The sequence below is a fragment of the Macaca thibetana genome, chromosome 8 (genome assembly GCF_024542745.1).
Source record: "Macaca thibetana thibetana isolate TM-01 chromosome 8, ASM2454274v1, whole genome shotgun sequence".
Classification (NCBI taxonomy): domain Eukaryota; kingdom Metazoa; phylum Chordata; class Mammalia; order Primates; family Cercopithecidae; genus Macaca; species Macaca thibetana.
In genome coordinates this window covers 2,742,501-2,947,500 of record NC_065585.1, presented here as the reverse complement: position 1 = coordinate 2,947,500, position 205,000 = coordinate 2,742,501, and the positions used below count along the sequence as shown (strand labels likewise).

At 55.7% G+C, this 205,000-nt stretch overlaps 1 protein-coding gene and 1 long non-coding RNA gene across 3 annotated transcripts; both read right to left on the bottom strand.

Moving 5' to 3' along the window:
- Positions 1–47,124: 47,124 nt before the first annotated feature.
- Positions 47,125–181,600, bottom strand: TSNARE1 (t-SNARE domain containing 1). Of its 2 annotated transcripts, none has more exons than XM_050801008.1 (14): positions 181,471–181,600; positions 132,727–132,853; positions 123,983–124,132; positions 122,072–122,671; positions 107,179–107,256; positions 106,273–106,342; positions 93,362–93,452; positions 89,729–89,803; positions 89,202–89,258; positions 76,598–76,759; positions 60,284–60,356; positions 56,781–57,245; positions 51,547–51,629; positions 47,125–48,322 (listed from the first exon to the last, which is right to left on the bottom strand). In XM_050801008.1, exons 2-14 carry the CDS (start codon positions 132,812–132,814, stop codon positions 47,744–47,746), a joined length of 2,571 nt encoding a protein of 856 aa, XP_050656965.1. In that variant the 5' UTR covers positions 132,815–132,853; positions 181,471–181,600; the 3' UTR covers positions 47,125–47,743. The 2 variants fall into 2 exon arrangements, with proteins under 2 accessions (XP_050656965.1, XP_050656966.1); XM_050801009.1 differs by lacking the exon at positions 51,547–51,629 and adding an exon at positions 151,163–151,377 and having other exon boundaries at positions 181,471–181,526.
- Positions 87,895–89,193, bottom strand: LOC126961050 (uncharacterized). The gene is made up of 2 exons (XR_007728176.1): positions 88,352–89,193; positions 87,895–88,305 (listed from the first exon to the last, which is right to left on the bottom strand). It is a non-coding gene; the product is annotated as an uncharacterized LOC126961050 (long non-coding RNA).
- Positions 181,601–205,000: the final 23,400 nt, after the last annotated feature.

Here is a 205,000-nt window from a genome sequence, read left to right as displayed (position 1 = left end):
CACTCATTCACTCACTCATTTACTCACTCACTTGCTCATTCACTCACTCACTCACTCACTCAGTCATTCACTCATTCACTCACCCATTCATTCACTCAGTTACTCATTCACTCACTCGCTCACTCATTCGCTCACTCACTCACTCATCCACTCACTCACTCATCACTCACTCTTTCACTCATTCACTCACTCATTCACTCTCACTCACTTATTCACTCACTCATTCCATCCTTTCCTGCAAAGAGATCACACCCCCAGGAGTTCACAGACAAGTCAACAGCTACCAAAGACCAATGTGGAAGGTGCTTCTGCGGGTGCAGGGGCTTGGGTCCTGGGAGCCAGAGTGGGGAGATCATGGATAAGCAGAGAGGAGGCGCCCAAAACCCAGATCCCAAGGGCTCACCTTGCTTCTACAAGGTTCCACCAGCTCAGTTCTGCAACAACCACATCTGAGAAATCTGAACGATACCACGTCCTGGCCACCCAGGGCACCAGCCCCGACTTGTAGCCCGACCGCCGAGGGAGCCCAGGCAGGCTTTCTGAAGAGCCTGCTTGGGGCCATTTCGTCCTCTGAGAGCCATCAGTGCAGTCCTGAGGGATGCACCACCACCACAGCGCCCTCCTCACCCTGGCGTGTAGGGTCTGTGTCCCCATTACCCTGAGCCCAGCCCAGATCCTTCATCTACAGCAAGAGGCCTCCTCACCAAGCAATGGGGCCTGGAGAGGCTTCTGGAAACCCCAGCACAGGCCGGGGTGGGGTGGCTGGTGGGAAAAGGGGAGGCTCCAATACAGAGACGAAGGCTGGGACTCAGAATGGCTCCATCGAGTGCAGCAGGCAGGCTTTGCCCTAATGCCTGTCATGACTAAAGATGCCCCAAGCCTGACTATGGACCCTAGCCACATACTGACCTCTGACCCTGGCCACATATGGAGCCTTGACCCTCACCATATGCTGACCTCTGACCCTAGCCACACGCTGACCTCTGACCCTTACCACATGCTGGGCCCTGCCCCTGATCCCAGACAAGCCTTCGCATTAGTTGTGAATTGGGTCCTGGGACCTGCAGATGAATGAGGCTGGCTGGGTGCAGTCCCTCCTCACCGTGGAGACTCACAGCACTTGCCAGGCCTACTTGGTGGCAGCCACTGTTCCCTTGTCAAAGGAGGGCCCTGTCTCGACTTCTTCCAGCTCCTGTGAGGGCCAGGCAGGAGGTGGACTTCCATGACCTGGTAGAGCTGAGCCCGAGCTGGGTTGTGGCTGTCAGAGCCAGGCAGGGGTTCTCTGGGGGCCTCTTGGAGCTCCCTGGCTGGCATGGCCTCGCCCGCCACTCTGAATGGGGTGTGTCCAGACCGGGTACCTGTGATTTCATTCACCACAATCTTGGGTGAGTCTGGGCAGAGCAGTCAGGATGCTGATGAGGCTAAGTCCACGGGGAGTGGGGCAGAGGGTGGGGCTGGGTGGCCCTGATTGATCCCTAGCAGGGGAGTGAAGGTGGGGCCAGCAAACCCCTTCCCCACATGGGCCTGCAGGCTGGGAGCTGCTCCCACCCCAGCAACAGAGCCAAGGGAGGCATGGCTGCAGGCCTGTTCACCTCCCTTCAGCCCACATCCAAACTGCCAGGAGTCTCCCTGCTCGGCCCTGAGGCCCACTGTGCCTCTCCAACTTCTCCCTGCTGTCAGCCCCTGATGGTCGCCAAGCCTCCCTGCTCCCCCCAGACCCTCCTCACCCATGCAGATGTGGACATGGCTTGCCCTCGCTCCCACCCTCCCTGGCTTCGCCTGCCCTTGGAATACTCCACACTCTGAATCTCCAGCAAGACCCAGGGCTCTCCTGGTCTGGCCTCTGCTGCTACCTCACCACCTTCTCTGCTCCTTGGCCCTGACCCTGCTGGGACCTCTCCACTGACAAGGCACCAGCGCTGCAGTGCTCCCTGACCCTGGCTCAGCCACCTTCTCCGCCTCCCATAACCATCCCCAACCCTCCCCTGCCAGGTGCTCACGTGGATGGCTATGCTGTAACTGTCTGTGTCCATCTGTCTCTCCTGCTAGGAGGCCGGGCACTCCTGGACCCTCTGCAGTCCTGCTGCTGGCTCCTGCCCTCTGCCTTCTGACCACAGGACATGGGTGCAGCTGGGCCACCAGACCTCAGAGCAGTTCCACACCTCCTTGCAAGTGACTACAGGCAAACCATGTGCTGCCGGGCCCGTCTCCTCTGCAGGCTGGGACAGTGGTACCAGTGAAGCCCGCCCCACCGCCCGTGACAAGGCCAGCATAGGTAACATTTGCAAACCACAACCCGTCACTCAGATGTGGTGGCTTCCTGCGGCTGCTGCAACCGAGTACCATACGCGGGGGGCTCTAAACAACAGCCATGTGTTCTCTCATAGCCCGGGAGGTGAAGTCTGGGGTGGAGGAGTTGGCAGGGCCGTGTGTGCCAGGCTGGGTTCTTCCTTGCCCCGTCCAGCTTCGGGTGGTGCCAGGTGTTTCTGAGCTGGTGGTTGCGTCACCTCATCCCTGCTCCCTCTCCACGTGCCCTTCTCCTGTGGGTGTTTCTGTGTCCTCTCTTCCTCTCAGAACACCAGCTATCAGATTTAGGGCCCACCATAACCCGGTAAGACCTTATCTTAACTCATTACATCTGCAGAGAACCTGTTCCCAAATAAGGCCATGTTCACAGGTGTTGGGGTGGAGACCCTGATTTGGAGGGACAGGTCAGCTCTGTACAGGGGTGGTCACCATCACCACAGTAACTATTACTATGGCCAGGGCTGGTTTCTGGCTGGCTTGGGGCCGCACCAGTGTGGGCGAGAGTGGAGGGGTACTGCTCGGAGTGTGGCCGGGCACACACACTGGCTTGCACATACACGCAGCATGCATCGCAGAGGCGGCACCAGCTGCAGGCAGGGGTCCTCTCTGCAGCCCGGCTCCTGCACTTGAGCTACGATTGGCGTCTCCCACCCATCTCTCAGCCCACGCTGTCCTGCTTGCGTCTGCCCCTATTGCTTGTTCTTCTGTGGATCCTCTCCCAGAGAACCTTTACTTCCAGGACTCAGAGCTGGGAAGGGGACCCTGATGGCCCCCAGAGACAGGATTCTGTCCAGACCCCACACTCAGAGCCCCCTCAGGCCACCCACTCTGCTCAGCCTCACTCCTCTGGCTAAAAAGCATGGGCTCTGGCGTCCTGGGGGGCTGAAGGAATGGGGTCACTGCCCCAAGCCCAGGACTAATAGAGGCAGAAGCCTGGGCTCCTCAAGGAGGTTCTCCCCAAGAACCTCCAGAGAGAGCCTGGCAGGACCACAGCAGTTCCCGGCATAAGGAAGCAGCAGGGGTCAAGAAGGGCTCCCCATGGCAGGGCCCTACCTAGGGCTCAAAGGCCCATTCCCTTCCTGGGGGTCCTGCAGCACCTCACTTGCTCCCTGGGCAAGCTGCTGAGCCTCATCCGGAAAACAGACACGATAACATGTCCCTCACTGCACCCACAACCCCAGTGACAGTCAGGACCACCACTGCACCCATATGACAGTGATAGCCAGGCCCCCCACTGTACCCACACAGCAGTAACAGCCAGAACCCCCACTGCACCCACAACCCCAGTGACAGCCAGGGCCCCCACTGCACCCATACCCCAGTGACAGCCAGGTCCCCCACTGCACTGACACAATAGTGACAGCCAGGATCCCCACTGTACCTGCACCCCAGTGACAAACGGGACCCCCCACTGCACCCACAACCCCAGTGACAGCCAAGACCCACATCCTGCCCACAATCTCAGTGACAGCCAAGAACCCCAATGCACCCACACCCCAGTGACAGCCAGGACCCCTTTCCTGCCCACAACTCCAGTGACAGCCAGGACCTCCATCTTGCCCATAGCCCCAGTGACAGCCAGGACCTCCACTGCACCCACACAACAGTGACAGCCAGGACCCACACTATACCCACAACCACAATGACAGCCAGGCCCCCATTTCTGCCCATAACCCCAGTGACAGCCAGCCCCACCATTCTGCCCACAGCCCCAACACCAGCAGCTCTGGACACCAGGAGTTCTCTTTGCCATCCAGGATTTTAGTAGCAAAACCTCAGCTGACCCAAATGAGGCAAGGTCACTTGGGGTCTTCACGTGCCCTGCCTAATGTGAACACACAGAAGCCTTGCTGTGAGGGGATAAGCTGACTGGGGAGACCCCAGGGATGCGACACAATATCTGGAAGGTTCACAGTGTGTCTTCACACAAATCCAAGACCTACTGAGTCCATGCTCTCCTGGCCATGCTGGCCCCGACGCCTGGACTCTGCTTCCGCACTCCTCAGGAGGCTACAGGATTTAGATAATGGATGTACAACGCATGGCCTGGCACACAGTAGACCAACCATGGGAGTCTCCAGTGCTCAGTAAGACTCGAGTAGGGCAGCCTTGAGTGAGAAGCTGAGTACTGCAGAACTGAGCAAGGGTGGCATCCACCCTGCTCCCTTGCCAGCCTTCCCGGAGTTTATGGAGAGCAACTGAGCCTCCAGCCCACCAGCAGCCAGCACCAGTGTCAGCCACATGCAGATCCAGCTTTGAATGGATCCTTCAGCCCCATCTGAGTCTTCAGATGACGTAGCCCTGGCCAACATCTACCTGCAGCCTCACAAGAGACCCGGAGCCAGAGCCACCCAACTAAGCCACTTCCAAATTTTGACTCACAGAAACTGTGAGATAACAAACATTGACTTGGTTTCAGCCACTAAGCATTAAGCTAATTTGGCATGCAGTATCAGTAATGGATATACATGCTTCACATGCTTCAAAGGCTCCACTGACACTAAAGGCCTTCCCATGTTCTGTCCCAGCCCTGACCAGCTGCAGCCCAGGGCCCTGTGTCCTGGGGACAGCCATGCTCCAGTGCCAGCCATGTGTCTCAGTACCCACTCCTCCCTGCCTACAGGAGCTGGTGAAGCTTCCTGGTGAGCTCTCCTCACTGGTGCCTCATTCCCTTCCTCTGGGCTCCGAATGCACACTCACCACATGGCCCAGCATGCTCTGTGCACTGATTGCTAGCCCCAGAGGAATTGCCAGTCATAAACTTCTGGAGGTCAGTGCCTAGGAAAAGGGAGGCTTCAGGGTGGCCTTGCCCCAGTGGCTCTGAGTTGCAAGAACACAGGGCACCCCTCTGCCATGTGCACCACTGGGACCCTAGAGCCCAGCCCGTGCCTAACACACAGGAGGTGCTCAACAAACACATAGAGGATGATGAAGGAAGGAAGAATGAATGGATGCAAGCAAGGAAGGACAGAAAGATGGATGATGGGTGGATAGGTGAGAGATGAATGGATGGGTAGAAGGATGAATGGTGGATGGGTGGATAGATGGACAAACAGATAGTGTACAGGTGGATGGGTGGATGGTAGCTGGGTGGACGGATGAACAGATGGTGGATGGGTGGATAGACGGGTGGATGGGTTGATGGATGGATGGGTGGATGAGTGGATAGATGAGTAAATGGTGGATGGATGGATGGATGGATGGATAAATGGATGGTGGATGGATAGATGGATGGATAGTGGGTGGGTAGATAGATGGGTGGATGGTAGGTGGATGAATGGAAGGTAGATGGATGGACAGGTGGTGGATGGGTGGATAGATGGGTGGATGAGTTGATGGATAGATGGGTGCATGAGTGGATAGATGGGTAAATGGTGGATGGATAAATGGATGGTGGATGGATAGATGGATGGATAGTGGGTGGGTGGAGAGATGGGTGGATGGTGGATGGATGAATGGAAGGTGGATGAATGGATGGACAGATGGTGGATGGGTGGATAGAAGGATGGACAGTGGGTGGATTGATGGATGGATGGTGGATGGATGAAAGGATGGATGGTGGGTGGGTGGATGGATGGATGGATGGTAGATGGATGGATGGATGGATGGTTGATGGGTGGATGGATGGATGGATGGCAGATGGATAGATGGGTGGATGGTGGATGGGTGGATGGTTGGACAGAGGGATGGTAGATGGGTGGATAAATGGGTGGATGGATAGATGGATGGAGGTGGATGGTTGGATGGATGGTGGATAGGTGAATGAATGGATGGTGGATGTGCAAATGAATGGATGGTGTAGGCGCAGGTAGGGCACTCACCACGGGTGGCATCACTTTCAAACAGAGGTGACGATGATGATGATGATGACAAGCAGGGCAGTGACTCCAGCTGATAGGAAGTAGCACTTGATCTTGTGTCTCTGGAACTGGGAGAGAGAGAGAGGTGGTTTCCATATCCTGGTCCTCCAACCTCCCATCCTCAGGGGGCATTTGGCTTGTGCATACTTTGGGCCGTGGCATGCAGGGGCTGAGCCCACCCTGGGGCAGGGTCCAGACAAAACCTGTGTCTTGCAAGGGGCTCTGACCTGAGCTGGCATGCCTGTTTATTGAAGGACTGCTCTGGGCTGGCTCTGGAACCAGGTTCAAAGGGAGGGAGGCAGGAGACTCAGCTTAAGCTTAAGCTCCAGAGTCAGCCAGGCATGGGTGTGATTCATGCTTTGTTCATCTTGAGCTGAGGGATCTCAGCTGTTTCCCTTCTTGGTACCTTAAATTATTTTGTAAGGATAGGATGATGCCATGGACTTCATGGAGACATTTGAAAGCCTTAAAATTAAGGTGATGCCTGGAAACTACATAGCCTGGGGCCTGGCGAATGCCAGACACATAGTCCTCACCAGATAGTCTTACTTGTATATTCTTGTGACTATTACTGATTTAACAAATTCTGGACCCACCATCAAAGGTCTCATGGAGGAGAAAGACATTGATCTGTGCTAGGGGACTGATTAAAGAAGAATTGGGGGGCTTCCTGAAGAAGGATATGCTTCATTCAGGTCCTGAATGTGGGGTGGGAAACCCCTAGGCAGACCAGGGGGTGAAACGCAAGGGATTAAGGGAGAACCCAGAGAAAACTTGGAGCTTAAATAAAATGGTAAGTACCAAGTATCCAAATCAGGGAACAGGGGACAGGGAATGGGAAGGGAGACAGGTTGGGATGAGACAGTCCTGCAAATTGTGAAAGAGTTTCGACACCAGCCCTAGATAGCAGGGAAGACAGGAATTTAGAACAGAAGAGTGACATATTTAGCAGTGTGTTGTTGGAGGGGGCACTCAGGGAGCCAGACAAGAGGTTAGGTAGAAAAGAGATCTGAGACAAGCATGCCAGACAGGAGGAAGACTGATGTGTCCGTGAAAGATGGGCAGGGGCCTGGAGGAGGGCAGAGAAGGGAGGGTCAGATGGAACAGAGTCAAAACCAGAAGGTGGAATCCTCATAACCTAGGATTGACTGGATAGGCGAGAGGAGTGAAGCATAGAGGACAAGCCAAGGACGAGTATCCCCAGTTACACCTCTGGCTCATCAGTTAAATGTTGGGATGAAAATCCATTAATGCATCTATCCACTCATCCATCCATCCATCCATCTACTCACCCATCCATCCACTCATCTACCCATCAATTCATCTATCCATCCATCCATCTATCTACCCACCTATCCATCTACCCATCTACCCATCAATTCATCTATCCATCCATCCATCCATCCATCCATCCATCTACCCACCTCTCCATCCATCCATCCATCCATCCAAACATACACCCATTCATCTACCCACCCATCTATCCACCCATCCTTCTATTCAGCTATCCATCAAGATGACCAGCCCCGAGCTCAGCTCTCTCAACTGCCTCAATTAAGGTGCAACTGTCATTCCACCTTACGAGGGACCCACATACTGACCTGAAAATGAGCAATTGCTGAAACAGCACCGCTTCCCAGCCTTGGGAAACATGTTGCTACCTGTGTTCTTGGCCAGGACACTGAAGCTCAAAAAGGTAGAGACCTGCCCAGGCTTCACAGTGTGTGGCAGATCTGAGGTTCAGGTCTCTCTCCTTGTAGCTGTTGTCACAAAGTCATGCTGCTGCCTGGACATCCTAGGATGTGGGCAGGGTGATGAGGGGTGGAGGGGGTGGAAGGAAGGGGACAGGAGTCCAACAGTGAATCAGACAAAGCCCTCAGCTTACCGGTGGGGGTGGGGAGGGCAGTCAACCCTCCTGGCAGGGACAAGGCTCTGCATCAGTGCACAGGACAAGGTGCTCTGAATTAAGGACAACTTCAGGACCCATGACAGTGCCCATGGCTTGGGGTACTGGGGTTTGTGGGTGGCCAGTGTCTGTAGGGTCCATGGTCCCCTCACCAGCATCATCCTAGTCAGCAATACAGCTGCCCTTTCCTGAGCATCATCCCCCACCACAGCACAGAGGTGGTCCCACCAACACCCCCGGTCTGCAGAAGAGGAGATGGCTCAGAGAGGTAATGTGGCCTGCCCAAAGCCACCAGCCTAAGATCTGCAGAGCCAGGGTTGGAGCTGGGCACCCAACAACAGAGCCTGCTGCTGACTCCACACCCTGCCCCATAAGGCCCATGCACTTGGAGCTACCTGTGCCCTGTATGGGCCATAAGAGTGCAAGCTGAATTCTCCCGCGCCAGCCCTACTCCCACACTTGGGTCACCCGCGCTGAGAGGGAGCCTGACGAACCATGGCGCGGGGGCCTCCTGGGTACCCGAGGGCAGCAAAGGGCATGGAGAGGAAACAGGAGCTTGAGGTCAAGCCGTTCTGCTTGCAGGCCCGTCCTCACATCACTGCCTGACCGTGGCCTTGAGCACAGTGCTGGGCCTCTCGGCAGCTGCAGTTTCCAGCCTCTGATCTGGGGTGCCAGCTGGAGGAGCTGGTGCATGGGAAGAACTTGGTAGCCTTTGCTGGAAGCACTGCCCTGGGCCTCCATCCACACACCCAGCTACAGCCCCCAGGCAGCTGACAGGCCCAGCCTAGCCTCACACTCCTCTTCAGTTGGGTGTTGTGCCCCTGTGCCCTGCCCAGACTGGGCCCTGGGCCACTTCCTATGGCCCTAAAGTTGGCCAACCGAGGGCCTCCTTACATGGTCCCAGATCAAGCCTGTCTCCCCGTGCTACATCTCACTGTGTCTACCCTCCATTCCCCAACACGCTGGGTTCAACAGAGTGGGGGAGGGAGGCTGCAGGGAGGCAAGGAAGCTGGAACCACAGGAACGGCCAGGCCAAAGGGGCGGACTCAGGTGTAGCAAAGGATGTGCCCCAGAGGAGCCCGAGGGAGCATCTGGGGAAGAAGGGAAGGGAAAGGACCCCCGGGGACCCTCTTCAGCTCCAGTCAGCTGCTGCCAAGCCTGGCCCCTCCACAGCCTCCTCTCTACCCATCGCCAAGCCACCGCTCCATCTCTGGTCATGAAGGCAGAGGCAGGCCTTTGATGAGGGCTCTGCAGCCCCAGACTTGTCCAGCTCCCCTCCCTGACCCCAGCCTCCACGCCAGCTGCTGCAGCCCAGCAACGTCCCTGGAAGGGAGGAGCTGCCCGGTAGGAGGGACTGAGCTCCTGCTGTGGCCAACCTTGACCTGGGGCTCACTGCAGCCCCCTGGGCCCTCTTCACTCCAGCAGGCACCCAGGCAGCCGCCCTGCAAAGGAGAAGCCACCCTCCCCAAGCTGGGGGAGGGGACAGCTGGCCATGCACACAGCGCCCACTCATAGGGCTGACCTTTCTGGCTCCCCGATGAAAATGTTTTGACCACATCCATGACCTGAGTGCAGAGGGACCTTCCTTAACCAGGCGAGATGAGTTTTCCTGTTAAGTATCACCGTGTCTGGGGGACAGGCAGGACAGGCCCCTGAGGCAAGAAGAGCCAGCACAGCTTTCCTGGTGCAGATGGGAGGGCCTAGGACCCAAGCAGGGCTTTCTAGAAGGGTGACAGTCAAGGCTGAGGAGCCCACCAGGAGCCCCCACTCTTCATGCTGGGGAAGCCTGGCCTCATCCACATCAAGCCTGTGCTTGGGGCACAGTTCTGCCCTGCCTCATTGTCAGAGGGGAAAGGGGGCTGGGGGATGCCAGGATGCCAACCTGGGAGACCTCCCTGCGTCATGGGATCACAGCTGACACCATCTCAGCAACAGGGCCAGGAGGGGCCGGTGTGCTCGTGTTTAATTAACTCATTGTGTGGGCAGGGCTGGCGATGAGGCCCACGGACACAAGCTCGCCTCCTCAAGAGGCTGAGCCCCTCCCCTGTCTGCTCTGCCTCCTGCCCCAGCGGGAACCAGTGCCTAGGTTACGGTTTGGGAAGGCAGCTTACTCCCTGCGGGCCTAGGCAAGGGCTCCTCCCTCCGCCTGCTGGCTCTTCATCACCATCGTCAGCCCCACCACCTCCAGGATGCCCTCCCAGATGCCCCGAGTCATGCTGAGTTTCTGGGGTCCAGAGCCCTGGCTTCCCTCTGCACAGAACCGACTGCTGCACCCTCCCATCTCAAGCCTCACTTCCTTCCCCACTGGAGCTGTGGGAGGCGGATGAGGTGTGGCCACCTCGCCATCTGAATGTGGCAGGTGCTCAATGGAAACATGATAACCAAGAAGAGAGAGGAGAAAACAAGTGACCCCAATCATGGGGTCTGGGGAAGGCTCCAAGATGACACCATGACCCCAGCCACGGGTCCAGGGAAGGCTCCAGGATGGCGCCGTGACCCCAGCCACGGGTCCAGGGAAGGCTCCATGAGGTCTCTGTAGATGTTGCCCAGAGGGCAGCCCAGCCCTGCTGTGTGACCGGGGCAGCCCCTCGGGCCTCTGCAGCTCCCTGTCCAGGTGAGGAAGGAGGGCTGTCAGTGAGGTGGGGCACACAGACAGGCACCCCATCCACCTGCTCCCTCATCCCATTAGCATGAGGATCCACCGTGCACCCCCAGGCACGGAACGGGGAGACCAAGCCTAGAGAGGGTTTCACATCTGGGGAGGCTCACCCTGCCTCCACCTCCTGAAGTCCCCTCATCCCTCCACAACATCCTCACCCAAACTCCACCTCCTGAAGTCCTTTTGTCCCACACAACACATTCCCACCAGCGCGTGAGTGTCCCAGTCTAAATACGAGCAGAAAGCCAGCGACCCCAGATGGCTGAGGAGTGACCCCAGATGGCTGAGGAGCGACCCTAGATGGCTGAGGAGCGACCCCAGATGGCTGAGGAGTGACCCCAGATGGCTGAGGAGTGACCCCAGATGGCTGAGGAGTGACCCCAGCAAAAAGAATGGAAGCAGAACAAACAGAAAGAAATTCAAAGACATGGATCAGGAGAAAACGGCCGCCAGCACGGTCCTCAGGGAGGGCAGGCATTTGGGCACATACTTGGGGCTGTGGGGACCGAGGGGAACCTGACTGCACCCAGTGCCCTGCGTTCTGGTGCCCATGGTCCAGGGCAGCACAAGCCCCAGAGAAGGATGTGACTCACCCAGGATACCCACAGGTGGGGTCCAGCAGGTACCTGGATGCTGGACATCTAACGCGGGCCCCAGCGCCCTCCTGGGGCCGTGAGGCCTCCTCATCCCCACCTGGTTTGCTCCTCCCTCTGCCCTTCCACCCCCACCCCTACCCCCAGCCCCTTCCTCCTGACCCCCCTGCACCCTGGCCCCCCATTCCTCAGGATCCGCTTCCCATGCAAATGCATTCAAAACACATGACATTTCAGAAACATCTATTTGTATATATTTAGACTCCATTTCAAAAGAATTATTCAAAATCGGAGCCATTTGGATAGATGGGTGTGGAACGGATTGTTTCTTAAATGTTCACGTCAAAAATACCATGTTTTCTAAGTGGATTACAAATGCTGTAATTATTGAAATGGGCGCATTCTGCCGGGGAAAATTACAGAATTATGACTTGGATCTCAGGAATGCTGTGTCCTTGGGCACTCACTTGAGGCCAAGGGCGGCAGCGGGTGAGAGCACGTGGCGTTGGCTCCCACTGTCCCGAAGGGGAAGATGCCCTGAGCGCTTCCTCTGTGCCAGGGCCGGCCAGGGTCTGGCATGGAACACAGGAGTCCTGCCTCTCAGGGAGGGCTTCATGCAGGGTGGGGGATGGACAAGTCGAGGAGCACGGCGGGGCAGGAGGAGGTGGGCATGCAGGAGGGGCTTTACCTGGCAAGGTGGGGGCATGGAGTGCTGCAAGACCCCCAGGGGAGACAAGCTGGTCTCTTCTGATTAGCCCCAGGCTGTGCGGGATGCTGGAGCTTCAGGGCAAGGACTCGGCAGCCAGGCTCCAGCCGCAGCCTCACTGTGTGGCCATGTGGCTCTGCCCACTCGAGGCTTCAGTTTCCCTGGTCAGTTTCCTCTGGAGGTGGAATCCTGAAATGCTTTCTTTCAGTTTGATTTTTGTTACAATGAGCTTCCCTTGTGGAGACAAAAATGCAAAGAGGGATGCCTTTTAAAGAGGCTTCTGGGCCAGGCGCAGTGGCTCAAGCCTGTAATCCCAGCACTTTGGGAGGCCGAGACGGGCGGATCATGAGGTCAGGAGATCAAGACCATCCTGGCCAACACAGTGAAACCCCGTCTCTACTAAAAAAAAAAAAATGCAAAAAAACTAGCCAGGCAAGGTGGCGGGCGCCTGTAGTCCCAGCTACTTGGGAGGCTGAGGTAGGAAAATGGCGTAAACCCGGGAGGCGGAGCTTGCAGTGAGCTGAGATCCGGCCACTGCACTCCAGCCTGGGTGACAGAGCGAGACTCCGTCTCAAAAAAAAAAAAAAAAAGAGCCGTCTGCTCCTTGGACCCGCCCGTGAGACACAGGCCATGGGCTCAGGGCAGGGCAGGCTCAGAGAGGGGCAGAGAGAGGCAGGAGGTGGGGAGCCTGGCAGGGGCAGGTGGGGCAGGAAGAGCCTGGCCAGGGCTGAGCCCAGGGCTGGGACTCTCACCCGAGGTGATGTGACCGTCCCCACCCTTCTTTCTGCACCAAGTCTCCGCTGGGCACCTTCCCTATGCCAAGAAACCTCCCGGGCTCGTCAGGTGTGAGGAACCCCCCAAGTTGGCCCCCTCTCCTGTTTCTGTGACTGAAGTCCCAGGCTGATCCCCAGGCCTTCTCACTCTGGAGGCTGAATGAATGAATGAATGAATGAATGAAAAAATTAAGAAATCCCCAAAGACACCAGGCTCCCCTAGACCCCGCCTCCACACAGGTGAGCTCATTCCTGTCTTCCAGACCGCCACCTCTTCCCACCCTCCCTGAGCCGAGCTGACACCCACACCTGTCTGCCCCAGTCCCTCTCCTCATGTTCCGTATCAATTAGTTAATCAGCGCATATTAATTTCCTGTGTGCAGGGGTTGTCCTAGGTGCTGGGGATGTCAGGGAAGGAAACAAAGACCCCGCCCCTGGTGCAGACACAGGAAGCAGGCGCAGAGGAAATGCACCCCGTGGCGGTGATGACGAGGAAAATGGGCAGGGGCTGGTCAGCAAAGGCGTCACTGCCAAGGTGACTTCTGAGTCCAGACCTGAAGGCAGGGAGGGAAGAGCCCACGGTTATGAGGTGGAAGCTTTTTAGGCAATCGAAAGCTGGGAGCCAGGGGCCTGAGGTTCCCAGAACAACGGGTGAGCGTGTAGCCTGGGCTTGCTGTTCCCTCTGCCCAGTTCTTCCCCAGAGCCCACCTCCTGCTCAGCCTCCCCTCCTGCCGCCCGACTCACCTGCTGCCTGCCGGCACACGCCCGCCACCCCTCCTGCTTCTCCCTGCAAGGACCTCTCTCCCTGGAGGGGCTGAGGTTTTCTCCTCCTGCTGTTCCTTGCCTGCTCCGCCCACCAGTGGGTGGCTCCATGAAGGCAGGGGTCTTGGTCTGCACAGGCCTGCGTCCCCAGCCCTAAGCTGGGGTCAATGACTGGCACACGGGCGGCTTGTGGTTTTGTGGACCTCCCTGCTGAATATCCCCACCAAGTGAAGCTATGGGGCCTTTCATGGCCTCTCCACCCAAAGGGCCTGGCACAAAGGGGGCCCCCGTGAGTGGACAGGCCCTGGCTGTCTCCGCTGTGTGCCAGCGGAACCACCCGGGCCCTCCCCTGAGCCTCCGTTTCCTTATCAATCAAACATTTTGACAAGCAAGTCCTCCTGAGGATGGCGGAGGTGACTGCGTGTTTGGTGGCTGTCCGCATGCTGTGAGTGCACAGGCACACTCTCCTTCCTGCAGACAGCCCCCTCCCAGAGCTCGGAGGGGCTGTGCCTGGACACTGTCACTCGAAGGATGGAGTCATGAGGTCCTATCAGCAGGCCCCAGGTGGACATGGAGGGAGGGCCCGTGAGCCGGATCTCTTCTGGACCTGTCTCTCCTGAGCCATGCTTGCGGTGGCTGCTCGTGAGTCCTGTGCACCAGCCCCCAGGGTGGCTTACAGCTTTTTAATGCAACTGACTTAGAGAAGTGTTGGGTTGGGGGAAGGCAAGTCTACCAGAGACAAGGATCTCCTGTGCCTCCCGTTCCCCTGCTGGCCCACGCCACCAGCCTGTCCACGCTGCCCGCCCGGCTCTCCATGCATCTGACTTAGGGAGGCAGTCGCCTCCCTCACCCGACCCAGGAAGCATGTCTGCTTCACCTAATGCTGTGATTGTCAGACACCCTGGTGATTGCATTGCCTGCCCTCCACCCTGCACCCCTGTCAGCCTCTTCCTGGGGAGAAGGAGTGCCATCCGTCTCCCTGAGTCCCCAGGACCCTGGCCTATGTCCCCATGCTCCCAGGCTGCTCAGAATGTGCTGGGCCTCGACTGGGCCTGGCCTCTCTGTGGGCAGCAACCCAGGGCTCCTGGCGGCTCACATCCTCCTGTCTCCTGGGCCACCACCTGTCACCTCCATACCTGACAATCCTGTTCCCCCTCCCTTCCTGCCTCCTTTCCGCTCCATTAACTGAACTGTTGCCACAAGTCAGGGGCTAGGGACATGGAAGGAAGAAAACCCTGCCGCTGAGCCCAGTCAGCAGGGAGACACATTCGACAGACAGATGCTGGGAGCCAGAGGCAAGCGCCGGAACCCGAGGAGATGGAGCCCCCACATCTGCTCCACCCCACACCGTGGTACCTCTCCTGCCACCATCTGCCAGCTGCTCCCCGGAGCCCTGTTTCTGCCTCCACACCATTCCCCAGCCAGAACCATCAAACCTGACCACAGTCCTCCCCTGCTCAAGGCTCCGAGCCAAACTCCTCCTGCCTCACCTCCCCAGCCCCTCCTCTGCACACTCCTGGTGCTCACCTGTACATGCATACCTGCCCCTATACACCCAGCCCTGTACACCCACCCCTGCACATCCGCCCCTGTACACCCACCCTTGCACACCCGCCCTTGCACACCCACCCTTGCACACCTGCCTCCGCACACCCGCCCCACACACCCACCCCTGCACACCCGCCCTTGCACACCCACCCCTGCACACCCGCCCTTGCACACCTGCCTCCGCACACCCGCCCCACACACCCGCCCCTGCACACCCACCCCTGCACACCCGCCCCTGCACACACCTGCCTCTGCCAAACACCTCTCTTTCCTTCTTCACCTGGCTCATGCCTACTCCGCCTCCCAAACTCAGCTCAGGTGGCATCTCCTCCAGGAAGCCCGCCAGGCTCCTGCTCACCAGCCGGGGGGGTGGTCACCAGCCAGGGGGGTAGTTGCTGGCACGGCTTCCACAGAATCCCACCGGGGCAGGGGGCATGTCTGGCTCATCCCTGGCACTGCAGACCCCAGGACACTTGGTAAGTAAATGTGCAGATGCACCAGCTGGGCCTACGGATGGGATGAGAGGCAAGGGATTAGGAAAAGGCCGCCCAGAAGAGAGGTGGGGCCAGAGGGCAGGCAGGAAAGGCCCCCAGGAAGGGGGACTGGTTTGGGTGAAGGCCTATGGGAGAGAAAGTTCTGGGGCTCAGGGAAAGCTTGGCACAGCCAGAAAACTGAACTCAAGGTCCCACTGAGCCTCCGCTGCCATCAGCAGCCGAACCTCAGCCAGGTGGGCTTCCCAGAGCCGACACCCCTCCTTTCTGCAGAAGAAGGTGGCCGGGGGCAGCCACGTCCTTTCCACAGGGAGCCTTAGAGCCCCTTGGGTAAGAGCCAAGATAGGCCTGGAGAGCGTGAACTAAAAATAACGGGTAACAATAGCATGGAAGATGCAAGGGAGTAATCCGAGCTGAAGCGTTTAAAAGCCCATGCATTATTCAGGAAGGGGCTAGGATGATGTCTAACCTGAGACTTCATTTCAGTAGAATGACCTGGCAACATTTCAAGGGAAACAATTACTAGATTGAAATAAAGTGTAGAAGAAGACTTTTAAAAATAGAGCAAGAAAAAAATGAACTAACTTTTAAAAACTCCATTGATTCAAGAGACATGAAAAGTAAACGCACCAGATGCAATGAGTTCGATCCTGGACTTAACAGGAAGCGTTAGTGGAGTAATCAGGAAAACTCGAGTGGGGCCTGTGATTAGCGAGTCATGTTAAATACGTGGTTAGCGCCAACTCGCCACTTCTGAGGGTGTGCGGGAGAATCTCGGCTCTCCCTGATGCTACTCAAGGGCTGCAGATTGGAGCATCCTGATGAGGAAGAATTAACAATGGCGGATAGGACCCAAAGAGGCCGGGCTCGGTGTCCTATTCCTGCGACTGTTATGTACATTTGAAATATTTTCAAAGTAAAAAGTTTAAAACTCTAGCAATAAAAAATAAAGAAGCTTTCAGACATCAAGATAAATACAGATCAAAACGTATGAAGGGAGAAACAAGTCCCAATATATCAATAATGGATTAAACTCACCAGTGAAAAGACAGGGATTGTCACATGGGATTTTTTTAAATCCGGCTATCTGCTATTTACAAGAGGCATATCAAAAGCACAGAGGCATAGAAATACCGAAAATGAAAAAGTACAGGAAACTATATCACGAAAACATTAATCAAAAGAAAGCTGGGATAGTCCTGTTAAGAGCAGACAAAATGGATTTAAGATAAAAAGCATTATGTGGAATCAGAAAGGTCACTTTATAATGCTGAAATGTTCACTTCACCAAGATGATACATTCTAAACTTGTATACAACCTTAACAAAATAGCCACGGAATACATAAAGCAAACAGTTATAGAGCTACTGGGAGAAATTTCCAAATCCACCAGTGGGGTAGGAGATGTCAACATATTCCTCTCAATTTATGATAGGTCACACAGACAAAAAGAGGTAAAAATACAGAAGATCTGAACTACAAAGTTAACAAGCTTGATTTGAGGGACACCAAGAGAACTTTCCGTGCACTAATTAAAGAATGCACATTCTTCTCAGACACACATGGAACATTTACAGAGATGGAAAGTTCTAGGCTATAAAGCAAGTCTTGGCAAATTTCAAAGAAGCAGTGTTGGACATAAAAGAAATTATCTGAGCAAAATGCAATTGTTAGAAGGTAATAAAAAAACAGTAATTAAAAATCCCCATGCATTTAGAAATTGTATAATCTCCTTAAGTAATGGTCAAAGAAAAATGATAATAGACATATACTGAACAATAATGGAAATATTATGTATCAAAACACAGGATGCAGTATAAGCAGACCTTTACAGGAAGATGTATAGGCTCTAGATGCTTACGTTAGAAAATAAGAAAGGCTGAAAACTCATGGGCCAAGCATCCAACTTTAGAGGGAAGAACTTTTCTTCCAAGATCAGGAACAAGACAAGGTTGCCCGCTCTCATCACTTCTCCTCAACACAGCACTGAAAGTCCTCACCAGTGTAATTAGGCAAGACGAAGAAGTAAAAGGCATCCAAATTGGAAAGGAAGAAGTTAAATTGTCTCTCTGTTTGCAGAGGACATGGTCTTACCAACAGAAAACCCTAAGGACTCTGCACAAAAATTATCAGAAGTAACAAATGAATTCAGAAAAGTTGCAGGATACAAAATCAACATACAAAAATCAGTAACATTTCTATACACTAACAATGAACTATCCACAAAAGAAGTCAAGAAAACCACCCCATTTACAATAGTATAAAAAGTTACTTAGGAATACATTTAAGGAAGGGGTGAAAGATATATACAATGAAAATTATAAAACCTTAATGAAGAAATCGAAGAAGACACAAATAAATGGAAAGATATACTGTGTTCACGGATTGGGAGAATTTATACTGTTACAATGTCTATACTATGCAAGGCAATATGCAAATCAAACATAATCCTATCAAAATTCCAACATTTTTCACAGAAATAGAAAAAAAATCTAAAATTTGTATGGAACCACAAAAGAACTCAAATAGCCAAAGCAATCCTAAGCAAACAGATGAAAGCTGGAGAGGTCACATTAAATAATCTCAAAATCCACAAAGCTATGGTAACCAAAAGAGCAGTGTACTGGCACAAAAACAGACATACACACCAATGAAACAGAAGAGAAGGCCCAGAAATAAATGCATACATTTGCGGTTAACTAATCTTTGGCAAAGTTGTCACCAATACATCACAGGGATATAACAGTCTCTGCAGTAAATGGTGCTAGGAAAACTGGGTATCTACACATAAAAGAATAAAAATGGATCTGCATCTCGTGCCATATACAACAATCAACTCAAAATGGATGAAAGACTTAAATGTGAGACCTAAAACTGTAGAACTACTAGAAGAAAACATAGGGAGACTTTTTCTTTTTCTTAACACTGGTCTTGGCGAACATTTGTTAGATGTGACCCCAACACCATGAGCTACAAAATCAAAAATAAACAAAAGGGATTGCATCAGACTAAAAAGCTTCTGTCCAGCAAGAGGAATAGTCAGCAGAGTGAAGAGACAACCTGCAGGATGGGAGGAAATATGTCCAAACCACACACCTGATAAGTGGCTAAAATTTAAAATCTATGAGGAACCCAGATAACTCAATAGCAAGAAAACAACCTGATTTTTAAAGTGGGCAGAGGACCTGAATAGACATTTCTCAAAAGAGACATACAAAAAGCTAACAGGGCCGGGCGCGGTAGTTCACGCCTGTAATCCCAGCACTTTGGGAAGCCAAGGCGGGTGGGTCACCTGAGGTCAGGAGTTCGAGACCAGCCTGGCCAACATGGTGAAACCTCGTCTCTACTAAAAATACTAAAATTAGCCAGGCGTGGTGGAGGGCACCTGTAATCCCAGCTACTCAGGAGGCTGAGGCAGGAGAATTGCTTGAACCTGGGAGGTGGAGGTTGCAGTAAACTGAGATCGTGCCACTGCACTCCAGCCTGGGCAACAAGAGTGAAACTCTGTCTCCAAAACAAACAAAAAAAAAGCTAACAGATATATGACAAGGTGCTCAACAGCACTATCCATCGGGAAAGTGCAAATTAAAACCAAAATGAAGTATCGCCTCACACCTGTTAGAATGGCTTTTCTGTACACATACACATATATGTATAAGATCAATGTCGGTGACAGCGTGGAGAAAACGGAACCCTTATGCAGTTGGTGGGAATGTAAATTAGTGCAGCCATCATAGAAAACAGTACGGAGGTTCCTCAAAATATTAAAACTAGAACTACCATATGTTCCAGCAATCCCACTACTAGGTATATATTCAAAGGAAATAAAACCAGTATGTCAAAGGGGACATTGGCACACCCATGTTTATCGCCGCACTATTCACAATAGCCAGGACATGGAATCAGTCTAAGTGTCCATCCAAAGTCGGATAAAGAAAGTGTGGTACATATACACCAGGAAATACAATTCAGCTTTTTAAAGAAGGAAATCCTGGCCGGGCGCGGTGGCTCACGCCTGTAATCCCAGCACTTTGGAAGGCCGAGGCGGGCGGATCACAAGGTCAGGAGATCGAGACCATGGTGAAACCCCGTCTCTACTAAAAATAGAAAAAATTAGCTGGGCGAGGTGGCTGGCGCCTGTAGTCCCAGCTACTCGGGAGGCTGAGGCAGGAGAATGGCGTGAACCCGGGAGGCGGAGCTTGCAGTGAGCCGAGATTGCGCCACTGCACTCCAGCTTGGGCGACAGAGCAAGACTCCGTCTCAAAAAAAATAAATAAATAAAATAAAATAAAATAAAGAAGGAAATCCTGTCATTTGTGACAACGTGGAGGCACCTGGAAGACATCGGGCTTAAGTGAAGTAAGCCAGGCACAGAGAGACAAATGCTGCATTATCTCACTTATACGTAAAATCTAAAAAAAAAAAAAAAAAACCTGACTCACAGAAGCAGAGACGGGGATGGTGGTTAGCAGGGGCTGGGGGAGCAGCGAAGGAGGTGGGGAGATCTGGGTTAAACGGTACAAAGTTCCAAACAGACAAGAGTCATACGTTCTGGAGCTCTACCGTAGAGCATGGTAACTAGAGTGAATAATAATGTATAGTGTACTTAAACATTGCTAAGAGAATGTATTTTAAATGTTCTCATCACAAAATAAGTATGTCAAGGCATAGGTATGTGAATTCACTTGATTTAATTTTTCCACAATAATACTTATGTCAAAACATCACATTGAATACCATAAATATATGCAATTTGGCATTTGTCAATTTAAAAATATAAAAATAAGAAAAGGAGAGAGTAATCCCTAATGCAGTGTCTGAGACGGATATAACACTGATATCGAAATCAGACAAGGCCAGAACTGGGGAAACACAGAGACCAACAGAGATGCAAGAATCCTAAATGAAGTATTTTCACACTGGATTCATCCATCAGGGAACGTGGATGGTTGTTGCCCTTATTCTTACAGACGCTGGTCAAGTTGAGTTTACCCTAGAAATGAAAGGGTGGTTAATGTTAGAAATCTGTACCTGTCGGCCGGGCACGGTGGCTCACACCTGTAATCCCAGCACTTTGGGAGGCTGAGGTGGGCGGATCACGAGGTCAGGAGATTGAGACCATCCTGGCTAACATGGTGAAACCCCGTCTCTACTAAAAAATACAAAAAACTAGCCGGGCGAGGTGGCGGGCGCCTGTAGTCCCAGCTACTCGGGAGGCTGAGGCAGGAGAATGGCATAAACCCGGGAGGCGGAGCTTGCAGTGAGCTGAGATGGGGCCACTGCACTCCAGCCTGGGCGACAGAGCGAGACTCCATCTCAAAAAAAAAAAAGAAAAGAAAAAGAAATCTGTACGTGTCATCCACCAGATTAAAGGAGAGAAACTAAGTAATTATCTCAATAGATGCAATAAAAGAAAAAGAATTTGATGAAACTGAACACCCGACCCAACCAGGATTAACAACAACAACAGAAACCTCTTAGCAAACCCTTAGCAGACTTCCGGTAACCTACAGATTATCAGAAGATTAAGATAAAGAGTATCTACAATAAACTTGAGATTAATATTCTTAATGGGGAAATGTTGGAAGCATTTATTTTAAAATTAGGAGCACAAGACGGGCGGCCACCCCCACGCCTAGTCTGCACTGAACTAGGGCTCCAGGCCACAAGGCAACAAGAAAGAGATTTTAAAGGGATCAGGATCTGGAGGGAAGACATTACACTGTCATGATTGGTAATAACAGAATTATCATCACAGGAAACCTAAAAAATTCTTAGGCAAATTATTAGAGATAATGAGAAATTAACACTTGGCTGACTATACACTCAATTTACAAAAATCACACACATTTCTATATATCAGTCACATCCAATTAGAAAATGTGGTTTTAAAATGAGACATCATTTATAGAAGCAAACAAAATATATGTTTAGGAATAAGTCAAAAAAAGAATGATACATAAAGAAAATCATCACTTAAATGTATTTTAAAACATTAAAGAGGGCGTCAGTAAACAGTGATACACTATGTTTGAAGACAAGAAGACTCACCACCGTGAAGATAAGATTGACCACATTGATCCACAGATTCCATGCAATGCCAATAAAAATGCCAACAGGGTTATCTATGGAACTCGACAAGGTGATTCCAAATATTGCATGGAAGAGCGAGGGCCAGCGTCCCCAAGACACTCCTAGAACAAATCCGGGAGGTGGAGGCCAGCCCAACCAGGTCTCACTGTTTCATACAGAAGAGTAGCAACTAAGTCAGTGAGCGGGACGCAGGGAGAGAGACGCTCACGGCGGCCCACAGAGCAGAAAGGGAGCCTGGCACAGAACCTGCCACCCGCAGGGGAGCAGGGGGAGCAGGGCAGACCTGCAGGGGGCCTTCCGGCACCCGCAGGGGGAGGCATCGGCCAGAGAGGAAATTTGCAACACGTGTAGACTCAGAGAGTGTTGGCATCGACGTCGGAGCCCACGCACGTGTGCGCAGACGCTCCACCATCATTACCACGGAAAAAAACCAACAATCCAATTTTGAAAATGGGCAAGAGGCATGAACAGACTTTTCACAGTGAACAAAACACAAATATAAACACATGAAAAATTCCAGCCTCGTTAGTAATCAGGGAAATGCAAATTGAGACCACAATTAGTTACTATTTTATACCCAGCAGACTGGCAAAAATTGAGGAGTCTGACAATATCCGATACAAGACAGCCAGTGAGCGGATTGAGAGGAGCTCGTCTACTGCTGGTGAAAATGCGGTAACCACGTGGCTGGAAAGCAATTCAGTCTCAGCTGGCAGAGGGGAAGCACCCACATCCCTGAGACCCAGGGATCACACTCACTAGAGAGCCGGAGACACCCTTGTCGGAGCAGCAGCTGACACAAGTGTGCTCAGAGCAGTGCTGGTTTTTCACCAAAAACGCATCCACTGAGAGGAGAACGGATATAAATCATGATACAGTCACGCAATGTCATCTTCTGCATCAGTGAAAATTACGAACCGTAGCTATGCATAAGCACATGGATGAGTCTTCAAAACAAAGCTGGATGACAAAAGGCCAGTCTCGGAAGAATACTAATAGTGTGGCTCAATTTTTATGAGCTAAAAAATAAGCAAAACCAAACAATACATTGTTTAGTAGTGAATACATCTTACCAACGTTTCCTGCATAAAATAAGACAAAACCATTTAAAACTACGTAAAAGGAATGGAATGACAGACACGCCATTTGGGGACAAGATTAGGTTGGGGTGAGGGCAGAGGGTGCAATGGGGCAGAGCTGCTCCCTTGAGCAAGCAGTGGTCCTGTCGGTTCTGGGTTAGGAAGTGGTTCACAGACACTCATTACATCACTATCCTTTATATCCTGAATACACGCTACACACAACCTTGTGTGGCTGTTGAATAACAGATCAGGAAAATCTCATGCAACAATACTGAGACAAGCTAGGAGTTTGTACAGACCACCTCTAACCCTCTCCACAATTCCGAAATTCCACTGCTCTAAGATCCGAACATGCTAATTCCACAATTCCAATTATCCGAAGACACGGCACAGCAGGGCACGGAGCTAAGGCCCTGACTTCCCAGCAGGAGAGTCCCTCACTCTTCGGTTCCACAGCCCCCGTCCCATAAGGGTCCCAAAGGGGGTGTCCACTTGCCAAGGGCACTCGGGTCCCGTCCTCAGTGGCCAGCCCTGGGAGGGCAGAGCAGCACCTTGTAGCCACCCCTACCCCCATGAAGGCAGGGCTGGGCTGAGGGTCCTCTCAAGGGCTCCACACTGTGCTGGTGGGCCAGGTCCCCTCTTCCAAGTTACACTAGGGCCCATTTCTTGGGCAGAACCACGGTGCTCCTGCTGCTGGCTCTCCCTGCCCCCACCAGCCTGCTCCCATCTGAGGACTCAGGAGCCAGCCTCCACACCTCTGCCCACCCCGTCCCTGGCATGCCCTCTCCTCCCCTGGGCACAATCCCAGCTTCATTCACTCATTCATCCCTGGAGAAGGAGGCAGCCTGGACTGCTCAAAAAGTTGGCTCTTGGACTTAGGGTCAAGCAGACGGGGTGCAAACCTGGCGTTGCCACCTGCAAGCGTAGCTTTGGGGAAGCCTCTTGGCTTCCCTGAGCCCTGGACCCCTTCTCTTCCCCACGGAGGCTGGGAAAATGCAGGGCTGACCGAGGACTTGGGAAGTAAGATGCACAGACACAGGAGAGCCGTCCAGGGCTGCAGAGGCTGGGCCTGAGCCCAAACGCCTGCTGTGCCTCTGCCTTCTGGGTGGCCAGACACACTCCTCCTTCCAGTCATCCCCACCAACCTGTGTTAGACCTGCCACGCATCAGCACCCTGAGAATGTGTGAGGCAGCGATGAGCAAAGACCGTCACGAAGGCTGCCTTCTGAAGTGGCCGCAGCAAGCACTTAGTCATTCCTTTGTCTCTCCAATCCTTCCCCTTCTCCATGAACACACGTTTGTGCCCACCAGGTACTGCGACCAGCTGTGGCCAGACGATACCCTGTACATGTAGCTCTCTCCTACTGGAGAAACCCCAGTGCTAGTCCTGAGCCAAATGTGACAGCAGAGCCCTGAGCCCGTGCAGGTGTGGGCTGCAGGGAGGAGCGGCAGACAGGTGCCCGCCCCGAGACTCCAGACCTATACAGCCAGCCCGGGAGAGCTGCGGGCATGAAACTTCAGCCCATGAGAAAGGCTGCCTGGGCTGAGCCCAGCAAAGCTGAAGGGGCCATGCTGCCCGAGGTTCGGGGCCCAGCCCCCGCCCTGGTGTGTCTAGAAGGTGGGACATGGAGTCAAAGAGATTATTCTCAAGGCTTCAGATGTAATGTCTGCCTGTTGGGTTTTGGACTCTTCCTCGGGACCAGTGACCCCTTTCTTCTTTCCTGTTTCTCTCATTCGAAGTAGAAATGTCTGCCTTGTGCCTGTCTCACCCTTGTATTTGGAAGTGAATAACTTGCTTGATTTCACAGCTCACAGTGGGGGGTGGGGGAATTGGCCTCAGCACAAATCATACCTTGAGTCTCGCCCACATGATATTTTAAGAGCTGGGATCTCACCGTGTTGCCCAGGCTGGAGTGTGGTGGCTGTTCACAGGCGTGATCCCATGACTGATCAACACGAGAGTTCTGACCTGCTGTTTCCCACCTGGGCCGGTTCACCCCTCCTCAGGCAACCTGGTGGTCCCCCGCTGCCAGGAGATCACCATATAGATGCCGAACTTAATGTGGACACCTGAAGGGCTCAGACTTCCTGCACTCAAGTGATCCTCCTGCCTCAGCCTCCCGAGTAGCTGGGATTATAGGCACCCGCCATGCCCGGCACCCCTATGGTGTTTGGATGGGACTTTAGACTTAAGACTTTAAGGTCGGTGCTGGACCGAGCTGATGTGGGGGCTACTGGGATGGAATGATGCTGTTTTACACGTGACAAGGACATGAATTTTGGGGACCAGGGACAGAATGCGAAGGTATGAATGGCCCCCTCCAAAATCTAGGTGTTACCACCATGACCATATCGAGAGGTGATGAGGCCTGGGGGCTGCTCCCTCATGACAGGGACCAAGGCCCTTACGAGGCTTCACGCAGCCTCCTCCACCTCGCCCTCTGCCTTCTGCCACCTGAGGGTGTAGCCGGGAGACCCTGCCCGGACAACACGTGGCACCCGGACCCTGGACTCCCAGCCTCCAGTGCTGCGAGAAGTAAATCTCTGCTCCTTAGAAATTATAGTCTCAGGTATTCTGTTGAGCAGCATAAATGGATGAAGACACCCAAGTTCAGAAGAGGGCTCTGAGGGCACCCACATGGCAGCTCCAGGACAGCTCCCCACGGGAGGCAAAGGCACTGAGAAACGGGGCAAAGAGCCCCAGCCAGAAACTCAGCACCCACGGGGCTCCTGGTGTTCTCTCTCTCAGACTCATAAAGATTGCTCTTGCATCACTGATCTCTGTCTGGCTCCCAGGCGGAAAACGCAGCCACCAGACGCCAGGAAGTGCTTCCCAAATGCCGCCTTGTGGGACCAGCTCTGGACGGAGCAGGTTGCTGGCGCTGCAGATGGTCTCGAACCCGGGGACTCGTGGCACTGAGAATGGGCTCCCTAGGAGCAGGCCTGGGCTGGGATCTGGGTCTGGTTTACGGAGGTGGAGCTCCTGGGAAGCCTGGAGGGAGGGGAAGCAGGGCATCCTGGGCTCCAACAGTGTCTGCCCTGAGCCTGACCCACCGGGGCTCCATGTGGTAGGGGCTGCACAAACTGCACCAGTCATCCCCGACCTGGAGGCACAGAGGCCAGCCTCCCGCGGCCCTGTATCACTCGGTTGCAGGCTCCTGCCAGCCACGGATGGTTCCCGGGAGCAGGGGCAGCTGAGGGCCTCGTTCACAGGGCTGGGTGCTCAGTGGGTACTGTGCCCACTACCCACGCCTCCTCCACCTTTAGAAGGGCCATGCCTTTGGAGGGAGCCAGCGTTGTGGCCTTGGGCAGGACATCCACCTCTCAAAGCCCGAGTCCCCATTCGTAATGCTACCTCCCCCACAGGAACTAAACCAAGGCAGACACTGGGCCCCCACCAGGCCACATATAGTCAGTCGCCCAACGCCCCTTCCTCATGGGGCCACACTACGACTCTGCCATTGTCTTGACCCTGATTTATAACATGAGGAAGGGGCTTAAGACCAGACGCCTAGATGTGCCCAGCAAACCCCAGGGACGTCATCTGGATGGGGTGAGGACGGTGGACCCAGGCCCCAGGGAAGTCATCCGGATGGGGCAAGGGCGGTGGACCCAGGCCTATGCCAGGCAGCTTCTCTCCCTGGAGGAGCGCTGTGTGCAGAGGGTGGGCTGGGCAGCCGGCGAGGAACAGGAAGGGCCACCGGGAAATCTGCTGAGGTCAGCATGTATGTGAGGTGGGCCTGGGGCCCAGCCCTGACCCAGGAGGAGGCGACAACTAGGAAGGGGGACAGCCGACCTGGAAAGTGGGGGTTGGATGGCGATTCCCAAGATCCCCGAGGAGGGCAGGTCCTGGGCAGAGGCCAAAGGAAGCAGGGAGGATGGGAGCCGAAACAGAGAAGACCGGACCGAGGCGGAAGCAGCGGTTTCAAGGACACGGTGGGTTGGATAATTGTTCACAAGCCTGTGCTGCCTTCTCAGGGCGCCTCTCCCTCCTCCAGGCAGGGTGCTGCACAGCAGGCCGCCGGCGTCAGGACCGGCTGGTGAGAAATGCTCTGGTCAGTGCGGTGGAGCAGCAGTGACATGTGCTGTTTCCAAGCAGACCCCTTCAGGCCAACCGTGGGGCTCCTCCTCCCTCTTCCTCTTGACCTAGAGCCCATGATGTCTTCAAGAGAGCCGCCCTGTCAGCCGGGGTCCCAGAGTGGGGGCCAGGGAACTGCTGAGCTCTGCCGCAAACCTGCCAGGGGGCCCTGGGCAGCTCCAGAGACCTCTCTGGGCCTCCCACGCCCTTCTTCAGAGTGCACCGCATGAGGCCTGCAGGAGCGAGGCTGGCAGCACGGCAGTGTGCTGGAGTCATTAATGCAGGCAGGCCCTGAGCTAACGAAATCCACACGGCAGCCACTCACACTTCCAGCCATGTGCTCCTCTCGGATTTTTACAGCCATTCTCCTGCCAGCGGCAAGAGCATTTTGAGGGAAAAATGCAAATTTGGGGGACATGGGGGAGCTCTTCACCAGGCTAAAAATGGCGCTCTAATGAGGCCTCCTCCCCTGGAGTAGGAGCGAGTTAGAGCTGCTCAGGGTGCGAGGTTGGAGCAGTGGGTGCCAAGGCATAATCCCTGCTTATGCATAATCCCAGATTCCTTTCCAAGCAGTGGCGTGGGGGCGAGCCAGGGGAGAAGGAAAACAGCCGCAGCGCCCTGGGCTCCTCGGTGAGGCGGACGCTCGCCCGCCAGTGAAGGCATCTGGAGCAGGTTCCAGGCCCGATCGCAGATGCCCGCTGCTGCTTTTGTTTTCCTTCGGAGTGTTCTCATCTGTCTTGTTGATGGCAGCGTTAATGAACCCTCACTGGATGCACCTGAAGCAGCAGCTAGGGCCCAGGCGCTGGGGAGCGTGGAGCTGCGGCCCCAGGCACTTGGAGACGTTGGGGAGGCAACACTGAGGGCACGGCAGCACAGGCAGCTGACCCCGAGGCTGGCCAGCCCCGCTTCCCAGACCTGCAGTCAAAGCCGCCTGCTCCAGGAGCTGCCGTGATGATGGACGCAGTCCACGTGCAGAATGCCTCGAACACAGGAGCCAACCAACAAGGGGCTAGCCTTTCCCTGCCTGCGCCTCTCGGAGAGGGATGAGCGTGAATCACCACTGCCCCAGGCCCAAGGTCTGACCCAGTAAAGGCCAAGGAGACCCTGTGAGGGCGGCTCAGGCTCCCGGGAGCAGCCGGCTGTCATGGGAGCTACCCGTGGTGCTGGAGCTCAGAGCTGGGGTGCAGCCCGCCGGCTGGAGGGCTTTGCTGGAGATCATGTGCCCATTTAAAAGATGAGAATGCTGAGGCCCAGGGTCACCCGGCAGGCAAGTGAGGAGTTCCAGCCCAGGGCATTTGGGATCAGATCCAGACTCTCCCTACAGGCCCCCGTCGCCTTCCACCAGATTACCAGTCTCCAGAACCCCAGTGCCCCTGCAAGCCGCAGCCTGCCCCCCGTGCCGCACACCACTGGCTCAGGCCATGTCAGAGCTTGAGATTCCCGTCAGCTAGGGCTGAGAAGAGAGAAACTAAACCCTGCCCTGCCCCCCGTGCCGCACACCACTGGCTCAGGCCATGTCAGAGCTTGAGATTCCCGTCAGCTAGGGCTGAGAAGGGAGAAACTAAACCCTGCCCTGCCCCCCGTGCCGCACACCACTGGCTCAGGCCATGTCAGAGCTTGAGATTCCCGTCAGCTAGGGCTGAGAAGAGAGAAACTAAACCCTGCCCCCCTCCCCCCGCAAAACCCACAGTCAAGAAAGGAGACTTGGTTCCTCCTGCTTCTGAGGGAAGTTGACAGAAAGGGCTGCAAAGCGTGGCCCTGCCGCTCACGCCCCTCCTGCAGGTCTCGACGCCTCCCATAAGCAGTGGGCCCATGAGCAGCTCAGGGCAGGGGCTGTCCTCCCGGTTAAGGTGGGGCAGGCACCTGTCCGTCCGAGCGGCGCTGCCCTGGCACCCTCTGTCTTCTGAGAGCACCCATCAGGCCCTCGTCGTGTTCCTGCCTGGAGACAGGGCCCGGCTCACGAGAGGAGCCTTCGACCCCCTTCACTGAGTGCCTCCTGCCAGGGCCCGGGCACCGTGTACCCGCCGCCCGCGCTCTCTATCTGCAGAGCACGCACGTTGAGGGAGCTTGTTTGATGTCTGGGCGGTTTGTTTGGTTTAATTTTGTTGTTTTCCCTTTCTGCTGTCAAGAGGTAAACAGACGGCTGCTTCATCTTCCTAAGCAGGCCTGCATTCGTAATGCACGGGTTGTGGGTGGGAGGAGGAAGGGCCGGGCCCCGGTACCAGGGCACCAGCTCTGTCCTGGCTCTGCCGCCTACTGGCTGTGTGTCTCAGGCCAAACCTTGGAACCTCTCTGAGCCTCTCTTTCCTGCATCTGTAAATGAGACTGGAGACCCCATCCTGCCCTGAGGTTTGAGGTGGTGCTGCCAGTGACAGTGCTCAGGGGAAGAAGCGGCAGCCACCTGTGCCCAGCACCCCGGCAGAAGCTACCCGCGTGGTGTCGCTTAATCTTCCTAAAGCTCCAGGTGAGGAAGAAACGGCTCAGAGACAACACGATTTGTCACAAGTCACACAGCAAGCAAGTAACACAGCCAGGAGCCAGGCCAGGGCACTTCCAAGCATTGCTCCTTCCCCAGCGGTGCCAACAGCACCTTGAGGGCCGCTGTTTAATTCCCACCATGCCTGCTGTCTCCGTTCCCGTGTGCGGCGGTTTGGAAGCAGGCTGCCACAGTGACCTCCGCCCCGAGCCCCCATCCTGGCTCCCCTGCGGACCTGGCAGGTCCTCCCCTCCCCACCCCTCAACCATTTACTCTGCACAATGGGACGCTGCTTCCTGGCCACTGCCCTAGTGGGGCAGATATGAGGCTCGGCTGAGTCACAGCACGGACACGCCTGCTCTCCGTCCGCTCTGGCCCAAGTGTGGGGATGCTCAGAGCAGGGCACAAGGTCCAGCCTCCGCCCTGTCCTGCCCACATCCCCTCCCCAGGCCTGCAGGAGGGCATCTGCCTGTTCACAGATTGGATGTGCCCACTCCCAGGTGCAGTATCTGGGGTAGAAACCGAACGGGCAGCCTGGCAAGGAGACTGGGCTCTGCCACGGGTGGGAGTGCGGAGGTGGACAGGCTGGCGACAGCCCAGGCCGGCACTAGGGGTACGGGAAGAGGGCCGGTAGCAGTGGATTCACAGCAGTGGTGACGGCAGTGCCTGCAGAAGCAGGGCCGCTGGGGCCACCTCCTGAGCACAGGCAACAAGCAGGGCACAGACCAGTGCACGTGCCACGTCTGCACCGGGTCACAGGGCCCAGTCCAAGAGAGGCACGGACAAGGTTCCGGGCATGAGGCCTTCCTGATCGTCACTGCCCCCCCCGAGTCATCAGCCCCAGCAGCCGTTCTGGGCCCATTGCAAGTAGGACGGTCACCCCCTGGTCACCAGCCCCAGCGGCTGTTCTGGTCAGGGACCAATTGAAGGTAGGACAGTCACCCCCTGGTCACCAGCCCCAGCGGCCGTTCTGGGCAGGGACCACATTGCAGGTAGGACGGTCACCCGCTGGTCACCAGCCCCAGTGGTCATTCTGGGCAGGGACCCACTGCAGTAGGGCGGTCACCCCCTCGTCACCAGCTGGGCTCTGTGTTTGCCGCTGTCTCGAGGTCACTCTGCCCTGACATCACCAACTTCCTCGCAATGCCTCAGGCAGGATGGGTGACCTCGCTGAATCTCCATCGCTCCATCCCCACGTGGCAATGACGCCTCCCACAGGCCCCTGAGGCAGGTCAGTGGGAATGTGTGGCCAGCCTTTTCCCGGGGCCTGGTACGTGGCCCCTGCTGTGAGTCGCCACCCTCACGGACTCCCGAGCCCAGAACGGGACAGTGAGTGAAGGAGGTGGGAGGTGGAGCCCTCCGGTTCCCCCAATCCAGGGCTGCCCACTGATCCCTCCAAACCCCATCAGACCCAAGACTGGACTAGGACGGCGGCAGGGCTGAAAGCAGACGCCAAGCCTTTTCCGGAAGACAGAAATCAATTCCACACAGAGGTATTCTTGGCTTTCGTTTAGAGAGCAATAAAACGCCCTGTGCCTCCCTTCCACCTTCTTTTTGGCAGAAGGCACCAGAGAGCCGTGGGCTCTGGCCCCAGGAGCCCGGCCGGCTGGAAGCCTGGCAGTGTGTTAAGGCTTTTTAATGAAACCGATCTGTATCTGTTTGCGGGAGGCAGCGTACAGCCAGCTGAGTTCTGCTGTGGCTTCCAGGAGTCGGAGGCTGCAGCTGGCTTCCCCAGTGCCCCGTGGGGCCACGCTTCCTGGCATGGAAGGCCTCCCTGTGCCCTGGCCTCGCCCTGCTGCCTGCTGCTGCCTGCAGAAGACGTCCCATCCACCAGCCCAGAGGAAGGGTCCAAGCCCCCCTGGCCAACACTCCAAACCACCTGGAGCCCGCAGATGGACAGAAACGCTTCCTGAGTTCCCAGAAAGCGACGCACCTTTAAACAGCCCCTCCGTGCACGGCGGCGGCGGGGGCTCCCTGTGGGACCCGTCTTGCTTCACCTCTCATGTTCTTCCCAGAGCAGCCCCTTCTCTGGCTCCTCCCCCTCCCTCCAGCCCCCCGTCAGAGAACATGCTTCCTCCCCCGCCATGCTGGCTGCGGGAGAGGTGTTCCGGGGTATGGGGAAGGGGGGGCATCAGAGAGGCCTGGACTCAAACCCTGGCCTCACCACCTGCCAGCTGTATGGGGGCAAGTCCCAGCCCCCGCCCCAGTTTCGGTCTCACATCTACAGAATGAGGACAACACAAGACAGTGCCTCGGGCGGTTGCTGGGCTGAGAACAGCTGAGGGGAGGAGAGTCTCTCACAGGGGTGGTGCTGCACCCGGGGCTCTGGTGCTGGAGCTGCACACCCCATGCCCTCCCCTGCCTGCCACTCCCTGGGCTGGTCCTGGACACTCACTCGCAGCCCAGCCTTGTGCTGACTGCCTGGGTGGTTTGAGGGGACAGACTTGCGCCACTCTTGAGGATCTTGAGGCCAGGTGGGGAAGGGAGATCCCTGTTGCATGACTGAGAACAGCAGGGGGCAAGAGGAGCGGTCTCGGAGACAGAGACTCCCAGCTGTTGAAGGGGAGTGAGGCAGGTGGGGCCTCTGTCCCCAGCCCCATGAGCCTGTCAGTAGGAACTCAGCACTCAAAGACAGAGGTCACTTTCTTTATCCCATTCTGCCAGTGCCCTACGCAGTGCCTAGTATGGAGAACTCAACACCATCACCCTAACACCTACCACCACCAAGAGCCACCACCAGCACCATCCCTACCAGACCAGCCACCACCATTATCACCACCATCACCACGATCACAGCACCATCACCATCACCACCACCACAGCACCATCAGCATCACCACAGCACCATCACCATCACCATCACCACAGCACCATCACCATCACCATCACCACAGCACCATCACCATCACCATCACCACAGCACCATCACCATCACCATCACCACAGCACCATCACCATCACCATCACCACAGCACCATCACCATCACCACCACCATCACCACCACCATCACCACAGCACCATCACCATCATCATGGCACCGTCACCATCACCACCACCACAGCACCATCACCATCACCATAGCACCATCACCATCACCACAGCACCAACACCATCACCATCACCACAGCACCATCACCATCACCACCACCATCACCACCACCATCACAACAGCACCATCACCATCACCATCACCACAGCACCATCACCATCACCATCACCATCACCACAGCACCATCACCATCACCATCACCACAGCACCACCATCACCACAGCACCATCACCATCACCACAGCACCATCACCATCACCATGGCACCATCACCATCACCATCACCACAGCACCATCACCATCACTACCACCATAATTCCTACCACCACCAGTACCACCAGCATCAACCACCATCATTATCACCACTACCACCACCATCACCATCACCACCATCATCATGGCTATCACCACCACCATTACCATCAATCACCACCACTGTCACCATCACCACCACCATCATCACAACCATCACCACCACCATCACCACCATCACTATCACCACCACCATCATCACCATCACTATCACCACCACCATCACCATCATCACTATCACCACCACCATCACCACCACCATCACCACCACCATCACCATAATTCCTACCACCACTAGTACCACCAGCACCAACCACCATCATTATCACCACCACCACCACCATCACCACCATCATCATGTCTATCACCACCACCATTACCATAACAACCACCACCATCACCACCACCACCATCGCCATCACTGTAACCATCACCACCACCACAACCATCACCACCGTCACCACCATCACCACCACCATCGTTACCATCACTATCATCACCATTACCACCACAATCAGCAGAAGTAACTGTGCCACATGATTTTGCAGGCAATCCTGAGGCATTCCTGGTATTATATTTTAGAGGACAGCACAATGAGGGGCAGAGATTAAGCAATTTGCTCGAAGTTGCACACAACTGGTCACTGGCAGAGCTGGGATTAGAACTGGGTTCTGCCTGACTCCAGGGACAATCTTCATTTGTTAAGCAAACAGTGGCAGCCACTGCTACTCAGCACAATTTCTGAAGTAGGGGCTTTTCTTGGTGAATGAGGACCAGGGTCAGGGGCTGCCTCAGGGGTCCTGGGGAACATTGTTGCTCTGAGCCACAGGTACTGGAAGGAAAACAGGCTTATTTGCATTCCATTTGCATACAGCTGCTGAAAAGGAGCCACAATTCCCCACCACTTTCAAACTGCTTTGTTCTGCCTTGAAAGGGACCTTCCCACGCACACATACCCATCCCCCAATCACCATAGACACAGACACCCTGACGTGGGGCGGTGTCCCTCATCACCTCTCTCCAAGGGAGGCAAGTCTCCACTTTTAGCACGGTGCCCGCTTCAGGGGTGACCTTTGACGTGGGGCGGTGTCCCTCATCACCTCTCTCCAAGGGAGGCAAGTCTCCACTTTTAGCACGGTGCCCGCTTCAGGGGTGACCTTAGACAGGGAACTTCCTCTCCCTGACTGCAGCTCACCCAACTGGAGCAGCCCGGGGTTCCCAGACCCTCCCAACTGAGCATGCAAAGATGGAGGGGGCAGATTGGACAGAACAAGGTCCCCTGCAGGGCCGGTACTCAGGAGGGGCCCTCAGAGGGCAGGAGCCCCTGGGCCTTCTGCCTTCCTTCAGTTGGGACCCAGTCAACTGCAGAACTTGTGCTTTGGTTTTTTTTTTGAGAAAGAGTCTCACTCTGTTGCCCAGGCTGGAGTGCAGTGGCGTGATCTAGGCTCACTGCAACCTCAAGTCATTCTCATGCCTCAGCCACCCAAGTAGCTGGGATCACGGGCATGTACCACCACACCCGGCTAATTTTTTTGTAGGTTTATTAGAGACAGGGTTATTTTTAGTAGAGACAGAGTTTTGCCATGTTGGGCCATCACTGTATCAGTTGATCTCAAACTCCTGACCTCAAGTGATCCACCTACCTTGACCTCCCAAAGTGTGGGATTCCAAGTATGAACCACCACGCCCGGCCGGAACGCATGCCTTTCTGTTTCTCATCTCAGAGACCCCAGAACCCACCCAGCTCAGAGTCTGGAAGAGCCCCAGACGCAGGGCATGGCACCAGGACAGAGGGAGCCACAGGTGTGTGTGGGTCCAGCATCCCCGGGGCCCTGCTCCCACTGCCAGCCCGAGAGGCCTCTGAGCCACCGCCTTGCACCGTCCGGGGAGCTCAGGCGAGACATCCGGCCACCGTCATGCTGCAGCTGAGGCGTGGCGTAGCCCGCCTTGAACCCAGGCCTGTCTGACTCTGAAGTTGCTCCTGAGTCACCAAGGACACTCCCAGGTGAGGTGAGGAGGACGGGCACGTGGTCTGAGGACAGGCACGTGGTCTGAGGATGGGCACGCTGTCTGAGGACGGGCACGCTGTCTGAGGACAGGCACACTGTCTGAGGATGGGCATGTGGTCTGAGGATAGGCACGTTGTCTGAGGTTGGGCACGTGTTGTCTGAGGACGGGCACACTGAGGATGGGCACGTGGTCTGAGGACGGGCACGTGGTCTGAGGTTGGGCACGTGTTGTCTGAGGATGGGCACACTGTCTGAGGACAGAAACGTGGTCTGAGGACGGGCACACTGTCTGAGGACGGGCACACTGTCTGAGGACGGGCACACTGTCTGAGGACGGAAACGTGGTCTGAGGACGGGCACACTGTCTGAGGACGGGCACGCGGTCTGAACACAGGCACGTGGTCTGAGGACAGGGCCACAGGGCGGCAGGGCGACAGCACCCCACCTCCCATGGCTGCTCTCTCTACCCTCCCCTCAGCTGTGAGCCTGGTATTTATTAAACGCGGCAGATTGATTTAAATCTTTGCCTAGGGTTATTTTTCTGCTCAGCATTCTCCCAGAGAAGGACTGGTCAAGTGGGCACAGCCAGAGCCTCAGTAGACAGGAAAGGGCACGGCCTCTGGGGCCCCAGGCCTGAGAGGGCCGAGTTCAGACCAGGTCACCCTCCCTGCACCCCATCCCCTACAGGCTACGCTTTACAGCGCCTGGAAACACAGTTCACATTTACATTTCTCAGCAGACTGGGGAAAGAATCTATAACAATCTGATCATGAAAATGAGATTCTCCAGTGTTCTCTGCACCCAGGGACATTGCAGGCAGCTCAGGCCTCAGCAAAATCCAATTGCTGTTTATTTAACCCACATGGCCTCCAAATTAAAAGGCAGCCTCCTTCGCCCCCGACACGGGCCCATCTCCCCCACAAGCAGCCGCTCACAGGGCTGCCAGCCCAGGACCGGCGCAGGCCCCTTCCCCTACCGTTCTGCGACTTCCCGCCGGCAAGGTGGCTGCTCCTGGCTCTCAGCATTAAAATCCCGAGTTGCTAAGAATGCAACTAAGGGGTTCTGGAAGGAGACTTGGTGGCACACCTTCCCTCGGGGGCACCTAGAGGATGCCTCGCAGCAAACCCTGAAGGCCGTTGTGGCAAAGGAAACTTGGCCTTCAGGAACAGGACCGTGGTTCAGGGCCTGGTGCACCTTCCCAACCCAGCCCCGCCCTGCCCAGGTGCCCTCCGGCTGCAGAGACCCAGGACTCACCCTCTGCACTCCCCCCACCCGCCTCTGCTTGGGCCTGGCTTCCAGGCACAGTTAAGTGTCTCTTCCTCCAGGAAGCCTCCCTTGATTCCCCAGAGCCAATGGGCCTTCCTCAGGTCTCCACAGCCCCGAACCCAGAGCCTGCCACCTGGAAGGCACCTCAAAAAAGTGTGCAACATCTTACCCTGGTGCAAGCCCCTAATTTTACAGGGAAGAAAGTAAAAAAAGTCAAATCGTGATCTCAGGACAGCTAGCTCAGAGCCTGAGAGCCACAGAAACACATCTGTTTAGAGATGGAAAGAGAGAAAGGAAGGAAAGTGAGTCGGAAAGTTGAGGGCCAGATGAGCAAGCAGGTGCACTGGGGCCGGGACTGGCAGCCCACCCTCAAGGGACTCAGCCCTCCCTGTCCAGGTTCCCTCCATCCTCCCTTGGGGCACACACTGGCCGGGGCCCACGGCCAGGGAGGCCAGGTGGGTTATCAGCTAACCTTGCCCTTTGCTGGCCTTGGATTAACTCAGAAGCCCAAACTCTTTAGCCACCATCTGACCCAGTCTCACTTCTCGGAACCTTGAGCCCCGTTCTCCTGGAAAGCTTCAGTGTGGCCAGAGACCTCTCTACGTGTCTTCATCTCACCCCAACAGTTGGCTGAGTCCCCCGGGAAAGACCCTGACACCCCAGCCTCACCAGCTCCTGAGGGAAGCACAGAGGGCACGTGCACTCTGTGATCTGCCTTTACTGAGCACCTGTTGCATGCAGAGCTCTGCCTCAGGCACCAAAGCCCTGCCCATGGAGCTGATGTTCCGCAGGGATGGAGACCACAGGGCAGAGCTTCCGCATCTGGGTCAGGGAGGGAAGGGAAGGTGAGGGTAGATCCTCTGATAAGCACATATCTGAGACCTAAGGGGAACCAGCAAGGCAGGATGCAGAGAGGACAAGGAAGGCAAGGAGGGAGGGAGGAGAGAGGGAGGAGAGAGGGAAGGGGGAGGGAGGAGAGAGAGAGGAGGGAGGAAGGAAGGAGGGAAGCAGGAGGGAAGGAGAAAAGAGGGAGGAGGAGAGAGGGTGAGGGAGGGGAGAGGGAGGGAGGGAGGAGAGAGGGAGAAAGGAGGAAGGGAGGAGGGAAGCAGAAGGGAGGGAGAAGAGAGAGGAGGAGGGAGGGAGGAGAGAGGGAGGGAGGAGAGAGGGAGAGAGGAGAGAGAGGGAGGGAGGAGGGAGGAGAGAAGGAGGAGAAGAGAGGAGGAGGGAGGAAGGAAGGTAGGAGGGAGAAGAGAGGGAGGGAGGAGGGAGGGAGAGGGAGGAGAGGAGACAGGGAGGAGACAAAGGAGGGAGGAAGGAAGGAGGGAAGCAGGAGGGAGGAGGGAGGAAGGGAAGGAGGGAAGAGAGAGGGAGGAGGGAGGGAAGGAGGAGAGAGGTAGGAGGGAGGGAGGAGAGAGGGAAGGATGAGGGAGGAAGGAGAGGGGAAGGGAGGGGAGAGGGAGGAGGGAGAGAAGGAGAGAGGGAGGAGGGAGGAAAGGAGAGAGGGAGGAGAGAGGGAGGAGGGAGGGAAGGAGAGAGGGAAGGAGAGAGAGAGGATAGAGGGAGGAGGGATGGAGGAGAGAGGGAGGAGGGAGGGAAGGAGAGAGGGAGGATAGAGGGAGGAGAGATGGAGGGAGAGTGGTGAACACCTACTGAGAACTCAGCACACGCCGGGATGCTGGCACTCCCTGCTTTCTGTAGTTACTCGAAGATTGTAGCAGCTCCCACTGCACAGGTGCTGTGACACCTCAATGCACTGACCCAGGTGAGCCCCAGGATGTTCCTGGCGGAGGAAGGATCTGTGAAGGCGGCAATTCTCCTCGCCCCTCATCCTGGCCACAGCCCCGGGGTGGGGGTGCAGGGGGTTATCATTATTCCTATTCTCCTTTAATGATTGTGTTTTCCTGGCCTTCCTGCCAAACTATGAGCTCCGACAAGACAGGTCATGGGTACAGAGGAATCTGAGGCTGCCTTCATTGTACCCAGCAGAGCCTCCTCCAACATGCTGTGAATCTGTCCTTCAGACCTGCCCTTGGGGCACAGGTCACGGTGCCAGATTCTAGCCAAGTCCAACCTGGGCAGCAGGGCTGATGCCCAGGAGAGTCCTGCCAGCCACAGGTGCCCAGGGCATCTCCCCCATAGCCACTCCTTCCATCCCATGGTGGGGCCAGCCTGCTCCCAGCCCCATCAACTCTTGCCTGGCATCCCTCTCACAGGCTCATGAAGCCGTTCACGCCCACCTGCTCATAGTAAATAACGAGACAAGGCCCAGCCCTCCAGCCAGGCACTCAAGTCCCCTTCAGGCCTGCGGTGACTCCATGGTGGGAGAGCAGTCTCTCTACCTCGTCCTTCTCGTTCCAGGTGGCATGGCCATTTTTGGGCCTTCATTTGCTCACAAACTATAATCAGCCAAACTCCTTGAAAAACACGATCAGAATTTTGATTGGAATTGCATTGGGCCTATAGATTTGGGAACTGGCAGCTTTACAAGACCAACTCTTCTTATCCATGAACATGGTGTGTGTGTTCATTTATTTAGAATTTTTTTAATGTCTTGTAATTAAGCTTTATAATTTTCTCCACAAATATTGCCCTCATGTTTTGTTATTTTACAGATGGTATTTTTGTTGGTATTGTAAATGGTATGTTTTTAAATGCAGCTTACTTATTACTATGGTTTGGATGTGTGTGCCTGCCCAAATCCCATGTCAAACTGTCATCTCCAGTGTTGGAGGCCTGGTGGGAGGTGCCTGGATCATGGGGGCGGTTTCTCATGGTTTAATGCCATCTGCCTAGTGCTGTCATGGCGATAGTGAGTTCTCACAAGATGTGGTTGTTTAAAAGTGTGTGGCACCTCCCCCCCTCTCTTGCTCCTGCTCCAGGCATGTAAGACATGCTTACTTCCCCTTCGTCTTCCACCATGATTGTAAGTTTCCTGAGGCCTCCCCAGAAACAGAAGCCGCTATGCTTCCTGTTCAGCCTGCAGAACCGTGAGCCAATCATACCTCTTTGCTTTATAAATTACCCAGTCTCAGGTATTTCTTTACAGCAAAGCAAGAATGGACTAACACACTTATTGACTATGTATGGAAATGCATTTGATTGTAATAATATGTGGACTTTAGACAAGCCACCTCACAAACTCTCTTATAAATTCTGCTAATTTGTCCAGGAGTTCTCTTTATGAATAAAGACAGTCGTGTTTCCTCTTTTCCAGTCTTTATATATGATTGCATTTCCTTTCTAACTGAGGCAGCTAGCACCTCGACTTTCTCTGTTTTTAAAGGAGGGCACCTCATGTTTCACCATGAATGTTTGCTGTTGAGGTTTTGGTAGATAATCCTGGTCAGTTAAGAAAATTCTTGCCTTTTTATTTTGATAAGTTTTTAAAATATGAATGGGTATTCAAGTGTAACAAATACTTTCTCAGGATGTCTAGAAATGGCAATCACATGCTTTTTCTTATTTCTTCTGTTCCAGTGGGGTGAATTCTATTTATAGGTTTTCTATTGATTAAATGAATAAATAAGCAGTGTTAAATCCACTTGCAGCATAAATCCAACCTGGCGAGGATGGCGTATCTCTAAACACTTCTGGTTGCAGTTTGCTAGTGTTTTCTTTGGAATCACCACGGTTTAGTTCAAGGGGTGGACTGGACTCTAACATCCCCTTCTCACATGCTTGTTCCCCTCTTTGTCTTTTTCCTTAAAAGGTTTGTATAAGACTGGATTTCTTCCTTGAAAATTCAGTAGAACATGCTTTAAAAATCATCTGGGTTTAGTGTCTTCACCATGGAAAGAATTTTTCCTTCTGATTCAATTTCTTTAAAGAATGACTGAGGCTATTTAGTCTTGAGTTGATGTTGGCAAATTGGACTTTTCTAGGAATCTGTCTATTTTTTAGCTGAGTTTCCCCATGTGTTGGCATAAGATGATTCATGGACTCCTCTTGTTATTTTGAAATGTCTGCTCTTTCTCTTCTGGACTGCTGTTGCTAGTAGTTCATCTATTTGAATGGTTTTTCCTAAGAACTGGCTTTGGACTTTGTAGAGTCTTCCATTAAAACTTTAACAAGTTAAAGTTAACTCTGCTCCTGTCTTTACAAGGTTCTTCCTTCTATTTCTTTGGGTTCATTCTGTTGTTCCTTTACTTAAAAAAAAGTATTTTTAATGTCTATTTTAATTTTCAGCTTTCTTTGATAGTATAAGCATTGAAGTCTACTAAGTTTCACTTAAGTATCCCACAAATTTTGATATGCAGTATTTTCATTATTATCCAATCATGTCTTTGTACCTAGCTATTAATTTACATACCCCTTAATGATTTCTTCTTTGGCCTCTGAGTTATGTAGAACTGTTTTAAAATTTCCAAACATACAATGACCTTTTTATTTTTTGCCACCAATATCTAATGACTGCATTTTTCTAACCACATTTTCTAATGATTGAAGTGTTCTATGCATTACTGATCCTTTGAAATGTTTTGACTCTTACTTTATGACCCAGTCCATGGTCAAAATCTGGAAATATTCTGGTTGTACCTGAGAAAATGAGCGCCCTCTATCTGTGTAGAAGAGGGTTCTGTAAGTATCTGTGAAGCTCAGTGTTGGTCGTCAAATTTTTAGGTTTCCTGCTGACGCTCCCCATCAATCTCTAAAACGATGTGCTGAAACCTTCCACTGTCCTGACAGATTCATTGATTTCCTTCTGTAATTCTACCCACTTTTGCTTTATGTATTTTACTAAGTGTATAAGGGTTTAGGATTTTTCATCCTCCTCATGAGCTGAACCTATTCTGGAGTGACTCCAGTATATCCTTAATAAATACTTTTTGTCTTAAAGTCCATTTGTCTAAAATTAACATTACTACTTAAGCTCTCTTCTGCATTGCTTTTGATTGGCAAATCTTCACACCTTTCCTTCCAATGCCCCATGGCCTTGTGTTGGAGTGTCTCTCTTGTCAATAGCAGAGGTGTTATTTTTTCCTCCAACTTGACAGTCCTTAACTCTGATGAGCCCTTTTCATCTGTCTGCATTTATTTTGCTCACTGGACAATTCCAAATGTTTATTTGTGTTCTCACCCTGTCCTGCATTTTTCTTCTGTATTATCTGCTTCTCCTTTTCTTTTTGTTGCTTTTTTCCCCTTCTCCTTTCTATTCAACATAGGTTTTTCTTTAACTGTATTCTTATTCCATTTTTACTGATTTGGAAGTTATATACTCTAATACTCTTCTTTTAGGTTACCTTAGCCTTAAGTTTCTTATTTACTTTCTACTCGGTTTTTGTGTGTGTATAGTTCTATGAAATTTTATCATGTATGTAGATTCATGTCACCAGCACCATGTTCAAAATACAAAACTGTCCCATCACCACAAGGCTCTCCTGCAGCCTTATACAGCTGCACCCCACCCCATTCCACTTCCCTAACCCTTGACAACCAGCCACCGCTCTGCCCTCCATCCCTATAATCTCACCCTTTCGAGAATGTTACAGAAATGGAGTCACAAAGCATGGCCTTTTCGAGACTGGCTTTTTCACCAAGCACAATGCCCTTAAGAACCATCTGAGTTGCTGGCATTTCCGAGTGGGTTCCTTTTGTTCCTGGGTAGAGCTCCACTGTGTGGCTGTGGCAGTCTGTTCACCTGCTCACCTACTGAGAGGCACAGCAGGGCTTTTCCACTCTGGGGCTACTGCAGATAAAGACACGATGAACATTTGTGTGCAAGTGTTTGTGTGAACATGAGTTTTTATTTCTCTAGGATAAGTGACCAGGAGTGAAACTGTTGGGTTGTATAGTGTTATGTTTACGTTTTTAAGAAACTACAAAACTGTTTTTCAGAGTGGCTGTAACATTGGACATCCCCATCAGCAGTGCATGAGTGAGCCATTTCTCTGTATCCCTGTACCTCTTAGTCACTTTAGCAGCAGGCAGTGGCATCGCGGTGTGGGCTTAATGTGCATCTCCCTCATGGCTACTGCTGTGGGGCATCTTTTCATGAGCTTACTTGCTACCCGTATATCTACTTTGGTGAGTGTTGGATCAAATTGTTGTGCACTTTCTGATTGAATTGTTTTCTTTCTGTTGAAATTAGACAGCTTTTTATATATTCTGGATACATCCTTCATCAGATATGTGATTTGCAAATATATTCTACTAGTCAGTGGTTTCTCCTTTCATTCCCTTAACAGGATCTCTTGCAGAGCAGAAGTTTTCAATTTTGATGAAGGAACCCTTGAGCTTTTTTATGATGTACAGTTATTAGCACAGGCTAAAATTAATCAGTATTTAACTTCCCTGCAAATAATACAGAGAGCTCAGAATATTTGAACAATTCTTCACATTTAAGATACTATCATTGTCCAGTAGTTCTATCCTTTATAAAAATTCAATTCCACAAATTAGACATTCTAGTAATTATGGACTTTTTAAAACCTTAATGAGTATTTGGATTTACTTATATATTTATCAATTTCTTGGTTCACTATTCTTCTTGCATTACAGATACTCTTTCTTGGATTCCAGTCCTTCACCTTGAAGTCCTCGCAGTTTTTATTTGGATAGAATGTCTGTATTTTGCCTTTGTTCTCTTAAAGGTAGCCTTGTGGCCTTGTCGGTTGCAGAATTCTAAGTTGACACTGACTTTCTCTCAATACTTTGTAGATACTACCATTTTCTGGCTTCTTCTGTTGCCAAGGTAACATGAAACGTCAGCAAAATTGTCATCACTTCTCTCTTCTTTCAAATTGCTCAAGGCTTTCCCTTTCTTTGTTTTGTGCTGTTCCGCAGTTCATCCACAATGTGTCCAGGAAGGTATTTCTTTCTTTTTTTTTTTTTTTTTTTGAGACGGAGTCTCGCTCTGTCGCCAAGGCTGGAGTGCAGTGGCGCAATCTCGGCTCACTGCAAGCTCCGCCTCCCGGGTTCACGCCATTCCCCTGCCTCAGCCTCCCGAGTAGCTGGGACCACAGGCGCCCGCCACCATGCCTGGCTAATTTTTTGTATCTTTAGTAGAGCACGGGGTTTCACCGTGTTAGCCAGGATGGTCTCGAGCTCCTGACCTCATGATCCGCCCGCCTCGGCCTCCCAAAGTGCTGGGATTACAGGCGTGAGCCACCGCACCCGGCCCAGGAAGGTATTTCATTTATGTATTCCGTATACATACGGAATACATGGTGCTTCCTGTGTCCATGGAATCACAGGTCACATCAACAACCTCTTCACACATTGCTTTCCTCCATTTCACTGATCCTCCTCTTCTGGGACTCCCAGATGACGTATGCTGCATCTCTGGTTCCACTATCCCCATCTCTTCATCTGTCATAGTTTCTATTATCTTATCTCTCTTTGCAATATTATTATTTCTTTAGAAATCTTCAAGTTTGCTATTATTAACTTCATCTATGTCGACTATGCTGCTTAACCCATCTGCAAAGTTCTTCATTTCTAAAAGCTATACTGATCTTTCACAGATTGGCCTAACCCCTTTTTAGAATCTTATTGCTCATTTTTGTGATTTCATCTTTTTATTTTAAAAACTATTTCACAGAAATCATATTCTGTCTGATTAATTCCAACAGCTGAAGTCTTTTTGGGTCTAAACTTGGTATTTTTGCTCTTGCTGGTTCTTCCTCCTGCTTTTTTCCCTCAACGGCTTGCCCCGTTACAGACTAAGTGATTTCCAACTGGAGGCCCAAATGATTCTTCTTATGTGGGTATCCCAAAGGCCTGACTAGGGGATCTTTTCTCCAGAACCTTCTGCTTGGATCCAGGATCCACAGGTAGACCTGGTGCTTATTTGGGCTCAGGGCGAGCCTGCCTTTCCTTAGCTTCCCACGCTGGCACGTTAGGCTGGGGAGGAGAGACGGAGTGAGGGGCAAGACCTTGGCTATCGGCTCATCCCTTAAGCCAGCAAAACATCTAAGACCATGGCTTTTTCCAAGTTAAGTTGTTGTATCATGGAACAGCCCTTCCATTGTCCAATCCACCATTCCTCAGGAGCAGATCTGCAGAACTTCGTTTCCTGAGATCCTCCAGGGCAGGCAAGCTGGCCGTGCTCATTTGAGCCAGATGGATGAGGCACCTGAAAACCATCCTCACTCACCTGGAATGCAGCACCGCATAGGGAAGGGGCATGAACTTGGAATCCAGACACCTGGTTCAAGGCCTGCCTCTAGCACTCTCTGTGAACCTGGACATGACCCTGCAGCTTCACCACCACCCCTCCTCCACCACCATGGGCTCTCAGTCTGTCTGTAAAATGGGGGACCTAGTGAGGGGACCCGGGCTCCCTAGCTCTGACGGGAACCATCCCTGCCACTCCTCCAGCCTCTTTTCTAAAACATGCCTCAGAAGACCCTGCAGGCAAGCTCTGCCACAGAATGCCACATCCCGTTTCTCATCACAGACTCACCATCCTCCCAATCTCTCCTGGTAAACATTTGGGCTGCCTGGGGGATGGAATGCAAGAAGCACAGCCCCCGAGGTGAGCAGTGTGGGTGTGAATCCCGCTGAAATCCCATCCGGGACAGGTCGGCAACCTCGAGGTCCTCCTGGCTGCCTCTGTCTCACACGCTTGCTAACAGCATTCCTTCCTCAAAAGCTCTGATCCTGACGGGCTCCCGTTGAAGCCAAGACCACAGTCTCCTTCCTGGCAAACCTCAGGCCCCCCCCCGGCCCACATCCAAGAGAAGGGGTTTCCAGGCCCAGGTCTGAGGGTGACACTCCTGGACCCTTCTGGTTCCCCTTTCATCCAGAAACACGCTGCCCTCAAGATCAGGCATGGCCTCTGCCCTCCCTGCGTGCCGCCTGCCATTCCGTACCCTGGCTGGATGATGGAGCCTTACGGACAGCCATCTGCTGTCCTGGCCATGCTCCTGCCTGGCCTCTTGGCATCTGAGCGGCTCTTAGGAAACTGTCCTAGAGTGCAAAGGGCACGCGTGCACTGTGGAGACACATGGACCAGGACTCGCCCATTCTGCCCCTAAGTTCTCGAGTCTCTGCTCCTCAGCCACAAAGCAGAGGTGGAGCCGGCTCTCCCTGCCCCTCACTGGCTGCAGTGATTACTGCCAAATCACCTTGGAGGCCTCTGCTGTCCATCCTGCAGGGAAGCCCCTGACACTCTAGACTGTGCAATCCCAGCTCTTTCAGTGCCCCAGCCTGGCAGATTGCACGCCAAGCATCCGGTCTCACACTGCTCACCTCGGGGGCTGTGCTTCTTGCATTCCATCCCCCAGCATCCAGTCTCTTCCGTTTTAGTAACAAAATCCCCATTTGGGGCTGAAGCTGTGTTTTCCAGCTTCTAAGGCAACGAAATGTGGGCATCTAACTCCCAGTCAGTGGGCTGAGATGCAGGCAGAGATCTCCTTCAAGGGAGTATGTGTGACCTTCCTCCATTCCTTCCCTATACCCTGCTACCTGGAACACGAGTGTGACGGTGGGGAGTTCTGCAGCCATCCTGGGCCATGAGGGCCATGGCAGAGAAGGGAGCAGAAAGACAGCTGGACCTCTGAGGACTGTGGCCCTGCCTTGCCAGCTCCAGGTCACCGATGTCCGTGACACAGGAGCCATGACGCCTGTCCACTCTAAGACACACTATTCTCTGTTTCCTACCAAATGCAGTTATATCGATTTTTAACTGATACACAAAATAACTTTCATCAAATATGTATTGACTTGCTTAGTATATGTTTTCTGTAGCACACGCTAAGCTCGGGAAGGAGAGGCCCCAAGTCTGACTTGGTTGCTTCTGTATCCTCAGCACTTAGTAAGGGCTCAGCCCAGAGGATACTCCCAGAAGATGCCTGGACTGACCAGGGTCAGGGCTGGGGCCAGAGCTTAGTGTGTAATTAGGATCAGGCTCAGTGTGTGATCAGAATCAGGGCCAGGTCTGTCACCAGGATCAGGGCTAAGTCAGTGACCAGCACCAATGCTCCATGTGTAACTGGGGTCAGGACATAGTCCAGGACCAGGATCAGGGCTCAGTGTGTGACCAGGGTCAAGGCTCAACATGCAACTGCAGTCAGGACACGGTGTGGGGTGAAGGTTGGGGCTCAGCTAGGACCAGAGTAGAGGCTGTATCCAGGTTAAGACTGTAACGCAAGACAGAAAATACACACAACCATACGAGGCCACCGTTAGCCGTGCTGGGTATCTTTATTTATTGAACTTTATTTTTTGTAGAAGCAAGGTTTTGCTGTTGCCCAGGCTGGTCTCGGACTCCTAGCCTCAAGCGATCTTCCTGCCTCAGCCTCCCGAAGTGCTGTGATTACAGGCATAGCCGCTGTGCCCAGCCCATGGTGGGTATTTTTAGTGGACAAGAACTCAGAACGAAGATCTACAGAGGCTTCTTGGAGGTGGAGGGACTGAGGTCAGCTGGTTTTGCAGGATAAAGCCAGCTTTCCCGAGTGGAACCATCAGAGTGGAGGCCCCGCCTAGAACCAACAGCAGAACCATGTGCACCTACAGAGGGGGTAGCCTGGAGGGAGGTCAGGTGTGCGCGGAAGGCAGCTGGACATGTGGCTACACCTCAGGTTCTCTCACAGACAAGAGTTACTGACACACCGCTGGCTCCACGGAAAAATGCGGAATGAGGAAAAGGCCCCTCCCTGCTCTCAGGGACGCTGTAGTCTTGACTCCTGGCTGTGCCAGAGCTTCCCCAGAAGCTGCTGGGACCAGCATGCTTCCCACTCAGGCCAGTCAGCCAGCATCTTGCTCCTGGGACAGGCTTTGGGCCCTGGGAGCCAGGCAGGGGCCGCAGAGGACGCGGCTGGAGGCCCCAGACCAGTCAAGGCCCAGGCTGGTCCCGCCTCCTGCTCCTGCTCGCTCCCAACAGCTGCCCAGGCTGGGGGGGCTGCACACTGTGCCCTGCTGTGCAGGGACTGGAGATGGGGCAGCCCTGCCGAGGGATCTCCCAAGAGTCAAAGGAAGTAATGGAGGAAGAGGATCTGAAGATGCAGGGACGTGCCCGGACCCCCGCAGGGAGGCTGAAAGCAGCAGGGCCTGCCAGGCCCGAGGAGCAGGCTCCAACTCATGTACTCCTCGGCAGCCGCACTGCTGCTGCTTTGTTATTTCATGCTTATGTAAAAAAATACTTTTTGCAAGAAAAATCTACAAGTACAAAACATCATCCCAGCCCCATACAATACCAAGTAATATATGGGCATAGATATATATATAGCTTTATGTATTTATAACAACATAGAAAATCGGAGAGAAATTATTCCAGGCTCATGGGATGCAGTTCCCCTGGGCCAGAATCAGGTAGGACACAGGAGCCCTGGCCTCCGAGTGTACACGCCCATGAAGGGGACAGGGGCTTTCAGGAGTCACGCCAGATCACAGTCGGGACCTTTTTAGGGCCTGGCCAAGCCACCCTTTCCAGAGCTCCGGTGAGCAGGGGGCCCCGAAGTGCATCTTCCCCACCTCCCCTGCCTCCAGCTGCCTGCTGGGGCGCTGGCTGCAGACTTCACAGCCACTGCCACACGGGGTTGGAGCCTCCAATAGCATCATCCCTGAGTAGACCTGGTCCACTGGGCCCCACAGGTCGGCTCTCTGCAGACTTTCCCGGCAGGTCACCACACTCCACAGGCAATGGCAAGGACGCACGTCCTCTCATCCTTCCGGTCTCCTGGACTCGAGCTGTCCCGGCGCCCTGGAGACCCAGTCACTGCACCTCTCCCCTGCCTGGACTCAGCAGGGGAAAGACCGGAGGCCCTGCTCCTGCCCTCTGGCTCTGCTAGCACCCCCGACTAGCCCTATATCTCCTCCTCCACCTTCAAGATCATCCCTGAGAAGACCTCGAGCCCCGAGTGGGCACCCTGGGGGCTGTCCTGGGAGCCTCCAGCAGGCCCCTGGGCCACTCCACCGGCAGGACCAGCGTCCCGGAGTAAGGGTGAGGCTTCCCTGGCGGGGCGTGCTTCCACCAGCCTCTCGAGGGTCCGGTTGAGGGCCTCCACACCATCGGCCAGACGCTGGCTCTGCTCAGCCAGCTGCTGCAGCAGCAGGTTCTGCTGGGCCATGAGTGTGCTCTGCTGCTGGGCCCAGGAGGAGAGCAGGGCACCCTGCCGCCGGTGGGAGTCCAGTAGTCGCTGCTCAAACACGGACGTTTCAGATGCTGCCACTGGGGTCCTCCTGGAGGGCAAGGGAGGTGCTGGCGCTGAAGAGGGTGGGGAAGGCTGGAAGGACCCCATGAGTGTGGTTGCTGGTGGGGTGGAGGCTGGGGAAGCAGGTGGGGAGGGTGAGGAGGTGGGTGCATGGAAGACTCCTCGTAAGTCCAGGGGGTCAGGTTCAGGTGGGCTGGGCCCTTCCAGGGTCCGCAGGGGCAGCCACAAGCAGCTGGGGGTCTCGTCCTCCTCATCGGCTAACAGAGGGAGACAGGGAAATGTCAGCCTGCATGTCCAAAACCCAGTGATCTGGGGGGTGAGCACGGCGCAGGGACAGTGCCCATGTGAGGCCTCTGCACTCGGAGCTGTTTGGGTCTCACGATGCTCCATCTACAGTGGGAGTTGCACCCGTTGTTTGAGAGATGAGGAAACAGACCCAGAGACGTGGGCACATTTACTCTAGTAGTGCTGGGACTGAAGCCACAGCCTGTCCAAGTGCAAAGCCTACGTGCCCACCCACCACAGCACCACTTGTATGCATCCTCCCACTGACTCCCTTGTGCTCCATCCGCTCGTCCGCCTGCCCTCTGGTCTACCCGCCATCCTGCTACCCAGTGTCTATTCCTCCACATGGACGGGCCTGCCTTGTCCACTCATCTATCTGTCCACCTATCTGTTCATCACTGTCCAGCCATCCCCCTCCAACCTCCTCTTCCTTCTATTCATCCATCCATCCGTCTACTCACCCATTTATCCATGCTGTCTGTCCATCCACCCAGCCACCTGCCCATCTGTATCTTCCTCCTTCCACCTATCCACTCTCCCATCTACACCTTCCTCCTTCCATCTACCCATCCACCTGCCCGTCTACACCTTCCTCCTTCCACCTAGTCACCCGCCCATCTACACCTTCCTCCTTCCATCCACCCAGCCACTCGCCCGTCTACACCTTCCTCTTTCCATCCATTCACCCGCCCGTCTACACCTTCCTCCTTCCACCCAGTCACCTGCCCATGTACACCTTCCTCCTTCCATCCACTTATCCACCCTCCCATCTACACCTTCCTCCTTCCATCCACCCACCCAGCTACACCTTCCTCCTTCCATCCACCCGCCTGTCTACACCTTCCTCCTTCCATCCACCTGCCCATCTACACCTTCCTCCTTCCATTCATCCACCCATCTACAACTTCCTCCTTCCATCCACCCGCCCATCTATACCTTCCCCTCCTTCCATCTACCTGCCCATCTACACCTTCCTCCTTCCATCCATCCACACACGCATCCATTCTTCCAATCATCCGTCTGGCCATGCCCTTGTCCATCAGGTACCCATCCACCGAAGTGAATGTCCCCAGGAAGACAAGAGGGTCAAGCTTCCCTAGGGCAACACGGAGAGGCCTGAACGTGAGACACAGCAGATGTGGGCTCCAAGGCCAGCTCGGCTTGGTCTCAGTAGCTGTGCGGCCCTAGAAAACACCGTCCCTTCTGCAGGCCTCAAATTCGCAGTCTGCAAACCAAAGGCCTGGCTTCACAGTCTCTCGGTTTGGGATCTCTGACCCTCCCAGCTCCCTGGGTGTGGAGAGTGGGTGAACGAACGTCCCTCCCTGACAAACCGTGGGGAGGGCCCCTTGCAGGCGGGAGCAGGACAGTCTATGCAGAGGCGACTTCACAGACACCTCGTCCCTCCCTGACGCTCCCCGGTGAGTCCCCCGGGGGCGGGAGCAGGACAGTCTACACAAGGGTGACTTCATGGCCGCCTCCTGGGCCTGTGCCCTGCCCAGCTCCTCTGCAGTGTGGAGGGTGCCTGCTCTGCCAGGACCAAGCCCACAGGCTCACTGGGAATGCAGCAGGGCGTCCACGGCACAGGTGGCTGGTCCAGTTGCCACCGCCCTCCTTTCCTCCTCCTCCTCCTCCTCCTCCTCTTCCTCACTGTCCCATCGTCCTCCTGCCGTCCCAGGCATCAGCGCTGCTTCTGACCAGGTGGTCCCAGGGTGCTCAGGAGGGGTCATCTTGCTGGCTGGCTGCTTTCCTCTTGAAACGAGGCCCTCTGCGTGGTGTGGCCCTGAGTTTCTGGCGAGTCCGCCTAGCCCATCACCAGAGCCTCCACCTTCTGCCTCCTGGAGGCCCCTGGGCCTAGCTGCCCTCAACGGCTAGAGGTGGCGGGCCAAGGGCCAAGGTCAAACAGCCCAGAGCTGGCGCCAGGAGACCCAGCCCCAGCCCTGCCTCTGACACCATCCTGCAGATGACCTTGGCACAGCTTCTCCAGGTCTTGTCTCCCGGCCTGGCGTTCGCCAGCTGTCACCAGGGGCCAACCCTTAGTGACCCCGACCTGAGTCTGATGGCCCCCGACAGAAACAGGGAGGCCCGAAGTAGGCCCAGCCTCGCCGTTACCACACACTCCCCTGGCAGTGGTGCCCGGACTGGGCCCCGTTAGGGAAGCTCAAGGCGGCCCTAGCCTTTCCCCTCATTCTCCACCCAGTCAGGCCCTTGCGTGGTTCCAGTCAGGACCTCTTTCCCTCTTGCACCCCGAGGCAACTGAGGACCCTCTGCGGGCACAGCCGTGATATCCCAGCGTCCTGGGGATGTGGCTCCTCTCTCATCACACCTGCCTGTGATGTCCTGGGCTCCTCAGACTCTCCCGGACCCCGGCCTCACACACTCCACCATCCCGTCTGCCAGTACTGCCCCTGCTTCGCCGTCAAGAGTATGTGCTCTCCTGGCCCCAGCTGGCCCAGGGCCTTCTGCGCTCCCACCGTGGCCCATGCCACCCTCACCTTGCTGGACTTAATGTCCAGCCTGCCTGGCCCCTGGGACTCCTTGAGGAACAGGTTCTGGTCATCTCTGCCTGTCAGGGCCAGTGGGGAGCACCAGGCCACAATGGGGACAGAGACGGTGAGGGGAAGACAGTGGCTGGGCCTCCATCTCAGCTGGGCCACAGTCGCCAGCCAGCCTGATCTCTCAGGTCCTCCTGTGGTGACCACAAGTCAGCAACAAGGCCCAGTGAGTGGCTGGTCCTCAAGGCAGCTCCAAGTCCCACTTCAAGAAAATAAAGGCCTGAGCTTTCTTGTTCTCTCTGAGCCACTGACATGCCCCAACCACAAAGTCCCCTCCGCAGTCCCCGGCCCCAGGATGGACACTGAGCCGCATGCCAGCATCAGCATGGGAGGTGGAGCGGGAAGGCCCCAAAGGCCCTCCCCCTGGCTGCACCCAGGATTCACGGGAGAGGGCGGCGTGGGGCACACAAGAGAGGAGACGGTGCCGACTGCTGTGGGCACCACGCAGACCACTACTGCCGCAACCCCGCCACTCCCAGAGCCCCCAGGGCACGGGTAGTGGACTGGTTCAGAGGAGGCCTGTGGGCAGGCCTCTCCCAGGCACAGGGCAGGGCCTGGGCCCCTCCAGACAGACAGAGGGAGGGTTGGAGGACAGGGGACGGAGGCCGGGCCGGCCGGGCACTGTGGCCCTCACACGGACTTACTTGGTGCCGGCTGGCTCCAGCCAGGAGCTGGCGGGCTGCCTCCGCATGCGAGGACGCAGCCTCAAGGCTGGCTTCAATACTATCTGCAAATCAAGACAACAGAAGGCAATTACAGATGGAGGCCCAGCCGCCCCTGCCCTGAGGGCACCCCAGAAAGGCGAGCCCAGGGGAGCCTGAGCCCAGGGCCTCCAGAGGAGCGGAGGCTGCAGGGATGGGTGCTGGGCTGCCAGACGTGCCCTGAGGGCTCTGCATGGTGTGGGCAGTGAGTAGCAATGACATTAGAACGGAAACCTGGAGGTGGCCCAGGGAAGGGGACTCCTCAGTGCCCACACTGGGTGGGGCAGGAAGAGCCCACCCCGGAAAGGGTGGGAGTGGCAAGGGGAGGTCAGGGCTGGGGTCAAGTCCTGCTCTGTCATGACCCTGACTGGGCAGGCCCCTCCACTGTGGCCACGGCCCTCTCTGAAGGGGCAGAGCCCCTGCCTTAATGTCTGTGGAGCTGTGACTGGGCTGATGGAGACTGGGTCTGCAAGCACAGGGCTCTGGTTGGCCACACACACTGGCCCTTGACTCAGCTCAGGGAGCTGATCAGAAAGTTGTGCCACCGTGCGGGGCTCACAGGAGCCGGCGCAAAGCCGAGCTAGGGCTGCAGCAGTGCCGCCTGGGGCAGCCACATTAGCAGGGCCCACAGGAGACACCAGACCAGGACCGGGGCAGCCCCAGGGATCCGGAAGATTCCACACCACCCCGCCAGCAGCAAAATGGCAGTACCAGGTGCTACACGCACCTAAGCCGTCCTTGCCCCACAAGGAATGCAGGGCTGGCTGTGGGCTCACAGCAGTGAGCGGCGAAGGCATCGCCCCCCGCAGGAGCAGGGCCTGAACACAGGTGCTCAACCTGGGCAGCCCCTGGTGCTCTGCATTCTCTTCCACCCAAGGGAAGGACACGTGCCACCTGGGCACCAGGACTGCGGGTGCAGCCCGGGTCTGCAACAGAGCCAGATGCAAACACAAGCACGGGCAAGCCTTCTTCCCGGAGGGAGGTTCCCTGCAAGGCCTGCCTCCAATGAGGCAGCTGGAGAAGAGCCTGGGAGGCAGGACACCTAAAGAAACTGTGCACCTGCAATGCCCACCTGGGCACGGGCCTGAGCTGACTGAGCCTTAGGAGTCTTAAGGCCTGGGATAGAGGAGCCGTTACAACCACAGGGACTGCTGCCAGGCACAGCATCGCCTCCGGCCTGGCAGAACTGGTTCTGAGGGAGGAGGGTCCTCAGAAAGACAAGGCCACTGCTCACCATCCCTACTTTCATCACGGAACTGTGGCTCCATCTCTGCAAGCCCCCCGGGCAGGAGGTAGAAGCCACGAGCCCTGCCTTCAGAAGCCCCCACCCAGGCCTCACAGGGATCATTGATCCCTTGGTCACCAGCTCCACCCCACCCTCTCCCCCAGCCCAGGGCCCTAGTGAAGCCGCAGGCACTCACAGACATGCCCTGATCGCCGCATCTGGGGGCTCCTGCCCCAGCCAGGGAGGGGAGAGCCAGGCTCCTGCACAGGAGCCAAAGCCCGGAGAGGGTGGGTATGGGTGACGCCCTCAGCCACTCCTGGAGCAGAGCACCCCTTTGCTCACATGCAAACAGCCCCCAAATGAAATCGGCTCTCTATGTCCTGCCACATTAGGGTCACGACCCTCTCGGCCAATGGAGGAGGAGAGGGAAGGAAGATGGGGCCAGAGGTGGGACAGATCCCCCTACAACTGCCACCCAGGAGGGACCAGCCTGCCAGGGAGGAGGTGCTAGCCTGGGCCCGGGCAATGCCCTGCTCACATGCAAAGGATCCACTTTACACCTTCAGGGGCAACAGCCTGGCCTCGCTTCTGTCGCTGAGAGGTGAATGTGGACACTGGAGAGCATTTGCCAGCAGAGACAGGAAGGCCACGGTGGTCTGGGCTAACACAGCTGGTGCTGGACAGGCCACGTGCCCTGGCTGGACACTTTCTCTGCCCCGTGACCACAGGCAGCCTCAGCCAAGCCCTGGATCCCACCCTTGGACTCAGTCGGTGCCCAATCCTGCTCTACACCAAGCCCTGGCCCTGGGGACTCTGATCGTAGTATGTGACCTGGAGACCCACCCTCAGAACGCAGCTGACGTCCTGCTGCTCCAGGGCTGCATGTGCGGGCCACAGACCCAGGGCGGTCCAGGGAGCATTCTTAGCCAGCGTGGCACTGCCCACATTCAAGACACATCACACAACCACTGCCCAGCTCCGCAGCCAGCAAACATCTCCCTTAGCGCCCAGGCTGCCAGGTGGGCACGCCATGTCCCGCCCCAGGGTGGTGTGCAGAGATGACAAGGGGAGGGAGGCTGCTCCTGTGCTCCTGGCGCTGTGCAGCCCTGTGTTGCTTGTGGGGTGAGGACAGGTTCGGTGCGTGGGCCCTGTGGTACTGAGCGACACTCCAATACTTCATCGGCCATCAGCCCTGGGCCCGGTGGCTTTGCCAGGTCTTGGGAGACTCCCGGTCTGTGGGGTCAGCCCTGCAGAGCCACAGGCCCTGGGCACCTGCCCCTCCCAACACAGGGGGTGCTCCACGGGGGCCCCTTGCAGATCCCCGAGATCCAAAAGTCCAAGGGATACCCAAGCACTAGACCAGGCCTCCAGGGGCCAAAGAGAGCAGCCTTTGGTGCCGCCCTTCCCAGACGCTCGCAGAGCAGGACACACACCTCAAAGGAAACTGCCTGCCCAGTGGCCTCAGGGCACAGGGACCCCTGTGGAAGACCCCCATGCACTGTGTCAAATTGCTGCCCCCAGCCCCACAGCCGTGATCAGCCCTGCAGGCCTGGCCCTGCCCAAGCCCCGGGCCGTGCTGCTGCAGAGCGGAAAGCATGGCCAGCTCAGGACACCTGGGCCTGCAGCTGGGATGCCCCTATCCTGCCATCAGAGCTTGGCAGCCACTTCCCTCTCCCTGCCTCGGCGCCCACAAGGGGAAGTCCAGCCCTGTCCCAAGCACTCTCTCGCTCAGGAATTCAACACATGTCAGTTGCGTCAGCAGCAGGGCAGGTCACTCAGAGCAGCCCACAGGCACCAAAGACTCCCGTGATGGAGGTGAGCCCAGCGTCCAGCGGACCTGGAGTGGCTGATCCATCAGGGGTCACAGAAGTTCAGGCTGGGCCTCAGTCTAGGGCAGGGAACCACAGGGTGAGCAAACCTGAGTTCCTGCAGCCTCCAGGGCTGGGGACTTGCAGAAAAGAACTAAGCACCCGGGCCACACCAGTGCTACCCCTGCTAGGCCCTTCCTTCTCAGTCCCATACCACATGTCCACCCTTGCTGTGAAGCACCCCCAAACCAGGTCTGCCTCTGCCCATAGAATCCTGGGCTGCAAGAACCTGCCCTGCAGGAGACAATGTGGCCTCCCTGGGGGTGGATGCAGCCACCCCTGGCCTGCACAGGCCTGAGAGGAGGACCCAGGTCCTCCTCCAGGCCCACCCCATCACGAGGCCCACTGACCAGGCCCATCCCCCAAGCCCCATCACAAGGCCCACAGCCCAGGCCCCTTGTCCAAGGCCGGCCACAGGGTTGGTGGCACCCTGGGTCTACATGCATCTCCCAACCAGCCCGGCCCACTCTGCCCATGGGTGTCCCAACCTCAGGCACCGCTGTGAGCAGGAGCAGCTGAGATGCCCCAGAACTCCAAGTTCTACCATGGCTGCCAGTGGGGGCATTTGAGGCCAGCCCCTGCCTGTCCAGTGAGGCTGAGTCCTTCTGTCTACTCTGTGGCCCTCAAGAAGGAGCTGGTCCTGCTTCCAGGGCTTCGTCCCCCAAGTCCTTCCAGCAGCTCCCAGGAAGGGGAGAGTCCAGCGCGGCTCTGCTTTGAAGGCTGCGCCACCATATGCGGAGGACGGCGAAGGAACTCCTGGCGCGGTGTCTTGAGGAGGAGAGGAGGTGCGGCGGGAGGAGGCACGGAGGCGGCAGGAGGAGGCACAGAGCCAGCATCACCCTCAGAGCCAGCGTCACCCTCAGAGCCAGGGGCAGCTGGGGGCTGCAGACAAGGCCCAGCCAGACAGAAATGCCTGGCTTCCGGTGGTCCCTGGAGTGGGCCCGTGGGCTCAGAAGGGGGCACAGCGTGTCCTGAGAGGCTGAGAGTCACTGGATAGCACCGCACGTGGGGCTTCCACGTGGGCCCAGAGGTAAGGGCCTGCAGAAGGAGGGGGAGGCCACTGCAGGCCAGAGCGAGGCACAGCATGGGGGAGAGGGTGGGGGAGAGTCAAGCTGGGGCCCAGGCTCCTCCCTGGCTCTGCCCAAACTCCTCAACAGTGACCAATGAATGGACAGGTCACCTCCTGCTCCCTGGGGGTTGTGGCAAGGGCCAATCGGCTGGAGGTGCATACGGGCAAACGATCCTCCGGCCTGCTGACCGACCTTGCCTTCTCATGGCAGCCATAGCCTGGGGCTCCGGGGCTGGGGGAGAGTGGAGGGAAGCCCTTCTTCCCAGACACCCGTCTTCAGACCCTGGGGCCAGCCGGGCCCTGCTGCCCTGCCCGGGAAAGTGGGGCCTTCTCCCTGCTGGGACCCACTGGTTCGGAAGACCTGGCTGCCTAAGGACAGCTGTGCCCACTGCTGGACTGCATTCGGGAGGGGAGGGCTGCCTGTGGAGAAGAAGGCCAGGCTGGGACCCAGGGCCACACAGGCCTCCTGGCCACAGGACATCAGGCAGGAATGGCAGAGGCCAAGATGGGGGCCTTGGAGGGCACCAGGGCACCCCGGGCTGCACCCGCAGCTGCTGCTCATCGGGGAGCTCTGCTCTCGCCTCTGTCCCCACCAGGCACTGGTCCCAGCGGCCGCCTTGTGACCCCTCCCCACGGTAGTGCTCCTCACTCAACAGTGACGTGGAACTAGGCCCCAGCGTCCCATCTGGACACCCGGTGGGCGTGGCTCGAGGTGGCGCCTATGGTTGAGCCCCTTGGCGGCACATGCTTGGCAATGCCGGGAGGACCCTGAGCTGGGACCCCAGGCGTGAGCCGCAGCCCTTCCACTCCAGAGACAGGCAGAACCCCCCCGGCCCCAGCCCTTGGTTTCCCCACCTAAAAGAAGAGAGGCCAGGAGGGTGGTGGGCCATCTCCATGGGCCTCTGGGTCTCCCTCTTGGGAGCTGGTGCAGAGCGCTCACAGCCCACTTGCCGGCCCTGCTTGCCCCAGGGCAGGGTGGTCCCGGGGAGGCGGGCTGTAGGGAGGGCCCACTTACTTGGCAGGGGCTCCGTGGCTTGGCCCTCGCCCTGGGGACCGTGGGCAGAGAACGTCTCCGCCACCATGTGCTCCACCGGCGTGAGGATGAGGCCGGGGGCGGGGCCCCCCTCCGCCAGCTTCTTGCGCACAGCGCCTCGCAGGTCCCGCCACTTGTGCTTGAGGTCACCCAGGTCGCGGCGGCAGTAGCCCAGCGCGTTCACTGCCTGCAGGATGCGGCTCCACACGCGGTGCTTTCGGGCAGGCGTGCCCCGCAGTGCCCCAAACAGCAGCGGGTAGTGGCGCCTCACCCTCTGCACCAGCACCTCCGTCTCTTGGGGGCTGAAGTTGGGCTTGCGTGTCTTGGTGCGGGAGTGGGGGCCTGGCCGCAGGGGCGTGGAGCCCGGCCCGGCACCTGGCAGCAGGGCCACCGTGGCCGGCTCGGGGCTGCAGCTCTGCCGGCACATAGCTTTGCTGCTGCTGGACCCTGGAAAGGCACCAGAGGCTGAGCAGGGGGCAGAGACCTTGGGGAGAGCAGCCAGGTTCGGGGTCACAGGTCATCACAGGCCTTGCATCTGTGCACAGCGGCCAGGCCTCGCGTCGGCACCCAGCATAGGCAGCCTGCATCCATTGTACTGGGCCCCTTGTGTCTCAGCCACTCTCTGGGCCTCCCGCCTGTCCACCCGGCAGGTGCCCTCTGGCCTCCCTGGGGCCCTGACCATGTGTGGTGGGTCAGCCCTGGTTTGTCCCTCTCCCCACGACTGCTCCCTTCCCTGAACTGCTGGCATGAGTGCCCCCTCAATGAACCCGTCACTGGGACTGGGTGGGCACCTGGAGTGGACAAAGCACTCCACACGCTCAGCATATCCCAGCCTGCGACAGCTGGCCAGGGGCAGAAGCGGCTACAGCCACCTCGGGAAGCTGACAGTGGGGAGAAGGCAGGAGGGCAGGGAGACAGGAGGGTCCTGGGGAGAGGAAGCAGTAAGGGACTGATAGGGCAGCCCAGCAGGCGCCATATGGGGCCACGGAGCAGCTGGTAGCCCGGGCTCCAAGGGGATGGAGGGGCGAGCCTGGCCCAGCCCCGCCCCAGGGAGCAGCAGGGTGCTTGAGCCTCAGTCCCTCTTCTCCTGGGGACACAGCACAGCACCCGGGAAGAGGACGCCAGCTGCATGAGGGTCTCCGGACACACTGCCAGTTGTCAGAGCAGGAGGGACCGGGAGGCTGGTCTCGGCACAGGCCCCAAGGTGAGGCCACAGCTTGGCCAGGGCACAGAGGGAGAGTAGGTGGGTGGGGCGGAGCCCAAGAGTCCTGGTGGGCAGCCAAATGCTTTAACCAAAGGCCTGTGGGCACCAGGGGCAGCCTGTGGGCACCAGGGGTAGCCTGGCTCTTCCTCAACTGAGGAAGAGAGACACCCAGCCAGAGCCGGGGGCCCCTGCCCTGCCAGCCTGGGAGCCAGGTCCTGGCAGCAGCAGGTCTGGACAGGGCGGGATCAATGAGTCAGAACCCTCGAGTGGGAGCGGGGAAGACACCAAAACACAGCAGGGATGGGGTCCCTATGGGAGGGGGGCAAGGTCAGCATCCCCTCGAAGGCCCCTGCAAACCTCGAGCCCCACCATGGTTGGGGGCTGCACAGGCAGGCCAGGGCCACTGTGTGACTACAGCAGGAAGAGGACATGAGGGACCCTGGCTGTCCACGAGCACAGGAGGCTAGAGCACACGGAGTCAGAACCGGACGCGGTCATCCCGGGGTTAGGGTCAGGGTTAGGGGGACCCAGAGCTTTTAGACCTCATGGTGAGGATCTCTCTAGGGAGGTCCATGGGCAACCCATGGAGACAGAGGGCAACCAAGGCAGGTGGGGGCGCTGGGGAGCTGGCGGCCTGGGCGGGGTCACTGGGCACTGTGACCTCTGTCCCTTCTGTCTGGGAAAGCCCTTCCCTCGCCCTGGGTGAGGGTTCCTGAATGGAGCCTCCAGCCTCCCTGGCTCCATGCTCAGCCCCTTCATCCCGACCTCTTGCCTGTCAGGTCCTCGGCTGGCGGCCTCCAGCGGCAAACGGGTGGGGCTTCTCCAGGGACTCAGAGACAAGGGACAAGGCTGTGGGCCTCCCACTTCATGCCCCACATAGAGCCCGGCACTAAGGTAGGGCCTGACCCTGGGCACCCGGGAGGCCCTGCTGCTTCACTTCCTTTTCCAGAGGACGCAGGGCTGAGGGCCCACGGTTCTGGCCGGGAGGTGTCCTGGCTTGTGGTGCATCCCATCTTCTCGTAGATGCAGGGAGTTCAGGACACCGTGCCCTGGCAGGGCCTGCACGTTCCCACGCCGCTCTCCCCACACCCTTCCCAGCACGGGCACATCCACAGCAGAACCAGAGCTCTGGCCTCCACATCTCTGCAATCTCACAACCCTACCCACCCCAGAACAGCCTCACTGTGGGGAGTCTCTGGGCAGAGGCCCAGGACGAAGGCGTGGAGGCCAGTATCTGTCAATGAGCGGAGCAGGGGCCAGTGTCTGTCAATGATCATGATGGGGCCAGTGTCTGTCAATGAGCAAGGTGAGAGCTAGTGTCTATGAATGAGAGGAGCAGGGACCAGTGTCTGTCAATGAGCAGAGGCGGGACCAGTGTCTGTCAATGAGAAGAGGCGGGGTCAGTGTCTGTCAATGAGAAGAGGTGGGGTCAGTGTCTGTCAATGAGAAGAGGTGGGGACAGTGTCTGTCAATAAGCAAAGCGGGGGCCAGTGTCTGTCAATGAGCGGGGTGGGGGCCAGTGTCTGTCAGTGAGCAGAGATGGGGCCAGTGTCTGTCAATGAGAAGAGGGGAGGCCACTGTCTGTCAATAAGCAGAAGCGGGACCAGTGTCTGTCAACGAGCAGAGGCGGAGCCAATGTCTGTTAACGAGCAAAGGTGGGATTAGCGTCTGTCAATGAGCAGAACCAGGGCTAGTGTCTGTCAACAAGCAGAGGCGGGGACAGTGTCAATTAGCAGAGGTGGGGCCAGTGTCTGTCAGTGAGGGGAGCAGGGACCAGTGTCTGTCAATGAGCCGGGCGGTGGGGGTGCAGTGTCTGTCAATAAGCAGAGTATGGAGCCAGTGTCTGTCAATGAGCAGGGTGAAGGCTAGTGTCTGTCAATGAGTGGAGACCAGTGTCTGCCAATGAGCAGAGGCGGGGTCAGTGTCTGTCAATGAGCAGAGCAGGGCCAGTGTCTGTCAATCAGCAGAGGCGAGACCAATGTCTGTCAATGAGCAGAGCAGGGCCAGTGTCTGTCAATCAGCAGAGTAGGGACCAGTGTCTGTCAATGAGCAGAGTGGGTGGGCCACCCTGTGTGGGCCTCCCCATGCCCTTAGCCTTCCTGAGGGGCTGGAGGAGACAGGGCGGGTGGGGAGGGAGCAGAAGCTCAGACCTGGACTCCAACCTGGGCCTGGCTCCTCTTAGAGGCTGCTCCACCCACCCTTAGGTGAAGGGGTGAGGACTGGGGGCTGGCAGGCAGGCCCTCGGGGCAGCAGGTGGCCCGAGGCTGGGGCGGGTACCCACCGACAGCTTCTCCTTGCTCTGACACCATGGAGGCCAAGTCCTTGATGATCTGATTCACATCCAGCAAGTTGCTCTGTGGAAACAAGACAGCCACGTCAGGAGCAGGGCTGTGGGGCAGACACCAAGGGCACCTGAAAGTTCCCATGGAGCCTGGGGCAGACCCGGGCGGCACCTGCAGAACAAGGAACCAGAGAACAGCCGGGGACCAGCTGGTCTGTCCAATTCCTGTGAGAGAAGGCATGACTGGGCCCAGAAAGGGCAGGGGCAAGCCCAGGGTCACCCCAAAAGCCAGAGACAAGGCAGGGATCTGAGTGCTCCATCTCCTGACTCTTGAGGCCAAACCCCAAGCTCTCCAGGTGTCCCAGGGGCTGTGAGCTGCTTCCCTGGGTCTCAGGGCCTATCTCCAGGATGTGCAGTCTAGCAAAGGATGGCATCCCAGCACCATAAAGGCCTGACCGCAGGAGAGCAGAGAATGTCTAGGGCAGATACGCCATCCCCACTTGCCTGAGGGCTCCTGGACAGAAGGTCTGCCTTTCCCTCTCTATGTAGCAGCACTGAGCATGGGCCAGCACACAGGCACTGCTCAGCAAATCCTAAAGAAGTGGGATAGATGGACGAACAGGTTCAGAGAAGTGGACAAATGGGTGGATAGGTAGATGGAAGGATGACAGACAGATGGGTGCATAGGAGGGTGGACAAATGGAATGGTGGATGGGTGGGTGGATGAATAGATGGGTGGGTAGATGGATGGGTGGGTGGGTGGATGGATGGGTAGGTAGGTGGATAGGTGGTTGGACAGATGGGTGGGTGGGTGGGTGTGTGTGTGTGTGTATGGATGGATGGGTGGATGGGTGGATGGATGGATGGGTAGATGGATGGATGGGTGGGTGGGTGGATGGATGGCTGGATGGGTGCATGGGTGGGTAGATGGGTGGATAGGCGGGTGGGTGGGTAGATGATGGATGGATGGATGAGGGATAGATGGATGATGGGTGGATAGATGAGTGGGCGAATGGATGGAAGAGTGAATGCACAATATGTGGACGGACAATGGACAGGTAGGTGGGTGGGTGAGTAGGTCAATGAGCTGCTAGGTGGATGGTTGCTCCACTGCTATCCAAGGACTGAGTGGCTCCACGAAACTAGTGAACACAGTAAGGAACAGAAACATGGGCCAGGAGGACTCTGGGGTATCCCTCCATCCCGGCATACTGTGCTGGCCTCTTCCATCTTCCATACTGTCTACCTTCACCCTAACTCCTTTTGCCCAGTAAAGTGGCCCTGATGATCCTAAGGGATGTGGTCACGCCACTCTCAGAGCACACACTGGGGTTGTGCTTCAGGCAGGGCACATACCATCCCTTCACACCTGGCACCCACCCAGGGGCATCCTAGCATCCATCTAACAGAGCAGGGAGTGGGGGCTCAAGTGGTCCCATGGCCTCCAGGGCCTCTCAGAAAGGGGAAGAGTTGGGACTCAGACCCCTGCTCACTGACCAGATGCCCACTCCTTCCCTGACTGCCATGCTGCACCTAGGATGGCTCCTTAGTTGGCCTGATGCATGGCCCTGGGCAAGCCTGGTCACCTCAAGCCAGGTTTGCTCACTTAACACCTGAACAAAACCAACCCTCCTCACACAGTGCCTGGCACATGGCTGGATTCCAGCCAAGTCCCGGGGAACCTCCTTCAGGCCTGCTGTGACCCCTGCCCTGGCACACCCATCCAGTCAGCAGCTCATTCCAGAGCTGGGATTGATTTCCATGAGGGTCATTTCACCCCAATGCAAAATGTTACAAGGGAATTCATTTTCTCTTTAGGAGTATTCTGGGAAATGAAACCATTAGCATGATCTTAAACTGACACATGGTATCAACCGCAATTCAATTATGGGGCTTAAATGTGCTACAGAGGCAGGCGGTCACTCTGCAGGGACTGGGCAGTGGCTGCGAAGGTAGCAAGAAGGTGGCCCAGGGGTCATGGCTTCGGTGTGCATCTGCGGCGGCAATGGGGGCAACAGCAAATGGAAGGATGGGCGTGGGTTGGCCCGAGCCGGTTTCCGTTCTCATCACCACCACCTTCTGCTGCAGTGAGGCCACCGGCTCTGGAGACCAAGCCTAGGCTCCGTCCTACGACGGGGACAGCAAGGTCATGAAGCATGGCTCAGCCAGGCGGGTCCCCATCTCCACAAGCTTCCCAGTTACAGACCTGACCCCGTCAGAAGCCAGGCATGACCCCACCACCACCAACTTCGACCCTGGCCACTGAGCATACCCAGGCCTGGTGCACCCTGAGTCTGGTCTTGGTGCCTCATGGCCTTAGGGACTTGCAGGGGTCTTCCCAAGGGCTTCACAGGCAGAAGCATCTCCCCACACGGCGTGTGACTCACTTGTTATTGCCCCATTTGACAGGGAAGACGGAAACTGAGTCACTGAGAGGGTTAGTGACTGCCCAATGACACGCAGCTGGAAAATGCTAGAATCCGCATCCAACCCACATTGAGACAGCCTCCAACCCAAGTCACTACCACCACCAACACGGGGCGGCAACCAAGGCCGCCCTCCAGGACGTGGAACCCAGGACCCCGGCCAGATCTCAGGGACGGTGGGCCGCCCTCCCAGACGTGGAACCCAGGACCCCGGCCAGATCTCAGGGACGGTGGGCCGCCCTCCCGGACGTGGAACCCAGGACCCCAGCCAGATCTCAGGGACGGTGGGCCGCCCTCCCGGACGTGGAACCCAGGACCCCGGCCAGATCTCAGGGACGGTGGGCTTCCCTTGAGGACCTCCCATGCTGCAGCCACCAGCATGGGATGGGCCTCAAATGTGTGCACCAATTATTCAGCTTCCCACGAGCAGGAGCAGAGAAGGGCCGCACTGGCACGATGCTGTGTCCCTGGGGGGAAGCACGGCTCCAAGCCCCTGCCCTGGCCTGTGGGGAGGCAGCTTTGGTAAGAGATACCAGGCAGGGGTGTGGCTGAGCAAGGCCGAGTCCAGTGCCTTTCAGGGGCCTGGGACACCCAGCTGCTGGGGCAGGGTGGAAGACAGGCAGCTGTGAGTCCCTGAGGCTCCGCCTCATCGTTCCAGGCACGCCTCTGTGCGTACATGGCCACTGCACTGGGCGTTCCCTGATGACATCAGAGTCAACTTCCATAACCCCGAAAGCATGGGCTGGGACATGGTGTTCCCAAGATAGGCAGAGACGCTGTGGCACCCACAGGGCACAGATGGCCTGCGTTCTAGATTTTGGGGGCGGCGCCCAGAGACGCAGTGGCCGAAGTGATTTTCTGTCCCGTTGCCGACACTCACTGCCGCTGCCTGGCTTCACAGGGGGCTTTTGCTCCTCCAGGGCCCCAGGTCCTCCTGGGCAGAAGCGTTTTGTAGTCAGTGCTGGGGCTGAGGGTGGCTGACAGGAGCCGGCACTGGCAGGGCCACCTGCGATCCCCACCAACCTTACCAGAAACATGTCAGGCGCACAGAGGAGACGGTGGGGGGCGTGTTCTCTGGGCTGGGGCTGCTGCTGGGGCTCCCGCCCACTCGTTGCTGGACTCAGAAGAGAAGCAGCAGGAACAGTGATAACTGCCCATTGGGATGAGCTAAGACACAGAATGTTAATCTGCACCACAGCCAGCTCGCGGGACACACAGACTCCAAGCCTTCAGTGCGGTGGCTGTGCCTCCTGTGAGAGGGACCATGGCTGCTGGCACCACGGGCTCATGCAGCCCAGCTTTAAGAGGCTCGGCCGGGCCGGCAGGGCTGGCAGGGCCTCAGGGCCGCATGCCGAAAGGTTCCCACTCCCTGACCTCTTAGGAGCAAACGCAGCATTTGTGTGAAGTCTGCTCGTTCTCATTTTACGTGCCCCTCTCTTTAAGACGCCTGGCACTCACACATCGACCTGGTCCCACTTCCCAGCAGACGGGTGAGCTGCCAGCCGGCCCAGCCCACACTCGGAGGCACCTCGTGCCGAGGCGCTCAATGATGAGTGAACGTCGTTCACCTCGAACAAAGCGGGAAGCAAAGCCTGAACATAAGCTCGGGCTCCAGGCACGCAGCCACAGTTAAGAAACCCCTGACCCTTGTTTCTGGAAAATGGCTCACCACGGAGAACCACTGCCCACAGGCCCTGGGAAGGGCCAGCCGGACCCAGTCCTTCACTGTATAGAAGGGAAAGGATGCTGAAGTCGGGTAGCGAGCCTGGGGCCCTTCCCTGCTCCCCAGCCTGAGGCTGGAGACCACAGCTCCGCTATCCCTCCTGGCAACCGGGCCGGGATCTCACAGAACCCGAGAGAGCTGCTCAGGGCCCAGGCAGCCCCAGAAACCCAGGTCCTGCCACATCAGCCACATGGGCTGTGGGCTACGCACACACACTGTGCTGTCTCAGGATGGGGCAGGGTGCATCCTGGCCCTGAGGCCTGCCCTACAGGCCCCGGATGTGAAGGGATGGGCCACTTCCAGCACTTCCACCAGGCAGCCCCAAGCCCTCTGCATAGGAGCTTCCTGAAGGGAGCAGGAAGCCTGAGGCACTGCCTGCCTTTGTGTCTCTTCCTCCGTCACCATCACCAGAGCAGCCGGGACTTACTGGGGATTCTCCTTCGTCCTGGCCCAGTGCTGGTCTCAGAACGAACAGAGGAATAAAGAGCTGAACACACCCTGTGGCTGTGGGACAGCCAGGTAGGCACAGTGGGGCTGGGACCTGCAGCTGGGCCTGTCGCCGACAGTGCAGGCAGATCCCAAGGATGGGCCCAGAGAGGGCCCACCGTAAGAGCCAGAGGAGGGCCTCTCTGGCAGGCAGCTAGCATGGGTGGGACCCCTCAGGCACTGTGGGCCCTGGGCAGGCCCCAGCTGCTGAGAAGGAAGCTTGGGGCAGGCGCAGCTCCACCCCCAGGCACACCTGGGGGACTTGCCAGAGATCTGGGCTCCCCCATGGGCCTAGGTGGGAGCCAAGTTCTAGGCGGAAGCCCAGTCCTCAGTCCTGGGATGACGGAGAGGCCAAGGCCAGGCCTGAGGAGGGTGGGGCCGGCACGAGGGGCTGGGGCTGCCCGGGATGCAGCCCTCCAGGGCAGCGGCAGTCCTGGTGCTGTTCTCTGGGGACAGGCAAGCTATGCCCTGGCACGGCAGCCAGAGAGCGGGAGAGCGGGGGAGAGACCCAGAACTTAGTAGATGGTTAAATCATGCAATTATTTTTCAGACTGCTTCTAAAACTAGAACTCATTAAAAGCTCTCATGGAATTTTCTTTCTCTTCTTTCACTGGCACAGTGGAAAAAGTCCCTTGCACGAGACATCATAAAACCTTGGTGTGTGTATGCCTGTGTGTTCCCTTCACTTTCCAGAACGAGAAGTCAAAACATCACTGCATTTTTCTCTATCACAGCATCTCTTCTTATAATCAGGATCTTGGCAACCATCCACCTACAAAGACGACTATTCCAGTTAATGGAGTCACCAAACCGTATGCATCTATTTGTCCACTCTCTCATTTACAGCTAGAGATCAGCTAAGTCAGTCACCTTCAGGCTGTGCAATGCCAACCGCAGGGCAGATCTGCTGGGCTCTGCCTGGAGCCTTGGAGCCCCGCCTGGGCCATCTCTGCATCCCATCCTCCGCCCTCCTAGGCCTGCCAGGTAGCCATGGCAACAGAGCAGCTGGCGTATTCTGAGCTCTGTACCTGGGTCAGGTGATGCTCGCTCAGGAGCTCCAGCAGGTGAGATGGGCTTGGCGAGGGGAGCCCAGTGCAGACACGGAGGGGCAGGTAGGCAGAGCTGGTGGGAAGCAGACGCCAGCTCTGGACCAATGCCCCGGTGAGCCTGCTGTACGCTGGCAGTGGACTGAAGGGCACGCGCCTGTTCCCTCCGACCTCTCCAGTCCAGGGAGACAAATCACTGCCCGCCGCCCACTGCTCAGGACTGGTGTCCTCAACTGGGGATTAAGTCACTGGCTCCTGGGGTGCTGGCTCTTTCCATGCCTGGCTCTGGACCAGCGGGTGGCCTCGGAGACAAATCCCACCATCCTCATCTCAGAAAGGCCAAGCAAGAGTCGGCTCTTGAGCATCGCGGTGAGGACAGCCTCGTGCTGGAGTTGGGCACCTGGGCTCGAATCCCAGCTCCGTGGCGTGTGAGCTGCGTGACCCTGGGCAAGCGATGGGCCTGCTCCAAGCCACCATCATCTCTGACAGAATCAGAACGTAGGAGTGTTCACTCTCACAGAGCTCTGGTGTGGGCTGAGACGTATATAAATAATGGCAGCAGGACCCTGTCGTTAAACACGGAGCCTCCACGGAGTCCCAGGAAAGAAACACACTCACCCAGCCCCCAACCCAGCCCTCCTCCACCCACCCCACCCAGCACCGCCACCCACCCATTTGTTCATTCAGCAGCCACTGGGTGCCAGGCAGCGTCAGGCCTGTGAGCTGCTGCAAACACAGACGTGACCAGAACAGGAACGCCGCTGCCTCCACGGGCTTCCGTTCGAGTGGTGAGATGAATCCTAACAAGAGAACCCCACAGTGTGTGGGGCGAGCGCAGGAGCAGCGGAGGTTAGAGGGCGCCCCTGGAGTCAGGGCCTGCAAGTGAAAGGGAGCCAGCGGCTCAGGCGTTGGGCGTCAGGTTCTCTGGGTCTTGGGCAACAGGAACGAGGAGCAGGGGTGGCTGGGCCTGCCCAGGGAACTGTGAGACGTGCGGTGAGAAGAGAGGGAAAGGACAGTCCGTTGGGAGCCCAGGGTCAGCTGCCTCTCCTGCGGACGGTCACAGCAATGCACGTCCCCCCCTCCCGCCCCCTCACCCCCTTCAAGCAGAACATGATAGAAGGGACACTAGAGGGTTTCTGAGGCTCGGCTTCCTTCTGGCTCTGCCGGGGTCCTGGCAGCATCCTCCAGGGCCCAGCCTCCATGCCGGGAGGAAACCAGGCCATGGAAAAGGCCAAGCGTGGAGCTCCGGCCCAGAGCCCAGCCCACGTCCCAGCCAATAGCCAGAACACCAACACGAGACGGGCACATGAGCCTTCCCGAGAGACTCCACCCTCAGCTCTCCAGGCTAGTGGACAGGCAAAGCGTCTCAGCTCTGCCCCGCTGGAAGTTCTGACCCACAGAACCCCCAGCTTCCCCGTGGAAGTGACGCGAGGGGCGGAGAGGAACGGAGGAGTGTGAGAACCAGTGGCGGGCGGGCAGTTGTGGCCCCCTTTTTCATGGGAGCTTTTGAAGATGGGCATGACTGCAACGTGCTTGCTGATGGTCTGTGTCAGAATCGGAAGAGGGAGACGTGAGGGCCCAAGATGGGCGTGTGGAGGCGGCGGCAGGGGGAGAGCACAGCCAGGGCGGGAGCCACAGGCTAGCTGTGGAGCAAGCAGCTCACCCACCGCCCTGGAGAGGAGGCAGCCAGGCCCCAGGAGGCTGTCGACGTGCTCTTCTAAGGGCTTGTTTCTCCGTGGAATGAGAAGCAAGGTCAAGGTCATCAGTGGGGTGAGGACAGGGAAAGAGAGCAGACGTGAAACAAACCACGGGAAGACTGTTCCAGGCCCCCAGGATGCCACCTAAGCCCCAAAGCACATTGAGCATGGAGCCCTACTCCCGGCTGCACCAGACCCACCGAGGGCCCTTCAGAGCCCCCAAAGAGCCAGTTCCCAGCCCTATCCCAGACCAACGCGGGCAGAACACATTTCACCGGGTGCCCCGCCATGGTGGATCCACAGCCCCACACCGCCACAGAAACACAGCCCTGTCGGTCGGGCTCTTCACGGGGTGCAAGCTCCACCTCCCCCACGCTCAGCACACAGCATGTGGGGGGCCACGGCTCGTCTTTCCTGCCCCAGAAAGCCCCAGGACCCCACATGAAGAAATCCCAGGACTCCAGCACTTCCTAGGCTTGAGTGCTTTCCGTCCTCAGAAGTCCCCAAGAAAATGCAGACCCCCTCCCTCGAGCAGCCGCACCGCAGGCCATCAGCAGCATCTGCTGCTGTTCTCAGTGGCACCAATACCCCGGCTGGCAGCAGTGTGAGGCTAACCCCTCAGTGGACAGTGAGCTGCTGAGCCAACAGCAAAGCCCAGGGTTCACCTGCTCACCCCAGAGCTCGGCTGCATTCCCGAGGGAGAGGGCTGGGACGCTTGAAGGAGGGAGGGGCAGGTGAAGATCCCCAGCATGGCAGGAGGGTGGGTGTGAGGCACATGGACAGCCACGGCCACACCTCCCGGCCCAGGTTCTTCCCAGGCCTGAGTTCTCACCAGGCAGTTCCACTCCACCGTGGCACTTTCACCCTGAGGCCAGCAAAGGCTGGTGTCATTGTGTCCATTTTACAGATAGGTAAACTGAGGCTCCAGGAGAGACCCGCCCAGGGTCATGTGGCCCAGTGGTATGGCTGTGCCTGAGCCTGGGATCCTGGACCACCTTGTATTTCTCCTTGGCTAGAAGACGCCTCAGGCCTGCCGGCTCCCCTCCCCAGGGGACAAGGAAGCTTCCTGGAGACCTGGCTGTCATCCCTGCCACCAGTCTGCCAGTCACACAGCTCTGGCCACCTCGGATCGAGGGTCATCTCCTGCTAACTGGGTGCTATTGGTGTTCAGACGCCACCTGTTGGCTCTGCCCTGGAGCATCTGCCCACACACTGCAGGGATGCATTTCAGCCCCACGGGGTCCTCAGCAAGCAGGAAGTGGGGCTGCAGTGGGGGCAGCAAGCAGGAAGTGGGGCTGCAGTGGGGGCAGCAAGCAGGAAGTGGGGCTGCAGTGGGGGCAGCAAGCAGGAAGTGGGGCTGCAGTGGGGGTAGGAGAGCAGGGGCCACACTGGATTAGCCTTAGCACTCAGCTTCCCCTGGCCACTGTGGCCACCCTATTCTCCATCTTGGCCAAATAAAAAAGACCTAGGCCCCACCTGGAGGGGCAGGGACAGGGGTAGTGGCAGGGGCAGCCCACCCAGGGCGCAATGAGGAGAGGGAGTAAGGGAGGCTGGGGCGAGGAGGAAAGAGCGAACTGTTTCAGGGTCTGCAGAGGGCCAGGACCCCCTGGGGACCTCAGAGGATGCAGAGTGGCCAGAAGGAAGGTGGAGGGCAGTGTGAGGAAGGGCACTGGAGGTGAGAAACAGCGAAGGCCAACAGGGTGCCCAGGGCCCCTGGGAGAATCGAAGGGCCCGAGTTTGCAGGGACAAGGAAGAATCAACCACCTCGCTAACACCTGGGGCAACAGCAAGGGCCCAAATACCACGCTGACGGCTGCCCTTGGTCCTTCATGCCCTCACTCACAGGGTCACATGGACTCCTGGTTTGCAAAGCACCTTGCAGCCACTACCTCAAGGGCCTTCTCATTCCCAACCATTTGGCAGGAGTCGGAGACCCAGGGCTCAGAGAGTGACGTGGGAGGCACCGGGCATGGTTCTGGCCTGGGCTCCTGGCGGCAGCTGGCAGTCTTGCTGTGTGGACGTGGGCACCCTGCCTCCTCTGGGAGTCCCGCAGCTCAGTGCAGAGGGTGGAGGCAGCTGTCCTGGAAGCCCGCTCTCTCCCAGCCAAGGCCAAGAGGAGGTGGGGCTGGTCAGCAGGGTCCATACAGGGTGGGCACAGCTGCGGGCGCTCAGAGGGCCTGGCTGGACAGGCAGACAGCTGAGGGCCAGCAGACAGCCCTACGGAGGAGCTGCTGCTGTGGGAACAGGGAATGGCTCCTGGACACGACCTAATTGGATGCCCAGACACCTCCTCACCCACGCCTGGGCTCGCACTGCTGCTCAGACACAATTAAAGCTCACACTCCTGGTGATGAGATGGGAATGGCCTCTCCATCTTCTCCCCCATCCAGACAGGGTCGCTGGCCAGGAGGCTGCCAGCCGCCAGCACTCGCCTCCGCGGCACATGGATGCCCGACACCCAGAGTTCTGGGAGGCTTTGGGGCTCCAGGCTGGGACCAGCACCAGGGCTGCCCAAGGCTGGAAGGCCAGAGCCGGGCTTCCTCAGCTCAGGCAGGGAGGGGAGCCCCAGGGAAGGGAGTACACAGTGGAGACAGGCAATGCTCTGGGACCCCTTGAGCCTTCTCCCATCCGAGCAACCCATATGCAGACTCAGCTCCCACATGTAACTGGCACGACCCCTCCTCACTACGACCCTCAGCTGGGAGATGGTGGGCAGCCCCAGGTGAAAGGTTCAAATGCCAGGGCTGCCAGGCCCTGCACCCTCCAGAGACAGATGGCACTTGGGTCAGAGTCAGACTGCCTGGGTTCCAGCCATGTGGCCTCCCCCACTGGGAAGTGGGCATAGCGTCCTCCCTGTAGGGAGCTTGTGCACTGAGCCGGCCCCAGGTCCTGCTCACTCTCGGGTGGCCGCTCTGCCCCTCTAACACTCCGTGTATGCAGTTGGAGCAGGGCCTGTCTGGCGGAGACTCCCGGCACCATGCAGAGGGCCAGGGCCCCATGGAGGCCAAGGACAGCTGCACTGCGGCCATTGAACAGGCCATGGAACACACAGGGGACAGGCCCCCCTCACTGGCAACCCTCAGCCTCCACCGGCCCCTGGGTGGCTCCACTTCTGCTCTCGGATGAACTTCACTGTATTTATCAACTCCATTCTCACACAGGAGAGAAAAAGGAAGATGCCCAACATAAACCAGCAAAGAGAAACATGGCCTGGTGTGCTTCCGGCTGGGCCACCATCGCCCAGACTCGCGCTGGCAAAGAGAAGCACGGCCTGGTGTGCTTCCGGCTGGGCCATCCATCGCCCAGACTCGGGCTGGGAATGTTCCGGGGCTGGCCTAGCCTCTCCCCGCACCTCCAACCCCCTGAACTCACCACACAGCCCTGCAGCATGGCTCTGCAGGACACCCTGTGTGCAGGGCTGAGATGCTACCTGTGGGACCTGAGTCCATCCTGGAGGCCAGCAGTGAGGGCTCAGGACAGGCCTAGCACTGGGGGCTGGCATGCTATCATCAGGGAAGGTCCGGCCACTGTTGTGGGAGGGGGGAGGTCACTCATGGGAGAGAGGTGGTGACTGCCATGGGGGAGGGGTGGTCATTGTGGGGGAGGGGGTGGTGACTGTCATGGAGCGGGAGGTGAGTCATGGGGGGAGGGGGATGGTCATTGTTGGGGAGGAGGTGATGACTCTCATGGGAGAAGGGGGTGGTCATCGGGGAGGGGGTGGTCACTGTCGTAGGGGAGGAGTGGTGATGCATGGAGGAGGGGTGGTGACTGTCATGGGGGACGGGTGGTCACTGTCGTGGGGGAGGGGTGGTCACTGTCATGGGGTAGGGGGTGGTCATTGTCATGGGGGAGGGAGGTGGTCATTGTCGTGGGGGAGGGGGTGGTCACTGTCATAGGGGAGGAGTGGTGACGCATGGAGGAGGGGTGGTGACTGTCATGGGGGAGGGGTGGTGACTGTCATGGGGGAGGGGTGGTGACTGTCATGGGGGAGGGGTGGTCACTGTCGTGGGGGAGGGGTGGTCACTGTCATGGGGTAGGGGGTGGTCATGGGGGAGGGAGGTGGTCATTGTCATGGGGGAGGGGTGGTCATTGTCGTGGGGGAGGGTGGTGACTGTCGTGGGGGAGGGTGGTGACTGTCGTGGGGGAGGGATGGTCACTGTCATGGGGTAGGGGGTGGTCATGGGGGAGGGAGGTGGTCATTGTCATGGGGGAGGGAGGTGGTCATTGTCATGGGGGAGGGAGGTGGTCATTGTCGTGGGGGAGGGGGTGGTCACTGTCGTAGGGGAGGAGTGGTGACTGTCATGGGGGAGGGGTGGTGACTGTCGTGGGGGAGGGGTGGTCACTGTCGTGGGGGAGGGGTGGTCACTGTCATGGGGGAGGGGGTGGTCATGGAGGGAGGTGGTCATTGTCATGGGGGAGGGGTGGTCATTGTCGTGGGGGAGGGTGGTGACTGTCGTGGGGGAGGGGTGGTCACTGTGATGGGGTAGGGGGTGGTCATGGGGGAGGGAGGTGGTCATTGTCATGGGGGAGGGAGGTGGTCATTGTCGTGGGGGAGGGGGTGGTCACTGTCGTGGGGGAGGGGGTGGTCACTGTCGTGGGGGAGGGGTGGTGACTCATGGGGGAGGGATGGTCACTGTCATGGGGGAGGGATGTGGTCACTGTCATAGGGGAGGGAGGTGGTCACTGTCACGGGGGAGGGACATGGTCACTGTCATGGAGGAGGGAGGTGGTCACTATGGGGGAAGGGCAGTCACTGTCGTTGCAGGCACTGACCAGTTTGACACGTTGGTTCCACAAGTACCGGCAAGTTGCTGTGGAGCCCACTACTCCAGGCTCTGGGTATGGGGCTGACCCCAAGCAGGCAAGGGCCGCTCACCGTCTGTCGGGGCAGGGACCAGCCAGAGACTCCCCATGGGAGGCGGACAGGGAGCTGGGGCAGTCGAGGGCAGTGCGGAGTGTCTCCCTGAGGAGGGCACGCCATGGAAGCGGCAATGCTCAGATCGGGGCAGGGTGCTCAGGGGCACATGGAAGCCAGCAGGGGTCCTCAGGGTGGGTCCCGGCGGTCCCGACAGGCTCCCCAGGATGGGGCAGGACACCCTAACTCAGAATCCGATGGCACCAGGCCTGGGGGGGCCACAGTGCCAAGGTCTCTGCCCAGAACTGAGGCTGGCCCACTCTCCACTGTCTCCTGCCCAGTCACTGTTGGGCCTCTCAAGCCAGCCACACAGCACCCTGCGGGTCCTCTGACGGGCTGTCACCTCCACAGGGCCTGCAGATGCCCCACAGGGCCTGCTACACTCTGCCTACGCCATCCCAGCTGGCTACACTCTGCCTACGGCCACACGGGCTGTCCCAGCTGGCAAGTCCCTGAGGACAGAGAGCGTCCTTCCACCTGCCCACTTCACAGACGAAACGACCAAGGCCAATAGGAGTTCAAGGTCACCCAGCCAGTGAGTGGACACGGGCCTAAAGCCCGGACAGCATATCCCCAGCCTGGCCCTTTGTTTTGTCCCAAGGACGATGCTGGGAGGAGAACAAAGGAAACGGATGCTGGGCGGGGCCATCTGTCCCAGTGGACAGGAGCCCCCAACACGACCCCGATCTGCACCCTGCCTGACAGGAGCCGCGGACACTCAAGTAAACCAGGAGCAAGGCGGAGGGTGGGCACCAGGAATGGCGCAACACTGGCCCACCGCTGTGACACTGCTTCCCCTCCCTGGGCCTCAGCTGCCCCACATGTTCACAACCCCACTAGCCACCTAGTCATTGAGGGCTGGCCGCGAAGGGGGCTCTCTCTCAGACCCCAAGTCTGCCCTAGGGGACTTCTGAACCTATAATATCTTGCAAATCCCAAAGCCCCCAGTGAATGTGGCAGGAGAGTTGAGCGGACGAGGGTGCCAGCTTCCACAGGAAAGGGCTGCAGCCAGCCGAGGTGCGTAACACGGTTCCACAAAACTCTGCCGCCCACCCCCCGAGCCCTGTGCAGGCTGCAAAGATGGCCCCAAAGCAATCGGGCCTGCAGGGCCTGGCACGTGGGACCTCCGCTGCGTCACAGCCTCTCACGCATCACGCTGGAGCTCCTGTCACCGGGACCTGCTGCAGACCCGGGGGAGGGCTTCCTAAAGGCTAATGACAATTTGCGTTTTGTTTTTCCCGTTTTCAGAGACCAAAGTGGGGGAGTGATGCAGTGAGATGTGCGGATGCCTTCCAAGAACGACTCCCACCCCGTCACCCTCCGTCCTGCGCCTGCTGTTTGCTGGCACAAGGATCCACATCCGCTGTGTCACCCCCATGCTGCAGACAAAAAAACTGAGGCTGGGAGGGCCAGGCTGGCCATGGGGCCTTCCCACTCCGCACCGCTCCTAGTCCCCCCTGCTACCCGCCCTCCACACAGTGCTGAGATGTGAGGGGCCCCGAGGGCCACAGGCAAAGCCCGGGCCACCTGGGTCTTCTGGTCTAGACACAAGCCCAGGCTCTTGAGTGAATTCAGTTCAGCCCAGAGCACCAGCTTTTCTCCCGCCCTGACCCAGGCCTCTCCATCTCTGAGCTGGACGACTGCAGTGGCCTCCACGTGGGGCGCCCTTGCCCCAGGAAAGGCCGCTGCTCGGCCCACACTCACCACACAGAGCGCCAGAGGGAACCTGGGGACAGGACTGCTGGATGGACAGGCCCTCACACAGAGGATCACAGGAGGGGCAGCCAGCCCCAGCCTCCACTCCTCTGAACCCCATCCTGGGGTGGCTGCACCGGCACGAGCCCTCACCAGGCCCTGGGAGCAGGACTCCCAGGCCAGGACAAGGAGAAGCCAGCCCCTTGGGTAAAGGCGCCACACGGGAACCCCGAGACCCGTTCCATAGATGCTGCGGAGCGAGCGCCAGGAGGCTGGAGGTGGGCCAGTTCCACTGTGCAGGAGCCACGCCTCTCTCGGGATGCTGCCCTCTAATGGCCTCCTCACGCCCGCAGCCCTATGTGGGGGTTTGGGCTCTCTGGCAGAATGAGCTTCTGTGAACGGCCTCCACTCCTTGGACTTAATCAACAAGCAGTGCCTCCTCTCTCCTCACACCACTCTATGCCCCACAGGGAGGGCTGAGACTGGACCTTCCCAGGTGGATCTGATTCCAGTGCAAAGGGGAAGCAGGTCCATCTGCCTCTCTGGATGTGAAGCCTTCGGGGTAGTGCTTCTGGAAGAGCTCCTGAGCGCCCGTTTCTCTGCTTCTCTGGGAACAGTGGGCCTCGCTGCACCAGCAGAGAGGGATGGAAACCATCTCTGTGCTTCAGGCGGTTCTCTGGAGCATCTCAGCAGGAGCAAAGGGCTCGTTCAGCCCGAGAGAAGCCCCCAAAGCAGCCACAGGCCCAGAGCTGGCGCCTTCCTCTCTGGGGAGCCCGAGAACAGGAAAGGGTGAAGGGGAGGACACTCACAGAGGTGGCGGGGGCCCCGAACACAGGTCTTGAGAAATGGGCGCTCCTCCATCAGGCCAAAGTAGGGGGTTGCCACAGCAGAGGCAGGGAGGTGGGGGGGCCACAGAAGTAAGGGGCAAAGGCAGAAGGGGACTGAGCCCCAGCACTGTGGGGTATTCCCTTCCCTTGAGAGTGGATGGCCTGCTTCCTGGGAGAGCAGAACTAGCCACAGGTCCTAACCCAGTGACTTAGCTGACTTACTGCCAGGCCTCCGCTTTTCTAGAAGAGTCAGCTCTTAGGCAGATATTTGCTCCAGAAACCCAGCCCCTGGGAGCTTCAGAGTGGGCAGGCCCTAGCACCTTCTGCAGATGAGGAGGCCAGAAGAAGGGAAGGATGTTCAAGGTCACACACAGAGGCTCGGATCCCAACAGAGCGTGTCCCCACCAAGCTGCCTGACTGATGTGTTCTATGTACACTCAGGCATCAAGGAAGAAGAGGCTCACTCACACATGCACGCACACACACACACATATGCATGCATGCACACACACACACGCATGCACAATACATGCACGCACACACACATATGCATGCATGCACACGCATGCACAATACATGCATGCACACATGCATTCACACATGCATGCACTCATACATGCACTCATACATGCATGCATTCACACACATGTACACACACATGCATACATGCATGCACACATGCACTCACACATGCATGTACTCATACATGCATGCACACACACATTCACACATGCACGCACACACACATACATGCATGCACACACACATGCACTCACGTGCATCACACGCACTCACACAAGCATGCACTTATGCACACACTCACATGCATGAACACACGTGCACACACACGTGCACACATGCAGACCCAGACTCAGGTGCCTCTTGGGATACTCTGTTTTAGCAACTGTCTCAAGGAGATTAACCATGGGCTAGAGATACATTTGGCAGCAGGTATTATACATGTGTAAACTTTAAAGAAATGAAGAATAAGCAGCATCCAATGTCCACACCCTACAGTTGCACCCTGACAGCACACCCCACCACCTGCTGGTAGTACCACCAAATTGCAGGTTCAGTTCTGAGCAATCTATTCAACCTTTCAAAAAAAAGTTACAGGGAACTGCATTAAGCACCAAATCATTTTCATTAGAGCTAAACAGCCTCCTGGAAGTCTAACCACACAGCAAAGGAAATGACCATGGTGATTGAGAGGCTACCCCAGCATATACCCCGGCTCCTGGCCAGAGGGCTGTGCCCTATTAGGGAAACCCGGGAAGGAGGGAATGGGGATGGGGTTCCCAGACTCCCATCTCTCCCTTATTGGACCAGATGGCCAGAGAGAGGTGGTTAGAATGGGCAAGGCCATGGAGGCCTAGTTCCAAGGCCACCAGGCCGAGGGTAAGCAATGGTGCAGCAGGGCTGGCACCTGGGCTCCCCTGGTCCCTGGCCTCCACATGTGGAGCGTGGAGAGTGAGCACGCTTGCCCAAGCCAGCCTCACCTCCATCTGCAGGATGGCCTCCTCTCGCAGTCGGATGGCCTCCAGGTCCTCCTCGGTGATGTCCGGGAGCAGCGCTTGCTCCTGGCCCTGCCACATGTTGTCACTCCCATTAAAGATCTTCTCATCATCAGCCAGCTCGGCAAACTGGGCCTGGGGACTCTGCTGATGACAGACAGACCTTGTTAGCACTGACCCCTCCCATTACTACCATGCCCCAGGCCCAGATCTTGTCAGTACTGACCTCCCCACCCCATTACCAGCACGCCCCAGGCCCAGACCTTGTTAGCACTGACACCCCCCATTATCACCACGCCCCAAGGCCAAGTCTCCCCATGGCTCCGAGCAGGCCACTCAGCTCTGTCTCAAGAGGAGATGAATCACAGATGCTAGGCCCTGGCCTCCCACGCCTCTGGGAGTTGCGGGCCCCCAGAGCTCTGGGCAGCGCCGTGCACACTGTGGGGGCAGGAGAGGAGCTGGGGCTACTGTGAGCAGTGGGCCAGGGTCACAGGCGAGTGGACACTGGTTCCCACCTTTTGGCACATGCCCCCCACTCTGATCATCCCAGGCCTGTCTGCAAGAAGAGCTCGTGAGCCCTATGACCCCCATGCCAAGCCAGGGCTACCCTGTCCTTGGCCAGATAGAGGACACGAGAGCAAAACGTGGCCCTGACCCCAGAGAGAACACAGTCTACCTCGTGTTCCCAGCTTTTGGGGGTCACAGGCCCCTTTGTAGACCCCCAGAAAAGTGCCCCTATGCATGTAAACACAAATTCTACCTCTTCATTTTGGGGGCTGTGAGCCCAACACAGGCCCCATCAAGGAGCCAGTTCCCAAGCCAGGGACAGAGGCTGCAGCGTGGGGCTCAGAGATGAGGTGGGACTGCAGGCAGGGCACAGATGCACCCGGAGGAACCCACAGGAACCTGCCCTGCCGTGACAGCCTTGGGGAGCAAGCCTGAGAGGTTTTTGGAATTTGTTTTCATTCCTTGTTAATTTATTTGCCTCATTTTGAAATTCAACAAAATGGTGCTCTCTGAGGGCACGATCTAGGTCTGAGGTGGGGGCCTTCCACGGCCATGAGCCTGTCACTGGGCATCAATCTGGGCCTCCCTGGCACCGGTCACCTGGGAAAGACTGCAGACGTCAGTCCCTGGTGTCATCAGTCCCCTGCGCCAGGTCCCAAGTGGAGGTGTAGGGGCCTGGGAGCACCTGGCAGAGGGGAGGGTGGGCGGGAGGCAGGAAGGGTCCATGCTGCAGCCGCCACCTCCCGGTGCACACGATCATACTGAACTGAAAACGCGACAATAGTGGCAATCCCACCCCGCAGCCCTTCCTTCCCCTCCCGTCAGGAGGCCGCAGTGCCCCCCACCTGCCCTGCCCATGCCAGCGGGGCTGCCTTCACCTTAGGAAGGTGTGTGTGTGACTGTGAGTGCCTGTGTGATTGTGGGATGTGTGACCATGTGACATTGTGTGTGTGAGAGGGAAAAACGGAGATGGGAAAAGGCACCAAGAATGAGCAGAGCAGAAAACCGAGGGGGCGGCCTGGTCAGGCCCAGCCTCACCACGAACACCTGCTCCACTCAGCCACGCCCCCGATCTTCCTGGAAACCCTGCAGGGAGGAGGCGGGGCCTTCACAACAGCCGAGTACACCGAGGCAGAGCGAGGCAGGGAGCTGGCGCAGTGCTCAATCAGGGCAAGCCCGTGGGGCTCTGCAGCAGCGCCTGCTCTCAGACACACATCAAGGTTCGGAGCGCAAGGACAAGGCAACAGCGGTGGGGACGGCCGACAACGAACAGGGCCACGCTACCTTTACTTGCTCCTCATGCTCCTGAGGCACCATAATGACCCTCCCACTTACCATCCGGGAGACTCAGGGAGTTCACAGCCACCTAAGCCACTCTGCAGCGAAGGGGCAATTCAGCAAACCTGGCCAGGCTGCTGCCTCCTGAAGCCCTCAGGAGCAGACCCATGGCAGCCTTGGTCTCGCCCCCAGATCCAGCTCCCCTCAGCTTCACACATGCTGTGCCCACACACACTCCCCGGCACAAATTCCGGGACCACCCTCCCTGCCCAGGCAGGTGCTCTCCCAGCTGACTTGCTCGGCCGCTGATCTTCGCCCAGTGGCCGTCACCACGTGTTTGGAGAGGAGGATCTGACAGAGGCGGGGACTGTGCCTGTCCTGATGCCTCTGGGCCTTCTGTGGCGGTGAGGCAGCGGGCATAGTGGCTGGGCCTGGATCGGAGCCCCTGCAGGGACAGGACTCTCAGGATGGGGCCACCCAGCTCACACCAGAGCCTGGGACTCAGTCACAGGCCCCCTCCCTTGCCTGTCCCCACCCATATCTCCCCAGCCCTCTGTGGGGGACACAATCAAGGTCCCCTCCCAGGTCTGGGAAAGGCCCCCGCTAAGTATGGGGTCCCAGCCAGACTGCACCTCTGCTCATCAGGGCCCTCAGGCAGTGTGGACAGCTTTGCCAGTTCCTAGCCTCTGAGGGCACAGGGCCCTGCCTAGGTGTCATCCTAGGCATGAGATCTGGGTACAATGTGTGGAACTGACTGGGAATGGGAATCCAGGCTAGACCTGTGGGGTGCAGGCAGCCTCTCTGCTTCATCTCTCCCCACTGGACCCTGCCGGCCTCCACCGTGCCTAGGGACAGCACTGTCCACCAAGAGCAGCTGGCCACGCAGGCCAGTAGGCAAGGCATGGTGAAGGATCCTCTGGCAGCGCTAGGCATGGAGGGCAGCAGGGGTACAGCTGCCACCCCAACCCATCCCACTCACGTCCAGAGCTCTTGCCGTGCCCCTCCCGCGTGTGTGGGCATCTGGGGACATGGGCTGCAGGGCAGCCTGGCTCACGGGACCAGCTCTGTCGGCTCCCCGTGCTCGGGGACTATAACCTCAGTCGCCCTGCAAGGAAGCTGCAGAGGCTGAGACTTGCTCATCTTCTGCCCTTTCCCAAACTGAAAGCCACCTCACCACGCCGTGCAGCTCAGGGTGGGCACGTGCAGAGACCCCCAGCCAGAGGAAGTGTCCTGGGGAGGTTTCTCGCGGAGGAGAGGGGGTGCCCACCTCCTCTGGAGCAGTCACTGGCCCTGCCTGGCTTCCCAGCAGGTGCTGCTCCCACAAACCGCCCAGGCTGGGTCACATTTATGTCCAGGGCCCAGTGAAGCGTCCCCACCTCCTGAGGCCCGAGAACCGTCGGGACTGGGGCTGGAGCAGATGCACAGGTGACAACCAAGTACAGAGAGATGGACCCCGCCTGGGCACCGAACCAGTGGATCCACAAACAAGCACTTCATTGCGTTTCTGGCAGAAGCCACCCCAGGTGGGCGCGAGGCTAGGAGGGCTATGCTGGTGCGACTGCATCCAGGACGGGACGGCGGGGCTCCTCACTAGTCCCCACAGTTCTGCCTGACACGACTGACGACAATAGGAACAACAGCCACAGCACCGGCCACCTCTGGAGGGATGCGGCATGAGGTTAGGTGCTACTTCCTTTCTCCCATTTCCTCAGGCCCCTCCAGGGTGGGCATGGCCACCCTCGTCTAAAGGGGCAGCTTGTCCACATCCTGCAGGTGGGAAGATGAGGCTGCCCTAGGCAGGTTCTCCTTCGCAAGCCAGCTTCATCCCACACACCACCCTGACACGGGTAAAAGCTAGCACAGGCCTTTAAATAAATAAATACGTGGATAGATGAATATAAAATAAAAGATCTAAAAAATCTGTTGACAAGCGCAACTCGTCCAAGGTGGTAATTATCACCTCCCCTTCCTGGAGTGGGCGGGAGGAAGTGAGCAGTGCCTGGCGGTGGGAGCCCAGGGAGGCGCTGGCCTCGCGCCAAGCCCAGCAACCCCAACGCCTCCTTCCTAAGGCTCCAGCCCCTAGGCTTCCGGGGTGCTTGCATAAAGAGCCTGGGCTCAGGTTCCGGCCCCAGCACTGGTGCCGGCTGTGAGGCCCCAGGCGTGCCACGCACTTCTCTGGGCCTCACTGTCCTCATCTGTAGAATGGCAACAGTGGCACTCACAGCCCAGTGGTCTATGCCCCTCAAGCTCCACCCACACGGTCTGACCCCTCACGTCTGCAGAGCACAGCAGGCACGCACCTCACTCCACCAGGAGCCCCTGAGCACGAGGCTCTCCTGAGGCGCGAGGGCTCAGGAACACTACCCCTCACTTCCTGGGGACCTGGGGAGGGTCCTCAGCTTCCCTGAGCCTCCAGCTTCACTTCCAGGGAATGGAGCTGACCTCACCACGTGCTAGTGTCGCCCAGAGAGCTCGAGGTGAAGCACGTGAGGCCGCAGTGTACAGCAGAGATGCCGCAAGATGCCGTGCTCTGACTCAGGTGGGAAACCAGGTTGAGCTGTGCTTTTCCCAAGTGCTATAAGCTACAGGGCAGAGATGCTCCCCCAAGGGGAACACGGCCATACACGCCCCCGGAGAGCGGCATGAGGGTTGAGCACAGCCTCCCGCTTGCCAACAGTGACAGGCTCTACAACAGCCCCACTGACTAGGATTCCGTGGCCTGGGTAAAGTCAAAGGCCCCAGGTAAACATAGTAAACTGTTGAGGTAAGAGGTCCCTGGGGCAGCCCAGCTGCTGTGTCCAGGGATGGAGATGCAGGGACATGCCCTCGGCCCTGACAGCAAACAGCCACAGGCGAGGGGGCCGGAGGAAATGTGGTCGCTCCTACAGTGAAATCCTCTAGGCCAGCTAATGCGGGCCAGTGAGACGCCTGGGTGGAGAAGGCACCACGGGACGTTCTGTGCGACGTTCCCTGGACTTGGGGGTTTCAATGACAGCTCCCCAGGAGCTGCGGGCAGCGGGTGCTGGGCACCCATGGAGACCTGCCTCGGATCTGTGCCTTGGGATTGCTGCCACCTCCCGCATGTGGAGAAGGGGGAAGCTCGGAAGGATGGGGAGGGTGCAGGGGCGGGAGGGGGGTGCAAACGGGGCTCCATGTAGACGCCCAGGAAGGCAGCCAGGCTGGGATGGGAGCCCCGTGGACGCCCAGGAAGGCGGCAGGGCTACGGTGTGAGCCGTGTGGATGCCCAGGAAGATGGCCCGGCTGGGGTGCAAGCCGTGTAGATGCCCAGGAATGTGGTAGGGCTGGGGTGCGAGCCATGTGGACGCCCAGGAAGGCGGCAGGGCTGGGGTGAGAGCCGTGTGGACGCCCAGGAAGGTGGCAGGGCTGGGGTACGAGCCGTGTGGACGCCCAGGAAGGTGGCAGGGCTGGGGTGCAGGCCAGAGGAGACCCCACAGGTGCTCGGTCTCCCTCACCTCTGCAACGGGAGGATCGGGGGCCTGGTGCTGCTCTCCCCAGCAGTGCAGGACAAAAGCCAGGGGAGGAAGAGATGGCTTAGATGCCCGGGTGCCTCTGCGGCCTCCTCCTGAAAGGCTCACAAAGCGCTCCTTTATTCTTCGCACAAAGGCCCAATTTGGGTCTTGAGCTCCGAGGCTGGGATTAGGGATTTGCTGGCAAGGTGCTGGGGCCAGCGCAGAGGGGACGGCCCTGTGATAGTTTTCCAGCTCAAGAGGCAGACACACAAAGGAGGCTTTCTCCTCCCCACAGGGCTCAGGGCCTGGGTCCCTGTTCCGACAAGCAGGGAAGACACGCTCTAACGTGAGTGCTGGAGACAGGGCGCACGCGGTTTCCCGTGGGAAGAGACTCTGCTCTGCTGGCATTCAGAGAGCAGGGACCTGAGGCCGGCGCCCGGGGCTCTCGGAAGCTCTGGGAAGTAGACCACTTTCTCATGCACTCCGAACCAAGGGCGGGCAGGGGCCAGGGCGAGAGGCGCCCACACCGGGAGCAGCAGTGTCTTCTCAGGAACCCCCGGTAGTTCACTGTTTCCTCCAAGCAGCAACAGACTCTATGTTTATAACGTCAAATTTATCGATGTTTATAAAGTCCCTACGCTTTTCTTTTTTTAACATGTAGCTGGTGGAGTCTCTGGAGGCAAAGCCCAGGATGTCAGGACGGACACGGCTGTGGCAATGCTTCCCCGAGTCCCACATTAAATCAAAGGGAACTGGACCCAGAGACAAGGGGTGACCCCCAGCCCTTTACCCCAGACAGGGAGGCGTGTCTAGGGAATTTCCAGCCAGCCAGTGAGAGTGAAGCACATCTTCACTTCTGCAGCCTGGCTGGGGACACACAAAGTCCTGGTGGAAATTTAGGCTGAGGTGGCCGGTGACGGCACAGAGACAGAGCGTGATCTGCCACTGGGGCCGTTCCCGACGCTGCCCCAGGGACTGGGGTGCTGCTCACTAGTTGAGCCCAAGCTGGGTTTGAGGCTGACCCTCGACCCAGCTGGAAACTACTGACCACAGCCAGGATCTCCAACTCCAGACAGGCTGAGCTGCCCACCGCACACCCAGGGGAGACAGGCAGGGGACAGGGAAGGCAGCCAGTGCCCCTCGCCCCTGCCAGGGCTGCCCAGCCTGTGAGCAGCAGCCCCCAAGTCCCCCCACGTCAGCCCAGCATCAACTTGGCAACAGGCCTTTTGCTGAACAGGGTTGCATATCATCTCATCATTTATAGTTTGCAAATTCCTAGAAATAATCTAACCTTCCGTGATTTCTCAGAAGCACTACTGGCCACTCCCCACCTTTTTAAAAGAAAATTCTTCCGAAAGGCAATACGTCTATGTTTCAATGCCAGGTGCAAAGAGTATAGCTCTATGACTGCTTACAAAGGAAACATGTCCCAGCCAAGACACAGGACACTGGCCAGGACCCCCGAGGCCTCCCTCCAGCACCTGTCATCCCATGCCCCCAACAGAGGAGAACCCAGCTCCGACTTCTAACACTGTCCACTGGGGGGTGGTTCTGAGCACTACAGAAATGGTATCCCACAATCTATCCCCTTGGGTCTCAGGCTTCTTGGACTCAGCATTATGTCCAAGGCATCACCAGTGGGCGTGGTGGCCACAGTTCACTCTTTTGGTTGCTCTGCATTCCCCGGTGGCATGAATTCAGCAGGTGTCGCTTCCCTGTGCTGGGGAAGACCGGGCGGGGTTCCAGGCTGCACCACTGTATGGGGTGCTGCTATGAGCATTCTCCCACATGACTTCTGTCAACACACACAGTTGTCCTGTCTCCACGGAGTGGCCGAGGACTCCCACAGACACCAGAATCTGTGGGTGCGCAAGTCCCTGATATAAAATGACTTGGTATTTTCATACAACCTACGTACATCCTCCCATATATTTAAATCACCTCTAGGTTGCCTATAATATTTAATATGATGTAAATGCTGTGTAGTAAATAGCATAGTTGCTCTACTGTATTGTTTCAGAAACGACAAGAAGAGAAGAGGCTGTACATGTTCAGAACAGCTGCCATTCTTTAAAAAATATTTTCAGTCTGTGATTGGTGGAATCCACGGATGTGAAACTCATGGATATGAAGGGCCCGCAGATATGCATGTCTGTTGGGCAGAACTGCAAGACCCTAGGTAAGAAAATGCTGGACTTGACAGATATTTCCCAACAGTGTTCAAAGTGGTGATGCAGAGGCACACCCCACCGGTAAGGGATGAGAGTGCAACGACCTGCACGCAGGCCCACACCCGGCTTTTGCAGGGGTTCTCACTCGTGTTTGCTCTAGTTATTTGTGTGGGTGTGGTGTGTGGTGATACACCGCCACGGGTTTCTTTGCCATTTTCCTGATAACTCATGTTGCCAAGTACACGTTCACAGGCTTATGAGCCACCTGGAATCCTCTTCTGAGGTGCCAGTGGAAGGCTGCTGCCCTTTTATTGTTTTTCGATAGAGCTGTCTGCCCTTTCCTTATTGATCTGTAAGATATCTTTATATATTAAGGATGTAAGTCCTTTTCACACGTGTTGTGCACACACCCTCCCCTGTCCTGTGGGCTGCACTCTCTTACTGGGGTATAATTTTAACAAAGTGTGTCGACCTTCTCCTTTGTGGGTGGCACTTGTGCGTCTGTGTAAGAAATACTTGCCCACCATGAAGGCATCAACGGAGCCTCCCATGGTGCCTTCTGGATGTGCTGCCGCCTTATCTTTCACACGTGGGTCTGTGGTCTGGCTGGAAGTGCTTTCTGCACAGGGTGAGTTGTTTGTGAAGGGTCCTTTTTTCCAGTTCAAACATCCGAGTGATCCGTATCAAGCCCTGAACGAATCACCCACCTCCCGTGGCAGGGCAGTCCGCCTCGGCCGCAAACCCAGCCGCCACGTATCTGTGGTCTGTGTCCGGTCTTCACTCTGTCCCACGGGCTGATGTGTCCACAGGCTGGTGTGTCTAGCCTCGCACAAACACCACACTGTTTTTATTTCTGTGTTTTATAGTGTGTTCCAATACCTGACAGTATAAATCTCTTTCGTTGTTCTTCAAAATTGTCTTCACTATTTTGGGTCTTTCCTATTTCCATACACATTTTGGAATCAGCTTGACAGTTCACACACACACACACACACACACACTGAAAACCTGCTGGAACTTTACTGGGATTATATTGAGCCTACAGATCCACTGGGTGAGAGCTGACATCTCCGTAAACACAGCATCCCCTGCATGGTTCAGGTCATCCACTGGGTGACAGCTGACATCTGCGTAAACACAGTATCCCCTGCATGGTTCAGGTCATCCACTGGGTGACAGCTGACATCTCCGTAAACACAGTATCCCCTGCATGGTTCAGGTCATCTGTCATTTCTCTCAGTAATGTGGCATAGTTTTTAATGTAGAGGCCTTAACCGCTCCTCATAGAATTTTTTGAAGAAATTTATTGTAATAAATTATGATATCAGTTTTTAAATTTCCTCTCCAAACTGTCTTTTGCCAGCACACACAATGTCTTCTTGTCTACTGACCTGTCCTGCCGCATTCACTGATGAATTCTAACAGCACGCTGCACATGCGTCCGGATTTTCCATGGACATAATCGTGCTGTCTATGAAACAGTTCCTTCTCAATCCTACTTTTTTTTTCATGCCATACTGCGTTGGATACGACTTCTGGCACAATGGGGAACAGAAACAATAGTACTAGATGCCCTCGTTTTATCCTCTATCTTAGGAGAAAAGATTTTAACATCTCCTCAGTAAGTATAACGTTAACTGTAGGGTTTTTGAAGATACCTTTTGGCAGATTAAAGGCATTCTTATCTATTCCTAGTTTGCCAGGATTTTTTTTAGCCTCCTTGAGTGTTGAATTTTATCAAGTGCTTTTCCTATCTGTTGAAATAACCTGTACAGATTTCCTCACTTCTTCTGTATTCCGTGGTGAATCATACCCAGACTCTGAATGCAAATCAGCCCTGCATCCCTACAATCAACCCCACTTTATAATGATGTATCATCCTTTTACACGTTGATTGATTGAAGTTACTAATATTTAGGATTTTTGTCTCTATGTTCGTAAGAGAGACTAGCATGTTATTTTCCTTCCTGGGATCCTCGTAAGAATCTGGAATCAAGCTACTGGGGCCTCGTGAGGCAGACAGGTGTGTTCCTCCCCGCCGTATTCTCTGTGTGTGTGTGTAAACTGCTGCTAGCTACTGCTCAAATATGGGACCAAATTCACCCATACAGCTATTGAGGTCTAGAGTTTTCTTTGCGGGATATTTTTAAATTATGGATTTAATTTTTTAATAAATATTCAACATCCCAGATAAGTTTTCTTATGCCCTGCCTTCTAATTCACTAATCCTTTTTTCTGCTTTGTCTATGTGGAGAGTTAGCTAACCCACTAAATTCTTAATTTTAGTTATGGTATTGTTCAATACTAGAACTCCCTTTTTAAAATAAAATGTAAGTTCTCTGGTAAAAGTCTATACCATTTCCTATTTCCTTTCACATGTTAATAAAACGGATTGAGTGTCACTCATCTGGAACGCTTGGGACCAGAAGTGTTTCAGATTTTGAACTTGTTTTCAGATTTTTGATTTTTTTTCCCAGATTCTGGAATATCTGCATTGTACTTATTGGATGAACATTCCTCATCAAATATCCAAAAACCTAAATGTTCCAAAGAGCATTTCCTTTGTGCATCATGTTGGCACTCAAAAAGTTTCCGATTTTGGAGGATTTTGGATTTTGGAGTTTTAAGTTAGGGATGCTCAACCTGTAGGTATTTTAAGCTGAGTGTCCGACCAACCATTTGATTATCTGCATCACCTGTTGGTCAGTTTCTACTTCCTGTTTTTCCTTGGCTTTAGTCATTGGATCCTGGTCCCTGTGATGCCTAATGACTTTGGCTTAAATCCCAAACACTGTATGAAAAATTGCAGAGATTCTAGATGATGGAATTGTCCTCTGTCTTTGGAGAGACCACATAGACATGATTCCTGGCTATGCTTTAGGTTTGGTTGGTCAGGGCTGGTCTGCTTCTGGTTTACCGTCATCTCTCATTGTCTCAAGCGGAACTTGTGTTTACAAGAGTCCCTCCTCCTGGGTGGGCCTTAAAATCCAACTTTTGTCTTCTTAGTACTCTGAGGGCACTCCGACTTCTGTTCAGCTTTTCCTGTGAAGTACTTGTTGCTTGGTGTCTTAGACTCTCACGTCACGCACACACCAGCGAGTGTGGATCAGCAAAAGCCTGCCTCCCGGGGAAAACCTGAGGGCTGCAATCCCCTCCAGGGTTTTATTCCTAAGGGTCCCGGGCTCTAATTTGTGACTCTCCAGCCCAGTAAGACCACTAAAGCTATAAGCCACCATGGCTGTTCAGTCTCGATAAGCTGAGACACAAGCTGCCAAATGTCCTAGGGGTGAGAAGGAAGTGATGATGAGCCTGAGTGATCTGGGAACACGTGCCTCCCTGGGCCTGGTTCCCAGCTGCTCTGACGCTTCCCCCATGTTGGATCCATGTGTCTCTGCATGTCTGTGTCTATCTGTGTGTCTCTGTGTGTCTGCATGTCTGTCTATCTGTGTGTCTGCATGTCTGTGTTTATCTGTGTGTCTGCATGTCTGTGTCTATCTGCGTGTCTCTGTGTGTGTCTGCATGTCTGTGTTTTTGTGTCTGTGTGTGTCTGCATGTCTGTGTCTATCTGCATGTGTCTCTGCACATCTGTGTTTGTCTGTTTATCTGTGTCTCTGTGTCTGCATGTCTGCGTTTATCTGTGTGTCTGTGGGTCTATGTTTATCTGTCTCTGCATGTCTGTGTTTATCTGTGTCTCTTCGTGTCTGTGTATCTGTGTCTCTTCGTGTCTGCGCGTTTATCTCTGTCTGTGCGTGTCTGTTTATCTGTCTCTTCGTGTCTGCGTGTTTATCTGACTGCGTGTCTATGTTTGTCTCAGTTTGTCTGTTTATCTGTGTCTCTTCGCGTCTGTGTGTCTGTGTTTATGTGTCTCTGCGTGTCTGTGTTTATCTGCATATGTGTCTGCATGTCTGTGTGTCCGTGTTTATCTGTGTCTGCATGTCTATGTTTATCTGTCTCTGCATGTCTATGCTTATCTGCATGTGTGTCTGGGTTTATCTGTGTCTCTGTTTATCTGCATGTTTGTCTGCGTGTCCGTGTTTATCTATGTGTCTGCGTGTCTATGTTTATCTGTGTCTCTAGGGGTTTATCTGCATGTGTGTCTGTGTTTATCTGTGTCTCTTCATGTCTGTGTATATCTGTGTGTCTGCATGTCTATGTTTATCTGTCTCTGCATGTCTATGCTTATCTGCATGTGTGTCTGTTTAGCTGTGTCTCTGTTTATCTACATGTGTCTGCGTGTCTATGTTTATCTGTGTCTCTAGGTGTTTATCTGCATGTGTCTGCGTGTCTGTGTTTATCTGTCTCTGCGTGTTTACCTGCATGTGTCTGCATGTCTGTGTTTATCTGTGTCTCTGTGTTTATCTGCATCTCTGCATGTCTGTGTTTATCTGTATGTGTCTCTGCATGTATTTGTGTGTCTGTGTGTCTGTATTTCTCTGTCTCTGCATGTCTCTGCATGTCTGTGTCTCTGTTTATCTCTGTGAATCTGTGTTTATCTGTGCGTCTACGTGTCTGTGTGCATCTATGTGTGCATTTTTCTGTGTGCATGTGCCTGTGGTTTTTCTGTTTTTGTTTTTGAGACAGAATCTCACTCTGTCACCCAGGCTGGAGTGCAGTGGCGTGATCTCCGCTCACTGGAACCTCGGCCCTGCCTCCTGGGTTCAAGCAATTCTCCTGCCTCGACCTCCCACGTAGCTGGGATTACAGGTGCGTGCCACCATGCCTGGCTAATTTTTGTATTTTTAGCAGAGATGGGGTTTCTCCATGTTGGCCAGGCTGGTCTTGAACTCCTGACCTCAGATAATCTGCCCACCTCAGCCTCCCAAAGTACTGGGATTACGGGCGTGAGCCACTGCACCCGGCCACGTGTGCGTGTGTTTTAACGCAGGTTTTACAGTGGCTCTCAGCAAGAGGGCTGGTCTGACCAGTGAGTCCTGCCCAGCACATGGAACCCTCCACAGTCATTCTTTGGGAGCTGAGCCCTTGTCAGGTACTGTGCCAGGGCCCAAAGGTCAAAATGCCCACGTTTTCAAGGCTGTGCCTCATGGCACCCCTCAGAGGAGACCCCTCCCTTGGCCCTCCCCGCCCTTCCATGGAGCACAGATGGCAGTGGATTCTGAGTGTCCCCTAACAGTCACTGACCCACGGTCACTACTTGGCACCCACCTGTTTACTGCCCCTCTGTGCCATGGGAAGCAGCGCTCTGGACTTTTCTGCAATTTTCTGTTGGAAAAAGGACAAGAGAAGAAACACAGGAAGAGCAAAAAAGGTGGGGAAGAGAGAAGAAATGATCAGCTGAGCGCAGGGTTCTGGACGATGGTGCAGCAAAATACGCCTGCCACTCCCAGAAGAGGCTGCCGGGGCCGGGGCTGAGCTCTGCCAGCGAGACGCTGGATGGCCTCTGTTCACGCATGGGAGCTCTCTGGGCCCCCGTTTCCTCACCTGTCAGTCGGGTGAGACCTGTTCTTCCTGCTTCCCCAGAGCTGACGTGGGTAAATGTCCTCTAGGACACAAGCCCTGAGGCACAGTCTGGATCCTGGCTGCCTAGAAACTGTGCAAGGACGACCCCCTTCTCTGCCTTTGGGGATGGGGCTGTACCAGGCCCACAGGGACAAGACAGCCATGAGGGTGCTCTGGGAACCGAGGCCCAGCCTACCTGGCCTGCAGGCCCCCGCGGCCCCCCTGCACCTCACCTTCTGCACCACTCCATAGCGCTGAATGGCATCCGAGAGCTGGGTTTTCAGCCGGTCCAGCTGAGGACGCTCCTGCTGCAGAAAGAGGGCACAGCTGGCACGACATGGGAGGTCTGGCCCTGCCCCAGCGGCCCCACCACCCTCACCTCCTCCCGCGCTGATGTCCCACCTTCCCACACTCAGAATGGGGCTCGCCATCAACTACATCCCCCTGGTGTCACCGCTGTCTCCACAAGCACACCCAGGGTCCCCAGGGACACCAGCACCACAAAATCCAGCTCAGGGGTCAACACCACCTGCCGCAGCCAGGAGCTACTCAAGGCACATAAACCTGGCCCCGCACCACCTCCGCGAGAAGCACTGTGACTCCCCTTCCACAGCACAGGACACCGCGGCCCTGAGTCCCAAGTCGCTTGTCTGTGACTCCTTCCTCTTCCACCACAGCACAGGACACCGCGGCCCTGAGTCCCGAGTGGCTTGTCTGTGACTCCTTCCTCTTCCACCACAGCACAGGACACCGCGGCCCTGAGCCCCGAGTGACTTGTCTGTGGTCACATAGGTGGCGGGGTCACTGCCAGAACCATCCCCCTCCCCAGCATCTCGCCTGTACCTGGGCTCCCCATGGCCTCCAGGGTCCAGGCCGTTTGCCACCACACCTCAGTGCCCACCAGGCACCTGCTCCAGAGCTGGAGCTGGAGAAACACTGAGCCAGGGTGGGGCTGGACAAGCAGCCCTGGGGTCAGCCCCATTGCTCTGGCTCACCGTGGGCGCCGCCCACCAGCAGGAGCACCAAGGAACCCACAGCTTCCTTCCAGCACCCACCCCATGGCTATCAGAAGATTGGAGAGAGCTAAGGCTCAGGCGGGCTGGTCTGGGGTAAACCTCTGATGACCGAGGGGCACTGGGAGCAGCTGATCACAGCCTTGACCTCTTCCCACGATCGAATGTACTACATCTCATCGAAGCGTCCACGGCCCACAAAGTCAAAGATGTGGTAGGCACCGACTGCGCCCACCAAGCCGTGTGAAGGAGCCATTCACTTCACGAGGAAACGGCCTGTGCGGACCACCCGAGCCTGCTCTCACCCCACAGAAACACCTCTCAGAATCGCAACCCTCCACCATGTGGGGCCTTGCTCAGCACCTCCCATAAGAGGGCCCAGAGTGTATTCTCGGATGAATGAGTAAATGAGTAAGTGACTCAGGCACACCTGAGTCAGGGAATGAAGAACAAAGCTACAGAGGAAGAGGTCAGACACAGGAGTCAGTGCTGGCCATGATGCTGCTGACATCACCGCCCGAGGGCACAGGCCAGGGCAGCACCAGTCCCCACAGAGTGGTCCCCGCAGGGCAGCCATGGCTATGAGGAGTGGCCCGAGCACAGAGACGCTCCAGGCCGCTCAGCACAAAGCTCCCAGCGCTCCTGTCATCTGCCTTTAGGGAGACTCCGGCCGCCCCATCACTGGACAGGGGGCTGCTGCCTCTGTCACACGCTTTTTTAGTGTAACTAACTTTTGAACTAGCTCTACATTTTTAAGTACAAGTTTTATTACTGTATAATTGAGATCTGATAAAATTCACCCGCTTTTACGTGTCAAGTTCAGTAACTCTTAGTTGTACAGCCATCCCCACAACCCAGTTTTAGAACTTCCCCATCACGCCAGAAAGGGCCCCGCGCCTGCCTGCAGGCACCCCAAAACCAACTCCTGCTCCCAACCCCGACAACCGCTCGTCCACTTTTGGTCTCCAGAGATTGCATTTTCTGGATGTTTCACACAAACAGAACCACACACTGTGTGTTTTCTTGCATGGGGGCATGCGGTCTTTGAGCCCCACCACATTGTGGCCTGCCTAACTCTCCGTTCCTTCTCACTGCTGACCACACCCAACGCAGCACTGTCCACGTCACGTGTATTTTCCACAGGGAAGGCGGCATGCGTTTCCCCTGCAGGACTGCTAATCCATGCTGCTGGCTCTGCAGCAGGTTGAACCTGCAACCCCAGCCCTCCCAAGGCAGTGAGAGCAGCTATGGGCAGCACCTACAGCAGGGGCAGGTTGGCGTCTCACTCACACCGTGCACATGAAGCAGGTACAGCCAGCGGCTCACACTGTGTGCATGAAGCGGGTGCAGTATGAAGCGGGTGCAGCCAGCAGCTCACACCGTACTCAAGAAGCAGGTATGGCCAGCTGCTCACACTGTGCACATGAAGCAGGTGCAGCCAGCAGCTCACACCATACACATGAAGCAGGTGCAGCATGAAGCGGGTGCTGCCAGCGGCTCACACTGTACACATGAAGCAGGTATGGCCAGCAGCTCACACCGAACGCATGAAGCAGGTGCAGCATGAAGCAGGTGAGGCCAGCGGCTCATACCATGTGCATGAAGCAGGTGCGACCAGCGGCTCACACCATACACATGAAGCAGGTGCAGCATGAAGCAGGTATGGCCAGTGGCTCACACTGTACACACGAAGCAGGTGCAGCATGAAGCAGGTGCAGCCAGCGGCTCACACTGTACACATGAAGCAAGTGCAGCATGAAGCAGGTATGGCCAGTGGCTCACACCGTATGCATGAAGCAGGTGCAGCATGAAGCAGGTGTGGGCCAGCGGGCTGCAGCTTGCTCACTCCTGCCCCGTAAAATCTTAGGGTTTGGCAGCATTTAATCTTTTGTGACAAGTACCCTCCAATCTTCAGTGACTGGGCACTGACCTGGTGTGGTGGAGCGGAGGGTGTCGGGATGGTTAGAAGTGGGGACAGGGCCAGGAGTGGTGGCTCACACCTGTAATCCCAGCACTTTAGGAGGCCAAGGTGGGTGGATCACTTGAGGCCGGGAGTTCAAGACTAGCCTGAGCAACATGGTGAAACCCCACCTCTACTAAAAACACAAAAGTTCACTGGGCATGGTGACGGGCACCTGTAATTTCAGGTACTCAGGAGGCTGAGGCATGAGAATCACTTGAACCTAGGGGGCAGAACTTGCAGTGAGCCGAGATCATACCACTGTACTCCAGCCTGGGAGACAGAGCAAGACTCCGTCTCAAAAAAAAAAAAAAAAAGAAGTGGGGACAGGGTGGAGATGAGGGAGGGAGCGGCCCTGGGGCAGCTGAGCCGGGACAGTGGTGATGGCTGTGGCAGTGGGTATGGTGATGGCCACTGCCACAGCCATATGTCTGGCCTGGGGCCCATGCGTCTGATAAGGCACCAGGGAAGGTGAGGGGATAGGGAGGGTGTACATGAAGGTGGCCTTGAGTGGCGGATGCGGCAGACGGGCAGGGGATGCAGGGCAGGGGAGAGGATGGTGAAACAAACAATGGCGGGCCATCAGCTTCCAGTAAGGCCTGGCCAGGAAGACCCAGGGTGCTCTTGTCCCCACTACTGGATAAGCCAAGGAGAGCAAGAGTGCGGGCAGCCACACCAGCTCCCAGCAGGTGGTCGGCACACGGCTGCTACCCGAATGACAGAACACAGGTTCTGAGCCGTGGAGCCACGTGAAGCTGGGTGCCAGGCCAGTCTGTGCCCATCCACACATATCAGCCTCCCTGTATCCTGCCTCGTGTGACGTCCCCGCTCCCATCACAGGCACAAGGGTCCATTCCTCTCCTCCCTCCCAGCCCGAGCCCCCAGGAACATACCGGGCAGGAGCTGCGCAGCAGCTCAGCCATCTGCTTCACGGTGGTGGCGCTGGCTGCGATGGTCTTGTTGGTCTCCTGCTGTGCTGTGTGCCTGGGGGCCGAGAAGGAGCCAGGAGCGAAGGCAGGGGAGGAAGGCAGCAGAGAGCAAGGGCCCAGAAGGGCGCAGCGAGCAGGGATGCACGGGCAGAGTGGGGGAGACAGAGACAGACGGACGGACAGGTGGAGAGAGGGCCGAGAGACACACAGAGACAGAGAAAACAGCAAAGAGAAAACAAGAGTAGGGAAAGAGTAGCAAACAGAAATAGGCAAAGGCTCAGAGAAAGAAGGGAACAGAGACAAGAGCAGCAGTGACTCCCACAGAGAAAGAGGAGGGGGCCCAACAGCCAGGACAGGGAGGGACGGGCAGACACCCAGCAAGAGGCCGGTGGGGAGGGGAGGCGGGGGCAGAAAGGCAGGCGGAGAGAGACGGCGCAGGTAAGCTCTGGCTGGGATGGGTGGCAGCCGGGCCCCACCAATCAGCCACTGTGAGGACCACCTTCCTCCCCCGCTGCAACCACCCCAAATACCCCACAGACAGGAGGCCCAGCCACGAGCCCCCCCTGCAGAAAGGCCCCTCTCGCGGTCAGCTCTCCTCAGAAAGCCAGCAGGAGAATCAAGGCAATAGCGCCACGGCCCAGGGAGGCCAGCGATCCTCACCCCCTGCACACTTCTGAGGGGCCCCGGGTGAGACAGTTCTCACACCCAGGCCCAGTGAGACACAAGGAGGCCAGGACAGTCCCAGGTTACAGTTCCAAGCATGACCTCGAAAGCATCTGGGAAGACCAGCCCGTCTCCCACTAGGGGTTCGTCACCCCCATCCCTGGAGAGAGAAGCACCAGGGCAACCGTACCCCAGCCTGGCCGCAGGCACACACAGTAAGTGCAGGGAGGACCCTGGCCTGGTGGACACTGGGGAGCCACAGTGACCCTTTCAAGTACAGCCCACATGGCCCCTGCAGGCCCCTCAGGCACCACCTAGGGCCTGCACCAAGCAGGCCTCGGGGCCGACACATGGGAGCAAGCCTGGCACCACCGCCCCAGGCCAAGCCTACAGGAGCAGGGCCCATCTCCTGATATCCACCCTGGGTGGGCAGAGCCTGTGGCACACAGAGGAGTAAGAGTACCCCTCAGAACAGGCACCCAGCAGGCTAGAGAGGGTGTGGGCAAAGGAGGGCAGGGAGCCATAAGGTTACCGCAGACTGGGGGGAACCGCAGGGACAGGAGCTTTCTTCCCCGGGGCCTTGGTCAGCGCTGCCTCCTGCAGCTGGCCTCTGAGGCTTTGAAGAGCCTCCAGTGCCTCCAGCTCGCAAACATGCCTCTTCGGCCAACCACTGGCTTAACACTGTGAGAAGGATGCGGAAGCAGTGTGCCCCTCACCCCCGCTCCCACCAGTCCTCTCCTCACCCTGGGTTGCCACGCAGCCTCCTGTCCCTCTCCCTGGGCTTCCACTCCGCCTCCCGTCCCCGGCCCACTCGCCACTGCATCCCATCACATTTTGTACACAGCAGGCTCGAGCGATCCTGCTAAAGACGCTTCAGATCTTGCCAGTCCAAACCTCAGAGCTCACCAATGGTTCCACATCTCATTCCGGTCAAAGCCAAAGTCCCTCCAGCACTGCTCTAGGCCCACGTGGACGGCCTCCCCACGCCGCCCTCCTGCACCTGCAACTTCACCTCCCCACGCCGCCCTCCTGCACCTCCGACTTCCCCTCCCCACGCCGCCCTCCTGCACCTCCGACTTCACCTCCCCACGCCGCCCTCCTGCACTTCCGACTTCACCTCCCCACGCCGCCCTCCTGCACCTGCGACTTCCCCTCCCCACGCCGCCCTCCTGCACCTCCGACTTCACCTCCCCACGCCGCCCTCCTGCACCTGCGACTTCCCCTCCCCACGCCGCCCTCCTGCACCTCCGACTTCCCCTCCCCACGCCGCCCTCCTGCACCTCCGACTTCACCTCCCCACGCCGCCCTCCTGCACCTGCGACTTCCCCTCCCCACGCCGCCCTCCTGCACCTCCGACTTCACCTCCCCACGCCACCCCTGGGCTCTAGGCCCACATGGGCAGCCTCCTGCACCTCCGACTTCACCTCCCCACACCGCCCCGGGTTAACTTCACTCCTGGCCCACAGGTCTCTGCTGCTCCTGAATGAGCCGGACAAAACTCTGCCTTAACGCTTTCCTAGGCCAGATGCAGACAACGAAGCCCTGGTTGCTGACCCAGGAGCAGCTGTCTGGTCACACTGCCGCCATGGGCAACAGCCCCAGCACCAACACCTGCCCAGGTAACTCCCCTGGGAGGGCCAGGCAGGTCACGGCCCACACTGTTCTCTGCTCCGAGCTGATCTCTCCACTCCTCTAGACTCCCATGTGTCAGGGGCTCTCACTCACGCCCCCGCTGAAACATCCTCGTGGAGCCATTAGTGCTGGAATGAAGGCAGCCCGTTTCCTATATGCGGTGGGTCAGGCTCTTCTCTTTCCAGGCAGGATCTCGTCTCATTTGCGCTTCCCTCACAAACTGTTAGCACCATGCAGGATCAAAGCGAACAAGGCCTCCTTACCCAACCTGGCAACCCCCCAGGCATCAGATCCCCCTGCCAAGTCCATCGTGGGAACAGGAGGTTGCCAGCCAGAAAACCCAAGACGTGATGAAGGGAGTGGGGAACGAGAGCCGCCAGTCAAGGAAGGGCAGCCAGGCGGAAGGGCACTGCAGAGGGGCCACCTTCCACGATGCTCGTCCCAGTAAAAGGCCCGGAGGAGACCTCTACTTACAGCCATGGTACCAGGTAGTACCTCCTACCTCAAACAAGCAGAAAACACATTTAAACAAACACACACACAAAGCTAAGGGATGCAGCTAAAACAGTACTTACAAGGAAATTACTGCTTTAAATTCTTGTATTAGAAAAGAGAAAACAACAAAATCAATGTCTAGAAAGTCCACCTAAAGAAGCCAGTAAATTAAACACAAAGGAAGTAGAACAGAGATAATAAAGGTTAAGTTCAACAATTAATAAAATAGCAAACAGACCAATAATAGAAACAATAAAATTTAAAAGCATTCAAAACATTACACAACTCTGCCTAGACAGGTCAAGAGGAAGAAAAACCACACTAGCAAATTACCAAGGTCAAGAACGAAAGACTGAACCTGACTGCAGATCCAGCATTAAAAGAACGTTAAGGAAATACAAAATCCTACCAGGCCCATAAATTTGACAACTAAGATGAAATAGAAAAATTCCTTAAAAGACATGAATTATATCAAAACTGACTCAAAAAGAAATAGAAAACCTAAATAGCTCTATAAGTATGGCAAGAATTCAATTTGTGCTTAAAAACATTGCTGCAAATACACAGGCGCAACAGGCTTCAAGATCAGTATCACGCAATCCCCTAGAAAACAGACAGGAGACACACATTGTATGAGGCTCGCACTACCCTGATAACAAAACCCAAACAGATCATCTAAAGGAAGGAAGCCCACATATCACTCACAAACCCAGCAGCAAAAATCTTCAATACAATTTTAGAAAAATGAATTCAACTATATATGAAAGAGATAGTACACCATGACCAAGAGGCACTTACCCAGGGGATACGAGGTTGGTTCAACATTCAAACATTGGTGAGTGTAATTCTCGTATCAACAGAGCAAATTTAACAAGGAGAAAAACATCTTAATAAATTCTGCAGAAAAAGCATGTGACAAAATTCAACACTCATTCTAGACTAAAACTTCCTTGAGTTTAGTTCCTAGTTTCCTTAACTAGAAAAAAGAAGGAGACTCCCTCAACCTGATACAGAGAGTCTGTTAAATAAAAAACAAAACAAACATCTAGGATACTTACAGCAAAAGATGGAATGCTTCCCCCTAAGATGGGGAACGAGGCAGGTATGTGTGCTTTCACTACTTTTACTCCTCGTATTATAAGTTTACCTAGGAATAAGGGGGAAAGACCTAAGAAGCATAAAGATTGAAAATGAAGAGTAAAACTGTCTTCAGTCACAGAGACGTGTACATCTATATAGAAAATCCTGGCCACACGCAGTGGCTCACACCTGTAATCCCAGCACTTCAGGAGGCTGAGGTGGGTGGATCATGAGGGCAGGAGATCGAGACCATCCTGGCTAACACGGTGAAAGCCCGTCTCTACTAAAAGTACAAAAAAAAAAAAAAATTAGCCGGGCGTGGTGGTGGGCGCCTGTAGTCCCAGTTACTTGGGAGGCTGAGGCAGGAGAATGGCGTGAACCCAGGAGGAGGAGCTTGCAGTGAGCCAAGATCACACCACTGCACTCCAGCCTGGGCAACAGAGCGAGACTCCATCTCAAAAAAAAAAAAAAAAAAAAGAAAAGAAAATCCCAAGGAATCTACAAAGAAGCTCCAGAAGCTAATCAGCGAGTGAATCTACGCAGGTCACAGGATACAAGGAAGTACACAGAAGTCACATATTTCTATGGAGTCGCAGCCAACAAGAGGAGAAGAACACCAACAAGAGAAAGGCCAGCCTGGCTGTGTCCGTGGGCTGGACGACGACGTTGTTATGGAAGTCCAGCCTGGCCGTGCCTGTGGGTTGGGCGATGATAATGTTTTGAAAGGCCGGCCTTACCGTGTCCGTGGGTTGGACGACAATACTGTTATGAAAGGCCGGCCTGGCCGTGTCCGCGGGTTGGACGACAATACTGTTATGAAAGGCCGGCCTGGCCGTGTCCATGGGCTGGACGACGATATTGTTATGAAAGGCCGGCCTGGCCGTGTCCGTGGGCTGGACGACGATATTGTTATGAAAGGCCGGCCTGGCCGTGTCCGTGGGCTGGACGATGATATTGTTATGAAAGGCCGGCCTGGCCGTGTCCGTGGGTTGGACGATAATACTGTTATGATAGGCCGGCCTGGCCGTGTCCGTGGGCTGGACGACAATATTGTTATAAAAGGCCGGCCTGGACGTGTCTATGGGCTGGACGATAATATTGTTATGAAAGGCCGGCCTGGCTATGTCCATGGGCTGGACGACAATACTCTTATGAAAGGCCAGCCTGACCATGTCCATGGGCTGGATGACAATGTTGTTATGAAAGGCTGGCCTAGCCGTGTCCGTGGGCTGGACGATGATACTGTTATGAAAGGCCGGCCTGGCCGTGTCTGTGGGCTGGACGATAATATTGTTATGAAAGGCCGGCCTGGACGTGTCCATGGGCTGGATGACAATACTCTTATGAAAGGCCGGCCTGGCTGTGTCCATGGGCCGGATGACAATATTGTTAAGATACCAGTTCTTTAATTTACCCACAGATTCAAGGTAATCCCAAAAAATTGCAGAAAGCTTTTTTAAAAAGAAATAATAATTGACAAGCTGATTCTAAAATGTATATGGAGTTAGAAAGGGGCATGAGAGGAGGAGCAGCACAGGGGGCAGCACCGGGGCGGGCGGCTGAACGCCGTGGCATGGGGTGGGCGAGGGGAGGGGACAGCTCATGGCCACCTCCTGGGTCTCCAGAGTGGACAGTGAGTCATCAGGGACTCTCTGGAACTTCTGCCTCTCGCCGAAGTATGAGAGGCATCCTAAAGAGGCACTTTCAGACAGACTCCTGCTGGCACGGGGAGGCCTCGTGGGGGGCAATGGGGCAGCAAGGCTGAGTGTGGGTCCCACTGGAGGGGGCTCCTCCGGGAAATGGCAACAGAGCAACGCAGGACCAGCAGGGCACTTGGCCCAAGGACACGGGAGCTCACACTGTCAGAGCCAGGGAGTCGCCATCCTCACTAGACAATGGACTGATGATGTCAGCACTCCCACTCGCCATCACCGGGCAGTTGCCACAACAGCAAATAGAGGGCACCTCCCGCTTGTGTCTCACTTCCCCATCCATCCTCACAGCCACCGAGGGAGGGGTCCCACTCCGTCACCGCGGCACGCATGGCTTGGGGAATAGCAGTGGATCGAGCGCAGGGACAGGGATGAGACTGCACCTGTCTTACGACCCCAACACCACAGTGAGGCCCATGCCAGTGAACCTGTGACCCTCGCCTGCCCTGGACTGCTTCAGCCAGGAGCCAAGTGAGGCAGAGAAAGCTGGAAACGCTAGCTGTATGTTGAGAGAGAGAGAGCCCATCTCACATTCAATGTGGAGTACAGATGCAATGCCCGGAACCATAACACCCATTTGTCGCCTCAAGAGAAGCTGGCCTGAGGTTGAATCTGATGCATCAGCAGAACTAAAAGAAACCAAGTGAACTGGAGCCTTCATCAAACTGCACCTGAAGCCCCGTGACCGCTTTACAAAACCCACGTATCCCCCACAAAGCCAGCTCTGCACGGTTCTGCTGAGAGGCGAGGCAGGCGGCTACAGGGTGCAGGAAACCTGACCCAAGCATCCCCCTCCCAGCACTCCGGTGCGAGGCCTGCACAGCTGCCAGCTCGGTGGCTCCTGCACCACCAGCCAGGTGGTGCCGTTGCTGCCAGCAGTCAGGTGACTGAGGAGTCTGCGAGGCCGCCTGGGGGGTGTGTCACCTAAGGCCCATTTGCCCTAGCGCCCTGCCCTAGTCTGCCGGGGCCAGAACTGACCTGAGCACAGAGGCTCTCTCATTTGCTTGTCATTATTTAAGATGTCATTTAGAAGCACCTCTGTCCTGCCTATCTCATACCTGCTCATTTACTCCCATGACCACCCGTGTTTTACAGATGAGGACACAAGGCCCTGAGTCACAGCACCTACAGGCCGGAGCTGGTGAGCTGGAGTGGGCAGAGGTAGGGTCAGGACCAGCCCAGGTTCCCTGATAGCGGGCCCTGAGCTCTCCCAGCTGCCATGCCAGCTCCCAGATGACACACTTGCCCTGGAAGGCACCCTGCCACCCGCTCCAGACCCAAGTGGTTAATCCGCGCTCCTGCCCCTCTGCCCATGTTCCTAGTGACTGCAGTGCCCCTGCTGGTCCCTCGGCTGAGGGGGCTCGTGGGAAGAGCCTGTGGTTGGGCTGCTTTGATTTCCCGGTTCCTGCCCTTTCCCAGTAGGTGGACTGCCCCATCCTAGACCCGGCAACGCCCCAGGAGTGACTCCAATGTGGACCACGGCTCAGCTTCATGAGCAGGTGACACCCAAGTCAACACAATGCAGTGGTGTTGATGCACAGACCCAGGGACCGCCCACGGTGGAGGAGGTGACCACCAGGGCAAGCGGGCCAGCAAGACCTGGCATGAGAGCGCCTGGAAGTGAGGCGGGCAGAGCGGGCAGAAGTCTGAGGCCATGTGGCTGGAGCAGGTGGTGTGGCCATGAGACAGGTCTACAGTAGCGAGGGTCATGCTGGGCAGACCTGAAAGGCCACAGCCCAGACTCTGGGTTTTACTTTACTGGGAGGCAGGCCACTGGAGCCTCCTGAGCAGGAACCGATGTGATCAGATCCACACTTTTAAAGATCACTTTGAGCTCTACATATAGAATCCACTGTCAGGGGCAAGACCAGGGGTGGGGAGGCCAAGAGGAGAAAGTGCAGGAGCCCAGAAGCCAAGGCTGGGCCTGACCGGGACATGGAAAGGAAGGTGAGAAGCGCGTGGACACGGGACAGCTCAAGAGGAGTGGACAGGCCAGCCCATGATCGGTGAGGGCAGGGGTAGGGTGGGGTCCTGGAGGTCCCTTCTTTGGCCTAGGACTGACAGGGAGACCCCAGGTCAGTCCAGAAGGACCCTAAGTTAGCAGGCGAGAAGGTGGCAGCGCTGGAGGGACACCTAGGGTTCCAATGCTCCACTGAGAAGGGATTCTGAGCTGTGGGATATGCAATACCACTAAGGGAGGGGAGGAGATCAGAGAGGAAAAGAGGCTGGAGCACATGGATGAAGAACCAGCACCAATGAAGGCCAGGGCCCCAGAGAGCATGAGACAGATGAGGAACCAGCACCAGTGAAGGCGAGGACCCCGGAGAGCATGAGACAGATGAGGAACCTGCAGCAGCAAAGGCCAGGGCCCAGGAGAGCATGAGACAGATGAGGAACCAGCACCAGTGAAGGCGAGGGCCCCGGAGAGCATGAGACAGATGAGGAACCTGCAGCAGCAAAGGCCAGGGCCCCAGAGAGCACGAGACAGATGAGGAACCTGCAGCAGCAAAGGCCAGGGCCCCGGAGAGCATGAGACAGATGAGGAACCTGCAGCAGCAAAGGCCCCAGAGAGCATGAGACGGATGAGGAACCTGCCAGGGCCCCGGAGAGCATGAGACGGATGAGGAACCTGCCAGGGCCCCGGAGAGCATGAGACGGATGAGGAACCAGCACCAGTGACGGCCCTGGAGAGCATGAGACGGATGAGGAAACAGCACCAGTGACAGCCCTGGAGAGCATGGGCTGCACAGGAGGAGAAAAATTCTAGAAGGAATCAACTCAACAGTAAAAAGAAAAATACCCAATCAGGACATGGGCAAAGGATCTGAATAGACATTTATTCCAAGAAGGTATGCAAATCAAAAGATGCTTGAAGCTATCAATTATCAGGAAAATGCAAATGAGATCACCACAAGACCCCACTTCGCACCCACGAGGAGAGCCACATCCAAAAGACATATAACAACAAGTGCTGACAGTGAGGTGGGGAGATGGGAACCCTCCAGCACTGCTGGTGGGGGTGTAAAATGGGGCAGCTGCTTTGGAAAGTCCAGCAGTTCCTCAAAGGGTTAGACGAAGAGCCACCGTATAACCCAGCAAGTCCAGTCCTGGGGATCTATCCAAGATAGGTGAAAACCTACACCCACGCAAACACTTACACACCTACATTCACCACAGCTTTATTCATCGTGGTCAAAATGAAGTCACCCAAATGCCCACCAGCTGGTGAATGGGTCCGTCCTTCCAGTGGGACAGAGGGGTGCAGTTCTGTACCAGCTGGCAAATGGGTCCATCCTTACAGCAGGAGAGGAGCACGGTTCTGTACCAGCTGGCGAATGGGTGCGTTCTCAGTGGGACTGAGAGGCACAGTTCTGCACAAGCTGGTGAATGGGTCCATCCTTACAGAGGGACAGAGGGGTGCAATTCTGCACCAGCTGGCAAATGGGTCTGTCTTTACATATGGAGGGCACTGTAAGCCCTCTCTGGCCCCCTCACAGAGCCCTCCATCGGGCACTGCAGGAGGTCAGCTCTTCATACCCTGCTGGCCACCCCTCTGCCACAGGGACTTGCCTTCAATCCAGTGGGATGGGGTGAACCGCACACATGGATCATGGCCCTGCCCTGCTTAAGCTCTCACTGCAGGAGGCGGGCTGTTAGGACTAAGCCCCTGAAAGAGCTGCCAAGCACGAGCCTGCGGTGCTGAATGAACGTCATCCAAGGCTCCTTGAGCCCTTCTGGTGCTGATTCTGACATAAAAATCCCGGGCCGGGAAGAAGAGCACACCTCACGTGGAGTAGCAGCCCAGCTCACCCAGACCCCACTCCCATCGCTGCATGCTGGGCAGCGGGCCAGCAGACCCTCAGCAGCCACCTCTAATGCACCCCCACTAGGGCCACTCAACCTACACCTTCACCACAACCAGGGAGGTGAGAGGGAGGCATCACTGCGTGCCCCAGGCAGATCAGAGAACACGCGTGCCCCAGGCAGATCAGAGAACACGCGTGCCCCAGGCAGATCAGAGAACACGCGTGCCCCAGGCAGATCAGAGAACACGCGTGCCCCAGGCAGATCAGAGAACACGCGTGCCCCAGGCAGATCAGCGAACCCCCGCATGCCCCAGGCAGATCAGAGAACACGCGTGCCCCAGGCAGATCAGAGAACACGCGTGCCCCAGGCAGATCAGAGAACACGCGTGCCCCAGGCAGATCAGAGAACACGTGTGCCCCAGGCAGATCAGAGAACACGCGTGCCCCAGGCAGATCAGAGAACACGCGTGCCCCAGGCAGATCAGAGAACACATGTGCCCCAGGCAGATCAGCAAACCCCCACGTGCCCCAGGCAGATCAGAGAACACGCGTGCCCCAGGCAGATCAGAGAACACGCGTGCCCCAGGCAGATCAGAGAACACGGCCCACAGGAACAAGTCCAAAAGCTCCAAGGGGAGCGGGTCCTCTGTGCCACTGTGGAAAGTAAAAAATGTCCCCTTCAAAGTTTCCCTTCTTACTAAAGAATAAATCGTAAGTGTTACAAATAATAGTTTTTTAAAAAAACTAACTTCCTTCAAGCCTCCTTGCTTTTATACTAATAACTCTTTGCCAAGTCCTATTCTATGCAGCTGTTAGATATAAGGGAATAAGTACATCCTATGTCCTTGTACTTTAACCAAGATACTTGTTCTAAACATGCTCAAACACGTCCCGGCTCACAGCCTACACGCCGTCCTTATTTGGAAATGTGACTACTTTTCTAAGTTCTTTCACAAGCAACTTCCTCTTTTCCTTTTGTTCTCCTTTGCCTTTACCTATTCAGGAAAGTTTTAAGCTGTTTGCTAATCAGGTCTAAAGGACCCAATGCATAAGGGATAAATATTCTTGCCTTTCTTTGTTCAACTGTGCTCTCGTGGCAGGATTGCTAACAGGCAGCACTCCTTCTGCAGAAAGTAAAATTGCCTTGCTGAGAAAATTCTTTGTCTGAACACTAGTTCTTCTTTTCGGCACCAAGGAACGAGTATTTCTGACAGCCACACACCATGGGGTGAGCCGGCCCACACACCACCTCCACATGGTGACGGCCCCCAGGGTGGAAGGGAATAGAGCCCAGACAGGAGTGTGTGAGCCGAGCTGCCACTGAGCCCCGCCCACGGGATTGCAATGTGGCCACTGGACTCCAGTGTGGGGGTCTGTGACAGGGAGGCCTAGGGTGGGGTCTGCAGGCAGGTGACAGAAATGACCTGGCCACATCAGCCTTGCATGGGATGAGGGAAATGGGCCCTACCTGGCGAGGTTTTTCTGAAGCTGAATGTATTCAGCTGGAAGGACCACCCTCCCTCCTGAGACTAGGTCCCTCCTACACTGCAGGGCTGGAAAGCCTCTTCCCTGATGAAATGATGGCGGCCATGGATGAAGGTATATCCTTTAAATGTCCTTAGTTGGCGACTTCGTCAATGTGGAGGAAATACAGAACTGGCAATCATGTTGGTCTCAAAAGTTATTTTTAAACATTAACAGTCCATGATATGGGAGCATCCGAGGGGCCACAGAAGGCTCTAGATAAGCCATGACAAGCAGGCTAGGACCACAGCCGGCCACACAGGGAGGACTAGAAAAGTACTAAGGCAAGAGTGTCCAGACCTGACAGCTGAGGCTGGCCCAGGGGAGGGCCACGGTGCTGGGATACTCGGTCCTCAGACCAGGACAGTCTCCTCCCCCACGCTGGGGCCCTCTCTCCTCTCCAAGGCCCACAGCGGGTGGTGTCGGTCTTCGGCTAACCAGGCCGGGCGGCCCAGGATGCGCACATGAGGGCCAGGGTCCTGAAGTGCCCGTCCCACTTGGCCCTTGTGACCTAACCCAGGAGCCGGGCAGAGGCACAAAGACCTGAACACAGCAGTTTCACTGGGAACTCGGCTCACCGCACTGAAGAGATGGGCGAGCCACAGACCTGGCCCAGAGTTACACGAGTTACGTGCATCAACACGGCCCTCTGAGAGGCTACGCGTTTCCTGAGCCCGAGTACCCCAGAGCCCGGGTGTGACCAGCAGGTCCAGAGTCCCTCGCTGAGCTCTGACTCTGCAAATATGCACGGGTGTGAGGAAGGCTGGCAAGGAACATTGACATGCTATCAGTGGTTCCCAGGCGTCCTGTGTCCAAATTCCTCATCACAAGCCTATGTCACTGTCACATCAGAAAACAGTAAGTTTCAGTTTCATAAAAGGGCTTAAAAAAAAAAAGGCTAAGAATAGAATTGCCCTGAACATCTGCAAAGGGTGCTCTGCAGCTGGAGCGTGAGGCTGTGTGGCAGGGCGCCTATGGATATTGAATGGAGCCACTGTGAGGAGGAGCAGAGACTCCAGCACCCTCCACCCTTGTGGGAGCCGTGGCCCTCCCAGTCTCCTCAGTTCTGGCCCTTTCAGGGCGCGAGGCTGGTGTGGCCACCAGCTCTGCACAGGGGAGTCTGAGGACAACATCCCAATGCAGTGGCCTGGGGCTGGCTGGGGTCCTTGGGGCTGCAGGCATCCTGCTCACTGCAGGGCGAGACACAGGCCAGCATGGGAGGTCACAGCAGCAAGTGCAGCGGGGACCAGATGGAGGGCAAAGGTATAGACTGCTAGGGTCCCCTCGGACCCCAGAGTGCCACTCTCACCACACCTGGGACAGATGCTCCCTTCCCTCCCCTCCCCAGCCCAGCCAGGGCTCAGGCTTAGCAGACAGCACTCAAGGCACCTCTCCCCATCCCAGACCAGCCCAACCCAGGGCAGGCTGCTAGGCACCCCTCAAGGAAAGTCCAGTGGGAGCCCGCCAAGGCTCAGCTCCCCGAAAGGGCAGAAGCAAGACAGGACGCCCCACTCCAACCTAGCCCATGGCTGTGCAAATGGCACATCGGTCTCACCTCCTGTGTCCACAGCTGAGCAGGCCCCAACAGGGAGCCTTCAGACGTGAAAGACACATTTGGAGCACGTTGGCAGGGAAAAGCGTGTGCCGGCAGGCATGCACCCCCCAACCTTAGCACACGCATGCGCGTGACTGGGGCATGCACAGGTGCACTGAGGCTTCCACGTCGGGGCGGGGTACACCTGCGTGCCCCGGGCACCTGCAGGCTGAGAGCCCAGTCTCAGGTTCACAGCACTGACTAGGCTTATCCGTAGGTGTGTGTGCATATATGCGCACACGTGTGCCCAGGCAGCTGTGGGCAGGCAGCTGTGTGGACAAAGCATGTGGGCACAGGACTACACTCCCGCCCCTGCCCCCCAACATGCACCATGCCCAGGCATGGAGATGCCGTGGCCCACACACTCACAGGCTGTCCCGAAGCTCCTGCGTGTCACTCGGTGTCCCTAAGGACTGAAGGCTCCGCTCCAAGGAGGTCACTGCCCGAGAGAAGAGGGACAGGGTGAGGGCAGAAGGAGCTTCCCTGCCCCTGCTACTCCACATGGGTGGCCCACTACAGCCAGGACAGGGTGAGCAGAGCCCAAGGACCAGTGCCTGAGCCAGGGCAGACCACCTAAGTGGCCTGGAGACCAGGGCACACACTGACCTCAGCATAAGGTCGCACCAGCCAGGATCCCTCCCCAGCTGGTCTGCGACAGGCGCTCAGGCCCACGTGCAGTCAGGGGCTCTGAGGAGCTGCCTCCAGCAGTCTTGCCCTGGCTCTGGGGACAGCTTCTCTCCACCCTGCTCCCTCACCTCTCCCCTGGCCATCTGACACGTGGCTCTCGTCCCTGCTCTCAAAGATCTAAATGCAACAGCTTCGCTGGGAACTCTGCTCACCACACTGAAGAGATGGGAGAGTCACAGACCCAGCCCAGAGTTTCACAAGTTATGTGCACCAACAGGGCCCTCTGAGAGGCTAAGGTGTCCCTAAGGACCGAAGGCTCTGCTCACTCCTGCAGTGACCTCCGGTCTGCAAGTCTGAGCGGCCCTGGGATGCTCCTTCCTCCACGGGGCTCCGTCCAGGTCACACAAAAGGTGTTGACAAGGAGCAGCGTGGGGTCAGGGAGAGGAGCCAGCAGCGGGCAGGAGCAGCCGGCGGAAGCGGCACCCGGCCCTGACCCAGCGCTCACTCCTTCCCACCCAAGAAACCCGGGACTGCACCACAAGACAGCCTGAGGGGGGATGCCATGCACCAGCACCCTCGACTCCAACGTCGTGTCGGGGTCCAGGGCACCTGGATGGAGGGGCAGGCCCGGGCCAGACGCAGACTCACCACTGGAGTTGATTCGGAAGACGTTGGCCGACGTCTCCTGGAACAGCTCCTGGAGGTCACGCGGATCGACCTGGGTGGCTGGGAGAAGACAGGGAGGAGGAGAGAACACAGGCTGAGGGTGAAGCCTGCAGGCCCAGCTCTGCTAACCGCTCTGGGCAGTCCCCAGGGGCAGGGACCTGAGAGGCGGCAAAGTGGCCCTGAATCCCTCTCAGGGGTTCTTTGCGGCTTGGCCACCTTGGGGTCAGGGCTGGACACCCATGCCTGCCTTCAAAGTACCCACGAGCTGGAAGAAAGGAGAGGAAGGCAGGCGGTGGTCCCTCAGAAAGGCTGCACCCTGAGCTCCCGTACACTGCAGCAGCTGGCGTGTGTGCCCGGCAGCTACGAGCACCTGCTCGTGGAGGCTCAGAGCAGCATCACTAAGAGTCAAAGCACAGCCCCGCTGACGAAGCAACAGACACGAGGTCCAGCTCTGCACCGCCAGCTCAGCATCGGAGACAGAAACGCTGGTTTCCACACAATGCAGGTGAGCCCTGAGCGCAGCACACACGGAGATGAAAGCCAGTGGGAAAAGGCCACATGCTGCATGGTTCCACACATCTACCACGTCAGAACCAACCAATGCTCGGACAGAGCCGGGGCAGGGGCAGTGAGAGGGAGGAATGGGCATGACTGCTAATGGGTACGGGGGTCCTTTTGGGGGTGATGAAAACGTTTTAGAATTAGAAAGTGGTGACTATAGAATGCTGCATATTCTAACAGACACTGAACTGTACGCTTTAAGATGGTTACGATGGTGAATTCTGAGTGACTGGGTTTTATCTCCGTTTTTAAAAACCTACAGAACATTGTGAGGACAGCAAGTCTTCATGAGGACATGGTGGATGGAACGCTCGCCCGCCGCACGGTGAGGATAAACGGCACGGCCACCACAGGAAGGGTCTGCATGCTGCAAACACTCGCATGAGGACATGGTGGATGGAACGCTCGCCCGCCGCACGGTGAGGATAAACGGCACGGCCACCACAGGAAGGGTCTGCACACGGCAAGCACTCGCCCTCTGCCCGCCCCCCGGGCAGCATCTTGGGCATTTACACAGAGGGGCAGAGCGTACGTCGAAGCACATCAAAACACTCGTGGCCTGCCCACCCTCCAGCCAGCAGCCCCGGGGTTCACAGAGGAGCAGAGCACACATCCAGAGAAGCTCCTGAAGAGCGCTCCCAGCTCCCGGCAGCTTCACTGCTACCAGCCCCCACCCGAAGAGAGGGCTGGTGCCCAGGAGACACCAGGGAAGGGACGGCCACATGGGCCTGTGTGCAAGGAAACTCCAGGCATGCAACACGGTGAATCTCAGAAACACTGCTCAGACGACAGCACAAACGGGGCGCAGGTCCAGAATGACCAAGGCAATCCCCGGGGCCTCTGGGCTAGGCTGGGGAACTGGGGCAGGGCCGGAGGGACCCTCCTGGGTGAGGGCCTGCCCTGGGCCTGGACAGAGCTGTGGGTTACACATTTCTGTCACAAACTGTCACAATGCCCAGGATGGCACATTTAGGAGCTGTGAGGTTCACTGTACATAAATGAAAGAGAAGTGAATGGCAAGTAAACAGCGTTCAGAAGGAAACGCACTGAGGGCCAAGTTCACTCTGAAATGCACGCAGGTGGAGGCACTAAAGGCGTGACTAAACCAGGTAGAGACTCCAGGCTGGCATTCAGGTGGCAGCTATGGGGGTGTCTGTGCAGTTCTTTCAACTTTCTCTGCAAGTTTACAATTTTCCACATTAAAATTTAGCAATAAAAGAGCATGGTTTGAGGTCTACAAACAGGTGTGAGGGCTAGAAGACACTAGGGGTGCTACGGGGACCCTCCCAACACCAACCCTGTGTGGACTGGCCTCAGGTGGTGCGGCCTGAAGGTACACAGCACCCCTGGCTGGACATCTGGGTTTCCACCAGGACAAGGCCCAAGTCCGGCTCTGCTCGGGGTCACTGAGCTGCCTGGCCAGGGCAGGGCTGATCCTAGCACTCTATCTGGGAGTGTGCAGGTCTGTCCACGGATGCTCTGTGCACCTCTGGCTCCCGGGCAAGTCCTGGCCCCCTGCATACTTTCCGTCCGGCTACCTCCACCCTGCTCCAGCCCCAGGCCTCCGGGTCCAGCAGCCGCACTCAGGGCAAGGACTGGAGAAAGGAGGAACTGCCAGGCGGCCTCCAGGAGGGCGAGGCCTGAGGAACGGCCCCCCCATCACCCAGCACCCACCACCCCTCGATGTCACCATGGCCCAGCCTAGCAAGGTCAAGTCAGGGCCTCAGTTGCATTCGTGGAACAACGAGAGTGATGATGAGTTAAATCAAGTTTAGCCTAAAGGTGCCTCCTTACATATTTTCAGTGTGGCCTACAGGTTGATTTGTACATCTTGAATGATAACAACAGGCAGTGTAAACGGACCGTGCCCTACACTTGTGCCAGTCACTGAATTTTGGGCAAACGTAGCCAACGGTTTGAACCATGTTCAAATAAGGCAAACACCAAGCTGTAACCGGTCTGTTTCCACGCCTCACTTCCGTTTTCTGTATGTCACTTCCTTTTTCTGTCCAAAATCTTTTACCCCATGGCTGTGCTGGAGTCTCTGAGCATACTCTGGCTCGGGAGGCTGCTCAATTCATGAATTGTTCATTGCTCAACTAAACTCCTTTAAATTTAGTTCAGCTCAAGTTTTTCTTTTACCATGGAACAAGCTCTGGCAAGAGGAGCACGAGAACCCATCCTAGGGCCCAGGATCACCCTCCCCATTCACAGATGGGCAGGTGACCTGCTCAAGGTCACAGGCCAGTAAGGGGCACACACAGGGAGGGGGGCAGCAGGGGGGAGGGGACACAAAACAAACAAAAAGAATTTCCAGAAATAATGACCAAAAGTACTCAAATTTTATGAAACTATAAACTCGGAGATTCAAGAATTTCACCAATCCACAAGCCGAACAAATATATATTTTTAAAATCCAAGGTATATTATAGGCAAACTGCAGAAAACCAGTGATAAAGAAACCTGAAAAGTGGCCCAGAGAAAAAACTGCACCTTTCATGAGGAAGACAAAACATAAGAAAAGATTTGACCCTTTCGTCAGAAACTGTGGAAGCTGAAAGACAATGGAAGGATGTCTTCAAAGTGCTGGGAGGAAAAACTTGCAACTAGAATTCTACCCCCACTGGAAATAGATTTCTAACACAGGGGCAGATTTTGACAAGCCAAAGTGAAAAGAATCAGTTCCAATAGATGTGAAGTACAGGAAACGTTAGAAGTAGCTAGTTAGGGTGAAAGTAGCAGCAAGAAATCTGGATCTCCATGAAGAATTAAAGAACGCCAGAATGGTAAATAGAAAAAAGATACGTTCATTTATTTAAAACACTATTGATTGTGAAAGCAAAATCCACACCTACGCGCCAGGGTCATCATGTGTCAGAAACGACACGCGGTCCCGAACGTACCAAAGCCACGCGAACGAAGAGGGGCCATCATGTGTCAGAAACGACACGTGGTCCCAAACGTACCAAAGCCACGCGAACGAGGAGGGGCCATCATGTGTCAGAAACGACACGCGGTCCCGAACGTACCGAAGCCACGCGAACGAGGCGGGGTCATCATGTGTCGGAAACGACACGTGGTCCCGAACGTACCGAAGCCACGCGAACGAGGCGGGGTCATGCATCGGAAACGACACGTGGTCCCGAACGTACCGAAGCCACGCGAACGAGGCGGGGTCATGCGTCGGAAACGACACGTGGTCCCGAACGTACCGAAGCCACGCGAACGAGGCGGGGCCATCATGTGTCGGAAACGACACGCGGTCCCAAACGTACCGAAGCCACGCAAACGAGGCGGGGTCGTCATGCGTCGGAAACGACACGTGCTCCCGAAAGTACCGAAGCCACGCGAACGAGGCGGGGTCATGCGTCGGAAACGACACGCGGTCCCGAACGTACCGAAGCCACGCGAACGAGGTGGGGCCATCATGTGTCAGAAACGACATACAGTCCCGAATGTACCGAAGCCACGCAAACGAGGTGGGGTTGTGTCGGAAACGACACGTAGTCCCGAATGTACCGAAGCCACGCAAACGAGGTGGGGTTGTGTCGGAAACGACACGTAGTCCCGAATGTACCGAAGCCACGCGAACGAGGTGGGGTTGTGTCGGAAACGACACGTGGTCCCGAATGTACCGAAGCCACGCGAACGAGGTGGGGTTGTGTCGGAAACGACACGTGGTCCCGAATGTACCGAAGCCACGCGAACGAGGTGGGGTTGTGTCGGAAACGACACGTGGTCCCAAATGTACTGAAGCCATGTGAACGAGGCGGGGTCATCATGTGTCGGAAATGACACACGGTCCCGAATGTACTGAAGCCACGCGAACGAGGCGGGGTCATGTGTCGGAAACGACACGTGGTCCCGAATGTACTGAAGCCACGCGAACGAGGCGGGGTCACGTGTCGGAAACGACACGCGCTCCCGAATGTACTGAAGCCACGCGAACGAGGCGGGGTCATGTGTCGGAAACGACACGCAGTCCCGAATGTACCGAAGCCACGCAAATGAGGCGGGGTCATGTGTCGGAAATGACACGTGCTCCCGAATGTACTGAAGCCACGCGAACAAGGCGGGGTCATCATGTGTTGGAAATGACACGCGGTCCCGAATGTACTGAAGCCACGCGAACGAGGCGGGGTCATGTGTCAGAAACGACACGCAGTCCCGAATGTACCGAAGCCACATCAACAAGGTGGGCGCAGGACACAGCAGTGCATTCCCATACGGCCGATCCACCACACAGGAGGACACGATACAGTGCTATCTGAAGGCGGGCTGTGGAAAGTTAAAGATTTATGTTGTAAACTCTAAAGCACCCACTAAAAAAAGAAACAAACAGGAATCGCTCATAAGCCCATAGTGGAGATAATATGGAATGCTAAATAGCACTCAATTCTACTCCAAAAAAAAAGGAAGGCAGAGAAAGAAAAGAAAAAGGGGGGAATAAAAGGAAATGTGGAAAGCAAACATCAAGACAGTAGAGTTAAAGCCAAACATGAAGGCCTTACACTAATGACGCATGAGTCGAACAAGGCTCATCCACTCCAATAGCCATCAACACCTTGCAGCAATTTAAATGTAGATTTTAATTAATTAAAATTAAATAAAATGGTAAACTCAGTTACTTCCTGCACTAGCCACATTTCAAGTACCCAGGAGCCCCATGTGGCAAATGGCTGTCACACGAAAGAATGTAGATTACAGGGCCTTTTCATCATTACCGAAAATCCTACTGGACAGAGGCACTGCTTTAACCATTCCGACCAGAAGGCAGAGATTCTCCGATGAGAGTAAAAGCAAGATTCTGACCAGGACTGGTGGCTCATGCCTGTAATCCCAACACTTTCGAGGCTTCATAGGAGGATCACTTGAGCCTAGAAGTTCAAGATCAGCCTGGACCACACAGTGGGATCTCTTTCTACAAAAAGAATAAAAATTGGCCAGCTGTGGTGGTGCACATCCACAGTCTCAGCTACTTGAAATGCTGAGGTGGGAGGACTGCTTGAACCTGGGAGATCGAGGCTGCAGTGAGCCTTGATCACGCCACTACATTTTAGCATGGAAACAGGGCAAGAGACCCTGTCAAAAAAAAAAAAAGGCAAGATCTTGCTATACAGTGCATACAAGAAACCTACTTCATATATAAAATCAGATGAAATTATAAGCAAAAATTAGAAAAATACATCATGTAAACAGTAATCACAAGAAAGCTGGAATGGCTACACTAATATCAGAGTAAAATTCAGAACCACAAATATAATAGAAATAAAAGGACACTTTAAAAACAAACGGTCAACTGACTAAGATAAAACAATTCTAAGTATGTATGCACCTAGTATCACAGCTTGAAAATACATGAAGCAAAAACCGATAGAACTGGAAAGAAACACAGAAATCCACAATCACAGGCAGCGCGGTCGGCAGAGCAAGCAGACAGACGAGCACAGAGGCCACAGGAACTCCAACACCACCACCAACCAGCCTAACCCACACAACAGAGGAATACACATTCCTGCCAAACGCACGTGGAACATTCACTAAGACAGACTCTATTTTAGGCCATAAAGCAAGTCTTGACATAGTTATAATTGCTGAAATCATATAAAATACATTCTCTGAAGAGAGCAGAACTAGAAATCAGTAACAAAGGTATCTGTGAATGAACATCATCATCTGAAATTAAACAACACACTTCTAAATCATCATGTGTAACAGAAGAAGTCAAAGAGAAGTTGGAAAATAACTGAATGAAATAAAAACACAAGGTATTAAAATGTGTATCTGTAAAGCTATGCACAGAGGGAAGTGTATAGCAATAGATACTTAGAAAAAAAGAGAAAGATCTCAAGTCAACAATCCAACAAGAGCATTAACTCAAAGTAAGCAGGAGAAAGAAATAATAAAGGTGAGCAGAAACCAATTCAATCAACATCAAATCAATAGAGAAACCTAAAGATAAAAAAATCTGGATCTTTCAAATGGTTAATAAAATCAATCGATTTACATGTGAATAATACTGAGATGATAAAATTATTCAGACTAATCAAGAACAAAAGATTGAATATAAATCAGCAACATTAGAAATGAAGGAGGAGATATCACCATAGATCCTACAGACATCGAAAGGATATTAAGGGTATATTATGAGTAGCTTACTGCTAATTAATTTCTCAACTTAGAGGATGAGTTCCTTGAAAAATACAAAACAATCAAAGCTCACTTGAGAAGAAATAGACAGCGTGGATAGAACTGCAGCATTAAAGGAAGTGAATTTGTAGCTGAAAATCTTCCCACAACAAAAACTCCAAGCTCAGACAGGGTCACTGGCGAATTCTATCCCATATTCGCAGGAAGAGTAAGACCAACTCTACACAAATTCTTTCAGAAGACAGTAGAGGAGGAACTCTTCCCAGCTCACTGCAGGATGTATTTTACAGTGATAGTAATCAAGACAGTGTGGTATTAGCATGAGCAGAGACATACAGATCCACTGCTGTGGTATTAGCATGAGCAGAGACATACAGATCCGCTGCTGTGGTATTAGCATGAGCAGAGACATACAGATCCGCTGCTGTGGTATTAGCATGAGCAGAGACATACAGATCCACTGCTGTGGTATTAGCATGAGCAGAGACATACAGATCCGCTGCTGTGGTATTAGCATGAGCAGAGACATACAGATCCACTGCTGTGGTATTGGCATGAGCAGAGACATACATATCCACTGCTGTGGTATTGGCATGAGCAGAGACATACAGATCCACTGCTGTGGTATTGGCATGAGCAGAGACATACAGATCCACTGCTGTGGTATTAGCATGAGCAGAGACATACAGATCCACTGCTGTGGTATTAGCATGAGCAGAGACATATAGATCCAGCTCTCCCCTGCTGCTCGGGGGAATTAAAACAGCACAGCCACCTTGGAAAACACATGGGTATATGTTTAAAAGTCACACCAGCCCTACGGTCAGCAATTCAACTTGTACGTAATAATCCCCCCACAACACAATGCAAACATTTGTCCATACAAAGATCCTACAGAAATGCTCACAGCCCCTTTCACTTTACAGTCAAAAGCCGGAGAACACAAAAGCATCCACCGATAGGTGGAAACACAGATTGTGGTATGTCCAAAGGCATGCCTGCCGCCCAGCAATAAAGAGGGGTGCACCACCCATTCCCGCAGCACACACTGGGCTGAGGAAGGCGGAAGAGTACATGCTACCTGGCTCCGCAACTGTGAGACAGAGATACCTGATCTTTGAGGGCAAAGCAAGCCATGGGGAGTGGGGTCGGGTAGGGGCTGGGGCTGGACTAGGGCTGGGCTGGGCTGAGCCAGGGCTGGGGGCTGAGGCTGGAGGTGGGGGTGGGGGTGGGGGTGGGGATAGGGCTGAGGCTGGGGCTGGGGCTGGGGCTGGGGCTGGAGCTGGGGCTGAGGCTGGGAATGGGGGCTGGGGCTGGGGCTGGAGCTGGCTCTGGGGTTGGGGCTGGGGTTGGAGCTGGGCCTGGGGCTGCAGCTAGGGCTAGGGCTGGGGCTGGGCTGGAGCTGGGGCTGGTTGACCAGAAAGGGGCAGAGGGAACCCTCTGAGGTCACAGGAATGTTCTTTACCTCCCTGGGGTGGGAGTCAGGTGGGTGTGTTTTGTCCAAACGTGCAGTGAACTGTGCCTTTAAATGGACATGTAGCATTGTGTGTGAATTAAACTTCGAAGAAGTCATGTCCAGGTTCCAAATGGGGGTAAGACAGAAGCGCACAGCCAGAGCACCCTTCCTCCGCCTCCACCTCCGCCCAGCACCTCCCAGTCCGACCTCCTCAGCCTGGCCAGGTAACCTAGCTTTGACCATCACCCTCCTGGCCAGAGGTCAGGCATGGCACTCAGGGCCTGCCAGATGAGCTTCCGCCCTCTGCACCGCACACCCAGGCCAGGGAGCTTTCCTCGGCACGCAGGCCGGGCTGCCCACTGTGAGCTCTGCATTTCTAGGCCAGGACTCAGCGCAACCGTGCTTTCTGGAGACGCCTGTTGAGTCACAGCGTAACCTCAAGACTGAGGAAGCCGCAGGGAGTGCTGTCCTGTCACCAGGCAGGCTGCGGGGCCTCCCCCAAGCACTGCCTCTACTACTGCTGGGGGTCCACGGTCACGAGGCAGGGGCTGCCTCCTCCCACACCACCACTGCGCTCCTGTGACACCGTGCCCCGCCAACCACAGCACAGGCATCCTGCCGCTTCCAGCCCCCACTGGGCCAGCTCGTCACTACAGGCAGGACGTCACCTCCCGGTCTCAGGAAGTGCCCATTCCGACATATCCCAAGGCTGCTGTTGGAGCACAGGTTTGTTGGCTCCGGGAACCCTCAGAGGGACGGCCACCCAGCTGAAGACCCTGGCTTCACAGGCCGTTAGTAACAATCCCGTGACTCTGGCCGGGGACCTAAGGGAGGTCCAGAGAGGGCCCCCCTCATTCCTGTCCCCAAGACCCCAACAGTCCTGCCCCCAACACCCATTCCCAGGAGAAGGAGGAAAAATTCATTTCCCAGATTCCATCTTCACACCATCTGAGCAACTTCAATAACACTCCATAAAACACGACAAAATGTCAGCAGCGCTTATCAGGACCTCTCTGCCGTCCCCGTCCCCACCCTCCAGCTCTGCTGTGAACAGGGATAACGGGACACCCTAAGACCGCCAAAAGAAGGCAGGCATGCTCCCCTCCAGGGCTGCATCCTCCACATCTCACTGCAGGCCCCACTTACCTGCCCGCTGCAGACGAAGGCCTCTGATGAACACTCGGCCGTGATGGGGGATTACGAGGGTCTGGGGCCCCAGTTGCTCTTCACTGAACCAGGTCCCAAGGCAATGCACCCCAGCAAGAGGGGGTCCCCAGGGCAGGAGCTTGAGGAGGGCACCGACACAGCCATTCCACAGTCAGCACTGAAACCCTCTGGACACCCAATGCCCACCCCGAGCCTGCCTGGCTGCCTGGACCACCGGGCAAGCTGACGGGCTGCCAGGCTCTGCTGCCACCAGGCATGGCGCTGGCCAGGCAGCCGCCCAGTTGCCGGAGGGGGATGAGCTGAAGGATGAGGACCTGGCTCAGGTTCAGGCAGGAAAAAGCCCAATCAAGACAGTGCAGCCTGACTTGGCTTGAGATGAGCTGGGTGCCCCACATGCAACGCTAACCCCGTCCCACGGCTGCAGACAGGGCATGGCATGTGCCCGAGTCCACATGCAGTGACCCCAGGGAAGAGAAGAACAGCCCAGGGCCGGCCCTCCGTCTGCCCTCTAGGAGCCACCATACACTGACCCTGCGGTGAGATGCCTTGACCCTGCTACCCTGCACGTGAGCTGCTGCCAGATTCTGCTAGCATGACCTGGGCAGGGCACAAGTGGCCAGCCCACCTCTACCCTGGCAGCACCCTTCTTGCCCACTCATTTGGTGATGGACAGACGTGAGGAGAGAAGTAGTGGGACAGCAGTCTGAAGCCCTGGGAGGCCATCCCCGCTCTGGGCCTCTGCACATGCATGACGGTGCTTCAAAACCCACAGAACACCACTGGGGGTCCTCAAGGAGAAATGGAGTACCCCAAAACCTTAGTGTGTGACTGACGAGGCTGACGATCACTTCCCCAGCTGGTCCTGAGCCAGCCCATGCTGAGGGAGAGAATCAGATGTGGCTCAAAGCGAAGTCACCGTTGACTAGGCCTGGCAGCTATGTGATGTGTGACGGCTCTAGTTACACTGGCCCAGGCGACCACGGAGATGGGTCTCTGCAGGCCGGGAGAATCACAGGCCCGTGAACCCATACCATGGATGAGGCAGGGGAAGCCGGGGTGGGGAAGCAGCGGGTGTGTGCCAGGGCGCCACAGCCAGGAGGGGCAGCTCACAGTGGCCAGAGCAAATGCTGTTTGGCTCCCACAGGGTGCTGAGAAACCGGAGGCAAGCACTGGTAAGGTTCACCCCAGGGAGACAGGGTCACCTCTGAGGGCCTCGTGGAGAGGACATGTCTGAACCCCAGTTGCCAATGCCGGCAAAGCTGACAGCCAGGCTTTGTGCCAGCAGCCATGAGGCAGCCGGGGAAGCACAGGGCAGCTCCTGCCCACCTGGACAACCACTCCCGAGGGAGGTCTGTGGGAAAGGCAGGTGGCAGATGGGCACGTCAAAGGCAAGGCTCGCTCCCTACACCTGCTGAGTCTGGGCCCTCACCAGCCGAGAGCAGCGGCCCTGCCCCGCAGCGCCGTCCTCCTCTGTGACCAGCCCTCCTCTGAACAGCTGTGCCGAGGGTGCCTCTAACACATACGGCAACAGTCCTGCACCACGCAGGCAACTCCGCAGAGGACTGAGAGGGCTAGAGGCGCTTCCCAACAGGGGCTGATGATGCAGCCGGAGAGCTGGGGAGTCAACCAGCTCATTCTGGGGCAGGGTGGGGGCCAGACTGGCTGGTACAGGGCTGGGTTTGTGGCCAGGGTCGGGGCTTCATGCTCCTGGAAGGCAGATGGCATCAGGAAGGAGGCTGATGGCGCAGTGGTGGTGCTCAGCCCTTGGAAGATGGAGGCAGGCGAGCACCAGTCCAGAAGGAACACAGGGCCACATAAGAGAAGTGAGGTTTGCCGGGACCTCCTATGCACCAGCCCTGGCTGAGGCATGTCCCGTATTTCCTCATGATGGCGGGAGCCCTACTTTGTCGAGGAGGAAGCGGAGGCTCCAAGTGTTACAGAGCAGACAGAGGCACACGGGGCATGGCTCTACTCACAGGAAACGTCCAGAACAGGCAAAGCCACAGGCAGACCACAGCCTAGAGCTGCCAGGGCCGGGGGAGCTGAGGGTAGGGTGACTGCCTAGGGCTGGGGCTCCCTTTTGGGAGACGGAAATGCTCTGAAATTGAGACGGTGGCGGTGGCTGCGCGGCACTGGGAATGAACTAGCATCACCAAGTTGAAGACTTTAAAAGGGTGAAATGACAAACTTTGATATATGACTACTATGTCAATAAAGAAAGAAAATAATAAGGCTCTGGCACTCACCAAAGACCCCAGAGCTGGGAAAGACAGGGCCGGGCGGGTTTGTTCGAGCTCAGTCCCAAGGGAGCCGTCCCGTCTTGACCTCAGCCTTCCCACGACTGTCAGGATCTGCAAGGACCTCTCTAGCCCTTTGCTTCAGACCGCAGTGCTGCATGACCCAGCCCACACGCAGGCAGGGCCTGCAGGCTGCCGGACTTCACAACCCACAGACGACGCCACGTGCCTAGACACCTCCCCGGGCCCAGAGGAGAAGCCACAACCCGGCATGGGGCTGGTGTCAGAGAAGGGGCAGTGTGTGCTGGCTTCTGCTGGCTTTTTTTCTTAATACACTTTAGGGACCCTGTTTCAAAGTCAAAGATGAGGTATGCTATTAGAGAAATGCCCCTCAGAGCCCACCTGGGTCAGAGAAGAGGTCTCACAAAACACTTTCACACTCCCCTAGACCCCTCCCTCCCTCCTCCAACGCCTCCCATCGTCCACACGCGGCTCCACCCTCTCAGGTGCAGAGCCCGACACAGGAGAGGGAGTTCAAGTGGCACAGTGGGGTCTGACCGAGGACAAGAACACTGAGAGTGCCCTCAAGTGCCCCCTCCCCAGCCTCCCTGCACCCGCCCCCCGAGGCCGGGCTGGGCAGTCTTCTGCAGGGTAACAATCCAGGCCCACATCTCCTGCCAAGGCAAGGGCAAAGGGACTCCTGTTCACAGGAAATAAAGGCTCGTCCTTGATGAGCGTGGAGAGGAGTAAAGCACAGGCAGTGGTGGAGAGGCCACTTGGGGCTGCAGGCACGTCCCAGGAGGGCCCTGGCAGGCTAGCAGGCATGCCAACATAGGGCCCTGGGGGCCTGACTCACTCTCCAACCCGAAGCAGAGCGTGTGCCTGCGGCACATCCGGGACACACAGCAGGGGCCAGAGGCCTTGGACATAGGCTGGGACAGCAGGAGGTAGAAGAGAATATGAAGCCATCCCACCACCTCCCCCGGGAGCACCTCCTCTTCTCCCACACCAGCGAGGTCACCCCCGTCGCTGTCACTGTCCATCAGCCACTCACTGCCCGGCAGGCTGCAACGAGCCCTCCTGCGGCCCAGGCCTTTTGCAGAGGAGAGGACCACGGGCTGTGCCTCTGACTTCGCCACCTCCTCCATCATCCCGTTCATTACCCAGTGCCCAGCACAGCCACCAGCTCACTCAGCACCCCCAGCCCTGGCAGCACCAGGAAACTCACCCGATCCCTGTGAGGAGGGCAGGAGGCCTTCTTCATGTCAAAGCCAGAGACAAGCAGCCCACAGCCCACGACAGCAGTGCTCTGTGTCACCCCAGTCCCAGGCTCTGCCGGCCGCCCACAATACGGGCTAACCCCACTGCGGGGGTGACTGAGCCACTGCAGCAGCTGCCAGAGAGGGGAGCACCTGTCCTCGGACACAGAGCAAGGGGGAGGCCCTGGGGCCATCTATCCCACTGACGGCCAGAGAGGGGCTCCCCCACGGCCCCCAACTGGGCCAAGAGGAAGGGCTGTCCCGTAAAGACTCTCCTCAAGCTGAAACAGTCAAGCCCGAGCAAGCTCCTGCAGCAAGGCCGGCTGGCTCGGTGCCGGGACCACCACTGCCTACTACCTCATCCCGGGGCTGGGCAGGAGGCTGCAGCACCCGTGACCAGAGATGCCTGCTGAGGTCTGCCAGTCCAGGTGGGGCTGGGAGCACTTGCTCAGATCTCTTCCAGACACTGTCAGCTCCACCACAGCCAGCACTGCTGTCCTCGCCACACACTCGCTCGGGTGTGGGGGCAGATCCCAGTCAGTGTCTTGAGGGGAACCTTGGCCCGCTGCAGCCCCGTGCTCTCGGGACCCATCTGGTCTCAGGCAGGGCCTATCCATAACCAGGCAGCTTCCACAGCAGGATGGAGGCCTCATCGCCCACAGCTGGAATCCAGCATGGGAACCAGGCTGCCGCCCTCCTCTTCCAGCTATCCTGCAGCAGTCAAGAGGCCTCAGCGCACACCGTGCCTACGCCCAGCACCTGTCCCAGCACCTGTCTGGACCCACCACAGGAGCTCAGCACACCGTGCCTACACCCAGCACCTGTCCCAGCACCTGTCTGGACCCACCACAGGAGCTCAGCACACCGTGCCTACACCCAGCACCTGTCCTAGTACCTGTCTGGGCAACTGTCCGGGCATCTGTCCCAGCACCTGTCTGGGACCACCACAGGAGCTCAGCACGCCGTGCCTACGCCCAGCACCTGTCCCAGTACCTGTCTGGGCCCACCACAGCAGGAGCTCAGATGCCCTGCCTATGCCCAGCACCTGTCTGGGCCCACCACAGCAGGAGCTCAGATGCCCTGCCTATGCCCAGCACCTGTCTGGGCCCACCACAGCAGGAGCTCAGATGCCCTGCCTATGCCCAGCACCTGTCTGGGCCCACAACAGCAGGAGCTGAGACGCTGGGCCCATGCTGACCTCTGTGGACCTCCCTCACCCATCAGACACCAACAGAGCAATGCTCTCCCTGGGAAAAGGGACTCTGCCGGAGCCTCAGCCTCGGGGTCCACAGAAGGCCCGCCCCAGCTCTGAGCAGACACTGCCTCCCAGGTCTCAACCTGCTCACCCTGACACCACGGGGCGGCACCAGCCTGTAGGAAGGCCTCTTCTGGGTGTTAAAAACAGTAACAGAGCAGCATGTTTCAAACCACGGCGCTGAAACCCAGGTCAGAAAACCAGTTTAGTAAGTTGCAGCTAGCTTTTTCTCTCCTGAGTAGCACAGGGCGCAGCAGGAGGAACACGGGCACGCGTGGCCGTGGGGAGCGTCAGCACAGCTAGAAAACCGATTCTCAGCGCGTGTGTCTACCCCAGGCGGCAACAGCAAATGCCCTTCTCACCATGGCCGTGGTGCCAGCATGTGACTGGGCGACAGTGACAGAAGAACTCTGTCCTGCCCGTCTGCGAGCTCGGCTCCACTCTAGGATGGGGTAAGGGAGAGGCCAAGTCAACCACCAAGCAGGGAGACAAAATTTACTAATGCTCCCTTTACATGTAATATATGTTGGCTGAACGCACAGATGGGTGGGTGGATAGACGAGTGAAGAGTGCATGGGGCAAAGGATGAATGAACAAGAACACTCCAGATGAGACAGTGGTGACGGGGAGGGTAGGGGGAAGAGGAGGAGGGGAGGAGGGGAGGAGGAGGAAGAGAGGAGGAGAGGAAGGTGCTGTGGAGGAAGATGCAGGGTGACACGGCCAAGATGGGCCCCACCTTCCTGCTGGACAGAGTGGTGCCCTAGCGAGGTGAGCTGGGCACGGAACTCACCTCTGGGCGGCTCCAGACCGAAGCCCTCAGAGGGCAGGGCCTGGCAAGAGAAGGTCTTGGCCACCACCTGCTCCACAGGCGTGAGGGCCAGGGCCTGGGGCTTGCCGGAACCGGGGCTGGGGCCGTGGGCCGCCTTCCGGAGGTCGCCCAGCTTGCGCCGCACGACGGCTCGCAGGTCCCGCCACTTGTGCTTCAGGTCCACGACGTCACGGCGGCAGTAGCCCAGCGCGTTCACGGCCTGCAGGATGCGGCTCCACACGCGGTACCTGCGAGTGGGCTCGGCTTTCAGCAGCCCCGTGCCGAACAGCAGCTGGTGGTGCTTGCTCACCTTGGACACCAGCACCTCGGTCTCCTGCGGGCAGAAGTTAGGCTTCCTCTTCTTGGCCCGGGTAGCGCTGGGCCCCACCATGCGGCCATGGGGCCCAGCGGCCAAGTCCTTCCTCGGGCCAATGGTGGGTGATGAGGTGGGCGATGAGGTGGGCCCCGCCATGCGGCCATGGGGCCCAGCGGCCAAGTCCTTCCTCGGGCCAGTGGTGGGTGACGAGGTGGGCGATGAGGTGGGCTCCGGCATCCGGCTGCCTTCAGGGGCAACCCCAGGCCCTGGAAAGGCACCAAAAGGTGGACGTTTAAGGCCCTGGGCCTGTGGAGGCAGCGGCTCCAGCAGCAGCTCCCTAGGGCACCTCCTCTTTGGTTTCTGCTTCGGGACATGGCTGCCTGGTCCTGGCCACCACCCCTCCCTGCTGGGTGTCCAGAGACCTGGGCCCACGATCCCCTAGCCCTGACACTGCCTCACCAGGTGCCATCAGCAAGCACGTAGCTTCGGGGTCACAGTGCCCCATCTCCAAGACGGCACACCACTAGCCCTGCCTGCCCCTGCAGCCACCACAGGGGTGCGGGAGTTGGGCAGGCTAGGTTGTAGCCCTGGACCCTCTCCAGGGTCTCCTGCCCTCAGGCCAGGGCTGGGCTGCTCCTGGGGTCAGCCCTCGCTTGGGGACAGCCTTCCAGCTGACATTTTGGAAGGCTCCTGCCAACCTGCCCACAGCACAACTAAGAGCCCCTGAGCACCAGCCTCAGCTTCCCCTCCCGCACTTGGGCTGAGGCCGGTGGGGACACAGTGGCCAGCCTCAGCTTCCCCTCCCGCACTTGGGCCGAGGCCGGTGGGGACGTGGTGGCCAGCCTCAGCTTCCCCTCCCGCACTTGGGCTGAGGCTGGTGGGGACATGGTGGCCTGGTCGGCAGCCTCACCCCCTGCCATCCTTTGCCTCCACCCTGCAAGGGAACAGGGCTGCGCTGGCAACAGTGGGAAGTCTCTGCGTCTTTGCTCACACACGAGCGTTTTCACCAACCCGACCAGCTTCCTGAAGGCAGGGACAGGGCCCGACACTGCAGGTTCCCTGGTGCGGCACGTCTGAGCCCTCAGGGAGGAGCACTCAAGTGCAGGCCTCTCCCCAGGGTCCTGGCATCCCAGAAGCACCTGGAGGGGGCCTCTCCAGCAGGCGGGAAGCCCCCCAGGATACCCGCAGAGGTCACCGCACCTGTTCTTCCCCAAACCACACCAAGCGCCCTGCCACCCCTCGCCAGCCCACTGCACAAGAACGGTCGGGCTTGGGGGTGAGGAATCACATGAGCAGGTCCAAAGCCCCGGGCGGGAGCAGCCTTGCTCAGTCCTGACCCTACAGGGCTGGCCAGCTCTGGCCACCATGCAACTTCCACCCTGTGGCCTGTCTGGGCTGGCTGCACCCTTGGCCCTACTCAGGGGAAGGCCTGGTGGGGGGCAGGGAACACAAGCCCCTCACCTCCTGGCCCCAGCCTCCTCCCTGCAGCTCCTGCCTGCTGACCCCGCCCTCCTCCGCACCTGCATCTCCAAGCCGCCTTCCCAGGACCCCCCAGACCCAGCGTCTGAGTGAAGTACCTCGCTTCCTGGCCCTTGGGACAATAGGCGTGCCCGCCGGCCCCAGATCACCTTCCCCGTCCTTCCCCACACAGGGGTTCTGCAGCTTGCTCTCTGGCGACGGGCAGGGGAAATGGCGGATTCCATACTCGGTCCAACATCTAGCGCACTCTACGGACAGCAAGGGACAGTCACGATTACCGTCAGCTCAGGGCGCTCCTGGCAGTGCCAGGCGCCCACGCACGGACAGCAGATGCCCAGGACCCGAGATGCTCCACTCAGGGCTCCTCCTCCAGGAAGCCCTCCCTGCCTGCTATATCCTCTGGATCATCTCCCTTCTGCTGAATGCCAGCAAGGAGTTCAGAACTTTAGGTGTTCCGGATTTTTCTCTGAACCAGTTCTGAAATGTGACTGCAGACTAGCAGACAACCCCCAGGGCCTGCAGGGGTAGCCACAGATTAAGCCCTGGACAGCTATTACCAGTCAGCAACAAAGTACAAAATGGGAAGTGCGGCTCCAGCATCGTTTAAGGCAATTCGAAACTGCTGCGACCTCTGCACTCAGAATCATTCTACTGCATTTTATAAAGTGTCATCCGTAGCGTATGGGAGATGAAAAGCGAAGCCACACTGCTGTCCCCACTCGGCTCTGCGGAGGCAGGGACACGCGCTCCACCTCTCCCGGCTCCCAGCCCCCGCACGCGTTTGGGCCCTACACAGAACGCATCATCATTTTCTCTAATTCTTTCCATTGTTCACAAAACATTTCAGGACACATTTCACTGAAATTCACTGATCCTCAGACGCACCTTATAAAAGCATTTTAACATCTCCAGAACCACGATGTGCCTTTCGATCCACAGCACCCCAAAGACACGCATGTGCGCCAGGCTGAGTGAGGCCTCCGAAGCCGGACCCCGCGTGCCTGTCTGCAATCTGTTCTTCCCGGGACGTGTCCCAGTAGGTAACAAGGATGCTGCTGGCTCAGAAGCGCTTTCCGGCCACGTCCGTGGCCTCCAGGGCCAGGTTGGCACAATGGATCCCAGGGCTGCATCCCTGAGCCAAGCGCCTGAAGCAGCAGCTCTTGGAAAAGGCCCTTCATGCAACCCTCAGAGAAGTGACACTAGGGGCCGCCCTGGTGCACTCCCACTCGGGGTCCCTCTAGGGGGACCCTGTGGCCCAACGTGAGGGGAGGGAAGGACTTCCCCAAAGCCTCTCACCAGACCCGCAGGAGGTAGGAGAGGTCCCAAAGGCCACCTGGTCCATTCTCCTGCCCCCAGACAGCGCTGCCCAAACTACACAGGCAGAGACAGACCTATGGCCACACAGACTCAGGGAACGGCCTCCAGTGCCCAGCTCACTGCTCTGGACTGGGGCTCACTCACCCTCCAGCTCTGGGCCCGGTGGGGGGAAGAGGGAGAAGCCTGCGGAAGGACAGGAGGGCAGCTGCCTGGCTCATTTCAGGGCGGAGGTTTCCACAGGGCAGAGAAGTGCAGCAAAGTGGATCAGAATCAGAAGCTGACAACCCTCTCGGGGGCCAGGGAGGAGCAGCCAGCCTGGAGACAGACGCTGCCCTAGGAAAACCAGGCACCCACGAGAGGCACTGGCCAAGGTCTGGAGGGGCCCCAAGTCACAGAGGGAGGGGCCCCAAGTCACAGAGGGAGGGGCCCCAAGTCACAGACGCCTCTCAGTGTTTGATGAGGTGAGCCTCCAGCATGCCCGCCCCCCCACCACCAAAGAGAGCAGGGCCCGTCCCTCCAGCTCCCGGCAGGCCCCTCTCCTGGCATCCACACTATCCTCTCTCTGCACAGAGACACTCTCCAGGCCGGAAACCCCAGACAATGGCCTGTGAGAGGATCCAGGCACTTGGTAATTGAGCTCAGCCTCTGTTCAGAAAGGGGTCCCACAGGCCCCCAGAGAGACCACAGGCCCTGCTGTCACTCAAGAACACGCCATCACCTCACCACACTGAATCCCCTTACCCCAAGTCCAGGTCCTACCCACTGCACCCACGTTACTCCACACTGCTCCCCACGCCCCTCAAGACGCCAGTATGCTCTGCCCACCCGAGCCACATGAATCCAGACATGGCAGGGACAGGCCTGGGATTTTACTGTATGCTTTTGAATAGAATACCCACAAATTACAGAAAAAATGTAAATGCAGACAGTTATAAATAAAAAAATAAAGATCACAGCATCCAGAGATAAACACGATGAACCCTGGAGGTGGGCGGCTGTCTTCCACAAGCAAACACTGCGTGTGTGGCTTTGCTTCTTCCACGCACCACACTCTCCACAAATCACAGCACACGCACAGGTCACTCGAGGGCCTTCGACAATGTGATGTTAATGCCCACATCGAATTTTATCCCAGCTGTAACACAATCGTTTCCCTAAAGCCAGGTACTTACAGCATTTCTGAGTCAGCACTCACACAAATCACACGTGCTGGACGCCTCTGCCTGTGTGTCTATCTCCTGAGACAGAGTCCAAGAGGAAGCATGGTTGGGCTAAGAGAAGGAACACTCCTGGGTGTCCCGAAGCTGGCTGTTCCTGGCACCCACACCCACCCTCCCCCACAACCCTGTGGCCCCTGCTTCCGCCCCAGGCTGCCCCAAAGCTGGCTGCTCCCAGCACCCCACGCCCACCCTCCCCTGCTCCCGCTCCAGGCTGCCCCAAGGGGGCTGCTCCCAGCACCCCACGCCCACCCTCCCAGCAGCCTCTGCTCCCGCCCTAGGTTGCCACAAGCTGGCTGCTCCCAGCACCCCACACCCACCCTCCCCGTGGCCCGTGCTCCCACCCCAGGCTGCCAAGGGCGTGTTGACATTCTCTTTCCCTGCCAGGTTACTGTGAGGCTGACCACTGCGGGTGCGCTGAGGAGACAGCTACACTTCCTAGCTGCCCACAGACCTGGCTGGTTTGCATGGAGCTCTGGGGAGCTTTCTTCTGTGTATTTGAGTTATTTATGGGTTGACAACTCACTAGCTGGTTTTTCGCTGCCTCTGTCCAGATGACGTGATGATGACGCGAGGGCCCTAAGGTGCTGCCCAGTTAGGGTGGCAGGACTGCGGCACACAGCAGGGACTGGGCACATGCAGCTGACCCTACACCCATGGGGACTTCGTCCAGGCCCCACCGGCCTGCCTGGAAGGCCTTGCCCAGCTCTGAGGATCCTCGAAGGCCCCACCCACACAGAAAGCCAAGAGCTGAGGGGAGCAAAGGAGGCACTGAGCCAGGCTTGCCCCCGCACCCCAGAAGCAGCCCCGGCCACGACAGTTTTCAACAAACCCGGACGACCCTGGTGCTTTTCTTTCAGATGTGTAAGCGGGTTTGAAATCACTTTAAAAAGACAACTAGAAAAAAGCACATTTGAAAATGATGAAGTAAACTTCTAAGCAATTCCAAAACAAAGAAATCATAATGGAAAGTTATTTAGAACTGAACAAAAATTTAAAATACTATACATTTCAAAATGTGTGACATTCAACTAAAGTAGTTTCTTGGGAAATTTCTAATTTCAAATGCTTTTGTTAGAAACGAATATTTACCATATTCATGATGAATGTGGTAAATATTCAATCTGGGAGTCAGAAAAATAAAACAGCATCAACTTAAAGACAGGAGGGAAATGATGAAAGTACGAGCAGAAATCAATCACGATTTAAACTCGCACGCACAGAAGGCGGAAGCCAGGAGCCACGTCTCTGCAGAGACCTACACAACTGCCGGGTCTCTGTTGATACTGACTGTAAGAGAAAACAGAGAAGGTACAAATACAGGATATCAGGAATGAGAAAGGGGACGTGGTTGAGGCTCTGAGGCTGTGAAAGAAGCAGCAGCCACCACCAGCCCTCAGCGGCCCTGCCCGAGCTTCACGGGTGTCGATGCACCATCCGCATGACCACCGGGCCGGAGGCCTCTTCTCGCCTCCCCTTCCCCACCCTGAGCTCACAAAGCTCATGAGCAGCAGGGTGGGCAGGGCTGAGACCAAGGCAGGGAGGGCTGGCACGCTGTGACTGGCAGAGCTGGGACTGGGGCAGGCAGGGCAGGCAGGGCTGGGATCAGGGCAGGCAGGGCGGGCAGGGCTGGGACCAGGGCAGGCAGGGCGGGCAGGGCTGGGACCGGGGCAGGCAGGGCGGGCAGGGCTGGGACCGGGGCAGGCAGGGCGGGCAGGGCTGGGACCGGGGCAGGCAGGGCGGGCAGGGCTGGGACCGGGGCAGGCAGGGCGGGCAGGGCTGGGACCGGGGCAGGCAGGGCGGGCAGGGCTGGGACCGGGGCAGGCAGGGCGGGCAGGGCTGGGACCGGGGCAGGCCAGCTTCTGCATCTGCATCTTAACCATTACATGAGGGTGCCCCAGTGTCACAACTGACAGTAAAAGGCTATTGTGTACAATTTAATTTCAGTAAGTTGAACATTTAAATAAAACAGTAGAATTTCCAGAAAAATGCAACTTAGCAAAACTGACCCAAGAAGAAATAGAAAGCTTGAATAATGTTTTACAACTAGAGGAATTAACGGGCAGTCAGAAAATCTTTCCACAAAGGAAAACACTAGATCCGCATAGTTTAACAGCAAAATCCCAGAAACGTTCAAGGAATACATAATCCTGTTCTTCCACAAACTCACCAAGAATAGAACCACCGTCTCCATTCAACACTGCAGTAGAGGTTCCAGCCAGGAAAAGAAACACATAATAGGCGAAAGCACTGGAAAAGGAGCGAAAACGCTGTCATTATGCACAAACACCACCATCTACAGGGAAGGCTCAAAAGATTCCACAGACAAATCATTACAATAAAAAGGGTTTAGCAACATGGCTGGACACAAACCAGTACACAAAAGTCAATTACACCACACAGGAAAAGTCTGGTTTCTTCCACAAATAAACCTGGAGGGAAATAAAGAGACAGAGGGAAGCCAGAGACAAAGACACACTCGAAGGAGGAGCACGGGTCAGCCGTAGCACGGGATCTCGGGAGGCTCCAGGTTAAACAGCATCTCTGAAACAGACACTCCCAGAGGCCGTCGGCACTTCAACTGCAGGTTGGGTACGGCGGCCAAACGAGCTGTCACAGTGGAAATCTGGTCACACATAAAAGGAGTCCTTCTCTTTGGGGACACACTGAAATATTACCAGATGAGATGATCTGCTATCTGGGATTTACTCCAGAATGACACGGCAGGGGAGCAGCTTGGGGGCACATGTACGGCCACACTGGCCGCGAGCACCGAGGGGAAGCTGAGGTACACCGGGGCTGCGACGTGTCTGTGCCTACTTTGATGTGTTTGAAAATTTCCACATTTAGAAAATTAAAACATAAAATATCCAAAAATTAAATAAAATGTCTGAACTCTGTTTCTTAGAAAAAGACAACTGCGTGCACACACCAGCAAGAAGCATTTGGAAAATGTAATATTCAGAATGGTACCACTTACAACAGCAGGAAAAAAAAGTTTTTACTTTGTTGAAATGAATTTAAGAAAAGGTACGTAAGATCTTTATAGAGAAAGTTATACGACTTCATTGAAAAACATTAAAGAAAACCCCATAAATATAAAGACATGTGTCTGTTCACCGACTGGATGGCTCAGAATGATAAAGAAGTCACGTCTCCCCACACGGACGCAGGGATGCCAGGCAAACCCAGTCAAAGCTCCAGGGTGCAACAGGTGATCCTAAACCTTATGGTCAACATCGAACCGCCAAACATACCCGAGACACTTCTGTAGAAAAATGAGAAGGGCAATTTTTTCTAAAAAGTATTGAGAATTACAGTAAAGCTACAGAAATTAAGGTGGATTTTGGCACATGAAAAGCAAACTAGACCAGAGAACCCAAATGAAAACTTTATCACAGAGCTGTCAGCAGGTCTGCAGAAGAAAGGCAATTCAACAGTCCACACAATTTGTTCTTCAAACAGAGAAAAAACGACATCACAGTTTCCCCTCCACACTCATCCCACCTCAAACCATAAACAAAAATCAAAGGTCAATTAAAGTCTTAAATATGAAAAACAAATTGTTCAATCTTCAGAGGGAAGTAAAAGATGGCAGCAATATCATCTTGTGATGGAAGTTACTAAACAAAAAAGTGCAAGTCCCGCAGGGAATGATGGATCAACTCCAGGCTGCCCTGGCTGAGAGCTTCTGCTTCCCAGCAGGCCTCCCAGTGAGAAGCCGGTCCGGCCTGGGTCGGGCTGTGTAAACCCACCTGATGAGGCTTTCATCTCCAGAGCACAGGAAGGAAGCCTGCAAACCCATAAGCACAAGGCAAACCCAAGAGAAAAGCAGACAAACAGTGCTCCCTGGCAGGAAGACCCACATGCCCAATAAACACGAAAAGGGGATCCATCCCATTCATTATCAGAGAAACATCCATTCCAACCAGAGAGGACAAGCCACACCCACCAGGTTGGCAAGACGTCACAGTCCGACACCCCGGGGTACTGACAAGGACATGGAGCAAACAGGGCTCTGGGTGGGGCCCGCGTCAGCTCAGCTGCAGGTGGCCCGGCCCAGGAATGCCACCCCACCATGTGCCACCAGAGGCCCTGGCCACGGGCACAGGCTGTGAGGGAGGACACGGGAACCAGCCTCAGCATCCCTGAGACGCAGAAGTGCACAGATGCCGCGGTGTGCTCACAGAACCCAACATGATACAGCACGAAATCGAAGGGGCCACAGCCACGCGAAACGTGGAGGCTCTCAGAACACGATGTGTAAAAGTAGCACAACACGGAGCCCCACAAATCGTCTGAGCCCAGGGAAGTTCAAAACCTGCACAGCTCAGCAACATACAGCTCAGGGATATGCACACACATAAGCAAAATTGTGAAGAACCAGCAAGATGCAGCACATACACAGTTCAGTGCAAGGACGAAGGAGTGGGGAGAGTAAAGGAGCAGGGGCCTGGGGGTCAGGCTCACCACCTCCAAACCATTAGATCTGAACCTGTATCTATACCCCATGCACACGTATGCACACGCGCACACACGCGCAGTCTTGTGTCTACTCAGTGTCCCTCAGAACACATTTTTAAACATAATATAGATCAAGCAACTGACACTGTGCCCTGCCTAAGGCCCCGCAGGCTCCCCTGGCCCATGGAAGGAACCTCCATCCACACCGGCCTCCCAGGACACCCTCATTCAGGTCTCCCGGGGCTGCCTCCTCCAGGGTCCCCCTCTACTTTCCACTAAGCACCCCCTCCCCGAGGGCCCTCCCTCACCTCCTCAGCTCATGCAGCCCGCCCCTCTGGGCTGGCAGTCCCAGTCCCTGGGTCATTTCCTTCCTAGCACTCAAGAAAGAGGATCTCAGAACCATCCCAGTCAGAACACGGGCCCCCAAGGGCACAGGACTCACTTGTCTCTCTGCCTCCTGCCCAACTCTTGGCACACAGCAGACGCTGGATCAATGGTCTGAGCGGGAAGGAGGAAAGGGAGGCAGAAGTGGGAGGAGACCAGACCAGCCCAGCACTCCCAGTGGGCAGGAAGGATGAGGTCATCCTAGAGGACCTGGCCTGAGAGGCACTAAGTGGTGATGGCAAGATGAGGAGGAGCACTCAGTGATGTCACCAATGGCCACATGCACCCCGTCCTCCCTGCTGCCATCCTATCCCAGCACACCCCGTCCTCCCTGTTGCCATTCTATCCCAGCATACCCCTGTCCTCTCTGCTGCCATCCTATCCCAACACACCCATCCTCCCTGCTGCCATCCTATCCCAACGCACCCGTCCTCCCTGCTGCCATCCTTATCCCAGCGCACCCGTCCTCCTGCTGCCATCCTATCCCAACACACCCATCCTCCCTGCTGCCATCCTATCCCAGCGCACCCGTCCTCCCTGCTGCCATCCTATCCCAACGCACCCGTCCTCCCTGTCATCCTATCCCAGCGCACCCGTCCTCCCTGCTGTCATCCTATCCCAACACACCTGTCCTCCCTGCTGTCATCCTATCCCAGCGCGCCCCTGTCCTCCCTGCTGCCATCCTATCCCAGCGCACCCGTCCTCCCTGCTGCCATCCTATCCCAGCGCGCCCCTGTCCTCCCTGCTGTCATCCTATCCCAGCGCACCCCTGTCCTCCCTGCTGTCATCCTATCCCAACACACCTGTCCTCCCTGCTGTCATCCTATCCCAGCGCGCCCCTGTCCTCCCTGCTGCCATCCTATCCCAGCGCACTCGTCCTCCCTGCTGCCATCCTATCCCAGTGCGCCCCTGTCCTCCCTGCTGTCATCCTATCCCAACGCACCCGTCCTCCCTGCTGCCATCCTAACCCAGTGCACCCCTGTCTGAAATACACTCTGCAATACCTAGAAATAAACCCCAGCTCTGCCCTGCACCAGCTGCACGGCCCTGGGGTGAGGTTTATGAGCCCCAGGGTCCTCAGCTTCCTCCTCTGTACGGAGTGCAAAGTGCCGCCTGCTCCACACCGTCATTAGGAAGGCCAGGTGAGATGCTGCATCCCCTCAGCCATTCTCCAAACACCCTGAGCACCACCCACCAGCAGCTTGGTTCTCTTGAGCGCCAGCTCCATGCCCAGCATGAACTGGGACACTCAGGTCTGCCCGCACGCAGGACAGCCACTCCTGATGCTTCCTTTCCAGGGGCCTGAATCGCCTGAGCTCAGCAGTCACACCCCATCTCAGGACACAGGCCACTTTCCTCAACAGAACAGAACTGGTGTATAGCCATCAGCATGACACAGTGGGGACCCTACCCACTGCCATCCCCTCCTCCCTGCCCCCACTGCCAGCTACTATCATTACCTAGGGGCTGATAGCCTTGTCTTGAAGGTCCCCCAAAAGGGCCACGGCTCCCCAGGCCACCTCCGCCAGCGATGGATCCGTACGACATCTTCTTACAAATGGCAGGGCCAGCAGCCTCCACACTGAGCTGGAGGAAACAGAAAAACCAGGGGGAAGACGGGGAAGAGATGGGGATTAAAGCTCCAATTCAGGGTGCACAGGGGCCTCCTGACCCTCCCCAGCCCCGGGACCCTGGCTCCACTGTACTCATTCCCTAGGCTACTTCAGGCTTCTCACCAGCCCCCAAACAGCAACCCCCACAGAGCCGCTTCAAGGTGGCCTCTTGGTCCACAGGTCCCTGTAGGAACACAGAAACACAGCCTGAGGAAGGCGTGCCCCATGCCCTCCCAAAAGGGACCCCCAGCAAGGTGAGCCCTCTGACCGGCTCTTAAAGACCAACCCCCACCGCCAGCATCCCAGCTGGCTTCTGGGAGCACTGGGCCCCGGCAGGGCCCCCGCCAAGCAGGCAGGACAGCATCCACTGCATGTGAGTCAGGCCCAGGCCAGGCTGAGAACCCGGCGCTCACACAGCCCGCCAGCATCTCCAGCTCCGTTGTCCTGAGCCACACTCCACAGTAGCGGGGCTGGGTGAGGCCCGGGGTGGCTCTGCCCTGGCTGAGTGTAATCTGTGCAGCTGGGCAAGAGCCACGGGGCCTCTCTGGGCCTCAGTTTCCTCATCTGTGAAGGGGAAGAAGAGGACCTGTGTCTTAGAGCTGTTGTGAGATGTAATCAGATACGCATTACGGTTGGTGAACAGTAAGCACTAAACATGTAACTCACGGCATTGGTGCCATCCTAGGGGCACTGGCTATCCCTGGCCTGGGGAGCTGGGCATCCTGCCCAAACCACTCCTCCCATGGGCTGCAGCTCCAGGGACTCAGAGCAAACGACCAGAGGACAACGGGAGCTCTCCTGCCCAGACACTGCCAGAGCGTCCTCCCTGTATACAGGGGTCCCTGTGCGGGCAGCTTCTGACTGGCCTAGACCCTAATGCTATCACTATGGAGCCTGCCAGCCAGGCCACACTCAGTTCTAAACACCTTAGGGCAAGGGCTCCACCCTCCCACATAAACACCTGAACCGTGAAGGCAGGTTTCAGAGCAAAGTGAGCCTCACGCCAGCTGAGTACAGGCCCAAGTCCCTAGGGCTGGGGAAGGCGGTGTGACCGCCACGTTCCCTCTGAGCAAGATGCCTGCCTGTGCCATCCAGCCCCGCCAAGAGCAGGGCAGCACCAGGACACCATGGCCCCAGTGGGCCCCACTGCCCTGCTCAGAACAATCGGGACCCAAACAGCTCTGGTGGCTGCGGATCACACCTACCAACACCCACCGCATTAGGAACTCAAACACACCCTTCTGAAACCGTAGTAATTCATTTTAAATAACAAAGCTCTTACTGTGAACACAGAGAACATCTTTATTAAAAACCACTGCATTTTCCAAAACAAAACCCCTCAGGGACAGCGGTGCCGCCCTACAGGCGTAGCACCCTCCGGCCCAGCAGGACTGCCACACTCACAGCTGCTGCTGGTGCAAGCTGCGGCTGCACCGAGCTCCGCCCGGGGCACATGAAGACGTCCAGCCCCACGCAGGGAGGCGGCAGGCAGAGCGGTGCTCAGCCCCTCTCTCCACGGGTCTCAGGCCTCGCATGCCAGGTACCTGCCCAGTCCCCTCTCTCCACACTGCCTGGAATGGGGAGGTGGGCGGGAAGTTGGGTCTCAGGGGAAGACAGGAGGCAGGAGATGTCTGCTGCCCCAGGGGAGGGTGGGCTCCGAGGGCAGGTGGGATTCCAGGAGCCCCGAGTGAGAAGCAGGTCTCAACCCAGCGAGCAGAGAGCTCCGCACACGGGTCGGGGCCTCATCGGGAAAAGCTCAGATGTGGAAGACAGCCCAAGACACATGCGGGAAACACAGCGTGGAGGAAACAGACACCATCCAAAACTTCAACACGGAACAGCGCGGCAGCCGGCACTTCCTTAACACTTGGCGCATGGCGACAACCACAGAGGCGCTTTACCGCTCGCACAGATCCATCCGCACAACCCTCTAAGCTGGGGCCACCATTGCCTTTACCTCGCAGCTGAGGAAACTGAGGCACGGAGAGGTGAGGTAACTTGCCCAAGGTCCCCCAGCTGGTAACGGGTGGAGAAGGCTTCAGACCCGGGCAGTCTGGTTCCAACGCCTATGTTCTCTGTACGGCCCTCAAAGGAACGAGCCCAGATAACAAAGGCTGTGTTCACAGCCCCAGCACAGGAACGGGACGGCCAAGAAAGGGACTTTCAGAGAACACAGAGGAGCACCGAGAAGTCAACACTGGGAGCAGCAGCGAAGAGCTCCGGAGAAGCGGCAGGCAGAGCAAGGGCCTCCAGAAACCGGAGCACGAAGACACGGGGAGTCCCTGCACAGGCACTTCTCCATCGGAGGAAGGGGAGCTTCAGAAAGAAGGACGGGAGAGCCAGGGGAAGAGAATGGTCAGGAACAGCATTCGCACTGATCCCAGCCAGAGCTCACTCAAGCTGGGTAGGGGCCCCTCACGCCCCGGGAGACCTCGGGACACCCAGACAAGGAGACTGTCCACAGGCAACCAAGTCCCACATCCAGCACCAGAGGCCACGGTGACTGGGGAGATCCCCACAGCTCCAGTGCGGGGAGAACTAGTGTGAGGGCCATAGGAGGCCATTTCCAACGCCGGGGGTCCCCAGACCACCCCTCCACACATGCTTTCTTGGGGAGGTACTCGAGGGTGAGCTTTGCCAGAACCAGGAACCGTGAGGAGGGAAGAAAGCCTGGACCGCCTGCAACCAGAGGAAGCTGAAGGGGACCCAGGGCAAAAGCTGTGCCCAGGCAAGGAGGGCAGCCCTCTGACAGGGCCCCAGGAGAACGTTCTAGAAAGACTTCTTCAAGAAGACAAAAGCCGAACTGCTGATGTGAAGGAACGTGAGACTGAGAGCTAGAGGAGGGCTTCAGGCTCCTAAGAAGTACAAAAAACACCAGGCAAACAAAGGCAGTTACAAACTCCAGGGAAAACCAAAGGTTGAGCAGAGAAGAAAATCATCCCGGTTTCCTATGACTGGGCTGATTCCAGCAGCACATGTGGTTCTAATTAGGAAAGCCCTGGTCTCCTTGAGAGTGTGACAGCACTGCAGCTACACCGGGAGGAGGGGAAGCAGGGAGTGTGTGCATACGTGTGTGCGTGCATACGTGTGTGCATGCCCCTGGGTGTGTGTGCGTGCATGTGTGTGCCTGTGTGTACCTGTGAGACAGCAGGTACTTGTGTGTGCAGACAGACCTGAATCCTCATCTTGCAAGCTGATAATGCGTAAACATTTAAAAAATCAACTAGCAATAGAGGTCTTTTATTTAGAGATTAACATCAAAAGAATCTACTAGAAGAATCAGACATAGATGAGTTTGGGAAAGGGGATGGAGGGCGACTGGGGATGACTGTTTTTCTTAATTAACTTTGTACAACTCATTTAACTCATTTACTCTCTAAACTACATGCACGTGTAATTTTAAAGTATTAAACCTTAATTTGTAAAATTCCAATGAAACATCATCTAGAAAGACCTGTCTGGAATCAAGGGGAGGGCTGTTGGGGGGGTATGCCTTCAGCAGACAAGAGCCAGGTGAGCATCCAGGGCTCTCCTTAAATCCCTGGGAGGTGGCCCCAGAGCACCTAGCTTTGTCCCAGGTGGCCATACAGGCCACTGGGAGACACAGCTGATGCAGGGCATGGCCCAATCCTACAGATACACCCTTTGTGCCCCAGTGCCACCACACCAGCAGAGCAGGCCTGTCCTGGCCTCAGGATATGAACGTCCATGGAGGAGCCAGCACAAGCCGTCTTGGGCGAGGGTTGCTGCAGAGGCTTTCAGAGAACTCGGGGAGGGGTGCTCAAACCCCAGGTGGGGAGGGTCCAGCAGTCCCAAGAAAGTGGCTCAAGGGGGTCCTCAGCACAGGGTACTACTTGCCATCATCTAAAATGATGATGAGGCACTGAGGGGGGTCAGCCAGGCCTGACATGAGACTTGTGTTTGGGGAGCTCCCTCTGCTTCAGGATCGAGAGCAAGCTGCTGGGGGCACGTGAGGGGCTGGCAGGGCAGTGAGCAGGTGGCGGCAGGAACCAGGACCCGGGCAGGGAGGGAGGGAGGAGCTAGGGACTGGCACTGAACCCAGGCAGAGTCAAGGACAAGCCCCAAGTTCTGGCCCAGAAGGCATGCGGACAGTGCTTTGACTTCCTCGTGCCAGAAAGTGAGGGGCGCCGTGTGCAGGGATGAACGCAGAGGGGCTCCCACAGGCAGGCAGATACCCAAAGCCCTGGAGGTGGGGCTAGATGCAGAAGGGGAGTCCGCTGTGCAGGGACAGTTGTAAGGAACAGAACTCCCAGGGAGAGAAGCCACCGTGGAGAGAAGAGAGGGCCCCACAGACGACACAGGAGATGGGGACAAGTTGGGGGGATGTTAACCGGAGGTCACAAAAGCCACGGCGGAGGCTCCATGAGACTGCAAAGGGCAGCGGGGTCTGCTGAGTTTCAGGACAAGGAGGAGCAGCCAGCGGCCATCACTGCAAAGGGCAGCAGGGTCTGCTGGGTTTCAGGACAAGGGGGAGCACAGGAAGCTTGAGGAGGGCTCATGAGAGGTAGGAGCACTCATGGGAGGAGGGAAGGGATTCAAGTCTGAAAGAGCTCAGCTGAATCAGAGCTGGAGCCCCCAGTGGGCACTGGAAGGCTGCCCAACTCCCCTCTGCTCTGGCCAGGCACGCGGAGGGGAGTGAAGATTCGTGAGCTGCTCAGCCGCCACCAAAGAGACCACCTGACCAAATTCACAATTTCATTTCACTGCACACGGGAACATGAAACACCTCTGTGTCTGCTCAGCCAACTCAGAGACAAAGGCCAACCTGTGGGAGGGGCCACCGAGTCACCACAGGCAGAGGCAGCTGGTCTGGGAACACGTGTCTTCTGCCTACTAACGGCCCCACCCAGCCAGCCACTTTGGACCCCTGGGGACACCTGGAACCTAGTGGGTGCAAGCCCCCCATCGCTGGCAGACCACAAGGGGCCACAGGGTACTGAGCTGTACCAACCCAAACCCTCCAGGTGCCCCACGCTTCCACTTCCCTCCAGTGTCCGACTCAACCCCCATCCTGCGCTGGTCCAGCCCTCCCCAGTACTGCCCCAGCCAGCAGTGGCCCCTGTGCCCACACCGGCACCCAAGCTCTCTGGGAGCTGGGCCCTGTCCTGCCCCAGCCTCAGCTCTTGCTGCGCCCCTGCCCCACGCCCTTGCTCTCTGGGGGTTCTGCCTGTTTCACCCAGGCTGCCTCCCACCTCCGTGCTTTTGCCCAGGCTGTGCCCTGGCTTCCCCCATGTTGCTCCTGCTCCTCCACCCCGTAGCCAGCTCATGCCCCCACCAGGCCAGCCAGGTGCTCCCGTCCTGACCTTCCTGCCCACACCTGACCTCAGAGCCCGATGCTGACCACACGTCAGGCCGAGCATCGCCACGCTCCGTAAGACGTAGACGCCCACCTGTTCCCTGCCTAGGGGAGGCTGCACACCTGCTAGAACGGTCCTCACCCAGGGCTGGCCCGCTCCAGTGCGTCATCACCCCAGCCCTGCCCTGACCTCAGCACGTCCCAGCAGGCCAGATCAGAAACCCTGTCTCCTGTCCCCAGTCAAGGACCCCCACAGGGTCGGTCCACCCTTCACTGAGGGGGAAAGAACGAGAAGCCCAGCCCTCACAGGTGCTGAGCCAGTGTCCTGAGACTCGGCACCACTCACGTCACTGGATGCCACCCGAGTCCATGAGGAGGTGCTCTCATGCTTCCCATTCACAGGGGAGCCGGGAAAATCCCCAAAAGAGAATCTGACTGGCCCCCGGCCACCCAGAGCCTGCCTGCCTCACCTGCACCTGCTCAGCAGGCCCTGGCCAGGTGCCTCACTTTTGTGAGCAATGCTGATCCTCACAACACTGTGAGGCAGGGGTTATAATCCCATTCAAGAAGAGGACACTAAGGCCCGGGGTCAGCCAGCTGTCAGTGCAGGGCATGAAACATGCCAGAAGGCCTCAGACCCCCTGGCCGCAGCATGCCACTCCTGTCCCAGCAGGAGCGCACTGCCAACCACAGCTGGCACAGCTGCCCTGCCAGGAGGAGGGGTCAGCGCCCAGGCATGCTGGCTCGCTCAGGTGGGACTTCACCCTGATACCACGAGATCCTCCCAGGAGTGAGGTGGGTGCAGGGAAGGGCCGTGGCACACAAGCCAGGAAAGCAGCCGGGCACTGTGGGATGCAGCCTCGAAGGCCTGGGCACAGCAACAGAGGGAGCCAGGCCTTCCCAACCAAAGCACTCTGCTGAGTTCAGGACATGGTGGTGCCCCCGAAGCCTCCAGGAGAAGGCAGGCCAGCATAAGGGCTGCACATGGGCAGGGGACCCAGCCAGGGCCAGCGCTCAGAGGAGGGAGGGCTGCGCAGCCAGAGGCACGGCCAGGAGGGGATGTGGCAGAGAACAGGGACGAGGCTTGAGGGGGACATGGAGTCTCTTGGGGGAGTGTGGCAAGGGCAGAGCGGGCACTGGCTGAGCCAGATGTGGCTGAGGGCCTGGGCAAGGGCTGCAGAAGCCATTCGCAGCCCAGCTGGGCGGAAGCTGGCAGCAGGGCCAGGCCGGAGGGGTGGGCAGAGGCTGCCAGGCTGTTTTGCCCAAGAATGGCCCGAGCCCCAGGGCTGCCTCAATGAGGCCACACAGGGGCCATGGACAATGCCCCACTTGCTCCCAAGAAGGCTTCCTACCGAGCTGCTTCCGTGCCCACCAAGGCCAGCCACCAGCCCCTCCGGCCTTGTGCCCCTCAGGCTGGCGCCGGCTCTTCCCAGGGCCCCCAGCCCCCGTCAGCCTGAAGGGAGCCGTCTGTCCTTGCACTGCCCAGATCCTGTTTGCAGGGCGCCGGGGGAAGTGGCAGTGCCAGGGAACACCCACTTCAGGCGTGCCACCACCCTGGCAACTCAGCCTGCCCCTGGGACAAAGCACCCAGGCCCAGGAGGAGGGGAGGCCAGGCAGCAGGCCAACCCAACTGCCCACCAGACTCCCAGCCCCAGCTGTGGGGCTGGGTCCCCAACTCCTGGGCTGTGGGGCCAGTGCGTGGGTCTTGAGCCCCTCAGTCAGACTCCCCAACAGGGCCTCTGAGGCAGGGGGCCGGGCCCCACACAGGCAGAGGATATCCAGACTGGGCTGCCCTTCCCCCAGCCGGTGGGAACAGTGTTCTCCAGGCCAGGGCTTCCAGAACAGCCCCAGCCCTTCCGCCTGGCTTGAGAACAGGTCGCTCGCAGGGCCAGGCCCCACAGAGGTCGCATCAGCTCTCCTGCCCTTGGTTTTCTCATCTGTCAAATGGACAGCAGTCCCTCCCTCACCTTCGGGCATGCGTTCTCTGAACCTCTGACCCGGGCACCATGGCGGGGACACAGCAGCTCCAGACAGACCTGGCCTGCTCTCGAAGACTCTGTGCTCCAAACAGGGACAGACAGGAAAGCGGCATCATGCTTGTCCCATGGGGGAGGAAACGATGAGGGCAGCTGACTAGATGTGCCTGGTCAGTGAGGGCACCAGAGGCCCCTGACAACTCGGGCTGGAGGACATGAATGCAGGGACGGGCTCCTCGGCGAGCCCAGGGCTGAGCCACCAGCTGGGACATGCAGCAGCAGAGGCAACGGCAGGAAGTGGCGCTGCCTCCCAGGAGTGAGGGCACCGAAAGCAGCCCAGGGCCCACACCTGGACAAGGGGCCAGGGCAAGGGCGACCTGTGGCCTCCACGGTGCCCACCTGCGGACCCAGTGTGGCGGAGTGAATCCTGGGGCAGGCTCTGGCCCCAGCTGGGCTGCTCACGCACGGGCTTTCTGCAGCCCCCAGCCTCCCCTGTCCTCTGGGAAACAACATGGTGACGGGGGTGGAGCTGAACTCGCTACCAGGGAGCTCAGGCTCGGGTTTGCCCTTGGCCAGTGGCGGGCATGCTGCCCTCCCACTCCCTCAGTGAGCCTCAGGCGAGCTCCACAGACAAGGCTGGAAAAGATAGAGGGAGCTGCCAGTTCATAGGGAGCAGACGCCTAGATCAATGGCCAGACCGCGGCCAGCACCCGCTGCAGACCACCGGAGCCCTCGGCTGCGCCCCACCACAGGGAGAGACCACAACGGCGAGCGCCCGCTGCAGACCGCCGGAGCCCTCGGCCCCGCCCCACCACAGGGAGAGACCACAGCGCAAACCTCCGCTCCCCGAAGCCTGCCCTTTGGGGGAAACCATTTTCCTGGGCAAAATGAAACTGCAAAGTTCAAGAGGAGAAACTGAATGATGGATGAGGCGCCCTGATCGCCTGCAGCAGGAGAGCTTGCTGTGCAGGGCAGCTGCCCACTGGGAACCTCCACAGGTGGCCATGCTGCAGCTCCTCTGCCCGGCACGCAGCTTTCACCACACCTGTAACACAGCCTCTCCACAGGCAGCAATCAGACAGCGGCACAGGAAGGGGCAGTCCCAGGGAAAGAGAGCGCCTTATCTGGCATCCCACTCTCAGGCGGGAAGAGACAGGCCCAGGACCCCAGCAGAGCTGTGGCCTCAGGGGTTGCTGCTGGAGCTGTCCTCCCACCATGAATGAGCTGACTCCCTTGCTTGGCCTCAACAGACCCATGTTGACAGCAGTAGGTCACCTCCCTGCCCTGGATATTCTCGGCCTCTTTAGACTTCTCTGTATAATCCCTAAAAGCATTCAGTGTAAGGCAGAGAACACCGTCTGAGCCCACTTTCTGCTGCTGTAACAGAATGTCACACACAGGGGAGTCTGTAAAGAAAAGAGATGGCCTCAGCTCGCGGTTCTGAGGGCTGGGAAGTCCAAGACGCAGGGGCCTCCAGTGGAAGAGCACACAAGCACGGGAGGCCGAGAGCAAGCGGGGGCCGGCGCTTCCTCTCATCAGGAGCCCACCCCCAGATACGGCAGTGACCACGACCCAGTCACCTCTCAGGGATCCCACTCTTCATACCGTCACAATGGTGACCGGATTTCAGTGAGCTGTGGAGGGGACACTCACACCACAGCACAGTCCCAGTCCAGGAGCAGAAGACCTAGAAACGTCCCAGCTCAGCCTCTAGCTGGTTCTCTCTAGCCTGCTGTGCCCCAGCAAGTCCCAGCCCTTGAATCTGTTTCCTCATCTGTAAAATGGGACCAAGAAGGGAGATCTCAGAGGGTGGGCATGAAGACCAGTGAGATGAAACATGTGAGACACTCTCAGGTCCCAGGCAGGAACTCAAAGCCCAACTTTCAAGTCTCTGGACACTCGGGTCCCTGGCCCCACCCTAATGCATAGACACCTAGAAGGGGTCCTGGTCCCCCAGAAGCCCACAGCCACCATGCTATGCTCAAACAGACCAGTCTCCAAGCCACCAGCAAGGAAGAGGACCTTCTGTCATCTCCCCACGTGGCTGTGTGAGGGCTGTGGCTCCCTGTGCACTGGTATCTGCCAGGGATGGCCCTACAGGGAGAGCCATCCCAAGACCACATGGCCCAGAGGAAACAGCAGGGCATGGTGAGGAAGCGGGGAGCCTCTGGATCCTGTTTCCTGGTTCCTCCAGCTCAGTGTGGAGGCTGCTGGCCCTGCCCTCTGTAAGAAAATGTCATACGGTTCCATCACCGGTGGAGGTGGCCTGGGGAGACGTGGTCTTTTCGGCAGGAACCAGAGAGGAGAGGGAGAAGAGATGTGGGTTAAAGCTCCAATTCAGGGTGCACAGGGGCCTCGTGCCCCTCCCCAGCCCCATGAGCCTGGCTCCACTGTACCCTTTCCCTAGGCCACCCTGAGCTTCTCACCAGCCCCTACAGAGCCCCTTCAATGTGGCCTCTTGGTCCACTGGTCCCTGTAGGAACATGAAAACACAATCTGAAGAAGGCGTTCCCAGGGAATCCTGAGCCGCCCAGCCTGCCACTCACCCTATGGGCCAGACACCACGAACTGGTCCCCACAGGAGCCTTCAAGCTGTGACTGATGTCCCCTGGACCACCCTCCCCTCTACTGCCCACTATGCACAGAATCCACCAAAATGGCACCCACCCATGAATGTGCCCTCAGGGTGCTCTGCAAGCCAACCGACCCAGAGACATCAGGGTGAAGACCACGCATGCCCTCGCATGAGACCGGGATGCCCAACAGATGGTGCCCTGCATCTGGCCACACCTGCTCGTGAGACCACAGTCTCGTGGAGATGTGTAGGACCTGTCTGGGGATCAAAGGGGACGATGAGTGATGACAGACAGCATGGTTCCAGGTGAGGAAGAAGAGTCACCTGTACCAGGAATCCTCTAAGTGAAACCTCAATTTTTAAAATGAGAAAACAAAACCTGGGGAGGGAAAATCACTTATCAAGGTCACAGGGACAAAGCAGATCTAGAATAAGGTGCCTGGCATCCCATGGCCGCAATGCTTTCTACTGCCCCACCTTCCACACTCAGGGTTCCCAGGTGTTCTCCCTGTACCAGCACTAGGGCCTGATGTCTGCCCTCACGGCAGTCTCCCCCCTGGACCACGAGCTACGGAGGAAGAGGAGCGTGTCCTCATCATCCTACCCCCCACACTGAGCACTCCCGCGCTCACTCGCCAAGCAGTGGTGCTCGATTAGAACTTGGAGGAGTCAGCGTGAATTCATAGTTTTTAAGATGCACAGAGAAATACAGATATAGATGTGTGTGGGTATATATAATCACACAGGCACACTCATTTACATAGCTGAGTGTGTACATGACAGACAGCTACTCCCTAGCTTTGTCCACTGAGAGGGCTGAGACACTACACACCCCCATAGCAATGGACACACCCAGCACAGAGCTCTTGCTTCCTAAATACCACTCTTCACCGACAGCAAGCAAGAGATATTAAGATGTCTTAGAGAAATGGCTGACTCCAGGGCTACAGCCAGGAAAGTATAAGTCTGGAGCACGGAGCATGCTGTTATGCAAAAGAGTAAGGAAAAGCTCAAATAAAGGGAGGGGCATCTCAAAAGGACATAAGAACCAGCTTGAAAAGGCTGTCCCTGGCCAAATGTGGACAATCTGAGCATTAAAATAAATAAGAACTGTATAACTCATTGAATAAAATAAAAATCCATCAGTCCACACAGTTACAGATGAATAAGTAGGAAAAAAACAAGAAGAGCTTTTCTTTAGAGTAGAAAGCCAGCTAATAACTGTGGAAGGAATGATGGAACCAGAAACCATCAGGATAATCATTCACTCTGGTAAAATGTCCAACGGATGTTAAAGCTAGTATGTGAAGGTTTGATGAATAATGGCATATTTACATCATCGCAAAGGATCTTCCCTGAGATACTTATTAATTAAAAATGTAAGAAAATAATTTTACATAAGAGAAGGCTGGTAGACATCACCTTAATCAAATGATCTAAGTCAGCATCATCAGCCATGGGACAAGCCAGCACCACGTATCCCTCTTACACGATGCACAGAAGAACATCACTTCCGTGATCTTCCTGCCCAAAGTGTGTGACTGTGAGAAACGGCAGAGACACTCAGACTGAGAAGAACTCACCAGCCATCTTCAAAATGTCAATGTCCTCAAAGACAGGCAGACTGAGGTGTTGTTTGAAATAAAAGGAGGCTAAAGAGACAATCACTAAAACCAACACAGGATCTGGGATTTCACGGTACTAGAAAGGACGTTTTGCTAAAAAGAACACAATTCAAAAGGTTTTTCCTGTGAATACAAACACGACCTTTAGAATGGAGAAGCCTACTGTATCCATGTCAATGTCCTGATCTGGATCACTGTGCTGTAGCTATATACACTGTCTATTTGGGGATCAAGGAGCATCACGTCTGCAACTCACTAACAAGTAGTTCTGAGAAAAATCATACATATATATACACACACAAAGAAAGAAAGACAGAGAGAAAGACAGAAAGACAGAGAGAGGGGAAGAAAGAATAAACCAAATGAGAGACATGTTAACATTTGGGAAATTTGGGCAAAATATACACAACAAGTTTTCCTGTTAATCTGGTAACTTTTCTTTAAAATTACGTCCAAAAGTTCTAAATTAAACCTAAAATTAAAACTCACTGGAAATTATTTTTTAATCATAGGAATAACTGTAAAAGGTGCAAGCACTGAAAAGTGCAAAACATTACTAAAAGAAAGTGAAGAACATGGAGATGAGTGAAGGTACCTACCATGTTCATGGACAGGAACACTCAAGACTGTGCAGCTACAGCAGCTGACGGTTTTGCAGAGGAATTTGGCCAAACGTTTCCAATGTGCCATAAATTGTCCCAGGGCACTGAAAATGAAGGGAAACTTTCTGATTGCTTTTTTTCTTTTTTTTTTAAGATGGAGTCTCGCTCTGTTACCCAGGATGGAGTGCAGTGGCGTGATCTCGGCTCACCACAAGCTCCATCTCCCGGGTTCACGCCACTCTCCTGCCTCAACCTCCCGAGTAGCTGGTACTACAGGTGCCCACCACCACGTCCGGCTAATTTTTTGTATTTTTAGTAGAGACGGGGTTTCACCGTGTTAGCCAGGATGGCCTCGATCTCCTGACCTCGTGATCTACCTGCCTCAGCCTCCCAATCTGATTGCTTTTATGAAGCATGTATGACCATGTCACCAAAACCTAATAAACCTAACCTAAAAACAAGAAAAAGAAAAAATTACAAATGAACATCTTATAAATATTTATGCAAAAATACTAAATAAAACACTAATAAATAAACCCAAAACCCCTCTGCTTGTTTTTCCCAGGAATGCAAGGCTAGTTCAACAAGAGGACACTCATCAGTGCACTACACCATATTAACCTAAGGAACCTATGGGGAAAAGCTGGTGAGTTTCTCCACAGATGTTAAAAACAGGATCAACAGAGTTCAATGCTCATTCCTGATGAAAACACAGAAGCTGTCTTATAATGATAAAGAATCTTTCATCCTAAATGAGCACCTTACTTAATAAAAAACACTAGGAACAATTCCCGAATATCAAGAAGGAAACAAAGGTGCCGGCTATCTCCAGTCCTATTCCACACTGTTCTGGTGGTGTCAGCCAATGCAGGTAAAACAAGAGATCAACAAGACATTAAAAACAAAGAAAGAAATGAAACACGATTCTCTCTGCTTGTAAATGATATGACAGTATACTTGGAAAACCCTAGCAAAACAATGTTAAAATCTGAACAATGAAAGACTTTGGTAAAGTATCAGGATATAAAATTAACATACACAAATTCACAGCCTTCACATACACAGAAACCAGTCTGAGACGGTCATGGTAGGAAAAAACCCATTTACAACAGCAACAAAGAACACAGTATACCTAGGAATAAATTTAACATGAAATGGGAAAAATCTCTTCAAGGGGACTTTAAAGTATTTTAAAGTTCAGAAAACTAGAACTGATCAAATAGAAAGCTCTCCCTTGTTCTTCAATAGGATGACTGCATCACAAAGACGTCAGTTTTCCTATCGCAATAAAAATACCAACATGCGTTTTTATGGAGCTGGATGGGTTGACAGGCAGTTCATCACAGGCAGTTCATCTAGGAAAACAAAGACACAAGAATAACTGGGAAAACACTAAACAAAAAGGGCTCACACTTGCGGACTTTCAGAGTCCTAGAGAGTGAAGTCCTGACACACGTTACAACAGGAACGGATCCTGAAAGCACCGTGCGAGGCGGAAGGAGCCAGACACCAAAGACCACACATGTGTGATTCCACTGTCACGAGAGGCCGCAAGATGCAAATCCACAGAAACCGAAAGCAGACGGACGGATGCCGGGGTCGGGGAGGGGGACTAGGGAGTGACTGCTCATATATGTGGGCTTTCTTTTCAGGGTGATGGAGATATTCCGGCATTTGATAGTAATGAATGTACAACACTGTAAATAGACTAAAATTCACTGAATTATACGCTTCAAAAGGGTGAACTTTAGGATATGTGAATTACATCGCTATTATTAAAATGCTAGAAAGCCTCTATAATTAAAACTGTGCATGAAAATATAAATAGACCAATGGAATAAGGAAGAAAGTCTAAAAATAGACCCACGTACATATGGAAATTTAGTATATGATAAATGCGGCATCACAAATCAAAGAAGGACTTTTTCGTAAATGGTGCTGAGACATCTGCTTAGACATTAGAAAAAAAAATTGGTTCATACCTCACATAATAAAAAGAACACACTCCAAATGGATCACGGCTATCAATGCAGAAAAGACAAAACAATGAAAGCATGGGCAGAAGAATGAATTCTCCTTTAACCTCTATGTAGGGAAAAGTTTCCCAAGTAGGACTCAAAATCAAAATACTATAAAAGGAAAGACTGACGCAAGTCACAGCTTTTATAAAAGCAAGCAAACAAAAAAACTTCTGCATGGTTTAAAAAAAAACAAAAAAACAAAAAAACAAACAAAAAAAAAACACCCTAAGCAACGCAGAAAGACAACAGAAGACAAGCAAAGACAAAATATTTGCAACATATGCCAGAGACAAAGGACAAATATTATCCTTAACATATAAAGAGCTCATAAAAACTTCAAGGAAACCAAAAAAAAAAAAAAGGGCAAAAGACACAAACAGGAAATTTACACACAGAGGATATAAAACTGGTGCTTAAACATATGAAAAGATTGTTCAAGCTGACTCACAACTAGAGAAATGCAATGTATACTGGTTCGGAGAGTTCCCCTTCTGCCTATGACTAGGAAGCTGGAAAGAGTGCTGCCCGAACCTAACAATATGAAAAGGCCTGGACTCATCAGACGGCTGAAGCATCAGGGCCATGGAGTAGCCTGAAACCGAAAGAAAGAGAGTCCCAGGAGAGAAGGTGGGAGCACTGGCTTCTGCAGCAGAGAAAGGACGGGAGACCCCAGGGGCCACCCAGGTAGGCAAAAAGAGTGAAGCCACCTGGGCGGCCACATGCACTCACAAGCTCTTCTCCATGGGCTCAAGAGAAAGCCTAGCACAGGACAAGGCAGGACCCCTGGGGCGCAGGTGCCAGCAGACCGGCGGCCCTGCAGCTGAAAGACAGGAAGCCCCTCTCCCCTGAAGAATAAAAGCCCAAGCCTATGGGTTAAGGGCAGCAATGGCTGAGCCCTGTGGCCCCACGGCATCCGTGAACACCCACAGTGGCTAAGAAAGGGTCAAAAAGCACTTCATGTCTCCGGAAAAGGGGCAGGGCGCCTTCCTGGGCCCACCACAGGACTGCAGGAGAGGCAGAAAACACTCTCCTCTAAAGACCAGCAAAGGATTCAAGCAGAGTTTAACTGCCGCAGGGAGAGGGAAGGGTCTCCGTGAAACCCCCGCTCCTGAGACCAGGCCTGCCTGAGACTGAGGCTACAAGGAGACAACCGTCACCCAGCTGCCAGGCTCCCAACAGCCAGCAAATGAACCTCCTGCTGCAGGAGGGGAAACAATGTGGGGAGAGACCACCTCTGTATCTGCAGCGTGAGCACGGGAGGAAGCCCAACGCTGTGGAGAGTAGGGCAGGAACACCCACCCACCCCAAACACCAAGTAACTCCAGGGGAGTCTGTAACCGGGTCATATACTGAGGGTAAAAACAGCTGCAGCAAAACCCGAACCCAGGCCAACCCCTGACCAGCTGGACTCAACCCCACATAAATGGCCTAGTATAAGGGGAATGCCCATTTCTGAGCATAAATATTACTTATCTCAGTCTGAAGTCCTATATCTGAAGTCAAAATCAATCAAATCAATCAAAAAGTACAAGACGCACAAAAACATTAGAAAAAGCAAACCACTGTCAAGTAACAACACAATTAGCAGAGCTGGACTGAGGAGACCTCAGAACCATCAGGGAATTTTAAATAACTATGGCTTCTATGTGAAAGGCCCCAGTAGAAAAGATGGACAAAATGCATGAGCAGTGGGGAAGTTCAGCAGGGAAATGGAAACTAACAGAGGGTCACAGGGAAATGCCAACAATTAGAAACACCAGACAGAAATGAAGAAGGCTTCTGCAGCTCTGCCATAGACTCAACACAGCCAGGAGGGAAAAGTCAGTCAACCTGAAATTACCCAAACCAAAACATAGAGAAAAAAGTGAAAAAGGAAAACAAAAGACAAGCACCTACCAGCCATTATCAAACGTCCTAGCAAATGTTTAACTGGAATCCCAGAAGGTGAAGAGAGAGAGAGCAGTGGCAGAGAACTTTCCAGAAAGAATGAAAGGCATTCGCTCTAGACTGAATGTGTCTTCCAAGGTTGGAATCTAACTCCCAACCTGAAGGTGTTAGGAGGAGGAGCCTTTAGGAGGTGACAAGATCATAGAGGTGGAGCACTCATGAATTGGATCAGTGCTCTTATAAATAAGACCCCAGAAAGACCCCTCACCCTTCCACCACACGAGGACACAGATAGAAGGCCCCATCTAGGAACTGGGACATAGGCCATCACAGGACCCAAATCTGCTGGCACCTTGATCCTGGACTTGCAGCCTTGAGAACTGTGAGAAACACATTTCTGTTGTCTAAGGTATTCCGCTATAGCAGCCTAAACAAGCTGAGACAGTATCATCCCACAGACCCAAAAGGCCAGGCATGGTGGCTCATGCCTGTAATCACAGCACTTTGGAAGGCCAAGACAGGAAGACCACTTGAGGCCAGAAGTTCAAGACCAGCCTGGCCAACAAAGTGAGACTCCATCTCTACAAAAAAATAAAAAATAAATTTAAACATTTGTTGGGCACAATGATATGTGCCCAGCTACTCAGCAGGCTGAGGCGGGAGGATCATTTGTGCCCAGGAGTTTAAGATTACAGTGAGCCAAGCACCACCGCACTCCAGCCTGGGGGAAAGAGTGAGATCCTGTCTCAAAAACAACCACCACCACAAAAAGCTCAGAGAACACTATGCAAAATAAATACTAAATAAAAAAGGTGAAAAACACGTAGAGATATCATACTGAACCTGATGAAAAACAAAGATTAAAAAATCTTGAAGCTGGCAAAGAAAGAATACAAACCGCATGCAAAGAAATGAAGAATTACAGCCGACTTTCCCTCAGAAACCATGCAAGCCGGAAGACAATGGAGTAACATCTTTAAAGCGCTGAGGGGAAAAACAACAACAACAACAACAACAACAACAAATCTGCCAGCCAGAATTCTATACCCAATGAAAATGTCTTCAAAAATGAAGTAGAGAAAAAAAGCTGCTGACCTAAGTACCTTTGGAAAACAGCATTCTGACTGGAAATGTCAGACTAAAGCAAAAGGAGCTGTATAAAAGCACAACACTTCTGTTGGCAAAGCTGTTTCTCACAGGCACAGGAGGACATCATTACAGATCCTACAGACATTCAAAGACTAATGAGGGAATATTACTAACAACTTTTTGCCCATAAATTCAACAATCTAGATGAAATCAACAAATTCCTTGAAGGACACAACCCTGAACAGCCTTGTATCTATTAAATACACATTGAACTGGGAGTTAAAAACCTTCCATTAACAAACACTCCAGGCCTAGAGGCTTCAGAGCAAATTCTACCAAACATTTAAAGAAGTAATACTAAATACATAAACTCTTCCACGAATGGGGGAAAAAAAAACCCTGCAGGAAGCAAAGGCAGGTGAGTGGCTGCCAGGGGCAAGGAGTGGGCATAGGGATGGACTGCAGGGGCAGGGGAAGACATCCTGGGTGGTGAAAACGTCCGGTATCTTAATGGTGGTGGTGCTGTACGACTGTATACATTCATAAAAATTCACTGCACACTTAAGAGAGTAAATTTTATTGTATATAAATTACACTTCAATAAGGCTGACATCACAAAAACAACCAGACAACACTCATTAACCATGACAGCAACTAGGATCACAGCCACCCTTGCGAGGAGGGACCGGGCTGGAAAGGAGCACAAAGGTGACTTGCGGGTGTTGGAAACACTCTGTTTCTGGATCGAGGTTGTGGTTCCAGGGATGGACACACCTGCAACAATTCGTCAGGCTGCATACTTAAGATAGGTGTCTCTTACCACACATGAGCTGAACGCCAACTCTAAAAAAATGAGTATGAACACAACATTTTTAGCCTAAGCTGAGGGTTGGCAAACAACCACCCACAGGCGCTCTGCCTCATCTGCAATAAAGCTTTGCTGGCACACAGCCACGCCCATTCATCCATGGGTTGTCTATGGGCTGCTTTTGTACCATGGGGCAGAGCCGGATAGCTGCAACGGACACTCTGAAGCCGGAGAACACCAACACATTTACAGTCTGCTCCTTTCCAGGAAATGCATGATGACCCTGGTTTAAGCAAATGGAAGAACAGGGCTGCCATCAACCAAGGAGACGAAGGCCGTGAGAGCAGGTGGTGGATTCTGAATTCCGCTTGGCAGACACTGACCTTGAGAAGCCACTCACTGGAAACACAGTATGGGCAACTGAACACAGGATCTGATCTCAGGGGAGAGGCTCGACTGAAAGACCCGCCATGGGAGCCTGACTCTGCAGGTCCCCAGCCCGACAGACGCAGGAAGGGCCCTGGGCATGTTCACTGCAGCCTGGGCTGCTGGGACCTGGCATCTGGCAGCAGAGCGGGAAGAGCCCCACAGCCGCTTGCTGAAAGAATGAGAGAAAACCAATGAAGGATGAGTGGGAGGGAGAAGGAAAGGGAAGCGCTGGACAGGCTGGGACACGGAGGATAACCATGAATTCAGCCTTACAGCAGACACAGGATGGCCCTCTTTAAGGGTGGGCCCACTGGCTTTGGATGGATGGGAAGAGAAACTGGGCCCCAGGGACAGACAGAGGCTGCGGGGTGGAAAGAGTGTGCTGGCTTCCCTCACCCCTCACGTGAGCAGCAGGGGGCAAAGGGGCTCCTGCCTGGGTGGCCCCTGGCACGTTCCCTAGCCTGTGTGCCCCTCTTCTGTGAAATGGCCTTAACAGCAATGCTGGAGGATGAGCTGAGCTCACATACGTAGAAGGGCCCAGAACATGCCCACGGCCCCCTCCTGAGAAGACCACCCCACCAGTGCCGTTTCCTTCCCTGCTGTGCCCCTCCCAGCAGACTCCCCCGGGCCTCCTCTGCGGCGTCTTGGCCAAGGCCCTGCCCCGACTTCTGGATGCTTTTTCTTGCTCCGCTCCCTCCCTCGGCCCCTCCATCCCACCCCTCAGCCTGTCCTAGGCCTCCCCCGTCACCTGTCTGCGGAGGCCCCTGAGTGGGTGCCTCTCTCTTGGACTGTGTCTGTGTCTCCCTCAGCCTCTGTCTCTGGGTGTCACGGAAGAAAAAGAGGAAGACGTGCCTCGCAGGACCAGGCAGCAGGCACGTGAGCCCCGCCTGGAGCTGGGCGCAACTCCCTTAGGAAGAAAACCATCTGGTCTCTGAAGGCGCTGCAGGGTGCAACCTGGGCTACGGCCATGGGAGTGGGTTCAGGCCCAGCCGTGCTGCCACCTTCAAAGGGCAGTTGGGTGGTCTCAAAGGTCCAGCTGGGCCTCACATTGACTGGCGGCTGTGAGAGAGGAGGCTGGGAAAACTCCCACTGGGGAGGCCGGCAGCTGGATGGCAGGGCCGATCCAGACTCCCACCAATACCCCACCTGGCCCAAGAAACCAGGACACAGGCATCAAAGACAACATCAAGAGGAGTTCACTGTCGTCCTCCAGGAAGAAAACCCAGCAGGCCTACAAGCTCCACGGGACCCTGAGACCACACCACCATCCCACAGCTGACGGATGCTGGCCCCTGCTCTCTGTGACGCCCAGGCCCCCACCCCTCCTTCTACCTCTGACACGGGGACCTGCCACAGGAGAGAGAAAGTGAGTCAGGCGAGGAGGGGCCGAGCACAGAAAACCACCAGAGACCCGCCTGCTGCCCATCGGGGCGAGACCCAGACCTCCGGGATCCAAGAAGACGGCCTTACCCACTCCAGGCAGAGGCAAGCGGGCACACACAGGAGAGGGAAGTAGGCAGGCAAGGGGGGAAGCGAGGAGAGGGACGGCCGGAGCTGCTGCCCATCGGGGCGAGAACCAGACCTACGGGATCAAAGAAGATGGCCTTACCCACTCCAGGCAGAGGCAAGCAGGCACACACAGGAGAGGGAGGCAGGCAGGCGAGGAGGGAAGCAGGGAGAGGGACAGCTCGGGAGGAAGGGCTCAGAGCACAGCCAGCGACACCCCCAGGGGATTAAAACATCGACAAGAAGAAATACTGCAGGCATCAGGTAATACACTGTGTGTGTGGAGCAAAGGGGAAGTCTCCAGGAGGCCTCAGTGAGGAAAAAAATTAAAAGACTAAAGTTCAGGCCAGGCGACGTGGCTCATGCCTGTAATCTCAGCACTTTGGGAGCCCGAAGCAGCCAGATCACTTGAGGCCAGGAGTTTGAGACCAGCCTGGGCAACATGGTGAAACCCCATCTCTACTAAAAATACAAAAGTTAACCAGGCGTGGTGGCCCACACCTGTAATCCCAGCTACCGGGGAGGCTAAGGCAGGAGAATCACTAGAACCCGGAGAGGCAGAGGTTGCAGTGAGCTGAGATCGTGCCGTTGCATTCCAGCATGGGACAGAGGGAGACCCAGTCCCAAAAAACAAAAGAAAAAGAAAAAAAAAAAAAAAAGACTAAAGTTCACTCACTGGGGACTTGGCTTCCAGGCAAATCACTTTAGAAGTGGGAAATGCAGCCGGGCGTGGTGGCTCAAGCCTGTAATCCCAGCACCTTGGGAGGCCGAGGCGGGCGGATCACGAGGTCAGGAGATCGAGACCATCCTGGCTAACTCAGTGAAACCCCGTCTCTACTAAAAAATACAAAAAATTAGCCGGGTGTGGTGGCGGGTGCCTGTAGTCCCAGCTACTCGGGAGGCTGAGGCAGGAGAATGGCGTGAACCCGGGAAGTGGAGCTTGCAGCCAGCGGAGATCGCGCCACTGCATTCTAACCTGGGCAACAGAGCGGGACTCCGTCTCAAAATAAAAAAAAAAAGGAGTGGGAAATGCATAAATTATGGCCCCTGGAGAGTTTTCTCAAACAAAGACCATCTGAAAAGGGGAGAGAGGCTCTGAGAAGGCTCTGGAAACTAGTGGGGGCAGGGAGGGGCTGGGGCGGAGGAAGGAGGGACTCAGCTTGGCCTGGGGAACAGGCGCCAGCCTCGGAGCTGCCCTGGGAAGACCCCACACACATCCGACGGCTGCTACCAAACCAATCCACATTTGACAGAACCTGCCAGGGACCCGGCACCAGGCAGGTGCCCAAGCACCATTAGTTCCTGTCCCCTTTCTCCAGAGAGGAGACAGGCTTACTGGAAAGACAATACCCAAATTTAGGGTCACCACACCTCAACCACAGTACTCGACCATAGTACCCAAACAGAAGTGGACCTCCCACAGGGGTGGCCCCACTGGTCACAGTGTGCTCCGAGCCTGCCACGTGCCGGTCCTGTCCTGAGCACTGGGGTATAGCAAGGGACAAAGCCACACATCTGCTTCTGGGTACCCATGACAATGGGGCAGTCTCCCAGCTGCTCCCGGCACCCACGGCGGACATCTGCATGTGGCCCCTTGAGAACAGGGGTGCACACCCAGGGCCTGGCCTGTGCTGGACAGACAGCAGCAGTGCAGCGGTGCCCTGGGGGAGGGCAGGTGGCAGGTGAGGAGTGCCACACATGGTGGTCAGAACAGTGCGGGTGTGTCCCTAAGTCTCTGCAGGGAAAGGAAACTGGGCTGGCAGAGGATGGGGCAGGCCCTGGCAGGACAGGCCCTGGGGCTAGGTGCCAGCTTCCTCGGCTCCAAGGGGACCCGCCAGGCAGGCCTGGCAGCAGCTGCCTGAATGCTCAGCCCACTGGGCAGCCTTCGGTGCACCTCCTGGTGAAGTCCGCCATCCAGCTCACCACAGTGCACACTGCATGCTCTCTCAAAGGTCTGACCCTTCAATTAGCAAAGCAAGTGGTTCAATGAAAACGAAAATCCTGCCTGTGATGCCACCAGCACTCAGCTGCTGGGCCAACCTTGCTGCACAGAGACCCCCAGTCATGGCAACTGAGGCCTAGAAGATGTGGCTTCCTAGCAGTAAGAGCCTGCTTGCTCCCAGGCCTGGCTGGCTCCCATGAGGCTCCGGCTTCCAGTGCAGGCCCAGGCTGGGGTTCCAGCTGATAGAGATGTGTGGACACCTGCAGGTTGCAAGGAGAGAGGAAGAGTGTGGGCAAAAGCAGGGGGCAGGGCCTCCCAGCTCTGGCTGCCCCTCCAGGTCCATGGCTACAACAGGTCCCTGTGCTGGAGGCTTCACAGATTAGACCAGCCGCTATACACACCTGGAAAACATGGTCCCAGCAGAGGTGGCAGAGACTGCGGACTGCACCGTCCACTCCTCCCTGACCTGCGTGCAACCTCTGAGTCGCTCCATCTCTCTGAGTATATCCACATAATCCAAAGTGCAGGAGCAATTTGCACCCTGCAGGGCTACTGAGGGGGTGAGAAGGTGACAAGGGTGTGTCTCACTTAGGGAGACTCCACATGTGTCTTGGTGCCCTGTTTTCCCCTGAGGGGAACTTGAGAACCGCAAGGGCGACCCTGGAGCCCAGTGAACCCTGCTGTGGTCTGAATGTTCACGTCCTCTGCAAGTTCCCACTTTGAAATCCTGCCTCTAAGGCGACGGCATTAGCAGGTGAGGCATTTGGGTGGTGAACAGGTCATGAGGCAGAGCCCTCATTAGTGGGATGAGTGCCGTTGTCAAATGGACCTGAGAGCGCTCCAACCAACTCTCCACCATGTGTGGGCACAGTGAGAAGTCAGCAGCCTGCAACCCAGAAGAGGGCCCCCAGAACCACCCCCGCTGGCACTCTGATCTCAGACTTGCAGCCTTCAGAGTCATGAGAAATGAGTGTCTGTCACCAGCCAGTTCATGGCATTTGTTACACCAGCCCGAATGGACTGACAGGCTCCACGGCCTGGAGAAGGTGTCGGGCAGAGAGACTAGGCTAGCTGGAGGGCCCACCCAGACCTAGGACTCCCAGGGCCCGGGCACGGGGGCTGTAACCCAAGTGGCAGACTTGGGGCCCAGAGTGCAAGGGAAGCATGTGCTGAGCCACCAGTGGACACTCTGCAGACAGGCCAGCCCTTCCTCGCCCTTCCCCGGGGCCAACAGCTGCAGGCGGATCAGCAGAACCTGGGCAGATCAGGGAGAGCCACACAGGACGCTGGGCTCAGGGAGAGCCACACAGGACGCTGGGCTCAGGAAGAGACGGAAGCACTCCTGAGGTCACACGGGAAGCAGAGGACAGCTACTGGCAGAGCCCCACACCTCAGGCCTGCCCTCCTGTCCTAGTCTCTCTGCTGTGCCCACCCTGCCACCTCCCCGTCAATGGGGGACGTGGCAGCATCCTCAGAGTGCATCCCTCCAAGAGCACGTCCCCTCACGTCCTCCACAGACACTCCTCATCCAGTGTCCCACAAACCAGTGGGTGACCTGGGACAAAACATACTCCAGCTCTTCATCTCATAAATCACCCAAGATCTATCCCAGACAGACTAAAGGGCTGCATCACTTAGAAATAAATCAAAAGCAAAAGATTAAGACAACCCCAAAGGAAACATCTACCAAATACAAAAGCAACGTTATCCACACACACACACGAACAGAGACTTGGCAGCATACTAAAAAAAAAAAAAAGCTTCTATAAGTTAAAATGCAACATAGGCAAAATTAAAAGGCAAAAGATAAAGTGAAAACATATTTGCAACAAATATGACAAAGGCTGCTACCCTTAATAAATAAGGCCCTCCTACACATTCATTTTTAAAACATTCAGACATAACATGAACTGAGTCAGGGCAGGGTGCAGGAAGGCAGGCGAGCGCCCTAGCAGCATGAGAAATAACCCAAGAATCACAGGAAGGCTGATCCCAGCCAGAGGACGCCAGCACCTGCCATTGGGTTAGTGCTGGTGCATAACTGGGGGCACGGCAGGGGCTCCAGCCTCAGATACAGCTTGTGGGGGTGTGAAGCAGCACAGTCCGCTGCAAAATGATGATGCAGAGGGACCCCCCCCTTCACTGTACCCCCAGAGCTCTGCTCCAAGGAATCCAGACAGAAACTACCAGAAGCTGGAAGCACTGTAAACAAAAATCAAGGAGCTAGAAATGTCCCAAAGACTCAGCAATAAATAAATAAACAAACTACGCTATGCATTTATATAATATGCAGCAACTCTAAGCAGGTTCTAAACATGTGTCTTCAGTGATGTGGGTAAGTGCTCAGAGATGCCGAAGTGAAAGGGCTGCATGTGTGTGCGTCACACAGCCATCCGACATGGGGATCCATGCGGTGAACGATGTGGTCCTTTCTGATAAAGACGAGGCAGTCCCCGATCCAGCCATGCCAGCCCCAAGCATTTACATGCTGGAAATGTGCAGCCCCAAGACCCCGTACGCCATGGTCAGAGCAGCCTTGTGCTGATCACCCCAACAGCCCAGGACAAGGGACAAACTCTGGTCTGTTCACACACGGGAACACCGCTCAGCATCCCAAGGGAGAAGGCACGCATGCCACACCCACAGTTCACTAAAGCAGCCAGGCCAAAGACAAGTCATGTTGTGCGATGCCATTTACAGGAAATTCTAGAACAGCCAAACTCACATGTGGTGACAGAACTCAGAAAGGTGTGGGAAGGGCACAAGGGACTCTCTTGGGGTGGAAGATCACCTTCGTGGCATGAGCAAAGGCAGCTGTCAAAACTCATCACACGGAACACTGGGGAGCTGTGTGTCCTACTGTGTGTTAATTATACACGCTCGAAATTTGTGCACTTGTGCAGCAAAAAGACTAAAAGGAGATCTATTACAATGCTGAGAGTAAAATTCTCCCAGATGTGACAGCAGGCATGAGCCTTGAATCCACCGCTCAGGGTAAGAAGCCAGTCCCAAAGCAACACGTGTTGTCCGAGGTCATTTACAGGAAATGCTCAGAACCCGCAAATCCACAGAGCCAGAAGACAGATTAGGGGTTGCCCAGTGGTAACAAGGAGACAACCCCAGTAGCTGCTTCTGGTGGGCCCCGGGGAGCCGGTAAGCTACTGCTCAGAGGTCCTTCAAGGCGCACGGGCGTGTCAGGTGCTCCAGCGGGTACGGGTGTGTTGCCCTTGGTCCCACTGCCACCTCTGAGTGTGAGCTCCTCTGCGGCCCTGGGTGGCCCACCCTTCACCACCCCAGGCCGGCCCAGGCAGACGCCCTTCCCACCACCAGGCTCTGTGGTCGCCAAGCTCACAGGGCACTCTGATAGCTCCCTGGATGCGGCTCTCATGCCAGCCTTGGGAGGACTAGGCTAGCAGCATCCCTTTGCAGAGGACCCTCAGAGCAAGAGACCAAGCCCGCAGCAGATCAGCACAGATCGGAGCAGCTCATGCACGTCCTCCTATCCCACTTCAGCGCCTCCGCAGCAGATGTAGCCTTAAGAGCATCAGTCTCCTCATCTGTATAGTGGGCATGCCTCAGCGGGCTGCTGCCAGCAAGGACAGACCGTCCACCACGGAGGGGGCACCACACCTCTGAGTAAGCCTCCCGGGGTTGCCTCTCCTCCTAACCACCAGACTCAAATGCCCCCAACCTCGCCCTCCCAGCGAGCAGCGGCTCTGCACTCGGGCCACACTCACGCCAGCCAGCAGGGGGATGAGCTATGCTTGCCCAGAGGTGCGTGTCTGGGAAAAGGGAGAGTAGTTTCACAACTTCTAAAATAAACACGGCCAACACCACTCCCGCCGGGGCACGATGGGGAACGGGGCGGGGAGGCCCACTCGTCCTTACACCTTCATTTCCTCATTAAGTTTTCAGGGTTCAACGTGCCACAGGTACTTCCACACCCTTGAAAGCCCTTCTCTGCCTGACGGGGAGCGCCAGACCACACCAGAGAGAAGAGACCCCACCAGACAGACGTAGCCCCCAGTGCTCCGCCCAAGCCCCCAAGTCAGGTACGGGGCCCCAGCTCAGGGCTCCAGCTTTACAGGTGGAGCCAGAGGCTACCTCAGCCTCCAGGGCTCCAGGCTGCTGACGGAGGCCTGGCAGGGCCGGGGGATGCCCGAGTGCCACCCACCCAAATCTGGCTAGATCTACAGCCTTCAGCAGGCGCTTATCCCGAGCAGGGCTCTGTGGTCCCGGAGAGAAAGGAAGCATTCAGAGCCCCTCTCCCCAGGGTCTGAAGCACCTTCCCGTGCTGCTGTCCCCAGCAGAGGAGAGAACTGACGCCAAGGGAGAGGGCAGGTGAACACGTGGGTCCCACACACTCCCCACTGCCAAATCTGCACTGGGAGTTCCAGGTCACTACAATAATAATAAGAGTGTGGAGGTGGGTGGACATCGAGGCCAAGCTTTGTCCAGGCGTACCATGTCACCAGGCACTGTCCTAAGCGCTGAACTCATTCCCATCTCCCAACAACTCCACAGGACAGAAACGGAGACACAGACGGAAGAACAAGGACAGCCTGCAGCATATCCATGGGGAGGCCGGGCCTTGCCCTCTGCAGGTGGATACAGGGCCCGGGGTCCCACCCACAGCCAACGGCCCCTTCCTCCTTCCAGGCACCACCGGACACAGCAGCAGCAGGCCACAGAGCAGGGAGAGCAAAGCTGGGACGCTCACCTGGGGCTCTGTGGGCCCAGGACAGGTCCACGGCATCGTGGAGCCTCCTTCGGGCTGAACTGCATGGAGGGCAGAGGGGACAGACCCTGAGGCGATGTGCCCTTGTCACGAAGCATCCTGACCCCACCCCCCACTCTGCCCTCACCTAGCCCAGGACGCCCCACTTCTCACGGCAGCCCCCCCATGGGGCTCCCCAGCCAGACTGTGGGCTCCCTGCAGAGCCCCCTCCCTCTGTCCCCTGCCCAGAGGACAGTCCTGCCTCCCTCAGGGGGAAACAGCAAGTGTGGAAACAAGCTGTGTGGTGAGGCTGAAATTTGGTAAAATACCCGTAACAGAAAAAAGACTGCAAGGAGAAAGTGCTCCAGGAAAGTCTGAGTGGCCACCAGGGATGGCCCACAGCGGATGCCACTGACATCATCTGCTGACAGGCGTGGTCTGAGTTTTCTACAAGGAACGAGTACTACTCTTAGGAAGGTGAGATAAAGTCGTTTTAAGAAATAATAAAGGGGGGCAAATGCTGCAAAATCTTCAATGCCCTTCCCTCCTCGCCCTCACCCCACACACATGCACCTGCACACATACCTTCATAGCTGGCCTCCCAGCGTCACCCATAGCAAGTCCCTGGCTCCAGCCTCAGTCCCAGCACTGCAGACTCGAAGCAGGCACACAGCTTCCCAGGCCTCAGCAGTCAATCAGGGCTGTGAGGGCCTTGCCCTGGCCCAAATGCTGGGCTCCAAATCATCTTCAGAGTCAGTGCCAGAAGCTGCTCCCCTGGGAATCCGCCTGCCCTTGCTCCCTGACTCCTGGAGCACCAGGGAAACTGTCTCCACAGCATCCACCCAGCCCAGGCCCCCGTGGGCCGTGGCAGCCCAAGGCCACATCTCAGCCACCTCCACGCGGCCAGCACCTGCCCACTCTGTGAAGGTCCCAGGATGAAGGGTTAAACCCCAGGGCCGGGCAGCAGGTGTCCAGGGAAGTGAGCTGCCCAACGCCCTCCTGTCAGTGCCAGGGGAGCCTCTGGCCTCTCCCCTCCAGCACCCAGTGGGGCCTCCCCTTGCTAAAACCTATCAGTGCCCCCACCAAGCACAAAGGTGGAGGTCAGGGTGGGCTCACGGACGGTGGCACAGGCAGGAGTGTGTCCTGGAGCTCAGCGCCCTTGCTGGGAGACCCCAGAAGCAGAGGCAGGCGCCCAACAGTGCTGAGGGGTCTGGAGTGAGGCGGGAGAAGGGCAGCACCCAGGGGAGCCACACACCTAAACCAGGAGAAGCAGCGCAGGGCACACCACAGAGTCTTCCGGTTTCCTTCAGGGGGAGTGTCGGCCCCAGGCTGTGGGCAAGTCCCCAACCCCCGATGACCTGGGCAAGCACTGTCACCTGCCCGCAGCTCGGCGTCCTGGGCCAGCCCCTAACAGAGCAAAAGACAAGCCCTGCCCGCCTCGGCATCAGGAACAGGCAGCACCCGCGGGTGCTGCAGCTCATCCTGCGTGTGGGAGACACTGAGTCACGGCCACGGCTCATGCCCGCACCCACTCTCAGACGCTGCCCAGTCCTCCCCTCGGTGAGCAGGCCGCCACCTCCTCCTCTGATGGGTACCTGACACCCCCCCACACACAGGCCAGATGCTCGGTGGGGGAGGCCTGGCCATGCCCAGGCCCACGCGCCCCTGCCAGCATCAGCCCTGTGCAGCCTCCGCATGGAGTGGGGTCTCTGCGCATGTGCATCCGAGTGGCATGTGTGAGCGTGTGTGCTCGTGTGTGTGCCAGAGAGCCAGAGGAGGAGGAGGGCCCAGCTGGGGAGCTGCAGTTACATGAATCAGTGTTGTTATAGCAACTTCAACTCCATGTCAAGCAGAATGCCAGCCGGGCACCCCCAGGCACCTCGTAGACCACGCCCAGAATCAGCAGTGGAGAAGCACCAATCGCTAACGGCACAAATGGGTGGTCAGAACACTAGCAACACACATCCTTTCTCCCTCCCCCACCTGCAGGGCTGCCTCCACCCCAACCTCTACCATTCCCCAGGAGGCCGGCCTCTGCCCATTGCCCAGCTGCCTACACTGCCCGCCAGTCCCTTCTCCCCAGGATGGCAGCAGCAAATAGCAAGATGCCAGTGCCTGAGTCATGTGGGCAGGGGGCAGGGAGCACCCCTGCATGCAGCTGCACGCAGCCCAGGAGTCATGCTGTGCCCTCAGGCTGGGACCTCCTGGCAGAGAGAAGGTCCAGCCATGGGGTGGCCAGAAGAAGCAGGGTCACCCACTGTCACCTTCAGGCCATAAGGAGGGGTCCATGGGCCCCATCCACTCAGGCACATTTCACTCCAGAGGCTGTTCACTTCACCAGAGGCCAGCTTTCCAGGAGAGGAGGGGCCCAGCAGGCCCTGCCTAGAGCCGGTGGCCGTCACTTCAGTGAGCTCCCAAGTCCGTGAGGAAGGCACTTTTCTGTCCTTTCACAGATCACAGACTTGGAGATCAACCATGGAGTGGGCCCGGCCCTCGTCCAGGGTAGAGGCAACAGGCAGCAGGCAGTGAGGGCCTGAAGTGCAGGCTCTTCACCACTGTGCTGGAAGCACAGCCCCAGCGGAGCAGGCTCTGGGAGGAAAGGAGGGCAGAGGAGCAGGGAAGGGGCCTCAAGAAAAGGTGGGGACCCTCTCTGGAGAAGGGCACAGGGAGCCACAACAGGGCAGGGAAGGGCTGGCCCTGGCCCTACCTGGGACCAAGAAGAGTCCCATCACGCAGGTGGCTTTCCTACAGGCAGCCTCAGAAACAGGGGTGGAGTCACAGGCCACAGGACCTAAGGCAGGGGAGATAGGAGGACCAGGGGTCAGTGTGAGTGGAGAACAACCCAGGGTCAGGCTGGTCAGCAGCAGCTGAGAGAGACCTGGAGAAAGACACGCCAGGGCAGGGCACAGAGGCTGGGTAGGACGTGTGGCCAGAGAACAGGATGCTGCCACTTCAAGGCCCAGAGACAAGGCACCACCCAGGACAGAATGCAAATGCCCGACACCCATCCTCTGTGGGAGGCCCCAAGCACAGCTGGCCAGGCACTGTCCATGGTGCTGAGAGCCACAGACCATGAGCTGCCCCCACAAGCCTAGTCCACATCCACCAAAGCCTCATGGGGTCTTCCCTCCCCCCAGCCTCAAGCTCAGCCCTGCCATGGCTGGAGGCCCTACTGTCATGTCAGGGGGCAGGAGTGTGGATGTGCCTTTGCTAAGTGCCCACTGTGTGCAGCCACCACAAGAGGCATTGGAACACTTCCTTTTTCAATGTTCACAACCCTAGGAGGTTATCAAGATGAGAAAACTGACCTTGAGTGTAAGTATAGCTACATACATATTTTTCCTATTTCCTTCTAGAAATCACTTTAAAACAACAAGGAGAATGCCCCCACCACTGCTACCAAATTAACAAAAAGTTTGAAAATCCAAGCTTCACATTTAGAAAAAACAGGAAATAAATACAATCTGTAGGCCCAAAAGCACAAGGGAGGGCTATGACCAAGAACAGAGAGGGCAGGCAAGACCCACGCAGGAAGGAGTGAAGCAGCACTCGTGGTGGAAGGGGTGCAGTGCAGCACCTGCAGAAACACGCTCCCTGAGCATGGCCACTGACCCAGAACTCAAATGCCTTTCTTTGTCACAGCACCAGCAACAGAACCGGGTGAGAAGGGTTGGCGTCAGGAGCCTCCTGAACAGTCGACAGACCCAAGCAGCAGAGTAGGGACCACACATGGAGTCACCAAGAGAGCCACATGTGCAGTCCGCCTCCATGGTAGGGCTGCAAGAGAAGGATGGGGCTCTGGAAAGCTATTGCACCCCCTATATCCCCATCCCCTGCCTCTCTGAGAAGGGAGGTGTGAGGACTCTTACAAGGAGCTGGCCCAGAAAAAAACTAATGCATTCTAAAATGAAAAAAAACCCAATAGCCAAAATAATCTTGAAAAAGAAAAACTTGGAAGGCTACATTCTTCCTGATTTCAAAACATGCTACAAAGCTACAGTAATCAAAACAGTATGGCAGGGCATGAAATCAGATATATAGACCCACAGAATAGAATAAAAAGCCCAGAAATAATCCCTGGTGTATATATGGTCACATGATCATCAACAAGCATGCTAAGACTATTCAATGGGAAAAGGATCATCTTTTCAACAAATTGTGCTGGAAAGACTGGATAGCCCCATGCAAATGAATGAAGTTGGATCCTCACCTTAAACCACACACAAAAATTATCATGAAATGTATCAAAGGCCTAAAAGTAAAAGCTACAATTATTAAAGTCTTACAAGAAAACATAATGGAAAATGTGCATGACATTGGATTTGGTTATGATTTCTTAGCTATGACTGAGTGAATATTTAAACACCAAAAGCAAAGACAAGAAAAGAAAAAAAAAGACGGGATTTTATCAAAATTAAAAACTTTTGTACATAAAAGTACACTACCAACAGAGTGCAGAGGCCCCTCATAACATGGGAGAAAATATGTGCAAGTCACGTGTCTGTTAAGGGATTAACATCCACAATAAGTAAAGAATTCCTACAACTCAACAACAACAAAAAATCTGATTTTAAAAGTATCACAAATGATAGAGACAAGAAAAGTGAATGAAATGAGGTGAAAGAGAAAGACAGAAAGGAAGGAAGAAAGGGAGGCACGTGGGGAGGGGAGGGAGGGAGGGAGGGAAGGAGGGAGGCGGGGAGGGGAGGGAGGGAGGAAATCACTTATAAAGGGAGGAAAAACCAGCCAGGCCACAGATTCCTCTGAAACAACATTCAAGGTCAGAAGACAATGCAGTGACACCTCCAAGACGCTGGAAGGATGGAGGCCCAAACCAAGGGCTCCAGCAACATTCAAACCATCCCACAAGCCAAGAAGCCACAGCTTTGAATATGCAGCACCTAGGTGAAAATATGACCCACCACTGGGAAAAAAACAACTTTAAGACAAACCTCAGCCAATCAAAAGCTGACAGAGGAAACGCCATCAAAACGGCTGTCAATGAGCATGAACTATTAATATATTTACCAGTAGATTTAAGACTAAAACAAACGTGAGCTTGCGGTGACAGAACAGAATGCAGATATGCCCTGACTACGGAGTAATGACTCAACTGATGACACCTAGGAGGGGAATGAGAAAAGAGGGAGTGAGGTAAAACAATTAGCTCCTCACCTCATTAGCAAGAACTGGAGTCAAAGGATATCATTTAAAGCTGACATTTCAGTAACAGAAATACAAGTAGATTTAAGAATATAAAGGCAAACACTGAGAAAGGTACTATTGTCATTGAAAATTGGTGATGGGAGGAAGAAAATAAAATACATTCATTTTGTAATTACTCATAGAAGGTGTACTAGTTTCCAATTGCTGCCATATCAAATCACCACAAATGTAGCTGCTTAAAACAGACAAATTTGCTCTTTCACAGCTTCTGTAGGTCAGAAGTTTAGCTGGGCCATGTTCTTGCTTGGAGACTGGGAAAATAACTCGGATTGCAGGAAGAATCCAGGTCCCTGTGGCTACAGGACTGAGGTCCTGTTTCCTTCCTGGCAGGGGACCACCCTTAGCCCCTAAAGTCCTTGCATCTAGGGGCCAGCAAATCCTTCTCACTCTTGGGACCTCTCTAACATGCCCCTTCATCACATAGCTCTCATTTCTTGCCAGAGAAAGCTCTCTGCTTTTCAGGACTCAGATAATTCAGCCTTCCCAGGTAATCCAGGATAATCAATCTACTTTGAGATCCATACCCTTTAATCACATCTGCAAAGATCCTTTTGCCATGTAACATGACATGTTGACAGGTGTTAGGGATTAGAGTGTGGCTATCAGGGGAATGGGAGAACATTATTCTGGCTATCACAGAACATACCTAATAAATGGTCCCTCTCAACATAAAGTATTAAATAGGCATTTACGAATTACATGAGATACTATAATATCTCATATAAACTCTCTTCAGTATAAGAACTCTTTAAAACTTTTAAAAAGGAAAGAATATGGACCACAGAGTAAAAGACTTAACAATACACGCACACACAAAGCACAACACAACTGAGGTCAAATATAGTTGATCTATCAATAAATGTACATTAGTTTAACTTCACTAGGCAAGAAAAAAAAAGATTCTCTGATTGAATCACAAGGCAAAATCTAACTTCATGTGGTATAAGACACACATTTAAAACAATGCAGTAGAGTTAAAATTTTGTAATGGGCAAAGGTATGCCAAGCAGATACAAACTCAAGAAAGCACTAGTCATGATCTTACAGTCAGACAAGTAGAAATGAGACAAAGAAGGGCACTTTGATCCTAATGCATGCACTTCAGAGTAAAAATATAATAGTTATAAATAGCTATGCAACAAATCACACAGCAGCCAACATTCACAGGAGCCACAAGGAGAAACAGACAGAAATGTATCAATGGTAGACATTAATTCACTCCTCTTGGTCCACAATAGAGCAAGAGACAAAAACTAAGCAAGCATTACACATGACCTAAATAACACAATTAAAGTGGTAAAAGTGAATGATATACACATCAAACCTCTGTAACCCAGAACAAAAAAACAATCCTCTTTTCAAGCCCCAGTGGAACAGTGATGAAAACTGACTCCAAATTAGGAAGGTAAGAAACCTCCTGAAACCCAAAAGCTCAAGAGGGGATAGTCAATATTCTCTCACCGAAATGCAACTAAAACTGGAATACTAACAAAATCAGGAAATCAAAGACTTGCTACCTGGAAATTTTAAAACTTGCTCCTGAAAAACTCTTGAACCAAAAAGAAAATACAAACCAAAACTGCAGAACTTCTAAAGAGCAGTGATAAGGAAAATGTGTCTCATCAAAACTTGGGCATCAGCCCTTGAATACAAAATAAGTTTGAAAGAATAAAAAACGAATCAAGCATTCACACCAGACATTTAGTAAAAGGATACGATAAACTGAGGAAAAGTAGAAGGGATTATTAATTATTAGCAAAAACAAGGGAGTTTAAAAAGCAGAAAAATAAGGCAATTAATTTAATTTAAAAATTCAAAAGCTGAATCTTGGAAGAAAAAATAAAACAATGGAAACTTCACTAACCTAACCAAGAAAAACAAGAGGAGCAACTGAGATGGAAATAACCCCAGAAACCAAAGATATTAAAAGAGCCACAGAAGATCATTTTACTCAAGCCTGCATGAATAAATTTAACAAACTGGATGAAATTGATAATAGTTTGGGAAAATATTTACAAAACTGATCCCAAAAAGTTTAAACAGAATAATTTCCATAGGGAAAATAATAAAGACAAAATCATAAAAGAACTTTCTTCCTCAAAACAAAAAACAAACAAAAAAGCACCAGGCCCCAACAGTTTCACAGAGGAATCTAACCACTCTTTAGACACCAGGCAATTCAGTGCTATTAAACTATTCCAGAGAATGGCATAAGAAAGATAACTTCTACATTATGTTTATGAAGCAACTATAATATTGATATCACAACCAAAAAACTGTGCACATACAAAAGAAAACTACAGGCCAACCTTAATTATGAAGAGCAATACATAAAAATCAATTAGATACCAGCAAAAAGGGCATTCACCAGCACCTTGAAAGAATTATGTATCAGACCAAGTGAAGTATAATCAAGGAATTTAATTTCATTATTAGCAACTTCATTTGTATAATTCATTATATTAATATGTCTTCAGAAAAAAATCATATGGTCACCCCATAGATGATTGTTTTTAAAAAGCAACTGACAAAATTCAATAATGATTCTTGATTTTTTAAAAAAGAAAATACGAAATAAAATAGGAAGTACAGGTTCTTCATTAGCATACCTTTCTCAATCCAAAGCCATACTCTGCTTTATGGAGTAACAGCAGAGACATTCCTAATAGATGCTACTACAATCACCATTAGCTACCATCAGGCTGAAGGATCTAGTCCATAAAAATAGATAAGAGAAAGAAACCAGAGTATAAAATTGGAAAGGATAAGGTTAACCATCACTATCTGCAGTTCAACATGAACGGACACCTTGAAAACCCAAGATAATGAACTAAAACAACAACAGAAAAAATCAGTAAGTTAGCAAAAAACTTTTTTTTTTTTTTTTTTTTTGAGACGGAGTCTCACTCTGTCACCCAGGCTGGAGTGCAGTGGGACAATCTCAGCTCACTGCAACCTCCACCTCCCAGGTTCAAGTCATTCCCTTGTCTCAGCCTCCTGAGTAGCTGGGATTACAGGCACACACCACCACGCCCGGCTAATTTTTGTATTTTTTTAGTAGGGACGGGGTTTGGCCATGTTGGCCAGGCTGGTCTCAAACTCCTGACCTCAGGTGATTCGCCTGCCCTGGCCTCCCAAAGCACTGGGATTACAGGCATGAGCCGCTGTGCCTGGCCCAAAATTAATATTTAGAATACAATAGTATTCACACACATATGTGATAAATATAGAAGAAAATATTCCTTGGAACAACAATAAAAAGGATAAAATGTCTGAGGATAAAGAAAACCTGACTCAAAACATACCACAAAGCTATAGTAATCAAAACAGCATGGTGATGACATAGAAATAGACATACAGACTAATGAAACAGGATAGAGAGCCCAGAAATAAATCCACTCATTTATGGTCAAATGATTTTAGACAATGGTTCCAAGAATTCACAATGAGAAAAGGACAGTCTCTCAATAAATGATGCTGGGGAAACTGCTTCTCTAGATACAGAAGAATAACAGTCGACACATCTCACGCTATGTACAAGATCAACTCAAAATAGATTAAAGACAACCGTTTAGTCCTAAAACTGTATAACAACTAGAAGAAAAGGGAGGAAAACCTCCACGATGTCAGTCTGGGCAATGACTTTTTGAATATGACTCCAAAAGCAAAGGCAATAAAAGTGGAAATAAATGGGGTTACAACAAACTAAAAAGCTTCTGCACAGCAAAGGAAACAATCAACACAGTGAACAGAAAATCTATGGAGAGGGCGGAAATATTTGCAATCCATACATCTGACAGGTGTAAATATCCAAAATACAGTTTATAAGGAACTCAACTCAAGAGCAAGAAAACAAATAACCCCCATTCAAAAAAAGCCACAAAACTCCTGAAGAGTTATTTCACAAAAGACGATGTATGAATAGTGAGCAAGTACACAAAAAAAGGTGCTCAATGTCATTAACCATCACAGAAATACAAGTTAAAACCCAATGAGACATCACCTCACATCTGTTAGAATGGCTACCATCGAAAAGACAAAGATGGCCAGTGTTGGTGAAGATGTGGAGGAAAGGCAACCATTGCAGCCTGCTGGTGGGAATGTCAATTAGTACAACCACGATGGAAAACAGTGTGAGGCTCCTCCAGAAATTCAATAGAGAACTACCACGTCATTCAGCAATCCCACTGCTGGAAACATATTCAAAGGAAACAAGATCAGAATGTTGAAGAGAGACCTGCATGTCCATGTTCACTGCAGCACTATTCACAATAGCCAAGATAGGGAATCAACCTAAGTTCCATCACCAGATGAATGGATGGAGAAAATGTGGTACATTAACACAGTGGAATGTTATTCGGCCTTAAAAGAAAGAAATCCTGGCCGGGTGCGGTGGCTCACACCTGTAATCCCAGCACTTTGGGAGGCCGAGATGGGCGGGTCACGAGGTCAGGAGATCGAGACCATCCTGGCTAACACGGTGAAACCCCGTCTCTACTAAAAATCCAAAAAAAATTAGCTGGGCATGGTGGCGGGCACCTGTAGTCCCAGCTACTGGGGAGGCTGAGGCAGGAGAATGGCCTGAACCTGGGAGGTGGAGCTTGCAGTGAGTAGAGATTGTGCCACTGCACTCCAGCCTTCCAGCCTGAGCGACGAGCGAGATTCCATCTCAAAAAAAAAAAAGAAAAGACAAGAAAAGAAAGAAATCCTGTAAGCCACGATGTGAAGCAAATACGCCAGGCACAGAGATGCGAACACTGCATGTTCTCACTCACGTGGGGAGGCTAACAAAGTTGATCTCATGGCAGTAAAAGTAGAAGGAGGTTACCAGAGATGGAGGGAGGAGGAGATGCTGGCCAGTTAATACAAAATGTCAGCTACACAGGAGGATTCAGTTCAAGGGGCCTACTGTACAACATGGGGTCGAGAGTCAGTAACTTTCATGGACGTATGCACTGGCACACTCTGGAGGCTAATTTGGCAGTCTACGTCAAAATTACAAAAGTGTGTACCCTTTTGACCCAGCGCTTGTTCTGAGCATTTATCCTGCACACATATCACACTTAAACATGTGCAAAGCAGCGTATGAACTGGGCCATCCATTTTGTTACAGGAAAAGATCCAAAGTCACCTAAATGTCCATCCACAGAGGCCTACGAAATCAGTCCGAGCATATCCACACCACGGAATCCTCTGTGACTGTCACAGACAAGAAAGGAACCCTGGACTGGTTCCAAAAGATCTCCACATCACTTACCACACTAACACTTCGCCAAGGGAGAGAGGGATCCGAGGTGCAGGAATGTGTCATATCATCATGACTTGTGAAAGGAAAAGCAAAACAGAAATGTTTATGTTTGCTTGGAATGTATAATGAAGCTATGGAAGGACAAACAGTCATTCTTCGCTTAACCATGGGGATACAATCTGAGGAATGTATCACGAGGCGATTTCCTCACTGTGCAAACATCACAGAGCATATCTACACACACCAAATGCTGGAGCCCAGTACACACCCAGGCCATGTGGTAAAGCCTGCTGCTCCAGACTATAAACCTGGACGGCAGGCAAATGGACTAAATGCAGTAGGCAACTGTAATACAACAGTCAGAATTTATGTGTCTATAACAGACGCCGTACACTGCTGGGGACTCTGTGACAGACGCCGTACACTGCTGGGGACTCTGTGACAGACGCCGTACACTGCTGGGGACTTTGTGACAGACGCCGTACACTGCTGGGGACTCTGTGACAGACGCCGTACACTGCTGGGGACTCTGTGACAGACGCCGTACACTGCTGGGGACTCTGTGACAGACGCCGTACACTGCTGGGGACTCTGTGACAGACGCCGTACACTGCTGGGGACTCTGTGACAGACGCCGTACACTGCTGGGGACTCTGTGACAGACGCCGTACACTGCTGGGGACTCTGTGACAGACGCCGTACACTGCTGGGGACTCTGTGACAGACGCCGTACACTGCTGGGGACTCTGTGACAGACGCCGTACACTGCTGGGGACTCTGTGACAGACGCCGTACACTGCTGGGGACTCTGTGACAGACGCCGTACACTGCTGGGGACTCTGTGACAGACGCCGTACACTGCTGGGGACTCTGTGACAGACGCCGTACACTGCTGGGGACTCTGTGACAGACGCCGTACACTGCTGGGGACTCTGTGACAGACGCCGTACACTGCTGGGGACTCTGTGACAGACGCCGTACACTGCTGGGGACTCTGTGACAGACGCCGTACACTGCTGGGGACTCTGTGACAGACGCCGTACACTGCTGGGGACTCTGTGACAGACGCCGTACACTGCTGGGGACTCTGTGACAGACGCCGTACACTGTGGGGACTTTGTGACAGACGCCGTACACTGCTGGGGCACCCCTGCACTCCTGGGGGCCTGGGAAGCCTCCCTGCCCCTGCGGGCTCAGAAGTGCCTGCTCCCGCCGCGTGGCCTCTCCCGGTTCTCAGTGCCTGCTCCTACCGCATGGCCTCTGCCGGTTCTCAGTGCCTGCTCCAACTCTGGAGCAAAGCTGAAGCCCAGCCTGAGCTCTGTAGCAACACGGCTGGTGTGTGTGCACTCAGAGAGGGGCTGACATGCCAGCCCCTGCCAACTCTGCCCCCTCTGGACTTTGGCCGCCAACAAGCATGAGAGGGAGGCTGAGGGGGAGCTGAAGGTGGCTCGGCACAGGCCTGCAAGTGTCCTCAGCACAACAGCCTGGGCACCATGGACGGTGGCTGGAGGCAAACAGGCACCTGGGCAGAAAGCAGAAGGTCCCCAGTGAAGCCCCACCTTCAAGCCAGGGGCCGTGTGAAACCCGGGAGCCAGGCTGTCGGTCCCAGGTGAAGTCTGCAGCCTGGAGAAAGAACTCCTGGTGCTCACCCTGGGTCCACCAATGGCCACCCTGGACCAATCAGCATGCACTTCCTCCCTTCTGAGCCCACACAAACTCCAGACCCAGCCAGGCTCACACAGAGGTCACCACTACCAGCTGTGGGAAGGAGCTGCCACTGCAGGTCTCCTCTCCACTGAGAGAGGGGCACTCATCAGGGTGACCTGCCTGCAGAAAGGACCAACCCACTGTGGCTCTCCTGAGAGCTGATCTGTCACTCAGTGAACCTCCTCTCCACCTTGTTCACCCTCCAGTTGTCTGTGTATCTCATTTGTCCTGGATGCAGGACAAGAACTTGGGACCCACCTAGTGGCATGACTAAAAGAGCTATAACACAAACGGGACAGAAACACACCTCCCCACTCGCAACATTGCAGGCGACAAAGAGGAGGGAAGAGCTGCAGCTCTTCAGGAAGCCCAGACCTAGAAATTCCTTGAGCCGGGGCTGTGGCACCCTCTTTGGGGCTCTGCAGTTCCTGGCGTCTCCAAGCTTCCAGCGCCACCACGTTCCCCTCATTCAGACGCGGGTGCTCACAGGGGAAGCCACTGCAGAACATCTGGTCCAGCCGCAGCCTTGCAAGGAGCCAGCACCTGTGCCAGCACCTGGGGTTGCATGCCCGGCTGCGCACAGGGGCCAGACCCATGCTTGCTCACCCACACAGCCCTCACTGATCCACGCCTGGTTCACCCTTGGCAGGCGTAGGATCTGGGCTGGTAGCACAAGCTGAGCACAGCCTGCTGGGCTGAATGAGCGGAACAAGCCCAGCAGGTGTGACCACTACTCAGGCAGAGGCACCGCCGTCCAAAGAGGTTTCCAGCTGTCTAAGTGACACCCCAAGGATCTCATGACAATACCTCCTGAAGGCCCTGCCTGAGGCTGTTTTGCAGTTAATTTTTTTTTTTGAGACAGAGTTTCACTCTTGTTGCCCAAGCTGGAGTGCAATAGTGCAATCTCAGCTTAGTGCAACCTCCGCCTCCCAGGTTCAAGTGATTATTCTGCTTCAGCCTCCCAAGTAACTGGGATTACAGATGCGCACCACCATGCCCGGCTCATTCTTGCATTTGTAGTAGACAGGATTTCGCCATGTTGGCCAGGCTGGTCTCAAACTCCTGACCTTAGGGGATCCGCCCACCTCGGCCTCCCGAAGTGCTGGGATTACAGGCGTGAGCCACCATACCCAGCCAACTTTTTTTTAGTAAGTAGGAGTATACTCTAAAATAATGATAAAAAGTATAATAAATACACAAAACAATAACGTAAGTGTTTATTATCAAGTATTATGTAGCATATGTGCTGAACTTTTAGATGACAGGCAGGGTAGCAGGTCTGCTTACACCAGCATCACCACACACGTGAGTAATGCATTACACTACAACATCATGACCATTAGGACATCACTAGGGGACAGGAATTTTTCGGCGCCAGTATAATCTTACAGGTCCACCCTTGTCTATACCATCCATCATTGACCAAAACATCCTTAGGCTTCACGTGACTGTATAAGAAACTCACAAGAGGCCAGGCATGGTGGCTCACACCTGTAATCCCAGCACTTTAGGAGGCCGAGGCAGGCAGATCACCTGAGGTCGGGAGTTGAGTTTGAGACCACCCTAGCCAACATGGTGAAACCCCGTCTCTACTAAAAATACAAAATTAGCTGGGCGTGGTGACACATGCCTGTAATCCCAGCTACTCAAGAGGCTGAAGCAGGAGAATTGCTTGAACCAGGGAGGCGGAGGTTGCGGTGAGCCGAAATCGCACCATTGCACTCCAGCCTGGGCAACAGCAGCGAAACTCCGACTCAAAAAAAAAGAAAAAGAAAAAAAAAAAAAAGAAGAAACTCACAAAAGTGGCTGCTGTGGAGATGAAGGCTTGGCCAGCCAGGGATAGGGGCACTTTCTACTGGATGCTTCCTGCCATGTTTTAACAGTCAAACTACTTAAACTATTCAAAACAGTAAAGTAGAAGGTCATGAGAATAACTTGTGGGCCACCCACACTGTGGAACAGGTCTCAGCAACAGGAAGAAACCACTCCAGGCCCCGCAGCGGCCCCGAGAACCGTCCGGGGAACGATGGCGAATGGGAAAAGCCAATCCCTGGCCACACACTGCAGGAGTCCACTTCTACAGCTCGCTTCAAATGACAACATTACGGAGACGGACAGAGGACTGGTGGCTCCCAGGAGTTAAGGAAGGGTTCGAGGCAGAAGCGAGGTAGGCTTCACTGGAAACGGGCTCCGACACAGGGCTCCTCTGAGTGATGATGCAAACCTCAGGCGTGGCAGCCGTGTTGGCCAATCTGCTGGCTGCGCTGTTGTCCTCTTTCTGCACAAAGTTACCACTGGGGAAACTGGGTGAGCAGTGCATGGGATCCGTGTATTATTTCTTACAACTGTATGTGAATTTACAACGGTCATTAAATTTTTGTTTAATTTACAAAAAGACCCTGAGACGTCAAACGCCACGCCTGAAGGTGCGAAGTGAAAGAGCAGAGGCCACATTCTCCCTGGTCTGGCTCCCCCAAGCACCTGCCCCGTCCACTCCACCACCTCCTGGCGTGGAGGACCACAGGGAGGCAAAGCATCACACAGTCCACCCTCTCCTAATGCAGACAGGAGGAAAATCGGAGGAAAGCCCAGGCAGCAAAGGCAGCCAGTTCAAAGCCCAAGCTGCTTGGCTACATGGTCAGTGTGGCATCGCTCGTGCTGGTCACCTGAGACTTCCAGTTCTCCTCCCTCGGGAGTGTGGGGCACTTCCCGGCCTCTTGTGGTTGCAGCCGTGTGGTTCCTTCTGGCCAATGAACTGTTGAGTCCCCAACGGACATACACCTTTGTTGCTTCAGGCTACTAAAACCTAAGCTGAGGGATGTTCATTACAAAAGCAAAACCTTGCCTATATGGTTACATTCTCCACCCATCCAATCACAGCTCTGCCCACGCCGGCTGCCCGTCTTCGCTCCTTGCTGGGCTGGGAGCCCTCCCGCCCCGGCTAAGGCAGAAGGCTGCAGGCTGCCCATGGGCCCCATGCTTATGCCTGCGCCTCCAGTGGCCTCCATACCCTCTTGCACAGGTTAAGGTGTCAAAATAACAGCTTTGGGGGCAGATACGCAGAAAGGCGGGAGGTACTCTACCTGTTGGACCACCCTGCTGGACTGAAGGAACCAGGGTGTGGGCACCCCACAGCAGCAGGGCAGGTGGACCGGACAGCTCAGACCTCTGACTCCCCATCTGTAAACTGGGGAGTGAAAGCAGCTCTAGAACTATTCTCAACTACAGAATCTTTTCTCCAAACACAACCGTACTCAGAAGATACCAAGTACAACAGGTCACATCAGAGCTGCTCTGGGTAAAGGGAGGGACGGTGATGGCAGTAGGGAAGACTAGAACCCCTGGGGTTCCAAGGAGCAAATGAGCTCACCTGGAAGTGCCCCACAATCCTGGGCCCATTTCCCGTGGGGCAGTGTCTACGGCCAGGCCCCACGGGATTCCTCCCACAGCTCTGCTCTGCACTTGCTTCTCAGTCTTGGGTCCTGGGCCCATTTCCCGTGGGGCAGTGTGGGAAGGACAGGCCACAGTGTCTACGGCCAGGCCCCACGGGATTCCTCCCACAGCTCTGCTCCGCACTTGCTTCATGGTCTTGGGAAACCACATCACCTCTTGGGTTGGACAGAAAACGACTCCCACCTCCCTGCTCCAACCAGGGGCACCAGGGGCACCAGGCCACTGAGCTCTGAGCTGTGGGACAGTCCGCAGGGTCACCGCAGCACTCCTCACACCCCAGCCGCCAGCGCGCCCATCCACGTCCCCGCGTGCCCTGCCAAGGCTCCTCAGCTGGCAGCATCCCAGGCTGCGCCTGTGCCGTGGGGACAGTGAAGCGCACTAAGAGTGCAGGGCCCTAGAAGCCAAGTCTCCATGACGAGAGACGCGGGCAGGTGACCTGGCCTCCCTTCCGTAAGATAGGGTGATGGTGTCACCTTGGAGGCTGCTCTGGGAAGTCAGGACCTGCCCGCCTGCAGGAAGCATCGCTGCTCCTGTCTCCCACCACTTCCTGCTCCTGGCAGGGGAGGGGGCGGCCCCATGCATCAGAGGCCGAGCAGCCTAAAGGCGAGGCTCAGCTCCTGCCATGGTTATCCTGTGCCCACTGTGCACGTTTCCCTGTGCTGGGACCACAGAGACAGAAAACACAAGTCCCGGCCCTCGCGGAGGAAAGCTAACAACCGCAATGCAACAAGGCCGAGCCACGCGAGCCGCTTCCCAAAATCTGCGGCCCTCTCTCTCCTTGCCCTCCCCGGGAGGCACCAGGCCCTCAGGATGAGCGGATGGGGCTGACTCCTGACGGCGTCCCCGAGCGGAGACTTCAACAGCCCAGGAGGTCACCAGTCGGGGCCACTCCAGGCAGAGTGGCAGCCCCAGCAAAGACACCGGGGGCAGGCTGGGGGCAGCCTGAGAAGTCAGCACAGCAGATTTCCCAGGGGCTGGAAAGCCCAGGGAGCACCGCAAATGCCAAGTGAGAGTGAGGCTGGAGCTGCCAGGAAGATCTGTCACCAGAGGGGGGCACGGCCAGAGCCACCCCTTAGCCAGATGCACCATTAAGGGGCCCAGGCTAGAGGCTGTGACCAGCGAAAACGCCCAGGTACCAGGAAGCAGCAGAACCAACGGTCCTCCCTACTCCCAATTCCCGCCTCCCGCGCCCACTCCCAGCACGCCATGCTCATCAGCACCTCCCCACAAGTGAGCAGCAGGGGGGAAGGAGGTCAGACTCCCAGCAATGAGTCCAGCTCCTCATTAGCACGGAGCGCAGCCAGCCCAGGAAGGAGACTGCTGTGCTGTGTTGTTTCTTTCTAATGCGGGGAGAGACTGATCCTGGGCTTCTGGTTTAAAAATATGTCCCCTTCCAAATACTTGGCTAGAATGGATCATGGGTCCGGATGGAGGACGGCCCAGGTGGCCCGCTCCGTCCAGGGCAGACGCCTGTGGCTCTCTTTGTCCACGGCTCTCTGACAGGAGCCTTGATGATCCATGCCCTCAGAACACTGGCCCTCATCTTCCCCAGACCACACTACACTCAATTCCTTCACCATCACCCCTCCAAGGCCCAGCTTCCCACTGGTACAGGTTCAGTCTGCACCCCTCAGATGACACCCAGGGTCAGGCTCAGGCGATAAACACACACACGCGTGCATGCACCTGGCCCCAAAGCCCTGGAAACACTTGACTCAACTAGACACCATCCACAGGCAACCACAGCCTCCAGGGGGCTCACGCCACCCCAACCTCCTAGCCTCAAGCCTTATAGGAACAAGAATCGTGAGCACTGCCCACCTTCCCTCTCCATCAGAAATCTCAACCTCCGTACCTGGATTCCTTCAAGCCTGCGAACCCTTGCCACACTCTGCTCTGGAACATCATCTCAAGACGGAACAGAGGGACAGGATTAGGTCTTTATTAGTGCAGTAATTGCCATTACTAATAACATCCTCTAACTCAAACAGGGAAATTTTGTTTGTAAAGCTGCTTCCAGCCTGGTCCTCCAGGAGAGCAGCAGAGCAGGATCGCCAGACGGGCAGGACAGCAGAACGGTGAGCAGTGCCTCTGATTTCCGCCTCTGATCAGAATCCTGGTCAGATCACCAGGGCTCAATTCATGGCTGGTGATTTACTACCCCCATGACTTCAGGTAAGTTTCCCAAGGCTGGGAGGTCACCTGATCTGAGGAGTAGGAAGAGCCTAGCAGGTGCCTGACAGATGCCCTGTGGTCAAGAGCAGGAGGTGTCATTATAATCAGGATCGAAGACAGCCTGACGCTCAGTTCTACTGTGCAAGCTGGCTGTGCTGTGGCTGACCGGGTAGAGCAAGCTCTCTGATGCGTGGGGCAGTGGCGAGGCAGCCCAAGGGTCTCACAGAAGAGAGGCAGCTCCAACTGCCCTGCAGCTGCCCTCCCTGACCCTCCACAGCCCCTCTGTGCACCTTGGGAATTCTTCCCTACACCCCTCAGGTGATGTCCCCAAGACGCCCGGAGATTCCAAGCCTCTGGGACAGATGTGATGTCACCCACCTCCCAGAAGGCTGTGGGATCAGACTAACGACACGGAAAGGCAGGGCTACTGGAGGAGCCGAGTGACATGGGCGGGGCCCCACGGCTAAGATGCGGCAATGCTGTGTCCCCACCTGGATGCTATATAGGTCAGGGCTGGGTTGTAGCCCTCCCCTGGCAGCAAATTAGAGGCAGAAAACAAGGCACTCTTCCACTGTGGAAGAAAACAACAGTTGATCTGGCCAGAGCACTGGGCCAGGGGCTCCCAGGCCAGCGTGAGTGCCTGGCTCTGCTCACTCGCTTCCAAGCTGGGGAGGGCTCCCGCCTGCAGCCTGGAGCCCAGGGTTGCCAGGATAATGAGCAGCAGCTGCCACCAGTCCACCCAGCTGCGTGGCCAGCCTGCCAATCCATCAAGGGGGCCCACAGCGTGACCACCACAAGGCACTCAGCCACACAGCGCCAAGGCATGGGGCCTGGCCCCTGCAGGCTCCAGTCACAGGCCCTAGGTGTGGCCTGGACCAGACCCCAAAGCACTGCTCCACCTAGCCCTGTCTCCAGACTTCTTCAGCAAACCTCAGCCCGGGCCGCAGGTTTCCTGCTCAGCACCAACAGCCACCAGAAAAGTTCAGGTCTCACCCTGCCTCTCAAGCCCCTCACAGGCTGACCCGAGTCAGACCTGCCCACTAGGAGTCTGGCACTGTCACCAGAGACAGCACCGGCCATGCGCTCTCCAACTCTCCCGCTCACTCCTTCTTGCCTTTGGTCTTTCGGTCGCCACTCCTCCACACACAGATGCCGCAAGTGTTTAGACAGGGCTGAGCATCCCAGCAGAAAGCAGAGGAATCTGAGAGGAGGGCTGCTCAGGAGTCCACTACTATTGACAATGCACAAACCAGACTTTAAAGAACATAATGAATTATAGCTGGACTGGGCCACAAGGTCAAAATCTACTTGGAGCAAATCACACCATCCAAACAAACCCAGTAGCCACAGAAACGCCCGTGTGCATTAAAAAAGAAAGCTTGCAGCCAGACACCGTGACTCATGTTGGGAATCCCAGCACTTTGGGAGGCCGAGGTGGGAGGATGGCTTAAGGCCAGGAGTTCAAGACCAGCCTGGGCAACTGGGCAACATAGTGAGACACCCCTATCTTAAAAAAAGGGGAGCTGGGCACGGTGGTTCATGCCTGTAATCCCAGCACTTTGGGAGGCTGAGGCAGGTTGATCACCTGAAGGTCAGGAGTTTTGAGTCCAGCCTGGCCAACGTGGTGAAACCTGTCTCTACTAAAAATACAAAATATTAGCCAGGCATGGTGGCGGGCACCTGTAGTCCCAGCTACTTGGGAGGCTGAGGCAGGAGAATCACTTGAACCCGGGAGCTGGAGGTTGCAGTGAGCCGAGACTGCACCACTGCACCCCAGCCTGGCGACAGAGTGAGACTCCATCTCAAAAAAGAAATAAAAAGAAAAAGAAAAAGAAGAAGAAGAAGAAGATAGCCTAACCCCCACCTGTTCATACGGTCAAACACCACTCAGAGGGATAAAACGCCCAACAACCTCGGAAGAAATGTGTCTGTCTGGGTTGGATGAACGGCGTCCTAAAACCCAACAGTTGAGGGACTCACAGCAAGATCACCATTCTGCGCCTCAGTCTCTCCATCTGGGAAATGGGGATAACACACCCTCCTCCCGGGGTGACTGTGAGAATAAACTGAGCAATGAGCACAGGTCACTGGTCACCTGGCACCAGGAAGTGCTGTGACTAGTACCATTCATGTCATGACCTGCAGACACTCACCAACCCTTTTCAGGACTGTGGAAGGACGCATCCACGCCGTGTCGTAAATGCCTTGGTACAGCCATGGTTGAGGCGTGTGTGTCTTTCCTCCCCACCTGGAAGGTGACTCCCCAACTCCTCCCACCTGGAAGGTGACTCCCTGATTCCGTCTCAAGCTCCAGCATCATGACCTTCCACAGCTGCACTTTTCACCACATTCTGCTCAAAGCCTTACATGTCCAGTTTATTTATTCATTAAAACCTGCTGGGTGCCCATCCTACTCTCAGTGCTGGGCTGGGCACTCAGGACACAAGGGTGACATGGCAGAGGTCTAGGCCACAGGGGCTCACAGGCACACAGGAAAGACAAACACAGGAGTGCCACGGCATTCCAAACACAAGGCTCTGCATTGACAGGCACACCGGGGAGAAACGCCACAGACTGTGCAGGAAAAAGTACTGCACTGTCAGGGACGTGAAGCAGGGACTGAAGATGTGGCTGGAGCTGCTGGCAGAAGCCAAACCCAGGACCTCCCTCTGCAGGCCATGAGGAGCTGTGGAAGGGACTCAGGGACACCTGGCTGCCCACGAGCCCATGAGCCCCTAGACCAAGTGCCTAGGTCTAGGCTCTCAACCCATCATCTGCAGAGGGCCAGACTCAGGGGACATGTCCAGGGAAGGTTCCTAGATGGAGTCAGAGCAGCCACAGGCTGCCAGATGTTCATGGGGCCAGGCCAGTAGAGGAGGAGAGAAACAGAGGTGACCCAGCCAAAACTCAGCCTCCTCCGGGAACTCTTCTTGGATCTGCCAGCCTCCCACAGCCACCTGCATTCACGGCCTGCGCTGCCGCATCCAAACATTTGTTCCACGACTTCTGCTGAGATCCTGTGACGTATAAGCTGGAACTGTATGAAAGCAGAGGTCCAGTCGGCTGAAGCACTTCAGTACTAACAAACTTCAGCTTTCTTTCAACTTAATACTATGTCCACACTGGGGGTATCCTAAGCAACAATCCCCATCCCAGTCTCACAGACACTAAAGATTAAACAGAAAACAAGCAGATGAGCGACAGTGACAAACAGGAAATACTGTAGGAAGGAGAGTGGTCAGAAAGGTGAGCTCAGACATGCCGGAAGCGGAGCTGCCACCAAGCCAGGAGCGAGCCAGGAACTAAAAGAGCAGGCAAGTGTGCAGCAGAGGAAGGAAAGGGCGCCAGGTGTGGCTGGAAAGGCACCTGGCAGGATGAGGGGCAGAGAAGCATGGATGGAGCATGGGTGGAGAAGCACGGGCGAGGCCCATTTTGAGCAGCACCCCGGCTCACAGAACTTCCTGTGATAAGCAGTGTTCCCTACCCGCGCTGTCCAACACAGCCGCCACCAGACACGCGTGTCTACTGAGTGTCTGACATGTGACCACAGGCACGGAGGACCTGAATCCTTCATGTTAAGGTCAATATAAACAGCCACACATGCCTGGGGCTACCACACTGGACATCACAGATAGAGCTTCCAGAGCAGGAGGACTGCGCCATCAGGCAACAAACACGAGGTCCCTGGAGAGTTTCTGCGGGGGCAGCACAGATCAGCATCACCTGAAAGTCCCTGGTGGGGATGTCGCCGGCCCCAGTACCCAGGAAGCACCTTCTTACAACTTAGAGAAGGGACAGAAAGGCGTGGAGAGGCAAGCACACAGGGGCGGGGTCCCCAGCTCAGTCTCAAAGGCGGGCTCCGCCAGTTGAGTGGAAGGGCACCATCCCTTGCACCCAGCACGTAGGCGCCGGGGCGCTCCCCGGGACGGCACTGACCTCCACATACAGGCACCGGCTGCCCGGGCCAGAGCCCACTGACCTGGGGTCTGGACAGCGCGCAAGGACCCGCCGAGGAGCGCACGTGCCCGCGGGCCGGTCCCCGAAACGCGTCGCTCTCGGGGGACCGCGGCTCCGGGTCCCTGGCGCCCCTCGGGTCCACCCCCGGCGCGGCCCCGCCCCCTCCCCTCCCCACTGGCGCGGCCCCGCCCCCCGCCGGGCCTCCCGCGAGCCCCACGCTACGCCGCGACCCCCGCTGGGGTCCGGGCCCCGCGCCGGCCCCCGGCCGCCTCGCCCTCGCCGCCCCACGTCCGGCCCCGACCAGGCCCCAGCCCCACCGCTGCCGCCTCACCTGGGCCTCGGTGGCTCGCGGGCCGCTCCGTGCGCTCAAGGCGGGCGGGGCGGGCACCCAAACATCACGTGACGGCCCCTCCCGCCGCCGGCGTGCGCAGCCCCTCCCACACCAGCCAATGGCTACCCGCCCCAGAGGCCCTCGCGCGGAGCCGGAAGCGGCGCGGACGGCGGACGGCTGGGCCAATAGGCCTCTGCGGGTGCGCGCGCGAGCTGGCTGTGCCCGCCTGCCTCGTGGTGGGCCTCCGTTTCCCCGTTGTGCACATGGGGATGACGGCGAAGGTGGAGGTCACGCGGAGGGCGGCGGCCCGGCGTTGAGGCGCTTCGGGAGCGGGCTCCGCCCTGCCCAGGCCGAGCCCGGACCTCACACTGGCTCCTAGAAGCTCGAGCTCCTGCGGGGCTGCAGGGGCGGCAGGTCTCGGCCAGGGGAGGGCGGAGCACCTGCGCTTCTCGGGCTGCGGGGACGGGCGTCGGGCCCCAGGTCAGGCTGCACTGTCTCCGCGTGGGGCAGTGCTCGGACGGGGACTGGCAGGTCCCGCGGGGACTCCAGACGCCCAGTGTCACCAGCGGGGAAACTGAGTCTCAAGACATCTGAGGGACCTTTCCCCGAGGTCGCAGGCCCTCCCGGGAGGAGCTGACGCGCAGAGTGAGGACCCTCTTGCGGAGACCCTCTTGGGACCTCTTTCCGCAGGGACCTGGGGCGCCTCCCTCTCCCTGCTCTGCCTGCGGGCACTGAGCTTCCGAACGACTCCCTCTCCCCGTGACCCACTGGAGAAGAGACCTGGGAGGAACCTGGGGACAATGGGTGTGTGTCCTTGGGCCGCCAGGGTCACCTTTCAGCCTGTTTCCCCGCAGGTGAACCAAGAGCCACACCCAAGGCAGGAGAGCAAGAGTGATGAGTCCGTTGCCCCTCACCGGCCAGGGGAGGGTCTTTCACCGGCCAGGGGAGGGTCTTCCGCCGCCCTCACTTCATGATACTTGCGCTGCTGGCGAGGCCCACGCCACAACCCTGCGGGCAGCCCTGGGCTCCCTCGAAGAGCCTTGCTGAGTTCCTGGGAAGGAGGCGTGCCCTCCCCATCCCCCACTACCTCACTGACTGGGGTTCTCTGCAGCCCGGGATTGCGCACGTGTGCGCACACGGGTTCTGTGCACATTAGCACAAAAGTGTGCTTGTGGACACTGCGTGGTACTGTGTGTGCACACAGCGCACGTCTGTGAGCTGAGGGAGTGTCCCTGGACACCAGGTGCAAGTGCACAGGTGTGTGTATGCTGGCACAAGTGCGTGCCCCGGCGCGAGCATGGGAACAGTAGTATATGGCACAAATGTGTGTGTGCACACATGGGTGGGAGGGCAGAAGGGTACATGTCCACCAGCGTGCCTGTGCTCAGGCTGGCCTGTCCTGGGCCCACCCAGGCTCCTTGCCCTGGTGTGTTTGAGCCTCACCTGGCCCCCAGAAGGCAGTGGTGTGTGCCTATCTTGCAGCCCAGCCAGGATTTGGACAGGGCTTCACCATTCTGCCAGGACAGCTAGAGTGCAGGGAAGCCGGCTCCTATCCGGGGAGGATGCCCGTGACTGCTGACCCCCAGCTTCCACTTGAAGGGGAAGGTTCGCCAGGACCAATGCCTGTCAGAGCTGGCAGTCCAGACTGAGGATGCCGGGTGCCTGGTACGGCGTCCACCTCCCCCTGCATGGCTGGCACTGTCTGTCTGGCCACCACCTCACTCAGCCTCCTCTGACAGCTCCGTGTTCAGGAGTGGAAAGGAGGGAAAAGTGAAGCCCTCTTCCCCCCAGGGCAGACCACCTCCAGGAGCCACTTTCTTGACCATACAAGGCGTATATGGGGATGTTTCTGTACTTGGACACTGCAGGGGAATAGTCTAGCGTGGGCAGGAACCACCAGAGGAGGGGCCCCATCCCTGTTGGTTCCTCCGAAATCTGGGCTGAGCCTGCCTGAGTGCCCCACAGCAAGTCAGGGAAGGCAGACCTCTCCGCGGAAGAGCCAGGAGCCCGCTCCCTCGGGCTGAGCCAATGGGTAGGGCAAGGAGGATGCTAAGGGATCCCCGGGAAGGGACGAGGGAAATAGCCAATAGCTGCCTGGGCCTAGGGCCGAGGCTCCCCTCCCTTGCCTCGTCTCTGCCCCTCCCTAGAAGAGTTCATCGCATGATCCTGGGCAGCTCTGGGCTCTCTCCTTCCTCCAGAGAAGCAGGACCCCAGTGAAGAGCTCTGGTCCCAGCCCTTGGCCAACTGGCAAGACCAGCAGGGTGAATAAGTGGAGTTGGTCCCTGCATGCTGAGTTCTGTTACCTAAGGGGGTGGGGGTTGCCTGGTTCTCAGCTGGCACCCCCCAAATTGGATCTACCATTCCAGGTCCCAGAGGGAATGTGGGCTACAAGGTTGGGGAGTGGTTCCAAGAAGGAACATTGAGGCAGCACCCACTAAAGCCAACCCCAGAAACACTCCCGCTTTGAATAGCAGCATGGACTTCTTGGGGTTTAAGCCGAATTTCCAGGTCATTGTCGACCTGTGGATTTGTTGTGCGTTTCCCTGCCCTCCCACCCTTCCTCTCTACCCTCTGCAGCCTAGCTCCAATGTCACCTGCTCAGGAGACCACCCCTTGCTCCCCTGCAGCCCCTGCCTGGACAGAAAAAGGCCTTTGCACCTCCTGCTCTGTTCCCAACACAGCTTCTGCTCCAGCAAAGCCCACAGGCACTCAGTCCTTAATTCCTGCACCCATCAACCCCGCCGAGCCGCCCTCACTGTCACCAAGGCTTCCTTTGTCCCTTAGCAACAGAACCCCGGTTTTGTTCAAGGCATCAATGTACCCAGCCTCACCAGCAGCTGGGGCCAGCTGTGAAACTGTTTGCCCAGGGGATGACCGCAGGAGGCACAATCGAGCCTCCTGGTCCTTTGGAAGGAGCAGCTGTGGCCGCCCACCTCACTGACAAGAGTCTTCCTTTCTCCTTGCTCCAGCCTGAAGTGTGGGCACGGCATCCCGAGGACAGCAGCCTTGTGGCCAGCAAGGGGCAGGGTCCCAAGCTGAGGATGGGAGCAGCTGCCTTGGTGCCCCGATGGCCACCATCAGACTCATGACCATCGGGAGAACAAGCCTCTGCTCCCTTTATGGGGCTGCCTCATTGGATTTCGTTAGGTTTTCTGTAGCTCAAGCTAGTGCCACTTTTGTTGTGGCTGATTTGGGCTCCTAAGCTCACGGGGTGGGACATCGTTCTATTAGTTGTGTCCTGCCCCCCAACAATGATGGTTCCTTGCGGGCAGGCCCCAAGGGCGCGTTGTGGCCCCACACACAGCAAGTGCCTCACACCTGGAACAGCCCGGAGGCGCTTGTGAGGAGTGAGGGCGCGGGAGCCACACTCCCAGGTGCCATTTTTCCACATGTTCCCATGCAGCCCAGGCTTCCAACCACATCTTAAAAAATAAAAAGATGGGGAGGAGAAGAAACTTTGGTCCTAACACCAAACCAAACCCTGTCTTGCTGTGTGATGTCCAACGTGAGGCACACCTTCTCTGGGCTTGTTTACCAAAGCCACAATGCAGGGGCTGAGCGCTCATGAGGCTTGCCCAAGAGCGAGGTTGGTAAAGGGCTGAGCAGAACCAAGGGCATGGGGTGTGTGGGAGGGTGGCGATTCATTCCCTCGTCACCCACGCAGGGGCAGTGTCATGAGGGAGCACGTGGGAGTCTCCGGGAAGGGCCTGACACAGCCCCAGCATATGGTAGGGGTCTGACCATTCAGGACTCAGTCTGTGTCATCAAAGACCAGGCTCTTAGAAACCAACTCCAGCCTGATACACGTAACAGCCTCCCAAGGTGTTTAACGCAGAGCAGGAGTGATGAAAAGAAAAATGAAGTAAAAGAATAGAAAATCCATCAACAAGCATGTGGAGTGCTGTTCTTGCTAATGCATCGTCCAAGAAAGGACACTTGGCACCCTTCCTGGGAATGCTCCCCACCCCGCAGCCCCCGCCTGGCATCCCTGAGCCTGAGATCAGCAGGTGGGGACGAGGGGACCGGAGGAGTCTCCTCCCTGCAAGGGCGCGGTCCGCCCAGATTCCACAGCCACAGCGAGGCCTGCTGCTGGGTGCAGCTGCCCTTTCCTTCCCTGCCACAGTTCATCTCATCGGCAAAGCCCGTCTCCTCTTTCACTCATTCAACAAGCTTTACTTCCACGCCAGGCAACATGCTAGGATCTGGGGACACCGTCCAGTTTGATTTGGTGGCTGATGACAGAACAACCCAAATAACAGCAGCTTAACGATTGATGGTTGCTTTTAATGTGATACTTTTATGTCCAGGTAGGCAGTGGGACTGGGAAGGTGGCCTCACAATCATCAGGACCCCAGACCCCTTAGTCGGGTTACCCCATCAATCCCAAATAGGCGTTCTGCCTCACGGTGCAAGGCGGCTGCTGAAGCTCCAGCCACCTTGTCTGCTTTCAGGCAGCAGGGAGGAAACGATGGCATACTCTTCCCAGCCTCGCAAACCATGCTTTTACGGATGCTTCCTGGATTTTGCACACCCCACCTCTGCTTACATCCCCCCTTGGCCACAGCTGGGTCTCTTGGGTACTTCGAGCTGCAAGGGAGGCTAGGACATGTCTCCACCCCAGGGGTTGTGTTCTCAGCTAAGAGCTGGGCTCTTGCACTAAGTAAGAAGGGAAGGATGAGGTTGCCTGGCAGTCTCTGCAGCAGGACACAGCCCTGTGCACCACCTGGCAGGCAGGCCAATGTCGACAACCTGCAAATCACACACGTGTGTGCTGGGAACCTGGGCTGAGGCCGTGCAGGAGCGATGAGGGGCGTGGGGGCGCCCGGAGGGATGGGAATCAGGGAAGGCCCCTCAGTGAGGAGACCAAAATGGGCAAGTCTTGAGGGGTAGTGTTTCTGGGGGGTGAGCTGTGAGTACCATGGCGAGAGAGGAGCCAGCAACGTCCACGTCCCACTGTCCTCTGTTGACACATCCTGACCCCTCCAGCTGCTTAGGGTCGGGAGAAGTCAGACAGCCCATCTCCTGGCTCTTCCTCATTCCACAGGTGAGAAACCTGGTAGAGGAGAGGCAGGCACAGGGTCCCGACCAGCACCTGGCCACTCTGGGCCCAGCCCGTGTTCTCTGAGGCCCGGTCTCTGCCTCCTTGTTGTGGCACCTCCCCTCTCAACACGTTCAGCCTGTGATGGCTACAAAGTCATAGCCCTGTGGAGTCACTGGTGAGCCGAGGGGACTTGATTTTGTTCTTCTTCTTTTTTTTTTTTTTAAAGACAGGTCTTTGCTGTGTTGCCCAGCTGGAGTGTAGTAGTGCAATCACAGCTCCCTGCAGCCCTGACCTCCCAGGCTCAAGCAATCCTCCCATCTCAGCTTGCCTAGTAGCTGGGACTACAGGCGCATGCTCATTTTTTTTTTCTTTTTTCTCTTTTCTTTCTTTCTTTTTTTTTTTTTTTTTTTTTTTTGTATTTTTGTATTTGAGACAGGGTTTCGCCATGTTGCCCAAGCTGGTCTCAAACTCCTGGACTCAAGCAATTCACCTGCCTCAACCTTCCAAAGTGCTGGGATTATAGGCAGGAGCCACTGCGCCCAGCCTCTGAAGGGACTTTGAAAATGGTGTCATTCACCACTTCTTTTTACAGTCAACAGCACCCGATTTGGTTCTGAATGTGTGGTTCTTTTGTGTCCGCTGTTTGGATTTAGACCTGGTACCCGAATGAGACCAGGACGCTTTAGGGGCAGTGAGCGTCCTAGACATGCACGCTGGCTCCTGGCTCATTGGTGGACGACTTAGAAACCATCAGGATTCGCTGGTGAGCGGCACTGAGGGCATGCACCCATGTGTGAGTGCCCGCGATGAGAGGTGTGAGCATGAACACCATGGTGGCTGTGGCGACGGCTGCTCCCTGAACGCTCCCCTCTTCTCCTCCTGATGCAGCCACACTTCCGGCCCCTCTTGCCATATAAGGCCCATGTGGCTGGCCCCCCACGATGCTGGGTGCAGCACGCCCTGCCATCCTTCCCTGCACATCTGCCTGTGGCCGGGAGGTAGAGTCGCCCAGCAGCAGTGGAGCCACAGGAGGAAAGAAGCAGGTCCCAAAACTCTCGTTCTTGTCCTGGGGGTCACTGAGTCTAGTGGACAAGGGTTGAGTGAGAGGAAAAGGACAGAGGCGAAGGCACTGCCTACTGCAGGCCCTCAGCCTCCCCTTCCTGCATTCTAGACGTCCACCTGGGGCGTTTGAGGAAGGGGCATTGTCCCAGGAGAGAGGCCTCATCCCATTGTGGAGGGGGGATGGATGCGGAGCTTGTGCATGGATGAGGAAGACGAGCAAATGACGGGATCGTTTGAGTGTTGGGGAGGGAGAAGGCGGCCACCTCTACTGCCTTGAGAGGGCAGCCCTGGGCCTGTGGAGGGACAGGACATGCCCTCATCCCTCAGGCTGGAGGCAGGCAGAAAGAACAGAAGACTGCGCCCTGAACTTTAGGTTCCCCTGGGGGAGACCTGGTGAGCGCTCAGGGCAGGGCCGAGGGCAAATGCTCTCCCTTCTGGCCCTGCCTCTGCAGCTTCTCCGAGGAGCTGAGCCAAGCCATCCCCCGAGGGGCAGCAGCTGAAGAAGTCCCATGCCGGGACGCATTTCGCTAACGCAACCCACCTGTTATCCTATGAGCTGCTCTGCAAAGGCACATATTATTCTCTCGGTAATGAGGGTCTGCTTAGGGACAGATGTGCTTCGTCTCCCTCCTCCCTGCTCTGTGCTCCCTCCAGCTGAGCCACCAGAAGCTCCAGCCTCCCAGCCAACCCCTGGAGCCCCTTCAGCCTGGAGGCAGGGAGTGTGGTTTGACCCCTGGCTCCACCGTGTGCCTGCTGGGTGGCCCAGCCCATCAAACACCTGTCCAGAGCCTCAGCCTCCTCGTCAGTGCCACGCACACCAAAGAGTTCCCTGCTCCATGGAGCCAGCCTCCAAGTTGAGCCAACTCAACAAGGCTTGAGTGAGTCACTGCCAGGGAAACCTGGAACAGCCCCGAGCACAGGGCCTGGCCCTCTGGAAGCCCCGGAACATGTGGGCTCATGGGTTGTGTGTGGGTGAGCATTTGCCATTGACATATTGCATGGATGCCAAGCACCAGTGCCAGACATGGGAGCTAACAACACAGCATGATGCCCTCAGGGTATCTCGGAAGTTGAAGAGGTGGCAGACCAGCCAAAGGGGTCACCGCTGGGCCATGAGACTGTTGTTAGAAGGTGATAAGAGGAAACACTACATTCTGTCTGGGGTGTTGGAGAGGTTTCCCAGAGAGGGAGCATTTGGGCTGGGTGCTGAAGGATGAGTAGGAGTTTGCCAGGCAGGAGCAATGTGGCTCTAACATGGCTGCTGGAGGAGGTTGCCACATCCACTTCCTGCATCACTTTCTACCCCAACTCCTATTCCAGACATGGCATGTGGGGACTTGCCCACGCCTCCTCCCTCCCTTGTCCCCCACCTCTCTTCACATCTGCACACAAATGCAGTCCCAGAGATACTCACATACAGTCACAAACATTCTTATACTCCCAGAAGCTGGTGTTGACTCCGCTGTGCTGAAATCAGCCTCCATCCCACCCAGAAACCCAAAACACCCCAGCTTCTGCGCACGGGGAGACACGGTAATGAGATGCTAACAAGCTAAGGTAAAAATCAGAGAGAACACTGTTTTGCAAAATCACAACAGTTTGTACTTCCAGGGGCTCCCTCCCCAGCAAGCGTGCTGCCAAAGCTCACGACAGTGCTGTGTGTGGGCTGAAAGCAACTGTGGGGGGTGGGGGGCACCTCCTGGGTTGTTGGTGGAAGCAGAAATGGTCCTAGAGGTTGCCAGGGTGTGCCCGGCCCCAGGTCCTGCCCTGCGGTACTCCTTTCTGCTTGGCTTGCACACCTGGTCTCCCTGGGAAACTGCCTGCTTGAGGCCTTCTGGGGCCATGCATCACGCCAGGCTTACATCTGAGCGCCTGCCCGGCGTCCCAGGCCTCTGACCACAGCAGCCGGTGCCCCTGGTTCTCCAGGCGCCCACCTCCAGCTCCTGCATTGGCACAGCCTGGGCCTCTGCCTGGAGGTAACCCGCTCGTCCTTTAAGGTTGCGCCTTTGCACACCCTCTACCACCAGCTCCAAGAAGCCTTCCTAACCCTTCGGCCCAGCTCCGGGGCCTCCTCTGAGCTCTGCAGGCCCAACCTTCCTGCCTGCCTGGTGCTGATGGTGTTGTCCTCCCACCCCCGAACGGAGGAACTCCTCCTTGCTGGCACCTGGCCGTGACTGCTCTTCATTGTATGTTTGTTGGATGAATGAATTAGATAGAAGGTGAATGAATGAATGATAGATTTAGAGCGACAGAGCTGGAAGGGGTCTTGGGGATCATCTGGAGTATTCTGGAGGAAACTGAGGCCCAGAGCAGGGAAGTGGCCCCCAAAGCCACCCAGCAGTGGGGGCAGAACTGAGTTCCTGGCTCCCCAGTCAGTGTGTTTCCCTCCCCACTGGATTGCAGGAAAATCCCCAGGGGCCAGAGCCCTGCCCTCATCGGGATGGCATCTCCCCTGCCCTTGGGGTCCCCACCACTCTCTGCAGTGCCATGATCCTTTCTGAACCAGAGACCCCAGTTTCCCTGTGGCTGAGAACTGGGCTCTGAAGAGCAGATGAGGTGCTGAGAGCAGGGCCAGGCATTCTCCCCTGTGACCCGGGGCCTGTGCTCCATCACTCTCCCCAGCTCCGTGGGACCTGGGTGCAGGGCTGGGAGGGGCCCAGCACCAGGACAGACAAGTACGTCTGGTCCTTGGGAGGTCATGGAAGTCAAGAGGAAAGTCATCGAGGCTGGATCTCGTCAGGGTGCTCCCTTGGGCTGCGTGCCAGGAGCTCCCAGAGCCTCGGGGACCATGGGATGGTGGCGTCCAGTCCATGGGCAGCCCACGTTCCTGGGTGGAATCTTCCTGACTGCCCAGGTCCCTCCCTGTATTTTCATCAAGGTTGCAGGGAGAGAACTCGCTGGTATCATGAAGACAGATCAGCGATACGGACCCAACGCAGCTCCCCTGTGCCACGTGTGGAAGGGCCCAGGAAGAAGCGGTCACCACCCTGGACAAGCAACCAGCCCCTGGCAGGGCGGCCGTGCCCAGGTGATGCTCTGTGGTGACAGCAGGAGGCCAAGGGAGAGGGAGCCCGGCGGGCCCGGCCTGAGCAACACTGGGATTTTGCTGTTTTTCCCTTGTCCCATCTGGAAAATGAGTGCCGTGTCTTCAGCTCTGATTCCCAGTGTGGGGCACGTTCCCTGCGGGAGGACGGAGCTGAGTCTTCTGGCAGGGGGGCAAACCAGGTGGCCCCCCGCCCACCCCACATGGCCGCTCAGAGAAGCAATGCCATCGCAGGAGGGCTTGTTGCCTGCCCGCCCGGGAGTCCCGGGCCCTGCCGCTCGTCCCTGCTGGGGCCTGGCTCCAGACTCGCAGACCGAACCCATGGCATTGTCCCCATGAAGCCTGGGGTGGCCCTGGGGCATTACTGCCGCCTCCCTGGACCTCAGTTTCCCTGTAGGGGAAGCAGGGTGGCTGCGAGAGGCCCTTGAACCTGTCTTGCATTCACCAGGCTCCTGTACCGCCAGGTTCAGGGTGGGGGGTGCACCTGCTGCTTGGTGGGCCCTGGCCTGGAGCAGGGAGAAGCTTGGGGCCAAGCTCCCGGAAAGGGCAGCCAGCACAGTGCCAGGCATGACTCCAGTGGGGCAAGCGCTCCTGGCCTGGCCTGCGAGGGCTGCAGGGGGAGGGCGGGGCTGGGGGGACCTGTGGCTTCCTCCCAGGCTCCATCTCTCCATTGAGGCACAGGACACCTCCCCTTCCCCATGGCCATCTCCTGCCTTTCCTCCTCTATCCTGCCCCTCCTACCAAGCTCAGAGCATGCCCCCAAAACCTAAAGGTGTGATGGCCTCCTGGGGTGTTGGCAAAGCTGTAGAGTGAGATTCCTACCCTGCTGAGGTCCTCCCCTAAACGCATCCACCCTGCCCCACATGCACACACACCATACATTGACGCACACTCCTGCAATGCACACACGCAGACACACACACACAAAACACACATTCACACACTCCTGCAATGCACACACACAGACACACACACACTCACACACACCCCACACATTCACACACTCCTACAGTGCACACACGCAGACACACACACCCCACACACATTCACACATGCAGACACACACACCCCACACACATTCACACACACCCCTGCAATGCACATGCAGATACACACACTCACACATTCACACACACTCCTGCAATGCATATGCAGACACACACACACAGCATACATTCACACACCCCTGCAATGCACACACACAAGCAGACACACACACGGGCACACACACCACACATTCACACACACCCCTGCAATGCACACACACAGACACACACACACACATGCACACACACCACACATTCACACACTCCTGAAATGCACACACATGCAGACACACACGCACACACCACTCGTTCACACTCCCTCATACACATGCACAGACATACAAAACATGCACATGCGTTCTCACACGTACACGCACAGACATGTACACAGCACATGCAACACAGACACACGTTCTCACACACATGCACATGCTCCGTGAATAACACGTGCAGACACACAGTGCATGCACATACGTGTTCTCACACCCATGCAACACTCTGTTACACATATGCACAAATATCCCATACACAGCTCATGAACACATGTGTGTTTTCATGCACATGCACACACTACTTCACATGCAGATTCACACACAGACACACGTTCCCACATGCATGTGCACACTCCCCACACACATGCACGCACCTCCCAGAGTACATGCACATACACTCCCTTACATGCAGACATGCATGTTTGCATATGCACACCCTCACACACAGACATGCATGTTCACACACAGGCGCACACTCCATTACATGCACATATTATCACACATACACACGCTTCCTCACATTTACAGACACACATGTTTTCACATGCACACACTCCCTCACACAGATACAGATGTTCTCACACACATGAAGACACTACCTCACATGCACAGACACGCACATTATCACACATACACACACTCCCTCAAATCCACAGATTCAAGTTCTGACACACATGCACACACTCCCTCACAAAAGACACACATGTTCTCACATACATGCATACACCCCCTCACGTTCACAGACATGCATATTTATACATGCACACATTCACATGCACAGACATACATGTTCACTCACATGCATACACCCTCACATGCACACACTCTCACACACAGACGTGCATGTTCTCACACACATGCACACACTTTCTCACGTGGACAGAGGAGAGGAAGGGGCCTGCCTGCAGCCCCCTTTTCAATCAAGGAAGAACCAACTTCTAGCTGGACCTGTTAAGAAGGCTGAGGTGGGGGTGTTTCTGGGCCCTGGCGTGCTCAGAGAGGGGCCCTCCTGGAGCTGTGGGCGGTAGGACTGCCTTCAGGAGAGGAGGCGCCTCTGCAGCTCCATGTGACCCCACGATTCTCTGGCATGGAGGACTACCCCTCCCTTCCTCCCCCTAGTGTGTGTGGAGCTCATGGTGACAGAGGGGGCCTGGGGCAGGACTTCAGGTTGTGGGGACCCAGTGGGCAGGGGCTAATGGGGGGCACCCTCAGTGGCAGTGGCGGGGGACAGCAGCCGAGAGCCCTGAGCCTATCTGAGCAGCTGGGTGGTGGCCTGCCCCCCGGCCTGGCCTCACCCAGGCGAGACTCAGCTTCTAAAGGCACTGGGAGCTTCATCTCTGAGCATGGATGAAAATCTCAGCAAGCCTGGGTTCAAACCTCAGCTCTCCCTTGCTGTGTGACCTTGAACAAGTCACTCTACCTCTCTGGGCCTGACTTTCTCGTCCAAGAAACGGGCACTTGAGACTAACCATGTGGAAATAAGTCTGTGAAGCTTGGCACAGATGGGGGGCCATGTGTGTGGAATTTTGGGTTTCCAAGCCCCAACCTCAACCTGGGTGCCTCCTGTCCACCCTGCGAGGTTGGCCTCCAGGCCCCATCTTCCATCCATGCCTTGACAGAGGTGAGGAGGCCTTCCCATCTGTGATGGGGACAGGGACCTTTCCTGTCTCATCCAGTGGCTGCTGGGAGGCGAGGGGCAGCAGGTGCTCTGATGAGCACTGTGGCATCATCCCCACCTATCCCCTCATTCTGGGCATGCAAAGCTGTGGTCTCAGACCATCCATGCACTCACTTAGTCCTTCACTCACCCCAAAAACGTTTATCAAGGACCTTGACCCAGGCGCTTGGGGGCAGCAGCAACCAAAACCAGCAAATCCCCTGCCCACCCCACCACCCGGAGTAGACACTGGGAGCCGACCGCACACAACCCACCCTGATTCTCACTCCCACCTCAGACAGGAAAACGGACAGCAGGGTCCCCAGCAGAGGAAAATATGCTATTCGTGCTTGGCACCGGAACTGAAAAGAAAGAAGGGGGATCCCAGACTATCCAGGCAAGGGGATGCAAGTCTATCCTGGGGGAAGCCGGGGACCCACCGCGCCTCCGTTCGGTGCCCCTGCTGTGTGGATGGGCTGCTCACTGGCCTCCCCCTGGTGACGGTGGGCCAGCGCCGGGGGCGGGAGGTGCTGGGAATATTGACTGTATTTGGTGATCATTGCTGTATTTATAGGGCTCGATGGAGATAAAAATAAAGTGAGGAGGAGCCGCGTGAGTCACTGCAGTGCTTTGCAGCGTGGTCTCTGCCTCCCAGCTGGGTACAGAGCCTGGGGTGGGATGGGTAAGGGGACAGGGGCCAGGGACCCAGATGGGGCTGGGCCCAGGACAGGCGGACAGCTGGGTGTCAGTGGAGCCCTGTGCTCACTCCTGCGCCAGCAACCAGCACCCCACCGAGCTTGGAGCCGGGTCTTCCCCAGTGCGGCCCGTCTGCCTCCCATCCCCAGGCCACTTGCGAGGCCGGAGTCAGGTTCAGCAGGGTCCGGGACCACCTGTGAAACCAGAGTCAGGTTCAGCAGGGCCCCGAGGTAGGAGGAGCTTCCAGGATCCTGAAACCCCAGGCAGGATTTGTCCTCCAGCCCTCCTCTGGAACTTCCCTGGCTTTAACTGGCCCTTTCCGGCATCCCACGGCACGGGTCCCCTCCACGTCACAGGGCTATTGTGAGGGTTTTGCACGCTGCCGAGGGCTGTGCCGATGTTGGGACGTGTGTGATCCTCCTTGTGTGGGCTCCCCCGTCCCATGTCCTCCTGAGAGCCTGGCTCTTCCCCCGGCTGCGTTCCGTCCTCTATTTCTGCTTTGAGTTCAGCTGTTGTAAGTCAAGCCCACATGAGCCTCAGGCTTCAGGTGGGCAAGGGAGCCAGGAACAGCCAATTGGACCCCCGCAGAGAGCTGCCCCGGCTAGCAGAAGCCTCAGGAGTGCTTGCTTTCCTGCTCCAAGCCTGTCCCCTGCCTGGCCTTGGACTTGGAGTAGCCTCCATGGAGACCCTGTTCCCACTGCTGAGAGTCACCCACTGCCAGCTCCTAGCTGGGTCCCTCTCAGGAAATGGCCTTTGACTGGAAGGAACTTCCTTGCTGCCCCCACCCAAGGGCAGGCTACACCCCGGAACTGGCTGACCCTGTCCTGGATCTCTTGCCCCAGGTTGGCACAGCTCTGCAGGGGTATCTCAGCTCCAGGCGCCGCTATGGGGCTGGCCGAGGCCCCAGGACCACAGCGCCCAGTCCATTCTCCTGCTCGGCCTCCTGACAGGAACTGCCCCTACCAACTTTCCCCAATAAATGTCCATCAGGCAAACGCCCACCTCAGAATCTGCTCCAGGCATAAGCCTGCTTTCCCATGGGGACCCCATTCTGTTTGAATTTGGTGGACCCTTCCTGATGCTCCTGAGACTGGGGCCTCCCAGCCTTTTCTGACACTTTCGGCAGGGGCCATTGTGTCGGTGGGCATGGGTCTTGAAGGCCTTGTGCCACTAGCTTGCCTGCCAGCAGCAGGGAGCTTGTTGGAGAGCTGGGGAGCAAGATGGGACCCCATGCCCCGCCCGCACAATCTGCTGGATCCACCCAGACCTGCAGCAGTCATTTCAGGGAGCGTACGGGGTCCTAGTTCCTCTTTTGTTTGAACAGGCTTGAGTTGGGCTCTGTTGCCCTCTGAGTGGAGATCTGCATCTAGCCTGGCTGTGGTGAGCTCTGGGAAGTAGGGCCTGCTTGGAAACTAAAGGGCTTCCTGGACCCTGAAGCTGAACACTGCTCAGGGTGTGCAAGCCACAGCGAGGTTGGAGAGTAGCTGCCAAGTGCTGTGCTTCTAGCCATCACAGCCCACCTCCCCTAGCTCCAGGAAGCAGTGCTGGGGTCTCTGGACATCCGCCAACCAGGGTCCCATGGTGAGGCTCTGTAGGAGGCCCCGAAGGAGGGATGAAGCCTGTAGGAGGGGACATGGCCATCGTCAGAGCTGCCTCGGCTCCCCTGGGTGGAGCAGGAGCCCCAGGAGGCCAGGTCTGCGCAGGGCAGAGGGGGGGCAGAAGGACAGTGCCAAGGCACAGAAAGCAGGCTGGGCTTGGCCAGTGCTACACGTTGGCTGCATCGTGGCGGGCCCCCTGTCTCATTTACTCCTGTGGCGGGCCCTTCATCTGACACTGTGCCTGGCATGCAGGAGGAGTGTGACTCTACTCCTACTTTGTTGAGTGACTGAATGAGAGAAATGGCACAGCCCAGGAGAGAAGCCACAGCCAGCTGTCCCTGGGGCTTCCCTGCTCCCCCGCAGGCACGTGAATGCACTCCCAGTCAGGGTCAGCCCCTGAAGTTCCGGATGGGAGCACAGTGTCACTTCGTTAGCATAAACCAGGGGAGGTCCCAGCTTCTCTCAAGCCCTGCAGCCAGACCAGCTCACCCCTCAGCCCCAGGGTCCCCCCTGCCCCAGTGAACCTCTTTCCGCCATGAGGCCCTGGGTGTCCTGCCCTGCCCGCTCAGGCAAAGTGGCCGTGGCATTGAGGTGGGAGTTGGGTGACACTGTACTGCAGCAATGGGCAGAGTCCTCGGAAACTTGCAGTCCATGCAGTGGTGCTGGTTCCCCTCATCTTATGGAGGGGGAGATTGAGGCTGGAAAGGGCAAAGTGACCGAGCCCCACCATAGACAGCCCAGGCCTCCTCAGAGGCCTCGAGACCCCCCAGGTTAGGCTGCTCAGAGCCCAGGTCCTGGCTTTTCTGGGCCACAGCCTCTGCCAGCCCTCATGCTCTTCCTGGAGGGTTGGGGTGGGACGTCCCAGGGCAGGGGTATGGATAGCACAAAATGCCAAGTCTAGGCAGAGGCATGGCCGCACCTGTGAGATGAGAGTGCAAGGCTGGGCAGAGGCGTGGCCACACCTGGGAGGTGAGAGTGGGGCTGTGAAGCAGAGAAAGGTGAGCCACATTGGGATGGAGTCAAGGAGACCTGGAAATTGGGGGCTAGGAGGTCAGGAGGGCGTGGGGCAAGTCCAGGCGCAGCAGCGGATGCAGCAGATATAGCAGGTGCAGCAGGGCCCTTGGGGCTAGAGGGGGTCGCTGCGGGAGGAGAGGTGCAGAGCTCTGGTGTGCAGAGCAGGTGCAGAGCAGGTGGAAACGGCTCTTCAGGCCGGGGAAGCCGTAGAACAGACACCTTGTTGGCTCCTGGGCCTGAGTCTCAGAGCTAGGCCTAGAGGCAGAGATGTGCTCAGTGTCACCAGGACTCTTTGCTGTCCCTGCCCTTTGGTCCATCCCCCTCCATGAAGACCTATTCTCACTTCACCTTCCCTGGTAGCCTCACCATGGCTCTTGGGGTCTGGAAGCCTCTCTGAATCTCTGTCTTGTAGATGGTGGGAGCCCCCACTGTGGCACATCTGGGCCCTGCCCTCACCACCATCCCAGCCAAAGGGTTTTCTGCTGGTGGAGCTTGCAGAGGATAATCCGGCCAAAGGGTTTGTTTATAGTGGTCTAGAGGCAAGAGAAGTCCCAGGAGAAACAGAGCCCTTGTGTCCAGTTCCTGCCTGAACTGGAATCCTGGCGAGGTTGGCAGGCACTGCCAACCCTGCAGCCTCAAACTATCCACAGGTGGAGAATCTGTGACTTTTCACTGTTTGGAAGATGGAAAAGGGATGGAGGGGACGAACTCTGCCCCCTTTTTCCTTTTCCTCCTGTTTGGGAACAGGTGGGAGCCCCTGGGCAGTGGAGGCAGTGGGGAGGAAGAGTCTGTGTGAAAGTACCCTGGGCTCTGGTTCTGGGTAAGATGGAGCACACACACGCCAGCTTCCTCCCCCACAGAATGAGGCTATAAACCTGGACAGGCAGCAGCTGCCTTTTGACTTTTGACTTTTGAGGACTCTCAAAAGTCAATGCTAGTGGGTGAACTGGGGAGGAAAATTTACATCTGAAGCAGTCCCAAGCCCATGGTAAGTCTCCTACATTCTCCCCACTGGTGTCCTCCAGCCTGGACTCAAGGCGACCTGAGTCTGGAAGTGGGCATCAGCACCAGCAGAGGGAGATGGAGGAAGCTCCTTCCGGCTCTGGCTCCTAACTCGGAAAGAGCGTGGGAGAGATTTCCATTTCTATTGTCGCTTTCTGTTATCTCACACCCCAGCCCCAGGCAACCCAGGTGCAATGTCCTGCAGGCAGGGCAGCAGGGGGCCCCCAGGCATTTACAGACCCCAGGAGGGAAGCTTCCTCTCTAATCGGAGAAGCTGAGCTCTCAGGAAGATGGGGTGAACCTGATTTTTTTCTTTTTCCCTCTATCCTTGTCCCACTTGGCCCACACGTGGGGAGTGCATGAAACAGTGTCTTAATGGAAACCTTCCTTTTGGCCAGAAGACCACAGGAGGAAATCCCAGTGAACAGAGGTATAAGGGAGGGCACTGAGGAAGCTTGGGAAGGGGACACCATCAAGTTGTTTATGATTGTCTAGGACCAGTGCCAAGCTGAGCACGCATGGACCCTAAACAGTCTACCACACACTTGGAGAAACCATGTGGGGTAGACACTGCCCAAGTTGCAGAATGGCCACAGTACAGATCTGAATAGCCCTGAAAGGCCTTAAATGCTGACCTGGCATAGAAATCACAGCCCATGAAAGACTGATCGGAACTTGCAGCTGGGGCCAGGTGTGCTGGCTCATGCCATAATCCTAACACTTTGGGAGGCCAAGACAGGAGAATCACTTGAAGTGAGGAGTTTGAGACCAGCCTGGGTCTCAAACCCAGAGTGAGATTTGATTTCCATAAGAATTTTTGAAAATTAGCCAGGCATGGTGATGCATACTTGTAGTCTTAGCTAGTTGGGAGGCAGAGGTGAGATTGTTTGAGCCCAGGAGATCAAGGTTACAGTAAGCTATGATCAGAACACTGCACTCCAGACTGGGCTGGGCCACAGAGCAAGACACTGTCTCAAGAAGAAGGAGGAGGAGGAGGAAGAGGAGGAGGAGGAGAAGGAGGAGGAGAAAGAGGAGGAGAAGGAGGGGGAGAAAAAGAAGGAGAAGGAGGAGACAGAGATGGAGAAGGAGAATAACTACTTGCAGCCAGGAAGCTGGGGAGATTGCCTACTAAAACAGGAGTTATCTCCGTCTCCACAGGATTTAGACCAGATCCAAGGCCTTATACAATAATATTCAAATTTTCCAGGATATGATCCAAAGTGACTTGGCATATGAAGGACAGGAAAATGACAACTTGTGTTTTGCATAAAACAAAACAATAAACAGAAGCCAATTCAAGATGGCACAGTTGTTAGGATTCAAACAAAGACTTAAAAGCAGCTATTATAAAAATGATCCAACAAGTAAAGGCAAACACTCTTGAAATAAATGGAAACATAGTAAAGCTCAGCAAGAGGGGGAGGGAGACAAAGAAGACCCAAATAAAAACATTGGAACTGAAAAGTGCCTAACCAAAACAAAAATGCTTGTGGTACGAGCTCAATAGCAGGATGGCGATGACAGAAGAAATTAGTGAATGTGAACATGGGTCAATAGAAAGTACCCAATATAAACAACAGGAGATAAAAAGAGTGAAAGACCTGTGGGACCTATGGAAGGATATCAAAGTCTAACATTCATGCAATCAGGGCCCACAGGGAGAGGAGAAAAGATTATAATACAGAAACAAATATTTGAAGAAATAATGGTTGCAAACTTCTCAAATTTAGTAAAAACAAGCCTACAGATACAAAAGATCAGTGAACCCCAAGCAGTATAAATCCAAAGAGATTTATTTCCAGACACATCAAATCAATCTGCTAAAATCTAAAGACAAAGAAAAAATCTTGAAAGCAGAAAAAAGTAATGAATTATTTATAAAGGGAAAAATTCTCCAAATGACTTTGGATGTCTCATCAGAAACCACAGAGGCTAGATGGAAGCAGAGGAAAATTTTCATGCTGGAAGGGAAGAACTGCAGCCTGGAATTCTATACCCAGTGAAAACAGCCTTCAGGAGTGAAGGCAAAATACAGACATTCTCAGACGAAGTGAAACTAAGTGAACTCTCTTTCTGTACTATTTTTGCAACTTCCTGTGAATCTATCATTATTTTGAAATAAAAAGTTAAGGGGGAAGAAAGGGCAAAGGACCTCAACAAAGTTCAAGAAAGGGGATATTTGGATGGTAAATAAGCACACGGAAACATATTCTACATCATTCATCATTAAGGAAATACAAATTCAAACCACAAGGAGATACTATTCCACACCTATTGGAATGGTTAAAATATGGGAGTGGTGGCTCACGCCTGTAATCCCAGCACTTTGAGAGGCCTAGGTGGGCAAATCACCTGAGGTCAGGAGTTCAAGACCAGCCTGGCCAACATGGAGAAACCCTGTCTGTACTAAAAATACAAAAATTAGCTGGTGGTGTGTACCTGTAGTCCTAGCTACTCAGGAGGCTGGGGCAGGAGAAAAGTTTGAATACAGGAGATGTAGGTGGCAGTGAGCCGAGATCACACCACTGCACTCCAGCCTGGGTGACAGAGCAAGACTCCACCTCAAACAAACAAACAAATAAATAAATAAATAAATGGCTAAAAAAAAAAAATACTGACCCTACTAAGTGTTAGCAAGAACTCAAGGCAACTGGAACTGAGTCACATTACAATGGAAATGCAAAATGGCTCAGCCACTCTGGAGGACGGGCTGGCAGTTTCTTAGCAAGTTAGACATGCGTTTGCCACAGGGACCAGAAATCCCACTCGAGGTACTCACCTAAGTGAAGCAAAACATAGTCACAAAAACTTATATTCACACAAATGTTCATAGCACCTTTATTTGTAATAGCCCTAAATCAGAAAGTACCCAAATCTTTCAACAAGTGAGTGACTTAACAAGTTGTGATCCATCCAGACTGTGAAATAGAGCTCAGTGGTGAACAGAAACAGAAACGAACTTCTGGATATGCAACGACACAGTGGTTGCCAATGGTGTTATGCTGAGGGAGAGAAGCCAGTGTCCACAGGACACGTACGTGCCACTCCATGCACATGACATTCACAGGAAGGCAGATCTACAGCAATGGAGTTGCAGAAGGCAGGGACTGGGGGAGGTGCAACTGCAAGCAGAAGGCACAGGGCAGGGGAAGAAACTGTTCTGTATCCTCAAGGTGGTGATGGTTACACATAAACACAGGCCGGACACGGGGCGCACACATGCGATCACAGCACTATGGGAGGCCGAGGCAGGAGGATCACTTGAAGCCAGAAGTTTGAGACCAGCCTGAGCAATATAGCAAGACCCCATCTCTACAAAAAAAAAATTGTAATTATAAACTCATATAACACATGTGAATTAAATGTTTTTAATTGTCTTAGATGAAGGCCTCAGAGCCAGAGAAGGACGGGAACCCAGGGATGGCCAAGCTTCAGGAACATTCCTCAGGGGAGCATTTGGGGCAGGGGCTCTGATGTCATTATATGACATCATTGACAGTGACATGGGCCCAGTGGACTCAGCAGCCAGCCCTGAGCACCCCTGACAGCAGCATTTCTCCTGGCCTCTGCCTTCTCACTCTGCTCTGTGTTCCCTGTCGGGTTCTCTGAGAGCAGGGCCACCCTCCCCTTAGACTGGAAGCTCTCCAAAGTAAATGAGGCATGGGATCTGGGGTTTACTGAGCACCTACTCTCCACTGGCCCCTGCCAGGTCCTGGAATGGCACTCGTTTATCTGCACATGCTCAGGGTGGGGATGTTGGCCCCCGCTTTACAGATGAACGATTAGAGGCTGAGCCAGAGGGCAGGGGTGGGTCCAGGAGGGGCTGGGTTTGGATACAGGGCCATCTGAAGCCAGTGGTCACCCTCCCAGTGTACAGCTCTGCCCTCAGACCAGTTCTTTACCAACACTGTCCACCATCCGCCTGCATCCGCGTCGCCTGAGACGAGGACAGCCAGGGTGCCGGGCGGGAGCCTGAAACCAAAGCAGGAGCTCCTCAGGTTCTCTGCAGGCCCCTGCATGGGGGGTAACTAGGGAGGGAACTGGCTTTGCACCCACAGGCACTCTGGGGCGGGAGGCCAGGACTCAGGTGCCTGCCTGCCAAGTGCTCCGGTGTAGCAGTCAAACTGGGTTGTGCTAAAAACTCGCTCCCTGCTGCCGCAGAGGACCTGTTAATTAATTAAATGACACTTCGGCTCCCTGCATGGCCGGTGAGTGAGAATGAGCACCCGTGGCTCTTAGGATCTGGGGCGAGGCAATGAGGGCAGGACTCAGCAGCGTGGGTGGGGTCAGGCTGCTGGGGGCTGGCTGGGCAGGGAAAGTGGGTGGGTGTGGAGACTGGGGACACCAGCCTGTGGACACCAGGCAGGCGCTGGCCTCAGGACCCTGGGCCTTCCTGCCCACTTTGTTCTCCCTCCTGTGTCCACAGCAGGCCACCCACTCTTTCATCTGGACAGCCCACGTTGGGCTGCTGTCACAGTGACACTGTCGGGTGGTCTGCAGAGCACAGGCCCCATGCCCACCAGGAGGTCTTCCCTGTCCTGGCCTGCCCTGCCTCCTTCCTACCTGGAGCATCTGAAGAAGGGATCCCACAGCTCCCTCTGCATTTGTCCATCTCTGTGGCCACCCCTGCCCTGGGTCCAAGGTTTGTCTCCCCTGGCCAGACGGTGGGTTGACTGTAAGTAGGACAGTGTGCGAGTCATCTCAGAGTCCACGGCCTCAGGAGGCACCCATGGGCTGAAAGCTGACCACCAAGGGCAGGTCCTGTGCTGGGTAGTCTGGCCTCTAATAGTCCAAACGTTCCTAGGAGGTGGCATCTGCAGCATGAGCTGCCAGTGGCCCCTGGGGAATAGAATCCTGGGTCTTTAGCTGGGTGAGTAGTTGCCAGAATAAAAACTTCACTTCCCAGCCTGCCTAATTTGTGATCAATGGAATGCGTAGGAAGTGATGTGTGCAACCTCCAGGAAGTGCCTTAAGGAGCTGTGTAGGCTGCTCTTCTCCTGTGCTTCTTCCTGATGGACAGAAGGTGGGTGTGACAGCTGGAGCTCCAGCAGTCACCTTGGACCATGAGGTATAAGACACAGATGAGGAGGAACCGTGTGGGATGCAGTTGAGGGCCAGAGATGCTGACACCATCCTGCCCCGTGGAGTGAGCCATCGTGAAGACCAAGTCAACACGTCGGGAAGAGGCAAAGTATGGAGAATCCGAGGAGCAGAGCTGCAGCCTCATCACACTTCACCAGAAACGCACAACAGCATCAGGTTTTCCATTTGCTTGGGCTAATCCACTCCCTTTGTGGTTTCAGCCGTCTTGAGTGGGGTTTTGTGTTATGGGTTTTCTGTTACAGGCCACTGAAAACTTCCCAACACACACAGCGGGAAAGCCATGTGTGTCAGCCGGCCTGTGAGCCCGGGGCACCCTGGCAGACTTCCTAGAGGAGGAGCCTCACTGGGAGAAAGGAGGAAAGGGTGCTCCATACCGTGGGTGAGGGCTTGGGGGACACGTCCTCAGACCAGGAGGAGAGCTGGTGTCCCCTGGACTAATAACGTAGCAGCCCCTTGGTCCCAATCCCAGGGCACTTTGTCAGGCTCCATTTGGCCCAATTTAAAATTCTCAGGCAGCACTTCACACCTTCCCTGGAACTGTGGAAGGCACAGCATGGCCTCTATGTACCCTTCAGATTTGGTTACCGCACCTCCCAGCTTTCCCAGGGCTGCCCTCCTCTGACCACATGCACATACATGTGTGCACAAACACGTGTGCACTTGCACATAGACACACGGGCTCTGTGTGTACCTCTGTGGTTACATGCCAGTGCACATGCCTGCACCCCATGTGTGTATTCACATGCACTGTGCACCCATGTGTACACTGTGTGCATGTAGTGTACATGTGCACGTGCGCTTATCCTCATAGCATGTCCATGCACACACACACGGTGTGCACTTGCATATGCATTCTGTATATATAAGTGGGTGCACACATGTACACAGAGTGTCTGCATGCTCTATGCTCTTACACACATGAGGAGCATGCGCAGAGCTGCACTTCAAGTGTACACACGAACACGTATGTACACGCATGTATAAGTCCATGTATACACGTGGTGCACACACATATACACATGAGAATGTACATACAGGCACACGCCAATATGCCCTACTCTCCATACAACTTAGTGGAGACAGAAGTGCAAGGGGCGTGGGGTGAGCCAGGGTCCAGCCAGACCTGAGGGAGACCAGCTGACACCACAAGAGAGGGCTGTGCCCTCCTCAGCCATCTGTGGCAGAGCTTGCGAGGCCCCCACCAGCCTTGAGTTTAGCTATGGCTGGGGGCAGAGGTCAGGAATCCAGCTCTGGGCCCCCATGCCCCAGGCTGTGCAGGACTTAAACCCGTCCCCAGGCCAACCCAGCACCACGCCCTTCCCCCTCTGCAGGATGGGCCTCCCCTTTTCACTCCTACCTTGAATCCCCACCAAAGACTGAAGCTCCATTGCTCCAGGCCAGGGACAGGGATAGGGGCAGGAGACAGCCTTGTGTCTTTTACTCCTTTTATTTTTGGGAAACAACCTTCTCCACGTCTTCAGGATTTGGGGAGCTGCTGTTCTTCACGCCCTCTGAATCTGGGGCCAGCAGGTCGCCAACGGCTTCTGGTATGAAGGAGGTCAGCCCAGGGGGGATGAGTTACAATGAGTTACACAAGCCGTGGCCCCGTTCATGACCCACATCGCCTGCCTGACGCACTCCAGACACTGCAGGGAGTGCAGGCTGGGGTGTGGCACTGGAGGGCGTGTACGTGGGCGTGTGCTGAGATTTCATTCCTTACACACACAGAGTCTGTGTGTGTACGAGCATATCCTCATCATACCCTTGGTGGCATGCCCCAGGCCCCCACAGATCCTGGCCAAGGATCTGGGCTCTGAGACATGGACCCACCCATGGCAGGGGCTAGATCCAGCAGCGCCTTCTGCCCAGGCCCATGGTGAGCCTGGCCCTGTGGAGGGACTCCTCCTCCGTCATTACCTGCGTCGTCTGTCCTCTCTCAGCCACCTCCACCTGCGTCACTGCCAGCCTGCCTCAGCACAGAGCCTGCGTTCCCTCC

What these genes read in the sequence shown, in the direction of transcription:
- TSNARE1 (XM_050801008.1), bottom strand. Translation starts at nt 132,814, where the DNA reads ATGTCGTACGGATCCATCGCTGGCGGAGGTGGCCTGGGGAGCCGTGGC. An exon ending in CCCAAGGGCCAGGAAGCGAG is followed by an intron (nt 122,672 to 123,982) that starts GTACTTCACTCA and finishes GTGCCTTTCCAG; the next exon opens with GGCCTGGGGTTGCCCCTGAA. An exon ending in TGCTGCGCAGCTCCTGCCCG is followed by an intron (nt 89,804 to 93,361) that starts GTATGTTCCTGG and finishes CTCTTTCTGCAG; the next exon opens with CAGGAGCGTCCTCAGCTGGA.